This window comes from Sminthopsis crassicaudata, chromosome 1 (genome assembly GCF_048593235.1).
Source record: "Sminthopsis crassicaudata isolate SCR6 chromosome 1, ASM4859323v1, whole genome shotgun sequence".
Classification (NCBI taxonomy): Eukaryota; Metazoa; Chordata; class Mammalia; order Dasyuromorphia; family Dasyuridae; genus Sminthopsis; species Sminthopsis crassicaudata.
In genome coordinates, this window is record NC_133617.1 from 542917332 (window position 1) to 543205689 (window position 288358).

A 288358-nucleotide genomic window follows, 5' to 3' on the forward strand; every position below is an offset into this window, starting at 1 on the left:
AAAATTACCCATGCATATATCTTGTAAATAAAAAGCTATAATAGAAAGAAAGAAAGAAAGAAAGAAAGAAAGAAAGAAAGAAAGAAAGAAAGAAAGAAAGAAAGAAAGAAAGAAAGAAAGAAAGAAAGAAAGAAAGAAAGGAAGGAAGGAAGGAAGGAAGGAAGGAAGGAAGGAAGGAAGGAAGGAAGGAAGGAAGGAAGGAAGGAAGGAAGGAAGGAAGGAAGGAAGGAAGAAAGAAAGAAAGAAAGAAAGAAAGAAAGAAAGAAAGAAAGAAAGAAAGAAAGAAAGAAAGAAAGAAAGAAAGAAAGAAAGAAAGAAAGAAAGAAAGAAAGAAAGAAAGAAAGAAAGAAAGAAAATCCAGGAGAGGTTCTTTCCCTAGAATTTAATGGGGGGAAATTTGGGCCAGGAAGACCTTCATGTTCCCCAAAATGAGTGGTAATATGAGAACACAGCAGCCCAGATTTGGGGCAGGGTATATTTATGCAATACTACAAGACAAAGAAATCAAAGACTGAAGAAAATAATGAGAAGTAAGTGACAAAGCTAAAAAGAAAGAAGTTGAAAAATTAAAATTTATGAATCAATTAAAAACCAAGGTCCCAAAAAGATAAACCATTAGAGCAAAAAAAAAAAAAAAAAAAAAAAAAAAACTAGAAAAAAAGAATGAGTAAAATCTCAAAGAAGTTTGGATATTGAAAAAAATAATATATGAAGAAAAATAAACCAAATTCTCTCATGAGAGACCACCAAAGGTTAGGGACCACCTGGGAAAAGCATGAAAAGTCCAGGCATTTGAGAAATTATTTAGAGTCTTAAGGGGAAAAAATAATATGACCAGCAAGAGAAGTAACATCATCATGCACTTTTTTTTAAAAAATAGCTTTTTATTTTCAAAATATATGCAAATTTTTCAACATTCACCCTTATAAAACCTTGTGTTGCAAATTTTTTCTCTTCCCTCCATTCTCTCCCCTAGAAACAAGTGATTGAATATTTGTTAAAAACATCTGCAATTTTTCTGTGTATATATCCACAATTATCATGCTGCACAAAAAAAAAAAAATCAGATCAAAAAGGAAAAAAAAATGAGAAAAACAAAACAAAAAAAACAACAACAACAAAAAAAGGTGAAAATACTATGCTGTGATCCACACTCAATCCCCACAGTCCTCTCTCTGGGTGCAGATGGCTCTCTCCATCATAAGGCCATTGGAACTGGCCTGAATCATTTAATTGTTGGAAAGAGCCATGTCCATCAGAATTTATCATTGTATAATCTTGTTGCTGTGGGCAATGATCTCCTGGTTCTGCTCATTTTACTTAGCAATTCATGTAAATCTCTCCAGGTCTCTCTGAAATCATCCTGCTGATCATTTCTTATAGAACAATAATATTAGATTACATCCATATACCATAACTTATTGAGACATTCTCTAGTTGATTGGCATCCACTTAGTTTCTAATGATTTTTTTTTTTAATTGAGAATTGCACTTTGTGGCAGCTAAGTGGTGCAGTGAATAGAGTTCTGGGTCTGGAGACAAGGAAATTTGCTGTTCAGTTCCAGCCATAGATATTCCCTTAGCTGGCTAAGTCCCTTAACTTCAGTTTCCCTATGTGAAATATGGAGATAATAATGGACAAATATTATTTCTTTATCTGTAATAGGGAATAATAACCATACCAACTCCAGGATTGTTATGAGGATCAAATGGGAAAAAATAAGTACTATATAAAGGTGAGAATAGTACAAAAAAACATATGAAGTGGGGTTATGAATGTCTCTGAGATTGTTCCTAGCACTTCATGTTATACATGTCATTTTCTTTTTTTCCCCATTGTCCATTTTTTCTATTTTTAATTTTTTTCTGATTATACACATAAATTCATATAAAAAAACACATTTCCTTATAAATCATGTTGTGAGGGAAAAAATCAGAACACAAGGGAAAACCATGAGAGAAAAAAAATAAAACATAAGAAAAAGAAAAAAAAAGTAAACATAGCATGTGTTGATTTACATTCAGTCTCCATAGTCCTCCCTCTGGATTCAGATGGCATTTTCTATTCAAAGTTTATTGGAATTGTTTTGGATAATTGAACTGCTGAGAAGAACCATTTATTCCTGGTTCTACTTGTTTCTGCATCAGTTCATGCAAATCTTTTCAGGCCTTTCTAATATCAGTTTGTTCATTATTTTGTGTAGAATAATAATATTCCGTAATAATATAATAATACCTAGTTATGGTTATTATTCCCTATTACAGGAATATATATATATATGAATAATATAATAATATTCCCTTACCTTCACATATCACAACTTGTTCAGCCATTCCCCAATTGATGGGCATCTTACTCATTTTCCAATTCTTTGCCAGTGCAAAAAGTGCAGCAGTTCAATTATCCATTATACATGTCATTTTCAACTTGGTGAAGCACACAGTAACAGTAGCTGGCATTTGGAAGCTGCATAAGGTGAAAGTGCATTCTCATTTCATGTAGTTAAGAAAAAATGAAGGTTTCAATAAAACTTAAACATCTTCCCTGCAAATGAATTTTAGGGGTTAGGAAACAAAGCTTTCCCTCTGCAGTTAAAGCAGAAGAGAGAAATGTAACATTTCTTAATGCATTGGCCTTGGAGCTTCTGAACAAAATCTTTGCAATAAAAGCTTACTCAGGTCCTGACTATCAGTAGCAAGGCATATTTGAGGAACACCTTAAAGTATACAAAATGCTTCTCTCATAACAACCTTTTTGCAACCTTAGCCATGGCTATAACATAAACAATGGGGAATGAAATGAAACAGCATCTTCTTTAAAAAGAAACTCTGGTGACAAAATTTTTGGATGAAATATGAGAATGAACTGAAAGAACTGTGAGGGTAAGAAAAAATACAATTATATCTAAGGGTAGCTCTTCATCTAACAACTTCACAAAAGTCATTTCTGATCTCTTAGTCAAAAGGTCTTCTAAGGACCTTGATACCTTTGTTCACCTCTCTATAATGCTGGGAGATGAATAGCATGATTTCAAAACTCTCTTTTCTAAGAGAGCTGCATGAAAAAGAATAGGGCATCACGGAATAGCCTGAATTGGAACTGTTCATTTTAAAACCATTTTTAATCTAAAAAGAGACAAAGGGGGGTGGGAGAGAAAGGTGGTAAAAAGCAGTAAAGAAAACCCTAAAAAGTGCTGGGAGTGAAGAACTGCTTCTAAAAAATGCAACTAGTTCCCATCTCTGTATGTCCAGAATGAATCTGTCAAGCAGGGCAGAAATGAACTGTATTGCATTCATTATTAATTTTCACTTTTACAGAAACTTAAGACATTTACAATTACAATACTGACACAGAACAGAAAAACTGGTTCTTCTCCTAAACCCCACAACTGTTTATTTTCTCCTAGTGTCCTCAGACAATTAAAAAAGAAGACCTAACTTTAAATTAACTCATTAACTTTTGAGAAGCATTGTGTAGTGCTTACAAAGGACTACTAAATTAATGTCATTAATTTCACTTAACTAAGAGAGAAAATCAGATCAAATATATAAAAGTAGTAGCAAAAGCAAGTTTAGAATTCACTGTCCCTGAAGTTGTTCCATTCCTCACTATCACATTTTAAAAACTTTCTGCTGGGATAATTTCAGAAAGGCCAGGAGAGATTTACATGAACTGATGCTGAGTGAAATGAGCAGGACCAGGAGATCATTATATCAACAACAATACTATATGATGATCAATTCTGATGGATGTGGCCATCTTTAACAATGAGATGAATCAAATCAGTTCCAATAAAGCAGTAATGAATAGAACTACCTATACCCAGCGAAAGAACTCTGGGAGATTGCTTTATGAATTATGTTGGGAGAGAAAAATCAGAGCAAAAGGGAAAAACCATGGGAGAGTGCTAGAACTCTGTCTTCCCAGAAATCAGCCAGAGTCAGGATAATCAAAAGTCTTTATTCTTGGTCTTTTGAGGTCCCTGTCAGGGGATTAGATCTAGCAATCTCCACACCTCCTTCCTCTCTCTCCACCACCAGGAGAATGCCTCAATCTCCTCCTCCTACTCCACCCACACAAGTCACTTCCCCTTCTTTGTCTACACCCACCAATGGAGCCAGCACAGAATAGTTGGGGAGGGTCATCCTTCAAACATGTTAATAGAGAATTGTCCAATTGGCAATTAGTCTCACGTGCTCCATTATCCAAGTGCATTTGCTCAGTTCTAGTCCTTTACAGGAGAGATTTAGAAAAAAAAAGAAAGAAAGAAAGAAGAAGAAGAAGAAGAAGAAGTGAACATAGCATGTGTTGATTTACATTGAATCTTCATGGTTCTTTTTCTGGATGCAGATGGAATTTTCTGTCCATAGTCTGTTGGGATTGCTTTGAATCACTGAGAAGATCCAAGTCTTTCATAGTTGATCATGGCGCATTCTTGCTGTTTTTATATACAATATATTACTGGTTTTGCTTGTTTCACTCAGTATTAATTCATGTAAATCTTTCTAAAATCAGCTTGTTCGTCATTTTTAATAGAACAATAATATTCTATTACTTTGATATATCACAATTTGTTCAGCCATTTCCCAGTTGATGGGCATCTATTCACTTTCCAATTTTTTGCTACCAAAAAAAAGATGCTGCAAACATTATTGTACATATGTGTCCTTTTCCTTCCTTTAAGTTTTCCTTGGGATACAGATCTAGTAATGGCACTTTTGAGTCAAAGGATATGCACAGTTTTATAGTCCTTTGGCCATAGTTCCAGATTGCTCTCCAGAATGGCTGGATCCATTCACAGTTCCACCAACAATGTATTAGTGTTCCTATTTTCCCACATCCTCTCCATTATCTTTTATTTTTCATTATCTTTTCCTGTCATCTTAGCCAATCTGGGAAGTATGAGGTGGCATCTCAGAGTTGTTTTAATTTGCATTTCTCTAGTCAATAATGATTTAGAGCATTTTTTTCATATAACTATAGATGGCTTTAATGTCATCATCTGAAAATTGTCTGTTCATATCCTTTGACCATTTATCAACTGGGGAATGACTTGTATTCTTATAAATTTGTCATCTTTTTTTATCTAAATCTCTCCCATGGTAAAAGTAATCTTAAAGGAGCTCTAAAGCTCACTAAAGGGATATGTAAATTGTAATCTAATTTGCACTGATAGTGTTAATAGAAGAGTTTGGGAACTTTAGGAAAATAGAAAAGCAGTTTGCTACTACTTTAAAAACTCTGGCTACAAACAGCCCGCTTTTGTTGTTGTTGTTGTTGTTATTGCTGAGGCTATTGGGGTTAAGTGACTTGCCCAGGGTCACACAGATAGGAATGTCTAAGGCCAGATTTGAACTCAGGTCCTCCTTGACTTCAGGGTTGGCCCTAAATAGCCTGCTTTTGAGTTATCTAGTCATACTTCTGAGGGCTCTGTCAGTAAAAACTGGCACCTTAACCCTTTTCCTAGCTCACAGAAGAGAAATGATTTGTGTAAACTGGAAAATAACCAAATGGCAATTCAGTTTGTCTATAACATTTAATCAGAATCTAGAGAATCTTACTAAATAAAGTTGTCAATTTTAAAATCTGTACTATCTCAATTTTAAGAATTATCTTGTTTTCTCCCTAAAACAAAATGGGAACTTATTTAAGAAAATAGAAATTACATCTAAGACTATCTAGCTAATACTTAGAAAAAATTTTAAATTGTTAACTAAGTTATTTGGAATTATTGTCATCATGTTAAAGATAAAATTGGTAATTACTGTGTGTGGAACAAGAGGGATGAGGTTAAAGCCTTATCAATTCACTTCCAAGTATGATGTATGCAACACAACACTCTTTCCCCCTTCACAGGAAGGGGGAGGTAGTGGTAAGTATCAAACAGCACAGCCCACGATGAGCCCATCAAACAGCATATCCATGAGCAAGCTCAGCCCCTTCCATGGGGTCTCTATCAATTCTCCTTAATTTGTAAGCTTGTCAGTTTTCTTGAAACCATCAGGGTAAGCAAAGTCATCAGCCCTGAGAAATGAGTCTATTTAGGATTTGTAGTTCCTAAACAAGGAATGTGTTTTACTAAGAATTTATAAGCTTGTTTAATCATTGATCCTTTGCACCAGGATAAATTTAAACATATAAAACATATAAAACAAGATCTCCTAGAGTTGTAAATGCTGGTAAACTTTTAAAATAATGTATCTACCTCTAAACAGCAATTAGTAGAATTTACTATTAAAGATAAAATCTCTTGGGACTGTAACTGATAATCTTTTGAGTTTTGAAACTGATTCCCTGATCACTGAGTCAATAACCCACCATTCAAGAGAAATGACATAAGTTATTCAGAGAAATTCCTTCATGAATTATCAGAGATTGATGCCTTATCTGGACAAGAGCTGGGTGGACAACCTTAGCCTCTGGTTAAGGTGGGATCCTTCTGACTCATTTTCCCAGTTCTGTTTCTTTGTTTCCCACCTGATTATTCTTGAGTCTGGCTATGAGATGGAATTATTACTGTACTATTGATTGTTAAACAGAGCTAAAGATGCTTTCTCCTGTGAAGAACCTGTTTTGATGCTATTATAATCATGTGCTTGCTCTTTCCTCTTGTACACATTTCTATAATCAGAGCAAATGGTTAGTAGAAGCTCCATGAGCCCAATATAAGTATCCCAGGGGGAAAAAAAATGGATTTCTAGCTTAGCTCTTAAAAACGTTTTCTTTTGCATACAGTTGTATAAAGATTCACAATCTCTTTTTGCCCTTTAAGGAGAAAATCCAGGGTAATATAACCCCCACAAATTAACATGGGCAGTCATATCTATAACATGGAGGTAATTCAGGGCTTCCATGACAGCCCTCACATAATTGGACAAGCACTGGCTCCTGAGCCTATGTTTTGTCTTCTGTGTTTCTCTCAATCAACTGAATTATAAAGGAAAAGATCTAGTTATTTGGTATTAAAAAACAATTGTTTTATACATAATTGGATTTATGCAAATAGCTTTTACCCAGAGAGAGGAAGGATTAGTTCTGAGATAATGAAAGTTTTTAACTGGCATTCTAAAAAAAGAGAAAAACTGACATATTTCTGTAGACCTAGAACTGGCCAATTTGGGTCTGCAGAAATAGTTAAAGTTATAGAATTGCTAAAATATTTTAGCAGATTCTGAGGCTTTTGAGATTCATCATTAAGTTGCTTGACACGGGTGAAGGCCTAAACCTGAGGATTACTTAAAAACTGTAAAAGAAAAAAAAAATGTTTCTGGGATTTGTTATGTTTCACTCCCTTGGAGAGGCTTGTGGACTCTGTCCTGGCTAGGCAGACATCCCTCTCTGGCCTGGTTTTTTCTGGGGTTTACACTGGTACCCCAGCATCTGCGACATGGATTGTCAGCATTTCTGGCATGAAGGGTGGGCTAGTCATTGGGCCACAGACCTGCAGTCATACATGTGGGTCAAAATTTTTCCAACCCTTTCCCCTAGGAGAGACTTCCCTAAAGCCTACCAGTTTCTTAAAGTCCTTCTTGTATTTCACCTCCCTTGCAGAGTGATCTGAAAGGATAGTTTTCTGCCTCCTTAAATTTTGAGGCTGTATATGTTTAAATTGGATTTCTGATTCTGAAATTATGTGAAATAATTACTATTAACTAGTGCTTGCTAAAATTGTGAACTTGTTTATTCTTGTAAAAATATTTAGAAATACATGTTCATCAATATTGAACTATTACTACTACAAGTTTAAATCTCTATTTGATATGATTTTAAGTTAAAAATATTTGGGTATTAAGACAAAGTTCTCTGGTAACTTATTTAAAAAGGTCACATGTTTGTATCTCCTAATTAGACTAAAAAGGTCATATGTTTGTATCTCCTAATTAGACTAATTGCCTTCTAAATTGTATATTGGGCAATTTGTAAAAATTGTATGAGCTGTGCCAATCATTTTGTCAGCCTGTTGTGCCACAGTTCCCTTTTCATGTTCTGAGCCAGTCTCCCTAATTGTCCTACCTCAGTTACTCTGCCTCAGGTTATAACCATTCCTTCTTAATGTTTGATAGGGTAAAGGTTTTATATCTCAGACATCATTAGAATATCAGGAGCCTCTCTGGAACCTCCCTCCAGGCATCCTAGGTGCCTGCCTCCATTATGTCATCCTCATCCTGGATGCCTCTCCCCATTAGGTCATCCTCATCCCCAGTATCTCCCCCATCATGTCACCATTCTTGTTACTCTATAAAATCATGGATCCATTTTGTCCCAGTAAATATTTCCCTTTCAAATAAAATATTAAATTGTTCTCTAATCTCTATCCTGCCTCAGTTTCTCCAGCATTACAAGCCCTGCTGGGTATGTGATTTTTGTGAAAATTTTGTGAAATTTGGTTCAAAGTTATTTAGATATTACCTATATTCTGAAACTTTGCCTTGCTTTCTCCTTTTAACAAAGAAGTAAAAGCAAGAAAATTTGGCATATAGGGATATGTGTAATTGCAAAATAAATTGTATCTGAAAAATGTGTAATATGTCTAAAAATAAATAAGAAAGTATTGAGAAGATGTCCCTCTGAAAGGAGGGAACCTGGCTCCAGAATATTCAAGTTAGGTCTTACTAAAATGATACTAGAGGGATTTATTGATTATAGTGGACCTTTTGATAGGATGGATGGAAACTTTCCCCTGAGCAATATGCCTTCAGAAGGGTTAGTGGAATCACATTGGAACAAATTGTACCTAAATATAGATTAGTGGATACTAATGATTCTGATAATGGAACATATTTTATTGAGATGATGTTATTTGGGAGGAGAAAGAGAAAGACCCTCTTTTGAAACAAAGGATAAGTTTTTAAGGAATTAAATACTGGCAGTGTCCTTATCCCTTTCATGCCTTAAGAAGCAAAGATTTCTGGCGTAGACAACATCTTTGGAGTTTGCAGTTCCAGGACAGTGGGTACTTACTAATCCTGGAAGAAGCAGTATGGGAAGGTACTTATCAGATGTTGCAGATGACGAGATTGCAGTCAGATGGTTGAGAACATCAGGGTTAATGAATTTATGCAAGATCTTCAAGAATCCATTCAAGAATGAACTGTTGGTTAAAGGTTCTGATAAAGGCCTTATCTCCAAAATATACAGAGAATTGACTCTAATTTATAAGAAATCAAGCCATTCTCCAATTGATAAATGGTCAAAGGGTATGAACAGACAATTTTCAGATGATGAAATTGAAACTATTTACACTCATATGAAAGTGTTCCAAATCACTATTAATCAGAGAAATGCAAATTAAGACAACTCTAAGATACCACTACATATCTGTCAGATTGGCTAAGATGACAGGAACAAATAATGATGAATGTTGGAGGGGATGTGGGAAAACTGGGGCACTGATGCATTGTTGGTGGAGTTGTGAAAGAATCCAACCATTCTGGAGAGCAATCTGGAATTATGCCCAAAAAGTTTTCAAACTGTGCAAACTCTTTGATCCAGCAGTGCTACTACTAGGCTTATCTCCCAAGGAAATACTAGAGAAGGGAAAGGGACTTGTATGTGTCAAAATGTTTGTGGCCTCTTTGTAGTGTCTAGAAACTGGAAAATGAATGGATGCCCATCAATTGGAGAATGGTTGGGTAAATTATGGTATATGAATGTTATGGAATATTATTGTTCTGTAAGAAATGACCAGTATGAATACAGGGAGGCTTGGAGAGACTTACATCAACTGATGCTGAGTGAAATGAGCAGAACCAGGAGATCATTATACACTTCAACAACAATACTATATGAGGATGTATTCTGATGGAAGTGGATATCTTCAACATAGAGAAGAGCTAATCCAATTCCAATTGATCAATGATGGACAGAATCAGCTGCACCCAGAAAAGGAACACTGGGAAATGAGTGTAAACTGTTAGCATTTTGTTTTCCTCCCCAGGTTATTTTTACCTTCCGAATCTAATTCTTCCTTTGCAACAACAACAACAACAAAATTCGGTTCTGCACATATATATTGTACCTAGGATATACTATAACATATTTAATATGTATGGGAATGCCTGCCATCTAGGGGAGGGGGTGGAGGGAAGGAGGGAAAAATTCGGAACAGAAGGGAGTACAAGGGATAATGTTGTAAAAAATTACCTATGCATATGTACTGTCAAAAAAAGTTATAATTATAAAATTAATAAAGAAAAAAAGAATGAACTGTTGAGGACAATTTATAACCTCTAAAATTGACTTTGCAATTAGGAATGTTTTGGTGGGAGGTGGGAATGTTTGTGCTCAGAGGAACTTTAACAATATTGATATTGTACCTGTTATTTATAATTTTATAGGGACTCCTTGTTTGAAGGAAATTTTTTAGGATGAAAAAATGATTAATGTTAATTCTTTAATGTAAAATTAGGACAGCATATTCTATATGAGTTTTAATTGGTTGCATTGAATCATCTTAAAGCTGTTCCCATTGTTTAGGGAAATTCTGAGAACAGTGGTCTATTTCTTTTGATATAGATAAGTTATTAAGCATCTTAAAGTAAAATGATTTGTGTAATGTTGAATTTAAAACCCATCTACTTAGATATGAAGTTAAATTGTGAAGTTTCTAGGATGAATCTCTTACTGTTATCAATGTAAGATTATATCAACACTTATTTAGGATATGTGATCCTTGAGAGCTAAATTCATCTAAATCTTTGATTAATGAAAATTGCTATTAGATATAAAATCTCTTGGGATTGTAGCTGATGTTATTTGGAGTTTTGAATTCAGATATGATTGTCTGATGTATCATAAAGCCAGTAATCCACAATCTGAAACAAATATGCCATAAACTATTAAGAGGAATGCGAATCTGAATTGTTACAGGTGAAAGTTAGTATCTGGCCAAGAATTGGGAGAACAACCTTGGCCTGAACTTAAGGTAGGGTCTTTCTGACTCAGTTTCCCAGTGGTGTTCCTTTGAATAAGAATACACCTGATTATTCCCGAGTCTGGCTATAAGGTGGAATTGTTATGGCTTATAGTTACCTAAGTCAGACTGAGCTAAGGATACTTTATTCTGTCATGTATGTGCTCTCAGTCTGAGTCCTGAAGGACCAGTTTTTGATTATAATTATGTCCCTCCTTTTTCCTTTTAAAGGAAATTTCTATAATGAGGTAAGTGGTCAGTTTGACCACTACAAACATAAAGTATCTAAGAACTTGCAGTTTCCTATCTGAAAATATGTGCTCATTATATTCTAAATAAGTAGGTAAGTCAGCATTTGGCCTTGTCATCTGTCTGTTGCTAGATGCATATGTCTGTCTATTTCTTTTAGCATTCCTGTTGTTGCTGGCTTTCCTTATAGGCTTTTTTATTTGTGAAGAGTTATTTATTCTCATTACTGGGGACACAAATGGTTGGGGTAATGGATGTCCCCAGATGGGAGTAGGGGTACAGAACCCCAATTTGTATGAACCCCATTAGACTGCAGCCCATGATCAAAATAATTTCTAACCAGATGACAAAGGCACTGGATTTGTTAGCAGACCAGGCCTTTCAGACTGGAGAAGCAGTATTCCAGCATAGATTGGTACTTGTTGGTACTTGTTAACTGAAGGTGGAGTTTGTAGAAAATTAAATCTATCCACTTGCTGTGTGAAAATTGATGATAATGGACAAGTAGTGAAAGAAATTGCCAGACATCAGAAAATTGGCCTCCTGGTCCTCACCATTTAATACCTCTTAGTCGTCTTGGTCTGGAGGCAGCTGGGGGAAACAGGTTCTTTGGTTCCTGCTGATAGTTTTAAGCGGAGTTATTCCACTCCCTGTCTGCCTCCCTGTGTGATGCAGCTTATCACAAGGGTAGTACAGACATCACTGGTCAGGATAGTTGAGATTGAACAACCTGGAGAGGGAGGTCCAGTTAGACTTGGAGTATTAAAAGAACAAGGATGGATCCCAATAGAGAAAAAAAAATATCAATCTCCCTGAGTGAGGCTGAGGTGAAATGGTTGGGGAAATTTATCAGGAATGATGTGAGACTCTTTTTGTTGTTATTCGCTTGCATTTTATTTTCTTACTCATTTACTTTCTTTGATCTGATTTTTCTTGTACAGCAAGAGAATGGTATATATCTATACATATTGGATCTAAAAAAAAAGATAAAATAAGCACCTTGTCATCCAAAATCTTTGCTCCACATAATATCTAATAAAATGCTTTGTACTTATCAAAAAAATGGTGTGAGAAGTCTTCAAAGGTTAATAAATAAGAGGAGGGATTGAATGAAACCAAACTGAATGAAGACCTCTCATAAGGATGTGGCCACAACCTATGCCTTAATTGTGACTTGAGACTTCAAAATAACAAGTTGAGCTATAGCTAAAAGCTGTAGGTGTTTGATTATCTTAGATAAACATTTCCTTCCATTTCATTACACCTTTTTATTAGCATTTAAGTATCTACAGTACTTGAAGAGTATGTTATTGGCTAATATTTTTTGTTTCTGGGTTCTGGATAAGTTAGAACTCTTCAGCCATTGAGAGAAAATGTCGGGGGGGGGGGGAGTGGGGATTTCTGATAGGGTCTATATAAGCTTGTGTTTTACAGCTTGCACTTTGCATGCCTCTACTGACACTTTGTTGGGAGTTGTCCTTTCTTATGAGAGCTTAATAAATTCTTTTTTTTTTTTTTTTTGCTTTTTATCTTGAGAGTCTCTGATTTTAATTTGGGTAAGAGTGGCTGTCCCACACAGTCTCTTCCCTTTTTGAAAATTAGAACATTTGCCCTTTCCCAAACACATGTCAATTCTTCCATGTTTATGATCTTTCAAGTATTACTGACAGTGGCTCAGCAAATACTGCCAGTTCTTTCATTATTAAAATATGTAGTTTATATGGGACAGGTGATTTGAATTCATCAAGGGCAGACAGGTATTTTCTTACTTATCTTGAATATCATCACCTTGTTAGCCATTTTTGTCTTGTCATTTACATTTTAAAGGTCATTCTCCTTTTTGTGGAAAACAGGAAAAAAAATAAGAATTTTAGCTACATAGCTTTGGCTTCTTTCTATTGTCAGTGATACTGATGATACTTCTCTAAGCAAAAGTTCTTTCCTTTAATCTCCATTATTTCTCAATATAGATTTTAAAACAATAAAACCTTTTTGTTCTTAGCTTATCTCACCAGCCTCAGCTAATTCTAAACTGTAACATTTTTTAATTGCTTTTATGTCTAGTTCTTAAATTCATTTTTTGTGGGTTGGCTTCCTTTTACTGCAGATTTCTTTAAAAAATTTAAGTTGGTCAGTGAGTTCCTTATGTATTCATATTGGTCTATTCAGACAAATCCCATATTTTTCATCATTGGAATTCTCTTCCTTTGTGTCTTTAGATTCTGGTTCTAAAACATGTCCCACCTTCCTAGTTTGGTTTTTTCAGAAATACTTTACTTCATGGTATCCTACCTAACTTTCCTCTGAATGCTTTGAAATCTGTTTAAGTTTAAGATATATGTGAAACTATGTCCAGAATTATTATTTTTTTTTATCACAAATTTGAGGTTAGAGTAGTCACTTCCTCCAAATGTTTTCATCATTTTGTGTGGGTTAATGATCACTAACATAATCAGGAATTCTAGTGTGAGGGAAGGCAAAAGTTTATTTCTTTCTCATGAAAAAAGCTGCATAGTCTGTGACAAAGGGTGGTTTGAAAAGAGATACACACACAAGCAAAGAAGTAGTCCTTTTTGATCCCCTAATGTGAGCTCCTCTCCCCAATACCCTGACTCCTTATCCCACTGATAAGGGTTTCAAAATGCAGCTTCTAAAAAAAACGTGAGGTAAGAAAGTCTGAGGCTATCAAATGCTTAACAGAGTAGGATATTTCCCACTCAATCCAGTCCCTGCCCTTAAAATGCTTCCATCCTAAAATGGGAAGATAACAATTAATCTAGAAACTATGAATAAAAGACTCTTTACAAATATCAGGCCATCACTCCCTGATTACAAAACCCAGTCCCTTCTCCTAAAATACTTACATCCTCTTCTTTTGGGAGAGATCACCTCCCTCCCCACCCCCTTCCAATGTCCCAATAGGTTTCAACCTCCTAATGCAAGTCCCATTTCTTCAGTTCAAGCTTCATGACTGTGGAATCCAAACAAATGTCCATCCAATTTCTCACAATTTCCACCCCCAAAATCAGTTATTCCCAGTTAATGAGGGGCAGATTCAGAATAGAATTTCTCCTGTTGATTCTGCTACCTTTTCAGAAAGCCATAAGAGATTTGTGGAATGATAATAAAAAGGTTGTAAGGACAACTGTGGCAAATGTAATATTTGAACAATTAGGAAAGTGAAAAAGGAATGCTTTACTTCAGTGAAACCCAGTTGATATAATGTAACACAAAGTTGTAGGAGACCTAGTCAACAGAGTTTATGATTTTTCTCCAAGTTCATTCAGCAGGATAAATGTCAGAGTGAAGGCAGTAAATGGTGAGACTGACCCAAGATTACAATTTGGCAGGGCAAAATCAATGATAATGTAAAAGAGCAAAATAATGAAGAGGACAAGATAGTATTGAACAAGTTCATTGTGGAGTCAAGATGAGGAAGGGATGAAAAGGTAGTTAGCATAGGGGTGATGACCTGAGGGAAAAAAATGAGGGGGTCAAAGGATTAGATGTCGTGAAGAAAAGGTGGGAAGAAAGGTAATAGTAAGATAGTAGGAAATACTGGTACCAGAGAACTAAGACATCAATAGCTACAATTGTAAGGAGGTGAGGGGAGTTGTTTGTAATAGAAAAAAATTATTACATAATATGAATCCTGCTTCAATCCTTATATCTTAAAGTTTATGAAATGTTTCTCCTCTATTGTCCCTGTCTAGAAGACTGTACTTTTTATCTCAATCTTTTACCCTCTCCCTGATTGTCTTTTTTTCTGTAGAAGATTAGCCTCCCTGGGGATCAAATCTATATCCATGCCTTTCAAAATTTACCTTATTTTTCTTCCCCAATGAGAGTTGTAATTGGGGTACAATTTATAGTGCTTTATCTTCTAGTATGTCTGCAAATTTAAAGAACCTCAACTTTAAAAGACTCATGTAAAACAAAACAAAACAAAAAACTCCAACCCTATTCTCTCAACTATGAGAACAATTTAGGATTACCAATACTTTTTGAACCTCTGTGAACAGTTTGCTTTCTAGAGGATAGGCTCTGTAGACAAGCCATCATTGCTCTTCTAGAGTAATCTAGGGATTTCAGAGCCAGATTTCTTTTCTTGCTTTGATCTTTTCATGGACTAATTCACCTCCTACCTAAGCTAAATCTAGGAAGGGGGGGTCATAGAAACAAGTTCAGGTAACCCTGAATCATGAGCCTATGTGTATTCAAGTAGAAGAAATATGGATGTAGGAAGAAAAATGTTTCAATTTTTGTGCCATTTGCTTTTGACAAAAGATATATTTCTTTCTGTTCCTATTCATTTTTTTTGTTTGTTTTTGCAAAAGTCTGTCATATCTAACTTTTTTAGTATTCTATTTTCCTCCTTAGTTTGATTCTTGTTTACTTTTGGTAAGATTTATCTAGTTCTTTGAGGGGACAGTTGAGGTCCTCTATTAGCATAATTTTGATTTCTATATCTTCCTATAATTTAACTTCTTTAAGAATTTGAATGCTATACTATTTGGTACATATATATTTAGTATTGATAGTATTTCTTTGGCGATGGCTTCTTTTGGCAAGATGCAGTTTCCTTCCTTATCTCTTTTAATTAGGTTTATTTTTGCTTTTGCTAAATGTTCATGGCAACTCTTTTTGTAATGGCAAGGAATTGGAAATTGAGTGGATGCCCATCAATTGGGGAATGGCTAAATAAGTTATGCTATATGAATGTAATGAAATAACATTGTTCTATAAGAAATGATGAGCAGACTCCTTTCAGACAAACCTGGAAAGACTTCCATGAACTGTGAAATGAACATAACTAGAAGAACATGGTACACAGTTAATAGCAAGATTATGTGGTCATCTAGGATACTTAGTTTCTCAAAAATCTGGTAATCTAAAACAATTCCAATAGAGTTGTAATAGAAAATGACATCCACATCCAGAGTGAGAATTATGGAGACTGAATGTATCATATGCATAGTATTTTCACCCTTTTTTGTTTCTTTGTTTGCTTTTTCTTTCTCATGTTTTTCCCCCCCTTTTTGGTCTGATTTTTCTTGCACAACATGGCAAATATGGAAATATGTTTAAAAGAATTGCACATATATAATCCATATCATATTGCTTGCTGTTTTGGGAAGGGAGAGAGGAAGGGAAGGAGTAAGAAAAAATTTGGAACTTAAAATCTTATAAAAATGAATGTTGAAAACTATCTTTACATGTATTTGGAAAAATAAAATACTATTGAAAGAAAAAAATGAAAAAAATATTTTTGCTTTTGCTTTAGCTGAGATCAAGATTGCTATCCTTACTTTTTTTTTTAACTTTTAGTTCAATTAAAGCATGATAAATTCACTATTAACTTTTATTTTCTTCGTCTCTGTTTCAAGTATATTTCTTGTAAATAATATATTGTAGGATTCTAGTTTTTGATCGACTCTGCTATCTACTTATGTTTTATAGAAGAATTAATCCCATTTACATTCACAACTATGATTACTACCTGTGTATTTCCCTCCATCCAATTTTTCCTCCTATTTGTCCCCTCTCTCCTTTCATCCTTTCTCTTTTCACCAGTCTTTTGCTTCTGTTTATGCCCTTCCCTGATCTTCCTTCCCTTCTGTCTATTCCCCTCACCCTTTACTTAATCTCTCTTCCTACTTCCTTGTCAGCTAAGATTGATATCTATATTCAAATGATTGTGTATATATATTATTTCTTCTTTGAGCCAATACTGGTAAGAGTAAAGTTCAAGTGAGGCTCATTGCCTACTCTTCCATCTTCCCCTCCACTGAAATAGGCCTTTTATGCCTCTTCATGTGAAATAATTTACTCCATTCCACCTTTGATGTCCTTTTGCACCCAGTGGACTTCACCTTCTCTTCTCTTAATGTTTTTTTACACCTCAAATTTCCCTTATACCCATATCCTCTGTCTATGTTTATTACTTTTAACTATACTATTAGTGGCATTTTTTTTTTTCTGAGGCAATTGGGGTTAAGTGACTTGCCCAGGGTAACACAGCTAAGCAGTGCTAAGTGTCTGAGGCCATGTTTGAACTAAGCTTCTCCTGACTTCAGAGCTGGTACTCTATCTACTACGCCGCCTAGATGCCCCTAATGGTACAACCTTTAAGACTTTTCTATATATAGGAAGATTATCATCTTCTTATACAGAGATGTAAGCAATTTAGCTCTGTTAAATCCTTTGTGTTTTCTTTTCTCCTGTCCCCTTTTTAGGCTTCTCCAGAAATTGGTGATCATTTTTTTTTTTTGCTCAATTCTGGCATTCTCCTTATAAAAGTTGGAAACCCTTGTATTTCACTAAATGACAACTTTTTCCCTTCAGTTATTATGTTTAGTTTTGCTAGGTAGGTGATTCTTGATTGTAATCCTAGCTCCTTTGCCTTCTGGAATATCATATTCCATGACCTTCAATCCTTCAATGTTTTCTACTAGTAAATCTCTCTAAATACTAACCTAGTTGATTGAATTAATAGTTTTACTCTCTTAAATTAGGGAGTAACTTTGGCTCTCAGATAATGTAGCAGTTAGATAATTATATTTACCTCAAGCTAGGATAGATTGGAATAGTTGAAGAAAACTCAAATTTTGTCCACTTATGAATTTTTTAAAGGTTTGTCAAAAGTCTCCTAATATAATTATATAATGGCATTATGACTATTTTGAAAATTCACTCTCTTTAAAATGTTTTTGGGGCAAATGTGATACAATACCACTGCTTGACTAAAAAACTTATCTTAGGACAGTACATAGTAACATATATTCCTCTTATATATAAGGAAGTCTTTTGACAGAAAATCCTGTGAGGCTCAAGTTTCCAGTGATACCATGCAACTCAAGATAAATTGCACAGCGCTTGCAAGGCAAATGAAATACAATCTAGTTAGATGGAATCACAGAACCTTACACCTCACAGCCAAAATGAATGTGATTGAAAAAAGTTCCTTTGCACATTCTAATTTCAGTTTCTGATACTCCTTTACAATCTCTTTAGAAGTTTCTTGAAGCAACTGAAAAGTAATTTTACTTTTTGGCAGTATAGGATTCCTAGGTAAGCACTTAAAATACAATAGCTGCTGGTATCAAAAAGAAGTAGTTTTACTTGATTATAGACACTCTACTACAGATTGACAAGCATTTTTAGACACTGAAAAATGACAACTTGAATTCATTTTAGTCAACCATACACCATTCTCTTGCATTCATTCTAGGACAGTGTATGCTACAGGATAGTAATTAATTTAATAGTCTGCCAAAACTTTAACCAGACCTTTATCAGTCTTTACCTTTGCCCTTCAAACCCAGACCCCAAACTAGGCAATAAATAATTTTGAAAATATATAGTACACTTTACATTTTAAGTAAGTGATTATTTGTTGGGTTGTAGCAAGCCATAGAAATCTTTTATATATGTTTGTGTTGTACAAATTAAATTTTTAGGCATTTGCAAAAGTCAGGTTGTTAATTTTTTTTTCAGATTAAAAACAGTTTACTTTTTGTCTTTAAGAGAAATATTTTATATAAGAAAAATCTGGATACTTTTCTATATGCTACTGTGTAAAGAAACAACCCCAGTAGGAAAGAGAACACCATTTGCAGTGCAACCATAAAACTTATATTTTGCTTTAGATTTTCTCTAATGCATTCACACCAATGGTGATTGGAATGGCAGCCCCATGCCTGCTGCTATCACAAAGAAAAATAGAACCCCAGGCATCTGAATCCTAGACTTTTGTACTTTCTAAAGTTATTTCTTTAGAAGAATGTCTCACTGGACTTCCAGGTAAAATGCAATATAAAAGGTTACAGAAGAGTACAGCTTTCTTTCAAATGCCCCAGTAAAGATCTAAAAAGGGCACCAGATTGAATAATGATCAAGAAGTAAAAAAAGAAACAACAATAAGAGAATCTATCTATCCTAAGACTGCATAAAAAGACAACCAGAAAGCGCTGTGAAAAGGTTCCATCAAAGAAGCAAGTAGAAATTGAACAAACTGGCCTGAAATTTGCCATCACTCTGACCAGGGATTTCTGAGAAACCAGCTGCCCATAGTGTACTCTGCTTTGGAATATTCTGGGGATGGGGTCAAGGATAGAGACAAATGAAGTATGCTACCACTCTGACCTTATTTAAATAAAGGATTCTATAACAAATAAAATTAAACAATCAAAATTTAACGGTTCCAAAAGATAGCAAGAAATATTAGAAACATTGAGGAAAGTGTAAGGAATCTACTATCAAAAACAACTGACCTGGCAAACAGGTTAAGAAGAAATAGTTTAAGAATCACAAAACTGTGACTAAGGAAAAAACCTGAACATTATTGCAAGAAATCATAAAACTGTCTATTTAATTAGAACCAGAGGACAAAGTGAAAATGAAAAGAATCTATTTGATTATGAATATAATTATGTTTCTAATCTAATTGTGAATGCCTATGGAGAATGAAATAATATAAATATTTAAGGAATATGCTAAATGGCTTTCCAGCTAAGCAATTAAAGGGAAAGTTATTCAAATAACAAGAAAAGTGAACAGTAAAATTCTAATTATTGGGATTTCAATGGGCTCCTTTTAAAAATACACAAAGCTCAAAGGATATGAACAGACAATTTTTAGATGAAGAAATTATAACCATTTCTAGTAATATGAAAAGGTGCTCTAAATCACTATTGATCAGAGAAATGCAAATTAAGACAACTTTGAGGTACCGACATATACCTCTCAATTTGGTTAAGAAGATAGGAAAAGATAATGAGAAATGCTAGAGGGGATGTGGGAAAATTAATACATTGTTGGTGGAGTTGTGAATGGATCTCACCATTCTGGAGAGCAATTTGTAACTATGCTCAAAAAGTTATCAAACTATACTTCCTTTTTGGCCCAGCAGTGTTACTACTGGGCTTATGTTCCAAAGAGATCTTAAAGGAGGAAAAGGGACCCACATGTGCAAAAATATTTGTGGCAGCCCTCTTTGTAATGGCAAGAAACTGGAAACTGAGTAGATGCCCAAGAGTTGGGGAATGGCTGAATAAATTATGGTATATGAATGTTATGGAATATTATTGTTCTATAAGAAACAATCAGCAGGATGATTTCAGAGAGGTCTGGAGAGACTTACATGAACTGATGCTAAGTGAAATGAGCAGAACCAGATCATTGTACATAGCAACAGTAAGATTATATGATGATCAATTCTGATGGATGTGGCTTTTTCCAACAATGAGATAATTGAGGCCAGTTCCAATGATCTTATGATGAAGAGAGAGGACTAGAGGAACTGAGCGTGGATCACAACGTAGCATTTTTATTCTTTTTGTTGTTGTTTGCTTGCATTGTTTTTTCCTTTCCTATTTTTTTTCCCCATTTGATCTGATTTTTCTTGTGCAGCAAGATAATTGTATAAATATGTTTACAAATATTGGACTTAATATATATATAACATATATTGTATTACTTGCCATCTAGGAGAGGTAAGGAGGGGAAAATTTGGAAAACAAGGTTTTGCAAGGGTCAATATTGAAAAATTATTCATGAATATGTTTTGAAAATAAAAAGCTTTAATAAAAAATACACAAATCTCATTATGAGATAAACAAGAAAGAAATTAGAGGCTGAACAGAATTTTGATAAGTTCTAATAGATCTCTGGAAATTACTAAATAAAAATATACTTCTCTACTATGCATTGTAGCTTTCCAAAAAATTTTACCATGGGCACTAAAACATCATAAAAAAATAATGGAAATGAAGAACTCTTAAGCATATCTTTTAATGAACACAGTGCAATAAAATTATAACTAATAAAAGGCCTTTGAAGAAAAGAGACTAGCTTAAGTGGAGACTAAATATTTTAATTTTAAAGAATTGTTAAGTATAAGAATAAATCACAAAAACAAAAGATAATTTCATCAAGTAAAATGACAATAATGAAGCAATGACCAAAGCTATTTGGATAAAAAAGGAAAAATTCATTAGAAGAAATAGGTATTTTGAAACATTTTTGTTAACAAAAAAGAAAAAAGGAAGATAATGAACTGGATATGCAGCTAAAATAATAGAAAAGCAACAAGTCAAACTATAACATAAAAATAGAAATTCTATTCAATTGAAAGCACCTCACACATATGCCATTAAATGTATAAATAAAACTAGGACCAAGTATTAAAAATAATAAAATCCACAAACTACTCATTGTAAAATGTTAATATAAAGGAGGAAAAGCAAACTGCCATTATTCAGGAGAATTCACAACAAATAAAGAGAAAGCAAAAATCCAAATATCTGTCAATAAAACTGATATTTGCCAAAACATAAAATATCCAGATTAACAGGACAAGAAATAGAAATTTAAAAAATGCAATATCAGAAAGATAAGTTAGAGTCAATAATCTAATTCACAATAGGAAAACAACAAGAACAACTTAGGATCAGATGAATTTACAAGGGAATCATACAAAATATATTTCATATATCAGAATTATTTTACAAACAATAGGAAAAAGAGGCATCCTTCCAAATCTTTTTTTTTTTTTAGAAACACAGTCTTCTTAGCTAAAATAGGGAGAACTAAGCAATGTGCTTAATGAATGCTAATGAAAAAAGTGACTAAATTACTAATAAAGAGGGCACACTGATATAGTTAAAACATACTATAACTAGAGACTATGATTTAGAAAATTAGAGCGTTAGTTCAATATTAGAAAAGCTATACACATAACAGACTATGTTAATAACAAAATTTTAAATCACATTATAATATCAATGGATACAAAGACTTTTTTGGCAAAATACAATACCTGCTGTTTTTTTTTTTTTTCCCAAAAATACTAAAAAAATATAGCAATGAATGTACCTTCCCACAATATGGTAAATCCTATCTATCTAATAACAAGAGCTAATATTTTCTATAATGGAGATATGCTAGTAGCCTTTTCAATAAATTCAAGATACAAGAATGTACATCACCATTATTATTTAATTGGGTCTAGAAATGCTAACTATAGCAATAGGACAAAAAGAAAGAAAGAAAGAAAGAAAGAAAGAAAGAAAGAAAGAAAGAAAGAAAGAAAGAAAGAAAGAAAGAAAGAAAGAAAGAAAGAAAGAAAGAAAGAAAGAAAGAAAGAAAGAAAGAAAGAAAGAAAGAAAGAAAGAAAGAAAGAAACAGAGGAAATAAATATAGGCAAAGAGTAAACAAAATTATCACTTTTCCAGTAATGATTTCCAATGATGTACCTGTCTGATGGTTTACTTGAGCCTTGCAGATTCAACTAAAATTAATTAAAATGATTATTTCAGCAGTGTTGTACAATGGAAAATACACACAAAAAAATCTCTAGACTTTCTGCATTATCAACAAAATTCAGTAAGAAAAGATTTTTTAAAAAATTCATTTCAAATAGTTTGACAACATATAAAACATTAGGAAGTCCATCTATCAAAATATTCACTAGAATTATGTGAACATAAATGTGAAGCCCTATTTCTAGAACTTGACAGAAAAATAGATATTAAATGTTCATGGTTGGATCACTCTAAAATGGCAACACTACCTGAATTAGTTATAAATTCAATTTAATACTAATTAGACTAATTAGAAAAGATTACTTTAAAAAACAAGAAGAATAAATTTCTCTGAAGTAATTAAAAGTCAAAATAAAAGGAAAAAAATAAAGTCAAAAAAAAAAAGGAAAATTATAGGGGGAAAGTATAAAGGAATGGAACAATGAGTATGAGCAATCATTAAATCTATTTGCTTCTGATCAAAATATTTTAAAATTGTTCAGTGGATCAGGAGCAGATTAGGTATACAAGATCCCAAAAAAAAGTAAACATAGTAGCATGGTACTTAATAAACAATATTTAATAAATCATTTCCTAGGGTCACATCACATTATTTAACAAAAATAACTGCGAAAACTGGAAAGCAGCACCAGAAATTAGATTTGATCTAATATCTCACAACATATATGATAATCATCTCCAAATTCACTTAGATATGAATATTCCTATCATAATACAAATTCAAGGACTATATGTGGATAGGAGAAAAATTATTGATCAAATATAAGATAGGATATAAAAAATTTACAACATTAGATTGAAAAGTTTTTGCACAAAATTTTTGCAGCTAAAATTATGAGAAAATTACCTGAGGAAAAAAAATCTTTGCAGCAAAATTCTTTGTTAGAGATCTGGTATCTATTACATCCATAATTAATTCAAATATATAAAAGAATATGTCTCCCCAATAAATAAATAGTGAAAAAAATGAAAAAAAAGCTCTCAAAAAATAAAGGCTAGCTATTAGTCATAATGGAAAAGAATGCTCCAAGTCATTAATAATAAGAAAAAAATTAAAACAATTATAAGATTCCATTTCACACTTATAAGATTGTCAAAAAAAAAATGACAAGAAAGGGAAATGACAATTGGTAAAGATATTGTAGTCGGATAGACACACACTAAAATACTTTTATAAGAAGTGTATATTAGTCCTGATATTCTGGTAAATGATAGAAATGATATCTCCTGTTGCTTTTCTAGTATTTTCAGCAGCACATCCAATTCATTGATCTTCCTTTTATCTTTTTTTATTGACAGAAGTGTGTGAGTGTCTCTCTCTCTCTTCTCTCTCTCTCTCTCTCTCTCTCTCTCTCTCTCTCTCTCTCTCTCTGTATATATATATATATATATATATATATATATACATATATATATATATAATATAAATACATATATGTAGACATAATATTGTGTGTGTGTGTGTGTGTGTGTATTTCTCCTAATGAATATTTCCTTTTAATCTAAGAAACTGTTTAGGGATTTTATTATTTTTTAAATACTTAATCCTAGTTTTATTTATACATTCAAGGGTGGCTTTTATTTTTGCTTTCACTTGAACAGAATTTCTATTTTTGTTTTCAGTATTATGTTTTGATCCAAAAATACTACTACTATGCATGTTCCCCCAAATAATCAAAAAAAGACCAAAAAAATTTTATAACTGCATTTGTTTGCTGAGGCAAAGAACTGGAAATTGAGAGAATGACTGAGTAAATAATGATATGTGAATATAATGAAATTCTTTAACATAAAAAAATGAAAAATATATAGATTTAAGGAAATGAATAAATGAAAAAGCATTACTAAGTATTTGCTGTATACTAAAGCACTGTACCAAATGCTCGGTATACAAATGGAAAAGTAAGACAGGTCTTGGTCTTAGGAAAACATTCTAATTGAGGGACACAACACATAAAAGATGTGGTTGCATAAACTGTACAATGATACAACAAAGAAAAGGAAAATAACTTTAAGAAAGACTTAATTACTATGATAAATACAGAGCCTAATAATTACTCCAGAAGACACCAATAAATTATGTTTTCCAACTCCTGGATAATATGTCAATTTCTTTTGCTCACTTCTTATAAAGGAGAGGTTTGAGAATGAAGAGTTAGGATGGTAGAAAATGATAATAATGCCAGAAGAAGAAGAAAAAAAAAGATTGTGGCTTTAATTAAAATAATATTTTTTTCATAAAGAAGAAAACAGAAATAAATTCAGAGAGAGACAAAGATAATCAGGATAATTTAGAACTAATGTGATTAAAAATTTTTTTGCTTCAGATAAAGAGGTAGCTTTTCTCCTTGATCTCATCCACTATAATCTCTAGAAAACTGATTCATTTCTCATTCTATTCTCTTGATCTTTAATCTCTTCCTAATTAATTTACTCCTTTGTTGACACCTACAAACACACTTATGTATCTATCATTCTTACAAAACCTTTACTTGATCTTGCTTTTTATTTTCCTTTTATTTTATTCTCCCTTTTTCAACTTAAATCCTTGAGAAAACCACCTATACTAGCTAGGTACTCCACTCACTTCTCTCTCTTCTAAATCCTTTATAAGGTGGCTTCTGACTTCATTATTCAACTGAAACTGCTTAAACCTCCCATGACACCCCTTCCTTTTGCCTCTTAATTAAAATAAAAACGTGAATTTATTTGCCAACAGCTCTCTCTCCTTCTCTTGTCCCATCCCTCAGACATTATATCCCACTTTTTCCTTTTTTACTCTAGTCTCTGATGGTGAGTCTCCTTACTAAGGCTAAGTTTCCTACATGTACCTTTGATCCCATTTATTTCATTTTCTCTAGTAGACCACTCCTATCATTATTTCTATTCTCTCATTTTTTAATCTCTTCATATCTACTGGCTCCTTCTTTGATGTTTACAAACATACTTGTCTCCCCAAAGAGGAGAAAAACCTTCATGTTATCCTACTAGGCCAGTTAACCATATTTCTCCTTCCCTTCTTTGATAAAGTCCTTGAAAAATGTGTCTTTACTCAATGCCCTTAACTTTCTTTTCTCTCATTTTTCCTAAAACCCTCTATAAATTGGCTCTTGACTTTATCATTCAACTGAAACTCCTCCAAAATGATCAACCATCTCTTAATTGTCTTATTAAATGGCTTTTTTTCAACTTATGTCCTTCTTCACTTCTCTTACACATTTGACACTGTTGACCATTTCTTACTGAATACTCTTTCCTCTCTGAGTCTTCATGACACAAAAGCATTTATGCCAGACATTTACATTGCCTGAAATATTAGAACACAAGAGCCTTAAAAGACATTGGTAAAAATCTTGTTGTATCACCATCTTTGGGACTATTTACCCAGGTTTTACTACATGTTGCATCCCAAGGAGAACAACTAAACTACATTCAGGATATTCTGAAGTGAGACCAAACTCCTACAGCTATTGCTCAAAAAAATCCCATGACTATGCTTTAATTAACCAGAAGATACAACTCATTCAAAGGAAAGATATAATCTAATGGGAAAGTCATCATGTAAATAACTAGAAATATCTAGTTCCATTGGTTTAATCTATCTTTTTATTATTTTTTATTTAATAGTTTTTATTTACCACATATATGCATGGGCAGCTCTACAACACTAACAATTGCCAAATCCCCTGTTCCAATTTTTCCCCTCCTTCTCCCCGCCCCCCAGATGTCAGGTTGACCAATACATGTTAAATACGTTAAAGTATAAATTAAATACAATATATGAATACATGTCCAGACAGTCGTTTTGCTGTACAAAAAGAATCAGACTTTGAAATAGTGTACAATTAGCCTGTGAAGGAAATCAAAAATGCAGGTGGACAAAACTAGAGGGATTGGAAATTCTATGTAGTGATTCATAGTCATCTTCCAGAGTTCTTTCGCTGAGTGTAGCTGGTTCAGTTCATTATTGCTCAATTGGAACTGATTTGGTTCATCTCATTGTTGAAGACGGCCACATCCATTAGAATTGATCATCATATAGTATTGTTGTTGAAGTATATAATGATCTTCTGGTCCTGCTCATTTCACTCAGCATCAGTTCAAGCCTTTCTGAAATCATTCTGTTGGTCATTTCTTACAGAACAATAATATTCCATAATATTTATATGCCACAATTTATTCAGCCATTGCTGGGTCAAAGTGTATGCATGGCTTTATATTCCTTTGGGCATGGTTTCAATGAAGAATGTTTGAAACAATTCACCACTCCTACAACAGAATATACACTATTTAGTTAGTGTTTTGTCAACATTTTAATGAGATATAATTCAACACATATTTATGATTACCTTTAAAAATACCTGTTGACTTCAGAATGATGAATTTTTTAGCTATTCTAACTCCAGAAGACAGACTACCATGTATCAGTGTCCTAGTTTTCCCACATCCCCTCCAACATTCGTCATTATCTTTTCCTGTCAGAATGATTTGTATTCTCACAAATTTAACTCAGTTTTCTATGTATTTTAAAAATGAAACCTTTATCAAAAAACACTGCCTATAAAAATTGTATCCCAGCTTTCTGTTTCTTTTCTAATTTTGGCTGCATTGGTTTTGTTTGTGCAAAACTTTTAAAATTTAATATAATTAAAATTATCTATTTTGTATTTCATAATGTTCTTCTTTGGCCACAAATTCTTTCATTCTCAAAAGATCTGACAGATACATTATCCCTTGCTCTACTGATTTCCTTATAATATCACTCTAAATCATAAACCCATTTCAAGTCCATCCCAAGTCTATTGAAATTATCTCAAATTAATGTATCAGTGAGAAGAGCCAAACCTATCATGGTTGATTGTAAAGGGTTGAAACTCCAAAAAAGTGTGCTTGAATCAGATAACCAAGCACTTAAGGCTAATTACCTATTGGACAATGACTCTATTAGCATGTTTGGGAAAATGGCCCTTCCCACTGTTCCATACTGGCTCAATGTTTGGTGTATACAGATAATTGTAGGCAAGGATTAGATGGTGGGGTGAGACAAGGAAGATTCACTTTGCAGCAGGATGAGGAGGAGAGAAGTTGGTGGTGAGCCTTGTGGCAGCTTGCCTGCCTCCTTCGCTTCCTCCCCTAAAGACCAAGGACTTTTACTTATCCTGATTCTGGCTGATCCTGAGACCTCCAGGGAGCTAGCCCAGACTTTATATTTTGGCGCGCAACATGGACTAAGGACCCTAATTTCACTGAAGAAGTCCCCAGTGACCAGGAAATAGGGTGAGTAATTTAATAGACAAACAGGGAACTTACTTTATTAAGAGCTAAACTAGTAACTTTCATTTTCTAGTTGAAATGGGGCAGATATTAGGAAAAGATTCTCTCCCACCTCTACCCCCAACCCCACCCCAAGGGAGATTTACAGGAAGCATAGACTGATAAAGAGACAAGGTTTGATTGTAACTTGGGAGCAGATTGATGGACTTGTAGATACATTAGAATGCACATCTCCTTAGTTCTTCAAGAAAGAAGAAATAGAGGCAGATAACTGGAAACTAATAGGAGATCACTATGTGAATATTACAATGATAATGGTTTTGATTCAATTTCCAAAGAAACATTCTATATGTACAACTTAATACAATTGGCCTTAAAGAATCTTGCAAGTTATAGAAAAAAAGAAAAGTTTTAAGAACAGCCAGATGAGGAAGTGTGAGGAAAAAGAGGAAGAAACTAGAGAGGATAAGGGAAATATTGCCAGAAGGCATAGGGAACTTAAAGAATGAGATTCTCACTCTCACAGCCCCGCTTCAACTCCACCTCCACCTTGACCCTCCCCCATCAACTTCACCTTCTTGGGTGGAGGGAGGAAGAGGAGTAGGAGGGGCAGTGATATCACCAGATCTCTCCCCCCAGCAATCACCCCCTCCTATAACTAGATTGCAAAAGGCACTACTTAAAGCCAAAGAGAAAGGGCAGAATACAGCTGATTTGAGAATAGAAATGTATCCTGTGATTGAACAGCTTGACTCTTCAGGCCAAGAAAGGAGAAGATACACTCCTTTTGATCTAGAAATCATCAAAGATTTGAAAAAGGCTTGCACTCTTTGTGGGGCTACATCATCTTGTGTTAAGATATTATTAGAGAATTTGGCTTAAGAAATTTTAATCCCTAGTGACTGGAAATCTGTAGCAAGAACATGCTTAGAACCTGAACAAAATTTGGCTTGCTGAATATAGGAAGGATACAAGCCCAATGAAATAGGCAAACTGGAGTTAATACTCCAATTACCTGTAACCAACTAACAGGTGTAGGTTCTTATGCAGACACTTCAGCACAGATTAATTACCCCATAGCAGCATATGAGCAAATTGCTTCTGCTGCTATCAAAGCATGGAGTTTTATCCCAGGTCAACAGGACAAAGGAGAGGTTTTCACAAAAATAGCACAAGGGCCAAATGAACCCTTTGCTGATTTTGTGGAATGTCTGCAGACAGCTGTCATATGAACTATTGGTGAAAATATAGCAACAGAAATTGATAAGGCAACTTGCTAAAGAAAATACTAATGAGGCTTGTAAAAGAATTATACTAGGACTACATAAAGATCTCCTTCAGAAGAGATCATAAGACACTGTGCCACAGTGGGCACAAATGCCTTTTATAGCTAGGCTATGATGCGGACTTGCAAAGATCCCAATATGGGAAGACAGGGTCCCTTTTGGCAAGGGACTTCCAGAGAGACTCATCAATGCTTTTAATGTGGTAAAGTAGGGCATTTGAAAACTCAATGTTGGCAAAGAGACAGAGTGGGGTGGAAGAACAAGACCCAATATCCTATGTCCAAAATGCAACAGAGGCTTCCATTGGGCATCAGAATGTAGATTGATTCAGGGAAACAGGATGAGGGGCCCAGCTCCAGGGCCCAAAACAAAAAGTACTTGGGGCATGATAGCAGCTGATGCTACACCCAGAGAACAATTAGAAGTATAGAACTCAGACATGGCCAATCAGCCAAGAAGCAATCTGATGGGAGAAAGGGATACAATCGGAGATAGAGTTGTATGCAGCTGGGACTACTGATACCCCCTGGAGAGGTGAAATGCGTTCCTCTCCAGCCTATGGATCCCTTGCCTCCCGACACAGTAGGCTTGACCATTTCACCTCCTGAGAGTACTTACAAAACAGTGTCCATTCATACATGATGTGGGAAACTGGGAAATGTGTAGATAATATCCCAGTCACTAATACAAGTAGACAATGTGTGACTTCTCAACCAGGAGAAGTAGTAACATCAGGTTTACTGATACAGATTCCTAATAGGCAATCTGGTGATAGTTGCCCAGATTCTGACTCCAAGCAACAAAATCCAGGAATATACTGGACAGCAGTCGTGACAGCTGACTGTCCTATGTTCACTATCTGTATAAATGGCATACCATTGGAAGGATTGGTAGACACTGGTGCAGATCACACAGTCATTAGAGGTACCAACTGGTCCAGTCACTGGTGTACTTACATGTCTGGTGTAAGAGGATCAATAGCAGCTAAAGTTAGTGCTACCCACTTTGAGATGGACTTTTGAGGGTGAAACAGGAGTTTTTACTCTTTTTGTAGTTGAAAAAATCCCCATCAATCTGTGGGGAAGAGACATTTTACAATATTTTACAACAATTAGGATTACAAATGAGTACTTTGGTTTTTTAGTCAGGGCTGCTGTTGAAGGCCTGCCAACACTTTCACTTGTTCCTATCCAATGAAGAACTGATACACCAGTGTGGATAGAACAGTGGCCCTTAGCTAGCAATAAAATTCAGGTCTTATTAGATATAGTACAGGAGCAACTTGACCAAAGACACTTACAATCTTCTCTAAGTCCTTGGAATTCCTCTGTATTTGTTGTAAGAAAGAAATCTGGAAAATGGAGGATATTGACTGATTTAAGAAAGATAAATGAACAGATGGAAACTATGGGAACTCTTCAACCTGGACTTCCACCTCCTACTCAATTGCCTAGAGAATGGCCTTTTTGAGTTATAGACATTAAGGATTGTTTCTATTCTATCCCTCTAGATAAGGAAGATATGAAAAGATTTGCCTTTTCAGTGCCCAGTGTTAACTTAGCCGAGCCTTCAAAAAGCTATCAAATTGTGCATACCCTTTGACCCAGCAGTCTTACTACTGGGCTTATATCCCAAAGAGATTTTAAAGAAGGGAAAGGGAACTGTATGTGCAATAATGTTTGTGGCAGCCCTCTTTGTAGTGGTCAGAAACTGGAAACTGAGTGGATGCCCATCAATTGGAGAATGTCTGAATAAATTGTGGTACCTGAATATTATGGTATATTATTGTTCTGTAAGAAATTACCAGCAGGATGATTTCAGAAAGGCCTGGAGAGACTTACATGAACTGATGCTGAGTGAAATGAGCAGGACTAGAAGATCATTATATACTTCAACAACAATACTATATGATAATCAATTCTGATGGACATGGCCCTATTCAATAATGAGATGAACCAAATCAGTTCCAATAGAGCATTAATGAACTGAACTAGCTACCCAAGGAAAGAACTCTGGGAGAGGACTATGAACCACTGCATAGAACTCCCAATCCCTCTATTTTTGTCCGCCTGCATTTTTTATTTCCTTCACAGGCTAATTGTACACTATTTCAAAGTCCGACTCTTTTTGCACAGCAAAATAACTGTATGGACATGTATACATATATTGTATTTAACATATACTTTAACATATTTAACATGTATTGGTCAACCTGCCAGCTGGGGAAAAGGAGAGAAAAAGTTGGAACAAAAGGATTTGCAACTGTCAATGCTGAAAAAGTACCTATGCGTATGCAAACTTAGCTGAGCTTTATAAAAGACATGAACGGACAGTTTTGCCACAGGGAATGAAAAACAGCCCTCTTATGTGTCAAATATATGTTGCTCTTACTCCAGTAAGAAAAGCATTTCCAAAAGTAATGTTATTACATTACATGGATGATATATTGGGATGTGCACCTGAGGAACAAATGTTAGAAGCATGTCTACAAAAGACCATAGACACACTAAGGAATTATAAATTGCATATAGCTCCAGAAAAAATTCAAAGACATGCTCTTTTTCAATATTTAGGATATGAAGTATACCCTAAGATTCTTACAGCACAAAAACTTTCCTTACAAACAGAGAAGCTAAACACCTTAAATGACTTTCAGAAATTGATAGGAGATATCCAATGAATGTGTCCAGTGTTAGGCTGATTACCTATCAATTGTAACCATTATATGACATTTTAAGGGGAGACAGTACTTTAAACTCACCATGCCAGCTTACGAAAGAAGCTTAAAAGGTTTTGAGAGAAGTTGAACTGGCTTTATCCAATGTGGTTGAAAGAGTCACTCAAAAATCCTTGAAAATATCATTTTTGCTACAAAAGAGGCACCTACAGCAGTTCTTCATCAAGGAGACAGTGTGATAGAGTGGGTGAACCTCCCAGCACAACCAGAGCAAAGCCTTACTCCTTACCCAGTGCTTATGGTTAGAATTTTATTAAAGGACATGAAGCAAGCAGTACAATTATATGGGATAAGACTTGACAAGATATACACCTTTTATACTAATGCCCAAGTTAATGTGTGCTATGAAACCATCCCAGAGTGGTAAATTTTATTGAGCACAGCTCCAAATTTTATACATGGGTCACCATTAAAGATAATCAGACTATTACATAATTGGTGGTGTATTCTTGAAGAAAAGGTTTCTAAAGTTCCTTTTAAAGGACCAACTATCTTTACAGATGCATCCAAACATAATATTTGTGCTGTATACTCTCATGACTTAACTAATAAGAGAATAGTCAGAACTCCTTTTCAGTCCACTCAGCAGAATGAATTGTATGCAATCATTCTAGCTCTTGCTTATTATCTGGGAGACATAAATATATTATCTGATTCAGCCTATTCAGTAGGTGTGATACAAAGAATTGCCACAGCCAAAATAAAATTTGTAGCTTCCAATATATATCAGCTCTTTGAGGAACTTCAACAGCAAATGAGAAAGCATCCAGGTAAGATATATAGCTTGCATGTCCACTGTCACAGTGGACTTCCAGGTCCTATTTTTGATGGAAATTCAAAGGCAGATAGCTTTCTAACCATGTTGGCCAATAGTCCTTTATTTCAAGCAGCCCAAGAATCTCATTCTAAATATCATTAGACTGCTTGAGCTTTACATTTACAATTTGGAATAAGAAAAGAGGAAGCTAGGAGAATAGTAAAATCCTGTACAGCTTGCCTTCCTTTCCATGCTCCTAGGCTCTCTCCAGGGAAGAATTCTTATAGTTTGAGACCCAATGAAATTTGGCAAAAGGATGTGACCCATTATAAATCTTTTGGTCGTCTGTCTTTTATCTATGTTGTAGTAGACACCTTTTCAGGATTTACTTTTGCAATACCAGCAGCAAAGGAGACAGCCCGAGTGGTCACTGAATTCCTTATACAAGCATTTGCAATTATGGGTGTTCCACATGCAATAAAAACAGATAATGGATCTGCATATACTTCTAAACATTTCACACACTTTTGTGCACAGTATTAGATTTTACACATCATTGGCATAGCCTTTAATCCTCAAGGACAGGCAATAGTAGAGAGGAGAAACAGAGACATTAAGATGCTCTTCCAAAAACAAAAAAAAAGGGGAGCCACAGGTAACCCTAGAGAATTTCTAAATTTAGCTCTTTATACTATTAGCTTCTTGATTTTTGACAAAGATGCATTGGCTCCAGCAAACAGGCTTCATAACCCACCAGAAAGGCAGTGTCCAGTGAGAGCAGCTCCACTATATATATATATATATATATATATATATAGTTACTTCTGGAACTCTCAGCCCACAGACAAGTGAATCAAACTAGTCAAAAGGAGATTATAGGAGGATCTCTTTTCTAGTATTGAGGCAGTATTCTGTTGCTTTTCTCATACTTGGAACCTAGTCACATTCTTGAGTGGTAGTAGGGGTAAGAGAAGAAAGGAAAATGAAGAGTGAGTATGGGATAAATTATCTCATATAAAAGAAGCAAGAAAAAACTTTTATAGTGGAGAAGAAAAAGGAGAGAAGAAAGGGGGAGTGAGTGAACCTTACACTCATCTGAATTGGCTCAAGAGGTGGTAACATAAAAACCGAACTGTATAGAAATCTATCTTATCCTACAAGAAAGTAGAAGGAAACGGGAATAAGAAAAGGGGAGAATAGAAGAGAGGACAGACTGTAGGAAGAGGTAATCAGAAATAAAACACTTCTGAGGGTGAAAGGAGAGACAGAATAGAATAAAGATTGGGGGGGGGAATAAAATGGAGGGAAATACAGTTATCAATATTAACTGTGAAAAAAATTTTGAAGCAATTTTCTTTGATTAAGGCCTCATTTCTCAAACATAAAGGACTAAGACAGTTGCTCCTACTCAGTATAGTATGGCATTGTGAGCCCAGTTATAGAAAGCAAGGTCAATAGGGGAATGCAATGCCTTCTCAGGAGGATTGTCAAAACACATAATGTTTCTGTTAGACATCAAGGAACAATAATATGAAGTCAAAAGCTTTTTAAAAATTAGGAAATATGAATTATATCACAATTGAATTAAAAGTAGATCAAAGAGAAATACTTTAAGGATTATTTGGAATAATTATATGGCAAGTCATGATATTTTTTAAAAAAAGGATATAAGTAAAATGAGTAGAACCAGGAGATTATTGTACAAGGCAACAGCAAGTTTATGTGATGATCAATTCTGATGGATGTGGCTCTTTTCAACAATGAGATGATTTGGACCAGTTGCATGGTCTTCTGATGAAGAAAGCCATCTGTAACCAGAGAGTGCTGTGGAAACTGAGTGTGGATCACAACATACTATTTTCATTTTTTGTTGTTGTTTGCTTGCATTTTGTTTTCTTTCTCATTTTTTTCCTTTTTGATCTGATTTTTCTTGTGCAGCATCATAATTGTGGAAATGTGTATAGAAGAATTGCACATATTTAACAAATATTGGATTACTTGCTTTCTAGGAAAAGGAGTGGAGTAAAGAGAGAGAAATATTTGGAACAAAAAGTTTTGCAAGTGTGAATGTTGAAAATTATCTATGCATATGTTTTGAAAGTAAAAAGTTTTAATAATAAAAAGCATAGACATAATATTTCAAGAAATAATAAAATAAAACTGTTGATATAATTTTGAACTAAAGGATAAAAAAGAAATTGAAAGAGATCTCAAAATAAAAATTCCCAGGAGTATTGTAATCAAATTCTAGTACTCTCCAATGAAGGAGAAAATATTATAAGGAGTCAGAAAGAAACCACTCAAATATTGTGGAACAACAGTAATGTAGTAAGCAGCTATCACCACAAAATAATGAAGAGTTTAGAATATGATATTGTAGAAGACAGAGGAACTAGGATTACAACCAAGAATAACTTACCCAGCAAAAGAAGAGTATAATCATTCAGAGGAAATAGAGGAATTTCAAACATTCCTAATGAAAAGACCAGAGCTGATTAGGGAATTTGATATTCAAATACAAGTCTCAGAGAAAAGGATAAGAGTAAATATAAGTGAGAAACCGTAAGGGATATAATAAGATAAAATGTTTACATTGCTAAATAGGAAGATGATGCATATAACCCCTAATAACTTCATTTTTTATCAGGGCAGTTAGAAGACATCTACTTTGAGGGTATGACTGTGAGTCTCTTAGGTTGGGATGATCCCAGAAAAATGACAATGTGAGAAAGAGGGATGCACATGGGGGAGGGGAAAGGGAGAGGGAGATAGGGAAAATTATTTCACAAAGGAGAAATATATAAAGAATTTTTACAGTGGAGAGTTCGGGTTTTTCACTGGTCTTCTTTTCTTCTGATGCCTCTTTGCAGACTACTCAGGTACTGGCTTCAAACCTGTTGCATGGATTCTCATGAACATGCATTGCCTAGCCCTGTTAGGGGCTGCTTCAGTAGTCCAGATCTAGATCATTCTAGTTTGCAGCCCCAGATTACAGATGTATTGGCTTCTGTCCCTCCTGGCCTATCTTCACTTAGAAGTTCTGGAACTTATGAAAATCTTCTTTTGAAGTCCAGAACTTATTTCTTGTGATACTTTTTAACACTTAGATGGAGTATTTACAGATCAGTGTTCCTTTAGGGACTTTCAAAAAGTCATCTTAACCAGAAATCCTGATTAATTCTTTTGAGGTTCAAAATTTAGAATTTAATATTGGAGCTCTCTCAGTATTGCCAATAGATTTACTAAATGATGAAGAGTCATTTTATAACATTTGAGCTATATACAAATAACAGAAGGAAAAATTAAATAAGCAAAAAAAAAGCTGAAGCCAAATTGGCAAGAAGTATAAAAAATGCAGATGTATATAATCCAACATGTTCAGACATTTCATTTTCTTCAAGTTGAAGTATGTATTTGTGTTGTGCAATGGCAATGGTAATAGTTTGTACTGAACCTCTATTGCAGACATAATTTTTGCATGTGTATGTGTATGTATATATACATACACACGTGTGTCTACTTATATAATTAAAGTTTTGTTGTTTTTGAATAAACATTAGATGTTACTGGAATAATGGACAATGATAAATTTACATATTGAAATGTTAATATTATTAAATTTGAAGTAACTTCCTTGTAAAAGGACATCTGTTTATTCTAATATGTGGGGACTGCTTGTAATTGTAAAGCCTAAATCTAAATAGACCCTCAAAATAATTAATTCTTGGGAACTTATTCTCAACAAAAAGAAGGCAGAAAGACATAATAAAAAGGAGAAAAATATTTATAGCAGATGTTTTAATGGTGGCAAAGAATTGGAAATTCCCATCAATTGAGGAATGGTTGAACAAGTGTGGTATATGAATCTAATGAAATATTAGTGTGCCATAAGAAATGATGAACAGGCAGATTTCAGAAAAGCCTAGAAATATTTACATGAAATGATGTTGAGTGAAGTGAGCAGAACTAGAACATTGTGCATAGTAATAGTAAAATTATGTGATGATCAACTATAATAGACTTAGCTCTTCTCAGCAATGCAGTGATCCAAGATAATTCCAAAAGACTCATGATGGAAAATGCTATCCACATCTAGAGAGAGAATTGATAGAGTCTGAATGCAGATCAAAGCATATTATTTTCACATTCTTTTTTTTTTCATTTTTTCTTTTTATTCTGTTTCTTCTTTCACATTGTGATTAATATTGAAATGTTTTACATGATTGCAATATATAACCCATATCAGATTGCTAGTTATCTTGGGAAAGGGAAAGAGGAAGAAGGGATAAAGAAAAATTTGGAACTCAAAAATCTTATAAAAAATGAATGTTAAAAATTGTCTTTATATGTAATTGGAAAAAATAAAATATGATTTACATTTTTAAAAGGGAAAACAAAAATAAAGAAGAGGCAATGAAACATGGTTTAGAGAACAGATCTTGCAAAGGGAATACTAGGGTCAAATTCTAATTCTTAACACACACTGTCTATACAAACTAAAATGAAGTGACTAAACCTTTTAGGACTCCACCAAGAATATCAAATGAGCAAGTAAAGACTCTCAGATGTGGTCAGAACTAGATTAAAGTGTATTTGAAAAATGTTTAACAAAATAAAAATGTAAAAAACAATTTAACACACATAATGCTAATTTGTGATTTTCTAAGAAAGAGTTACTATTTAAATTTGACACTACGACATTCTAGATACTAAGACTATAAGTTTCAGGGATGACACCTACTTGCAGTAGTAAGATGATTTTCCTATAAATAGAGAGGGTATAACACTGTTGTCCCTGACCTAGATCCCAATGGACTTAATCTTTAGAAGATTCTGTTCTTTCTTTTTTTGAGTCCAGTAAGGATGGCCTTATAGACAAGCAGAATGTAAGAGGCCATACAGATATATAATATATACTCATAATATATATTAAAAATGTACCAGATTCTCTCCAAGGGACTCCCATTCCATATTAACTCTCCAGAAAACAGGATCCTTAGCATTATTACATGGAGAGATGCCATCAGACACCAGACTGCATATTCCACTCTCCGTTAAGCTAATAGTATAGCACCTTGTTGTCCTTGATGAATTCAAGTCATGTAGTCCATCTAAATTACTTCCATTGAGTACTGAAAGTAGATATGAATAGTGAACTACTAATCATATTAGTCTGTTATGAATAAATTATTATGGAGAATGGAAAAGATTGTTCAGGACTGAAAGATACAAAATATGGAATTTGGTCCTTTGCTGGTTGACACCTGTACTATTTTCTTGGGTGGTTATAATCAGCAGGCTTATCAAATATGAAGATGGCACAAAGCTGAAAGGATAGTTAAATGCTGAGATAAGTCTAGATTTTAAAAAGATTTTGAAGGAGTAGATTGAATCTAATGAGATTAAATTAAATGAGATTAAAAACAGTTTTTTGCTAAAAAAAATTAACTTCATAAGTGGAGAATGGGGGACAGGTGACTACAAGCTCATACAAATTAGTAGTATGACAGTTTTGGCAGTCCCAATGCAATTTGGAGTTGCATTAAATATAGGTCTCAGGAATGAGGTGATAAATCACTTTGTACTTGGTTATAATGAAGACAGGTCTGATCTACTGGGTTCTTGGATCCACAGTTTAAGATTAGGGAGCATACAGAGGACAACAGTCAAGATTGTAAGGGGCCTTGATTCCATGTTATATGGGATATTTAGTTTGGAGAAGAACTGATAATTGCTAACAAATATCTGAAAGGTTTTCCTGTAAAAGAGGACTTTGAACTTATTCTATTTGGCATCAAGGTATCCACAGAAATGGGTGTTATAAATATGCAGATTTAGACTTGTCAGGGAAAACTTCCTTATAATCTTGAGCCTAACGTACAATAGGCTGCCTTGGGAATTTTCTTTCATTAGAGATCTTCAAGCAGTGCCTGTACTATTTTTTTTTTTTGGTATAGTAAAAATTCATTTGGGATATAGGTTGGACCAGATGGGTAAGAATCATATTATAATTCTAAAATTATCAATCTGGAATTTGGTGATTTTACACTTTTCCTAAATATTATCTATTCTGACCTATTAATTCTGGGTCCACTTTTACTTACTTAAAGACTGTACATATTATTAGACTCAATGGTTTGCTCAACTAAGTGATATTAAAATCTAGACAATTTACAATTATCATCTCTTTTGTTTTTCCTTATGATTGATTTATTTTGAGTGGCCAAAGTTCTAATTGATGAGACCCTCTAGTACTGTAGAGCTTGTTACAGTCTTCTACTTCCTCAGCTTTGGGTCTCGACCCCACATAGGGTCTAGTAACTGAAGTGTGAGTTATGAAATTTTGATTTATTATCAGTAAATGCTTGATCTGTATACCTATTTTGTAAAATTATATACCCAGGGTCACATAAAAATTTCTCAAGTGAAAACAGGTCATGAGTGGAAAAATTTCAAGAGGTCCTGATTTGTGTTACAACAAAAATTAAAGTATTTTTAGCAAGTGATTGTATAACAAGGTACTTTATTAAGTGTTGGTTGATTTGACAGAAACTCTGTGTATGTAAAAAGTTTCTCTTCTTTTGGACTTTGCTGAGCATAGCCTACATATTTACTTTTGTTGAGCATGTGTCCTACCTTTTTGGTGTCTTTCCTAAATCTATACCTATGGTCTGGTCACAGCGACTAAGGAATACTACTGTATGAGTGAAAGACAAACCTTGAGGAGCATCTTAGACTTCATCATTTTTTTTTTCCCAATCAAAGCAATCTATATAGTTTCAGCAAGGATAATCATACTGTATAAGTAGTGAGACCTGTGGAATGAAAATGAAAAGTTGTAAGTTGCAGATTTCAATAGTGTGCTAGAAGATCTGCCTTATTTTGTACTCTTTTTAGTTTTATTTATAAAAGTTTTGGGAGTAATGTTAGCTGGGTCTCAAATTAAGTTCTCTCTTATTTTTCCCTCAACTGCTTTTTCACTTTTTTGTGTGATTAGTCTTCATGTTCTGTCATTCCCAATAATGAATAAATCAATGACTAGATAAGACTTTATTATGTGCGAAGTTCTTAAAGCACTGGGAACACAAATATTTTGCAACATTTTCTCTCCTCTAGTAAACAATGTAATTCTGGACAAGTAACTAAACAATTCCCCCAGCAACTCTTTAAGACTGTAAATTGCAGAACAGGTGCTGACTTGTATTGGTATGAAGGGACTTTTTGCGTCTATGAACTCTTTGGCAGTCAGCAGAAGCCTAAAGACTTCTCCTCAGAATGATGATAGGCAGAATGATAAAGGCAAAAAAATAAAATTCATAGAATTATAAAACTTCCCTAAATATATTAAGATGCAGTTGGAAAAGGTGGGGTACAGAAGGATATTTAGATTAATGGGAGTGTGATAGAGAGGGAGGAAAAGGGTGAGTGGGAAGGAAAATAAGGGAGGGATCCGTGGGTGGAGAAGTTAAGTAATGGCTGGGCAAATTAAGGGATATAACTTAAATAGAAGAGTTAGTAGGAATGGGAAATAAAGAGATATACACAAATACACTAGCAATGAGCAGTAGTAGAATTTATTAGAAAAAAAAGAGTGCTATTAATTATTGATCTTAAAGTCAAACTTTAAAGATTCAATCAAGAGAGAAATCAATATTACAGTCAGCCATATTAATATTATTGTAGATGTATGTTTACATATGTAAATGTGTATATATATGTATGTGTGAATATAAAAATATAAATATCTATGCTCAACTGTGGCCTGCTTGGAGGAGATGGGGGGATGAAAAGGGAAAAAAATGAAAAAGAACACAACAGAGAACAAAAAAATAACCTATAAGAAAGCAAAGATAGTCATAAATATAATCTCTTCTATTATGCTTTCTTGACATTGAAATTTGTTACATGTATTATCCTCCCTAATGTTCTGCTGGGCACATGACAATTAAAAATGTTTCCTTTTTCTATCTTTGTTTTTTTTTTTTTTTCTTATTTTATATTTAGTTTTAAATAAATATTTAAAAAAAAAAGACAGTTGTTAAAAAGTTCACTGATCTCAAATTAAGAATATTTGGAAGAGTTTCTTTATTTAGGAGTTCCTTTATATATGAAACTATTCCTTTCCTTAATGATTTTCAAATGTGTTTATACCCTAAAGTTACTGTCATTGGCTACCACATCTTAATTTAGCAAGGAGATTATGTGACTGCTGGTATATCACTAAGGAAAGAAACACATTATTTGAGGTATTTTAAAATTTTTCCTACTCAGAAAATATCAACTAAGTGCTTATTATATAAAAGATGACTGTATTATTAGATACTGTAGGAAAAAATAAGGGGAAAATAATGTGTTTTGTTTACGATTTGGGAGTTTTCTATGATAATAGAAAAACTATCTAAAATTAAGTTATCCCATTCCAGACTCATAATATATGTAAGAAACAAAATATCTTACCCAGAACTCCACTGACTCACTGCTGAATGCAGGTATGATTTATTTTACATTCTTGAAAGAATGGGTGCCTAGATAAGTAGTCACACAGCTTTGAAATTCCAAAGACAGCATATTATTTCTTTTTTATTATTATTATTATAGCTTTTATTTACAAGATATATGCATGGGCAATTTTTCAGCATTGACCCTTACAAAACCTTCTTTTCCAATTTTTCCCCTCCTTCTTGCCACCCACTCCACCAGATGGCAGGTAGATCAATACATGTTAAATATGTTAAAGTATATGCTAAATACAATATATGTATACATATCCATACAGTTATTTCAGCATATTATTTCTTATTCTGAAGCATAAGTCCCTCCCCTGATTCCTTATTAACTCGATGTTATAGAAATTATGAGACATCAATCTCCACCCCTCATTACATAGCCAGTCCTGGCTCCCAAAGAACTTACATCTAAAAGGGGAAAAATTACAGTGGGAGGGCTAAGGGCAAAGAACAAAAAATTCTTTTCAAATCTCAGGCCACCATTCCTGATTACAAAAGGAGAGGTAGTACTTGGTATTTTGGTTATTTTAAAGTCTTTGGAGAAACTAATCTATTTTGAAGTTTAATATAAATAAAACAAAATAAAAACAAAACCAAAAAAACCCTAAATTATTTACATCATTATTTATTCTCTACTTGAAGGTTTTTATAAAATTGTTAGGATGAGATTGGGCATCAAATGATGAGGTAATAGGAACTGTGTCCTCCTGATATTTTAGGAGGTGAACCTAAGTTGGAAAAACCCTAACCCCTCCCAACTTTGGGGAGTAACCCTACCTTCCTATTCCTAGGGGAAACTTCCACAATAATTTCCACCTACAATTCAATTGGAGATCTTGGCCTGGGGCATAATTACTACCCATTATTGATTAGTCCCTCAATTTATCTGGAGATGGCTCCCTAGCCCAGGGCTATAGAAACCTAAATATAATCAAGGTTATGAAACCCAAACCTTTGCTAATTCCTATCTGGAAGTGGCTGGATGAGGAAATTGTTTCTCAGTGAAAATAAACCCATTTTTTCCCCAAAAACCTTCCCAGGAAATCAGGACAGTGAATTCTTTTGCAAAATCCTGTGACCCTGGCCTAGGGACCCCATCGCTGTTAGGGCATCTCTCACCCTTTAACAGTAGCAATTCCTAGTTTGAAATACTAGTTTTAAAGTGCAAAACACAAGGGCATTCTCTTTGCCAAATATGCCTATATTTATGAGAAGAGATTCTGGACAAAATGAAGAGGTAAAATGGCCACCAGGAGTGGTAAATATGAAATAGTACTAGGAGAGCAAATAGTTAGCAAGGAAAGAGGTTTTAACAATTAGCAAGGGAAAAGATAAATTCCCTATGTGTGTTAGTTGCTAAACCCCCTTCCCCAAATTGACTAATCATAGACATCTTTAGGGACAAAGAGAGAGCATTTATTTAGTCCTTGCAGGAAGAGGCCCAAGCACACCCAGGAGGCATCTCAGGTCCCAACATGTGCTAGATCTGAAATAATAGCCAGAAATAATAAAACTGGTTAAATAACAAAGGACTCAAGTGTTTTCATTAGATAAACTAAAAGGAAGTAATCATCATTGGCCAATGGTCACCAACGTCTGCTTCCTGTGGGTAAATTGTAAAAAACTGTCCTCTTTTGATCTGTAAAATTAAATTTCTGAAATTCTGCCCCCTTTGACTCCTGGCCTCCAAAGAATCTATGAGAGAGAGCATATTCTCCTGTCTGGCCTTTTCTAAGGCAAATCACCCCCTCCTCCCATTGATAGCCAAATCCCCATTCAAATTCTGGATGAAAAAGCCTTCAAAGTAATTTCATTCTATTGGGAGATGCTGGTCTGATCAGCTCAAACTGCCACCAACTCCCCACCCAAGATCTGCTCACAAAATAGGTTTCTGCTCACTCATTCTTTGCAGAATGTCCAAAGCAGTATGCTTTGCAAAGCTGCCAGGACTCCTGCCCACTGTGAAGACATTCTCTTCTCAGTGCCAGCCTCCCATTTCTTAATAGGACTTTGCCACTTGGAAGTCAGTCTTCCTAGCAAAGCTGACTTCTCATCCAATAATAAACTTCCCTTTTGCCATTCAATAGTTCGGGTTTGTGAATTCTTTCACAAAGGACCTGCGTTGACCAAAAGGGGATTCCCACAACTCTCTAAACTGCCACTAATCTCACCAGAGTCACTTCACTTGATCTTACTTCCTGACCTAGGGTCTGACCTTTAAAGACAGCTAGGCCTAGAGATCATGTGACTTCCAGCAACCTGGGCCCAAGGCCTGATCTCCCAGCTCTGCAGATCTCAGGGGAACAGGGATCATGTGATTTAGGCCTAGTCTGACTTACTCCATTTCATAGACTTTTTGAGAAAACTTGACCTGGTTTCACTCACCTAGGAGAATTCACAAGCCAGGAGAAAGGGAATAAGCTATGAGGTTGGAATTTGCCTTTGACTCTAAGGAGTTTAGCACCCTAAAAGAGCTAGTTAGCTATAAGAGGAAAGATACCACAAGACATGGACTGAAGGATTAGAACAAAAGATTCCTAAAAAGGAATCTTAGCAAGCATGGTATAGGGAATGGGTAATTTTTTGGGAAAATTTAATCTTGGGGGTTTGACATCATATATTAGCTTCCTAATTGGATATATAGTAAGGTGAGATTTCTCAAGACCTCCACAAGGATAGGACTGTAAGGCCAAACTGGTCCCTATTAGAACCCTTCCCTGCTTGTCTCAGGGAAGTATTATAATCTTATCAGTACTTCAAGCTTTCTCTGTCAACCTCACTTCATTTGTTAGAGATAATTTTTTTTTCTTGTTTATCATGGCATTGGTCAAATTACTTTTTAATTAGTCAATTTATCACTCAAATTATAATTTTATTTTATTTTTTTTGGTGGGTTTATCTGTGCTCTACTTGATCTAACTAAATACAAGTTAGAAATGAACACAAAAATATTTGCTTTTTTCATCATTTGCTTTAGTTAAATCATTACAGATATATCTAACTAGCTACTAAATAAGTGGTCTAAATTTTTTATTGCCAAACAAAGTCATCTAATATCAGAATTCAGGCCAATAGAAAAAAGTGAGAATTAAGGAAAGGAAATGGGTGGCTTTTATCTGAGGTATATTGGCTCAAGCAAGAGTGAAAATGATTGAGAGATCCCAAACTTCCTTTTTTTTTTTTTAGCCTGGGGTTAAGTGACTTGCCCAGGGTCACACAGCTAGGAAGTGTTAAGTGTCTGAGACCAGATTTAAACTGGGGTCCTCCTGAATTCAAGGCTGGTGCCCTATCCACTGCACCACCTAGCTGCCCCAATTCCTAAACTTCTGTGGAAATTTCTTAGGAGAGCCTACTTGCTCACTGTTTCTGTAAAGCAGGAAAAAAATGTGCTTATAAATTTCAACTGATAGAAAACACATCAGGGCAGCAGAATCAGAAAATACTGTGAATACCAGAAAAAAATTGTAAAAGCCAAATACTTTTTTTTTTTTTTTTTTTAAAGCCAAAAACTTTCAAGGATGATCAGAATGTACTAGGGAAAAAAAATAACCAAAGAAAATATATAAAAAAGAAATTATTTCACTTTCTAAGAAAGAATTATCGTTTGTAGGTAAAAGAAAATGTCATCATAATTATTTCTGATATAGCAAATCATAGCCATCGTCAAGAACAAGATACTTTATGAAAGAGAAAAAAAGAATCTTAATATTTCTCATGACCTGTAGATTATTCTTTTGATCCAAATTCTTTGCAACTACATAAATATTAAATATATAACTATAAATGTTACTTTGTGTTTATATTACTTTAATTTTTAAATCAAGCTTTTGTTCTTTTATTCTTTTTACTTTCCACAGCTCTCTTTAAATTTTTCAGATTTATATAGCTAGTATAGGCTGATTCTGTAACATTACTTTGGAAATTAGTCATTCATTGAGAAGAAAGAGTTCCTGAACTATATCTAAAATTTCATGTTATAGCATGTTTTAATAGCAATTTTACATTATAATCAAAAGGGAAATTCCTGCTTTCCCACTTGACACTGAACCATGAATATTTACTAAATATCTTATGTTCCTTATGCTTTGTTAACTTCAAGAATTCTAGTGAGGTAGTGTTTAAGTGTCAAACAAAAGGCATCCCAGAAAACTGGGCTCAAAGGCTGTTTTCCCCAAACTGTGTGGTATCTGAAACATTAATATAGAGCCTTAGTGAGAGTTGCATTTTAGTCAGGTATAAATTTTGTGTCAGTTACTTGTTTAATATCTCCCTTCTAAAATAAAGGAAGGCAGTAGGTACTTTTAAAGCATTTGATTTGTGCTAAGAGAAACAAATATTACAATTAAGAAGAAAGTTCCTGTCTTTAAGGAGCATGGGAATGGTGTTTTTGGCATGATTTTGAAGACCAGAAAATGTGCATTTAGGAGGGAAGACAGATCAGGCTGGGATATCCTGAGAGTCATCTAAATCCACTATCCTTAGTCCTTTTTTTTTTTTTTTTTTTTTCATTTTTAATGATTAATGAGCTTGGACTGACTAAATCCTGAAAAACTGCATTGCATTTTTGGTAACCCTCAAGACATGTCTTTTACCACAGCAAGGCACTTAACCTCTAGACTGTACTTCGTTGGCTTACAGCAACGGAGGAGAGGAGGGGACAGAAGGGGCTTTGAGCAAAATGAAACAAGTTTTGCTCGGTAATTGCAGTTCTGCACCAGAAGTTCCTTTTACAATAAAATAAAATCGGTTGGTTAAAACATATGATAGACAATGGGCATTGATTCTGGTATATTATTATTTTACAAAATTATTTAAACTATGTTTTTATGCTACTTTTGTAACTTAAGAGGAAAGAAATCTGCCCAGTAGCTTAGATAGTTGCAAGGGTATGTGCCTGTTAATCTGAGTATTTTTGTTTTTAACATGAAGGACATCCCCTTGAGTTTTGGTCCTTACTATCCAGTGTTGTAATAGTCCTGCCAGAGGACCAACAATGAGAAATGCTCTTTCATAGATCAAAAAACAATCCCCTTTCCCGTAACCAACCAACGCAAACAACAGAACAATTCCCCCCTCCCCCCCAACAACTGGGGCATAGTGTCACTTTTCTAATTCATAGAAGGATGTTCTCTAGCAGCCATCCCTTCGTGCATCTTTAAGAAGCTGCACGTGCAGTTAGGCTCCGTTCGAGCTATGGAACATGTTTTCTAAAAATGTGTAGCAGGTGTGAGTGTGTAGGTGGAGGCGGTGCTGGGGAACTTGTTTCAGTTTGCTCAAAGCCCCTTCCCCCCTTTGCCGCAAGCCAACGAAGTGCAGATGGGTGGCAAGGCATACCCTGGAGAAGAAAAGATCAATGAATCTCAACTGAAGGAACCTCCAAACGTCTCCCTTCGCTAACTACCCACCCTGATCAGCAAGTTCCCTTCCACTGAGCTAGCAGGCCCGGAAAACCAAGGTCAGAAACCCGGGGAGGGAAGTCAAGCGGCGATAACCGCGACAAGGGCATCTCCTGAGCCTTCCGCTACGTTTTCTTCTTCCATCACAAAGGCCATCAGAAGTCTCCCCGAAAGTCAGGGCACCGCTAGGAGAACAGAGGTGGGGGGGGAGGGAAGGGGAAGAGAAGACAGAGGTGGGGGTGGGGAGGAGAGGAAGGGGAGGCGGAGGCAGAGTCTCGGCCCGCGGCAGGCTCTGATTGGTCTCCGCGGGGCGGGGTCCTTTTCCATTTCTTCCCTGTGCGTAGGGGAAGGGGGCGGGGCGCGCTGCTCGGCTCTCCAGCCGCTGGCGCTGCCTGAACCGACAGCCTCGGCTGGCTTTGCTGGAGCCGCCGCCGCCGCCGTCTCGACCGTCGTCGCCACTCATTCCAGTGACTGCCGCGGGGCTTTCGCGCCTTAAGACGGACTCTTTCCGGTGCTAGTGGAGGCTGCTTGTTTCGGCCGAGGCAGTGGGTTTCCCGGCGTGAGAGTCACGCCAGGACTGCCGGGACCACCACCATCAGCACCACCACCTCCTCCCGCTCCTCCTTCTCTCCTTCCTCCTCCTTCCTCCCCTCCCGCTTTCTGTCCCGGTGGGTCTGCCCGCCCCCCTCCACCTCTCTACTCACCCCGGAGGAGGAGGAGGCTGGGAAGGGGGGCGGGGGCGGGAGAGAGCCGGCTACCGGGGGTCTAACCCTGGTCGGCTCTGGACGCCGTCTCCTTATTGGCTAAAGACTCCACCTCCCGCTGAAGCCCTGGTCGGGGCAGGAAGAGACCGGGCGGGGGCGGCGCGGGCAGGGCGAGGTCCTTTGGGTTGCGAGTCCTCGGGTTAAGTTGCGGGTCGAATTCCACACCTTCCCGGCCTCTTCCCGGCGTGGCTCCGCCCCTGGGGCTGTGGGGAACCACTCACCCTCTGCCCAGCTGGGTCCGGGCCACGCAAACTTTTCCTTCCGATTTGGACCGGCCCCTGAGCAGGACGTCCGGCTCCAGACGTATCCTTTCCTTGCCCTCACCTCGCGTGCTTCCCGGGCGCTTGCACACCCCAGTCCAGCGGTTGTCTCTCTTCTCTGCGCGGCCTCTGAAGGGAGGAGGGAAGTTGACGGAAAAGGGGAGAGGGGCGTGAGCGGGATTTGCGCCAAAGGCGGGGGGACCTTGATCCTTGATCTCTGGCGTAGTGGAGGCAGCGGCTGGAGCAGCTGGATGTGCGGACAGCTGGGTGGGCTGCCCCGGTTCCCTGCCTCCTAGCTTAAACCCTCTCATTTCCCTGTGCTGTGCCGGGGGAGAGAAGAGCGGGATTTGTCGGTCTGCAGGCTTTGCATCTCTTACTGGAAGATGAAGTTAAGCCGCCAGTTCACCGTGTTCGGTAGCGCAATCTTTTGCGTGGTGATCTTTTCCCTGTACCTGATGCTGGACCGAGGGCACTTCGACCACCCTAAGAATCTTCGGCGGGAGGGCGCCTTCCAGCAGGTAAGGAAGAAGAAGTAGGGAGGAGGAGGGAGAAGTATGTATGTATTTATGTTTGTTTGGGGATAGCGGCCGGCACAGTTGGATTAGACCCAGCTGTTAGCTTCTTTTACTTTAAGGCTGGCGGAGACAGGTTAAAATTTGCCTTCGAGGGAATAAAAAAAAAAAAAAAGGGGGGGGGTGGACAGGATAGGGTCCAAATTGCACCTGTGTGTCAGGGAAGGGTGCAACTTCACTGTACTAGGTGATAACTGTCTTTTATTCCGTCTGAGAACCCGTGCTTGTGTGTTTTGCCCCATATAAAGATCAGCGATTTAATCATTTCTGGATTTATTGATGAAGATGAAACAGTGTCCCAAATTCCATGTGATTGCACTTTGTCGACTCTGGAGTTAGGTTCGCTTAGGGTTCCAACACAAAGTCCTGCAAACATTTGCACCTGTGCCAAGTAACTAAACACATGGTCTGTATTAGTGTCTGAAGCCTGTTTCTAAAGGATACTGAGGAGTGAGATCATTAGTGATCTTTAATTGATGGTGGTTTATTTTTTGCCTTAGAAATCAAAACCGGAAAATAACGGGTTCCTTTTTAATTTGTTTCGGTTGATTTTTTTTTCTTGTCAGCTTTGAATTGTGTTTTCCGTATCATTTAGTACTTGTGGAGTGGGAAGTTCTTGCTGTACTTCACATTGTAGCTATGAGGCGCTCAATTCTATGATGTTATGAAATTGACAGGTTTTGAAATCGACCCTTTATTCAAATACAGTAAAATTTCTATACACAAACTGAAAGAATCGATTTTCTTTTGAAGGCGTCTTTTAGTGTGCAAGTTTTAAGATACAAAGTAATTCAGAAACTAAAATGTATTGGGAAAATTCCCCACTCCCTCCCTCTTGAAATAACAATAATTTCTTGTGGTAGTGGAAAAAGTGGCAAGTTAATGAGATTAGGGAAAGTGATTAAAACATTGCCCTCATAATTCTTTCCTTTGCTTCTATGACACTTGAAGTGTACTGACCACAAAGCATTGTTAAATAGTACTTTTGACAAGAAGACAAAACTTGAAGCTGCTCTTAAAGAAGTTGCAAACTTTTAACATTACTGTGAAAATAAAAGGATATGTGTACAACAGTGAACCTAATCAAAAATTGAAATTATTTTGAAAGTTTTTTGAATTTATTTTACATAATTTGAAAATATTTTATGTAGTATTTGACATTATGTAGATAATATATAGTTAGGTATATTTTTAAAGCATTTAAAGTTTGTTGTGGCAGCCAGGTGGTTAAGTGCTTGGTTTGAAGTCAAGGAAAACTCATCTTCCTGAGTAGATATCCCTCCTCAAAAACTTACTAGTGACGTGCCCCTGGGCAAATCACTTAACCATGTTCTCCTCAGTTTCCTTATCTGTAAAATGAGCTGGTGATGGAAATGGCAAACCACCGTCTTTGCCAGAAAACCCCAAATGATGTCATGACTGAAAAAAAGAACTGAACAGTTATTATTTCAGAAAGATATTTTCAAATATCAAGAAACTTGATAAACTAATACTAGATAAAATACTTAATTAAAAGATAGTAGAATCTGCTGAAGCAAAAAGAAAATTTAGGAGTTATAATTCTAGTTTCCCTTTAGTTTTTTTTTTTTTTTTTTTAATGAAAGGGGAAGGACTTGTTGAAAAGTTAATCTTTTCAGTAGTAAAATTGAGGCAATTCTTTACCTTACAGACAAAAAAGAGGTTAATTCAACCCAGTATTGTCAAATACCTCTTTTTAATATATTTAAAAATGAAATTATATAAACTTTTTGTTTGTTGATTCTAATTTTATTCCATTTCCTGAAAAATGACAAACACAGTTACAGAGCGTGTCTGCTTTTATATTTAAGTGATGTAGACAATTTAAACTTGAAGAAGTATCATTAAATTGAGACATTACACTTTGAAGCTTTTGTGAATGTATCAGTGTGTTGACAATGTAGATTGAAAGGTGGCATTTGTATTTTGTGTTTGTATTAAGACCCAGCAGTTTTTCCTTTCAAGATCTGGTTACATTTTGTAAAGCAACTTTTTTTTTTTTTTCCTGAGGCAATTGGGGTTAAGTGACTTGCCCAGGGTCACATAGCCAGGACATGTTAAGTGAGGCCAGATTTAAATTTAGGTCCTTCTGACTTCAGGGCTGGTGCTAAATTTATCCACTACACTAACTAGCTGTCCAGTAAAGCAACTTTTGATATTTGTTAGGTCTAGTAATTTTAGTTCACTGTGAAATAAAACCTACAAAAATGTCACTCTTCTTACTCCTCCTAAATCACAACATGCTCGGTATAATTACCACAGTACATCCTTAGTAAATCCACACTCTGAAGGAAACAGTAGAATAGGGAAAAGGTAAACAAGGGAGACCAAGTTTATATTAACTTGGCTATGCCCTTACAATCACTTCCAATCCAAGTGAGAAATAACTAGCTAAATTAGGGTACTGTTAGTTTCATCTTGAACTTAATTCATTAACTTTTGTGTGGGACACATCACTATCTCAACCCCCCCCTAAGAGCTTCTTTTAGTGATAAACATGCTTACTGTTTCTCTTTTTTTTCTTTAAAAAAATTTTGGTTTTTTTTTAAATCTTCATTATTTCAATATATGCCTTCCCCTCCTAAAGAGTTATTCTTTAAAGACAAAGAATAAACAAGTGCAACAGTACAGATAGTATTCCACATATATAACCCTCTTATGCTTCTAAGGAGAAAGTAAAGTAAATTTATATATTTCTTTTTGGCGATGGGATTAATGTTTATAGTTATATAACAAGTTTTTTTTTTTTTTAAATTGCTGTTATTCTTTGCTTTTATATTGTCATTGTGTATATTGTTTATCTTGTTATTTATTTCCCACTCCTAGACTTATGACTTACTTTTAGTCTTTAATCTTCCTATGCTAATTAACTTATTTAGGAACTTTAGATACAAAGAGGAACATCTTCTGATATATATTGGCTGCGATTTCTTTGCAACTTGTCTTGGAGAGTCCTTGGACTTTGGGAGCCTAAGTTACTTTCGGAGAGTTTATGTGTCAGGTTTTCTGTCTCAGAAGCATATCTACATCTAAATTTATATCCATATATCTGTGTGTATAAACACATACATGCATAGCTAACTAACAGTTCTCTGTAGATGGAAGACATCTACTTTTTCTCTATTTACTATTTTAAAAACAGGTATAATAAATATTTTCTTGTGTATGGGTCTTTAGCATTGTACTTTGGATCTTTTTTTTTTGTTGTTGTTGTTAATAAAGCTTTTTATTTTAAAATACATACATAGTTTTCAACATTCACCCATGCAAAATAACTATTCCAATTTTTTTTCCTTTCTCCTTTCTCCTCTTATATAGCAAGTAATACAGTATGTTAAACATGTGCAATTCTTCTATACATATTTCTAGTTATCATGTTGCACAAGAAAAATCCAATCAGAAAGGGGGAAAAATGAGAAAGTAAACAACAACAAAAAGGGTGAAAATACTATGTTGTGATCCATACTCAGTTCCCACAGTCCTTTCTCTGGGTGCAGATGACTCTCCATCATAAGACTATTGGAACTGGTATGAATTACCTCACTGTTGAAAAGAGCCATGTCTGTTAAAATTGATCATTGTACAAATTTATTGTGGTGTATGATTTCTCTTAGTTTTACTCATGTCACTTTGCATCAGTTCATGTAACTCTCCTTTTTGAAGTCATCTTGCTGATGGTTTCCTATAGAACAATAATATTCCATAATATTCATATACCATAACTTATTTAGCCATTCACCAACTGATGGGCATTCACTCACTTTCCAGTTCCTTGCCACTACAAAAGGAGTGCTACAAACATTTTTGCACATGTAAGTCCTTTTCCCTTTTTATGATTTCTTTGGGTTACAGGCCCAGTAGAGACACTGCTTAATCAAAGGCTATGGACAGTTTGATAGTCCTTGGGCATAGTTCCATATTGTTTTCCAGAATGGTTGGCTCAATCACAACTTCTTGAAATACTTTCTTGGTATGTTAGTTACTTTTATTGAATTAATTCCAAATTGCTTTTCAAGATGGTTAGAGTAATCCTTATTTCTACCAGTAGTCATGTTTGTTATTTCCATTGAAAAGAAGCATTTTTCTTGCATTTAGGAAATGGTGGAGAGCAAGCTTTGTTCAGTACTTTCTGTGTGGAGGTAAGGTAGGGAAATTGATTGATGGATTGGATTATCAGAGAGAAAAATAGATAATAAAAAATAAAGAGTTTTAGAACTGGAAGGTTAGTGCAGTGTTCATTTTCTAACTTTTATCTGGAATAGGATATACTTTACAACACATTTGCTTAAAGACCTCATTTATAGCAGAACCCTTTTGCACATAGCGATAAAACTCTTGCGCTTTTGGATAGCTCAAATTTTATTTACAGCAAGGCTGAATATATCTTTTGTGGCCAGGTATAACAAATACAGTGCCTGTCCCCTCTGCCTTTTTTCTTCTTCAGATGTGCTGTGTACACTCTTTATATTAGCTTATCAATATTCTCCTAAAGTGTGGTACCTAAAACAGAAAATGTTATAATTTATATGATCTGACAAAGGAAGAATATAGTGGGATATCTAAGTGCTGTGGCTCTGTAGGTTGCTTTCTTGATTGCCATATTATACTGTTGACTCAAAATATGCAGTCCACCAGAAACATCAATTTACCTTGGATATTTGGCCATCTGCCTCATTACTTGATTCCCCTCTCCACTTGGAACAATGCTGTTTATCTCTAGACTTATCTAAGATTAAGTCTCTGGTAGTTTAGGTTCAATATTGGAACAAATTAGACACCTATAGGTCATTCAAAACCTTTACCTAAAGTAAAGGTTTTGCCTAAATTTACCTAAATGTGGCAGGAAATTTATATTAAATAATGATAGATTATGTGGACTTTTGAGTTGATTCAAATCCCTCTCCTGAGTTGTGCATCAAAGAGGTCATTACATAATTATTGTGTTGTCTGGTGCTCAGGAAATGATGGCAGCATCCTAAATCTTGTCTCCGATAGCCAACTAAATCTTTTAAAAGAATTTTTATTCATTTTTGAACATAAGTACAAAAAGGCAAAAAGAAAAAGGATATTTCTATGTATACAGCATAATGTAAAAAGAGGATTCAATATAAAACCATGAGTTTCCATTTCATTCTGTTTGCTTTTTTGAAAAACTATACGGAATAAAATACACATTGTTTTCAAAGCTGCCCTTTTCTGTGCTTCTAAATTTTCTTTTGTTCTCTGCTGTGGTTATCAATAGACACATAAATGCATGTACATGTGAATGCATATATTTATGTATATTTATGTAAAATCATATTCTGCATACTTCTGCTTATCAGTTCTTTTTCTTAATGTGGATTGCATCTTCCTTCATAGGTCCTATGCAGTTGATTGTAAGTATTTGTAGTACTCAATGACTCATTCAAAGTTCTAAGAATAATATTACTATTACTGTGCACAGCATTTTCTTGGTTCAGCTCATTTCACTCATTATTTCATGCAAGTCTTTACAAATTTTCTAAAATCGTCCAGCTAATAGTTTCTCATATACTACAACTTGTTTAGTAGCCATTCCCCAATTGAGAGGTATCTCCTCAATTTCTAGTCTTTTTTTGTAACACAAAGAGAGCTGCTATAAATATTTTAGAACATAAAAGTTCTTTTCCTTTTTCCCTAATCATTTTGGAAAACAAGTCTAATAGTGGTGTTGCTGAATAAAAAGAGTATGTATAATTTTTTTTTTAAATAACTCTTTGAGCATAATTCAAGATTGTTCTCCAGGATGGTTAGATCAATCCCCTATTCTTCTAACAGTGAATTAGTGTTCCAATTTTTCCACATCCTGTCTAACTTTGTTACTTTCTCTTTCTATCATTTTTAACCAGTCTGATAAGTAATGAGATATCTTAAAACTTTAATTTGTATTTCACTAATCAGTGACTTAGAGCATTTTTATATGATTATATAATTTTGATGTATTCATTGAAAAGCTAACTTCCTATACTTTGATCATTTATCATTTGGGGAATGACTTATATTCTTAAAATTTTGACAAAGTTCTTTCTATATATTTGAGATGTGAGACTTAACTAAAAAACTGTATTAAAAAATTCTCCCAATTGGTTTTATTTATACAAAAGCATTTTAATTTAACATAGTCAACATGATCCATTTTATATTTCACAGTGCTCTATCTTTTGTTTATTCATATATTATCCTCTTCATAAGGCAGGTAATATGTTCCATGCTCTAGTTTTCTTATGATATCTCTATTTATATTGAGGTTGTGTATCCAAATGGCACATGTTATATGCTGCTTTCCAGCTTTCCCAACAATTTTTACTTAGTAGCATATCCCCAAAAGCTTATCTTATCTTATCCCCAAAGCTTAAATCTTTTTTTTTTTAAATTATAGCTTTTTATTGACAAGATATATGGATGGGTAATTTTTCAGCATTGACAATTGCAAAACCTTTTGTTCCAACTTTTCCTCTCCTTCCTCCAAACCCCTTCCCCCAGATGGCAGGTTGACCAATACGTGTTTAATATGTTAAAGTATAAATTAAATACAATATATGTATACATGTCCAAACAGTTGTTTTGCTGTACAAAAAGAATCAGACTTTGAAACAGTCTACAATTAGCTTGGGAAGGAAATCAAAAATGCAGGCGGACAAAAATAGAGAGATTGGGAATTCTATGTAGTGGTTCATAGTCCTCTCCAGAGTTCTTTTGCTGGGTGTAGCTGGTTCAATTCATTACTGCTCTATTGGAATTGATTTGGTCCATCTTATGGTTGAAGATGGCCACGTCCATCAGAATTGATCATCATATAGTATTGTTGTTGGAGTATATAATAATCTTATGGTCCTGCTCATTTCACTCAGCATCAGTTCATGTAAGTCTCTCCAGGCCTTTCTGAAATCATTCTGCTGGTCATTTCTTACAGAACAATAATATTCCATAATATTCATATACCACAATTTATTTAGCCATTCTCCAATTGATGGGCATCCACTCAGTTTCCAGTTTCTGGCCACTACAAAGAGAGCTGCCACAAACATTTTTGCACATACAGGTCCCTTTCCCTTCTTTAAAATCTCTTAGGGATACAAACCCAGTAGTAATGCTGCTGGATCAAAGAGTATGCACAGTTTGATAACTTTTTGAGCATAGTTCCAAATTGTTCTCCAGAATGGCTGGATATGTTCACAATTCCACCAACAATGTATCAGTGTTCCTGTTTTCCCACATCCCCTCCAACATTGCGCATTATCTTGCTCGGTCATTTTAGCCAATCTGACAGGTGTGTAGTGGTATCTCAGAGTTGTATTAATTTGTATTTCTCTGATTAATAATGACTTGGAGTATCTTTTCATATGACTAGAAATAGTTTCTATTTCTTCATCTGAGAATTGTCTTTATATCCTTTGACCATTTATCAGTTGGAGAATGGCTTGATTTTTTATAAATGAGAGTCAATTCTCTATATTTTCGAAATGAGGCCAAAGCTTAAATCTTTAAATTTGTCAAACAGGTTACTAAAATCATTTGCTGCTATGTGTTGTTTTTCTACTCTATTCTACTGATTTGGAGGAACATTGCTGAAGAGGGCTTTTAAGTAGCAAGATGAGATTTTGTGTTACTCTTGGGTTAACAGGAAACAACTGAAAGTTTGTGGAAAATTGTTTCAGTAGTTATGTGGGAACTGGATTAGAAGAGGGAAGAGATTGGAGAGTATTAAAGTAGTTCAAGTGGTAATGATTGTTTCCCTGAAAATTGATGATTTGAGGAATCTTATAGAGAAGACAATACACATTTGTGGAAGGATCTGAGTTTTCAGATTATGGGATCTTAAGTTTAAAAAATTATTGTACAACTATTTCTGTATAATTAGTCTCAGTTAATCTTTTAAATGCATTTTTAATTTATATATTTTATGTATTTAAAGAAATTATAATGAAAATTATTCTGAGATGGAGTCAATAGGCTTTACTAGATTTCTACAAGGGTCCATATATCCCTTTCTCTCCTCTTCCCCCACTCCCAAAAAGTTAAGAACTGCTGCCAACTTCAAGTCATGTGACCAACAAGACCAATACTTAGGCCTCCCCCTCAAGCACCCCTTCCCCCATGATAATGGAGAGAGGAAGAGAGATAGGATGATAGGGGCGCTTGTGTGTTTTGCCTGTTCCTCAGTGAGGTAATTTCTATTTATGGAGGAGGACCATGACATTAGAGAGATGATGCCATGATGGGCAAAGAAATTGGCTTTTCCTGAGGGAGGACTGTGTGAAGTTAGCTCTGATATCTGGAGCCAAATATGCATGAGGAGACATGGAGTGAAAGCAGAACTCAAAAAAGAAGAATAATGAAGAAACAAGCTTGAAATATCATGAAGTAAACCTTACAATACCCTGCTTGCACATAAATCATCAGTATTTTCTGAAACTAAATTATAAAATAGGCTGCATAAAAAGAGGAAAGAAGATGAAATGATAAAGTGATTGAATATGTGATGTACCCTTATCAAATCAAAGAAAAAAATAGCTATCATAATCTCAGAAGAGTGTCTTCTAGAGAATTGGCTAGTTGCAAAGAGTGCAGTTGAAAAAAGGAGAAGGGAAAGGAGAGAATCTTGTTTTAGTGCTAGGATGGGATACTACTAAATAATGCTTTATGAAGAGGAGAGATATTCTGTAAAGGTAGATGGTAACTTTACAGTGGATGTGATCAGATATTATTTGCCATTTCATCAGTGCTGCCCATTGAAAGGACAGAATTCAGAAAAGATGTGCTTATTGACCACTCATTTTGCCTTTAAAAGGGACTCAGTGTCCTTGGTGACTTTTAACATCCAGAAGAATGGGAGGACATAAACTCTGAGAAGAGATTTCTAGGCCAATGGGGAAAAACGATGGCCAAGGGGAATGTTATGGTCAGTAATGAATTGCACAGTCAGGGACACAGGGCAGTAGCCTCTTATGTGCAGAAATTGGTATTTTTAAGATTGTGACACAACAGAAAAATAAAGGAGTTAGGGACAGAAAGACAATAACACAAAAATCTTTAGAGAGAACACAATGGCAACTCAGAAGATTTTATGCCATTAGTAATAAATAGTAGTAAATATGTAATAGTAATATATAATATTGCTACTATACTATATACTATATAATATTACTATATGTGTTATATAGTAATATATAATAATAAATAATATTGTAGTAAAAATTAAAGAACCAAATAAGTATAAGGACCATGCATCAAAGAAAAAATGTCTGGAAAAAGAAACAGACAAAAATGGGGAGAAATTATTTTTAGAAAAAGGCACAGAAAGTAAAATTGAAAAAGCTAATGAACAGAAAGAGGAAGGATTTTCCTTGACTGCTTAAATGAGAGGAGAGGAAGAATTAAATAGCCAGATAAAAGCTAGAAAGCAAAAGGAACTAATAAAACTCTTAAAACTAGAGAAATATGGGGAGGGGAAGAGAACTAATGAAATTTGGGGATACCTTAAAAACAGATTAAACTAAAATAAGTAGAGATATAGTATTGGGGTTACATAAGAGAGGTAGAAGAATCCTAATTTAGGAAAGAGTAAAAAAAGATGAAAATGTAAACTTAAGCTTCATAACTTTAAATGGGAATGGTAATCCAGGAAGCCAATAAAATGAAAAAGAATGACAGATATGATGAGAAAAGAAAGCCCCACAATCTGTTGCTTTCAAGAAATACACCTAAAAGACATAAACAGAATAAAAATGAGACACTTACTACATCAAAATTAAAAAAAAAAAAGTGATCAGGCTATAAAGCAAAGCAAAAGAAATGTAAAAAAAAATTTTTTTTTTTTTTAAAGAATGAACCTAGAAAATTGAATTGTTCTATGAAGAAATTAGAACAAACCAATATTAGCCTTATACTTCAAAATGCTTTAATATAATTCATAAAGGAAACATTAGTTGAGCTACAATAATAGTAACATATTATAGTGACAGGAGATTTCAAAGTCTCAGTTTTGGATGTGTAACAGACAGTTAAAGGAAAGGGAAAATAAAGAACTGAACAAATTGCTGGGGAAACTAAAGCTAAAAGACTTGGCATCTTCTAAATGGGATTGCTAAAGAATATACATATTTGTCAGTACCATATGCAACTTTTATATTCATTGTCATGAAGCATCTGGTTAGTCTTCTGCTTTGTTTGGTATGCATATTACAGATGATTATAATCTATTTATTTGATAAAGCAAAATTTCTACTATATTGTGCTTGTTGGATAAACTGATTAGTTCCAGTTATTTCCTTTTCAACACTTTTGCAATCAATCAGTAATTTATTAAACACTTAGTATTTGTCAGGTTCTATCCTAAATACCAGGAATACAAAGAAAAAATTGAAACATTTTCTGCCCTCAAAGATCTTATCATTAAAATTGGGGACAAAACAAATATGTCAGTAAGTAGACTTGAAAGACAAAGCACTGATAGAAATAGAGGTGTTTGTGTGTGTGTGTGTGTGTGTGTGTGTGTGTGTGTGTGTGTGTGTGTGTGTGATGCACACACATACACATAGCTAGACATCTGGAATAATGTGCAGTAGGTGCTGCTTAAGCTGGGTCTTGGGGAAACCTAAGGATTCTAAGAGAAGGAGATGAGAGCATTGTAGGCGTGGATGCAGCAGAGGCAGCCTGTGCAAAGACATCGCGGGGTGTTATGTTCAAGGAATAACAAATAAGTCAGTGTGTTTGGATGTCTGAACAGTAGAATTTGTGAATGGGAATAATGTGTAAGAAGACTAGAAAGACATTGTCTCACTATTTTTTAACTAGCACCAAATTGTTTTTAATAATAACTGCTTTGTAGCATTGCTTGAGGTTTAGTACTCTAAAGGCTCCTTTTGTTCCCATTGCTTTTCATTCTTTCTTCTCTTGAGAATCTTGATCTTTTTTCCCCTCACCATATAAACTTTATTTTTCTAGTTCTGTAAAGCAAAGTGATTTGGAATGGCATTGAATAAATAATTTTAGGGAGTATTGTAATTTTTATTATACTGGAGAAGACTGTATTTGAAAGGTCACACCATAAAAAAATTAGAGAGTTATCAAGAAAATTACCTATTGGATTCATGAATGAGAGAAGAGTTCTTGACCAACAAGAAACATATAGGATAATAGGAAGTAAAATGGAGAATTTGATTTGAAAAAATTAAAAAAAAACTTTGCACAACCAAATCTAATATTGATAAAGTTGAAAAGGAAATGGCTAGGAAAAAATCTTTGCAGCAAATATCTCTGATAAAGGTTTTATTTTCATGCTTCATTTTATTTCAAGGTCTTAATTTCATATAAAAAATGAAATCAAATTTTTAAGAAAAAATTTAAGAAAAAAAAAAAGGACCTATTTGATAAATGGTTTAAAGATATGAAAACTCAGTTTTAGGGAAAGAAACACAGGCTTTTTATATAGGAAAAAATGTACCAAATTGTTGCTAATTAAAAAGTTAAAATTAAAGCATTTCTGATATTCTACCTTGTTCTCATAGTGGCAAAGAGTACAGAAAAGGAACATGATAAATTTTCAAAGGGTTGTGGGGAAAATGGACACTATGATGAACTATTGGTGGACTAGTGAATTGGGAACAATAATTCTAGATGGCAATTCGGAATTATATACCAAAAATTAATGTAATGCATGCTCTTTGAATCTAGCTAGGACTATGTGGAAAAAATTTTATAGCAGCTCTTTTTGTAGTGACAAAACTGAAAACTAAGATGTCTCAAAAAAGAGCTAAGTTACATTAAGTCAATGCTACTAAATACTGTTATATTTTAGTAAGAAGAGAGGAAATAGATGATTTTTTAAAAGATATGGAACAACTTAGAAGAAGCAGAGCCAGAAGAATTAGAAGAGAGGGAGAAAGACAGATGACAGGCAGACAGAAAGAGAGACGGACAACAGACAGACAGATGGATGAGAGACAGAGAGATGAACGATAGGCAGAGAGACATACACACACACACACACACACACACACACACATACACACACACACACACACACACACACACACACACACACGGTTGTCATGCAGACAGACAGACTGAGACCCGACAAAGATAGGCAAGAGATAAGGGGACACAGATGGACCAACAAAAAAGAAAGACCCCACACACTTAGGCCCACACAAAGAGACAGACACACAAGTACTGGGAGAATTGATATCTGCTAACTTTAAAAAAAAAAAAAAAAGGCTGCAAAAGATGAACAATGTTGCATGCACTTTTAGATGAAGTCACTGTCCTTATTAATTTTGCTGAACTGTTTTACTTTGTTTTCATTGCAAGAGATATAAATATATGTTTTATAAAAACAAAACATCAATAAAAATGGAGGTATTGAACAGGAGTTTCAGGATGGTATCTCAAAAGAATTTGTAGGCTTAAACCATCTCCAAATCAAGAGGCAGAAATTTTATTATAATACTATTGACTGGCTGAGTTCCCAAAAAGGAGTTAGCTATTGTGATGATTAGTATGTCAGCCAATCTTTTTAATAAGTTAGTAGGGATAGGGGTACCACTAAGTTTTATAAGAGAAAAATAAACTTGGGTTGCCATCATAACTTTCTAATTGGAGAGTGTAACTGTGGATCATGATCATTTTGTCAATGCAAGGAAAATTCACAAGGAATAACCAAAGGTCCTCTTTAAGGAAACAAAACTGTCAATGCTCTTCCTTGATTGTTTCCCCGAGATGGCAAGTAATCCAATATATGCTATACATGTTAAAATATATGTTAAATACAATGTATGTAAACTTGATTGTACAATTATCTGGCTGCACAAGAAAAATCAGATGAAAAAGGAAACAAATGAGAAAAAAATGCAAATGAACAACAACAAAAAGTGTCAGAATGTTATGTTATGATCCACACTTAGTTCCCACAGTCTTCTCTCTGGGTGTAAATGGCTCTCTTCATCACAAGATGATTGGAACTGGCATCAATCATCTCATTGTTGGAAAGAGCCACATCCATCAGAACTGATCATCACATAATCTTGTTGCTCTGTACAATGATCTCCTGGTTCTGCTCATTTCACTTAGCATCATTTCCTGTAAGTTTCTCTAGGACTTTCTAAAATCATCCTTCTGAGCATTTCTTATAGAACAATATTCCATAACATTCATATACCATAACTTATTCATCCATTCTCCAACTGATGGGCATCCACTCAGTTTCCAGTTTCTTGCCACTTAAAAAGAGTTGTCATAAGCATTTTTGCACATTTGGATCCTTTTCCCGCCTTTGAGATCTCTTTGCGATACAAGTTCAGTAGAGACACTGCTGGATCAAAGGGTTTGCACAGCTGATAATTTTTGAGCAGTGAAGAGCTTTAAATAGTGCCCAGTAGTGGAATTTATATTTGATTCTAGAGATAACAGAGGGCTGCTCAGTGTGGGCGATATTAGATCTGAGTTTTAGGAAAATCACTTGGGCAGCTATGTAGAGAGAGGTTTGATTGTAATAGACTTAAGGTGGGGAATCCAACTAGAAGGCAAGTGAGAGATGATGAAAGCCTGAACTAGGGTGGTGACTGTAAACGTAGATGTAGGGCTCTTCTAGAATGGTAGTGAAGATTGGGTATCTGATGGCCTAAGTATGTGAAGTGAATGAGAGTGAGGAATAAGATTGTGAAGAAGAGAGGGAATCACTAGAATGATGGCATTGTCTTGAAGAGTGATAGAGAAACTTTTGAGACTTCATTTTATTGTACAGATAATTATTTGAGGTTGAAACAATAGCTTTGTCTTTCTGCTTCTTAGCATAGTGTGTATTTTAGATTTACTAAATATTTTTCTTCAAACAAGGATATATATATATATTTTTTTTCTATGAACAATTACCAAAAAAAAAAAAAAAAAAAAAAGGATGCTTTGAAAAATGTCAAAGTATAAATTCTCACTATTGGTAAAAAGCAGTTTTAAAGTAATTTTGTAACTACAGATTTTGACCTATTGCTGAAACAGAATGAATAACATGATCAATCATGTACAGCTCTACTTAGTGTAGTGTCTTTGTGTCACTAAACATTTTGTTAAAGAGTGAGAAGATGGCCAACTAGAAGGCTAGGTGGATAGAGCATTGACCCTGGAGTCAGGAGGACCTGAGTTCAAATATAGCCTCAGACACTTAACATTTCTGTGACCTTGGGCAAATTACTTACCCTCAATTGCCCCCCTTCCCACACACAAAGATAAAGAAAGAGTAGGGAGAATACTTGAGAATTTGCTTAGTTATATGTTGTATATATAAATTTGTCAATGATAGTTTGCTGTGATAGTACTTCTGGGAATTATTAACCCAATTAAGGATTTTTTTTTTTGTTTGTTTTTTTAAACCACATTTAAGCAGTGTCTACTTTTTTTTTTTTTTTTAAATTCATTATCTTCCTACTGAATGTATTTTTCTTTTTTAAATTAAAGCTTTTTATTTTAATTTATTAAAGCAACTTAATTCTTCCTTTGCAACAACAATAACAATAAAATTCGGTTCTGCACATATATATTGTATCTAGGATATACTATAACATATTTAATATGTATGGGAATGCCTGCCATCTAGGGGAGGGGGTGGAGGGAAGGAAGGGAAAATTCGGAACAGAAGGGAGTACAAGGGATAATGTTGTAAAAAATTACCTATGCATATGCACTATCAAAAATGTTATAATTATAAAATTAATTAAAAAAAAGAAAAGAAAAAAACAACTTTTTAATATTTCAAACAAATATTTATTTATTAAAACTATTTTTATTTCAAAACACACATATATAATTTTCAACATTCACCTTTGCAAAATCTTGTGTTCTAAAATTATTTTTTCCTCCCTTTTTCTCATTCCCTCTCCTAGATGGCAAGCAATCCAATATATGTTAAACTTGTAATTCCTGAATATATTTTTTCTGTAAGGATTCTGGGGGTCATATTCCTGACAAAGGATGAGGCATCAAATAAATTCGAAGAAGAATTGACATGTTCATGTATGCAAAGATAAGCCATTTGTAAAAGAATGAAGTTTATACTTCATTCTGTAAAGTGATCATAAATATACTTTATGCATTACTTACAAAATGGGATCCATACTAAATAGTTGACATGTAGCACATATTAATATATGCTTATAGTATCATAAATTTGAACCCATGGTAATTTACAAGGGTATGATAAACAAGTATAAAATATTTTTAGTTACTCCCTTTGATTTAAAGAAGAGCTTTATTATTTTGGGTATTTTAAACTCAGATCACTCTGGCTGTCATTTATTGGCCAACAAAATTCCCTGGCCAAGCCCCATTTGACCTTTGGGTTTTGATTGTTCCCAGGTGAATGTAAATAGCAGTTGTTTCTGTTTTAACCAGAAACCCTGAAGGCCTTCCCTTTCTAGATTGTTATATATATTTTTAGCTAGGTAAAAAGGCCATTCTTGGTCTCCTTTCTTACCTAGCTTTAATTATTGAAAGGGTACTTAAATACCTTGACTGAAAAAGGCCATTGTTTCCCATGCATCAGGGTTCATCTCCAGAATTCTTTTTTTTTTTTTGGGGGGGGGGGAAGAGGGTTAAAGGACTTGCCCAGTAACATAGAGCTAGGAAATATGTTAAGTGTCTGAGACCAGATTTGAACTCAGGTCCTATCCCACTGCACCACCTTACTGACATCATCTGTAGAACTTTTGATCTATGTTTGGGCATTGGATTCAGATGGCTCCAAAGGAGAAAGTGAGACTAGTGACTTTGTACACAAATTCAATTCATTTGCATGTCATAGCTTCATCTTTCTGATGTTCTGACCTTTTAGAAGGAAGGATAAACAACAGCAATATCTTAGAGAGTCTACCTGCATGTTGGGAGCTGCCTTCTAGATCTCTTTTGATCCTCTGGGAAACAAGTTAAAAAAAAAAGAAAGAAATCTTTGTCTTAGGAACTAAACATCTAAATCATTCTGGTGAATGTAGTGGAAAATGAAGCTGAATAATATTTTTTATTTTTAGAAATGTGGTATGATTAGTGTTGTAACCTTTTGTTTCTTTTTGTCAGTTTCCTTCTGTGAGAGACAAGCTTTTTACCAAGAATTCTATGAGACTTATTGATGGAAGTCAGGAAGGGATTTTATTTTACATTTTTGCAAGAGTCCCACTCTAAGCTATTAGGCAAGCTTAAAATCAATGACAAGCCTTTTTTATATCCTGACCCCAAATCACAAATTCCTTCCCTGATTTTCATTGGCTGGATACTGTAGAGGTTACAGCCTATCCAGAATGCTAAATTCCCCCACGTGAGTATGACTCCCTACCCGATTACATTTTATAGTGGGTTTTTTTCCCCCTAATATTTCCTTTATTGAAATTTAATGTTTTTTTTTTATTTTTCCAAGTACATGTAAAGATATTTTTCATTCATTTTTGTAAGACTTTGTGTTCTAAATTTTTCTCCCTTCTTCACTTATCTCCTCCCCAAGATAGCAAAGCAGTCTGAATTAAATATGTGCAATCCTTTTAAACATTTCCCTATTTGTCATGTTGCACAAGAAAAATCAGACTAAAAGGGGGGGGGGGGAATAACATGAGAAAGAAAGAACAAATAATACTATACTTTGATCCATATTCGTTTTTCATAGTTTTCTTTCTCTGGATGCAGATGACATTTTTCATCACAAATATATTGAAATTGTCTTGAATCACCACATTGTTGAGAAGAACCAAGTTTATCCCAATTGATCACCACATAATCTTGTGTTACTATGTACAATGTTCTTCTGGTATTTCTCATTTTACTCAGCATCATCAGTTCATATAAGTCTTTCCAGGCTTTTCTGAAATCAACTTGCTCATCTTTCCTTTTTTTCTTTTTCTTTTTTCTTAATTAAAGCTTTTTAATTATAAAACATATGCATGGGTAAATTTTCAAGATTGGCCCTTGCAAAACTTTTGTTCCAAATTTCTCCCTCCTTCCCCTCACCTCCTCTAGATGGCAGGTAATCCAATACATGTTAAATCCAAGATATGTATACATATTTATACAATTATCTTTCTGCACACACAAAAAAATTAGATCCAGGAAAAAAAAAAACCAAAAAACAAAAAACCTGAGAAGGAAACCAAAATGCAAGCAAACATCAACAGAAAGCATGAAAATGCTATGTTGTGGTCCACACTCAGTTCACACAGGCTTCTCTCTGGGTATATATGGCTTTCTTCATCACTGAATAATTGGAACTAGTTTGAATCATCTCATTGTTGAAAAGCTGCTCATCATTTCTTATAGAACAATAGTATTCCATTAATTTTATATACCATAACTATTCCAGTGGTCCTCAAACTTTTTAAATAGGGGGCCAGTTCACTGTCCCTCAGACTGTTGGAAGGCCAGACTATAGTAAAAACAAAAACACACTCTTTTCTGCCCCTCAGCCTATTTGCCATAACTCGGAGGACCACATAAACGTCCTCAGCGGGCTGCATCTGGCCCTCGGGCAGTAGTTTGAGAACCCCTGACTTATTCAGTCATTTCCCAGTTTATTGACGTCTATTCAGTTTCCGTCCCTTGCCATTACAAAAAGACCTATTAGAAACATTTTTGCACATATGTGTCCTTTTTCCCTTTTTTATCATCTCTCTTAAGTTACAGACTTAGTAGTGAGTGCTTGAAAAAAAGGTATGCAGTTTGATAACCCTTTGAGCATAGTTTCAAATTGCTTTGCAGAATGATTGGATCATTTCACACTTTAACATTGTATTAAGTGTCTTAGTTTTCCCACATCCACTCCAACATTCATCATTTTTTCTGGTCATCTTAGCCAATATAATAGGTGTGAGGTGGTACTCCAGAATTGTTTCAATTTGAATTTCTCTAATCAATTTTGATTTGGAACATTTTCTCATATGACTAGAAGTGCTCTAATTTCTGTATCTGAAAATTGTCTGTTTATATCCTTTGACCATTTGTCAATTGAGGAAGGACTTGTATTATAATTTGAATCAGTTCTCTCTATATTTTAAAAATTAGCCCTTTATTAGAAACATGGGCTTTAAAAAAATTCCCCTCTTCCCCACCCCCCTCTCGGTTTTCTGCTTCTCTTCCAATCTTCGCTGCATTGGCTTTGTGTAAAATCTTTTTATTTAATGTAATCAAAATTATCCATTTTGCATTTCATAATATTCGCTAGTTCTTCTTTTGTCACACATTCCTCCCTTCTCCACTGGTAGACTATCTTTCATTCTACTAATTTCCATACCATATCATGCTTTTTTGTGTAAATCATGAATCCCTTTCTATATTATTTTGTATAGGGTGTTAGATATTGGTCAAAGACTAGTTTCTACTGTACTAATTTCCATTTTTCCAGTAGTTTTTGTCAAATAGGGAGTTTTTATCTCAGAAGCTGAAGTCTTTAGGTTTATTAAACTCTAGATTACTATATATATATGTATATATTATATTACAATAGATTACTATTGTAATTACTATAGTTCTTGGGTACCTAATATATTCTAGTGATCCACTTAGCCAGTAGCAAATAGTTTTGATGACTGTCACATAGTGTTTTTCTTATTCCAATTTATGGTTTCCCTCTATAGGTTTTGTAAACTTTAGATTTCAGTTTCGTTTCTCTGGATTTCTCTAATTTAAGTTGCTAACTCTGTGGAAACTAAACCCACATCCAATTCTTACATTTCCATTTCAGTATTTTTGTATTTCTAAATATGTTAATCTTTTTTTTTCCTTTCCTTTAGAGAAACTCCATCATGAATTCAATTTTCCTAATATGCTAACAAAGTTTTAAAATTTTGCATGAAGCGTTTTACCTCCTGACCTATATTGATTTTCTAATTTCTTGTTTTGAGCATTTAATTTCTCTTTGGAAACATTCTGGAATATATCTTGTTCTACTATGTCTTGATTGACATTCTTTTGGTTTTGTTGTGAAATAAATTTTTATTGATATTTCCATTATATCACAAGAATCTCTTGCATCATTTTTCTCCTACTCCCAGAGACCTATTTACATTACAAATAACTTTTGAAGAAAAATAAAAATTAGCAAAATATTGACAAAGTCTGCAAGTTTCGCATGCATATAACAATGAGGTCAGCACAATGTCTCTGTAGATCTTGTTTGGTAGGCAGTCTAAAACTCTTCAAAGTTTCTTTCTGGAGCGTCCCAAACACTGGGCTAGCTCTGGTAATGTGTACATCAACCTTATCATCCATGTGTAAGTCCATGAAAAGAAAACTTCCAAGATAAGTGAACTTATCCACAGCATTCTAAATTTCTCAATTTTCTGTCCCATGTATGAGTGGTAGAGTGCTTGCTGGTGGTGAAGAACCTGTGTTTTCTTGTGTCAGTGGTTAAGTCAGAATTAGTATAAGGATAGAGAAGCAGTCCATACTTTGTTGCATATGAGTGTCAGAGGCTGCATTGAGTACACAATCAACTTTAAAAAATTAAGCACCAATTCTCCCCCCCATTTTAGTCTTGATTTGTGAAATATTTAAAGTTAAATAATTTATCATCAGCGTGGTAGCTGACCTTGACACAGTTTTTATTCTCTTTGAAGCCATCTGACAATGTAAATTCCAGTACTTCAACTGCAGAACTGACTAATGTTGAAGTGAGTTCAATTCAATTTCATATGGTTGAGGTGAAACATTTTGTGTTAGCTCCGTGTCACTAATAGTATACATATATTGCTTGTGTCAAATAACTTCTACGTTCCAATATATTTATGCTTAGTTCATCACTGTAGAGATGTCAACAATCCAACTGGCAAAAGGCATTGAAATTCAGATTTCTCTATCCCTCCCCTCTCCCCACCACATGCATAGATTACAGATGGCCTTTGTGTTATTAAGGGCAAATGAGGTACACTGTCCTGTTGCTCTGTCCTTTTACCCTATTTCTTTTACCCTTTGGAGTGTCTGCTGTTCTATCACTTGTAATCTTAATGCTGCCTTTACTTTTTCTTCACTCTGTTTTTCTCATAATTGAAATAAGTATCACTTTTTCCCTTAGTAAGTATTCTAAATGGTCTTTTTAATGTATTATTCAATTGCTGTTATTATTATGCAACTATGAAGTTTTAAATTAATGATGTGGAGTAGGAAGAAATACAAATAAAAATGACTTCTGGGTTTGGGGCCATCCTGGAACTTTAGTGTTGTCTTTGCTTTTAAATATTATATATTCAAAGAATTATGCTTCCTAAGAGTTATGTTCTTAAAATATGATAGTAGTTAATCACAATATGTTATAATATAAAGCTAGATATAAACTGTTTCAATGACCAAATGATTTGCTTTTATCTGCACCACTATTCCTTTTATTTATGTGTGTAGTTAATAGTGTACAGAATTTTGTGGTTGATAGTTGATCATTTTCAGGGATATGAAGAGGTATTTTTTGTATTTTTTTGTAACTATTAGAAGCAGTTGTTTTAATTTTAATTTATTATTTTTTTATTCCAATTTTATTCCAATTTTTTATTCCAAGAAAGCATTCTATAGTTCTCTAGACTATAAAATAGGTTAATACTTGATGTGTTAGATCCAGTTTGGGGATTTCCTAATAATTAAATCTTGAATGCTTGAGGCCTTTTGCTGTGTGCTATTATTATCTTAAAAGTGTTTCCAGCTGTGGTAATTATTTTATACTGTGAACTAGTGTGCATAAACTTTTTTATTTTTTTATTTTTTATTTTTTGCCTCCTGCCAGCTGTTTCTACTTTCCAAATTCCTTCTGGTATTAAAGGGTTCTGGAATTAGAAGTTTGTGGCTACCCACTTGATCAGATATTTAAGAAAAAAAATAAACGTTTAAACAGAAGAATAATAGTTTTTTGCACTTTTATTGCAGGCTCAGCTCTCAATATTGCAAGAAAAAATAGACCATTTAGAACGTTTACTGGCAGAAAATAATGAAATAATTTCAAACATTAGAGATTCTGTCATCAATTTGAGTGAATCTGTTAAAGATGATCAGAAGAGTCCACAAAATAATAATAATGTCAGTCAAGGATCCATCTCTGATCTTATGCCATCTGTTTTAACATCTTTCCTGAAAGAACCTGAAGACTGTTCATTTGCTTCAGAAAGTGGAAATCAGAATTCAGATGTACAGGTAATATACATTTATAAATAAGCTTTGTTATTGTCTTCTTTATTTTTTCAGGATTTCTCAGCTCTGATATTGTTTGACATCAGTCTTATTTTTCTCCTTTTTATTCCCAAAATAATACTCTACTGTGAGAGTGTTTTCAAACTTTATATTTTTTACTTAAGGCTTTTTTTACATAAGCAATATTTTGGAACATTTGAAAACAGTAATATCAGTAAATTGGCTGCATATTTGTATTTTTTTTTTTAAAGGTTACTCTTATCTCATTTAAAATTTGCTATTTTTGATTTTGATACAAATTATCCTTTCACATCTTTGAATTTTCTGCATGTGCTTATTACCCCATTAATGACTTTTTAGTTTTTGTTTTAACATGATTTTAATTGTGCCAAAATACTACTACTGTGTTGATTAGGGTTTTCCTTTTTTGGTCACATGCTTAAATTAGATGATGAAAAATGAATATGAGTATATGGTGAAAACATAAGTAATGAAAAAGGAAATAGGAAGTTTATATTGGAAGTTTAGAATATATTTCAGCAGTGAAATCCAAATTCAGATGTGTTCAAATACAGTTCCACTAATATAGATATCACAATTCTTTTGTGCCTAATTAGCCAATTTGATTCATTTTTGTTCTCAAATTACCAATAGAAATTCAATACATGTATTGAATATATTGCTTATCTTTATCATCTAAGTTACTATTGTGCTCTCCGATCTATTCATTTTTTCGTTTTAACTATAATTGCCTAACCTCCTTATTCCTTTTACATGTCCTTAATCTCTTTCATGCTACCAGTAATATGGTAAGGTGCTGTAGCATTCTTTCAATTGATTTTTGGATGATTTGTTGTTGTAATTCTTTTAAAAAAATTAGATTGCTTTTTGTTGTTGTTGTTGTTTTGTTTTTTCTTTTACAATATTCTGGAATGGCTTGCCATTTTCTTCTAATTCATTTTAAAGATAAGGAAACTGAGGCAAACAGGGTTAAGTGACTTGCCTAGGGTCACATGGGTAATAAGTATCAAATACCTTATTGAGAACATTGAGTCCTTCCGACCCAGGCCTGTACTACCTAGTTGCTCTCCTGTTATTGTAATTCTGATGAAATTGATATATTTATTCATAATCTTAAAGTACTGCTGAGAAAATATTGATGTTAAGACATGCAAATAATTTAGGATTTTTGAGGGCACTGTGAAATTTCCTAAAGCATCTCTTCTTTCTTTTAAATGAAATTTCTTAAAACATCTTTTTTTAATGTAGTTCTGGACCCACCTAATTTATCTTTCATAGGTCCTATATAAAATAGAGGCTTTGCTCAGTAAGCCATTGGACCTCCCATCCACTTTCATGTCTATTCTGAAGAACTGTGTTTATCTACTTTTTTCTTATCTTTTTTTCTTTTCTCATTCTCTCTCTCACTTTCTCTAAGTAAATGGTTAAATCAGTCTTTCAGATCGTTATATGTAATCCATAGTACCATGGAGGCCATTTTGTAATGTTTGTGGGATGTAATTAGAATCATATGATCTGATAATAGATTTATTTGTACTTTGCACAGGCCTTTCTTCCATGATGATAATGAATTTGAAAGATTATAATGTGTAAAAACATTAAATCAGATATGTTTTATTTTTTCTACCTTGATGTTTGTTTAAAGTGAGTTTTAATTAACAAGAATGATTCCATCACTACTGTGTGATTCTGAGAAAGTTCTTTTAACCTCTGGACCTTAATTTTCTCATATGAATGGGAGGTTGGACTTGACCTTGAAGGTTCCTTCCAACTCTAAATATTTGATCTCATAATCAAGATGAAAACTTGCATTTTGTACTTAATAAGCATCAAATAAAATTGATATCTCTACAAAAATACAACAGAAAAAATGAGTTTTATGTGAAACTAATATTCTATTATGTGTGGCTTGCTTTTCCTTTTAAATGTATAATAAAATTGAGCATGCCTGTTTCAATATCCTGCTTGTCTTCATTAAAAGGCAAACTTTTAAAAATAGATTGCCACTTGTCTATGACAATGAGTAGTTGCATAAAGATAATTTGATTTATTACCTCAAAGTATCTATTAATTTCGTAGTTGGTTTCATGGATTGTGTGCCTGGGGATGTTCAGTACTTATTGGCTAAAATTCTGGTAATAAGCCTTTCCAAAGTAGGCTTTTTCTTGAACAATAGATATTTTGGTGGGATACTTAGCCCTGAACTTTAACATTCTAAAATCACATCGAGGAAAAGACTAGCATTTAGTCAGAGAATAAAACCATAATGAATTAATAATTTAACACTTGCTATCTTTTAGAATATTTTACTGTTATTTAATTTTTTTAAATTAGGTGAATAATCTTGAATATCAATGATCACATTTGATTTTGGTGAATAATGTTTTTAAACTAAGTAAAACTCATACTGAGCCTTTGGTTTTTTTGTTTGTTTTTTAAATTTTAGATGTTGAATGTTTACAGCCTTCTTCCATTTGACAATCCAGATGGAGGAGTTTGGAAACAAGGATTTGACATTACATATGAAAACAATGAATGGGACAGTGAGTCCCTTCAAGTATTTGTTGTACCTCATTCACATAATGATCCAGGTAAAATTTTCACATTAGAATATGATGAGATTTTGTAATTTCTAGTTGTTGAAAGACTCATAAATCTAAACATTTTGAATGAAAAATCTGTGCTATACATATTTTCTGAAATTCTCACCGAATCTTAGGTATCTCAATTTGGATTATATAGTAAGTGAAACAATTAGACAAAAATTGCCAAATTAAATAACTGACATTTTGATGCTAGTTTAATTTTTAAAAATTACATTAAATTAATTTATTTTGTCATATTTTAAGTTATGAACTGTCTCTCTTTGTCCCTCCCAATCTTGCACTAAAGAAGGCCAGCATTTGAAACAGATTTAGCAATAAATATAAAGACATTATGCTTGCTTCTGGAAGTAAATAATGTCTTCTTTCATAGATCTTTTATAGTTGAATTGAATATTTATAGTAAGTTGTTCACAATTGCCCTTTAACAGTATTGCTTTTAGTGTAGACAGCATTCACTTGGTTCTTCTCACTTCACTTTTCATTATGTCGTGCAATTCTTTCCATGTTTTTTTCTAAAATCAATCAGCTCATCTGATGTCCATCTTACAGTACAGTAGATGTCCATCACAATCATATGCCACACTTTATTTAGTTGTTCCTCAATTGATGGGCAGTCCCCTCAATTTCCAATTCTATGCCATCACAAAGACAGCTGCTATGAATATTTTAGAATATATTAAATTTTTATCCTTTTTTCCTGATCATCTTGGGGAAAAGACCTGTTAACTGTGTCAAGGGACATACACTGCTTTGTAATTCTTTGGCATAATTCTATAGTTTTTCAGAGTAATTGGATCAGTTCATAGTTTTACCAACAATGAAAATGAATCTATGTCCCAATTTTTGCACATCACCTCCAACATTTATCACTTTCCTCTTGTGTCATTTTAGCCAATCTGATAGTTGTGAAATGAGATAATATATCAAAATTGCTTTAATTTTCATTTCTGTAATCAATAATGATTTAAAAGTATATGTAGTTTTGATTTCTTCATTGAAATCCTTCCCATCCTTTCACCTTTTATCAGTTGGGGAATGATTCTGAGAAACTAGAAAATTTCCCCCCAGTTTTTTGTTTTTCTTTTATTCTTAGTTACATTAATTTTATTTGTACAAAAGTATCTTAACTTAATTTAATCAGTTATCCATTTTATCTCTCTCAATGTTCTCTATCTCTTGTCTGTTCATAAATTATTCTCCTATTCATGTCAAATAGGTAATGTATTCCATATTCTAGTTTTCTTATGATAACTTCTTGTAAATTGAGGTCATATATCCATTTTGACTTTATCTTGGTAATGACATCTTGCCATGCCACTTTCTAGCTTTCCTCACAATTTTTACCAATTCTTATTGGTATTCTTATCCCCAAAGTTTAAAACTTTATAGGTGTATTAATATAAGATTGTAATCATTTTACTATTATTTTTTCTTGCTTAATAAAATAATGTTTTCGTAATTTAATTGGGATGACATCGAATAAGTTGATTAGTTTAGGATTGTCATTTGGATCATCTTGACTCTTCCCATCCCTGAACGATTAGTATTTCTCCTATTATTTCAATTTGATTTTATTTAAGTAAAAAGTGTTTTATAATTATACTCATGTAATTCCTGGGTTTGTTTTGCTAGGTATACTCCCAGATATTTTATACTATCAATTTTTATTTTACATGGATTATCTCTTTGCTATCTTTTCTTGCCATGTTTCCTTTTGGTGCAATACAGAACATATATCTATATCTATATCTATATCTATATCTATATCTATATCTATATCTATATCTATATCTATATCTATCTATCTATCTATCTATCTATCTATCTATCTATCTATCTATGATTAGAACGGGTTTACTTTATATCCTGATACTTTGCTAAATTTATCAATTGTTACCATTAATTTTTATATGAATCTCTAGAATTTTTCAAGTAGATTAACAAATGAGCTGCAAAAAGAGATAATTTTATTATTTCATTGCCCATTCTGATTCCTTCAATTTCTTCTCTTAGTGGTATTGCTAGCATTTGTTACAATATTGAATAATAGTGATATTAGGAATTCTTATTTCACTCTTAATCTTATTGGGAAGGCTTCTGGCTTATCTGTATTATAAATGCTTGCTGATGGTTTTAAATGATGCTTCTTATATTAAGGAAACTTTTTTTGTACCTATGCTTTCAAATATTTTTAATAGGAATGAGTGATGTTATTTTGTCAAAAGCTTTTTCTTCATCAGTTGAAATACTCAAGGTTTTTATTACTTTTGTCATTGATAGAATCAGTGCTAATCTTATGTTAAGCTATACTTGCATTCTTGGTATAAATACTACTTGGTCATTTATGTATAATCTTTGTGACATATTGTAGTGTCCTCTCTAGTATTATTTCAAATTTTTGAATCTATGTTCATTTATTTAAAATGCTCTATAATCTTCTGTCTTTGCTTTAGATATCAGAATCATATTTGTTTCATAATAGGAATTTGGTAGGCCTTCTTTGCCTGTTATTCCAAATGATTTAATATTGGAATTAATTGATCTTTAAATATTTGGTAAAATCATTTGTAAATCCATGTGGTTCTTTTCTTCTTTTCTTCTTAGAAAGCTCATTTATGGTCTATTCACTTTCTTTTTTCTAAAATAGGCTTATTTGTTCTAATTTCTTCTGTTGATTTAGGCAGTTGTCATTAATACTGTTCTCTTCAATAAAATTATTGTTTTTATGATATATTTTTTAACCCACTCCTTTAAAATTAGATTACTTAGTAAAATTTAATTTTAAATCTGTGTTCCCATGATCCCATACTGAATTTTTTTTTTCATTTTGATTTGAAAAGGATATATTTAATGTTTCTACTTTTCTGCATTTAGCTATCAACTTTTTATGCCCTAATACATGGTTAGTTTTTATAAAAGTGTATTTCTTTCTATTCCCATTTAGTTCTCTCCCCCTCTCTGATAATGTTTCGTAATAGATTAACTAAGAATCTATTCATGTCCTTGATTTCTTATTATTTATTTATTTATTTATTTTTGATTTATCTACTTCTAAAAGGGGCAGATTTAAGTCTCCGACTATTATAGTTCTGTTATTTTTTTCATCTATAATTAATTTAGCTTTTCTTTTAAAAAATAGGATGCTGTAGTATTTTGTACATATATGTTTAATATTGCTGTTACTTCATTATCTACAATAATTTTTATCATATTGTATTTCCTTGCTTTATCTCTTTTAGTTAAATCTCTTAACTTTTAATTTTGAGACTATGATTGCTACCATTTTTTTTTTTTGATCAGCTGAAGCATAATAAATTGTACTCTAGCTATTTAATTTTGCTTTATATATTTTAGTTTTAAATGTGTTTCTTGTAAACAACATATTTTGGGAATCATTTTGCTTTCCACTTCTGTTTTATGGGTGGGTTCATTTCATTCACATTCAGTGTTTTGATAACTAGGTGTCCCTTCATCCTGTTTTTTTGGTCATTCTTTTTTCCTCTCTTTTTTTACCTTTTACATCCTCAGAATTCTTTTATTTGATTTTTTGTTTTTTAAAAAATATTTTAAAATTTGGAATAAAACAAGCTATTCTTAACATAGTATAATAAAAAGATGATTACAGATGAAGTTGAAAATCTGTCATATATAATTTGCTATTTTGAATATAATATAAATGAAATAAGTAAATATAATAAATTCTTTTTTTTCCCCATTTCCCCCCCACCTTTACCCAGAGATGACTATCAAACACACACACACACACACATACACACACACACACACACACACACACACACGTACACACTCATTCAAAAATCTATTTATACCTTCTCTGAATGCATATAGCATCTTCCTTCATATATACTCTCTGTAATTAAAAATGACTTATTTGCACAAAGTTGTTCTTAAAATCCCTTCCCTATCCTCTCCCCTTATCTTCCTTGCTGTTCTGTTTCTAGGTATTTTAAGACTTTTACACCACTTCAGATGGATATGTTATTTTTTTTTAACCCAGTTCTGATGACAATAAGATTTTTTACCTCTCTAATTTTTGTTTCTACTGTGATAGTTCTTCCATTCACAATTCATTTGTATTAAATAATTCCTTCATTTTTACCTCCCCTACCCAGTTTTATGTTTTAGGAGCGTACTGTCATCCTGCACCTCAAACTTTCTGTCTATAGATAACATTCTTAAGAATTACAGGTGTTTTCTCATCTAAGAAGTAAATATTTTGACATAAGTAAATAATTTGACCTTAAATTTTGAACAAATTTATCTGTATCCTTTATCATTAATTGGTCTTTAATATTTACCTTGTATTTCTCCTATCGGTCTAATTTTCCATTTAGTTCTGCTCTTTTCTTTACAAATATCTGAAAATCCTTTAGTTTACTGAATGTTTATTTCTTCTCTCTTCTTCCACTCAGGATGACACAGATTTGCTTAGTGAGGTATTCTTGGAGACCAGTTCCTTTGTTTTTTATAGAATATTGTTTCCTTGTCCTTTGAGTCTTTTAATGTAGAAGCTCTTAAGTCCTGACTGTAATTCCATAGTATTTTAATTTTTCTTTCTAGTTGCTTGAATATTTTCTCCTTAATCTGGCAGCTTTGAAACTTAACTATGATGTTCCTTCCCATAAGGTGGTGATTGATGGATTTTTTCCTTCCCATTTCTGTTTTACTCTCTTGATATAAAATTTCAGGGCAATTTTCCTTAATAATTTCTTGAAGTATAGTGTCTAGATTTTTTTTGGGGGAAAGGGGAAATCAGAACTTTCTAGTTCTCCACACCATCAGTTTTTACATTTTTTTTTTTAGTCTGTTCTCCAATTCAGTTGTTTTTCTTATTAGATGTTTCAGATGTTCTCTCTCTCTCTCTCTTTTTTCAATCTTGCGCTTTTATTTCTTGATGATTTATGAAGTTATTAGCTTTTAAAAATTTAAGAATTTATTTTCTTTGGTAAGTTTTTAGATCTCTTTGTAATTTTTCAACTTAGAAATTGTTCTGGATCTCTTCTAGGACAGTGGTAAATGTTTTGGTGAATGTACTTGTCCATTTTTTTGTGAGTTGCTTGATAGGGGCATTGAACAAATTTATCTATATTACTTTTAAAGAATCTTTTAAACAAATTTAATATATTTTTGGAAATAAGTCAGTTTGATTCCATTTTGCTCCTAACAAATTACTCTACATGATTTTTTAAGCAAAATGGTCAGCCCACAAAATCCAGAATATAATATAGTGGTATTTATATCTTCCAAGTTGTGTTGTAAAGATTATGGAATCTAATGCTTCCATACAACTTGATAATTCTTAAAGCACAGATTTAACTGTGTCAGGATCAAGAAGCTGCAGTGATTCCTCCCTGTCCCCTTTACTTCCTGATAAAATACAAGCTTTTCTACTTTTAAATCTGCTGTAGTTGACTCTTCTCACTTATCGTACATTCCTCTTTGTCTCTTTTCTTGCCTTGAGTTCCTTCCCATTCCAGCCTAACTTCCTTATAGATTCCCAAGTGACATTCCTAAAATAGAGGTCTAACTGTGTTATTTTCGCTTTCTATTACCTTTAGGATAAATATAGACTGCTGTTTGACATTTAAAGCTTTTCACAGCTTGTTTTTTAAATCTAGTTTTTTAAGCTTTTTATAATTTACTTCTACCCCGTCTACTCCACTTGTCCTGTAACTATGCCACACTGACCTTCTTTGAGTTCTTTACACAGGACTTCCCCTTTTTTATCTCTGTGCCCTAACATAGACTTTCTCCTATGCCTACAATATATTTTCTTCTCATCATCACTTAAAAGAGTCCCTAGTTTTTCTAAAAGTTCAAGTATCACCTTCTGTGTGATACCTTTCCATCTTCTGTGTGGACTTTCTAGCTTCTCATTGCTAATGTTATTTTCTACTTATTTTTAAATTTCTTTTTATGTAGTCTCTCCCCCTTTCCTACCCCTCCTCCATAGAATAAGCTCTTTGAAAGTCAGGGCCTTTTCTTTTTTGTTTTGTGTATGGTGTATGTGTAGTGTTTCTATCTAGCAAAAAGTGCCTACTGGGTACCAAATAAATATTTTGCTGATTAATAATATATTTCCATAGTTCCCCATTAAGTTAAAAGACATTCACCACTATCACCTTTTCACCTATGTTTTGCCATCCTTTGCTAATCTGCAAAGTGGCTTAAATGGACAAATCTGCTTATTTTCCTTAACTTATATTCTGATTTACAAGATTTTTAACTTTACCAAATGATCCAAATCTTTGTGACCCTACTTGGAGTTTTCTTGGCAGATTCTGGAGTGGTTTGCCATTTCCTTCTCCAGCTCATTTAAGAAATGAAGGAACTGAGGCAAACATTAAATAACTTATCCAGAGACACACAGCTTGTAAGTGTCTGAGGCCAGATTTGAAATTGAGAAAAATGAGTGTTCCTCATTCCAGGCTCAGCACTCTATCTACTGTAGCACTTAGCTGCCTTATAAAATGTGTATGGTGATAATATCTTTTCTAGAAGTGTTGTAAAGATAAACTAAGACTATGTGAAGTGTTTTGTATATTTTAAAGCTTTGTACATATTAGTTATTATTAATGACAAAAGCATCATCATTTTCCCAGGTTATCTAGTCTTTATCCTCATTTTTCCCATCTAGCCAATCTATTCTAGGAGCTTTGAGACGGTGCAGTAGAATGCCAGTCCTGGAGTCAGAAAAGAATTAATCTCTCTGAATTCAAATCTAGTCTGAAACACTTGTTGGCTGTGATGCTGGGCAAGTTTGCTTCAGTATTTTAATCTGTAAAATGAGCTGGATAAGGAAATGGCAAACCACTCTAGTATCTTTGAAAAGAAAACCCCCCAAAATCTTCATAGAGTTGTACACAACTGAAAAACAGAAAGTCAATAAAGACTAATATATTGATGTTTATACAAATTATATGTGTAATTTGTTCTTTTTCACAAAGTAAAACCTTTTAGGTTGGCTTCTTAAAAATAGAGAATTGAAGTTTTATGCCTATTTCTTTTAAAAAAGACTGTCAGAATCAGAAGTTTTAGATTGTGCTATTGTGTAGTATCAATAAAAGATAATTTATATAATTTCTACATAAAAAAGTAGATGAGGCTATCAGTGTCAGTTACAGACATTTCATAGTTGAACAAAATCTGTATTTCACATATATTGGAAATGTGTGCGAGAAAATGAAATTTGTTTGAAGTGTTTGACTTTTGAAGAGCAAATTTGGTATAAGAAAAGTAAATTAATCATTGGGTTTTATTCCTTACTGGAAATTTCACAAACCAAATTACATTTTGTAGGGATTGCCTCCTAGAGAAAAGAACAAAATTTTACTATTGTATAGCTTTTACTTTTCAGTTGTCTTAAGGCTGCCTTCTGTGTTCACTTTATATTACTTGATAAAATACCCTATCTAATTTTTAATTAAATTAATGTTTAATTGAATACTTAGTTTAGTTTGGATCACTGGTTTCTTTTAATAATCATTAATATGTAATTGTATAATTATGTTACATAATATAGTACATATAACATAATACTTTTTATACATGATATAGTTATGTTATTAAAGAATACAATGGAAAAAGAATTTAGAGGTAAAGTTTGATGTATGCTAAAAGTTTTGTGAGTCCCAAAATAATGGAAATTTAATGGGATAAGAAAACTGAGCCAAATAGTATAAAACCTATTTGGAATAAATCAGCTTAACTCTTTATATTTAGAAAAATTTTGTTTCAAGAAGAATCCCATTTCATTGATTTATAATGTTTATTTTGGCTTAACAAGATTTTTTTTTTTTTTAATTTTATTTATTTTATTTATTTATAAATTGCTTAACAAGATTATTATAGTGTCTAGGTGGCCTGGACAATAAATTACTGGTTAAAGTGAACATAATAAATTGCGCTGAAGCTTTTAATAGTGTGGTAGATTGACTGTTGTCCTTATAACAGTTATGTGGCTAACTAGTTGAATATCTGTATAGCATTCAGTTAGTCTTAAAGCGTGGCCATTTTATCAAAATTAGATTTTGGTGATTTGGGGTTTTCTCACATTTAATTTTTGAAGTGCCATGAATTATCTTGTTTGTGGAAGAGATGTAGTTAGAAGTGCTGGCAATTGGATAAGATGATCTAATATTCTTATGAAGTTAGAGTTGTCCTGGGTTTTTCTGCTAAGAGGGATTACTAAAAATTTTCAATAAGAGGATCTCCATGACCTCAGAGGGCTCTATTCTGTACTGAAAAAATGTTGTCTGGCCTGTATCTTTTCCATTTTCTCCATTTTAGAACAAATCTTGAGCTCCAAAATAGTTTCTTCAGATTCCTATTAAAAAACATTGGTGAGGTCACAAATTACCTGCAAATGATATGGTGCTGTAGAATGGGTGCCAGAAATGAAGCCAGGGAATCAAAATCTGATTTTTACTTAATACCCGTCTGATCTAGGACAGTTTCCTTAACTTTATTATTCTTCAACTATGGAATGGTAAAATGAAAGCTTTGGAATACATGATCTTTTGAGGTTCCATTTGCTTCTAAATCTAAGATCCCATAGTTAGTTTTAAGTTTAGTTACAGTAAATCATTTCATAGATAAAAAATTTTCTCTCCTTGTTCCCCTTTCCCAGCCCACAATTCCAATATACACATAATGTATGTTTTTTACTTATAAGAAATAAACTGATTGCTATTCCAAATTATCAGCAACTCTTGGAAAAATGTAAGACTTAAGAATTTGTTATGTTGAATTCATACTCATTTTCAGCAAAAGAAATATAGATTTGCCAGCAATTGCATGCTTCAGAAGCCACTGTTTGAACTGGCAAAAAAAAAAAAAAAAAGACCTTTAGTAACACTTTCTCACTCATTTTCTTTGCAAACAGTATAATTTGATCTGTAAAGTAATAATCTTCCTTCCTAAATGAGTTTTAGATATAGCAGAGCAAAGATTATACTTTATTTGATGTTTTGTCTAATTTATTTGATTAATGTAATGGCATTTGAGTATAGCAGTTTCAGCGCTATATGCGGGAAGGTCTACTCAGGTCTTTTAAATGAGTACTACTGGTTCTTTATGCTATTTATTCTATTCAGATTTTTAAATTAGGAAAAATTGCTGTCAAAAATTTAGAAGGACTAGATAGAGTAATTGCATTGTATTGGTTTTGACTGATTTTCAATTTATGCCTCTCATTTTAATATTTATTTTAAGAGATAATTTCTATTTAAGAGATAATTTGCCATTTGGTCAATTATCAAATTTCATCATAGCAATTAGCAACTATTTTTAAAAATTTTAAATTACATAACCTTTTTGCATTGAAGACTTAAAAGATTGCCTTTTGAAACTAAGATAATATGATTTAACTGAAATCAGATTTGTGTGGTATATTTGTGTCTCAATTTAGGTTGGCTGAAGACTTTCAATGACTACTTTAGAGACCAGACCCAGCATATTCTTAATAACATGGTGGTAAAGCTGAATGAAGACAGAAGGAGAAAATTTATGTGGTCTGAAATCTCTTATTTTTCAAAATGGTGGGATGGAATAGATAGTCAGAAGAAGGATGCTGTTAAGAGGTTTGTTTCTAAAAATTAATTTCTTTTTTGGAAGTTCATAGGATTATAGGATAATTAGGGAAATCATGCTGAATTTATATAATGTGCAATTGAAGGAGTATATTATAAAATATAAAAAATCTTTTTATTTAAAAGAATCCTTTTCTTTTCCTGCAGAATTTTGGATTAGTACATATTTTTAAATTCTGTATCCAAGAAATAGTTTTACAGCAATCATAGATCTCAAATTGTATTTAAATTTGGGACAAAAAAGTGTTAGCCAATATTATTTCATGTATTTCAACTTTTTCCCCTACCTCTTCATTGTTTGGGGAATTATTTATTCCTTTGCTATTTGAAAATGTTGTTTACTGTAAGCACTGTCCTATTGTTCTACTCCAGTGAAATATTCTTGATTGAAAAGTTAAGGTGGTTTTTTTTTTTTTTTTTTTTTTTTTTTAATATATTATATTCTTCTTCTTCTTCTTTTTTTTTTTTTTTCTGAGGCTGGGGCTAAGTGACTTGCCCAGGGTCACACAGCTAGGAAGTGTTAAATGTCTGAGAGCAGATTTGAACTCGGGTTCTCCTGAATTCAAGGCTGGTGCTCTATCCACTGCGCCACCTAGCTGCCCCAGTTAAGGTGGTTTTATATCCATATTCTGTATCTCAAACTCTGCTCTTAATCTAGACCTCCTGAAAATCTCTTGCCTATTCTAATTAGAAGTTTACTCATATGTTCTTTTTCAAAATGAAGAATATTTTGTTTTTTGCAAATTTAAGATAGATTTCTCTGAAAGCAGAACAAAAATGTAAGACATGACAGTTTATTATAATCTTAGGATTGTGCTACTCAATATTTTCAGATCTTGAACATTTAAGTAACTGATTATTTTTAACATTATTTATTAAATGATCAGTTGTAATTTTTTTTGAGAGAATGAATAGGATTAGAAAACTAACTGAAAATCAATAAAAATTAACAGAAAATTCTGTTAATCCCCAAAAAGTTTTGCACATAAGTTAAATGTCAGAATAGAATACCAATTGATTTAAAAATCCCCAACTGATACATAACTCCAAATGATCCCCATAATCTTTCTTCTCCTAAAAAGGCTTATTTACTTTTTCCCCATATCAGAAGTACTAAGAGTTTGATTATAAAGATAAAATTTGTGAACTACAGATGCCTTTGTGTGCATGTCATTTAGTGCTTTTATTTTCTTTATTATTATTTAAAAATTAATTGTTTATAATTATGGAATATTTCAAAAAATACTTACATAAAAGCAATTTTTATAAAAATCCACACATTTAAAGTATTGTTTCACTGAAAAAATAACAGACATCATTATTATTATTTTAGAGAATTCAAATTTTGGCATTTATTGTTAAGAGTTAAATATTGAATAACCTCAGAGAAAGGAGTGTCTTAAAGATTAATTTTGACTGCAAATGCTTTTAAATATTGTATTGTGAACATACATAAAAAACTTCAAGCTCCTAGATTGGGAATAACTGAAAAAATTGAATTTTTATGTCTTTTATTATTGATACATATATGTATATATACATGCATCATTCATACACGTGTGTATATAGATATAGATGTAAAACTTATTTATTAATTGTATAATAAACTAGTATATAATATTTATGATTTTTTGAAGCAGCCAATGCTATATCACACAATAAATAAATAAGATTTTCTGGATTTGTTTTTGAATGTCAGAATTATGTTAAAGAGCCTCTTTCAGGAATCCTGCATGTTCTTAGAGTAAATAAAATGGAAAGTAATGTGGGAGCTCTTTGGCTGAATTAGAAGAATACTAGTTTGCAACAGGAAACATGTTCTGGTAATGGATTACCTAGATTTCTAAAACTTTTTATTATTTATAAAAATATAGTATAAAGTGGCCTATTGGCCACCATTTTAATCAAAAATCCAGTGGTATAGATTAGTATTGTTTTATCTGACCCGTGAGTTCAAGCAATTTATAGAAACATTCAGTTATTGTTTTGTAACACAATTTAATCTTCAGGGAAATTTTTTTAAAGTTAAATATATATATATATATATATATATGTATATATATATATATATATATGTATGTGTGTGTGTATGTATATATATTATTATATACATGAATAGCTTAATTGAGGATCTAAGGGTTAGAATTGAGGGAGTCTTAAAGGTTAAATATCTTTTTTATTTTCACTTTATTTAAATAGAGTGAACTAGATTTAATAAAATCACTTTGAACAAAATTTCTAACTGTAGAAACATCAGATTGTAAATCATATTAAAAATTGAATTTTTCTAATTTATTTTGTATGATACATTTTTATAAAAAAATCCTAAATGTTAAAATGTGTGTGTGTAATAATATAGCAGATCATTCAGAAAAAAAAGCTTTTAAGAGAAAGCATTACACATAAAAGTTAAAACATGGTGGAAAAGTACAGGTATTAAATTCTTTCCTTTGCTCCATTTTCTGATAAGAGGTAAAGGAAGCCATTTTTCTATCTGTTGGTAAAAGACAGCACCTCTATTTGTGTCCTTGATACTGCCCCCTTTTGTTCCTCCTGGAAACCAGGAATTTTCTTCCCCTTTTAAAGTTCTATTTCTAATACTTCTTTTTTCTGCTACCTACAAATTTAAGATAGGTCTTACTATCTTAAAAAAATAAAACAAAAACAAAAACCAGTTTCACTGGTCCTTGTGATCCTTTATCTCTTTCCTTTCACAGCCAGATTAAAGAAAAAATTCTTGATATTTATTGTCTCTGTTTCTTCTCATTTCTTTTCTCAGTCACCTGACTTTTTGACTCATGTTTTCAGATCATTCAACTAAAACTATTGTCTCTAAGATCATCACTGATTTAACTGCCAAATCAGATAGCCCTTTTCTGTTCTTATTTATATCATAATGACATTCTTGTTATCATTTTACATTTTTAACTACCTCTTTCTTTTGAATACTATTTTATGGAATTACTTTTCTAATGAAATTTTTATGAAATTACGGTCCATTTTTCTTAGTTTATTTTATTGAGTCATTATCTGTCTCCTGTTCCCTAATAGTTTTTCATCAGGGATTTGTCCTTGCCTTTTCCCCTTCTCTCTGTGTCCTGTCTGTATTAACTTGTCAGCTCTCATAGGTTCATTTACTATCTCTCTTCAGGTGACTCTCAGATCTAATCTAATCTAATCTCTCCTGAGCTACAGACTTCTATCACTAGCTGCCTGAAGGACCTCTCTACCTGGATGTTCTATATTTATCAAAAACTAAATGTGGCCAAAATGCAACTCACTCATTTCTTATAAATGCATTCGTCTCCCCTTATTTTTTCAAGATTAGCAACATTCTTTCACATTATCAATATTCTGATTTGCAACTTCAGAATTATCTTTAGCTTTGCATTTTTCATATTTCTCACTATGCTACTAAATCGCTAAATCCTATCCACTTTCATAATGTTTCTTGTTTCCCCCCCACCTTTTCATTCATACAATCATCTCTCTAATTCAGAAAAGTCTGAATTTCCATTTTATCTTCCTGCCTCCATTATCCCTTATTATAATCTTTTTTTTTTAAGAAAAAAGGTTTAAAAATGAGCAAATTAATTAATACATTAAAAAAAATTCAGACCCTCATTACTATTTACTTTGACATTGCAGTAGCCTAGGTTTCTCTTCTGTCTAGTAATCTTCCATGCGCCTGCCAAATTTGTTTTCCTAAAGTCTGAGTCTGACCATATTACTCTGCTGCTCATGAAGCTCCAGTGCTCTCCAGGATAAAGGATATATAAAACCTTCAGAATTTGTTTTCAGCCCTACCTTTCTAGACTTATTTCTTAGAAATTTGTCTCCATATCTATCCAGCCAGCACTAGTCTTTCTGCTTAAATTTGCCACGTATGCATCATTATTTGCCTGTAAGACATTTCTAACTTGATGTTTCATAGATATCTCAAACTCAGCATGGCCAAAAGAGAGCTTACTATCTTATCACTCCATACTTACTCTCCTCTGAATTTCTTTATTACTATCAATGGCACTATCATCTATTATTATAGTCATGGAGGTAACTGGTCTTAGTGTTATTCTCAGCCTCTCTCCTCAAAACATATTCAATCTATCATCAAGTCTTGTTTATTCCTCCACAACATTATTTGTGTCTTTTCCTTTTCATTCACTCAGCTATTATTCTACAACTGGCCATTATTATTTCTTGCCGGAGCTACTGGAATAGACTTCTTTCTCTCTCTCTCCTTCTTTCATTCCTTCCCTTCCTCCCTCCCCTTGCCTTTTCCCTCCTTCCCCCCCCACCTTTTCTCTTCTTCCCTTCTTTCTTTCCCTCCTCTCCCCCTCCCTCCCTCCTTCCCTCCCTTCCTCCTTCATCCCTTTCTTATCCTCCTTCTTTCCCCCCTCCCTCCTTTCCTCTCTCCTTCTCACTCCCTTCCTTCTTCTCTTCTTCTTTTTTTCCCTTCCTCTTTCCCTCCCTCCCCAGTTAGGAAGTGTTTAGTGTCTGAGACTGAATTTGAATTCAAGTCCTTCATGGCTGGTGCTCTATCCACTGCGCCATGTAGTGGCTGTTTTTCTAATTGGACTGTGCCTCAAATCTCTCTCTACTCTAATCCATCTTTCACATAGGTGACAAAATGATTTTTCTAAAATTTGTAATACTGCCTTTCCCCTCTGTTCCTACATTCTTTTAATTCTGGTGGTTTCTGATTATCTTTAGGTTCAAATATAAACTTTTCTAGCTTTTAAAATTCTTTACAACCTGACAATGTCCTCCCTTTCCAGTCTTCTAAGAAATTATTCCACTCTATTCTACACATATATTAATCCAGCAGCACTGATCTGCTCAAGGTTACTCATATGATTCCTCATCTTCTGATTCTATCCCTTTGCATTAGCTGTCCCTTAGACCTAGAGTGCTCTCTGTGTTTACTTCTTTCATTTAGAATGCCTCATTTATTCTTGACTTAGGCACCATAATGAAGCCTTTTCTGATGCTTGTCATTTCCAGTGTTTTATGTACTGGTTTTTCCCACATTAGTTTCTTGCACATACATATTTTCAGATTTTTTTTTGATGTATTAATATACTTACTGATATATATTTTTTTCCTGCTCAAAATATGATTTGTTATTAGGATGGCTCTCTGGAAGGGAAAGTGGGAGGAATATGGGGAGAAATTTTGATGATGAAAAAACAAAAGATTAACACATTTTTGTTTTGCAAAAAGAATGTAAACTTCTTGAGGGCAGGGAATATTTTTGGCTTTTCATTTGTATTCCCAGTGCCTACATTTCTTTAAAGATTACCTCTGATAGTTATGCTTTCTAGATTTAAGATGGCACACCAGTGACTTAAATTTTATGTTCAGACTTTCAGTTCTTGTATGCTTTATTCTTTCCACTGATACTTTTTTTTTAAGTTATTTTTAATGGAACAGTTTGAACTATTACATATTGTATGAAACCTCTATTCTCAATAAGGTTATTTCCATGTGGAATTTCCTGCCTTGCAACATAATCTCAGTCTTTCTCTCTTAACACACACACGCACACACGTACACACACACACATACACATTCTTCAGCAAGATATTTCCTATCCATATATCTAAATCATGAATGTTCCTTAAAAGTTTCAACAACAGAGAAATCTTTGTCCTTCTGGTATTTAAAATCAAGGACAGAAGGAAAGAAATAAACATTTATAAAGTGTCTACTATTTTCCAGGCACTTTACAAATATTATCTCCTTTGGTCCTCTTTACAGCCCTAGGAGTTTAGTGCTATTGTTATCCTCATTTTATTTTTGACAGAACTGAGGTGGATAGTGACTTGCCTACGGTTCCTTGTAAGTGTTTCAGGCTGAATTTGAACTCAGGACTTTGTAATTCAGGGCCTACTTGCCTCCTTTATGGAGGATTCTAAATAAATTCTAAATAAAGGGATAATTTATAAATGGTAAGTTCCATTGTAGTACCAGTTGGCTCAAACCCTGCAGTTGTTCAGAGCTTTTAAAATGTGATTGATAATTGTTCAAGCATCAAGCCTAATTATCCATAAGGATACCTCTTTAGGGTATCTTTCCCTAGGAAGCTGATCATTGGGAAATCTCATGCTAGACTGAATCTGCCTGTTACTCACAACTCGGGAGAACTCTCTGCCTGTTTGCTTGGACTGACTGAAGGACAGAGCCATGGGCCCTGGCTTCTATTTAAGGAGCTGGGGCAGACTACAATACATTCTGTACTGGCCACACTGCTTTTGGATCTCTTTTAAACTTCTTCATTATGCCTTCCTTCCTTCCTTGGGAGATTTACCACTGGAAAATCTCATTATCATGCAAGATTGAATTTGTCTGATACTAATAGCTCATTAGTATCTTTTTTGTTTAGACAGGACCAAAGACCCTAGGTCAACTATTTACATTGAGGACTCACCAACAAGTCTTCCCAGTTCCCTATCAGCTACTCTGCTTCTAGAATTCCTTGGACCTCCTCCTCATCTCCCAATATTCCCAAATCTTTCTCCATTAAAATGTAAACTTTTTGAGTGGTAGAGACTTATTATTTATTTATATCTCTAAGCACCTAGTACAATAGTGTCTCTTAGTAGGCACTTAATAATTATTTATTAATAAAGGTAAAACTGAATAAACCCTATAGTCTAGATTACAGTGTTCACTTGGGCAACTAATTGAATTGACCCATTATAGGGTCAATATTATCATTAGATGAAGGACTGGGACTAAAGTTGAACAGGATGGCAGGCTGGATTTCCTTGGAGAGACTAGGAAATTTTAAAGAAATAAGTTTTCATCATTATCTTTGTTTTTACATATTCTGAATTTCCATTTTATCTTCCTGCCTCCATTATCCCTTATTGTAATCTTTTTTTTTTTTAAAGAAAAAAAGGTTTAAAAATGAGCAAATTAATTAATACATTAAAAACAAATAAAAAAAAAAACCCAACCCTTCAACATCTAACAGTATATGTAATGTTCCATATCCAATTGCAGAGGAATTGGAGAAAATATTTTCTTACATCTATTTTTTGTGTCTTTAAAGCAAAGCTTCTTCTTTTAAACAGTATTCTTTTGGTTACACCCTACAACTACAAGTCAAAGTTGGAGGAGTCACAAGAAGCAATGTTAGCCATAAGATTTCATAGTTGGAAAGAACTTCAGCAGTTATTTAGTCTAACTTATACCTAAAAAGAGAGGTCCCCCCCCCCCTTTATAACAATGACAGGTGGTTATTCATCTTAAGCTTGAAAACATTTGATAAAGAAGATCATTATCTCTCCTGTCAGACCATCCTACTGTTAAGTAATTCTAATTGTTAAAATTTTTAGAAAATGCCTCATATGTAGAAAAATTATAATTATAGCATCTGTTTTTGTGGTGGCAAAGAATTGGAAATTGAAGGGATGTCTATTAATTGAGGGGTGGCTGAAGAAGTTGCATATGAATGTTAATAGAATGTTCTATAAGAAATGTTTTTTCTTGCTTGTGGTTTTTCTCTTTTGTTCCAAGTCTTCTATCACTACATGACTACTGAGGAAATGTTTATCATGATTGTGACAAGGGAGCCCCAAAACTCTCTAAAACTCCTTCAAGGAGAAAGTCTCAGTGAATCCTGCCTCTGTAAAGACCTCACCCAAGGGAAACAAGACAAACAACTTCATTCTGTTATCTAGGTGCGGCTTGGTTGAGTCCTGAGCTAGAGAATTCTAATCTTATTGAAGAGACATACATTCAATTTTAAGATTTCCTGTTTGATTCAGCTCAAGCTGTACCCAGCCCCATCAAGAACTGCCACCAACTTGTAGATAAAAAGAGCCAACTTGGTATACAGTTGTTGCAGAGGATCTAATATGCCATCCGTGGCACAGCAGCAAACCTCTGCCCCCTGGAACGATATTCTGTTTCAGCGTTGCCCTCTCTTTATCTCGTTCTCACCTATTTCCCTAATAAGACTTTACACCTCTCTACTAGAGACTTTACTTCTCTGTCAGACCTTGCCGCTAAGGAATTCAGTCTTTATATTCATGCAGTCTTTCTGTTCTATTCAAGGCTGACTTCCAGTGCCAATAGTAAACTTGTTTTTATCAGTCTAGCTTTTTGGGTTTGTAAATTCCTTTACAAAGGACCTCTGCACCGCCAGAAGGAGGTTCCCACAACTCCCTACCTTGGGCCAAATCCAAAGGAGATTTAGGGGAGCCAAACGCCTTCATTTGGTTCCCTGAATCCCAAACCTGCCACAAAGCTTATCATCTAACTCCCTGCCTGCCAGGAGTCCTAATCTCATTTTGGTTCCCTGAATCTAATCTCATCAATTGTACATGTATTGCTTACTATTTTGGGGATGGGGGGGAGAGAGGAGAAAGGAAGAAGGGAGAAAAATTGGAATCTTAAAATCTTACAAAGGTGAATGTTGAAAACTATCTTTACATGAAATAGGAAAAAAAAAATTAAGCTAAAAAAAAAGTTTTCTCTAGGATCAAGCCTAGTTTCCCTTTTTGTAGTTCCTATTCTTTGCTTTAAAAAAAAAAAAAATTACATGCACTTTAAATTTTTTCTTCTTGAGATTCTACATTTCCAATTTTTTAAGCTAGTCAATGAATTTTATTGATTGTTCATTTGTTTTCAGTCATGACAAGCTCTTTGTGACTCCATTTGGGAGTTTTTTGGCAAAGATATTGGAGTGGTTTGCCATATCCTTCTCCAGCTCATTTTATTTTGTTAAATTTTTATTTCCCCCAGTTACATGTAAAAACATAATTTGGGGAGAAGGGGTTTATACATGAATATTCTTTTTTTTTTTTTTTTTTTTTTTTCTAACATTTCCTTATGAATTGTGTTGGGAGAAAAAAATCCAAAAAAGGGGAAAACCATGAGAGAAAAAAAAAAATAGGAGGAAAAAAAAGTAAGCATAGCATGCATTGATTTACATTCAGCTTCCATGATTCTCTTTCTGGATTTAGATGGTGTTTTCCATCCAAAGTTTATTGAAATTGCCTTGGATCACTAAACTGTCGTGGTTGATAATTGCATAATCTTGCTGTGGCTGGGTACAATGTTTTCCTGGTTCTGCTTGTTTTACTCAGCATCAGTTCATATAAATCTTTCCAAGTCTTTCTAAAATCAGACTGTTTATCATTTTTTTATAGACATATAATATTCCATTATTTTCTTATGCTACAATTTATATTTATTTATTTTAAAATTAATTTTATAATTATAACATTTTTTGACAATTCATATGCATAGGTAATTTTTTTTTACAACATTATCCCTTGTACTCCCTTCTGTTCCTAATTTTTCCTCTCCTTCCCTCCATCCTCTCCCCTAGATGGCAGGCATTTCCATACATATTAAATATGTTATAGTATATCCTAGGTACAATATATATGTGCAGAACTGAATTTTGTTGTTATTGTTTTAAAGGAAGAATTGGATTCAGAAGATAAAAATAACTTGGGGAGAAAAACGAAAAATGCTAACAGTTTACACTCATTTCCCAGTGTTCCTTCTCTGGGTGTAGCTGATTCTGTCCATCATTGGTCAATTGAAATTGGATTAGCTCTTCTCTATGTTGAAGATATCCACTTCAGAATACCAGAATTCATCCTCATATAGTATCAGATTCAGAATATCAGAATACATCCTCATATAGTATCATTGTTGAAGTATATAATGATCTCCTAGTTCTGCTCATTTCACTCAGCATCAGTTGATGTAAGTCTCTCTGAGATCATCCTGTTGGTCATTTCTTACAGAACAATAATATTCCATAACATTCATATACTATAATTTACCCAACCATTCTCCAATTGATGGCCATCCATTCATTTTCCAGTTTCTAGACACTACAAAAAGAGCTGCCACAAACATTTTGGCACAGACAGGTCCCTTTCCCTTCTTTAGTTATTTCCTTGGGATATAAGCCCAGTAGTAGCACTGCTGGATCAAAGGGTATGCACAGTTTGATAACTTTGGGGGCATAATTCCAGATTGCTCTCCAGAATGGTTGGATTCTTTCACAAATCCACCAACAATGTCTTATGCCATAATTTATCTGTCATTCCCCAATTGATGGGCATCTACTCCTTTTCTAATTCTTTGTCACCACAAAAAGAGCTGTTACAAACATTTTTGCACATATGGATCTTCTTTTATGATCTCTTTGTGATACAAACCCAGTAAAGACTGCTGAATCAAAAGGTATGCAGAGTTTTTTTATGGCTCTTTGGACAAACTTCCAAATTGCTCTCCACAATTGTTGGATCACTTCACAACTCCACCAATAGTAAGTTAGTATCCCAAATCTTTTGTCTCACATATTGCTGTCTATTTTCATTTCCCTTATCTTCTATTCATGAAATAGATTTTTTTTTTAAACAGCATAAAACTTCATCCCTTTTAAATTTCATTTCTGTTGGTTCAGTCCAATATTCTAGGCTTGAAGTTCTTTTAAAAAATTCTTTCATCATCTTTGTTAATTCTCTTTTCCAGATTTTTGTCTTTTACAGATTATTACTTTGCCTTCTTATGCTTTGATTCCAAGTATCAAATTTAGAACTTGTAGGAACCTCAAAAACTATCTAGTTTAATCTTCTTACTTTACAGAAAATAACAAGGTCACAAAGCTTGTAAGCATAAAGAACAGATTTGGAAACCAGCTCCTAAACCATTATTATATTCAGAAGCAAATGACCAAGTGTTCGAGCCACTAGAAGACTCTTTATGGGTTGACACAATTCTCTTAACAGCAGTTCTTTAGTTCCAGATTCTAAATTCATCTTAACTGTCCCATTATTTAGCTTATGTCTCTCCATCTTTTCCCTGCAAATAGTATGAGAGGGTTTAAAAAGTACTTTGCTAAATTCTTGGTAAACTTAACGTGAAAATTTATAAAACCCATCAGGAAATAAAAAAAGTTAGATTAACATGACCTGTTTTCGGTAATTCAGTAATATTTTCTAGAAGCCTGTCAGTAATTAAAGTTAATGATAAGCTGGCTTATCATTTCTATTTTCTTTCCTTTTTGAAAATCGAGACAGAATTTACCCTTTCCTAGCACTGTTACCTTTCTTTCGCTCTTTTTCACTGATTACTGATAATGACTCAGCAATCATAACTGCCACTTCACTACTTTAAAATGTAGTTTGTTTGAACTAGGTAACTTGAACTCTTCAATGTTCATTTACCTTCTTTTTAAGTGTAGGTATCAATCTCATTAACTGTCCTTTTATTTTTAGTCTGTTCTCTTCTTTTGAGAAACCATTTTCTTGGGCAAAAAATTCAGAAGAATGAGTTCAGCTGCCTTTTCTCCCTGATCAGTTATCATTCCAGCTGTCAGTCATATTAGGCCATCTTTCTTTTGATAGATTCATAAAAGTTCCTTTGTTATCCTCTGCTTTCAAGTTAAATAATGATTTCATTTTTTAATGTAATGATTTGCTTTAAAAATTTGTTTTTATTGTGAACTTGACAAATATCCCCAAAATTAAATTCCAGATAATAATTTCCAGATAAGAAAAATGATTTTAAAATTAATCCCTTAATCTCTATTATGAGTCACCTTTTTGTTACCCATTTAGTGTTCCTAAACTGTGATTCTTGCCCATATTGCTTATTTTGTTCTCTTCTGTATGTTTTTTCCCTAAGTTTATTTTTACTTTAAGGGACAAAATAAGCATTTCTATAACATTAACATAAAAAAGATGATTTGCACATGATACTGCAAAACTACTGTGAACAACTTAACTGAAATAATAAAGTTAGCATGTACATTTCTTTTTTTTTTTTTCCCTGTTCTTGTCTGCTCCCCTTCTGTTCCTGCTCCTTTCCCTTGAGATGGCTACCATTAGACATGTTATTCTATATATGCTTGTTTTTTATCAGTTTTTTCCTCCATATTTTTAATTATTGTGTTCATAATAGTCAATAGTATAGTTAGTCATTCTTAAAACAATATTCCTGGTATTGTATACAGTATATACACATGGTTCTGATCATTTCATTCTTTGTCATTTAAATCTTTTTATTTCTTTTTAAGACTCCTCATTTCTTATAGCACAATAATATTCTATCACAAACACACATCACATTTATTCAGTCATTCCCCAATTGATGGGGATCTATACAAATTCCAGTTCTTTGCTACCACAAAGAGAGGCTGTAAACATCCTATTCACATACAGTTATAATTGCTACTTGTGAATTTTCCTCCATTTTATTTTTATCAATATTTTCTTTCTCAGCTTTTTTCCTCTATCTCTGTTACCTTACCTTCTTCCTGAACCTTGTACTCTCCACTTCATTCACTTGTCCAAGAGTCTCCTCCCCATCTTTTCCCCCTATCTTCTCAAAACTTAATACATAACCCTTCTAAAAGTCCCTCTCCTGCCTTCTGTTTTCTCATCTCTACATGTTCAAAAAACTTCTTTATCCTTCCTGATTAACAAGTTTTTTGTTTTTTTTTTTTTCAACGCAGATGAGAGCAAGGTTCCGACATTACCAGCTCTTTACCTCTACTTGCTTCCTCTGTGTTCTTTTCATATCCCATTTTTATAATGTAATTACTCCCTTTTAAATTTTCTTGCCCAATTTTGTTTTTTAGAATCACTCCATCATACACAACTCAGCCCCAACCTTTCTTTGAAACTACCTTACTAATGATGGTAGTTTTAAGAATACTTATTCTTTTGGATTTGTTACATTGAATTCTTCAAGCCTTGTGTTTCAAATAATTGAAAGGTTTTCAGTTTGTTAAATATCCATTCTCTCTCTCTTCTCTCCCTACCCCCCCCCTTCAAATGGGATTATATTTAATTTTGCAAGGTAAGTTATTCTTAAATTCAACCCCAGATCTTTTGTTCTTTGAAATATGTTCCAAGATTAATAGTCCATTATCCTTTAGTGTAGAAACTGCTAGGTCTTGTGAAATCCTGAATGTATTTCCTCAATATTTAGTTTTTTTCTTGTTTGATGGCAGTAATTTTTTTCCCTGAAGCCCTGAGAGTTTTGGAATTTAGCTATGACATTCCTATAAGCTTTTTTCGTAGGATCTCTTTCTGGTGGTGAACATTAGTTTTTTTCCTTTCTATTTTTCTCTCCTGTTCTAGAACTTCAAGGGGTAATGTTCCTTAATTTCTTTTATTGTATTCAGATTTTTCTTTTTAATCACAACTTTAAAGTAATCTGATAATTATTATGTTGTGTTTCCAGATCAATTTAAAATGAGGGTTTTTTTTCCACATTCTTCGTTATATTTTTCTAATCAGAATTTCCCGAGATCTAGCAGGTTCTTCACTAAAAGATAATTGATTATTGATCTTGGAAAGTTATATATTTCAAAGAACAAAATAGCTGGGGTTGAATTTAAGAATAATTTACCCTGTAAAATTAAGTATAATCCCATTTACCATTGGATATGCATATCTGTTGTTCCAATCCTTTGATGCAACAGAAAGTGCTTCTATATATACACAGTAGTCATTTCCATTTTTCTTTGATCTCTTTTGTGATATTTGCCTCTGAATAGATCAGATGGCACAGTATGGATCAGAAAATCTGACTTAAGTAAAGTGACTTTTTACATATCGTTTGAAGATACTTTGCACAATGACTAGACTTGTTCATAGCTCCATCAATAATGCATTCAAGTACCTGGTCTTCTATAGTCCTGCCATTCTTCATTTTCCATTTTAAACATCTTTGGCAATCTGATAGGTATTGGGTAGTAAATCAGAATTGTTTTAATTTGAATTTCTCTGATATTAATTTGAAGCCCTTTTTCTGCATATTTTTAGATAGTTTGCTTTTGTTTTGAGAACTATCTCTTCATGTCTTTTGACCATTTATCTACCAGGAATGGCTCTTGTTTTTTCATTTGAATTACTTGCTTATATATCAAGGACATCAGTTCCAACTTTTATCAGAAAAGTTTATTGCAATTTTATCCTTACTTAACTGTCTCTTACTTTTAACTGCATTGATTTATAACTCTTTTAATTTTAATTGAATTGATTTAGTTTGTGAAAAGTCTTATCAGTTTTATGTAATCAAAATTGTTCATTGATTGTATTTTTTTTTCTCTTCTATATAATTTGCTCAAGAATGAATTTGCCAGCCATAAAGGGATTCATTCATAACTGTCCCTGCTCCTTTAATTTACATGTGAGATATATTTAAATCCTCTATCTATTTGGAGCATATGTAGTAATAAATACTTGTTTACTTATTGTGGTATAAGATATTTTGTCTCATCTATTTTCTGGCAAGACAGCTAGGTAATACAGTGGATAGAATATTGTGTGTGTAGAGTCAGAAAGATCACGATTTAGATGTGACCATAGACACTTATTATCTCTGTGACTCTGGACAAATTATTTGATTCCTGTGTGCATAAAACAGAGAAGGAAATGGCAAACACTTCCAGGATCTTTGCCAAGAAAACCTTATGAACCCAAGGGGTCAAACAAAACTGGAAAAACAGATTTCTGATAGCCTATTTTCAATTTTTTTTCTGTGATTCTTGTTGAATAAGTGAGTCCTTCCTATACTTGGACTCCTTTGTTTTATTAAACATTTATTCTACTGTTTATTGCTTCTGGATCTTGTGTACCTAACCTGCTGTTTGACATGTATTTTTAACTAGTACCTCATAACTTTGATGATCATTGTTTTGAGATCTACCAATGACTTCTAGTACCCTTTCCTTTTCAGTTTTCATGATTTACTTTGAAATTGCGAACCTTTTGATCTGACAGAGTAAATGTTATTTTTTTGTCCAGTTCTGTAAAGTTATCCTTTGTTAGTTCCAGTGACATGGCACTGAATATATATATTAATTTATGTAGTAATGTCATTTTCATTATATATATTGTTCTAGACTGAATAATTAACTATCTAATTATTTCAGTATGTATTTCTCTAAAGAATATTTTCATTGTAATAGTCATTTAATTCCTGTATGTGGCTTTGTTGCTGGATCTTCAGATGCTTTATATATAATTACATAGTTATTTTGAATTGATTTTTCTTTTCTTTCTTCTGGGTGTTGTTGATTATATACTGAAAGACCAATTTAGGAGGGTTTATTTTATATCATGCTATTTTTCCTGAGGTTACTAATTGATTCAATTGATTTTTATTTTATTTAAATAACTAGATTTTCTATGTAAAACATTATATATGCAGAAACATAATTTTGCTTTCTCCTATGCTTATTACATCAATTTCTTTTTCTTGTTGTATAGATAAAATGTTTAGGACTATATTAAAATAATAGTAATATAAATTGTTGTTTTACCACTGATCTTATTGGAAAAATCTCTAGGCTTATTCTTTACACATAACGGTAATTTTTGTTCCAGATATATACTATTTACCATCCTTAAGAAAAGGTACATTTGTTCCTATGACTTTTCATGCTGTCAGTAGAAAGAGGCGCTGTGGTTTGCAATTCCCCCCACCCCAAACAAAACAAAGAAAATCCTTGCTTCCATTGACAATTATGTGATTTCCTATTTCTTTGCATTATCTATATTGTCAAAGATTTTTCTCAGAATTAGATCAACTATGCCTACCAATGTCTATTTTTTTTTTTTTCTGGTTGTTATCCCAGACTTGATATTATTTTGTTCAGTATTTTTGCTTTGATATTTAGTATAAATGGTGGTAGTTTTCTTACCTTGTTTTTGCTGATAAAGGTGGTATCAAGACCGTTTTTATCTAAGGGGAAATGTAATATCTACATTCTCTACTTTTGTAAATCATTTATGCAATTTTGGAATTAATTGTTTTTTCAGTCTTTGATAGAATAAGATTATTCTAAGATTATTATTCCATGAATTCATTTTATATATAAATAACCTTTGGGAATTTTTCAATGCATCATTCTGATTTCTTTGGTTATGATCTATTTATATATTTAATTTTTATTTTGTTAATCTGGGTTTTTTACGTTTTTGAAGATTAATTTCATTTAAAACTCTCACTGTGTTGTAATATAATTGGGCTAAAATAGCGTTCTATACATATATATGCATATTTATGTATTTTGCCCTTGTTCATATTTGACATTGATGATTTGTTTTTCCTCTCAATTTTCTTTCTGCTGATGTTCCAACAGTTTTTAAAAATAAATTTAATTTTTTTTTTGTTTTTATACTTTAACATATTTAACATGTCTACCTGCCATCTAGGGGAGGGGGTGGGGAGGAAGGTGGGGAAAAGTTGGAACAGAAGGTTTTGCAAGGGTCAGTGCTGAAAACTTACCCATGCATATGTCTTGTAAATAAAAAGCTAAAATTAAAAAAAAATTGTTTTATTCTGAACTTAGGAAATAAAAAAAGTATTTGCATAACAAAGTAGAATAGAAAAACAGAGAATTGTAGATCCCTTATGTACAACTTGCTGTTCTTTTCATATATACTTTAAATATATCACAAAGTTACCATGTAACTTTCTTCCCTCTCTCTCCAAACTTTGGGATGATTACCATTAGACACAGATGTTGTGTGTGTGTGTGTGCACAGTCTCAGTTTTTCTGGATGGAAACATCTTCCTTCATTAAATTTTTGTGGTTAAATTGGGTATTATAAGTCAGAATCACTTGATTGCTCAAGGTTCTTAAAGCAATACTGCTGTTATTATAAACATGTTTTCTTGGTTGGTTCTGTTAATTCCTTCCTTCCTTTCCTTCCTTTCTTTTCCTTCCTTTCCTTCCTTTCCTTCCTTTCCTTCCTTCCTTCCTTTCCTTCCTTCTTATAGCTTTTTGTTTGCAAGACATGTGCATGGGTAATTTTTCAGTATTGACCCTTGCAAAACTTTCTGTTCCAACTTTTCCCCTCCTTCCCTCAACCTCCTCCCTCAGATGGCAGTAGACCAATATATGTTAAATATGTTAAAGTATATGTTAAATGCAATATATGTATACATATTTATACAGGTATCTTGCTGAACAAGAATAATAGGATTTAAAAATAAGGTAAAAATAACCTGAGAAGAAAAACAAAAATGCAAGCAAACCATGACAGAAAAGAGTGGAAATTCTATGTTGTGGTCCACACTCATTTTCCAGAGTTCTTTCTCTGGGTGTAGCTGGTTCTCTTAATTACTGAACAATTGAAACTTATTTGGTTCATCTCATTGTTGAAGAGAGCCATGTCCATCAGAATTGATCATTATATAGTATTGTTGTTGAAGTATATAATGATGTCCTGGCCCTGCTCATTTCACTCAGTATCAGCACATATAAGTGTCTCCAGGCCTTTTGAAATCATCCTGTTGATCATTTCTTATAGAACAATAATGTTCCATAATATTCATATACCACAATTTATTCAGCCATTCTCCAATTGATGGGCATCCACGTAGTTTCCAGTTTCTGGCTACCACAAACATTCTTGCACATACAGGTCTCTTTCCCTTATTTTAAGATCTCTTTGGGATATAAGTCCAGTAGTAGGTTCTGTTAATTTCTTCATTTTTTCATTTAGTCTCCCTATACTTTCTAAAATCAGTGAGCTTATCAGTCTTAGAGCAGAATAGTATTCCATTATGAACATATACCATATTTTGTTAAGTCATCCCCCAATTGCAGCACATCCCATAATTTCTAGTTCTTTGCCATCACAAAGAGAACTGCTATAAATATTTTTGAACATATAGATTCTTTTCTTTTTTCTGTAAGCATATTTGGAAACATAGCAACCAATGATTACTTGGTCAAAAGATATAGATAGTGTATAAGAATTTAAAATGGTCTCTCTTGGTTCTATTTTTTAGGTTAGTTTTTCCAGTGAAATATTGAATATTTTCTTCTATTTTTTCATTTTTAAATGGTTTTTTAAAAATTGATTCTACATGTCTCATGGAGCCACTAGCTTCTACTTGTTCAGTTCTAATTTTTAAAGAGTTATTTTCTTTAATTGGCTCTTTTATACTTTTTTTTCATTTGGTCAAATCTACTTTTTAAGGAATTGCCTTCCTTCCAAGTTATTTTGGGCTAGAAAATTATTTCTCCCCATTCTTTCCAGAATTTGTTTTGAGGTGCTATTTCACAGTTATTAAAGGTGAATGGAAAAAAAAAAAGTGAATGAAAGAGGTCAGGAATTTCTTGCTTAATCCCTCATCTTAGCTCTCAGAATTAATTATATTTAAAGAAAAATTACATTAAAAAATCTTTTGATAACTATGATTCAGTATAGTTTGTTTTCTTTGTAATTCTGTTCATAGTGTGCCTTTAAAATATTATTCTGCTCAGGACGTCCCATCTTTATCAACTGACAAAGGTGTCTTATTTATTTTGTGATTCGATTTATCTAGTTTCTGAGAGAGCAAAGTTGAGATCACTCACTTAGAGTTTTGCTGTCTTCTTGCAGCTCTCAATTTCTCCTGTAGGAATTTGGATGCTATACCACTTGGCAAATTTATTTTTAGTATTGATATTACTTCATTATTTATGTAACCCTTTAGCAAAATGTGGTTTCCTTCTTTATCTCTTTTAATTAGATCTATTTTTGCTTTTGTTTTATCTAAAATTAGGATTGCTACCCTTGCTTTTTTTAACTTCAGCTGAAGCATAATAGATTCTGTTCCAGCCTTTTACCTTTACTCTGTATGTAACATTGTTTTAAATGTGTTTCTTGTAAACAACATGTTGTAAGATGCTGGCTTTTAATCCAATCTACTGTCTGCTTCCATTTTACAGGAGAGTTCATCTCATTCACATTCACAGTTAAAATTACTAAGTCTCTATTTCCCACTGCCTTATTTTCCCCAAACTTTTCTCTTTTCTTTCACTTTTTCAGTGTTTTGCTTCTGACAACTACCTATCTCAATCTGTCTTCCCCTTTTATAACGACTTGTGTTTTTTTATCCCTTTTCCTCTTCTACTTTTGTTCTTCCTTCTATTAACCTTCCCTTTTCCTTGCCTTTTTCTTCTCTACTTTTCTACAAGTAAAACAGGTTTTTCTATCAAATTAAATATGTCTGATAATTCTCTTTTTGAGCCCAATCTGTGATGAGATTAAGGTTCACACAATGCTCACCCCCCTTGCTTCTTTGCCTCTTCATGTGATACAATTTATATCCCCTTTCCTCTTTCAGTATAATCTTTTTTCTTACTCAGCTTCTTTTTTATATCATCACAATAAAATCAAATTATACCTTAACCCTTTAAGTATACCTCTGTCAAAGATACAGTTCTCAAGTTAAATAATATATCGTTTCATCATATAACATTTTAATCTTTAAGAAAGTTTTTTTCTTTCCTTTTTATCTTTTTGTGCTTTTCTTGTGTTCTGTATTTGAAGATCATATTTTCTGTTCAGCTCTGAGTTTTTTCATTAAAAATAATTGAAAATCTACCATTTCATTGAATGTCCTATCTTTTCCTCTGCAAGATAATGCTTAGTTTTGCAGAGTTGTTGATTCTTGGCTGTAGTCTAAGCTTCTTTAACCTCTGAAATATTGTATTACAGGCCCTTTCATCTTTTAAAGTGGAAGATACTAGGTCTTGGATGATCCTGAGTGTGGCTCCTTGATATCTGAATTGTTTCTTTCTGACTCTTTGTAGTATTTTCTCCTTGATCTGACAATTATGAAATTTAGCTACAATATTCTTTGGAGTTTAATTTTGGGTTCTTTTTCAGGAGGTGACTGGTAAATTCTTTCAATGGCTATTTCACCCTCTGATTCTAAGACATTAGGGCAGTCTTCCTTGATGATTTCTTGAAAGATGTTGTCTAGGCTCTTTTTTTTTCCATTATGGTTTTCAGGAATAATATTTAAAGATTGTATCTCCTGGATCTATTTTCCAAGTCAGTTGTTTTCCCAATGAGATAATTTACATTTTCTTCTGTTTGTTTTTTTCATTTTTGGGGGTTTTCTTTGATTATTGATATCTCATTGAGTCATTCACTTCCATTTCTTCAATTCTACTTTTTTGTAAATTAATTTTCTTCAGTTAGCTTTTTTTTTAACCTCCTTTTGCATTTGGCCAATTGAACTTTTAAATGAGTTGTTTTGTTCATTTGATTTTTTTCTCATTTCACTCATTCTGTTTTTTTCTATCTCACCAATGCTGTGTTCAGTAAGTTGTTCCCCCCCTCCTCCCTGCCGCTCCCATTTCATTATATCTATTTTTTAAGGAGTTATTTTTTTCAGATAATTTCCTTTTCCAAACTCTACTGCCATGGGTCTTATTTTCTTTCCCCATTTTTCTTCTAATTTTCTTTTAAGATCCTTTTCGAATTCTTCCAAAAGAGACTTGTGAGTTTGAGATCCATTCATATCTCCCTTTGAGGCTTCCATCTAGAGGTGTTTTGCCTGTACTGTCCTCAGGATTTGAAGTTTCTTTTTTCTTGTCTCCATAATAACTATCTATGGTCACAGCCTTTTTTGATTTTTTTTTTTTTTTTCCTTGCTCATTTTTAAAGATTGAGGTCTGCTCTTAGGACTTTCTCTATAGGTAGCAAGGGTTTTATGATGCCCTGGGGCTAGTGCTGCCAGCTTCCTTTCAAGTCCTACTTGTTATGCTGGGGTTTGGGGGCTTACTGTTCCCTTCTATAATTGTGTTGGAGGTCTCACAGTCTGCTGATCCACTGGCTTCTGAACCAAGACAGAGTAACCATTACTGCTGTATTTTGGCTAAGAGCCTCCTACTCGATTACTGTGGCACAGGAAGGATCTCTGCCCTGTTCCTTCCTGAGCTGTTCCTGTGCTGGGCCTTCCTTCCCCTTCCTGCTTGAAACAGACTTTACCTGAAGTGTTCTAAAATCTTCTGCTGGAAATTTGTTACATTCCAAGTATTTGTGGGTTCTGTTAGTCCAAAACCAGTTCTGAGGCTTGATCTGAGGGAAGCCAGAGAAAGCTCAGATAAAGACCTGTCTACTCTCTACCATCTTGGCCTCACCCTCTGAAATACATTTTAAAAACAAAAACAAATGACAAATTGACAAATAAAACAGAAGAGATAGAAAAGTTGTTTGTTTTTTTTAAATACTGTGTATCAAATGAATCCAAAAAGAGCAGCCATAACTATCAAACAAAACAAACATTAACAAAATAAAAAGGTATAAATAAGGAAATTATATTATACTGACTGATTCATAGACAATAAATGAATACTTTAGATTCCTGATACTTTAGAATTCACATTCATAGAGGAAATATTAACAGGAGTTTAAGAAATTATAGCGTGTTAACACAATATTGACAGGAAACTTCAGTGTCCCTCTGTTAAGTTGTGGGTAAGTTTATAAGAAAGATAAAAGGGGAACTATGGAACTGAACAAATTTCCAATGAAATCAGAGATATGTTTCTCTATTACATAGAGGTTTACAGAAATTGTAAAAGGGCCCAGTTAGAAAGAGCAGAAATAAACTTTATAAACCATAATATAGTGAAAATAGAAATTGGTTCAGGGACTAAAAGAAAAAAAAAATCTATAGACTCAAATGACCCTACCCTCATTCATTCTAAAAGCTTATTATGGCTTAGGCATTTAGCAGGCTTTGATTTCATTTTATTCATACGGGAGGCCTCAGCCCAGGTGTTATATTTGTGCTTTGCACAGTGATCAGAATGTCATAAAGGGTGAACTGTAATTTGTGAGTCTTGGCCATGCCATTTAAAACAGATACTTCGTGAATGGAAATGTTTTATGAAAATGAATGTGTTTTGAATGGTTTTTACCTCTTTTGAAATATGCTTTGAAAAAAAATTTTAAACTGCTAAAACAAAATCTTGGAGAAATTATGTTCCTTATAGCTGTTTACTATATCTTGATGGTTTTGGTGGAAAGCCCTTTTTGATTTATGATTTTGTCCTCAAATCTACTTCTTCCTTGTGACTTACTCAATTCTGTTAATGGTATATCCTTTCAATCCATAATTCAGGTGGGAAACTTGAGCTTTTGTGATTTCTTCTTTGCCCTCCATCCCACATCCAGTTAGTTGTTCCAATTTTCTGGGTTTTTCATTGGAAATGACTCTCATCTTTTGCTGCTTCTAAATTTCTTTTAAATTTCTGCTGTTGTCACTAGAGGTGATAAGCTGACTTTTCTAAGTTAAATTATACCCAACACTCCCTATTTTCTTTTACCTCTTATTTTTATTGGCCACTTTGGGTGGGTAAAATCCTTCTAAGAAACCTCCTATGGGCTTACTCTCATGGGCACCTTTGTTGCTAAGAAATGAATTTTTTATATTTAAAGAATATATTTTTAACATTTATTTTTGAAACTTTGATGTCCAAATTCTTCCTCCCCCTAGCCTTTGTCCCTCCATTGAGAAGGAAAGTAATATGTCATTTACAAATGTTGAAGTCATGCAAAATATTTCCATGTTTGTTGTGTTGTTTTAAAAAACATGAAAAATCACACTTCAATCTGCAGAATTTCATCAGTTCTCTCAGAAGTGGATATTATTTTTTATCATAAGTCCTTTGTAATTGGGATAGTTGTATTGATCAGAGCAGCTAAATTTTTCTCAGTTGATCACAATTATAATATTGCTATTACTAGCATTGTGATCTCTTGGTTTTGCTCATTTCATTTTTTATTTTGAAACTATCTTCATCATTTTTATAGCAAAATAGTGTTCCATCTCACTGATACAGCATAGTTTCTTCAATCATTCTCCAGTTGATTGGCCTCCCTTCAAGTTCCAAGTACTTGTCCTCATAAAAAGAGCTGCTATAAATAGTTTTGTACATATAGGTTCTTTTCCTTTTTCTTTGGCATGCAAAATTTGTGATACTATGAGATCAAAGAATATGAACAGTTTAGCGCCCTTTGGATATAGTTTCAAATTGCTCTCTAAAATGATGAGACTATTAAACAATTCCTCTAACAGCACATTGGTGTCCTTATTTTTCCATATTTTCTCTAGCATTTTTCCTCTTCCTTATTTTTTTATTAGCCAATTTGATAGGTTATAGTTAGTATCTCAAAGTGATTTTGATTTTCATTTCTCTAATCAGCAGTGGTAATCATTTCTTTTATGAGCCTATTTATGGATTTGTTATCTTCTTCTGAAAACTGATCATATTCCTTGATTCCTTGATTGGGGAATGGAAAATTTTTAAAATTTGATTCATTTCTCTTTGTATTTGAGAAATTAGGACTTTATTAGAGCTATGTAAATCCCCCCCAGTTTCCTGGTTTCCTTTTAATTTTGACTGCATTGTTTTTGATTTGCAAAATTTTAAAAATTTATATCAAAATTATTTATTTTACTTCCCATGGTCTTTTCTATGTATTATTTGGTCTTAAACACTTAATCCATAGATCTAACAGGTAAATTTCTCTATGTGGCACTAATTTAATGATGATGATATCCTTTATGTCTAAATTATATAGCTATTTTGAAAGTATCTTGGTATATAGTGTGATATACTGGTCTATGCATAATTTCTGCCAAATTATTTTCCAGTTTTCTTAGCCTTTTTTGTGAAATGGTGAGTTCTTGCCCCCAAACCTTGGACTTTTGCATTTATTAAACACTAGATTACTTGGTCATTTACTTTTGTTCATTGTATGCCTAGTCTTTTTCACTGATCTACCTGTTTCTTAGTTAGTACCAATTTATTTGTGGATTACTACTTTTGTAATATAGTGTGAATTGTGGTGTTACTAGAGTATCTTCTTTCAGGCCCTCCCCGTCTCCCCCTGGCTCCTCCCCCCATCATTGATTCCTTTGATATTCTTGGCTTTTTGTTTTTCTAGATGAATTTTATCAATTTTTTTTGTCTCTATAAATAATTCTTTGGTAGTTTGGTATAACACTGAGTAAGTTAATTTAGGTGGAATTGTCAATTTTATTAGATTGACTTGGCGTTCCCATGAGCAATGAATGATTTTTAAAAATTGTTTAGATCTGTGTTTATTTGAATTTTTGTTTATATAATTCTTGAGTTTCTTCTTCTTAATCTTCTGTACCTAATGTCTCCCTTTTATGTCTCATCCTTCACTCCAGAGTGATCCCACAACCTATCAGAAATAAGACCTCTATCCCCAGACCTAGGAAAGTTTTCTTTCCTTATCTTTCTCACCACCTCATGGTCTATCCCTGAACCTATCTAGGAGTGCTGAACTGCACTACTTCCTGGTAACCTTACTTCTTTGTGTTCCTTCTTCAATCTCTTCCCCCGGAAATGATTCTCAGAACCCATCTGGATTGCTTTACTTCTTACAAGCCTTGATGAGGTGGATTAAGTAATGGTTCTATCCACAGAGATGGAATTTTCTACCTATGTAATCTTTTCATCTTCCATGCCATTTGCTCTGACGGTCTTCCAGGACTTAATATCAGCCTTGTCTCTGTTTCTTAAAGATCTCTAGGCATTATCCTGCTTCTGTACTCTTGGCATTGTCATCTGACTGCTAAATAGCTTAAGGATTTCTGGGTCTTTTCACTTGCTCTACAGCTAAACTTATATGTATTGTTTCCCCCAATTAATTATATTGCTCTATAAGCAAGAATTTTTTTTTAATATATCTACTTTCCTAGTGTTTGTTACATTAAAATATTTAATAAATGTTTTTTCATTATTTCAACTGAAAAGGAAACTGTACAAACAAGATATCATCAGAAATACTGAATTCTGAATTCTTTAATGTAAACTTTGCTGTTCTCTTTCCCTCCCCCAGTTTAATAGCAAATGGACAACTTGAAATTGTGACAGGTGGATGGGTCATGGCTGATGAAGCATCTGCACATTATTTTGCATTAATTGATCAACTTATTGAAGGACATCAATGGCTGGAAAGAAACGTAGGTATGTAGATGATTTTTTTCCATCATATAATTTTTCTGGTATTGCTTTATGGACAGTTATAAATTTCTAAAAGCATAAGAAGAATATTTTAGTTGTGTAGAAAGAAGCAGTTGAAATAGCACTGAATATTCTCCAAACATAGACATGATAAAACTTGCTTTGTTTAATTAAGAAACACCTTACAATTTAAGTAATTTTAAAAACTAATATTAAAAAAAATAACCTCTCCCCTTTTAAGATTTTAAGATGTAAAGAAATCTAAAGATATAATTTTAAAAAATACCTTTTAATTTTTGTTCATTTCCAAGCTTTTTACTCATTTATATAATTCACATTTAATATTTGCTTCTTTTGTGTTTTTTAAAATAACGTATATTAAAAGTGAAAAATGGTTGGAGGAAAAAACTTCTAGCTATGAACTTTGATGTAGAAGTTTAATGGATATAAATAATTGTTATAGGGAGACTTATCCAACAAATCCTTGTTCTCCTAACAAGAGCAACACGGATTTACAATTTTTTGTAAGTTCTTATTAGAGAAGGATGATATAAGATTATAAACAATGTTGCCCTATATATTGAGAAGAGAAAGGGAAAAATAATTTAAAGAAAGCTTTGAGAAATTCAAGTAAGCACATTAATCTTGAGAACATTTAAAGATATAATGTGAAAAAGGAGAGCCAGATTTTTTTAAAAATGGAAAAGGTTTTGCAAGATTTTGTGACAAACTTTTCAGTATGAAAGGGAACTAGAACTATCATAGTAGACATTTAATGCCAGGATATTAATATCTTGAACAATTAGGTGAAACAGTGAATAGAGCTTCAGGCGTGGAGTCAGGAAAGTTCATTTTCTTGAATTCATATCTGACAACAGAAACTTACTAGCTGTGTGACCCTGAGCAAGTCACTTAACCCAGTTTGCTCACTTTCTTCTTCTGTAAGATGAGCTGGAGAAAAAAATGGCAAACCATTTCAGTTTCTTTACCAAGAAAACCCCACTGGAGTCAGAAAGAGTCAGACAAGTCTGAAAATAACTGAACACAACAACGAAATTACTATTCTGATTGTACTTCTGGATTGGTGATTCTGAAACTCTGTCTCAGATTGCTGTTATAATCCATAAAAATAAAAGCTTAAAAGTATAGCTATTGAAACTGGAATAGAAGTTAAAACAGAAATGTATAAATATAAATTCATTTAAAATGACAATAACAAACTTTTCATATTAATACAAATTAAAATAGTAGCTATGATTTTCAAAATAAAAATAGTGGACAGAGTGGTATTATTTTACATCTTTTTGTAAATTCCTTTAATATCTGGCTTAATAAATATAGCTGTAATTTCCTATTTGACTTTACATTGTCTGTTGTGATATATCGTTTAGTTTGAGGTATATGAAAAAATCTGGTTGTACACAGATAAGTAATTGGGAAAGGAAATAGTAACATCTTATTCTTATGAAAATATTTTTTTAACTATGGACCTCTTGAAAGGGTCTTCTACAGTCCATACTTTACACATTGGGAATTATTACTTTTTAAGATTAAGTAGAAATACCACTAAAAAAAATAAAGATAAGAAAAGCTATTGGATTAGGCCAAGTTTAGTCACAGGTAGTCAGTGCTTTAAGTAACAGTTTTAAATTGATGAATTCCCAAAGTATTTGAAAAAGAAGTGAAAAAACTCATTGCACAGGAGAAAAACCTTTTTAATATCAGATCACATTAACATGATAATAAAAAAATCTCTTGTTACTTTGTTATTGAACTATATGTCTAGTCTCTTATTTATATGAACATTTTGTAATAATACTATACATAAATATTAAGGCCATCCTCAATTATTAGAAGGAAACAGGCAAGTATTCTTAGGTAGTTCTTAGTAGATAATAGTTTTCTATCATAAAATTTTTTCTATTGACTGAAAAATGTAGAGATCTCAAGATCCTTATGTACTTTTTCTTTGTTGATTATAACTCATTTGATTTGGAATTAAAAATGGCCCTTTTCTGATTCTTCTTGAGTAAAATCACAAATGCATATGTCAAAATTATGATTCCTTAAAATTTGGAATATCAGATATATTCTCTAACAATATCTACCAAAGCATAAAACAGAGACACATATACTTGCTAAAAACGTTCCCCACTTATGGAGGGATCCATAGTGTAACATGAAAGGAGAGAAGGGTATATTGATGAGATGTTGTGAAAAGAAAAATGACACCTGACAACTGATTTAATGTAGATGGAAGATGAGAAAATGATCGAAAATGATACATAAGGGTTAAAGGGTTGGGTTATTAGGAGGATAGCCTTTGAATAATAAATCAAATGGAAAAGAGATTTGGTGTAGATAATGAAGTCCTTGGGATGGTCTATTTTGTGAATAACTGTGTTTGGGTTGTATCAAGCCCTAAAAAGTTACAGAACATTTTAGATCAAATCAAACAAGAATGTTATTCATATAGGAAAATCCCAAGTAGATGAGGAATGCCTTTTGTTGAGGATATGAAAATTAGTTGGATGGGAAATTATAATGTCTTTGCATTGTGATTTTGTGTGTGTGTGTGTGTGTATTGTATATTTATAAACACTGATTTTTATCATCATTGCCTTTAAGAAATGGTAGTTCTTTTTAAAGATCTCAGTTTCATTAAATATTATTATTCTTCTGATGGTGTTGCATAGAGTAGTAGTCATTCAGACTTAAGGTTGAAGTGTCAGAAAAAAGTGAAGTGGTATATAGTGGAACTGAGCAGGCTGCAATATATTATGAACAAATATATATGAAGGGGAGGGGGTTATGATCAAAAAATTTGTGACTGAAAAACAAAATAGGCCAGGATGAAAATAAAGGGTAATTGCAAAATAAAGAGAAAGATGGCTCCATCATGTTGCATAAGCTTTTTGTGGTTAACTTAGAAGTTGGATAGGAGTTGTGCCAAATAGACAGGGTTGGATATACTGCTGTCTTTAACCTATATTTGCAGTGTGTAATATTCACCTTGATGAGGTCTCACACTTTTCAATTTTTGATTGTAATTGAGCCGCAATTTCAGAATAATAGATAGAAGGGACCTGAAGGGTTTAAGGGATTACATTAATCCATTCCTGTCAAATCACTCTTTCAACAAGCATTTATTAAACACCTACTATGTATTACAAAATGTGTTAGACATCAGGGATATAAAGAAAAAGACAAAATAGTCTCTTTCTTTAAAGAGAGTGTATTCTAATGGGGGAGACAGCATGTAAATGTTTGATGGGTATGAGAGAATGGCTGGAAGGACACATCAGGGAGTCTTACAAAAAACTTTATTCAAGTGAAGGCAGCTAAGCTGTGTTAGCAGCAAGAAGGGCGTTCATTCTAGGTATAAAGCCCAGCAATTACAGAGGAATAGTTTTGCAGATGGAGTATCTGCAGTGATGCCTGAGATTCATGTTAAGTGATTTGCCCTAAAAGAGTTTAATGATACACTGGCGACAGCACATGAGTTCAAATCCAACTTCTTGGGTATTTATTAGCTGTGTGACATAATCAGGGTTGTTGTAAGGATCAAATGAGGTATTTGTAAAACATTTAGCAGAATATCTGGCACATAGTAAGTGCTTGTTTCCTATCCCTTTCCTTCCATAATCATCCAGGTAATATCAGAAGTGTCACTTGAACCCAGTTCTTCTGACTATGAAATAATCGTCATATTCTATTTTTCTGTTAGATCACATAGTTATTTGGAACTTATAAAATATAAGCTTGTGGTTGTAATAAATTTATTTTTTCCCCACTGCTTTCTAATTTTGTTAGCAATTCTAGTTCAAAAAGAAGTCCTATTCTAAATAGTTTTTGTTTTGGGGTTAAGTAAAAAAGTTCATTAGTTTTTGATTCTTCTTTTAAAATCTGTTTTGTTTTACCAACATGCTTTTCTATTTTAAACTAGTACTAAAGGTAGTTTTTTTTTTCTTTTTCATTTTTTGAGTAATAGATTATAAAATAGTAATTTGGCTTCTCAGTTTTATACATTTTGTCAACTTAAGGTTTTTTAAGAACTTACTTGGTATTTTGCTTTTTGGTTGTTGTTCAGTCATTTCAGTCATGTCTGATTCTGAGATTCTATTTGGGGTTATCTCGATAAAGACTCTGGAATGGTTTGCTCTTTCTTCTATAGCTCATTTTCAGATGAGAAAATTGAGGTAAGTAAGGTTAAGTGATTTGTTTATAGTCACACAGCTATTTAAGTGTTTGAGATTGGATTTGAACTCTCTTTTTCCTAACTCTAGCCCTGGACCTCTATCCTCTGTGCCCCACCTAGCTCCCTCTCTTTTGTTTGTATATCACCTACATTTCTCCTTGTATTATTCTCTCTTGCTCCTCCCAGAGAACTATCTCATATAACAAAGATTAACAGGAGCTACCATTTGTATAACACTTTAAGGTTTGAAAAATGCTTTACACATCTCATTTTATTCTTATTTCAACTGAGAATAGTCCTGTTGTATAACATTATAGTAGATTAGTATTATTTTCATCAATATATTACAATATGCTAACATAATGTGTTGTAATACATTAATATCCTAATAGTCTCATTTTCATTTTACATGTGATGAAACTAAAGTATACAGAAGTTTGACTTGGCACTGTTATACAGATAGTAAATGTATGAGGCTGGATTTGAACCTTGGTCTTCCTGAATCTGTCTCTAGTGCTCTTTCCATTGCACTATTTAGCTGCCAATTAAGAAGAAAATACAAAGAGTTAAAAAAGAAAACCAAACCAAATATTCCCTACTCTGAAGAAGTTAATATTGCAGTGAAGGAGAAAAATATATGAAAAATGACATACCACAATATACATGCAAACATACACATCTCTATGTTTATATACACATAAGTGTATTTGCTGATCTATGCATACACACCCACAATATGATATATGCAGATGTAAATAATGTGTGTGTGTGTGTGTGTGTGTGTGTGTGTGTGTGTGTGTGTGTGTGTATAGATACATTATATTGCAGATAATCTCAGTCAAAAAACACTAACATTAAGAGAGATTGGGAAAAAAACTTCTTATAGAAGGGGGGACCTTAGTTGAGATTTGATTTATGAGCCAGGAAGTGGAAATTAAGAAAGAAAAACATTCTAGGCTTGAGGGATAGACAGTGAAAATGCATAAGTCAGAAGATGGAATGTTTGTAAAGATCAACAGTAGTTTTAGTGAATCATAAAACATTTGGGGAAGAGTAAAATAAGAAGATTAGAAAAATAGGAAGAGGCCAAATTCTGAAGGATTTTACAGACCAGAAGATTGTATTTTTTATTTAGAGTCATTTGAGAGCCATTGGAGTTTTATTGAATAGGGCAAATATAACATGAATATAGATCTGTGCTGTAGGAGGGTCATTTTGATAATTGAATGGAGAATGGATTGGAGTGGTTAAAAATTTGTGGCAAGTAAACCAACCAGCAGATTATTGCAATAGTCAAGATGTGAGGTGATGAGGGCCTACATCATAGTGTAACATGAAAGGAGAGAAGAATATATACATGAGATGTTGGGAAAAGAAAAAGACACCTGAAAGCTGATTGTACATAGATGGAAGATGGGAAAATGATTGAAAATGATACATAAGGGTTAAAAGGCTGGGTTATTAGGAGGATAGCCTTTTAACAGTAATAGTCTACATAGAAGGGAGAATAGAGAATGAGTTGTTTTAGACATTGCATAAATTATGTCTAAAAGATAAAAAGTTTGAATCGTCCAGTAGGCAGTTGGAGAATGTTATAAGAATCATTTGCATAAAACTATAATAGTGGGAGATTTCAACCTTGCACTCTCAGAATTAGATAAATCAAACCACAAAACAAGAAAGAAATTAAAAAGGTAAATAGAACATTAGAAAAACTAGGGATGATAGACCTTTGGAGAAAACTGAATGGTGATAAAAAGGAGTATACTTTCTTCTCAGCAGTTCATGGAACCTATACAAAAATTGACCATATATTAGGACATAAAGATCTCAAAATTAAATGCAGGAAGGCAGAAATAGTAAATGCCTTTTTCTCAGATCACAATGCAATAAAAACTACATTCAATAAGAAGTTAGGGGTAAATAGATCAAAAAGTAAATGGAAACTGAATAATCTCATCTTAAAGAATGACTGGGTGAAACAGCAAATTATAGAAACAATAATTTCACCTAAGATAATGACAACAATGAGACATCATACCAAAATTTGTGGAATACAGCTAAAGTGGTAATAAGGGGAAATTTTATATCTTTAGAGGCTTATTTGAACAAAATAGAGAAAGAGAAGATTAATGAATTGGGCCTGCGACTTAAAAAGCTAGAAAAAGACCAAATTTAAACCCCCCAACCAAAAACTAAACTTGAAATACTAAAATTAAAAAGGATAAATCAATAATATTGAAAGTAAAAAAAAACTATTGAATTAATAAATAAAACCAAGTCTTGGTTTTATGAAAAAGCCAATAAAATAGATAAACCTTTGGTAAATCTGATCAGAAAAAAGAAAGAGGAAAATCAAATTTTTAGTCTTACAAATGAAAAGGGGTAATCTTTCCACCAAATGAAGAGGAAATTAGAGAAATAAAAGAGGAAATTAGAGAAATAATGAGTTACTTTGCCCAACTTTATGCCAATAAATTTGATAACATAAGTGAAATGGATGACTTCCTCCAAAAATATAGGCTTCCTAGATTAACAGAGGAGGAGATAAATTGCTTAAATAGTTCCATTTCAGAAAAAGAAATAGAACAAGCTATTAATCAACTCCTCAGGAAAAAAATCCCCAGGACCAGATGGATTTACATGTGAATTCTACCAAACATTTAAAGAACAATTAGCCCCAATGTTATATAAGCTATTTTAAAAAATAGGGGATGAAGGAGTCCTACCAAACTCCTTTTATGACACAGACATGGTACTGATACCTAAACCAGGTAGATCAAAAACTGAGAAAGAAAACTATAGACCAATTTCCTTAATGAATATTGATGCTAAAATCTTAAATAAGATATTAGGAAAATACCTAATATTTTCAGAAAATCATCCCCAGGATAATACACTTTGATCAATTAGGATTTATACCAGGAATGCAGGGCTGGTTTAATATTAGGAAAACTATTAATATAATTGACCATATTAATAATCAAATTAATAAAAACCATATGATCATCTCAATAGATGCAGCAAAAGCATTTGATAAAATTCAATATCCATTCCTACTAAAAACGCTTGAGAGTATAGGAATAAATGGACTATTTCTTAAAATAGTCAGGAGCATATATTTAAGACCGTCAGTAAGCATAATATGTAATGGAGATAAACTGGAACCTTTAAGATCAGGAGTGAAACAAGGTTGCCCACTATCATCATTACTATTCAATATTTTATTAGAAATGCTAGCCTCAGCAATAAGAGTCGAGAAAGAGATTAAAGGAATAAGAGTAGGTAATGAGGAAATCAAACTGTCACTCTTTGCAGATGATATGAGAGATATACTTAGAGAACCCCAGAGATTCTAATAAAAAGTTATTAGAAATAATTCACAACTTTAGTAAAGTTGCTATATACAAAATAAATCCACATAAATCCTCAGCATTTTTATACATCACCAACAAAATGCAACAGCAAGAGATACAAAGAGAAATTCCATTCAAAACAAATGTTGAGAGTATAAAGTATTTGGGAATCCATCTACCAAAGAATAGTCAGGAATTATATGAGCAAAATTACAAAACACTTGCCACAAAAATAAAATCAGATTTAAATAGTTGGAAAGACATTCAGTGCTCGTGGGTAGGCTGAGCAAATATAATAAAGATGACAATACTCCCCAAACTAATCTATTTATTTAGTGCTATACCAATAGACTCCCAAGAAACTATTTTAATGACCTAGAAAAAATAACAACAAAATTCATATGGAAGAATAAAAGGTCGAGAATTGCAAGGGAACTAATGAAAAAAAAAAAGTCAGAGGAAGGTGGTCTAAGTGTACCTGATCTAAAGCTATATTATATAGCAGCAGTCACCAAAACCATTTGGTATTGGCTAAGAAATAGACCAGTCGATCAGTGGAACAGATTAGGTACAAAGGACAAAACAGGGTACAACTAGAGCAATCTAGTGTTTGACAAACCCAAAGATACCAACATTTGGGATAAAAATTCATTATTTGAAAAAAAGTGTTGGGAAAACTGGAAATTAGTATGGCAGAAATTAGATATGGATCCACACTTAATACCATATACCAAGATAAGATCAAAATGGGTCCATGATTCAGGCATAAAGAGGGAGATCATAAATAGATTAGAGGAACAGAGGATAGTCTACCTCTCAGACCTGTGGAGGAGAAAAGAATTTATGACCAGAGGAGAACTAGAGATAATTATTGATCACAAAAGAGAAGATTTTGATTATATCAAACTAAAAAGTTTCTGTACAAACAATACTAATGCAAACAAGATTAGAAGGGAAGTAACAAATTGGGAAAATATTTTTACAGTTAAAGGTTCTGATAAAGGTCTCATTTCCAAAATATATAGAGAACTGACCCTAATTTATAAGAAATCAAACCATTCTCCAATTGATAAATGGTCAAAGGATATGAACAGACAATTCTCAGATGATGAAATTGAAACTATATCCACTCATATGGAAGAGTGTTCCAAATCACTACTGATCAGAGAAATGCAAATTAAGACAACTCTGAGATAGCACTACACACCTGTCAGATTGGCTAAGATGACAGGAACAAATAATGATGAATGTTGGAGGGGATGTGGGAAAACTGGGACACTGATACATTGTTGGTGGAGTTGTTAAAGAATCCAGCCATTCTGGAGAGCAATCTGGAACTATGCCCAAAAAGTTATCAAACTGTGCATACCCTTTGATCCAGCATTGCTGCTATTGGGATTATATCCCAAAGAAATACTAAAGAGCAGAAAGAGACCTGTATGTGCCAAAATGTTTGTGGCAGCTCTTTTTGTTGTAGCTAGAAACTGGAAGATGAATGGATGTCCATCACTTGGAGAATGGTTGAGTAAATTATAGTATATGAATGCTATGGAATATTATTCCTCTGTAAGAAATGACCAGCAGGATGAATTCAGAAAGGCTTGGAGAGATTTACATGAACTGATGCTGAGTGAAATGAACAGAATCAGAAGATCGCTGTACAAATTCAATGCTGTATGAAGATGTATTCTGATGGAAGTGGATATCTTCAACATAAGGAACATCCAACCCACTTCCAGTTGATCAATGATGGACAGAAACAGCTACACCCAGAGAAGGAACACTGGGAAGTGAATGTAAAATATTAGCACTACTGTCTATCTACCCAGGTTACTTATACCTTCGGAATCCAATACTTAACGTGCAACAAGAAAATTGGATTTACACACATATATTGTATCTAGGTTATACTGTAGCATATGTAAAATGTATGGGATTGCCTGTCATCAAGGGGAGGGAGTAAAGGGAGGGAGGAAAAATGAATTCAAGGGATAATGTTATAAAAAAATTACTCATGCATATGTACTGTCAAAAAATTTTTTATAATTATAAAATTATATTTTTTTATTTTTTTAAATTTTTTAAAATTTTATTTATTTATTTAAAAAAAATTTTTTTTATTCATTTTTCCAAATTATCCCCTCCCTCCCTCCACTCCCTCCCCCCGATGACAGGCAATCCCATACATTTTACATGTGTTACAATATAACCTAGATACAATATATGTGTGTAAATACCATTTTCTTGTTGCACATTAATTATTAGCTTCCGAAGGTATAAGTAACCTGGGTACATAGACATTAGTGCTAACAATTTACATTCGCTTCCCAGTGTTCCTTCTCTGGGTATAGTTATTTCTGTCCATCATTGATCAACTGGAAATCAGTTGGATCTTCTTTATGTTGAAGATTTCCACTTCCATCAGAATACATCCTCATACAGTATTGTTGTTGAAGTGTATAGTGATCTTCTGGTTCTGCTCATTTCACTCAGCAACAGTTGATTTATAATTATAAAATTATAAAATTCATAATAAAAAAAGAATCATTTGCATAGATGGTAACAATCCCTGTAAGCTAATGAAATCATCAAGATTATCAAGATACCATATTATAGATGGAGAAATGAAAGGAGTTTTGAATAAAGCCTTGTTCGACATCCATGATCAGTTGGCTTGACCTGGATGAAGGTCCAGATAAGGAAGGGAGACTGATACAGGACATTACTATAAGGAGGAAAATAAGAAAGAGAAATTAGTGTCAGGAAAATCTAGAATAAAAAAAAATATCAAGAAAGAAGATAATCAACAACATTAGAAGCTACAAAGAGATAAGAATTGACATTTAAGGAATCATTGGTAACTTTGGAGAGTATGGTTTCATTTGAATGATGAGGTTAGAAGCTAGATTTTAGAGGGTTTTTTTAGCCAGATTATACCTTCTAAAGAAGGTAGTGAGAGGAGAGAATATGGAAGCACTAGTTAATCCACAAAACATAAAGATATATAAATATTAATTATTCATTTTAACAGTGATTTACCATGCTTTATGTATCAAATGAGGCCAAGGAGTGATCTTTGATCTTTTTGTTGCCAGTGGCATGTAGCCTTTGAGCTACAACTCCACAGAGAGGTTCTCCATTTCATAAAATCATATAGGACCACGATGATATAGTGGAGACCTGGACTCAGGAAGACTTGAGTCATTCTTCCTGAGTTCAAATTCAGCCTCTGATATGAGATGAACAAATTACTCTACCCTGTTTGCCTCAGTTTCCTTAGCTGTAAAACAAATTGAAGAAAGGGTAAACCACTCATTTATTTTTGCTTAAAAAAAACCCAATAAAACAATACCTGGGATCACAGAATAGCATAAGACTGAAACAACTAAAAAACAACAAAATGTGTAAATCCATGGGGATGTATCATAGGCAAAAACAAAATAGGCTCTGCCTTCAAGGAGAGACAGGCTTGTATTGCTGTGGAGGGAGAAAGACAAACACATGTCTAATCTTGTATATATTATATTGTATATTATACATTATTTGTAGGTATTATTAATTCAAGTATTTAAAATATTCATCTTTAAAACAGCCTAAATGTATCCAGATGTTGATGTTCTTATGATTATAGTTGTGCCATTTAGTCTTTGTAGTACCCTGATCAAATCACTTAACTCTTATGAAGCTCAATTTCTTTATCTGGAAAATGTAAGTAATGTACTTAATGACTTTGAGATTCCTTTCAACTCTAAATCTATGATCCTACAATTCTGTTCATTCTTTATAAGCAGCTAGTACCAATAAAACGTCACTATCTCTCAGTTGAGGTTAATTTGAAATTTTGTGCTTTAGAAAACTATTTCTTCGTGGATTAGTGACTATTTTCATGGGATTGAGAAATGCTTTAGTCAGAAAATTTACTAAAATAGGATCAGCTTTGTAAAGTGGGATGCTTTACAGATTTTTATCATCTATTCTGCATTTTTCCTCTTATATATGAGAACATGTGGGATATTAGAAAAGTAGAAAAGACAGCTTTAAAAATCTTCTTTTAAGTGGAGGGAGCAGGGTTGGCTCCATAGACTTTATTCCATATTGTTATTTAAAAGCGAGTTTCTAAACTATGTTCTGTTAATAAATAAAATAGTCCAAGCATGACACTGGGAAGGCAGAGATATAACAAAATTATATCAGTTTATTGTTTAATTTAAAAACTGCAGTTTCCCACAGTAATTTCAGTTAGCGTTTGTCTGACTTTATACTGTGCTTTGATTATTCTAACATGTCTTATTAGAATATGCTAATATTCTAGGGCAGTTGGACAAGGTAAGACACTATATGGGTTGGCTTTTCTCACACCTAGGAGAAGAAAGCTGGTCCTGTCCTAGCACTGTGATGTTTTAGTTTTGAATCTCATATAGTGGCTAATATTGTATATTTTGTCTAATTTACCAATGTTTTAAAAACATTTTAATTGTAACTTTTTTTCAATAGGAGTGAAACCTAGATCAGGCTGGGCTATTGATCCATTTGGACATTCACCAACAATGACATATCTGCTGAAACGCACTGGATTTTCCAACATGCTTATTCAGAGAATTCATTATGCAATTAAAAAACACTTTGCAGCCACAAAGTCACTAGAATTTTATTGGAGACAAAATTGGGGTATGTACAGTTATCAAAAATAAAAAAGACAGCACCTGACAAAGTAATGTACTTCTTATGAGGGTTTGAATAACACTCCTCAAATTTCAAGTCTTTTTTTTTTTTTTTTTTTTTAATTTAATTTTTATTTAGAAGGTTAAAACTATCCAAAAATCAGGGTGCATAGAGTATGCACATTGTGACCATATCTGTTGACAGCACCTGATTATGTAATCTTAGAAACATTTTAGAAATCAGTTTTAGACTTGGGATAGTAAGGTGGCAATGCTTTCTATGCAAATGGATCACATGTAAATAAAAGGTGATGATACTTTGCAAACAAATTTTCAGCGTGATACACTAAGTTGGTACTTGTTTTGAACTGTTTTCATTAAATACTTATTGCCTTTATATTTCTTGGAATATATAGCCTTTTGAAATTATATTTGTGATTTACTCACTAGGTACATCTACATCAAGCTTATTGTCCTAGATCCCAAAGCAATTTGTAATTCTACAAGTTTTTCCCTTCCTGCTCTACTAACGGGTCTTACCAATAATAAGCTATACATATTTTTCTGAGAGAATTATTTATTTGGACTCTCTCTGCTAATCTCTAGTCTCTTTCAGACATCTCTAACTGGATGGCCCCAAAACATCTTAATTAAACTCACTATGTGCAAAGTAGAATTTAATATCTTTTCCCTCTATGCCCTCCTCCCCAACCCCTTCTACCTTCCTGGTAATACAGAGAGCAATACCCTCCCGGACCTTCAGGCTCACAACTGAAAAACAATCCTGTGCTCTTCAACTATCACTATATCCCTCCTCCTCCCCCAACCAGGCTGCTGGGAAGGCCTCTCTATTTCACTTTGATACAACTTTTTCATATATTCCTTGTGTTCTTTGACAAAGCCATCACTCTAAGCCCTTAGCACCTCACACTTTGATTATTTTACTATTCTGCTGATTGGTCTGCCTGCCTCATTTCTTTGTCTTCTAAGCCTCCCTCCTCAGCAAGCAAAATGATTTTCCTACAGCACAGGTCTGACAACATCGCATACCTTTCTTCCTCCCCCCACCTAAATTCCAGTGATTTCCTCTCACGTCCAATATCAAATTAAAAAACCCTTTGTTCAAAACCCTTCCTAATCAGCCCATTCCCACTCTGCTAATATTTTTACATTTTTTCCCTGCCGTGTACTCTTTGATTCAGTGACATTGGCTTGCTTTTATATAAACAAATTCCTCCATCATTTAGTTCTGGGATTTTTTTTCTGGCTGTCCCCCATGTCTAGAATACCCTCCCTTCTCCTCTTTGCCTCCTGCCTTCCCCAACTTCTTTTTATGTCCCAACTAGAATCCTGTCTCTTACAGGAATCTTTTCTTGACCCTTCTTAATTCTTATGCTTTTCTTCTGCTGATACTTTCTTCATTTCTATATATTTATTTGCTTGTTGTTTCCTCTATTAGGTTGTGCATTCTTTGAGGACTGGGACAGTCTCCACCCATTTGTGTTTATTGGTTAGCACAATAACTAGCACTTAGTAGTCACTTAGTCAGTATTTACTGATTATATTTATGAAATTAGTTCCATCACTCTTCCAAACACTCCCCCCATATGATTAAATAAAAATTTTAGAGAAATTTGGAGTAAAATTGTTAATAATATTCATTGTTATATTCTTAATTTTAGATTTGGGATCTAGTACAGATATATTTTGCCATATGATGCCATTTTATAGTTATGATATCCCTCATACTTGTGGGCCTGATCCTAAAATATGTTGCCAGTTTGATTTTAAACGACTTCCTGGAGGTAGAGTCAGCTGTCCCTGGAGAGTCCCTCCAGAAGCAATACATCAAGGAAATGTCAATCACAGGTACTCTTAAACTTTGCTAATGTCTGCATTCTTTTTCTTTCATAAAATGTTTTCTGCACAATAAGTATTCAGTTAATATCTTGTTAAAAGATTATTGGAAACAGATAAAACAGCTCTTTATACTGTGGTTTCAGATATATAACCATTAGGTCCACTATGGAGGGCGGACAGCACTATGCTGTCGATCTCTTTATTCTTGTCCACTTCATTGGCTTCTCTTATATATGAATCGCTGTATATACTTTTGTACTTTTTCTTAGTTCTTGACAAAATTGGTAAAATTATATGTCACTAAAATGCATTTATTTTTATTATATTTGAATGTGTTAATTACTTAATTATGAATGTATTTAAAAGTGATCCCAGTGATCATGAGGAGTGTTTCAATAGACGGTTTGAAGCTATTAAAGTTTAATATTAACTTAAACTGCTTAATCTTAGTTCTAGTAACCTTAAACTTACTAAGACTTGGGGTATCCTGTATATTGTACAATTCTTTAAATTGTGTTTTCTGAGTTGGAGGAAAATGTTAATATTTATGTTTAATAAGCATTTAATCCAACATTGTATGAGTGAGTGATGTTATTATTTTAAAAAAAATGACTGCCAGTAATGAATCTCATTATAATTAAGTGTATAATATTCAGTTCCTTTTCATTTTATTGCTTTTTAGATTGTTGAATCATTGAGAATGAGATTTATGCTGTTTCTCTATTTCAGCTTCCATTATCTGGTTCAGTCCTTTGCACATGTTAGGCTCTTATAATTGGTTGTTGTTATAAGCAAAACTTGCAAATAATTATGTATAAATAAATTATATATGGGAAAAATAGGAAATAATCAACAGAGAGGAGAGACTATAAGAAAGATTTGGGAAAGATTTACTTTAGAAGGTAGAATTTTAGTTTGACCTTGAAGGAAGCCAGGAAAGGGAAATGAGAAGGGAGAACATTCCATGCATGAATGATAACCACTGAGAATGTCCAATCAGCAGGAGCTAGAATATTTTATGTAAAGAACAGCAAGGAGGCCATTATCAGTGATTTGGGGCCAGAGGAGACAGAGAAATGGAGAAAGAGAGAGAGAAAAGAAAATGAAGAGAGACATGGAGAAAGGGAGAGAGCGAGAGAGGGAAATATGGTTGTGAAGGGTTTTGAATTATGAACTATAGAACTTTATATTTGATCTTGGAAATGATAACTATTGGAGTTTATTAAGTAAAGGAGTGATATGGTGGATCTGTACTTTATAAAAGACCAACCAGCAGAGACTGTTGGAACATTTCAGATGTGAGATGATGAGGGCCTGCATCAGATCAGAATGATGCCAGTACTAAAGGAGAGAAGAAGGCATGTTATATATATTGTAAAGGTAAAATCAGGAGGCCTAGGCAACAGATTGTATATAGGGGGAGTGAGGGATAGTGGAGAGTTCAGCATCCCTAGGTTTCAAGCCTGAGGCTCTAGGGGAAGGGATGTTGTCCTCTGCAGTAATAGGGAAGGTCATAGGAGGGGTAGAATTCAGGAGGAAGGATAATGAATGTTCTAGAATATGGACATTTGAGAGCTGAGATGGTAACTAAATCCATGGGAGCTGATGAGATCACCAAGTAAAGATTTCTAGAAGGAGAAAAGAAGATGGCACAGGACCATGGAGAACCAGAACAGGACAGCCCTGGACACACATGGTTATTGGGTGTGATAGGGATGCAGATATAGCAAAAGAGACTGGGGGTGAGATGGGGTTAGATTGATAGGAGGATAGCCAGAAGCAAGAAAAATGTCTTAAAGGCAGAAAATTAAGGTCAAGAAAATGATCAACAATTCAAAGGTTGAAAGAATTGAGGAAAGGCCATAGAACTTGGAAATTAAGGGATCTTTGGTAACTTTGAATAGCGAGTAGTCTGGGCTGAATGGTAAGGTTAGAAGCCAGACTCTAGAGCAGTGGTATCAAACTTACATAGAAATGGGGTCTGCTAATCCATATATAAAGATCTCTGTGGGTAGCAGCTAGGTGGTGCAGTGGATAGAGCACCAGCCCTGAAGTCAGGAGGACCGGAGTTCAAATATGGCCTCAGATACTTAACATGTCCTGGCTGTGTGACCCTGGGCCAGTCACTTAACCCCAATTGTCTCAGCAAAAAAAACAAACCAAAAACTCTGAGGCTCACTTGGTGATTGTTTTATAATATAACATTATTTGTGTTTTCTTGTATTTTTATTTTGCTGTTAAATGTTATTCCAATTAAATTTTAACCTCATTTGAGACCTATGTAACACCTCTGCAGTAGAAGCACATCTGCTACTTCATTAGGTAGCTTAGCTAGGCATTGAGCTAAATTTAAGGATAAAACTCTTTGCTCTGAAAGACTTTACAATTTAATGACAAAGACAACATTTAAAAAAAAAAAAACAAAACTTAAGCAGAAAATTGGGAGGGGAGAGCTAGGACAAATAAAAGTAACGGGGTTTGATGAGGCAGTCCAAAGGAGTGCCCCTATTTGAAATATGAAAAGCTGGATGATCTGGACTCCATCCTTAAATGGAGGTTCTCAAAGATGTGGAGGGATAAGAATAGTTAGATAATTTGGCCAGGAATTTGTACATTTGTTTTTGAGTTTGCCAGCAAGGGTGGTTCTTCTAAGGAGGTCCAGTAGAATCACATTGTTCAGTGAGAGAGCAGTGCTTTTGTAGGATTGGAGAGTAATGGAAATAGAATAAAAGTTGGTGAAGTTCCTTGTTGCTGATCTGATGCTTGCTGCTGATCTGGTGAAAAATCCTGTTGTGTTTTTTTTTTAAACCAGTTTTAGGATTAGGGGTTTCTGTATAACAGGATGTGGAGGACTAGGCTGTTTCTCAAATGGCTTTTGCTACAGGATACTGTAGCATATCCTGTTTTGGGGTTTTGCATTGCAAGTACTAATAAAAGAGTGTGTTCAACTCTTTGTGACCTCTTTGGAGTTTTCTTTTTCAGAGATACTGGAGTGGTTTATCATTTCCTTCTGCTCACAGATGAGTAAACTGAAGCAAGCAGGATTAAGTGATTTGCTCAGGGTCACACAGCTAATGGTGTCTGAGATCATATCTGAACTCAGTCCAGTACTCTATCCACTGTGCCAAGCTGCCCCATATAGACATATACATGTAAATAAAATGGAAGTGATTCAAAATGGAGTGGTTCTGGATCTACAAAGGAGAGGGCTTTGTCCTCCATTCTGAAAAAGCTTCAGGGAAAGAGGGTCCTCAAGAAATGTGAATTTCAGGGCTGAAGTGATCTTGTAGAATAAGAAATTCCTGTTTTGCAGGTTAGACTTTGGTCTCCTGTTTTTACCCTTTTCTTGCCAAATGAAACTGAAACTCCCATTTGATTTTGGGCCTACCATTTTATTCTGCACTTGACCTCAGCTGATCTCCAGTATTTTTTGTGAAGAGGCCTCTATCCACACAGTGTTGAACATTCTCTGATCATATCCTTCATATCCCAGTCATTCTAAAACCTGTAGATCCTTATGCCTTCCTTGCCATAGCACCTAATTCCTTATTATTTTCCTCAATTTTGCTATTTCCACATTTCAACTGAACATCATCCAGCCCTTTCACAATGCCCTGTGGAGTTCTGTAGGTGACAAACTTCTCTTCTTCCTAAGTCTTTCCTTCTAGCTACAGTTAATATTGAAATCTGTCTTTCCCCCAAAGCCTCTTTGGCCATTCTTTCTTCTACTGGCTGATACTTCATTCATTCTCCTTGGTTAATTAATTGAGTCAAGGAAATTGTTATATTCCTTCTAGGTTTGTCTACCTTTATCCCTCAGTAATCTCCTTTGAGGTTCATGCAATTCATATTTATTATACAATCCAAATTGTAGTAGCTGTTGTCTATAGACTCATACTTACTCCTCTTTTTTTCTCAATGAGTTTACTATATGATTAACACTTTTTCTCTCTTCTTCAACTTTTGTCCTAATGCTAGGGGACTTCAACATGCATAATGACTCCCTCAAACAACCTAAGGATTCACTTCCTCAAACTATTTACTTCCCATGGCCTATTCTTTCATCCTCCCTTAGCCGTGCATAAAAGTGGTCCATATTTTTGATGCTTATTAATGCATTATTCAAGAATTCTCAGCTCCCCCTATCTAGCCACAATCTGTTGGCTTTTCACTTCTCCCTCTAGGCCTTCCCTTACACAATCCTTTTCTTTGCTGTGCCATGATCCCTCTCTCAAGCCATCTTCCCAACACTTTCTGCTCTCTCTTGTTTTCCTCATCTTTACCACTTCAGGTATCAATACAGTTTAGCATTGCACTTAAATTGCTGTCCCCATATCATATTATCTATTTTGCTCAGATAATGAAGTGGTGACTGATCAGATCTTTGATCCATAGGGAAGTCCTTGTAATTGAAAGTCCAAAGTTTAAACTTGACAATTTCAGTACCAAAACAGCAAATTTTCATGGGAGAAATCATACAGTGGGAAATGTTAGTGTTGTGGCAGAGGAGAGTAAATGAAATGGAAGAAATGGTCTTAGGAAGGAGAGACTAGGAACTCAATGGTACCCAAGAAAAGAGATTAAATAGGGTATTATTAAACGTTTTCTTAATGTTCTTCCTTATTTCCTTATTAAGGAAATGTGATTTCCTTACTGAAAATATGGGGATATCATGATGGAAAATATCCATGGATGCCATTGGATACTCTCTCTCAAGGTTTCTCTTAAGAACTTTAGAATTGATTATATGGCATGGGAGAGCCTAGCATAGGACTGCCCTACATGGGATGCCTTCATCAGAGAAGGTGCTGTGCTGTAGGGGCAAAGCAGAATTGGATAGCTCAGAAGAAACACAAAACACATAAAGTGAAAGAGTCCAACCCAAATATTTATAGAGACCATTTGTGTCTAACTTGTGAGCAGAGCATTCCAAACTCTAGTGATCTGATCAGCCATAGCCAGACACACTTTAACTTGACTCTTAAATAAAGTGGTGCCATTTTCATCCTCTTTGAGAATGAAGGACAACATTCCAGTGATACTCCCTTTACTAAAACTTTAAGAGAGAGGGACAGAGAGGTTTGGGAAAGGGAAGGTCCGTCCATCCATCCATCCATCCATCCAATCTATCCACACACCTACCCACACCATGCATAGTTTGTAGCGACAATGAGACTGTTGTAAGGATAGGAAATAAGATTAGTCTTTTTGCACCAGCATATAAGCTAGCTCCTGTCACATGGAAGAATGATTAAAACTTATATTAAGTGATTACTATGTATAATGCATTGTGCCAAACATGTAGAAAAGTAAGACTGCTTTCAAGGAGCTCACAACCTAATGAGGGAGCCCACGTATGGAAATTTTCAACTGTAAGTCATGAATTTATGTATTAATATTTCTAAGTATGAAGGACAGTCAAAAATAAAAGGTCATGCTAAAAGAAATTACACAAATTTTTAAAAAAATACACTTATGGTAAAGATATAGAAATGGAATAACCTCAAAAGAGGATGCAGGAGGATAGTAGAGGGCATTCAGATTTGGTATCTGACAAAGAATGTTTAGGCCAAAAGTGAGAAAATAAAAAATCAGAATCAAAGTTAATAGAAAAAGAAGCAGAACAAATTAAGTGACTTTTTTTTTTTTTTTTTTTTCCTTTAAGAGCACCAAATGAGAATGTTAAGAGATTAGAGGGAAGAATCACTGAAAGAAACAGTTTTGAATCATATGCTTCTCTATATGGGCAAGGATAGGTGACACATAAAATTAACCATTTCAATAAATAAATAGGATTTAAAATAGGACAAATAAAGGTGAATAGTTGAAGGGAGAAGACTCTATGAGAAAAGACTAACATTAAAGTAGTAGAAGCAAAATTATTTTCAGGGATAGAGTGCTCACTTAAAAGAAAAGAATAAAAGTCAATACCAAAGTCACAGATGTAAGAAAATAAAAGCCTAATAATCATAATCTTAAATGTGAATAGATTAAATATCTGAATAAAATGAAGTTCAATGTCAGAATGGATAAGGACAGTTTGTATTGTATAAGAAAGACAACAGAAAATATATATCTGTGAAAAATGAAAATAAAAGTCTGGAAAAAATTACTGTTAGATGGTTTCATAAATTTATAGCTATGTCATTAGACAAGCAAAAACAATATTTATTATATTAAAAGATAATTAGTGAAATTACATTGTACTTACAGATAACACAGGTGAAAATAATTATTAAGCAATTATACTAAGTAGTATAATATCTAATTTAATAAAATAAAAATAATTGAACAGCAAAAATGACATCATTTAGTGTTTTTAATATATGTCTTTTCTTAGAGCTAATTTAACTTAAAAAAAAGAAAAGAAAAACAATTGAAGAAAATGATGGAGAGCTTAGATAATTAAAACCTGTGGTATATCCTTGAATGTAATAGCAGCAAGGTAGTGCAATGGATAGAATGTTAGGTCTGGAGTCAGGGTAGCTTTATCCACCTGAGTTCAGATCTAGTCTCAGGCACTAGGCAAATTACTTAATTCTGTTTAGTTTCTTTATTTGTGAAATGAGCTGGAAAAGGAAATAACAAATCTCTCTAGTATCTTTGCCAAGAAAACCCCCACTGGGGTCACAAAGAGTCAGGCATAATTGAAATGACTAAACAACATAACAAAATGTAAGTCTTTGCCTGACATATATCTTCATGTTGGATGCAGAGAACTTAGAAATTTTCAAAAGCAGAGATTCAAATCTTATCCTTTGTAAGCTGTAAGGTAATAAAAATAGTGATGTAGGGAATCCAAGCAAAAGATACAGATGAAGACAGTATTGATATTTTGACTAATGAGCCAGGAATGGAGACTGGAGATGGAGTGTCATGGGTGAGGAACAGCAAGGTCAGTTTGGCTTCCTTGAAGAGAGACAGACAGAGAAACTGAATCTGTGTGTGTGTGTGTGTGTGTGTGTGTGTGTGTGTGTGTGTGTGTGTGTGTGTGTGTGTGTTTTGAAAGACTTTACATGCCACACAGCCAAATTTTTATTTGGTCTTAGAAGTAATTTGGCCACTGTAGTCACTTGAGTAATAGAAAGAAAAATGGTTATACTTGAGCTTAAGGAACATCATATATATTTGCGATTAAAAAAAAAAAAATCTTAAAAGAAATAATGAAAAAGTGGGAATGAAAGGTGAATAGCAGTTATAGAACTTAAATTACATTATAAATCAGTAATTATCTGAACTATTTGGTACTAATTTTAAAAAAAGTAAAAAAGTAGGTCAGTAAAACAGTCTAGATAAAAAAAACTGAAACATACAGTAAATCCAGTATTCATTAAACCCAAGAACATTGCATACTTTTGGAAGATTTTACTTGTTGCTAAGAATTGCTTGGAAAACTGTAAAACAAACTAGTAAAAAAAAAAAAAAGTTTTAAAGTTTTACAATAGTCTCTTTGTCCTTGTATCAAAATGATTATTCATTCTAAATATAAAAAGTCACATAACGTTTAAAAAAACCCCAACAAAAAGAGATATCTTTCACTAATGGAATTACTGAATCTGGACAAAACAAATTAAAAAGTGTATGTCTAAACAAAACCAATGCTGATAGGATAAAAAGGGAAGCTTTTAGTTACGAAAAAAAAAATTTGCCTTTCATGTCTCTGATAAGAGTGTGATTTTCGTTATGAATAAGGAATTATGATAAATATTTAAGACAAAGTTCTATTCTTTAATAGGCTATGTACAAACAGTTCTCCAAGAAGTGTGAAAGCTATTATAACCATTACTTCAAATCACTAATAATAAGAAAAAGGCTAGTTAAAATAACTTGCTGGAATTACTGTATTCACAGAAAATTTATTACCTATGACAAAAATGTGAATAGTTAACATTATAGGTATTTAAAAACAAGCACATTAATGCCTTTTTTTGGTAGAACTGTAAGTTGATCATCTGTTCTTGAAAGCAATTTGGAATTGTATTTTAAAAGGTACTCATTCCCACACCCAGAAATTCCCCTACTAATGTGTGTGAGAGAGAAAATGTGTGAGTGAGTGTGTGTGTGTATTCACCTCTAAAGAGGAGAAAAACAGAAACTTAAGGTCTTATCCACACCAAAATAAGGATATTGCAGAATTTTTTATGCTAATATAAAAATAGGGCTGAAAAAACAAACGAGTTCACAAATGTAATGGAATGCTACTATATCATAAGAAACAACAGATGTGAGAGATTCAGAGAAACATGAGAAAGCTTATTAGAAATCAGTTAATAATGAAGTAAGAACCAGAGAAGCAATATATACAATTTCTACAAATTCTAAGTTCGAAGAACAATAAAAAGAAAATGAATATTTTTAAAATACTTTTTTTACTCTGGAGTAGAGCAGAGAAAAACTTAACCTCCACTTTTTCTTAGAGACATAGGAGACTATGGATATTGATTGCTTAATATGTTTATAATTACTGATGAATAGGATGGTTTTGTAAAACTGCATTTTCTTTTAAAGTTCCTTTTTTCCCTCAAGGACTGGAGAATTAGAGCTATATGGAGAGGAAAGGAGAGATATATTTGGAAATAAAAGTGTATCAGTTAGATAAACAATTTAAAACAATCTATTTTTTTTACAGCAAATTTATTTATATTGGAATTTAATTTCATTTATTATTACTATTTTTATCTCATACATATATAGACATACAGCATTTTTCATTATTTATAACTTTTTTTCTTTTTGGTCAAAGGACTTTTCCCCTCATTCTAAATTTTATTAAACTAATTTTTTTTTTAAAGGGCATGGATGTTGTTAGACCAATACAGAAAGAAGTCAAAACTTTACCGTACTAAAGTACTCTTGGCTCCTCTAGGAGATGATTTCCGTTATACTGAAAGCTCAGAATGGGATCAGCAGTACCAGAATTATCAGAGAATTTTTGATTATTTGAATTCTCAACCCGAATTACATGTTAAGGTAATTTGAAAATATTTAGATATAAGTAATGTAGTTAAAGTTGAGGTTTCTTAATAAAATTGTTCTAATTTCTTTGCATTGTGTTTCTCTGTCTTTTAGAATTATAGTAGATTTTATGTAAAACTACATTATTGAGATGAAAATCATTTCCTCCAGAATCAAACTATAAAGTCCTCTGTTCGTCGTTTAAATTCTTATGTTCTGATCTCTTCCTACTTTTTCAATCTTCTTTAACTTTGCTCTCCTCCATACCCTCTATGATTCAACTATACAAGTGTTGTCAAATTCAGATAGAAAGTTATCTCCCTGGGTTGCTTATTGACTTAGAAAAACAAATTAATGTTTTCTGTATTTTATTATATTTTATTAAACATTTCCAAATTGCAATTTCAGTCTGGTTCCAGCTGAAAGAAACTAATGGTAAAGAAGTCAGCACCTCGGAACTATATGGAGTCAGTCTTCTCTGAACTATGAAAGCTTAATTTGCAGGTCTCTAGCATAACCCTTTTTTCTCGATTCTATGGCTTCCTTTTTGGAATACTTTGCCTCCCCACCTCTGCTCCTTAGTTTTTCTCTGGCTTCCTTCAAGACTAGACTTAAAACGTGGGGCTTCCAGGAGGGCTATGGCTTTCCCCTTTGAAATTTCTTTCATCTCCTTCACATATCTCATATTACCTAATTCTTTATGTATTGTCTCTCCCAGAGTAAAGTACACTCCTTGAGGGTAAGGATTTTTAAAAAAATGTTTGGAAAATTTCTAGTGCTTAGCATTATGCCTGGCACATAGTTAACTACTTTAAGTATTTGTTGGTCAACTAACTTACTTTATAAGATTTTGAGTCTGATTTTTTTTTTCCTTAAAGAAGGGAGAATTTATTGTCTTTTATTTGGTTAAAAATATAAGGACATAATGATTCTAATGCCATAATTTTCTCTTGATGGATTTTTTTTCCTGTGATTGAGTCACAATATGATCTATGCTTAGAGACTAAATCTATTAGTGCCACTCTCAGGTGATCAGAAATGAGAGGAGGAAATACAATTCAGTATTATATTGAGGATGTTGTCATTGATATGATTGCTTTACACACATTCATTCACAATTGTAAATATTGAGAACTTGACTTATTTTTTTTTTAACCCAGAGAACCAAAATAAAATAATTTGAAATTATACGCATTTTAAGGAATCAATATATCAAGTGCTTTAGATAGTTGTTTAGAATCTCAGAGCACTAAGCATTAATAGAAAAATTTATCTTGTCTTTATTTGTATTTTTAATCTATTATAATGCCAATGTATGGGCTTTTTATTTTAAATTTCAATTTAGTTGACATTATTAAGCACCTACTATATGCCACTTACTATGTTTTCTGTGTTTTATTATATTTTGCTAAACATTTCCAAATTAACATTCCAGTCTGATTCTGGCTGAAAGAAACTAATGGTAAAGAGATTAGGACCTCTGAACTATACTGAATCAGTCCTCTCAACTATGAAACCTTAATTTCATAATATTTTTCAATATTATTGATATTTAAAAAAAAAAAAGCAAAATGAGTGTTTTCTCAAAGATATCTCAAAGGTAAGTTGAGAGATTAAATGACTTTGTATTTGCTAATATCATTCCATGAGGGTAGTAACTAGGCTTATACATTCTGTCTAGTCTAATGATTCCTATCGAACCTTACTGGTGACATTACTTAATGCTCAGTATTTACTAAGCTTTAGCACCTTTCTGATGGTTGCCTTGTGCTCCTTTTTGTTAAAATCTGCATACGCCATATGTTTTTCCACTCAGAAATGACTTGTTTTATTAAAGCAATACTGAGTGACTAGACAGTATTTGATTTGCAAGAGGTTCTTGATTTGCTTGCATTTATATGCTTATCATATACTTTTACATTTCAATTGAAAGTTGAGAATTTCAAAGATGGAACTTAATTTTATTTTTGGAAAGAATCAATAAAGAAATTGTACTTTAGTTTTGCTTTCTGGGGCTTTGTGGTTCAAGCTGTTAACATGCCTAAATATAGAAAATGGATTCAAGAAAAGTGAAACATGATTTTTGTGTCTGTTCCCATGCATATATACAAAAATTATGAAATCATGAAATGAACAACTTATGCTTATAGGAGGGATTTTTTGGGCAGCTAGGTGGTGCAGTGGATAGAGCACCAGTCCTGAAGTCAGGAGGACCTGACTTCAAATCTGGTCTTAGACACTTAATGTTTCCTAGCTGTGTGACCCTGGGCAAGTTACTTAACCCCAATTGCCTCAGCAAAACAAATAAATAAATGAATAAATAAAGTAAGTAGGGATTTTTAAATCTTGTGTTCATGAACTTATTTTTCCTTAATTTTTTTGGAAAAATATTTTGATAACTATTTCAGAACAATCACTCTCTTACAATCTTATATATTTTATTTTATGAATTTAAAGCTTTAGACTTCAGAAAGGTTGGGAATCCCTGATTTAGAGAATTCCCACAGAAGTATTATTTACTTTGCATATTTTTAATATATTATACAAGACTACCTAGTATAAGCCTGCATTTTTCTCTTTTGTATTAAAGACAAATATAACCTCCAAATGATTTTCAAAAATTTAATGTTTTAATCATTAGTCAGGAACACTTGACTTAATCATATAGCTTCAAATGGATAACTATCACTTTTTTTTTTTTTTTTTTTTGTATTTTGTACTTATGCTGCTCTCTCATGGACAAATAGTTTTAAAACAATATGTTTTTATAATTTGTTGCACTAGTAGATATTCCTTTCCACTATACTATAATTTTTCATATTATTGAATCCTGTTAATCTTAAATTTGTAGGATAGTCTTCCTTCTGTTTCAAGTATTACTTATTTCTGTCATTGTTTTGTTTTGATTTATAAAATCCTGAGTTTTGGGTTTTCCACTTGTCTCTTTGAGAGATAATTTATAAGACATTTTATAAGTTAAGTGGTTTTCACTTTAGCTTCTGTTTTTGTTTTTTTTTTCCCCCACAACAGTTTGTACATGCATATAAGATCCACTTTGGTAATTTCAAATTTGTTGTAACAAAACAGTTATTAATTAGTACTTGCCAAACTTTATTATCATGCCTCTGATCAATCAAAGTATGTGTTGAAGCAGTATTTTCACTCCATACACTTGTTTTTATTACCATTCTAAAATTCCTGAACTGTTAATTGAAGAGAACAATCATGATTTTTTCAAACAGATTCAATTTGGCACTATATCGGATTATTTTGATGCCTTGCATAAAGTAGCTGCACAACATACAAAAAATGCTAAATCATTATTTCCCGTTTTGAGTGGAGATTTTTTCACATATGCCGACAGAGATGATCATTATTGGAGTGGCTATTTTACATCAAGACCCTTCTATAAACGAATGGATAGAATAATGGAGTCCTATTTAAGGTAAGTATAATAGTTTCAAAGTACATGTTCTGTAGACTTGGAGCAATAGTTTTATTTATTGAAATTATGTAATAAATGAAGTAATTAGAGATCCTGAGTTTTATTCTTGGATTCTTTTCTTTCTTCCTTGCCCCACATCATACTAATTGTGTATCAGCTAAAATAATATTTATTAATACTTTATATGGAGACCATTTGTCCAGTCACCACAGCTGACCTGTGATGATCATAGAACCTTGTAGTAACTACATTGATGTGAAAAGCCTTATATTAAAGAGATGACACTTTTACTCCTAGGAGAGCCTCTCAAATTCCAGTGAAGTCCTCTTAAATTGAGAGAGAACAGAAAAGAGAGGAGCTCTCTCAAAAAACAAAAGGAAAAGTGAAGAAATCTGTGGCACCATTTTTTGATGAGGCATTGGTTTTACTGGAATTCATGATAATCCTTGTTAAAAAATTATAATCAAGGAAAAATTAAATATGTGTTATATCCTTTTAAATACTAGTTAAATCTTAATATATTGGTATTATTTCCATCAAAAATAATAAGTTGAAGTTTTCATGTAGTATAAAATTCAGTTACCTGTCAGCCTTATTGACAGTTTTGGAATAATCAGTATCATTGGTTTATTATACAACTCTATGTATATTTCCAAATTATGATATTAATGTTATAATAACATTTTAAAATTATTAAAAAAATAAAATTGTTAAAAAAAGAATTTTGGGGGGCATATGGGGTTTAAGTGATATAAAAGCTGTGAATAATGTACATGGTTAAGATGAAGAAACCTTTGGTACTATCATTTTCTGTGAAAAACCTTTTGAACAAATTTAAAATTCATTGTTAATTTCTGAATATCATTGTTTTTTTTGCCTTTGATTTTGTGAAGTTTGGAGAGTACTTGGCACTTTAATTCTTTCTACCAATTTAGATCCTCTGCTAATCTATAACTTAATATTTATAGTAATAAGATTTAGAAGGGAACTTAAAAGTTGTCCCTTTAAACAAAAGGGAACTTAAACACTCTTACTTTACAAATTGAGACATAGGCAGACAGAGGGTAAGTAATTTTATCAGTCAGAAATAGGGATATTTGGAAGAGAAAATCAGTTCTGCTTTAGACCCATTGAGTTGAGATGTTTATGGGATACATAATTTGTTTTTAGTTTTTAAATATTCGAATGCCAAGTGGTGATGAAGGATGAAGGATGACTTATAGATACGAGAGTTAGCTGAACATTAGGATTAAATCTATGGTAATAGCTTGAGAGGCAGGCACGCGCGCGCGCACACACACACACACACACACACACACACATACACACACGCGCGCGCGCGCGAGATGTGAAAAGAGTTCCCAAAAGAAAACATTATGATCTATCTACCAGTATGGGACATGATATAAATTATGCTCCATGTTTCTATTGGTTCCAAATCTGGTGTAATGGGTCATTTAGAACTTGAGTGTTCAAATAATTAATACATTTAATAAAAATATACTTAAATACCTCCAAGTAGAACAGTTCTCAGTGTGTCTAAAAAGCAATTCAATAAGATAAAAGCAGATTAAAAACTTCTGACCAGGAAGTTACAAGCAATTGGTAAAATAGTTTTCTGGATTCTTAGAAGCTTTCTGCCAAAATTCTAAAAACACCTTAATATTTTTTTTTTTTTTGCCCAAAAGAACTATAGCTGTCTCAGCTCAATCTACCTTAAAAAATCTACCTAACTATTCTGCTTCAGGCCAGCACTGCATTTTTCTTGCTCACAACACCTTGGTTAGTATTGTGGAAGTGTGCAGTTAATTCACTGTTTCCCTAGTGTCCTGGCACATAGTAAGCAAACAAGACTGAAAGGGAATATTTAGACAAAGTAAGACAAAAACCAGCTGAGAATATAGCTTCAAAAATCCAGAGAGGAGAGAATTTTCAGGAGAAGAGGATGATCAACAGTGCCAAATGGAACAGAAAATCAGGAAGGATAAAGCTGAAGAAGGATCATAGTATTTGGCATTTTAAGAAAGGATGGTAATTTTGGGAAAAAAAAAAACAGTTTCATTGGAGTGATAAAAGTCAAAAGCTAGATTACAGAGAGTTGGAGTGTGTTGAAGTATATGGCAGAGAAATTCGAGAAAAACATAAACAATTTTGGGGGTTCTGTAAGTGAAAAAGGGAGTACATGTGTGTAATATATATACGTGCTCTTCTTGAGAGGATGTTTTAGACTAGTAATATTTTTTATACATCAGGAGACTGAGACTTACTAATGGATTGGAAGAACTGGAAGGTTAGAAGGGGGTGATTGAAGGAAGAATCTGGCAAAGATGAGAAGGATTAGGATCAAAGTCACATTTATTATAGTTAGCCTTGGCAAGAAGGATTGCTTCTTCAGAAATTGTAATAAAAAGGGGGAGCACAAGGCAAACAGCTTCAGTTTTCTCAGCAAGAGATGTAGTTCTAAACCTTCAATTCTCTTCTCATAACCTTCCACAAACTCAACTGGAGTGAGATGGGGAGCCAATCAAAGAGGAATGAAAGGATTAACTTGTTGCAAAGAGTGCCCCATTGAGATTAAATGCTATCAATTTTAGTGGATCTACAATACCAATTCTATTCAGCAGCATGAGATAGATGTTGAAGAGATGACTGGTGAGAATTATGCAAGGTTCTGATTTGACCAGGGCTAAGGATCTGGAGATTTGATCATCCAACACAATGTAGAGTTAGTTGAACTCAGTTTGACTAAGACTCTGCCCAGTCAAGTAAGAAGTAAGGCAGAGAATGGCCTCTTTTACCTAGTCACTAATCTGAGAGGGGAAGACCCTGGGAGTTTCTAGACACAACAGAAATAATAGCTATTTACATTTACTTTGAGGCATTTTGGACCCAAACTGTGGCCCCAAGTGGGGCTAGATCTGGGACCTATTGTAGGCAAGTCAGGTCTCCCACTACACTACATCCAGAATTAGCTCCAGCCTTGATTAGATCTATGTCTTGCCACTGGACCCAGATGCAGGAAAAAGTGGGTGTGTGACTGTAGAGCCCTCCTTTACTTGAATGTAATTCATTTGCTTCTCATGGCATCACTCCCCAATATTTTGGTCCTCTTCAAGAACAAAGGACAAGGAGGAAGTGAACTAATTAGTTAACTCTAGTTTTAAAAAGGGAGGAACTGGAGAAGTCAAAATAAGGGTAAGTAGCTTGATAAAATACTATAGGATGGAGAGAGTAGATGTCATTATGAGGGTAAACCTAGGGACAGATGGAATTAGATATGAGTGAATGTTTAGATGGGAGGAATAACAGCTTGCATTTCTATAGAGCTGTTGAGGTTACAAATGTTTACAAATTTACAAATGTTATTTTATCCTCACCTGGTACATAGGTATTTTTAAGAGGGTTGGTAAATATCTAGGGCCGGGTCTGAAATCTCTTCCCTCCTTATTCCAGATCTGGGTCTCTAGCCATTTTGTTTTAAATTATTTTAATTACTATCTCTCTCCTTTAATCCCCATCTCTAGTCAGTTGGCCAGTATTATCAGTTCTGCATGTAGGATAATTTTTCATATTATCTCATTGTCTCTCTACTCTCACTGCCACTACTTTAGTTTAGAAATTAGTCACCTATCATTTGAAATATTGTGATAGTTCCTTCCAAATGGTTTGGTTTCCAGTCCTTTAATTCATTTCTAATATATCTGGAAGTTTAATTTTCTTAATTTGCTTTGACTTAATTCATAAATCTAACCATGTCAGTATCTTGTTCAAAAATTTTTATTGATCTTAGGGTAAAATCTTCCTTATGTTGGCAATTAAGGAGTTTCATAGTCTCTTGATTCCACCCTATCTTTCTAGCCTTATTTCACATATACATTATATATTCCAGCCAGTCTGCCTACTCGATATTTTATTTTTGGTGAAGAATGGTGATGAACTAGAGCCTGAGGGAGCTGGCTATGGAGGAGAACAAATTGCCTAAGACTATTGAAGTAATAATAGGCACCATGTGAAGTGATAATACGGAGTAGAAATATGAACTAGATTTGGGGGAGAGCATAGTGATTCATAACCTGGAACAACGATGACGTAGGCATTTATCACAAGTTATAGAGGTTTGCCATTTATTACATGAAACTTAAGCAACCATGACTAAGCAAGGTAGAATCAGATGATTTAAGCAACTTGTTTTGGGGAGGGAATGGTTTTTAAAAGACTCAGGGGAAGGGAGTAATCATGGAGGCCTAATTTAGGGAGGAAGGGGAGGAACCAGGAAGGATTTTGGATGTCCAAAGATATGCCAGTCCAGGCTGTCTCTGAGGTTGGAGACTAGATGGATAGATTAACAATGGCCTCTTGCTTCATATTATTCTATACAAACAATACAATCTGGGAAAACTGACTTGATTATAATTGATAATAGGAAAAAGGATAAACTTGTATTAGCAATTCCTGAGAAGCTGGTTTAGGTAGAATTCACAATCTGGTTTTTAGAGTTCTCATCACTGAGAAGAGTGGTTAAAAAAAAAAAGTGGTAATGGCTACAAGGGATGTAATGATGGAGAAACTGAGGCAAGATAGAGATTAGGGAGTTTTTAATATTTTATTTGAAAGGGAAAGATTTACTGGGACCAAATGGTTCCATGATTTGGTCCCAGTGCTGAATGAGACTATTGTTTCCAAGAATCCAGCATCCAGCAGCTAATGGATGGCTCCCATATACACACGTGGCTCCAAGCAACTGACCAAGTAGACTGAGGCAGTGCGGAGAGGGCGGGAATGGACTATCAATCCAGTTCTGATAAGGTAGTGCAAAGGATAGAGCATCAACCCTGAAGTCAGGAGGACCCGAGTTCAAATCGTCTTAGACATTTAACACTTCTTAGCTGGTGATCCTGGGCAAGTCACTTTACTCCAATTGCAAAAATTTAAAAAAAAAAAAAAAAAAAAAAAGCACTCTTCATTATTTTTGTAGATGTCTATTTTAGCAATATTTTATAACAATCAACTTTTCAGATGAGTCAAGAATGGGGAAAAGGTTAGTTAAAAGGGATAATTTTAATGTTTCTAAAAGAAAAGTTGACCCATCCTTCCCACAAAATTAAAAATCTAAGTCACTTAAATTCCATTAACAGAAAAGAAGAAAGTAGGCAAAATTTTGGCAACTTCACTATCTAGAAGGTAAGAGTCAAAAGAATTCAAAATATTATTTTAAAAAAAATCTTCAATGTAATCAATTATGCCCAACTTTTTGGTAATAATGCTTGCCTCCCATTTTGCCATAATTTTGCCATAATGCCCACCACCTTGGGTCTTCTTGTGTCACAGTTTCCTTTGAATATTCTACCTCAGTTTCCCTAATTGTTCTACCTCAGTTTCCCTGAATTGTTCTGCCTGGTTGCAACATCCCGCCTCCTAATCATCATGATCCAGATAAAGAGAAAAACCTTCTATCTTAGACATCATGACCCCAGACCTTCCCTACTTATCAGAATGTCCAGTACTTTCCCTCACATTGTCATTGTTCTTCTTGATCCTACTTATCAAAATGTCTTCCTTGTCACTTTGCTAGCTCAGTACTCATGTTTGCAGCCTGTTTTTTGATTTTTGATCTTTATGCTAAAGTTAGATTCTGCTTATCTGGGAGTAGGGCCTGGGATTCCAAATCACAGGTTTTTTCATGCAGCTGTCTTTCCAACCAGTTCTGGGTGTCTCTGAATTTTCAGTACCTCCCAGGTTGTGTGAACCTGGGAAAGTTATATTCACTGTTCTTCTGCTCTGCTCTTTATATATGAAAGGCTCAATTATTTTGTAGTTACACATGCTAAGCATTTCTCTTTCCTAGAACCAAGGCTCATCCTCCCCTTGTGACCAAAATGTCTACTCTTTTCTTTGAAGCTGACCCAGAACTGAGTATGGGCAGTGGAGTTACAGCATATCTCCCTATCCCGTGTTCAGTGCTGGCAGAGGGAGCTCTTGTGATCTTTTTGACAAGTTTTCCAAATACTTGGCCATCTCTGGGCTAAGTTCCTGGCATTGCTGCTGTTAGTGCAACTGCCTTCAAGGGGAACAGCTGGTGTTGCTGCGCATCTGTGCCAGGCCAACCCCCCATTCCAGTGTCACAAGATCTCTCCCTCTTAACTTTCTAAATATCTCCCTGTAATCTTCCCTTCTTTCCTTCCCTCCTTTGTTTATTTATTCATTATCTGTGTATCTGTGTATCTGTGCCACTTTAGTATTTTCTTATAGGAATTACTTTAGTTTTTTTAGAAGATACATTGGGAGAGCTTGGCTGGTATGTTCTCTCTACTTTACCATCTTGATCCTACCTCACCTGAATGTCTTTTAACCATATTTAAGGAGTTAAAAAAACTCCTGAGGATAGGCCGAGTGAATATAATAAAGATGACAATACTCCCCAAACTAATCTATTTATTTAGTGCTATACCAATCAGACTCCCAAGAAACTATTTTAATGACGTAGTAAAAATAACAACAAAATTCATATGGAAGAAAAAAAGGTCGAGAATTGCAAGGGAACTAATGAAAAAAAACTCAGAGGAAGGTGGTCTAAGTGTACCTGATCTAAAGCTATATTATATAGCAGCAGTCACCAAAACCATTTGGTATTGGCTAAGCAATAGATTAATGGAACAGATTAGATACAAAGGACAAAAAAGGGTACATCTATAGCAATCTAATCTTTGACAAACCCAAAGATACCAACATTAGGGATAAAAATTCATTATTTGGAAAAAACTGTTGGGAAAACTGGAAATTAGTATGGCAGAAATTAGATATGGATCCACACTTAACACCATATACCAAGATAAGATCAAAATGGGTCCATGATTCAGGCATAAAGAATGAGATCATAAATAGATTAGAGGAACAGAGGATAGTCTACCTCTCAGACCTGTGGAGGAGGAAGGAATTTATGACCAGAGGAGAACTAGAGATAATTATTGATCACAAAATAGAAGATTTTGATTATATCAAACTAAAAAGTTTCTATACAAACAATACTAATGCAAACAAGATTAGAAGGGAAGTAACAAATTGGGAAAATGTTTTTACAGTTAAAGATTCTGATAAAGGTCTCATTTCCAAAATATATAGAGAACTGGCCCTAATTTATAAGAAATCAAACCATTCTCCAATTGATAAATGGTCAAAGGATATGAACAGACAATTCTCAGATGATGAAATTGAAACTATATCCACTCATATGAAAGAGTGTTCCAAATCACTACTGATCATAGAAATGCAAATTAAGACAACTCTGAGATAGCACTACACACCTGTCAGATTGGCTAAGATGACAGGAACAAATAATGAAGAATGTTGGAGGGGATGTGGGGAAACTGGGACACTAATACATTGTTGGTGGAGTTGTGAAAGAATCCAGCCATTCTGGAGAGCAATTTGGAACTATGCCCAAAAAGTTGTCAAACTGTGCATACCCTTTGATCCAGCAGTGCTGCTATTGGGCTTATATCCCAAAGAAATACTAAAGAGGGGAAGAGGGGAAAGGGACCTGTATGTGCCAAAATGTTTGTGGCAGCTCTTTTTGTTGTAGCTAGAAACTGGAAGATGAATGGATGTCCATCAATTGGAGAATGGTTGGGTAAATTATGGTATATGAAGGTTATGGAATATTATTGTTCTGTAAGAAATGCCAGCAGGAGGAATACAGAGAGGCTTGGAGAGACTTACATGAACTGATGCTGAGTGAAATGAATAGGACCAGAAGATCGCTGTACAGTTCAATGCTGTATGAAGAGGTATTCTGATGGAAGTGGATATCTTCAACATAAAGAAGATCCAACTCACTTCCAGTTGATCAATGATGGACAGAAACAACTACACCCAGAGAAGGAACACTGGGAAGTGAATGTAAATTGTTAGCACTACTGTCTATCTACCCAGGTTACTTATACCTTCGGAATCTAATACTTAATGTGCAACAAGAAAATGGTATTTACACACATATATTGTATCTAGGTTATACTGTAACACATGTAAAATGTATGGGATTGCCTGTCATCGAGGGGAGGGAGTAAAGGGAGGGAGGGGGGGATAATTTGGAAAAATCAATACAAGGGATAATATAAAAAAAAAAATTACTCATGCATATATACTGTGAAAAAAAATTCTAAATAAATAAAAAAAAAAACAAAAGAAAAAAAAAAAACTCCTGAGATCCTGAGGGTTGATAGCTATGTTCTGAGATTTTAAAGATTGTAAACTATTAATACAGGGTGTTAGGAAATAATGTGAAATTATGAATACGAAAGTATATGAAAGCTAGATAGTAAATGGTTAAAAAATTCTCACATCAAGATTTTATTTTTGAGACCTTAGGGAACTGCTGAAGAATTATGAGCAAGGGAATAAAATGGTCAGGCCCCTTTCTTTTCTTGAGATTCATTCTTCTTTCTCCCTCTCCTTTTCCCTCTATTTTTAAAGCTGGGGAATTTAGAATGAGACTTCCCATTATAAATTTGTAGCAACCAGATGGTAAATCAAAGGTAGAGCCCAGGAGAGGAATTTTATCTGAACATATAGATTTGAATATCATCTACATAGAGATGATAATTGAATTTATTATAGTACATGAAATCATCAAGGGAGAAAGATACATAGAGAAAAGACTTAAATCAGCAGGAATCCCATGTGTCATCAAGTTAGTATATTGAAGAATTAATTTGCTAGCATTTATTTTTTTTTTTCTTCTTCTAGTGAAGTCTTAGAATTATAGAATTTAGAGTTGAAGGGAACTTGTAGAGCTTAATTTAGCCCTTTCATTTATATAGATAGGGAAATTATGGTCTAAAGAGAGAAAAGTAATTTGTTCAAGGAAATTTAAGTCATTGATACCAAGACAGAATTTGAAACTAGAACTTCTGATTTTAAATCCAGTGACTTCCACTATACCTCAATGTTTATTTCACAAATCTTTGTAAAATGCAAATATTATATACTATTTTATAATATGCTTTGTGTTGATATTTTTGTGCTATTAGGACTGCTGAGATTCTTTATTCTTTTGCACGATTACAAGCTCAGAAATATAAGAAGACAAGTTTGTTCCCTTCAGCATCATATTACCAGTTATTGACAGAAGCTAGAAGGAATCTTGGCCTTTTTCAACATCATGATGCCATTACAGGAACTGCTAAAGATTGGGTGGTTGTGGATTACGGTACTAGGTAATGTAGTTTTTAAAGCTTATATTTTTTTAATGTAGATTTTAACATTAATTTTGGTTTCTTTATGTGTTTTGGTTTTAATAACAGTTTTATTAATGTAAATATGTGTATATTTTTTCACATATATATTATGTATGTAATGTATGTATTTTATGTTGCAGTGACAAATATTGCCACAAATAGTAGTAGTGTGTGCAAAGCCTTTTTAATGAAACATAGTGACACACTACTGATAAATAGCCATTTTTAAATTTTATGCTTTGCCAGAAAGATTTTTTTTTTTTTTTTTAAATAAAAAGCAGGTCATATATAGGAATGATACTGTTGCAAAAAAGGGAGAAGTAGTTAATACCTGATCATCAAATAAGTAATCTGTAAATAATATGTTATAGAAGCAAATATTGAGGGAAGTGACTAGGTTAGTCACCTAGTGGAATTGTTCCATTCTTGAAAAACTGTCATATTGAAGAAAGAATAGACTTTTTTCCTCTATAACTTTTAAAAATAGACTTTTCCTATATAACTTTTATAACTTTTAAATTAGGATCAATGGATGTAAATTGAGTAAGAAAATTGCAGCTAAATATTTGATAAACTTTTCAAAAGACCTCAAAAAGTTGAGTGATCAGTTTGAGCTTCCCATCTCATTTTAAGTTTACAAAATAAATATGTAGGATAAACAGTTGTTAGGCATTGGAAAGAAATTTGAACTAGTTATTCTGCAAATTGTTTTGTAAGGTAACTTTTAACTCTGAGTCTTTAAAGGTATTTTATTAGCACACTTTAAAATTGTAAAATCAATGTGTATAAACGTGAACACATAAGTTATAAACTATGCCCCTTTGTTCAACGTACATTACACACATAAAGCTGTACCTCTATTTTATCAGAATTTATCATAGTCATTATTAAAAATATAACAAATACTAATGAATGCATTTAATTCACATATTTGTTTGATTTCACATTTACAAGTCTTTGATAATTTGGATTCCTATGATTCCTCGCTTTAAAAAGAAACTGTTTTGTGTTGTTAATTCTACAATTGTCAGCAATCACAAGTGCCTTGTCACAAGGAATAGGGAAGAGAACCATATAAGAAACTATTCATCTTTGCCACATTCCATATGTAGATTTTCTTTAAACATGCATAAATTAATAGGTTGTAAATATTGTGGGTTTTTTCTTTGCCCTTTTCCCATTTTCCCCTGCCATCTGCAATTTTAAGAATTCTTTATTCATGCTCTTTTTTTTTTTTTTCTTTTAATATCTAACATTGTCTACTAATCTACCTCCCCCAATTTCTAAGCACTCTCCTATAATAAATATTTATAGTCAGGCAAAATAAATCAAGATATTTGCCCTGAGAATGCATGTATGGTTCCTTCAGCCCTAACTCATCTCTTTTCTGCCAACTTGTGGGAGATAGCTTTCATCATGAGTTCTTTCGGAATTGTTTCCCGTAACATTTTGGTCATTGGATTAAATCTCTCCATATTTCTCTGAATTTTTCATATTTTTCATTTTATATGATAATAAAATGTTATTTTCATATAGCACAGTTAGTTCAGCATTCCCCAATAGTGTTGCCAGAGTGGTTTGTTTTTTTTTTTTTTAAATAAATAAAAATCAGGTCATGATTATTTTTTAAATAAAAAGCAGTTTGTGGTCTATAAAAGTATACAAAAGGTTTATGTATAGGTTTACAAATATATATATATATATATATATATATATATATATATATATATATATATACATACACACATACACAAACATATATGTAGCTATATAAAAGATACACCTAATTTGAAGAGTAATTCAACAGCATTGAAACATTTATTTTAGTATGTTAGTATAGTATTTTGATGGTGAAAATTATATAACATTCTTGTAAAATAATGTTAACGTGCTCATTTAGTATGTTTAGTTGACTGGAAAGAAATAATAGTAATAACAGAATAAATAAATAAATAAATGAATAAATAAATAAATAAAATAAAATAAAATAAAATAAAATAATAAACAAAAATAAATAAATAAATAAAAGAAATGATAGAAAGAAATAAATCTGCTAACTTCTTCTCATCTCCAATTATGACATGAAATGTTAAGCTCAAGGGAGTAAAATATATGGCAGGCCATTATCAATCTAAAGAAATTTTAAGTGCAAACTACTCCAAGTGGTGTACATTATGTCTGTATCATTTAAAGATTAGCAATACTAAATTTAAAGAGGCTAATAGTAGAAGTTACTATATAGCAAAGATTTCTCCATAGGAAAAAAATATTAAGACACAATAGTGTTGTCTTCTTAAGCTGTGGAGTTAAGTACCTAGTGAAAATCATTGATCTTTGTAGTTTATATAGAAAGTCTTAAGTTTAGGTCTCAGATCTACTTTTAGAACTTATTTTATATCTCTTATTTTGTAGATGAAGAAACTAAGTCCTAGAAAGCTTAAATGACTTTCCCATAGGTAAAAATAACAATCAGAATTCAAATCCATATCCTTTGACCCTGTACCTACTCTTTTGTTCTTTGTCATTTGAGCTTTACAAGAACTTTTTGTGGTAGGTAGTATGAGCATTGCCATTTTACACATGAGGAAACTGAGACATAGATGGTTCAAGGTTTTTCAGATCCGTGGTGGAACCTTGACTTGAAACTTTTCCCCACATATTGTTATTTTTCTATTATATTATGTTGTTGCTTCCTCCAAATCTAAATTTATGTGAATATACCTTTTCTATCTTAATATGTTGATGAGATATTAGAAGTATTATTTCTCCCTTTTTTACTTGTCTTATGAATTATTAACAAAGTATTTTCCTTTCTTTTTTATATTTAAAATGTAAATGTAATAGCAAGTCATTTTTTAAAGCCTAACTGAAAGTAGAATGGAAGACTGTACAAAGTTAGGAGGAAGAAAATTCAACTATAAATACCTATAAAAAAGTAGATGAAAGAAGGAGGGTTAATATAGAAGTTTGCTGTTGTAAGATCTCTAATTGGTAGAAGAATTAATAAATGGAACCCTACTTTTAGTTATGTTTTCTTCCATTAACTAGCTGTCTGACTTTGTTCTATAAATTTATTTTTTTCTACAGAAAATAGATAAGGAAATTGACATGTATTGACAGTTATTAGGAAATGTCTCTTTTTTTAATCTTAGTAATCTAATCTTCTAAAAGCAATATTAGATGGATTGCTTTTTTCAACCCCCCAAAATAGTGCTCCCAACTTTTTTGCAAGGTCTTAAAGCTTTTGTATAAATTTGATTTAGTTGTGGCATTAATAGTTTATATTGTATATAAAAACTAATGCAGTTGAATAGCAATGATTTCCATGATGCTTTTAAAATAAACCATATTTAAAATTTTTGCAGATGTATTAGACAAGAAAATTGCACATTACATTTATGAATTTTTAAAATTTTTGAGTAAAAAATTTCCATAATGTAGCAGAATAGAAAAAAAGGGGATTACACATAAAATCTTCAAATCTGTTATGTATAACTGGATTTTCTTTTTAAATATATAACATTACCATGTAATTTTCTTCTCCTCTCCTCCCCCCTTCCCCCCCACATGCCTCCTCATCCTAGAGCAGGGGTTCTCAAACTACAGCCAGCAGACTAAATGTCAACCCAATTAAATTACCAAAAAATTATTTTACTGAATTAGAAAAAAAATAATAAAATCTATTTTGTTTTTTCAATTACCTGTAAAGATAGTTTATTTTATTTTTAAAATAATTTTGTGTTCCAAAATTTTTTTTCTTTTTTCCCCATCAGTGAGAAGGCAAATGATTTGATATATTTTATACTGCAACACATTTCCCTAATAATCATGTTGTGAAAGCAAACTCAAAAGAAAAGAAAAACAAAGTTAAAAAAAAATTTGCTTCAATCTACAATCATACTCCACCACCTCTTTTTCTGGAGGTTCATTGTGAGATCTTTGGAATTTTCTTGAATAATTGTATTGCTGAGAATAGTTAAGTTAATTCACAGTTAATCATCAGATTGCTGTTACTCTGTTCCTAATTTTGTTCTTTTAATATTGTTCGCCTCAGTTTGAATTAATTTAGGTTTCTGTAAAAGTATCCTGCTCATCGTTTTTTATAGCCTGGTTGAATGCCTTCACAATGGTTTTTCAGCTATTCCCAAGTTGATGGATATGTCTTTTTTTTTTTTTTTTAACCACTGGAATTTGTTTTATACTTGTAATTCTCTTCTCTTCTCCCCCCACCTGTTTTTCTTTTTTGATTCCTTTGGGATATAGATCTAATGGCAGTTCTGCTAGATCAAAGAGTAAAAAGTTTTATAGCTCTTTGGACATAGTTCCAAATTATTCTTTAGGATGGTTGGATCAGACCAAAACCCCACCAACAATGCATTAGTATCTCAGTTTTTCCCCTACTCCTCCAACATTTTTCTTTTGTCATATTTGTGAATTGATTAAGTGTGAGATAACTTTGAATTGTTTTAATTTTCATTTCTCTTGCTAATAGTGACTTAGGGCATTTTTTCCATTTGACTATATAGTTTTGATTTCTTCTTCTGAAAACTGCCTGTTCATATGCTTTGACTATTGCAAAAATTAATTATCTGAAATAGAAAAGTCTGAAGTACAAAATTTGTCCATATAATCATTTAATTAATAGCAAGGTCAGATATTTGCCAACTCCTTAGAGGTCAGAGTTCAAGAAATGAGTTACAGAGCTTACTTTTATTACCGAAAAGAGGAATTAGAAATTACAGTAATCTTAGGAAACTTGCTTTGAACATAATTTAGTTGGAGAAGGCATATCATCAGACCATTTCACTTCTCCTGGGCTTTTTTTACCCAAATTCTTATTATTGGCAACATTTGAGGTGTGGACATTTTTGGGGCATAATAAGGAGTTTGCAGGGTTAGGAAAACTATTAAATCTGATATTCTGTTGGACCAGGATCAATGTGTATCAATCTGTGAAAGTGAGATTGCTTTAGATATCTTTACCCTGAAACTAGAATATTTTGCAATTAATGACTTCGTCTTTGTAAATTTGGGTCATATGTGTGGAAAAATGAGGTCTTCATCAAAGAAGCTATAAATTTTTCCCCCAGTTTCTTTCTTTCTTTTTTAATCTTAGCTGCTTTTGTTTGGTGAAAAAATTTTAAATTTAATATAGTCAGAATTATCCATTTTACTTCCCATAATATCCCTATCTCTTCTTTGGTCACAAATTCTTCCCTTATCCTTAGATCTGACAAATAAACTATTTCATTCACCCCTAATTTATTTATGGTATTATCCTTTATTTCTGAATATGTCATATCTTTTTCTTTGTTTTATGACTTCATCCTATTCATTTAAATAATTATTAGTATTGTGTATGTCCCTTTATATTTTCCATCCATCCCCACCCCTGCCCCTTTTTAGCCTTCTTTATTTCCTTTTACCCTATCCTATTCTTTTGCTTCTGAGGAATACTTCTCCATATCTATCCTGCAATCATATCTCTTCTTTCCCTTCTTTTCCTCCCTCCCCCTTTCCCTTTATATTATCCTTTTCCTTTCTAAATTCCCTAATATGTTTGATTTCTATGCCCAATTGAGTGTGTTATGTTATTTCCTCTTTGAATCATTTCTGAATAGTAAGATTCAAGCATTGCTGGCTACTCTTCCCCACCATTTTTGCTTCTCAATGTAAAATTTTTTTCTTGCCTCTTTTATGTGTGCGATAGTTTATCTCATTCAGTCTTTCCCTTTCTCCTCCTCCTTGTGCATACCCTTTAATTTTATTGTTTTGAATATCATTCTTTTATACTCAAATTTGGGCCCTGGTACAGTCTTAGAAATTAAAAGTATCATTTTCTTATGGAGGAATGCAAACAGTTTAACTTTATGAATCCTACATGATTTCTCTTTCCTACTTACCTTTTATGCTTTTCTTGAGTTTTGAATTTTCTTTTCAGCTTGGTCTCCTTATTAGTGCTTCAAAGCTCTGTAATTCAATGAATGCCCTTTTTTTTCCCCTCTCCCACCTGAAGGATTATATTCAGTTTTGCTGGGCAGGTGATTACTTCGTCCTTCCTCCTTTGTCATCCAGAATATCACATTCCATGCATTCTGATGTTTTAATATACAAGCTGCCAAATCTTAGTTTATCCTGACTTTATGATATTTGGATTTTTTTTTCTGGGTGCTTGAAACATTTTTTGCTTGACCTGAGGGCTCTGAAATTTGGCTATAACATTCCTGGGAGTTTTCATTTTGGGTTCTCTAAGGAGGTGAACAGTGGATTCTTTCAGTGTCTATTTAACTTTCTGGTTCTAGGATATAATGCAGTTTTCCTTGACAGTTTCTAGAAAGATAAGGTTTATTTTCCTTTTTTTTAAATATTGGTTTTCAGGTAGTCCATTAATTCTCTCTCCTGACTCTATTTTCCACATCAGTTGTTTTTCCAGTGAAATATTTCACATTTTTTCCTATTTTGTTTTCATTCTTTTGATTTTGTCTTACTATTTTTTGTTCTATCAAGATGTCTTTATTTTCTACTTGTCCCGTTCTAATTTTTAAGAAATTATTTTCTTCAGCGAGTATTTTGTACCTTTTTTTTTTTCCCATTTGGCCAATTTTACTTATTAAATGATTCTTCGATGAATTTTTTTACATCTTTTTCCATATGGCTAACTCTGTTTTTTTTTTTTAAGGAGCTCTTCTCTTCAATGAATTTTTGTGTTCCTTGCCATTTTCCATTCTTTAAAGTATTATTTTCTTTTATTTTATTGTTGTATCTCCGTTAACAAAATGTTGACTCATTTTTCCATGATTTTCTTGCATCACTTATTTATTTTTTCTTGTCTTATGTGATTACAAAACAAATTTTTGAGGTCTTCTAGGGATTTTTTTCCCAGCCGTAGACTAACTTACCTTTATAATTGAGGCTTTGCATGTAGCTATTAATGTGACTGTTCTTGAGTTTTTGTTTTTGTTTTGATCTTCTCTGTCATCACAGTAATTTTCTGAGGTGTGAGGTCTTGTTTGTTGTTTGTGCTAATATTTTCTTAGCCCATTCCTTGACTTTTAAATTCTTTATGTTAAGGTGGTGTTCTACTGAAGTGAAGGGGCCACCATCCCAAGTTTCAGGAAAACTTTTTTGTACTGCTGTTTTCAGAGCTAGTTCTGGTGATCTATAAATCTTCAGTTCTTCCAAGGTGGTATGACTAAGGGGATTTGTGGTCACATTCGTTTGGTCTGTATGGGACCACAAGTGTTCCTTTCTGCCTTTCATGTTCCTCACTCCTAGTTCTCTAATTCTCCCTGGAACTCAGCTCATATGGGCAGTGTAACAGAGAACTTACTCCAGTGACAATAAAGAGTCTGACCCCTTACTGTTTGTGGGCTGAGTCCTCTGAAAGCTGCCACTGGTGATATAATTGTCTTTAAGGCCTGGTAATGGTTTTTCATGGCCGGAACTGAGCTGTGCTCCACTTTCACCCCAGTGAGACAGATCATTTCTGCCAACATTATTAATTGTCTTGGGCTGAAAAATTGTTTCAATCCCTCATTTTGTTGATTCTGCTCTTTCAGAATTAATTTTGAAGCATTATTTTAACATTGCTTAGGAAATAATTTGTGAAAATTCAGATGTGAACCCTCCCTTTATTTCACTACTCCCTGTATTAGATTGTTTTTTAATGCATTCTGATAACAATGATAAAATTGTAGCTGTTGAAGAACATCTTCTTTACTTAAATTTTGTGGCTCACTAATGAGAAAACATCATCATACTTCTTTCATCTCTGCATGGCTACCTTTTGAATATGAGATCTAATGTTTCTAGTTTCCAAGTTTTTGGTCCAATTTTTTTCTTCTTAACAACTGAGCTATGTGCATATCTGTATGTCAAATGAGATCATTTATCCCTGTCCAAGCAAATACTTAGGTATGTAGAATGAAAACTTTGGCTGGGTTATGATTTACATTTCCCCAAAAAGAAAATTTGTATTATCCTGTGAATATTTTTTTTCATTGACCAATTTTCCAGATACTCCCTTACAAGTAACTTTTGCAAAGATGTATTGTAAATAAACAAATTGATGATAATATATGAGTAGGGAATTAATTTTAGTTGTTGGGAGTTTACTAGTGTAATCAAAATGTCTTCAGAATTCTAGTAATTTGATTCTTTAAAGATTTAAATAGTAATGATAGTATATTAATTTATCAAATTTTTTCAGATTAGTCCTTAAATGCAGATGGTGTTTTTAGAAATGGTTACTCTCTAAGCAAAGTATTATGACCGTATAACTAAAAGTGACTTGTCAACTCAGCTAACTTGTAGATTTGTGAAGGATAGTCAGAAATTCCCTCCCTTGGTTCTTTACCTCTTTTGCTGAAAATATTGCTAAAATTCAATATTCTTCTATAAATTTTAGAATGATATTTTATAGGGGATCTTAGTAGTGAATCAGAATGGTTATTTTGAACATAATTTTTCATTGTAGAGAAATATAGAAAAAAGTATAAAAAGAGTTATAGAGAAATTTTGTTGATTGTTATTTTTAAAATTAGAATAATTTTTAAAGCTTTTTTTCTTTTGATATTATTTGTTCTAAAAATGGAGTTCAGGGAAGGAATTTTTAGAGAACTAAAGTTTCTTTTTCTTTGATTACACACATACACACACACACACACACATATATGTTATAAACTTTGATCACTTTAGTAATAAACTTTAAAAAATTATTTTCTTGGCATTTGAATTAGTTCTCAAAATAGTAAATTTTCTTTTCACAGACTTTTCCATTCTTTAATGAGCTTGAAGACGATAATCAGAGATTCTGCTCACATTCTCATCCTGAAGGACAAAGATACCTACAGCTTTAACCCATCCATCCCCTTCTTACAAATGGTTAGTTTGATTCAGTATTTTCATTCTTCTTTAAAACATATAGTTATGTTCTTATTTGGTGTAAGAGAGTAATTTAGAGAGACATTGAAATGTAATCATCCCATTACCCATTTTCCATTAGAATGTCATATACCATGACTCATGACTTCTGCATTTGTAGATAGGTAAATGTATCTCTAGGAGCAGCTTGATGCTTCAGTAGATAATCCATTGGGCCCGAACTCAGGAAGAATTAATTTAAAATCTGTGTAACCCTGGGTAAGTAAGTCAGTTAGCTTCTATTTGCTTTAATTTACTGGAGAAGGAAATGGCAAATCCTATATGTGGTCACAAATAGTCACAACTGAACTATAAATCTAAATTTACATGTCTTGCACCATTTGTAATAGCAAACAAATGTTGTGATACTTCTAAGTTAAATGATATATAGTAAATGTAATGATGAACCTTTTAGAAAGTATTACATGGGACATAGCTAACTATAGTGTCTTAACACACCATAGGTACTATATAAATTCTAGTTAGTAATAGTATTGTTAGTATTCAGAATCTGTTTTTCTAATTGATGGTAGAAATTACATTTGAAGTAGTTCTCATTTTTTCTTAACTCCAGTCAGAGATAGGTTGACATGTATACTGTCATGTTCTGTTTTTCTTCAAAATGTGTTGTCTTTGAAAATTTGTTCTGAATTATTTTAGTTTTCTCAATTCAGACAGAATCTTTTTGTCGAATCATTAAATATAGAGCTAATATCTATTACAGGAAAGAAAATTTAGCTTATTTATTAATGGCATTCTATTTACACTTTTGCTATTGACACTAATAATTATTTTAATTAAACTTTTGCATTTTTATTAGTGTTTATAAGCAGATGATAGGTATTTGAGCTTCATAAGCACATTTGAATTTTTTATTGTTTATATTTGTTTCAGGAACTCAGGCTTAGTTAAAATTTTTACTTTCTGGTTCTTACATATTTGGGGCAGTTAGATGGAGAGAGCTTTGGGCATGGAGTCAGGAAGACCTTTGCTTAAATTTGACCTCAGACACTTAATAGCATTGTGACTTTGAACAAGTCACTTAACTTTTGCTTATCTCAGTTTCCTCATTTGTAAAATGAGGATAATAATAACTTATATTTCCTAAGGTTTTTGTAAGGATTAAATCATGCTTGGAAAGCACTTTACACACTTCTGGCATATACTAGGCCTTATACAAATGTAGCTTTTGAAATCATACTTGACTTATTTGTTTCCCTTAAGTTAAATTGAGGATGCTTGGGTATTACCAAAAAACCTTAACCACTGTACATATATGTTAGGATAGGACTGGGCTTGTGATTTTACATAAGAAACTCCCTGTAAATAAATTTTCCCTAGCAAATTAAATTAGCATATTGTATTGCATCTTATAATATTAGTTGCCCTGCTGCATGCAGCTAGTTTGTTGGAGGTAGGACTCAAAAAAGCCATTGTGGGTTCAAAGATGACTAACTCTGTACCTACTATTATCCCTATAATTGTCCTTCTTTGAAAGATTAAAAATGGATTTTTAATTTGTCACTTGATGTTGTTATTTAAAACTGTTAGCTCTATTTGTTTTCTATTTAATTGCATGTATTTTGTTCTTACATAATAACTAAATTTGAACTGACTTGAATGAAGAAATTTTATATTGTGTCTGCTTACGATTAGAAATTCTTCACCACAATTTTGAAAGTGAAAGTGATATCAAGTATCTTGTTTATCCTTGTAGGAAAGTGAGCAACAATCACAAGATAGTCTGCCACAAAAAACTGTTATAAAGCTGAGTATGCAGACACGGTAATTATATAATTTCTATAATTTTTTTGTTTTTGATGTGTCTTCTTTGTTCTGCATAATGTTATTTTACTATAATTTTTCATTTCCTCACAACAGAATTTTTCATTAGTAAAATAGGAGTGAGCATTTTGCTACTTTGTTGCATAAAAACTCATGACTATTGTAGTGAATTTGAAAGTTGTGAAAGCAATATCATATTCAGTGGGCAGTTAGCAGATAATAGTGACTAAATTTAATTATAATGTTAGACATTATCATGTTATGACTTTTTGAATGTGTTTAATACATTTTATACTATCATTTGTCTTTAATCAATTTGCAAAATAGTTTTTCTTTTTCTTTTTTCCTAAACAAAGAGCATTAATTGAATAAAATGCTTTAAATAGCTGAGCTTACTTGAAAGGTGAGTTTTACTTTATGGTGCTCATTAGGTACTCTTCAAATTTTGTATTAATGACCCAAAAGAAGGTAACAATAAAATCATGAGCCATAAGTTATTTTATAGAGAAAATTTAGCCTCAGAGTCTTGACATAATTTGGATTTCTAACTGAATTATCTTTAGAGGTGGGACCAAGGAACTAAACTGATCTGTTTGTAGTGCCTTCTTCTTACTTGCCTAAAGAATTAACTTTTATCAGTTCCTCTGCTGACATCCAGTTTTGAAGACTTCATCATAAGATGCCAATATATTTGTTTTAAAATAAAGTTTTTATAAGGATGTATGTAATTATCTAAATTGATCATCCAATTTAAATACTGGATTATATTGTTGGATCATGTTTCCAAGAAGCAAAGGATGGAGAAATGATTTGTAATTCGTTGCAGAATCAAATATTTTTAAAAAAATAAGTTATTACCTGAAAACAATGAATTTTACATTACAAATGATGGGAAACTTAACTTTGCTAGTGGCATTTGTTTCTGTAACCTGCGATTTCTAGACTTTGATTATGTTTGTTTAGAAGCCCACAAATATCTTTTCTTTCTCTTTTCTCTCTGTACCCTATCAGTAATTTCTTCATCTCTTAGTTTATTTTATCATTGCTGTGCAGTTTCTATTAAGAGGTAAGTAGTATATTTCAGTCTTTTGGATTTGTTGTTGGTCATTATGCTGATCGGAATTTCTAAATCTTTGAAGATTATTTGACTTTATTGTTTTTGTGCATCTTGTTTACTAGTTCTCTTTTCTTCATATTGCATTAATTCATGCAAAATCTTCCCAGGTTTCTTTTTAATTATTGCTTCTTCATTTCTTTTTAAAAAAAATTATATTTTTGTTTTTTCTCAGTTACATGTAAAAGTAATTTTTAATATTAGCTTTAAAAATTTTGAGTTCCAAATTCTCTCCCTTCCTCACTTCCTGCTCCAACTGAAACCATTTGATAATAGTCATTTCCATAATAATCCTTGTAAAAGAAAATATAGGAACACCCCTCACTTCCCTCCCCCCCCCAATACCTCTGCCATAAAAAGGAAGTAAGGAAAGTAAAATAAGAATTAAGGGTATTTAGGGGAGGCTATCTGCAATTTTATTTGGGGCTTAAAGAAAGCCAGGGATGTTAAGAGAAATGATTCCAGACATGGGAGCCAGTCAGTGATTGTCCAGAGTAAAGAGATGAAGTGTCTTTCAGAGATGCAGTGTCTTTCAGTAAGAAGAGTGTGAATATTAAAGCAAGAGAAGAATTGATATGGAGAAAGAAAATGTGTGGCTCAGAATGATGGAGGGGGTCACTATTTAATAAAAAGCTGGAGAGATCTCTAGGAGCAAAGCAAAAGTTTATTGTACATTCTCTCTTTGTCAAGCAGGCAATCGAAAGAAGAAGGTACCTTTTGGGAAAGGTTTTACACTTTAAATAGTCCCTAATGCAAATATCCCTCACACCACTGACCATCATCCTCATTGGCTGAACATCTTACATTCTAAACTCAGGAACTACCCAAGAAATTGAACTTGACCAATAAGTACATAGTTGCCCATATTTGATCGAAATAGGGAGAAAATGATGTCATGGGAGTATAGCAGGAAGGGGGCTTAAGTATGCCCTTAAATCAATGCTCAAAGACCTTCAGGTCTACTCCAACTCTGAAGTAGATGAAGCCTTATTCGATTTTCACAACTGTCTTGAAAGATCTCGAGTCATCTTATTCAAAAAGGAAATCTCTGCTGGCCACTTAAGAATGTTCCCACAGAGGGAAAGAATCTTTATGATAGGTATTGGAGATCTTATAGTGGATAAGAGATTATAGGGATTTGGTGCTTAGAGCACTATTGCTGAGAAAATTGTGTCCAAGGATAGCATCCTGCTTCAGAAAAGAAATCTGATATAGTGGGGGTAACTGAGATCCATAAAGGTTGGAGAACATGGATACAAAGAGATTTAATGGCAAATGCAGAGTGGAGTGGGAGGATAATCATAGGGAGGACATGGAGAAACAGGAAAATTTCTGCTGTGGGACAATACTTTTATCCTTTTTATCTGACATAATTTTTTGGTCTTTTAAAAAATTTGTGTTTATTTTTAGCATTCATTTAAGCTTTTTTTTTTTTTTTTTTTTTTTTTTTTTTTTTTTTTTTTAATTGTGAAATTCTTTCCTTTCCTCTCACCCCTCTGCCAGCTATTGAGAAAGTGTTTTATGTTGCTAAAAAAGGAGAAATTAAAATTTTAATTTTTTTTTTAAAGCAGAAACATTAGTTTTGTCTGTACTCAGATTTCATCAATAATTTTTGTGGAGATGGATAGCATATTTCATAATAATTCCTTTAGAATTGCTTTTGGATCATTTTATTGCTGAGAATAAAAGCCATTCACAATTGATCATTATACAGTATTGCTGTTACTGTGTACAATGTTCTTCTGGTTTTACTCATTTCACTTTGCATCAGTTTATGCAAGTCTTCAGATTTTTCCGAAATTGTTCTGTTTGTTATTACTTAGAATCCAATAGGATTCTCCTGCAATCATTTACCACAACTTGTTGAGCCAGTGTTGGGCATCCCCATAGCTCCCAATTCTTTGCCACCATTAAAAGAATTGTGTAAATATTTTTGTCCCTATGCAGACAGTTCTCACTTTAAGTAGACTATTCTATACGTCTCTTCTTCCCCTCATGGGGTTGTGCCTTACCCTTCCTCATCCAGGAGATGCTGTCACCAGCGTAGCTTCAGGATCTGGTACCTCTTACAATTTGAGTGGCCTCAGTGCTTAAATCAGAGGACCTTTCCAGAGGAGGAGGAATTGATTTGGGACTGCTGGGGAGTCATTGTGGACCCTTTTCCTTGATCTCTTTGGGGTTGTGACCTACTAGTGTCGATAAAAGGGTATGCAGTTTTATGCCCTTTGGACATAGTTGCAATTGCTTTCCAGAAAGGTTGGATCAGTTCACAACTTCTCTGTTACTGTCCCTATTTTTTCACACCCCCTCCAAACTTTAAAATTTTCTTTTTCTATCATATTATTTTTCTATAGTGTTAGTCCATCTAATAGGCATGAGGTTTTGCCTCAGTTATTTTAATTTTCATAGTGATTGAGGATTTTTCTGTATGACTATTAAGGTCTATGATTTCTTTTTTTGAAAACTGTTCATACTTGGGAAGTTACTTATAGATTTGACTGCATATTTGAGTCTCCATATATTCTCTTTCTCGAGTTCTCATATTTGAGAAATGAGGGCTTTATCAGAAAAATCTTTTTGTAAAACATTTGCCCCCACTTTCCTGTTTTCCTCCTTATTTGACTTCATTGGTTTTGTTTGTGCAAAAACTTCTAAATTTCATGTTACCAAATTTATTTTATATCCTAAAATAGTTTGTCTCTTGTTTTTTCATAAATTCTTCCCTTATTCATAACTCACAGGTACATTATTCCATGTTCCCCTAATTTGCTTGTATCATCTTTTTAAGTAAATCACATAACTGTTGGACCTTAATTTGGTTGACAATGTGAAATATTGGTCTCTAAGTCCTGAGCATTTTATATTGATAAGAATTAGATAAGGAGTATCTAAATGAAATTAGGTTTAATTGAAGTCTAGTGGTAGGTTTGGGGCACAGGGAGTCAAAATGGAGCTTCCCTGCAACCCTTTTGGATTCGGCACAAGGAAAGGGAGTTAAATGAGGTCTAGTAGCGGCACAAGAGTCCCTTGTAAAGGAATTTACAGACCTGAAAACCTAGATTGATAAAAGAGGTTTATTATGCAGTTTGGAAGTAAGGTTAAAAGGTAGAAAGACACCAAGGCCAGGATTGGCACTGGCGGGCAGAAACCCTCGAAATGGCCGGTGTAAGGATGCCATGTTTGGGACTTCTGCAAAGAGTGAACTACAGGGTTCCCCCTTTTAATCTGAAGGGGCTCATGAGTGGAGTCCCAGGTTGGCCTCTGGCCTGAGCTTCAGCCTGGGTTAGAATTTGAATAGAATTCAATGGGTTTTTAGGTAAGGAGGAAGTTGTTTATGCTTGGGGTGGAGGTTGAGAAACCTGAGCAGATTATTAGAATGGGGGCTGGAAGAGCCCAGATATCTCCCCTTGGAATTCGTAGAGGTTGGGAATTAGAAAGGAATCTTAACCCACATCAATATGGCTATGTCAATTGCCTGGAATGCTCACCCTCCTCATCTCTTTTTCTCTGAGTCCCTAGCTTCCTTCAAGTCAAAGCTGAAATTGTATGTTAGACAAAAAAACCTTTTTCTAGTTTCTCTTCATTCTAACGTATCCCTTACATTGATTATTTATTGTATATAGCTTGTATGTACATATTTGTTTCCATATTTTCTCCTCTCTCCCACCATCTCTCAGTTCTTTGAGGATTGGGACTGTTTTCTTTCCTTTCTTTGTATCCCTATCATTTAACTCAGTGCCTGGAATATAGTAAATATAAAAGGCAGTTACTTAATGCTTACTACTGACTAATTACCTTATAAATCTTTTGGCATCTTAATTCACAATACTTTGTGTCTTTCATTTTGGGCTAAATTCAATAGACAATAAATAAACAAAAGGAAAAAAAGTATAGAATTGAACATATTCTTGAAAAAACTAGAGTTAAAGATGAATGCTAAAGAATATAAATATTTCTTAGTATGACATGAAACTTTACACCAGTAAAAATGTCCCTAATAGACTGTAGCACAACAAAAATAACAGTCAGTTCAGGGACCACAAATGAAAGCAATAGATATAAATGGAGATTTAAATAAATGGGTAAGGTAAAAAGTAATAATAGTAGTAAGTATTTATTTGAATATATATTTGAATCATAATGGCAATTAACATTTATTTGAAAGAAAATTATAATGATGAAATTAAAATTTCTGGAAGTCAAGCTAAGTCTGTCTTCAGAGGGAATATATCCATAAAAACATATTAACAGAGTAGAAAAGGACATTATGTAGTTTTGAAAATTCAGAAGCCAACAAATCTGAAATAAACATGATATATTAAATTTAAAGATTAAATTTATAAATTGGAAACAAAAAAAAAAATCTAAAGGAATTAAAAAAAAAACCACTAAAAGCTAGTTCTTTGTGTGAGAAACAATGAATGTGGTTATGTTCCCATAGTTAAAGAAAACTGGAAGTCTGGAACCAGAAGTAGTATAGAGGAGGGGAGAGCAAGGAAGCTGCTGAAACCAGTTGCAACTAGGTAAAACTGGGCAGAACTAGTTATGTAGTTAATAAAAAAAAAAAAAAAAAGACAAAGGTCACAGCTTAGCTTTAGTACTCATAATTCATTGCTTCACAAATATGAAATTCTTTCCAGGAGGAGCTAAGGCTCATTTTAATGGTCATCCAATCTATGTAGCAGGACATATTATGAGGTACATATTATAGGAGGGTTGAGAGAATGTTAATCTCATCAGATGAGGAAGGGACTTCCCTGTTGCAATAAGAGTTAAAAGACTGTGCTCTACCTTCTTCCTTCTGTAAGGTGTGTGGGAAATCATTTTGAGTTTTCCTGCAGGAAATGGCTTAAAAATTTAAACTGTGAAACAGTCTTGAGGTTGAGCAGTAAATGTACTGTTCTCTTATTTGGGGTTCAGAATTTTGAACATTTGAAAATATTAGCAAAATTGATAAACTTTAGCCAATCTAATTAAAAAAAGAAGGTAGAAAGTCAAGCATATTGTGGACAGTATAATTAGAGGACTAAGCCCCCAAATGTAAACTACTTAAACTAACAGAAGCCCAGATAAAGATTCTAAATAATCTCTTTTCAGAAATGGAAACAACTAAATGGAATGGAATTTTTGTAAGACAGATTGACCAAAGAAAAAGACTTCTGATCTTAAGATATTCATAGGATAATTCTTTCTAAATTTTAAAGAAGTTGTGCTAATACTGTAGAAATTATCCAGAATTGAGAAAGAAACACTTTCATTAGACTTCTTTTGTGATTTAAATATTTAACTAATTCATAAACCAGGGGAGGATAAAAGCACAGAAAAAGTACTGTAGACCAATGTCATTAATTGTTTCAAGTATTGTAAATAAAATATTGTCATATCGACTACTGAAAGTAATCCAGTAAATTTTAACCAAATGGAATTCATATCAGGGATTCATGAATTTTTTTGACATTCAAAAAGCAATTAATATGACTTATCATATTAAAAAGCTGTTTAAAACCACATGATTATCTTAACATACAATACTCATGCTAAAAAAACCTTCCAAAATGTTGACTTTGAGGGACTTTTTAAAAATAGAAAACTGTGTCTAAAACTTTAACTGAGCAAGATTGTGTACAATGGGGATATACTAAATAATTTCGTAAATGTAGCATCTAAAGAATGATAGCCATTCTTTATCTTATTATTTGAAATAATTTTAGAAATAATAGTACAATTAGGAAAGTGAAGAGAACAAGCATTTATTAAACAATGTATCATATACTATATGATATACATTATAAATTTTAAATCATTTGATTTTTCACCACAACTTTGGAAGATGGGTATTATTATCTACAATTTTAAGAGGAAATTAGCAGGCAGAGATGAGTGACTTGCCTAGAGTCACAAGCTAGTTTGAGGTCAGATTTGAACTGAGGTTTTCCTGAATCCAGGCTTTCTGAGATGAGAAAGAAAATAAAGGCATAAAAATATGTAGATTAAAGAAAATTATCCTTAATTGATAAAGATATGATGATTTACTTAAAAAATGCTATGAAATCAGTGAAAATACTGAGGAAAATTAATAGTTTAGGATTTTATACTATAAAATTAACTCCATAAAATTTTACATATTTCTGTATAACAAGTCAATAATAAATACTCTTTGAAACAATTATAAAATACTTACAGAATAATCTACTAGAATTTATGAAATTTCTGTCACAGCTTCAATCACAGAGATCCTAAAAGAAACAAGAAGCTAAGTTGTTTGAAAATTTTTTATGCTCATAACTGCATCATATAAATATAGTAAATATGAAAATATTACCAAAGTTAATTTACAGTTTTAATGCTATCTCAAATGAACCAAATCAAAGGTTTATTTAAGGGAACTGGATAAATGACAAAATTTATTTGCAGAACAAAAGATCTGGGGTAAAAAGGCATGAAATGAAAAAGAATGTTATTAGTGCTCAAATTATGTTTTTGAAAGATTATACTGATATTTTAAAAAATAAACATTTACAACTCATTCCTATTTTGTGAAGTCTTTTGTAATAAAAAAAAAACAGTTAAGTAAAACTAATTATTCAATTACCTCTTCTGGAAGTATTTGCAATATTCTACATTTCCAGTAACTACTGTGCTTTAAAAAAAAAAAAAATCAACATTGCTTAAATTATAGAGAAGCATATGAATAGCATAAACTAGATCATGGATCAGAAAGAATACAACTAAGTTATCTAAAGTTCAAAAAACCAGAATACATAACTTATTAGGAAAACATTCCTTATTGATTTAAAAACAAAACAAAATAAAACACACTTCTAGGAAAACTGGAAAGCAGCTTAGCAGAAATTAATCTTATATTACTGCTATATTCCATAGTAAATTCAAAATGTATATATGATCTTAATATTAAACAGATCATGTCTCTTCTCAATTGTGTGAGCTTTCTTAATTGTTAAACAAGGAATAGATATAAATTAGAAAAAACCAAAATGGATAACTTTGATTAAATTGAACTGAAAAATTTTTGCACAAATAGAATTAATGCATCTAGGCTAAGAAAGTGATTAAATATGAAATAACTTTTTTCTACCAAAGTTGAAAGAAAATAATTTTGCATCCAAGGTACATAAACAGCTAATAAAATTTTACATATACGCAAATATATACATGTATATGCATTCTATATAGACACAATCCAAAGAATATATAATTTTCAAAATAGTCACACAATAAAATAAAAAGACACTAATAACAAAAGAAATGCAAAATAATCCTGAAGTTTCACCTTTTATCTTGTAAATGAGCAAAGATTAAAGATGATGACAATAGAGCAGGAAACCAGGAGATGTGGTTTTTTGTTAGCTTCTAAGGTGACTTATACTTCTAAAAGTATTTGATGGGATAACTTTCAAAGGTACATATACTTGAGAAAAGTAGGGGAAGTTTAAAAAAAATAAGGTTTTTTTCTTATTCTTTGGAGTACTTTCATATTGCCAGTTAGTACTTTACATCTAGGAAAACTGCACAGTAGTCTATCCAGAATTAGATATTGACTAATATCTTACATACCATCTAAGATAAACTCCAAGCAGATATATAATCCTAATATGATGTATTATATCATAATCAAAGTAATTGATTATAAAGATTTCATGAGTTAAGTAACCTATAGTGGTGCTCATTCAGTTAGCCAGCACTTTGTAGTAGTTATATTGTTTTGCTTCTGAAGTTTATTTTGTTTGTTTGTGTAGAAACTGAAATGTTTACATAATCAATTTCTGTTCTATCTTGGATGATCCATTAGATATTGAGGGTGAAATAGTGGTTTTTATTTTTAACCTTACTTTAATTCCCAGACATTTAACATATTGCTCATCATAGAAGAATCCCATAACAAATGCTAACTGAATAGAGTGGCTAGACTATGCACATTTGTGCTGGAGATTCTTTTTTTTAATTGGGGGAGGAAGATTGTGTTGAAGAGGTGCAATGAATGGAGTGCTGGTCTGGGAATCAAAGAAAGATAAAAATATTTTTTTGCCCTCAAGGTCTGATGGGTCATATAAAATAGAATGTAAAACCTTATGGAAAAATTTTTAAACACAAAACAAATTTATCGTAAAAGTTAGAAGAAAAAAAAACGTTGTCAGAAAGGAGGCCCATAGTAAATTGGTTGGGGGCAGCTAGGTGGCACAATGGTTAGAGCACCACCCCTAAGTCAGGAGGATCTGAGTTCAAATGTGGCCTCAGACACTTAACACTTCCTAGCTGTATAATCCTGGGCAAGTCACTTAACCCCATTTGCCCCAGCAAAAATAAATAAAATATTTAAAAATTGTAAATTCTATGGAAGAGTTAAAGTAAATACCTGGAATATATTATTATTTTTTTATTATTACTATTATTGTAATTATTTTTGAAATTTCATATTGCTGAATGTTGTGGCTCATGGATACACAGACACTACTATCCGATGGCTAAAACTGATGGATCAATTGAGCTTGAGTTCTGAACTGCAATAGGGCTAAAGTCAATTAGACATCCATCCTAAATTTAAAACTAATATGATGAGCCTCTAGAATCACACTGTGAAGAGGACATTCCAGCTCCCTAAGGAAGGGTAAATCTTCTCAGGTTAGAAATGCTTATTAGTAGTGAGAAAGGTGCCCATGTTTTGCTACTATTCTTACCAGCCTGGGTGAGAGAGTGATCTCTCAAAAAAGAAAACAAATGGAAGAAAGAATAAAAGGAAGAAAGAAATGTGAAATTGTTGGTTGTACGTATAGTTCTTTTTTAAATGAGTTTTTATAGTTCTTTGAGAACTTAAATTTCAGTTTTAACCTCACTTTCTTCTTTTTTAACCTCTGTCCAGCCTGTCTTTTGAAATTGCCCCAAATAATGTTAACCTAAAACAGTTCAGAGCATAGACTAAAGTGATATAGCATATTCAGTTTATCATTCTTCTGAATCAGATTTTTTTCCCTTCTAAATACAGATTAATAAAGCATGCCCTACAGGGAGGGCTTCAAGCCCATCTTGGACTTCACAACACTTCACAACTTTGTGGTAAAAGAAAAATTTTAAATAGAACCTTTGCACATAATATATTTCAATCTTAAATGGAGTATAGCTTTGTCTTTTAGGGAAGAAAGTTTTTCTATTTGTAGAATTAGAAAACTTTACCTGTAGTTATTCATTCAGGTAGGTGCACAAAATGACTAAACATATTACAGATGGACATTTTGTCTCTTTGTGTGTTTCTTTAGAACTTATATCTTGTAATATTGTGCCAGCATTGACTTTAAGTAGTTCTTTTTTTATTTGTAGTGTGCTTTTAATTGTTTGATTCAGACGACTTATTTGGCTCAGCTAGGAGTATTTTTCATAGAATTAAACAGTTCAGAGGTGGAAAGGGTTATATGAATGTTAATGATTTTCATATTCAAAACTCTTATTAGGAAAAAAACCATGCGATTGTATTAAGCTTTTTAATTTGGAAGGCAGGGGAGATCTCTTCAGAACATTTTAGTTAGCAAAAGAATTCCACCACAAAAAACAAAACAGCCTTGTTTTTTATCAAGTTAATTCTTAATTTTTTTTTCATTTGAGGAAAATTAGTTTACATATGCTTTCAATATTATTCCTTTTTCTGTAAATATAATACTATCTCCAAATTTAAATAAAAAGTTCTTTTGTGAAAAGAAAATTAAAATTTGACTAGGAAAATGTTTTATTTAATCAGATAGATTATTTTTAGGTTCTTTCAGAAGAGGATAAGAAAATGATTTCTGAATTTAATTCAAATGGAATTTTTAAAGTTGGAGAAAATTGTGTAAAGTATTTTCGTTAGATGAAATATTTATAGAATAATAGAATATTAAAAGCAATGACTCTAAATTTGATATCAGCCAAATAATGTCTATTTTTATTTATTTTTTGAGTTTTACATTAATCAGACTTGAAAGATTGTTTTATGGGTATACCATTTGGCATTAAAATTTGGCATGTAACTAAATTTTTCCTTTTTTTTCCCCTTTTTAAAATTAAAGCTTTTTATTTTCAAAACAATATGCATAATTTTCAACATTCACCCTTGTTTAAAACCTTATGTTCCAAATTTTTTGCCTCCCTTCTCCCTACTCCTCTTCTAGATGGCAAATAATCCAATATATATTGAACATGCACAATTCATGGCCTTAATTCATCTCATTATTGAAAAGAACTATGTCTATCAAAATTGGTCATTGTATAATCTTGCTGTTTCCATGTAAAATGAATGATCTCCTGGTTCTGGTCACTTCACTTAGCCTCATTTCATATAAGCCTCTCCAGGCTTCTGTGAAATCAATCCATAACATTCATATACTATAACTTATTCAGCCATTCTCCAGCTCATGGGCCTCCACTCAGTTTCCAGTTTCTTACTACTACAAAAATAGCTGCCACAAACATTTTTGCACATTTAGGTCCCTTTCCCTCCTTTATGATTTCTCCTGGATCAAAGGATATAACACAGTTTGATAGTCCTTTGGGAATAGTAACTAAACATTCTAATCTTAGTTTTAGGGTGGTTTTTTTTTTTTTTTTTAATGTTACAAAATGAGATACTACATTGACCTGAGTGATGATGTATTGTGCTTATAAATATTTAAAATATTTAGTCCTAATTTCTTTTTAGTGTTAAAAATAATTAATGTTTTTTTTACCTGCCTTTGAGACTAAAAAGTAATAGCTTTTATATTTCTAAACATTGCCAATGTAAAATTCTCTTTCGATCTTATTCTTCCTTGTCTATTTTGGTGCATATCTGATGAGGAAAAAAAAAAAAAGACTTTTTAATTTTGTTATAATAGGCATCTATTTTGGAAAACATTGAATATATCTCCCTGCCTGTCTCAGTTCTTTTGTAGGGTATCGCTGAATTCATAGAATAGCTTCTGCCTATCACCTTCAGTTCAACTATTAAATGGAGAGAGAATGATAGATTGATTGAGGGAGAAAAAGAGGGATAGAGGGGTAGAGAGAAACAAAAGGGGGTGTGTGTGTGTCTGTGTGTCTGCTAATTAAATGGTTAAGAGAGTGTATCTGTGCTTTTCTTTATATGCATTATGACATTCACCTTTTGGTGTTATCACCGCTCTACCCAATTTACATTGAGGACATCACCATTCTTCTACCTGCCATGTTTTTTGTAGTCTTGCCATTATCCTTGACTCCACAATTCCTCATCCTTGGACTTCTTACAGTTATCTGATGTTTACTATCAATTGACATATTTTGCTTATATGCCCCTTCTCTCTATTCATAATGCCTTAGATCAAACCCTCATCATCTCATGCCTGGGTTTGCCATGACTTTAATTGGGTTCATTGCCTCACTTCTCAATTTGTGTGGTCTTTCACAGAGATACAGATTTTCTTTTCTTTTTGAGAGAAATGATTATTAATAACTAATGTTTTGGGGATATCCAGAGTTCTCCCTTTTGCTACAGATCTTATTTCAAAGTTCAGTCTCTTCAAGGATCGACAGTGATTTTTTTTAAGTGCAATTTTGACTTCAGGGAAATCTGGTGGTTTCTATTATAATATTAAACATAAATTCCTTTGTTTGAATTTTTAAGTCCTTCACAACTTCTCCCTCAATAAATCTTTCTATTCTTATTGTATATCACTGCTTTGCTCAGACCAAATTGACCTTTTCTTCATTTTTTATCCATGACACTCTACTTCTCACCTGTGTTTCTCAGTTTTGCGTGCTTGAAGTTTATTTCCTACTCACCTGTACTTCATAGAATCTTCTTTCAAAAGTCAACTCCATATCACCTTCTACACAAAATCTCTCCAACTGCTAATGACCGTAGAGGGTTTTAGTTAATTTTTTAAAACTATATTTACTCTGTTTATATTTATTCCATATTACACTTATCAGATACATGTTTTCTCTTTTAATAGGATGTAAACTACGTGAGAATGGAGACTGTTTAATTTTTATCTTTGAATCCATAGTATCTACCACAAAGTAGATACTTTATAATAATGTTTACTGAGAGGAGAATTGATCAGTATTGTTTCCACTGGCCTAGAGGGTGCTAATGATGGTCTATTTGGTAGTGTAATGACCTGACCTGTAATGAATCAATTAAGAGTTTTGGAGGCTAAGGACTTAAAAATTCCCTGGGGAAAGCAATATTAATGCATAAAAATGTGTACATAATATGTACAAAATAGAGGGTGGGCAATTATAGCAACTGGGCATGGTCAGGTGAAACCTCAGGTGGGAGAAAATGTTTGACTTGAGATTTTAAGGATGTATAGCAAGGAGTCTTGGGAGGCAAAAGTGAGGAGGAGGGAGTATATGCCAAGCACAGATCACAGTCTGTACGAGGAGGAAGAGAGAGAGAGAACATTGTGTGTGAACAAAAACCCAAAAGATCAATTTGACTAGGATATGGAGTGTAGGAAGAGCAGTAATGCATAATTAAGCTTGGAAAGGTAGTTTGGAGCCATGTTGTATTGGGCTTTAAATGCTAAACTTGCCTTTTTTATTTTGTTCTTGGAGGTAATCAAGAATCAATAGAATTTGAATAGGAAAATGACATTGTCAGAACTGTGCTTCAGGAAAATCACATTAGTCCCTTTGTGAAGGATGGATCAAAGGGGATTTGAAGCAAGGAGACTGATTAGCCTGTTACAGTAATCCAAGTGAGAAACAAATAAAGGCCTCAAGTAGGTTGGAGGAAAGGAGTACATGTAACAACATGTTTGGGAGGTAGAACTGATAGGACAAGACAGCTAGTTGGTTATGTGGCGGGAAGAAAAGTCAGGAGTAAAGGCATTCCTATGTTGTGAAAGTGAATGATTACTTGATAGGGGACATTTTAGGTAAAAGGTAAAGAGTTCTTTTTTACACCTTTTGAGTCTATTAATGCAATGGGACATTCATATGAAATCTTTAAAAAGCAGTTGGTCATAGGGAAGTGAAGCTTAGGAGAAAGACTAGATTTTTAGATACACATTTCCCTTTGATGCTTATTTTCATAATTGACATTCCTTAGCTAAAATAAGTTATCATGAAGTTGCCAGAGGATAGTTGCCAGTTTGTTCCTGCTGTTTGTAGAGAGAATATTAGATCTCTTCCTTATAGGCTTATGGTGAGTAGTAGTTACTGTTATTTCATTCTCTTCTGGGTATAATAATCATGATATTTAGTTCAAAAATATGGCTTAATAAAATGCTGTTCTTTTTCCATAGGGGTGTGTGTATGTGTGTCAGGCAGGGGAATCAGACTATATGTATGTACTAAGTCTGAACTTAACCAGAAAACTCGGGGTAAATTGATTTTATTTCTTAATAGGGCTTGATTTAACGAACTAGGGATAAAACCACAGGAAAGAAATTCTATAGGGCAATATGAATTTACTCTGAATTAAGCACATTTTTTCCCCCTTATTCGCTTCCTCATATATTATGACAAATAGCAAAATTTTTACAGTATCTCTTTAGCCCCATATGTACTTTTACAGCATTTTTTCTATGTGGTTCTTTATTTCCTGACATTGCTTCCACTCTAGGCCTTCTACTTAAGACCTTCATTACCTCATATATGGACCAAGAGTGGCCTGTTGTCCATCTCCCTGCCTCAAGTCCTTTCCTGCTCCAGTCCATTTTTCACTCTGTTGTCAAATTTATCTTTCTAAAGAGCAGAATTGACTATTTCCCATTGCCAATTTCTTCTGTTCTTTTAACTAACTCTATTGCTTCCAGGATCAAATATAAAATCCTGTTTGGCTTTTAAAGCCATTCATGATTCCTTACAGCCATTTCAGTCTTTTTACATATTAACCCCCTTACTTTTCCACAATTCCCCTCATTTTCACATAAGCATGAGTACTCTGTGATTCAGTAATACTTGCTTTCTTTCTATTCTTGATCTAGGAACTCCATTTTCCAACTCTGTCTTCTGTTATGTGTGAGGGCCTGGAATTCTGTCCTTCTCATAACTGCCTCCAAAGTTCCCTGGCTTCCCTTCAAGTCTCAACTTAAGTCTCATTGTGCAAAAAATCTTTCCGGATTCCCCTTATTAGCTAGTGCCTTCCCTCTGTCGATTGTCTCCAGTTTATCTTACTGATATACCAGAAGTTTGCTGCCCTATTGTCTCCTCAGAGCAAGGAAATATCTTTTTTTTCCTTTTTTTATATTTATAACACTTAGCACAGTGTCTTGTACATAGTAGCCTCTTGACAAATACTTAGTGACTGATAGGCAAGTGTTGTTTTATTTTTTGGAATTAAGCAAAAACTGTTGTTCAAATTAGCTCATTTCTGTGGATGTGATATTTGTAGTTCTATAAAGATTTGTAGTGTGATTATTTTCCAGCTGGTTATGTTTATCATGTGAATCTTATTAGACTAGGTAACTCATGTTCAGATTGTTTCAATGTATGTATTACTTAAGTACTTTTTCCCACAAAGGATGATTATTATAGATCCTGTCATTGATAAAATGATCACTGCAGTCTTATATTGCCAAAATAATGTAATTCCCCATTCTAGGAATGATGAATGGAAACAGATATTTTATGATGGCATTCTTCTGTTATTTAGACATTTAAAAATTGTTGGTAAAATAACTTTTATTGTCCCATTTCTATCTGGAAGGCAGTGTAGAATAGGACTCTTAAAATGTACCATAGGCATAGACTGTAAGAAACAATTTTTTAAAATTAACTTATGAGCATTCTAAATCTAATCTTAAAAAGGGAAAGAGCATGACAAAGTTAAGGAACAGAAGAGGGGTGAGGAGAAAAAAAAAAAAAAGATAGAACTAGCCCATGACTGAAAAATCTGTCTTACTCGATTTATTTCATAGTTATACCATTCCTGGACAGTAGACAGAATTTCACATTATGATATAAAGTGTAATTATAAAGCCCAGAGGAAAAATTCATTTTTAACAGTTTGTTTCCTCAAAATAACAGTAGCTTAATTTGTTGCACATCCTTAAAGAATTATTTTCCTAAAATCATCCAGTTTCTCTTTAACCATTCTTTTCAATCATTTTCTTTTCCATATGCTTAATGCTACCCAAATTTCCATTAACTGAAGTAAACAGTGACTTCTTCCTTCATTTAGATGCATCATGGACAAAGAGAACCCTTATCTTTGTTGGCTTACTAGGCAGGCAACAAACCTTACTTGCACAAATATAAGCAAAAATAAAGACCTTAAGTTGCTTACATTTTATTAAGGGAAGACAACATATAAATGGGTTCTGAAGGAAGTTGTGTAGATTGAAGAAGGAAAGAAGGTTCCTACTTACAGTATGACAACAGAATCCAGAGTTATTATTCCCTTTCAGTTAGGAAGGGAAGGAACCATGGATGACCTGGATCTGATCCCGAAAGCACTCACCAGTAGGAGAAGAGTGGCAAAGCTTTGAGAGTCCGAAAAACATCTTTCATTGGTCCACTTCTCCCATGTAATTAACACCTCAGTTGAAGTCTTTCTCACTTCTCACTCACTTCTGGAATATTACAGAGGTTTTCTAATTGATCTTTTCTCAGATCTTCTCTAATTATTTCAAAGGAAAAATCCTTCCAGGACTAATCAGAAAGAAAGGGAGTATGATATTGTTTTGGTAATTTAATTTTTTATATTCGTTCAAAAGCTCAGGCTGATATGTTTTTAAAATTTTTTTGGAATTTCTAAAAGAGGGAATAAGAATATTCTATGTTTTTATACTAAATTGTTTGCAATTATTTACACTATACAAAATTTGCAACAAATCATACTTGAAGAATAGGCTTCTAGGAAAATTACTAATCTCCTGCTATTTCTTCAGGGAAACAAATCTGAAACCTTTTGTTAGTTTTATCTATTTTAAAAAAAACCTATTAGTTTTTTCATATTTTCATAGACTTAATTTAAGCCTTAGATTTTGGTCACTAAAGAGATTGTTTTTTGGTCATTTAGAAGATAAATATCTTTGTTTTTCTTCCATGTATCATTTTGGTTACTTACAATGGTTATAATAGATTTTGGCTACATTTGGCCTTGTAACAACCAAGACATTTGTTTTTGGAATTTGATTAACACTATGTTTGGTGCATGAATATTCTATTTTACTTTTATAACATAATATAATTGTTATTTATTTGCTGATTAGATTTCAACAATAAAGTCAAATAGAAAGAAAATATATTTGGTAACATTTTAAGTATAACTTATATAGAGCTGTTTTAATTGTGTTTTATTGTGACAGAAAGTGACCTTAAGTTCTTCAGGCCTATGTCCATAGGTTAGATTACAAAGTTTATGAAGACTTTGAAAACAAACTTAGTTCCAGAATGTATGTATGTTAAGAAGGACCTACTTACTTCTCTACTTAAGGACCAGCCTAACTGAGTTTAGAAGTTCTTAATGAGGTAGATTTGAGAGTGAAGAATTTTTTTTAGCTACAATTACTCTTAAAGACTATCTACAGTTGTCCAAAAGTTAAGTCTGTATACATGGAGAGAATATCCACAATAAAACCACATCCAGGACAAATTCCCACAGCTGGGAGAGTATAATTAGGATGTAGGTTGGATTAGGGTCAGCCACTATAGCTTACTTATAGCATCTGAGTAGCCTAGACCATGGAAAGAGTTGAAATTATTTTATCTTTAGCAGGTGAGAAGTCAAAGTAAAACCTCTGTTTTGTTGCTCAGATATTTAATGGCTTCCTAATTATTCTTCCCACCTCAAGTCTTTTACCACTGTAATTCATCCTCTTAAAAATACCACCAAATAAATTTCAAGAATTCAATCTGGCTGAATTATCCTTTACTCACTAAACTAAACTTGAGTGGCTCCTTATTGCTTTTAAGATCAAATAAGACTTTTCTGTTGGGCATTTTGAATGTATTTGAAATCTTACAATTTGTGCTATATTATTTCAGCCAGACGGGCCTTCTGGATTATGTTTCATGAAGAGAGAAATCCTCTATCTCTGTGATTTTATCTTGACTTTCTCAGTCAATCAGATCAGTTAATCACTCTATCTTCACCTTTGCACTTAAAGAATCCCTCATTTTCTTTATGATTCAGTTCAAGTGCTATCTTTTACATGAGGCCTTTTTTAGGCTAGTATCTTCTGTGCAAACATTGTTTTGTATTTGTTACTTATCTTTTTTTTTTTTTTTAACATCCATATAAATGTGTACACAAATATTTACATACTACCTACTCATGACAAGGCCTTTGAAGACAAGGCCTGTTTTGTCTTTTTATTATCAGAGTCAAGCACATAGGAAGTTCTTAATTACATGTTTGTTGACTGGTTGATTTGAAATAAGGAATAAGTGTGTCTAGATTTTAGTCTTGATCATGTCAGTTATTTAACTATGAACTGTATCCACTATGCCCTGCTGCCTCTCAGTGCAAACATAAAATAGTGTTAATACATTTGTTGATACATTTGAGCAAATTATTTTAGAGTAAAGTGCATGGCATCTTCAATAATGTTTTAAAGGTATCCTTATGCTTTGTGGTTTTCTAATTGCTTTTTCTATGTATTCATTTGTACTGTCTGTCCCAAACAGTGAACATTGTCTACCTGTCTGTACACTATAATCTGGACAGTAGGCATTCTTCATCTACTTGTTTTTGTATGGGTGATTAGGCCATACTTTTTTGAGTGATTGTAGTTCTTTCCTAAGAGGCTGTGCAGTTTGGGGGGTATTTTATAAAACTAACAAAGTATCATCCTCCAACAAGAGCATTAAGTTCAACTTAGGATCCATACGGAATTTTTCAACTTGAACTTTGCATTGAATACATTTAGTGAACATTTATGTCATTGACTCAACTGATATCTATAAATCAAGGAATTTTTGAAATAAGATTATTTCTGTTCTGCTTTTAAAGAATGTTGAATAATTTTAATGTATCAGTGCAAGACAACTTGTTTGAAAATTTATGGTTATATATTGCTTAACTCTTATCAAAAAAAAATCAGGCAATCATACAACTAGTAAGTATCTGAGGTGCGATTTGATCAGATACCTTTTGTAATAACTAACCTTACTCATAATACCCTCATGAAGGATGGAATGCATATATAGATGGTTCTCGGAGTGATAGTACATGTATATGAAATATGTTTTCATTAAGTTGTATGTTATAAATATGTATAAAATATAATAAAGTTTCACAACTGATTTGATATTTTGGTTGGGAACAAGTAAGGTATTGCAAGGTTGTGAATGTAAATATGTTCAGCAAACCCCAAACCACAAATTACTGAGGTATTCAACAAAATTTTGGGAAAAGCAGATGTAGATTAGTTTTGCAGAAAATGATGGTCAGCAATCTAAATATTAAAAAGTCATACTCCCCCTAAAAAGAGAGTGATTAGAAGGTAATATCTTTAATTATGAAGGCGTTTTAAACTAATTGAATTTAAAACTAGATACTCTATGATAAAAACTAGATACTCTAAGAAAATGACAAAGTCATAAGAGTAAGAATCATTCTTCAATAGATAAGTTGTCCAAAGGTACAGTTAGGAAGTTTTCAAAAGGAGAAAAAGGCAGAGAAATTAAAATTAAAATAACCTTGAAATATTACTGTAGTAAAAGATGATTCGGTGCTCATGAAAACAATGTAAATTTATTTCTGGTAACACTGAATTCAGTCATTTTATAAATTTATTTGAAATTATTTAGTAACAGCTAGAGCAAACGGTTTATATTCTTTGTATCAGGAGTTAAAAAGCCTATCAGCATAGCATTAATTATAGCAATGCTGTTTTTAACAGTCAAAAACTGGAAGCAATCTATATGGTCAGTGACTGGAAAAGGCTAAACAAATATAGGTATGCATTCTACAACGTGCAATTTAGGGGGCACAGCACTCCCATGATTTGAAAAATCCATTTTTTGGCCCTTTTATACTAGGGAAAAATTCTGATTTTTTTTTTCTCCTTTTATGGGTGTTTACCATACTTGTTATAAATTTGGGTTAAGCATTTGGTCATAGACTATATTATATAATACCATACACATATTTTGTGCATTTCTGAATTTCTAAAGCTTTTTCTGTGTCCATCTTTTGGTTTTCACATGTCTTTTGCAGCTTTGACAAAATGCCCCCTAATTTTCCATTAATTTCTTAGACTGCCCCACAATTCATCAAAACCATAATGGGGAAACTTGCAATGTGGAAGTGATAATTGTATACTAAAAACAATGGGATATTATTATACTGTAAGGAATAATTATGTTGAAGAACACAATAAAGCATCAGAAAACTGATGCATGAAGGAGAGTGAAAACATAGAAATAAAAGAATATACAGTGAGGACTTTTGCTTTGCTTAAAAAAAAAACAAAAACAAAAGAGCTCCAGAACTAATAATAAACCCATTGCTTAATCCTTCTTACAGCTGGTTTTCGTACAGTCTTCTTTTTAGCATAAAATAATTGAAGAATATAGGTGTATAGCCAGTTATTAATAACCACTTTTAAAGTAACTGTTTTGCTTAATTTTTTAAAAATGTAGTTTGTGGTGATTTTCTGTTTTGTTTTGCCTATTCTACAGTTGATTTCATCTGGGAAAAATAAATTTATTTAAAGGTATATATTGTTTGGATAAGAAACTTGTAACAGATTACTTCAAAGTTAATGCCTTTACAACCCTTGTATTTCATTATTGCATTAACCTTAATAGATTTACATAATTTTTTTGAAAATGTAATAATTTATGCTGATAAATTACTTTTATTATGCTTTCCATTCAAAGAAATCATTGTTTAAAAGAGGGTATTCTTGATAAATTTAATAACTTAACTTCGTGATGATAATGAGTAGATAATTTGTTGAGTTATATTTGTTCTAGAATTAAATCAGTTTAATGAAGAGTAATTTTCATGATGCGATTATATATGCTCATAGATACACATACATGGCTTCAGAGTATACAACTTTGAAGAAAAAAGTACACAGTATGATAGGATACTGGCCTAACAGCATCCTTGGTGGTCTGGGGCCAGCTAGATTGGTTGGGCAGTACAGCCCCAGGAGGAGAGTTCCAAAGCTAAATGACCTAGCTTCTTTGGGGCCTTTCAAAGTTTGGGTTCAAGTTTCATAATAACAAGGCGTGGTTGGAGTTAGGTAGAGAGAGAAAATTCTCAGTAACAAAGATATTAGTCCCAGGGCATGAGTTTCAAAGCTGAGTGGCATTAACTCTTTCAGGCTTCTGAAAGTTTGGTTCAAAGGGGCTTTCAACAATGTGTAATAATGATAATAGAAATAACTGCATTTACGTAGCACTTTAAGATGTGTTAAATGTTGTACATATGACGTCTCATTTGATTTTCCTTTCATAATAGCCTGTGAAGGATCTGTCACTGTCCCATTTTACAGATCAGAAACTGAAGCTGAAAAAGCTTGTGATTTGCCTAAAGATGCAGGATTCAAATTCTGGATTTTCTGGACTTCAAATCCAGCACTCTATATCTACTCTGCCACCTAGCTGCTTAACTAAGCATGGCAGAAAGAGGGCTTTGGGTATAAGATTAACTTTTAATTTTTCAGAAATTCTGCCAGAATATTTTATGTGTAAAGCTTTATTATTAATTTTTAAATTAATACTCAGTTCACCACAACAGAAGTTACATGAATAATTTTTTAAGAAGCTTGAATATTGCTAAAAATAATTACAATTATTTTTGCAGGTACCTTGTGATCTATAATCCTTTTGAACAAGAGCGTCACTCTGTAGTTTCAGTCTATGTGAGTTCATCAAAAGTTAAAGTACTCACAGATTCAGGAAAACCTGTCTTAACTCAAATTAGTGCTGTTTGGGAGGGACCCAATACAGTTTCAAATGAAGCATATCAGGTATGTACTTGTTTGTACCCCTTATATATACTTACATTCTGTTTTATTACTTTAATGTATATCATTACTAGACTGTAAGCTCAAGGATCAGCATTATGGAATTTTGAATATTTGTATGATTTGTTGCCTGAAAAAAGCAGTGTCTTATATAAAAGATGATTAATAAATATTTCAGTTTACTTTGTTATATTAAACAAAGTATGTTTAGAATTATATTCTGTTGGTTACATTTAATTTGTATTTATAAATATTCATATGTTATTAATTTTGTTATCACACATGATGACAGTTTTATTATTTTGGTTTCCCAGAAAATTGTTGCACACATTTTCATTTCTTAGTATAGTGGGTCCTTAATAATTCATATAGTCTATTTTCAGTATTTCTGGATAGTTTTATGTAGCTTTTATTATAAGGGTTAATAAGAACAGAAAGTGTTCTTAAACTGCTAAAATCAAGAAAAATATAGCCTTCATAATATAAACATCTGAGAATTTCATTAATCTGTGTTAAATGGTGTTCCAAATTTAAATCTTGAGGCTGAATTTTTAATCTGAAATTTACTTTATTGGAATTACATTAATTAGAAAAGGAATTAGTGAAGAGATCCGATACAAGCTTATAAGAAATGCACCAAAGAGTATACTTTATAACTCACATAATTAAGTATATCACTTTTATTTTACAATCTAGATCATGTTATATATTTGTAGAATCAATATTTTATTTTTAAAAAGGAACTTTTATTTTTGATTAATTCATTTAACATTCAGCACATTTATTAAACATCTACTTTGTTTAGAGGACTATTATCTTTATATCCTTAGTGCCAAGATTTACAAATACTCTTCGGGGGCGGGGGGATTAGAAAAATATTTAAAAATTGCCACATAAAGCTTACATATTTCATCATAAACTCATAGTTTTAGAAAGAACCTTAGAGATCATTGGGTTGGGCTTTCTCTTTTTACAGATGAAGTTAAAGTCTGGAGAGATTGTATGTCTTATCCAAGTCACACAGCTAGTAATTGTTTGAGGTAGAATTTGAATCCAGATTTTTCTATCTTTAAGTCCGCTGTGCTTTCTCCAGTAAAGCATGCTGACTCTTAATATCTAATATTAAAATCTTATATATGTCTCCTTAAGTTTGGAGTTTTCCAAGCAAATTCCCCTAGGGGTAGATTTGTTCTGTATAATGTTAAAAAATTGTATTTTAGGGATTTTTTTTTTTTTTTTGCTCCCTGATAACACTTGATAATTATTTGAATTCTTTAACTGTTTTTCCTCCCTGCATTCAACAGATTTCCTTTGTAGCCCATCTATTGCCATTAAGTTTGAAAATATATCAGCTTTTGGAATCAGAGAGCTCAGAGTCACACATGGCTGATTATGCAGTCTATAATATGGAAGCAAGTTCTGGAACAATTTTCAAAATAAAAGAAATGAAATTCAATACAGATGGCATAGCTATAGAGAACTCATGTATAAAACTTGACTTTAGTGGATCTGGATTAATGGAGGTATGTCAATAAATACTATCACTTCTTATTAGTATTTATATGCCCCCCCCAAAAAAAATCACAATATGCAGAGAATTCTCCCCTTCATTGCCTCATAAACCAGTATGTATTGGGGATGTATAGAATTTGCAGTTTTGGGGAGAGTCTAGATGGACTTTATGGCCTTTGGTAATGTAAATTTACTAAATTAGTCCTCAGACCCTTGTATTTTTTCCATACTGTGGAATAGTGATGGCTCTTGTGAAGGCCATAAATAGCCTTCTATACTGATCCAACAGCAATCTTGAAAGTTTGCCACTACTAATTTGTTTCCTTTCTTGGGGTTTTATATATTCTTTTAGTAGCAAATTGAAATAGTAAGATTATTTGTATTCAGGATTTGTGGCAGTTGGGCTGTTTAACACTTAAAAATAGGGAATTTTCTATCTTTAGAGAATGACTAATAAAGAAGATGGTAAAGTCCATGAAGTCAAATTGGAGTTTGCTTGGTATGGAACCAGAAATGGTAGAGACAAGAGTGGTGCTTATCTTTTCTTACCTGATGGAGAAGCCAAGGTAGGTTCTGAGTACTTAAGCACTCAAATACTTTTTAAAGGTTAAGGAATGGTAAAGAAAATTCTTCTAAGTGAGATAAAGAGGTTTGGTTCAATGTATGGATCTAAACTTGCAATCATAAGATTTTGAATTAGCATCTCGATGGCATTACTTACTACCTCTTATATACTATGTGATCTTGGGTGAATCCCAATCTACGTTTCTTTATGTGTAAAAAATTACCTCCAAAAATCCCTTCCAGCTTTTTCTGTTATCCTGTAGTCCCATTCATTAATTTTTTCACTGTATATTGACTTAAGTTCTGACCCATATGTTATGGCAGTTTACTTAAACATTTATGGTGGAAATATAAATATAATTTGGGAAATTAATAGAATTAATGACATACATAATTTTTAAAATTTTTCCTCCCCCCCTTTTTTTTCAGAATAAAATTTAGTTGAGATTTTACAATAACACATTGTCTTCAGAATTAAAAAATTGTACCGTATATGTGTGTGTGTGTGTGTGTGTGTTCACATTCATGTTTTTTTGGTATAAGCTATGTCTTGGTTATTCATTAACTCATTATAAATTTTCTAGGCCCTGTGAATCTCTTCTTTCAACTTCTGCTTCCCATCTTTTAGCAATTTTTCTTTTCATTGGCAGTGATAAAATAAAATTCTAGGATAAGGAAAAAAGTGATTTTTTTTTTATTATTCTTTTGTGTTTATCTTTTATACCTCACTCCTTAAAATGAACATTATTTTAAAATTGAAAATTCTAATTTATTCACTGTCTATAATTTTAATCTTATTTGATGCAGAGTATTTTTTCCTTGAAGAATAAATGAAAAAAAATCCTATGTACTGTAATGAAGTAGAATATAAATTTGAATGATAAAGAGTAGTTGAAAATTTAAAAGGCCATGAGAGATTTTTTAAAAGGGTGATATTTATACAATAAAATCCCTTAAAATATAATTTGAAAAAACCTTAGTGAAAGTTCAAATACAGAGACATCACTAAAATGTGCAGTTCATTTTAAGTGGTAGTATGAATATTCTTAATGGTTTCTTTATCAAATTGGTTTATAGTTAGAATATTGGTATATAATTTTTTTCATCAAATGTTAGCTTGTCGCTCTATATTTGAAATTTACCATTTTTTTGGCTTAAATGTCAAATTGAAAATCTTGTATCTATTGCTAATGTTCAGCTTGAGAACAAAGAGAATATATCTGTAACTTTTATCAATTTGCCCTTATTTCTGCTCTCAAGGGTCAAAACGTCCAGTACCTCACCAAAAAAGCCTTCAAAGATTTAAAGACTTTTTTTTTTTAAAGCAATCAGAAGTTAATGATAAGTTATAATATAGATTCCACATAAAGAGCACTGTACTAATAGTTGAAATGGTTCTGTTCTCAGCTTTATTTTTAAGCATGTACTTAGTTCAGTCACACTTTTTTCTTTTTCTTTTTTTTTTTTTGAACCTTAAGTTCCTCACCACCAAAATGGAGGCAATATCTGAACTTCTAATACCTTATAGGATTTTAATGAGGAAATTTAAAAAGTTAACATAGAACTTAAAAAAGTATAAATTTCTTGCTAATATAGAAGCAGACTTCCTAGCTCTTTTAAGTTTGCACCAAGCCAAATATTGATCAAGAAATTCCAGGAGAAACTACAGAACTATCTCTCTAAAACTGCAGAAAAATCCAGCATCTTCCATCTCCCTCCCACTCCTTCAGCAAGCCTCCTACTATGACCAGAGATAGTTAGGTACAGGGAGCTTGCCTTGTTCTATATCAGAATGCAATAAAAATAAATGGCTTTACCGAGAAAGCTCTAGGATGAAGACCTTGAAAGCCTTAAAGAATAAGTATTGATTACTGTGTTGCCATTCAAGCACAGTCCTGGGACATCAGAGGTGACGCTAAATATTCCATACTCTGAACCTCAAAGATCAGGAGAGTCCAATCCCAAGGACTAAGAAATGCTTGTATTAGTACAAGAGCTAATGGTTGCACAGAAGGACCATCCACTGCACCTCACACAAGGAAATAATGTAGATTAGAGTAGGAGAGACAGAATTAATAGGAAGGATAATATTGGGAAGGAAAGAGTAACAAACAAACCCAACTTTCTGATTCTCCTGAAAGTAGTATTAAAAAGAAGAGCTGGTAGAGAGTGAGGAATAGCTACAATTGAAAGCTGCCTTAGATTGCTTCTTAGACTATTGGGGAATGATTGCACAAATTGTGATATATGAATGTTTTGTACTATTCTTGAAATTTTGAAAGAGACAATTATAGACAAGCCTTGGCAGTATGAACTGATGCAGTGAAGCAAACAAGTGAGAATAGTTTATACAGGGACAACATTATAAAGTAAAATTCCTTTGAAAAGGATTATTAAAACATTGATCAACCATCTCTCTATAATTCCTCTATTGATTCTTGCTATCCATTCCCTTAGAAGTGTAAGTGTGTGTGTGTGTGTGTATGTGTGTGTGTGTAATGAAATTATTTTATATATGTGAATATTTTAAAAGAAGCACCAACATAAAAGGGAGATTTATGATTTTATATAGAATCTTCATTTGTATGAAAATGTTCTTATTATATCAGTTAAATATTTTAAGGAAATAAAAGCCCTGCAAAACTTTTAGTTTAGTATTTTTGCCCCCAAGAAATAACTATTCTTTAAAGTAATAAAGCCTGTGTTGGTCAGTTTGTTGTAGTTCCAAATGTTTTTGATGTCATGTGCTTCTAATTCTAGCTTCTTTCTCCCTATTAGAATTTATCCTTCATACCACTACCAGAGTACCGTTCTTAATGTTAAGGAAATCGAGTAATATTTTGAGAAAATGACTGAAATATAATTTATGACTAGAATAGAGCATTGGCAAAGAACATATTAATAAGTAACAGAAGAGGTAGGGAAAAAGATGAAAACAGGAGAATGCTATAATTACAGAAGTACACCAAGGGAAATAAATTCATGTCAGGAAATTTAGATAGTGTGGGGTGAGTGGAATCATAGTTGAGAGCATGTAAGTCAAGTCAGTGGAGGCAGAAACAAGTGGATTATATTAAACATCACCAAAATGAAAAGAAAACAGATGAGAACTTTAGGAATCAGATCCCATGCATAGCGTAGAGGCCTGGTGTAGTAGTGAGGACTTTTTTTTTTTTTTTTTTTTTTTTTTAGTTTGTTTGCCTTATGTCCTAAGCCTTATCCTCAAGATAATAAGGGAACTGAAGCCAGTAAATATCTGAGGCTAGATTTGAATTGAGGTTTTCTTGATTCCAAGTCCAGCATTCTAATCAATATGCCACCTAATTTTCATTGTTTCAAAAATAATAATGTCAAGGTTTCCAAAGCTTAGAATGAACCAAGACAGTAAAATTAAAGCTAGCAAAGAGGACTTTTAAAAAACTTATTTTGAAGGCAGTTAGGTAGAATCAAGAGGACCTGAGTTCAAAATGGTCTCAGATATTAGTTTTGTGACCATGGGCAAATCATTTAACACCAATCATCTCCTCCCCCACTTCCCCAAAAAAATCATTTTGAAGATCAAGGAAAGAGAATAAAAGGGAAATTATAGGACTCGTACTTACTAACAGATTGTTGAGACAATGATATAGGTCATTACAGAATGGAATATTCGAACTCTTGTTTTTATTTTCTGCTAATGCAAATTATATTTAGATTGGATAGAATAAAACAAAAATTACTAGTAGGAAGTTGATGTGCTTGTATTCATTTTGAATATATCCATTTTTTACTTACTGTGATTTTTTTGATTGTTTGTTTTGTTAGACTGTAAGCATCTTGAGATAAGGGAATGTTTCACTCTTGTCTTTATATTCCTAGTGCTTAGTATAGTGTCTGCACATAGTAAACCCTTAATAAATATTTGTTGTTAAATATAGAGAAAGTTTGCTCCTAGCTGCTCTGGATTAATTTAAATTACAAAGTAGAGCAGCATCTACAGATATTGAAGAATTTAACTTAAATGAAACACTGTCAGTAATTTTCAAAAGATTATGGAAATCCATCCTGAAAGACTATAGAAAAGCCAATATTATTGTTGTTGTTGTTTTTAAAGAGGAGTCTACAGAATCTTTTGTTAGTGGACTTTTATTTTCTGGAAACAATTCTGGAACATATAAAAAGGATTATTAATGAGCATTTATAAAATGATTCAGTGATCACAAAGATCCATTATCATTTCATTAAAAACTGGTAGTACAAAACTAGCCTTTTTTCCTTATTTGTTAGGGTTCTGGTACTTTAGGGGAACATTACAAATGTAAAGAATATTACAAGAGTAAACTTTGCTAAAGTTTAGCAAAGTATCCCCAGGGACAGAGCTCCACTCTGTTATTTAGTTAAAGAAATAAGTATGACCATTCATTTTAAGTTGAATCAAACTCTCCTTAGGTTTTTAGAGCAGATAACTGAGATGTGAATAGCAGTTAAGCTCTATCACATTTATTTAGTATGTATGTACATTCTGAGACATATGGTTATAAGCTTACTCCCCCAGAGAAGTGGGGCACTGGGTGTATTCCAGAAAGATTTTGACATATATTATTGGGTTAAATCTAGTAATATAGAGTTAATTATATATATATATATGTATATATATATATATATATGGATATATGAAATCACACTTTGAATTTTAAAAAAATCATTTTCTAAGGTAGCTTGAAAAATATCTAGTGGTTTTTCTAGATTGTAAAGTCTTTGTAATTCTGTAGTGTGATATGGTAAACAAAAAAGTGAATGCCATTTTTAAGTTGCTTTAAGAGAATAATAATGTCTAAACCTAAGAAAGGTTATGGTTCTACAAATTTTTCTTTGGTCAAATGACATCTAAAATTTTATTTTTAATTAGGGAAATCATATTTATTTAGGTGAGGTTCTTATTTTTTCAAATCTTCTCCTTGAAGATTTCTCTGTAAGTTGTAGTCTTGGACACAAATAGTAATACTGATTACCTGTATCACCATAGAAGTATTTTATAGACCTTGTTCATTGGACCCTTTCAGCAGTATGTGAGCAGACTGTATTTTGCCTCCAATTTTCAGATGGAGAAACTGAGGGTCAAGGAGGTTGAATGGTCAAGGATCATTTAACTAATGGGACAACAATCTCCTAGCATCTAGCTTGACATTCACACCTCAGTGGATCATAGATCTGTAGCTGGAAGGGACCTCAGAGATCATCTAGTCCAACTCCATCATTTTACAGATGAAGAAACTGAAGCCCAGAGAAACTGACTTCTGTTAGGTTACACAACAAGCAAGCATCAGAGATGTTACTTGAATTTATGTCCTCTGATTTCCAAAGCCAATGTTTTTTTCACCTCCTTAACATTATCTCATCTTTTGAAGTAAGCTCTATAATTCTGATTTCTAAGGATCAGCTGATGAGATCCATATATTTTCATAAAATTCTATTTTTAAACCTACCCTTTCCATGTCAGTTTGTCTTGGCAGTCTCACAATAACTATTCGTAACATTTCATCCCAGTGACGTTGCCTACTTTGCCTACATTCCCATCTAACATAATAACTAGCTAGGTAGACTTTCATCTTGGAAAAATTCAAATTACATACTGATCAGATGGTTTCTTCCAGGGGTCCTTATCAATTAGTGTAGGCTCTCTCCCTGCTTCTTCTAACTTTTAAGACTTGCTCCCATCTGACTTTTTTCCTCTCTGGTTCACACAGAAATGAAAATTTTAAATGATCTATTTTCTATGTTTGGGTAGCCTTAATTGTAAGTATGTAGTAGCAGCCCAGCAGGTAGAGCTCAGCTCTCTCACCAGTACAAATGGGGTGGAGGTAAAAGCTTTTAAAAACCTTCAAATAGGTTCGTATAGTTAACCTGATGTACCTGATGTACCACCTAACATAGCCTTGGGAAACAATGCTTAGAGAGTCACATTGACTTGGTAAGGAACTATGGTTTGTGATTTTAGAAGAAAGAATACTTTTCTTAGAATAAAAGAATATATTTTGTAATTTTCTTGAAAAATTACAAAAGGTCAAAGATTTTTCATAAGAATTTAATTTTCTTCCTTCAGCCCTACATTTCTGCTGATCCACCTTTTATCAGAGTGACACATGGAAGGATTTATTCAGAAGTTACATGTCTCTTTCCTAATTTGAAACACAACGTGCGACTTTATAATGTTCAGGGTAAGAATACACTAAAGCTGTGTTTCCCAAAATTTTTGAGCTATGAAACATTTTTGTGCTTGGTGGTATAATAATAAAGTATAGATTTGGGGTCGAAGATCTGTGTTCAGATCTAGGCACTGCTACTTAGTAATAACTCTGTGGACTTGGCCAAGTCACTTCTTCCTGAGCATCAGTTTTTTCGTTGATAAAATCAGATGTATCCTGTATTTCTAAGGTTTCTTCTTCTAATTCTAAATATATGATCTAATAAAATTCTTTGAATAAATGGAGCCATTTTATTTCTGATATGCATTTTCCAAGCCAGAGAAATAGGGAAAAGATAGTTTGTCATTTTAAAATAATGCAATAAAATTTTATTATGTTCCTAATTTAGTTAATAGTACATGGACCGAAGACCTTCCTCCCTCCCCATTAACAATGAAAAAAAGTTTTTAAAAAGCTCTTAATATAAAATAATTTCTCTTTAATAAATAAGTCTTTCTAATCTAATTTACTCTAAAACATTTTAATAGAATTAGAATGATTAAAGCTTAACAAAATATTCTTTAAATAATTTTATATAGTTTACTTCCCATACCATATTTTGAACTCCCATAAATAATTCTTTTGAAAACCCTTTTAAAATAAAGAAAACAAAACCCAACAAACTAAACAAAAGTAACTCTTTCCCACCTTTTTCCCCTCCTCATATTCTGAAAAAGACAAGGACTCTAGGCCAGTTTACTATGTGATCATTGCACATAGGAGGCCATTAATTTATGTGTGAATTAAATTGAATCCTGAACTAATCACTTATCTCAGTTATTTTTGAGACTTTGTTTCCTTCCAGTATCTCTTTTAGTACAAAGATCAAATAAAATGAAAAAAAGTGCTTTTTAGAACTTAAGTTGCCAAATAAATGTCAGTTTTCATTTTTATTGTTAAAATTAAGAGAATTGTTACTTACCTTGCTTGATTCAGAGTATTATGTTATGGATCAAATGGATTATGTATGAGTTTATGCTTCATAAAAGTGAAATCACATGTAATTATAGTTATATAATATAATTTCAAAGCTTTTAAAACTTAAAACACTAAAAATTCTTCATCTTTATTAGATTTGTAAGATGGTTTTTATGTACTAGAGTTGAAGTCAGATCAGAGTTGCTGGTGAGATTTTAAAGTATTTTTCTTTCTATTAGAATGAATTGCTTATATGATTTATATTTTCAATTAATATTTATGTGATACTTTAAGGTTTAAAGAAAACTTTACATGTTCTATCTTATTTGATCCTCACAGCAACTTTGAAATATATGGTAATAATTATCTCAATTGAACAGTTAAGGAAGCATTAAGGGGCATTAAGTTTCTTGCTCAGGGTCTGAATCTGGTTTTAAACTTAATTTATCCTATAGGAATCTAGATTCTATGCATCACATCACACCAACCAGATTATTTTAACTTCTTTTTCCAAAGTTCAGAGTTATGAGATTATGTAATTTGATTTTTTTTTGTGAAATAAAATAAAAAATTAATATGTTCTTCAAATTGCAGCTTTCTGTTATTAAGATTTATTTCCTTTCCAACATCCTCAGTGTTATAAAATTGTTACCCAATGTATATTGCAACCTCAAAGTCAGAATGTAATCCATTTAGAAAGTCCCTGTAGTCCTGTTGGTGAGAATTGATGTTGTACCTGCCTAGAGGAACACTTAATTTATGTTGACACTATGATCTTTAAGTGACATTGACTAGCTATGCTTTCATTTGTCTTTGGAGCTATAATTATTTCATTGGGTGCTCTAGTTTCTGACATCATGAGTTGCTTTGAAGTTTTAGGTTGCTATGGGTTACTAGCCTTTTATATATCTTTTCAAATGCTGACAAAAGAGTTCAAGCCTCAGATTTATTATGATGTATGTCTTCAAGTTTTCTCCAAGGCAGATATTTTTGTGAGTATAAATTCTATTTATCGATATTCTGCTACCTGTAAGAGAACCTTTCTAAATATTCTGCCTTATTTCTTATATATTATAAAAACAATAGTGATGATTAATTTTCCTGAAAGAAAATTGAAGGCAAAATATAATGAACTGTTTCAGAAACTTTTGAAATGATTAGTAATTTCAGTATATAGAAGTATTTAACAATGAAAAAGAGTGCATACAAATTTTTTTTGCAATATAGATTTCAATATATTTTTTAGAACTAATCTGTCACTCTTGACTTTTGAAAACATCACAGATTTAGAATAGTTTTCATTTCTTCAGAGACTAATAGAATTCTACTCCCCCTCCACACCCCCCCCCCCAAAAAAAAGTCAGAATGTTTGGCAGCCCTTGCTTTACTATTGATTTAATTATGTGAACTTGGGCAAATCTAATTTTATTTGTTGTAAAAGACACTTAATCTTGCCAGAGATATGAAGCAGTCAAAGCCAGCACATTTTAGAATATTGAGCAATATCACTTTATAATATAGCAAGGAATATTAGAAGAAAAAATAGGTTTGAAGATATGAGATCCAGTAAATCCAGATTATCCCCAAAGCATATAAGGATGCAACTGAAGAACAGCAAATACAATTCTAAAAGATTTGAATAAAAAGATTGAGATTTGTTAAAGGATGTTTTTTATGTCTGGGTTGAAATGAGGAGTAGAGAAGGAGGATGTATTTGAAATAGGTGCTGTGGACCTCACATCCATATCTACATTAGAGTAGCAATATGGTAGTTCATTCAAAGATGGTATCGTAGCTTTCCCTTTTTATAAAAGTTGGCTCTCGACACATTAGGGATGATTTTTCCCCTGTTCAGGAATACCAGATGTAGAGCAGGGGGTTTTCTGTTACTTTTTTCATAATTTTTTTTAAAGTTAAAAAGATGGTAATTTCTTGAGGGATAATCCTGGTGAGGTCTATTTTGGGCATTTTTAGGGGTTTAGGCTCCAGAATGGGGGGAGTGGGAGGAGCAATGTAATTCTCAAAAATACAGTTTAGCAAGATGTTTATTAATAACATAGGCTGTTCAGCAAAGATAATTTTGATTGTTTGGCAAGGCTCACCTCATCTTTTTATTCATTTTATATATATATATATATATATATATATATATATATATATATATATATATATATATATATATATATATATATATATATATATATATATATATATGTACACACTTACAAATACACACACACACACACACACACACACACACACACACATATTCATGTCCCACCCAGTCCAGTTGCTTCAGGGAAATAGGAAGTTTTTTAATGAGTAGATCCTTAATCCTCTGGACTTATATAATTTTGGGGAATGATTTCTTGCCTTTTAAAGGGGAGACAAGAAAAACATAACCTGTAAGGTAATAATCTTTTGGTGTTACTTCTGAATTCTAACTATATTAGTAGATCATACTTTTATCATAAAGAAAGTGAGGATATCTTGTTCAGAATGAGTAACAGGATATGTGAAGAGTCTGACCTTAATATGCCTGTTAATATACTACCCTTTAGACCCAGGTAGTAGGTTACTTGTGACATTTGGGGCTTTTTTTTTTTTTTTTCTTTTGACCTGTGAATTTCTTGACAGAATTTCTTTTGTACGAAATTTCTTGTAAGGATTTTTTCCCTCCCAGTATAGATTATTTCTCTGTGCTTTGTAATTTTGGATAGTTCCTGGGGCACCTAAAGGATAAATGACTTGTTCACAGACACAGAGCCACACCAATTCTGTCCCATCCACCATGCTGCTGCTTGTCTAGGAAGTTGTAATTGGAGAAAAATAATGGGAAAGCTTTCACTAGTTTTAGGAGTAAGCAAAAAGAAAGTAAGAATCAATTAAAAGTACATAAATATGCAGGATAGTATATTAATATGGGCATGAATCTAGATAAGGAGTTCTGTCTTTACATTGGCTAATGCCTAGAAGTTGTCTTGGATTATTTGTTAAAATAAATGGAGCTTTTGTTATACCTTGCAAGAGGTAAGGATTCCAAGTACCAGAAATCAGATGAAAGCATTCCTGAAGGGATTTTTCAAAACCATGATTAAACTGTAATCATATACAAATAAGTCCCTGGCTGGATGAGTCTACCTAGTCGATAGAATATTCCAGTCAGCGTGACTTGAGTTTATAAATATGTTTTGGTTTGTGCCAATCTTAAAACTAATTTAAACTAAGTTCCAAAAATAAAATATTCTTGCAAAAAAATAAGGGGAAGGTAAAATTAAAAAAAAAATTAAGATGGTCTTCCCCCAAAGTTCTCTGAAATCCCTTATTCCTCCTTATCCTCTCAGTGAGAGCACATTCTGGCTTATTCACTGAATAAGTATTTTTTAAGCATTGGTTGCTGTGCTAATACAAAAACAAAAATTATTTTGAAGTAAAAGTAATTTTAATTCCATTTAGGAATCCCCACATGATTTCTACTTCAGGAACATATTGGTGGCTTAAAGTTAGAATCCTAGCATCCTATTGACATTCACTTGTGGAATTGTAATAATATAGTCATGTCATATGTCATAATATAGTCATAATATAGTCATGAAAGATAGACCAGGATCCACACTGCTATAAAATCTCTTAGGCATCTGAGAAACATCCTAAAATACTGTGCTTTGTGAACCTCTATTATACAAGTTGAGTTTATGTATGTAATACATGTCTTGTGAATGCTTATCACCTCATTGGCTCTTCTCCCAGGTGTAAAATTGGAGCTCAAATTTAGTGTAAGCTGTTTTTTCCTAAACACTTTCAGCTTTGTTTTTTACTTATGATAATCATTTTCTATTCAAAGAAAATGAAGAAGAAATGATAGGAAAATGGGTTCCTATTTTGGAATATTGGAAATATGATGCCAAATATTAGGGGTGGAGAACCGGAAGGAGTATGTAAGTTAGGTTTGGTCCTTTTAAATTCCACTCCTAGCTGAATTTAGTGGAGTCATTAGTGTATATCTACAGCTTCTCAAGCTCTGCCCTTCTTTCATTCTGTAAAATATAAACTTTCTTTACTTTCTATTCAAACTTTTTCCTACCTAGGAGGAATACCTAGGATTTCTGGATCCTTAATACTGACCTGTTCTTAATCTTTGCTCATTTTTCTGACCTAGTATTCAAGAAGTGAAATTGTAAAATTCAAGTGTAAAATTAAAATAATAACATATTTTGAAAAATATTACCAAGTACATTAGGAATACCTTTATATGGCATGAGCACTTTATAGGTATAGTAAACTGTATATCAGTATTGTTCCAGAAACCTGTATAGTTGAGGATGTTAAAGAGGATTTCATATTCAAACAGCATTGTTAATCAGTAAACTTATATATTATTACAGATTTATGCAAGTCATATATGTGTATGCATGTACACACATATGTTGTATGCTATGATTTTTTGAAAGGTTATTCACATATTTCTATTAAGTCATGCTATGGAATTAAAATTTCTGATAGAATACAATTGAAATTTAATGTTATTATATCATGATGTTTTCCAGATAAAGAAGATCATGGTTAAAAATGATTTTTAACTCTTTGGAAGTGTATTCATTATTTTATGTAAAGAAAAATTATGAAGAACTTTTTGACATTTATAATATATTGTTTTAAATTCAGGAATAGAAGGTCAGTCTGTGGAAGTTTCTAATATTTTGGACATCAGAGGAGAATATAATCGTGAGATTGCAATGAGAATTTCTTCTGACTTAAACAGTCAAAAAAGATTTTATACTGACTTAAATGGATATCAGGTAACTATTCTTTAAATTATAAGTATAATGTGTAAACTAGTTATCTTTCCTTAGTAATGGTTCAATTGTTTATTTGGTATCGATGAAAGCATAGATTAAACACAAGCTTTTATTTTAAAGAAAACTGATTTAAATTTTTTTTCTTTTCTAAAATTTGATTGTTTAAAATTTTATTTTCAGTTCCAATTTTTTCCCCATCTTCTATTCCCTTTCTCCCCGTTGAGAAGGCAAGAAATACAGTACTCATTGTATATGAAGTTGTGTACCACGTATTTCCACATTAGCCCTGTTTCTTTAAGAGAGAAAGAAAAATATATTTTTCAGTCTGTACTAAGGACCCATCAATTGCCAGTTTTGAAATTGGGTACCATTTTTATTATGAGAACTTTGGAATTGTGGGGGAAGTCATTGTTTTTATTAGAATTACTAAGTCTTTCACAATAATTTGTTTTTCTGGTTCTGCTCATTTTACTTTGAATTACATCATATAAAACTTCTCAGCTATTTCTTAGTGGCATAATAGTATTCTATTATATTGATATACCATAACTTTTTTTAGCCATTTCCTAGTTGATGCACATCCTCATAGTTTCTGATTAGTCACTTTAAAGAGTTGTTATAAATATTTTCGTGTATATAGGTTCTTTTCCTTTTATTTCTTTGAAGTGTAGTTCATTTAGTAGTATTGATGTGTCAAAAGGTGTGTGTGTGTGTGTGTGTGTGTGTGTGTGTGTGTGTGTGTGTGTGTGTGTGTATGTGTTTGTTTTATTACCTTGTGGTATATAGTTCCACATTGCCTTCCACAATGATGGGCTTAGTTCACAGACATACCATCAGTGTATATTAGCATACCTATTTTACCCATATGTTTTCAGCATTTGTCATTTATCTTTTATTGTTATCTTAACCAGTCTGATTGGGTATAAACTGAATTTTTAATGAAAAGTTTTTACATAAAATATAAAACCAACTTTATGATATTCCTCAAAATAGACTAAATCATTGAAGGGATAGTATGTATGCATTGACATTGAAATGTCTTACATCTGCATAATTGTGTATATTTTTTAATTATCAGTTCATAAAGTTAATAAAAGTTGACTGATTGATTGGATACAATTGTTAAGCTGCTTCTGTGTACTAAATACTATTACAAATACAAAGGTGGAACTTAAAATTCACTAAGAGTTGAATCACCCTTTCCAGTAATAATATCATTGTTTTAGTTACTATTCCAGAGAAGAAGTAGAGAGCCTGGAAGAGAAGACCTAGGAATAGGATTATTGTGCTCAGATTTTAAAACCCTATACAACCTTGTTTTTACTCCCTTTATTCCCAGCCTTATTGGACATAACTCATCTTTTAAATTTTAGTAAGGCCAAACTGACCTAACTTATTTTTGACACTTTGATCTTTGATCTCTATGCCTTTGTTTTGATTATCTCTTAATGCCTAGAATATTTTTCCACCCTAACTCTGCTTTATAGATTTCCTTTCTTCCTTTAAGTCATAGCTCATACACTTATCTTTAGAATGAGACCTTTCTTTGTTCCTTGACTACTACTGACCTTTTTCCTAGCTAGTTTGTATATATTTGCATTTATTAATTTAATATTTATGTTGGATACATTTTTATATGCCCTTTTCATTAAAATGTAACCTCCTTGCAATTTTCATTTTTTGAAATTTTTTTGAAATTTCATTATTTCATTCTTTGTATTTGTATCTCCTGTATTTAGCACACTTCCTGACACATAGTAAATGTTTTATAAATACTTTTTGATTGATTGTTTAGTGTCTGAAAGGCAAGAAGTAGTGGAGCTGAGATTTAAGATTAGGCCCTTTGACTCTAAAAACAATAACTTTTTTTCTGTACAATTCTTGAAGAAGAGCAGTACATATTAGTTCTTCAATCTATTCTTCAGTTTAACTGAACTTTGCACAGGGATGGTCAAACTTTTGCTCTTTCTATCATCCAAAATTGTCACACAATAAAGAAATCAGAAATTTCTGTGTCTTATCAAAACATCCTTTTACTTCATCTATCGCTAGTCCTAACTCCTTATAAACTTAATTATTTTGCCCTCACCATGAACTCTGTTTCTTTCATGCTTCAGCATCCTTTCAGATCATCCTTCTTCCTCTAGGTAGCCCCTTCCTCTCTCTTACCTTTCCTCCCTTCCTCTCTTATCCTTCCTTCTTTTCTTCCTTCTCTCTTCCCTCCCTCCCTTATCTTACTCCTTTAGTTAAGCTTTGTTTACTAATTTGACTCTTCAGAATTCTTTTCTTCAGTGTACTCTGTAATTCCTTGTCCCTTTATTATATACTGCTCATGCCCTGCCAAATCTCATCTATAACTACTCTTTACCATCTGTCTTTTTCTCTAAGAAACAAACAAAAGTTTCTTTCTTAGGTCTTTGTTTCTTTTTTTTTTTTTCTTTCCTTTTTTCCCTTCCTCCCTCCCTCCCTCTCTCCCTTTCCTCCCCCTTTCTCTGTCTTCTTTTCTTCCTTTCTCCCTCCTACCCTCACAGGGAATAGATCTGCAGGAAACTACAGCTGTGGTAACTTGGTCTACTCCAATCTAGTTTCAACTAGCAATATAACAGTCCTTGTAGCCCTCTCTAATTTGTTTTCTATCCCATGCTAGGAAGTTCTCAGACTTCCTATCTTTTCATTATAAACCTATTTCTCTATTTTCCAAAGAATGTTATATTCACAGAAATAAACTATTTTTAATTCACAGATGAGGAAGGAATGTGAACTTTTCTGCCACACACCAAATATTTATAGTTAACCTATAGACTTTGAATATAGGAAACAGAGCAAAGTGGATAGAGGGCAAAGTGCCTTAAAAGTAAGAAAAATCCAAAGTTAAATTCTGCCTTTGTAGCAGTAGCTGTTTGAGCAAGATTAAGTTTTCCCACCTCTTAATGCTGCTGGCATCTGTTTAAGGCATTTCTGGGAGAAAAAATATAATTCAGATATAAACACCCAATGACTTAAACAGCATCCAGAAATTGAGAAAGAGTTGAGAATAAAACTAAACACAGCCTATTTAAGAGTGATGGAGGGGACTTTCAGAGCGCAAAATCTGATACAGAATATGTGAATAAACAGAAAAAGATAGCAAAGGATAATCAGGGAGTTGCAGAAGTCTGAAATGTAAGCTTAAAAAAAAAGTGGTAATGCTATTATTGTAACTATCAGCAGAATCTTATAGGGGAAAAAACAAACTAATTAAGAAAAATGAAGCATATTGCAGAAGTGAATGAATTCAAAAGAAAAAAAATGAAAGAGTAAAATAGCTTATAGTAGTAGATAGAAAAACTTCAACTAAGTAGTGGATTCCTTGGAAAACAGAATGAATCGAATAATTTAATGCTAGAGATTGAAAAAAATTAGAAAACATTCAAATGATTGGAAAAATAGGGTATAAGGTATCTATTATCAAAAATATTTCTTAGAAAATAGGTCAAAGAGAAAAATCTAAGAATAATTCTACTTCCTGAAAATCATGATCAATCTAAAATCCAGAAGCTATAATCACTTAAAAAAAAAAAAATTAACCAGATCCATTACTACCTCAAGACAGTGAAAATTAAAAGAATGTACTGACCACATCAAACTTTAAAGTGACCCTGGAATGTCAAAGCCAACATCTAGACTTTCAATTGTAGTAGTATTATGGGTTTAGAGGATGAAATATTTCCTCCCATCCTAAAATGCAGTTTGGACTATTGTACTCTTTGAATTGGAAGACAGATTTGAGTCATACTGGAAAGTTTTGAGAAGGATTCAGGCTGTGAAGAACAGACTGAGAGGAAGAAGAACATGAGTAGGGCAGCAGTAGGAATGGGATAGATGGCTTCCTTCCATGGCCACTTGAGATTTAACAAACATACATGGGGAGAAATAGAGTCATAGGGGGAAGAAGAGAGAGAAGAGCTCAACTTCAGTAGAGATGGGAAAAATAGATGATTGCTTAATATATAATGAAATTATCAAGTTAATAAGACATATTATTAAATACTTAGTTTATTCTTAGGGAATAACCATTCCAAAGCTATCTGCAAAATCAAATTGACATAGCATTAAATTTCCATCTCATTCTTAGAATTATTCTTAACATGAGGCCTTGTGCTATTGTTATATTAAGAGCTTTTCTTGTTAAATAAATTATATTATTAAAAAAATAATAAAAAAATGAAAAGGATCTGAGTGCATCAGGTTATTCTTTATAATGAGTGAATGTTCTGTCTCAGAACAATATAACTTAGGAGAAACAGGTACTATTTTGGTTTTGTATTGATTTTTATATTCTTAACACCTAGCATAGTGACTTTATATAGTAGGTGTTTAATAAATATTTATTGAATTTAATTAGAAATATTGGAGAAAGTAGGTGGAGTTTGGTATTCAAAGGGCTGATCTTCTGACCATAGAATTCATTCAACAATCAGCTAGAAGGGATATTGCACATCTCTTCAATATTCTCATTTTATGGATGAGAAAACTGATAGATGGTAAAGTTAAGTGACTTGCCCAGAATTAAGTAGGTAATTAAAAATAGAGCTTATATTTAAAACTAGGATCTCTTATTTTAAGATCATACATGCTATAATTAAATTAGCTCATATTCTATAACTAAAATGACACTGGAACCAATTATTGACTAAGATGTTATAGGAATTAATTCCCTCCTTTGAGCCATAATAATGTTGCCTATACAATGATAGTTTGGGGACAATGGACCTGAAAGTCCCTTGCAATTTTTACATTTTCTGTTTTAAAAGGATTTATTCAGACTTAGGCTGGAGTTATGTTTTCTGTTTCCTCATTTAAGAATAGTATCATGGGTTCAGTTTCTCCACATTAAATAAATCAAGAAACTGTCCAGTCAGAAGCAAAATAGCATATTGAACTATCCTCCCTTGAAGTAAGAAAGAATAAATATTGAATTGTTATTTAGGTGAAAATATTATTTGGAATCTAATTCAGTAAGTATTTGATAGTTATATAATATCTGTTTTTAAAAATCACAAAATATTAATAAAAATAGCAAGCATTTTAACATGCCTGTGATAATTAATATGTATTTCTGGAAACAAACTCAAGGTTAATAGTAATTTTCAAAAAGATATATGATTTTAAACTTGGATATGCAGCTGTTCTGTTTAGTGTTCAATATAAGTATAATATTCCAGGCTTAGATTGTAAACACTTTAATCCTGTTACAATTTGTTTTATGCACATGTAAGGTTCTAAAGTTTTGTTGAATATCCCTCTTCCTTTTTAGCCTTATTATTTTTAAAAAGTAGGAATGTTCTGATGCTATTTTAACTTATCCATCCTTCTCAGAAATGCCAGTGGCTCTTTGTCTTTTTCATCAAATTCCTTTTAAATAAATTACATTTCGTTTAAAAAAAAGTTCTTTGAAACAAAAATGGCTTTGTAAAAAAGAAATGTTGATTGCTGCTGTCATAAACATTTAAATAGGTATAGCATTGTACTTTTCATTATTGTTAATATAAAGTCATTCAGATTTTCATCATATAAGTATGTGAATATCAATTGAATTTGTTAAAGGATAACTTTTTATATTATAGATTCAGCCTAGAGTGACAATGAGCAAATTACCTCTTCAAGCAAATTTCTACCCAATGACAACAATGTCTTATATCCAAGATGATGGGTTTCGTTTGACACTTCTTACTGCCCAGTCTTTAGGTGTTGCAAGTTTAAAAAATGGTATGTATTATTTTTCCTTTATTTTTCTAAAGATTCAAATATTCAAATGCTGTGTTACTTTTGATAAAAATATCAGGAATCTTTTTTCTTTTCTTTTTTCCTTGAGAAAAGCAAGAGTTCTTTCAAGACCATGGTATATAAACTTTTTATTTGAATGTTTTTAAACTATTTTGAAGTATATTGTAATTCCTTACTTTAGCTAGTTAAAAATAGATGGGTCAGGGACAAAAAGGATGGAAAGGAAGAAAGATAAAAAAGAGCAAATGTGAGAGGAAGAAAAGAAAGGAGTTAAAAATTACCAAATCTAACCTTTTAATTTTATAGATGCAGAGAGTAAGTCCAAGAAAACTACCAAAACTATACGATCTTTCCTCTAATCAGGTTCTAGCCAAAGCCTCACTTGCTCATTGCTTGTGTTTTGCTACCTCTAAATAAAAATTGTTTCTGTTCTGGCCAGAAACCCTGAAGATAATTCCCTCCCAGATTGATTCTTTTGACTAGGCAAACCATTTTTTCCCTCAACTCATACCTAACCTTAAATCATGGAATGGGTATTGCCTCAAACTGAGTCATGGAGAGCTCTTAACTTAAAAAGGCCAAGGTCTGTAATTGTATCTGGAGCATTATATACAGAGCCATCTCTTGCTGCTGGACCCTGAAAAGAGAGTGAGGGTGATGGCTGCACAATTCTGCCTGATTTAAATCTAGTTTACTTTCAAGACAAGATGTCACTTTGCTGATGTCATTGGTCTACTTCAAGAATGAAGGATTACCAGCAACAGTGTGTGTCAGAGATGGTACTTGTTCAAGTGCCGAGACTGAAAACAACAGACTCCTTTTTCCTTTGAAGCTTGACTCTTAACTTAAATACTTAACATCGTTTTATATATTTTTAGTTTATTATATAGTATAACATATAGAATATATTCAATATAATGTCTTTATGAATCTTTACAATTTATTGAAGAAAGTCCAGTTATATGTTATATATGTTGAAGAAAGTTAAGTCTACAACATATAGACTGAATTTTCTTCAATAAATTATAAAGATTTTTCCTTTTTAGATGATATTAGTTGCTAAACTTTTTTGAACATTTGATGTTTGGCATACTTATATTTTCAACCCTTTTAAATTGTCTTCAAATAAAACATAAGAGTCTTGTTGTTAGTGGTGGTGGTGTTGGTTTTTTTTTTTTTTTTAATCAAATATGATTTTTTTTGACATAAGAAATTCTTGAAGAGAAATACTGTCTTCTAATGCAAATCAATACCTTCTCTCCAAACTTATAATCTTTACTAATAAGTTTCTCAAATCACTAAAAAAGTTAATCACTTTTTCCAGGGTCATGTAAGTCAATATATCTTAGAGGCAATATTTGAGCCACGATCTTTCTAATTCCAAAACCAATTCTATATCCATTGTGCAACACTGCCTCAAAAATATTCAGCAAAAACCATAATGATAAAATAATTCATACAGAGTTTTGGACTTGCATTGTGCTTTACACAGGCTATTTTATCTGACCTGAATAATTGTGTACACAAGTGCTATATTGTACCCATTTTAAGTGCAAGAAATGAAGACAGATATGTTAAGTATTGTCTAGAATCATATATCTTAAGTTTCTAAAATAGGATTTTACTTCAGTCTTCTTTACTTCAATTTGAGCTTTCTCTTCACTTTGCCACCTAGATTGCTTTTAAGTAGCATAATATATATTCAGTTTAATTCTTGATCTGGATATTAGTGATAGAAATAAGCACAACTATGGATTAATCATTGCAACCAGTATAAAATGCTATTATCAAAATAAACATTGTTTCTTTTTCAGGGCAGATTGAAGTTGTCATGGATCGTCGACTCATGCAAGATGATTATCGTGGCCTTGGACAAGGTGTACAAGATAACAAGATTACAGCTAATTTATTTCGAATTCTATTAGAAAAAAGAAATGGAATTAACATGGTAGGAAGAATTATGGGACACTTTTCTTGGTTGTTTTTCTCTGGTGAAAATCTTGGAAACTTTTAAGTTTTGAGATTTTCTGGTATATTGGGGATAACAAGATGTTCTAAAAAATTTATTAGGTTGCACTCTTACTAAAAATCTAAAAAATTGCTATCACATGATCATCTGAATAGGTGCAGAAAAAGTCTTTAGTAAAGTACAACACTTTTGTGCTAAAAAACATTCAAAGTATTCAATATTACAGAAAGCATCTATTCAAAATGAAAAGCAATAATTATATGCAATGGGATTACCCTAAAAAGTTTTCCAATAAATATGAGTGAAGCAAGGATGCCACTCTCCCTACTATTATTTCATATCCTTCTGGAAATGCTTGCAACAAGTGGTAAAATAAAGAAATTAAGACATAAAAAATAGGTGAAGAGGAGATATAAAAATGTCCTTATTTACTGATGATATGTTGGTAGACTTGGAAAATCCTGGGAAATCAGAAATATTAGTTTAGACATTTTATAGCTTCAACAAAACTACAAGCTACAAAGTAAATTCTCAAAAGTCAATATATTTCTATAAAATAATAGTAAATCCCAAGAAGGAATAATAGGGAAATTGCATTTTAAAAACTACAAAATACATAAAATAACTGGGAATCAACATATCAAAGCAAAAAAATTTGGAATACTAAAGAAAATGATTGATATAGCACAGTGGTCCTCAAACTTTTTAAATAGGGGACCAGTTCACTGTTCCTCAGACTATTGGAGAGCCAGACTATAGTAAAAACAAAAGCTCACACTCTGTCTCTGCCCCTCAGCCCATTTGCCATAACCCGGCAGGCCGCATAAACATCCTCAGTGGGCCGCATCTGGCCTGCGGGCCGTAGTTTGAGAATCCCTGATATAGCATGAAAAATATAAATTATTTTTGTTAGTATTGTCTTTTTTGCTACATTGGCATAGTCTATTTATTCTTTTATTTTATACTTCTTAAAGGAACTTTTTTATAAATCTACACAAATCTATACAATATATGCAAATCTATACAAAGTAAATCTGTATAAGTCATATGTACTAAATGTTTAAGGTAGAATCTTATGATTCCTAGACTTGCAATGTACAAATAAATTTTCCTGGTCTCAGTTAATTTGAATAATTTTAATGAGGAACTTTAAGAAATATTTATCTTAACATAGACCTTAAAATATTTTCTCTAAAAGATTCAAAATGCTGATAGGAGATTTTGATTCTCAACACTTATATTCATTTCCTTCATTTAATTAAATGAATTTGGATGAAGTGCAGGGCAATTTGTGTGTGTGTGTGTGTGTGTGTGTGTGTGTGTGTGTGTGTGTGTGTGTGTGTGTCTATGTATCTATCTCTATTTCCCTACCTACATTCCTAACTTCCTAACTACCTGTTTTGCCTATCTTGTCTCTTTATATATCAAGGAAGCACACCTGCAAGGGAGATAGTGCCAAAAGATAAATGGAAATAAGAGTGTGAAAGATCTTTTTTTTTTTTTTTGTAGGTCTTAGCAACTTGTAATAATTATAACCTATAAAGAATTTTTAGTAGGATACAGAAAAAAATTAATATTTCAGGACCCATGCCAGAGAGGCTAAAAAAAAAAAAAGAAAAAAAAGAATCGAGAGAGAGCAGCATTACAAGAGAGAATAGAATGAAGAATGGTAACTAGCAGAAACAAAGTTTGCAGAAAGCTCAAGAAGGATCAGGATTGAGAAATGGACCTTATATTTGGCCTTAAAGTTATTGGTAACTTTAGAGAGTGCAATTTCAATATAGTTATGAGATCAGTAGCTAGATTTTAGAGGGAGTGGGAAAGGGGGCACAAACAAATCAGAAAATAATGTAAAAGATATGAAATTACTTTCCCCAGGGTCATAAAGCAGAAGTGAATTTCTAGACAATAATCCTTTCCTTTTACTATGTCAACAAAAATTGTTATGACTTATTGCAGATCGGAAATAGAAAACGATCAAAGGGACAAGTGGCTGCAGGAAATGGGAAGGGGGTGTTATCAAAGATACAGTGTGGAGGAGTTGGCTTTTGAGAGAACTAAAAGGGTCAACTCTTAATCAGAGACCAGATGAGAAATTAGAACCAAAAGCAAATGACCTCTATGTTCTCAGTAACTTGAGGCAAAAGGCATTAGAGTGGAAAAAATCTGGAACAACTGTGGCATATTCCTTAGGTAATTAAAGAAGAGTAAAATTATTTCATTGTGATAGTTTGTGCTCAGATGAGATTGAATATTGAAAATTTGTTGCTGACTCAGTCACACAATTGTGTTATTGAAATCAAGAAGAGAAATGGTAGGGGTAATAGCAACTGGTGTTTTGACAAGTTGTGATCAGCAACAGTAATGGAAAAGAGTATATTGTTGAACTAATTAATTTATAGGATTATCATAATTCAGAAGGGAAGAAAGTAAAGTCAAAATAAGAATTGGGTCCTCAGAGAACACTAAGGAATATAAGCATTAGGAAAGTGGAAGTTAAATAAAGGCTAAAAAATTAGATTTAGAGAAAATAAGGGACAAATGAAAGGATAGGAGCTGGTGGTCTATAATTTCAGAATCGTTGATCATGAAAATGGAATATATGGGATGCTAGTGAGATCAGGGTTAGTGCCATATGAGTATGACACACACTAAAATAGATACCTTCACTTTCTTCACTCTCTTATTCACCCCTTAAAATCAAACTTGTGATCTCATCTTTGCACTAAAACTTCCATTATCTTGACTGTAAAATCCAGTGGCTTCTTCTCAATCTTCATTCTCCTTGACTTCTCTGTGGCATTTGACACTGTTCTCCTCTTTGATTTTTTTTTTTTTTTTTTGAGTTTTTGCTTCCTCTTTGTATCCTACCCATTTAATTACTTCTGTCTTTTTTGCTAGATCCTCATCCAGATCATTCCCTTTAACAATACTGTCCCAAAGGAAGCTGTCATAGGTCATCTTCTTTTCTCCTTCTATGATACTAGCCTTGGTTATCTTGTCAGATCCAGTGAATTCACATATACCTACCTTGCTTTAATTTTTCTACTGATCTCCAATTTCAAATTTTCTTTCACATTTGCCATTCAAAAACTGAATTCTCATTATCTGCCTCCTAAATCTTCTCTTCCCTATTGTTATACTGAGGGTAATTCCATCCTTCCAGTCCCTCAGGCTTGCCACCTTGCTGTCATCCTTGATGCTTCACCATCTGTCACTTTATTTCTAATCTGTTCCTAGCGTCTACTTATTCCTCCTTTTAAACATCTTTTCAGTATACTCTCTTTTCAACTGCCATTGTTCATCTGCTAGGGGTCAGCCTGGCTCTTGGCTCTTCCCACTCCAGTCCATCTTCTCTTCAGCACCAGAGTGACTTTGCAGTGATTCAGATCTGACCTGTCACCTAACTACTCAATAAATTTCAAAGTTCTCTTTCACCTCTAAGATCAGATTACAAGTGCTCTGTTTGATATTCATAATTCTTCATAATCTAACCTCTAACCTCCTCTTAATTTTTTCAGTCTTTTTAATCTTATTCTCTTCTACACACTCTTTGTGACACTGGTCTCCTTGCTGTTCCATGAATAAGACACTCCCTCTCTCAGCTGTGCGTATGCTTTCTGGCTGTCCCCCATGCCACTATATTCCGTCCTTATCTCTGCTTGCTGGCTTCTCTAAGTTCCAATTAAAATTCTGTCTTCTTCTGGAAGTCTTCTCCAACCTCTCTTAAGGTTAGTGTCTTATTTTCCCCCCTATTTGTCCTATATGTAGCTTGTTTGTATATAGTTAAACAAATATGTCTCCTTTAGATTACAAACTCCTTGAGAACAGTTTCTGTCTTTTGCTACTTTTTGTGGTCCCAGGACTTAACAGAGTTTCTGGTGTGTGGTGACTGGCTAGGGAAAAGCAAATATGAGTTAAGAAAGTTAGAGAAGCTAGAATGTTTGAGAGTACAGTATAATCAGAACTGAAGTATCTTTGTATAAGAAAAGGGGTTTGGTATATATAGAAAGACAGAATGAAAGAAACCAGAAAGTGTTAGGGTAGGTAACTGCCACCACAGGAAAGGTAGAGAGTTGGATAGAGTAGGCCCTGGGAAATAGTAAAGAGATAAAGGTAGAAGTAATAATTTGTTGGCTAGATGATAAAGATATGTAATGTTTTTTGATGGATTGTACATTTAAAAGTTTTAGTATTAAAGCTTCTTGTCCTGGCCTGAATCCAGGCTAGCCAAAGTTCAACAGAAACTTTGTACCATTCTTATTAATTTTTTAAAAAGAAAATTTTAAAAAGAAATATGATGAATTTAAAAGGATGGTCAAAGTTGGGGGTACATCATAAAACTTTGTTTTAAGGAATATTCTTAGACATAAGGGGATAGCTTTTTTTTTTCTTATTCTTTTTTTTTTTTTTTTTTGCATTTTGCATTTTTAATTCATCTAGTGCATTACTAGACTTTGCGCTCTACTAAGTCAGATTTTCAAGTATTAATATGATAGATGCTTTGTAACATATATCTTTTTTTAAATCCTAACCACTCCCTGTTGCATAGCATTTTGCAATTCTAAACTAGATTTTGGTATCATGTCATTTTGCTATTAGTTTATATTTGTTGAAAAGGATTACCTTTTCTTTTGCTCACTGATGAATAATGTGAGGGGCAACATGATGCTGTAGAGAGAATTGGCTTCAAATTTAGGAGTATATGGATTCAAGTTTTGACACTTAAAAACTGCAATACTAAGTAAAGTCACTTAATCACTTAGGCCTCAGGCAGATCTTTGACTATAATTTGCAGAGCAGGTACTGATTTTTGTAGGTAGAAGGTATTTTCTCATTGGAAGCTCCCGATAACATGAATTTTAAAAAAATATCTTTGTGAATGTTATTTTTTTTATTTAATTAAAATTATTTAATTAAAGGCTGTATAAAAGGAAGGAACTTATTTGCAAGCAACTTTAAAAGGTATGGAATTTCAAGGCATATTTAAATTATTTTTTCTACTTTCTACTTTTGCTTTGTAATTTTGTTGTTGTGACTACAATTAGCTATCAGCCTAGAGCATGCTTCTTTCTGATAACAGAACTAACCCAAGTTAATTAACTTTCGTGAGGTTACACAGGTTGTGTGCCATTTGATCTCAGGTCTTAACTAACTAGTCTTTTAAATTTCATAGACTTGAAATTACGTGCTCATTTTTACCTATGGGGGAATAAAGAAATGATCAGTTCTTTATTCTTTTTGTATCTTATCCTAGAGGCTACTAGGATTTTGTTTTATGCTTCTGTTACTAATGCACATAGTTTCAAGTCAATATTGGAATATTAATCATTTTTTCTAGTAATGAGAGATGCATTCAAATTTCTTTTTGGAACTTAGCTGGTAACTAAAAAAACTATAAACATAATCATTTTCTGGGCATAATGAAATATCTTTTTTACTTGTTTAGGTCCAATTAGCTTAAATTTAATTTAAAGTCAGTTGATGGAGTATATTCTATATTTATTTTAACTTGTTATTTGTGAATTATGTAGTATTGTACCACATAGTATACTATATAATATTGGCAAACCTAATAGGAAACTATGCTTTTAATATTTGTGGTTTTTTAAGTATGCACATATGTATACATTACAGTATAGAAATAATGATAACACTTGATATAGCAACATTATGTAAACATTTATGTATGTATGCAAAATCATTTTTTCTCTTCTGACAATAAAATGAGAACAAAGCATGGACCAGAATTTGACAAGTCAAATTAGATGTTTTAAATATGTCATTTTAATTTTATATCATATAAAAAGTTTTTAAAGTACGGCATTTTCTATGCAAGTATATAGTTTTGGATGGGTACACATGAAGTTATAATCTACTTGTATTAAACAAAAAATCATGAGAAAATCATAGGAGTCTAATATAATAAGATAAAATGTCTTTGAAGAAATAACACCCTCTTCAGCCTATCCTTGATTCTCCTTTCTAACTGATTGTTTCATATACATTTAATTCCTCTCCAAAACTCTTCCAAGTAGACTCAGAAAATACCAAGAAAATCACTGTGAGTCCTTTTTTTCTGAGCCCAGATCAGCATAGGGAGACAGATTTTTGGATACTGGAAAAAGGGTAAGGGCAGATATATATTCTGGGTGTAACATTCCAGTGTACAAAAAGGCAATGTACCATGACAAAAGGAGGTCCCAGACTCTTAATAGGCACCATGTATAGAACATACATGCCAACCAGAAATTTTGTCAGCCAGTACCCAGTTTAAGGTTATAGATCTTAGGCTAACAAGACTGGATTAAGGCTACTGGTTGCAGGTCCTAGGTAAAGAGAGGAACGCTCAAACATAAGTAGTGGCAATGTGACTAAATACTTAGGTGCAGAACAGGGTCTCACTTCCAGCTTCTAACCCAAACTTTCAGAGGGAAAACTAGTGCAGGAATCTCAGATCAAAAGGGAGCCAGGAAGTCCTGTCACTCTGAACCAGCAGAACTTGTTTATAACAATCAACAGTTGTTGGGTTATAAAATGGTAAAGGATACAGTTTCAGAGAAACCTTGGAAGACTTTTGTGAACTGGAGTAATAGTAAGTGAATAGAACCAAATAAACAGTTTATACCAGGAAAATATTGTAAAGATAGACAACTTCAAAAGAGGTTTGGTTGTGTTTCTGAGGCTGCTGGGAACACAGCGGAGTCAGAAAAACTCAAGTTCAGATATAGCATTAGTTTTTTTGACCATGGCCAAATCACTTGCTCTTTTTCTGTTTCAATTTTTTAATCTGTAAAATGAGAATAATAGTAATAACACAACAATAAGAGGAATAGAACCATGCCTCAGGGTTTTGTGAGGGTTAAATGAAGAAATATTTGATGAATACTCAACACAGTATCTGACATGTAGGTACTATATAAATGTTAGTTATTATTTTTTTTTACTATTATTATTATTCAGAACTAATGAAGAAATACTTGACAAAGTATCTTCTTGATAAAGAAATATAAGAATCATAATTCAGAATTATGTATGGGTGGTGTGTGTTATATTTATATAAACAATATGTATTGTTTATAGAAGTATATATACACACATATATAAAGTTTTGTTGTATATATAATTTATATAATTGTATATGTTACATATGATTATATTACATATCTAGAGTGCAAAATGAGGCACATATCTTTAAATATAATTGTTTATATATATGTATGTATATATTGTTTATATATACATGTATATATAGATACACAAGCATACCTGTTGTGTATGTACATACACATAAATATATACACATAATATACACTTACACATATATGCGTATCTGCATATATACACACATATACATACATACATACATACATACATACATACATACATACATACATATATTTCTGCAATCTAGATGAGGGGTAGGGACCATCTAGCCCACGGGCCATATAAGGCCCATGAAATCATTTGCTGAAGCAGCTGCAGATGATAATGAAGTAAAAGCTAAGTACAACAACCTCCCATTACTTGAGTCCTATAACTTGATACTTTTGTATGGTCATGAATAATGTTAAAAATATCCAAATGGCTTTTGGTAGATAAAAGATTCCTCACTCCTGGTCTAATAAAATACTTACACTCATGAATGTATTTAGGTTATAGATGTAGAATAAAGGATATAAATCTATGGATATAATTTATATTTTTCTGGATTTAACTAATGCAAAAGTTTGTTTTGCTTAACTATATGTATCTGTTGCAGTTTTTTTTTTTTTTTTTAAGTCTTATTTGGGGAGAGGAAGTGTGTGAGGTAGAAAGAAGACAGATTTTTGTTAATTAAAAAGAATAATTTAAAAGAAGACAAAATACAGGCTTCTCTGTTTGACATTTAAAACCCATCACAATCTGGCTGTAACATAATTTTCCAGGCTTATTCCATATCATTTTTCTCCACATACACTGTGTTCCAGCCATTCTTCCTCACTTGTTCCCTGTATGTGATATTCCATCTCCATCTCTCTGCTGTGTATAGGCTGCCCTGCTCACTTCGCCCTCTTAGTATCCCTAATTCTCTTCCAAAAACAAAACAAAACCCATTGTGACCACCTCTTCTATGTCAGGCCAATCTTAGTTTCTAGTGTTCTTCCCTTTTGAGATTACTTTGTATTTCAATAACTGTCCATGTTATATATATACAACCCCAAATAAACTTCTTGAGAACAGAAACTGCTTTTGGTTTTGTTTCCCATGTCTAGTACAATTGATCACTACATAGAAGACATTAATAAATAAATGTTTGGTGGATAAATAGTGAGATAGGTTAGTATTTCTACTTCCAAAATCATTTTAAAGGAGTTTAAAGTGTTCTTTGCAGCATGTTAATGACAACTCAGTAGATACTATTTTTATTACATTGATTGTAAAGATTTAATGACCTAACCTGGTTCAGTAGAAAAAGTGCCTAACATTCCCACTGACCTTTGAGTTATGAGACCTTTGTTCAAACTTCAGCTGTGCCATTCACTAAGTGTATGGTCTTTGGTTAATTATGTATCCTCCCTGAACCCCCCAGTTTCCTCATTTGTAAAATGACATTTTTGAATTGCTGTTTTGTTGTTGTTGTTGTTGTTGTTGTTGTTTTTGTGTGTGTGTGTAAAAATACTATATATGTAGAATTAAAAAGTATAATTTTAAGATTGTGTGTGTGGGTACATGTGTGTGCATGCACATACTACTGTGTCCTAATATGTATAGAAATGCAAACATATAATTATTTACCAAGTTTCTTTTTGTTTGTCTATTTTTCTAATAGAAAGAAGAAAAGAAGTCAGTCAGTTTTCCTTCTCTTCTTAGCCATTTAACATCATCTTTCTTAAACCATCCAGTCATCACAATGACTACAAATCCAGACATCAATATTCCTTACCTCCTGAATGGATTTTCTCCACTTGTATCATCCATGCCTTGTGACATTCATTTAGTTAATCTAAGGACAATACAATCTAAGGTATGTTAATAAGATATGTCCTTAAAGGACAATTGCATTTGTTGTGTTGGGTACAATGTCTTAAATGCTTTAAAACTGAAAATGTTTTGTAAAATTCTCTTATTCTTTAAATAACAAAAATATTAATGATATTCATACTAACATTTACATAGAATTTTATATACTATTATTATGGTGTTTTAAAGCTTGTACAATGATTTAGATATATTATCTCTTTTAATCTTAGTAAAGTAAGTGTTGCTATGAATTCACCTTTATAAATAAGGAAGTTACGAATGAGAGAAGTTAATTATGTGTCCAGGGTCACACAACTATTACGTGTCTGAATCAGGTTTTATACTCAAGGTGTTCCTAGCTCCAAATATTGTACTTTTTGTAGAAATCTACATTTTGGTGTATTAAGTCCTTTTCACCAGATAATATGTCCAGAAAGAGAAATACTTAATGAGTTTCTTTTGGGTTTTAATTTCCCTTCTGAAATTAATCAAATTTGGTCACTAAAATCCAGTATTCATTTGGAGTATGTTTTAAAGGAAAAAAAAAGGAGCTCAGAATTAATATATGCCTTTTAAGCATGACATTCTTAATAAAAATCTTTTTGAATCTTAAATTCTACCAATAATTATTCATATTTTTAAAGGTTGAGAAATTTTTCTTGAAAAGAATTAATGGATTAGGGATTTGACCACACTCTTAAATGAGTAATAAATCTTTTGGAATTGACTTGATATTTGCTCAGAAAATAAGGACCTTTTGATGTCAGTAATTTCAGTGGTGATGTGAATGGTAGAAACTAGAATATAATCAATAAGTTTAAGAACAATATTCAGGGGGAAAGGGGATCTTTTAACATAGCAGTTTTTAATTTTCTGGCATTTGGGAAAGTGTCCCTAAACCAGAAATATAGTATGGGAACAAGTACCAGCACTCAAGCTATTACAAATAAATGTAAAACAAAGAATGAATATTACAAATATAATCATATTCAGGATTCAACCTTATGCAAATCCTAGGAACTTTTTCATATTGCCCTTTTCCTTGCTTCTTAAATTTGAAAATCAAGCTCCTTATATTTCATTTTAAAAAATACTTTGGAAGCTTTAAGGAACATAACATATAAACATATCCCTCCTTGTTCTTACTCATGTACTGTTCCATATATGACTACTTTGCTCATACCCTAGTTGTGACTTTGAATAGCAGAAAAATACTTGTGGTATACAGCCATAAAAGTAGTTGATGGAGTAGTAGGGGAATGGTAAGCTGTGCTTGAATCTTTCATTAGGAAGGGGTGGCAGGTGGAGCTGTTAGGAGGGAGTAAAGGGCAAAAATATAGAAGAAAATGGCTGAATGTATTAAAAAATAGAATTCTATATTTGTTTATAAGAAACAAATTTGAAACAAAGAAACACCCACAAAGTAAAGGTTAGGAGCTAGACCACAATCTATTATACTTCAACTGAAATAAAAAAACAAAACAAGGCTAGCAATCATGATTTCAAAACAAAAGTAAAAATAGATCTAATTGAGAGATATAAGGAAGAAAATTCCATCTTACTGAATATGTACCATGGATAATATAGTAATATGAATACTAAATATATATGCACCAAATGGTAGATTTTTAAGGGAGAACTTATGGGAGGAAATAGAAAAGGTGTGTACCACAATTATCCCCTCTTAGAACTAGATATAACTAGCCACAAAATAAACAAGAAAGAAATTAAGGAGCTGAATAGAATTTTAGAAAAGTTAGATATGATAGACCACTGGAAAAAAATTGAATGGAAATGGAAAGGGATACCTTTTCTCAGTGGTATGTGATCTCTACACAAAAATTAACCATGTATTGGCATTGGCACATAAACATGTCATACATCAGTGCAGAAAAGCAGAAATAGTAAATGTATTCTTTTCAGATCATAATGCAGTGAAAACTCCATTCAATAAAGGGTTGTGGAAAAAAATGATTAAAAATTAATTGGAAATCTATCTAGTCATAAAGAATGGGTGGATCAAAAAACCTGTCACAGAAACAATTAGTAATTTCATTAAAGAGAATGACAACATAAAGATTAACCATGTATCAAAATTTGTGGGATGTAGCCAAAGCAATACCAAAAGGAAAATTTATATCACTAAAGGCTTATAATAACATAGAGAAAGAAGAGATAAATGAATTGGGCACTAAAGTTTAAAAAAAAAAAAATAGAAAAAAAATTTAAAATTAAGCCCCAATTAAATACCAAATTGAAAAGCTTAAAAAACCACTGAGAGGTTGATAAAATTGAAAGAAACTATTGAACTAATAATAAACAAAAGTAGGAGCTAGTTTTATGAAAAAACAAAAACAACCCAATAAAATAGATAAATCCATAAAAAAAAAAATCAGTCTCAAAAATGAAATTAAAGAGGAAATTAAAACTGTCATTAGGAACTCTTACCAGTTATTTTTATACACACACACTCAGGTTGAGTCTTTCTAATTCTTGGAATGTTACTTTATCCACTGTTATACCTCACTGTTTGTCTAAATTACTTTGAAATAGTTCTCTTTTCACAGGTTTTCTTCTGGCTTCCTTTTCTTTGCCTATTTCTTTCACAGTTTTCAAATTTAATTTAGACTATCAATTAATATTTCTTATGTGTTTTTTCTTTTCTCTCTTGTCTTTACTGTCTCATAATAACACATACAAAGTTTCTCCTCATGATCTTTAAATTTTCATATATAAAATTTTTTATTTTTACTTCCTTTTTTCTCAGGAAGCTTTTTTATTTGTTCCCTTCATTAATTCTTTTTTCTTCTGATCTTCTCTTAAAATTTTATTTTCTAATCTTTATTTATCAAAGAAAGTTCTTTAATTGCCTCATATGAGCTTCTTCCAAGCAACTTGTACATCTCTTACCCTATCAGATCTTTTTTTTACTATTTTGTTTCACTTTTAGCAGAATAAATTCTTGAGGAAAGAATTATTGTGTGCTATATGGTAGAAATTACTCTGTGACCAAAATTATGGAATTCAGTTTTACCTTTATCCACTTCATGACTATTTCCTTCCTGGTGACAGTATTGTCTCATCTGTGTCCTTCTGTACAATCTTGTTTATACATCCCTTTATACATCCCTTTTTCTGGATCCATGAGTTGCCTCAGACTCTTTTTGAAAAGATGGCCTGGGTGTGGGGAGTATAGCCAAGATGGCAGAGTGGAAAAGTACTTGACCTAGTTCTCTCAGCAATTTTGAAATAATAACTCAGATCAAATTGTGGATGTGTAAAACTAATGAAAGTTTACAGTGAAACATCCTTCCAGCCCAAGACAATATTGGAAAGGGTTTACATGGAGCTCAAGTAGATGAAATATCAGTGATGGGACTAAATGGTGGTGACAGAAGCAGCAGCAGGAGAACTCAAGCTAGAATTATTAGGAAGACCTCATAATTCGCCAATGGATGTATTACCAGAGACTGTTTGACAACTTCATTGCTTGTACCCAATTTTGTATCATAGTTCAAGGGTACAAAGAGCAGCATTTTTAGTCAAGAGGGAGTGGGAGCACTGAGGTACATGCAGTAATACTCCTGGTCCCAAAAAAGGAGGATTTGTGAGAAGCAATATTCATTACAATCCCAACGGATCCCAAGTATTTGCTGGGTAAAGGCCAAAGTGAAGATAAGATAAGCAGTGCCCACAATTCTCCTTATCTTACACCACTTTGAAAGAACTAAAAACTTCCAAACCCCTGGAACTAGCTCAGAAAATAGCATTGTGAAAAGCACAAAACTTGCAACAATGCCCCCCACTCCCTTACGTTGGGAAAAAAGCCCAACATTAACATAGAGTTCCAACTCAAAAAAGAGTGTGGAAAATGAACAAACAAAAAAAAATTAACATGACCATCAAAAGCTGTTGTGGTGACAGGAAAGAGCAAGACACGAATTCAGAAGAAGAAAATAAAGTCAAAGCAGCTACATTCAAAAGCCTTCAAGAAAGAAAAATGATTGGACACAAGACCAACAAGAAATTTTGAGAAGAAATAACAACTGCTTCCTCTCTGCCTCCTGATAGCATGAGGCCAGCTTGGCTGTGGGTGGTGGAGAGCCCCTGTCGCCAGCCCCTGTCCTCCCACATCTAGCATGGACCCAATAGTGGCGGCAGCTGAAGTGAGAGGAGGAGATGGCAGAAGATGGTGGGATGGCTGCTGGCTATCAAGATGTCTGCAAAAGTAAGAGATCAAGCACAAAGGAGGGTTATGAAGGATATTGATGATCTAGACTTCTTGATTGGGGAAGAAGTAGTGGAAAAGCCAAATCATGCAACAAAGTGGTTAGTCCATCATGGTATAGTTGAAGATTGGTACTTGGTGAAGAGATTTATGGAACAAGTGATCTTTAAATCACCTAAGGGCTGAACCTGAAGATCATTATTTTTCTTTTGACTGAACCTCCACTAAATACACCAGAAAATGGCCAATATACAGCTGAAACTATGTTTGAATCCTTTAATGTTCCAGGCCTATCCATAGTTGTACAGGCTGAGCTTGATTTAACTGCATTTGAACATCAAGTGGAAACTGATTGTACCATTACAGATAGTGGAAGTGGGGTCATTCATCCTGTGACTAAAGAGTATATTATTGGCAACTGTATCGAGCTCATTTCAATTGCTGGGAGAGAGAGAACATTTTGTTCAGCAGTTATTGAAAGAACAAGAAATAGGAATTCCCCCTGGAAATAGCTGAAGCAGTGAAGAAACGTTATGATTATGTCTGCCCAGACTTAGTCAAAGAATTTAACAAGTATTATACAGATGGGTCAAAGTGGATTAAACTGTGTACTGGAATTAATGTAATCTCAAAAAAACAGAATTTTTGATTTTGGTTATAAATGATTCCTAGGTACAGAAATCTTCTTTCACCCAGGGCTTTTGATAATCCAGACTTCTTTTGATAACCCAGACTTTACACAGACTATCTCAGAAATAGTAGATAAGGTAATTGAGAATTGTCCCATCGATGTCACACAGCTTCTTTACAAGAATATTATTCTCTCTGGGGATTCAGTCATGTTCTGGGATTTTGGAATTGGCTACAATGAGATTTGAAAAGAATTATATTATGTAAGGCTGAAATTAAGTGAAGAATTTAAGTGGTGATAGACTGAGGCCCAGATCTATTGGTATACAATACCACATGCAGCAATATGCAGTAAAGTTTTGGTGATTAATTCTGGCTTCACACTTGAATTCTATTAAGTGTGCCACCGCAAAAAGGATTATAAAGAAATTGGATCTAATATGCACTGTCACAACTCATTGTTTCTTAGTCAATAGTAGGGAAGAGCTCATCTTTCTGATTTATGCTTTGGATGGTTTATATTAAGATAAACTGACTAAAAAGGAAAAAGACTGAACATAATTCAACAGGAATAGTTTATTAAAAACAATTTTTAATAATAGCCTTTTATTTTCAAAATACATGCAAAGATAGTTCTTAACATCCACCCTTGCAAAACTCTTATGTTCCAAATTCCTCTCCCTCTCTTCCTCCTTACCCCTCTTTCAAACAGCAAGTAATCCAGAGGCCAAATGTGCAGTTCCTCCAAACACATTTCCATATTTGGGGGGGGGGGAAGCAAGCAACAACAAAAAAAGTGAAAATACTATGTTGTGATTCACACTCAGTCCCGACAGTCCTTTCTCTGGGTGCAGATGACTCCCTCCATCACAAGTCTATTGGAAATGGCCTAAATCAACTCATTGTTGAAAAGAGCCACATCCATTGGAGTTGATCATCACATAATCTTGTTATTGCCATGTACAATGATCTCCTGGTTCTGCTCATTTCTTAGTATCAGTTCATGCAAGTCTCTCCAGGTCTCTTTGAAATGATCCTGCCGATCATTTCTTATAGAACAATATTTTATGACATTCACATATCATAACTTATTCAGCCATTCCCCCAACTGATGGGCACCCACTCAATTTTCACTTTTTTGCCTCTACAGAAAGGGCTGCCACAAACATTTTTCTACATGTGGATCTGCACCCCCCTCTTTCATGATCTCTTTGGATTACAGACTCAGTAGAGACACTGCTGGATCAAAGGGTATATACAGTTTGATAGCCTTCTGGGCTTAGTTACAAAATTCTCTCCAGAATGGTCGGATCAATTTACACCACCAACAACAATATATTTATTTGTGTCTCAGTTTTCTCACATCTCCTCCAACATTTATCTTTTTTTTTTTTTTCCTGTCATCTTAGCCAATATGACAGGTGTATAGGGAATATCTGAGTTGTCTTAATTTGCATTTCTCTAATCAATTGTGACTTAGAGCTTTTTTTTTTCATATGGCTAGAAATGGCTTTAATTTCTTCATCAAATCTGGTCTCAGATACTGAACACTTCCTAGCTGTGTGACCCTGGACAAGTCACTTAAGTTGCCTCAGCCCAAAAAAAAAAAAAAAAAAAAAAGACATAATTGGCTAAATGGAAAAAGAGTTGCAAAAATGTTCACTTAAGAAAAGCATTCTCTAAAAATTAGAATTGAGAATAAGGAAGCTAATAACTCCATAAAACATCAAAAAATAATAAAACAAAGGTGGCTTTATCAGTGGATAAAGCATTGTACATGTAATAAGGAAGATTCATCTTCTTGAGTTCAACTCTGGCCTCATACTTACTATCTGTGTAACCCCAGGCAAGTCACAAGTCACTCCATTGTGTTTGCCAAGAAAACTCCAAATGGGATCACAAAGAATCATGCCATGATCGAAAAATGACTAACCAAATACATTATTTTGACTTTATAATAAGTAGTTTTTGCATTATTAATTCAATTGTTATATTCACAATTTCTCTAGTTGTGTATTTTATGTTATACTTTCCCCTCCCCCCCAAAAAAATGCTTACTTAGCATGCATTAAGTGAAATTTCATCTAAATATTACTGGTATGAAAACAGATTTTTGAGGGAAAATACTAATATAATTCATGGAAATGGATATTTAATAAGTAATGCAGTATTATTTTAAATTAAGAATAGGTCAATTGTTCTAATGGCTAGCTTTTCTTGTTCTTTATTCAATTAATATACACATCAGACATATTCCATTGAACAAATAGTGAACTTTCTTTTTTATTTGAAAAAAATACTTGGTTTTATTCAGAATGTAAAATGATTTTTGAAAAAAATTAGGGGCTTTGTTTACTTATAAGAAAACTCAAAAAAAAGATGTAGACAAAACTCATATCTAAATTAAATGTTCAATAGAATTAGTATTTATGATAGGAATATTGAGATCTGAGATAATTGCTATGTCAAGATTAATAAAAAGTTTATTTTAATGTCTGGTGAATTAATTTGGTACATTCTTTATTTCCAGGAAGACAATGGACCATCAGATGAGGCTGCCTTAATACTTCATAGAAAGGGATTTGATTGTAGATTGTCTAATAGAAGTGGACTGCTTTGCTCACTTACTCAGGGAAAGGTATGTTTTAAAGTTTTTTTTTTCTCAATCAATAAAATATTTGAAATTTTCCCATATGGCACAGATAATTGTGTGAAATGCCCTGTAATGATGTGAAAATAATAGCAACATTAGGGTTACATTGACCATAAAGGGGTCATAGTGTTCCTTTCTATGAAAATGACTCCCTGATCTGTATATCTAGCTCCAGCTCTTCCAGATTCTATTCCCTCCTCACCTGATGCCTGTTAGATGATGCAAAAAAGTTCTCACACACACACACACACACACACACCCCTCTTCAAAATCATTATGTACATGGGTACCCTCTCTTTATTTAGTATCTTAAACTCAATATGTCTAGAACCGAATTCACTGTATTCTCTCTGCTTCCCCACCAACTCATCCATGATCCAAACTTGCCTATTTCTGAATAAAAGATAAAATGTTAAGTGCTTCTTTAATAATACTATTTTTTAAGCAATCAGCATACAAATATAAAGAAAGCAGACAGTCCCTGCCCTCAAAGATCTTGCATTCTAATGTTAAAATATAATTTTTAAGCATTGTAGAGGACAAGGCATCAGTATACACTTATAGCAATGAGCAAAAAGTCAAAATAAGACAAAATCCAAGGTCCTACACTCAATGTCATGGTTATTTTGGGAATTAGAGAAGGAAAATACAGAATCTTCCATTATCTCAATCTGAGTTCATCTAAAAGTTAAAGGGAAAAGGCATATGTAGATTAGTTCACATTTTACATAGTCTGTAGTGGATCACTGCAATTACAATAGCTAGTTTAAATATTTTTCTCTTCAAAATTCCTAGGGTCTTATTCTTTTGGTGAGGAAATTGAACTGTACAATTAGCACATGTGTAAGTCTTAAAAAATGTTGTTAAGAACACAATATATTTAAGTGTTTCTGTTCTAACACCATAACTGTTTTCACATAGGCTCTACTTAATAACTTGATTAATATATCACTGGAATTTGTTTATTTGGAAAGCTAATTAAATTACAGAAACTCATTAATACAAAGCAGTGTCTAAGAAATGGGGTAAAGATGGTAGAAAGTTTTGTAGGCTTATGGATTTTTTATTTATATAAATTTGTTCTGAATGTTTGAATCTTTTTATCATTTTTTTAGGTATTGGTACACAAACTGTTTAACGAATTTACTGTTCGAAGTCTTATACCATCATCATTAACTTTGATGCATTCACCTCTGGATACCAGAAATATAAGTGATATCAACATGAATCCCATGGAAATCAGTACATTCCGAATCCATTTGAGATGAACTTGGCTTTCAGTTTTGGATTGTGAAGAAATAGCTTTTGTATCTTTTTGATTTGACGTGCAATAAAGAAGCACATTGTTATTCCAGCTTCTGGATACTGTGAGAACATGAATTCTGTGATTTTCTTTTCACTACATTTTTTTTTTCTTTTCAAAAAAGCCATTTTTTAAGACAATTTTTTAGTTCTTTATCATGAAAACACCACTGTCAGTATAAATTAATGCAACAAAAGAAGAAATATCTAAGGACAGTAACCTATCAACAACAGATTTAGTCTCAGGTTAAATGCTAATTATGTCTTTGTTGGGGTTGTGAGATGGTTGTTAAAAGTATTTGCTGATCCTTGATCAATTTATATGAAAATTGCAATGGTTGATATTTCATTTCAGTATTTAAATGAAATGAGATAAAAAGCTGTTGGGTAATAGCTAATGGCCAAATAGTTGCAATAATGCATACAGATTACAAATTTTTTTAATCTTATTTTGTACTGTGGAGAAGTGAATTCTGTGGTGAAGTGCAATCCAGGAGCCTTTGTGATATGAATGATTAACTTTCATACCTTCCTCTAATTTACTTCTTGTTTTGTATCCTTCCTTATCCATTCTTCCCTTACCATCACCCCAGGCTGCCAGTATGTAGTAAAAAAAAGGACATTTTTATTACTTGACAAAGTGGGATAGGTGCAATTTATTCCATTGTCACTTAAAAAAAGCAAGAAGTAATTCCCTGGGTACCATAAACCTGTTTGGGGTACCATAAGGTATCTTTTTAGATAGCCCATTGGAACATTAATGTTCTGAGATGGGTTTTTCTATGTCAAGATTACCATATCAAGATATAAATGTGCCTTATTTTTTTATATGTCTCATTAAATCTTTTGGTGTCCATATTACTGTTCTGGGGGTGGGGGTGAGAGGGATGGTTAGTTTATATGATACTTAAATTGTGTGATTTTTGCTTGACAATGCTGGCCACACTCTGATCTGTGTTGTCTCACTAACCTTGTGCTGATGTTATTTTAAACATTTAGACTTTTTGAATGTACTAAGATGTAAGAAAGAAACACCAGGAAGATAAACACTATTAATCAAAATACACTGCTACCAAGGAAACTGCAAATTGATGTAAAGATTTTGTAAAACAAAACAAAATCAAGGCATTGCTATACATTTTAGAAATTAACCATATTGGGAACATATATATTATTTTTAAATGTCAATGTCCAAAGTTTGATGATAAAATGTATATTTTTCATAGCTATCATAATGGAATTATGGGTGTTTGATTTATCTTACTTAAATCGTTTTTTAAAAATTGTTATTATTATTCAGTTCAACATGAGTTAGTCTCATGTCCATGTGCCACAATATATTTATTGTTTTGTGTCATATCATTTAAAGGAACCATGGATCTTTTCAAATATGTTTTACTAGTGGTCCATAAGTAAGTTCTTCAGGGAATTTCTTAAATTCCCATTAATTAGAAGGAATTTATTTGCTTATTTTTAATTTGCATACTATTTTAATCTTGTCAATTATACATTATCATAAATAGAATGAATACTAATTTCTCTTTCATATAGTTATTTCTATTTTGTTCTCTAGTTCTGAATTTTACTTAAGACTCACTTGCTAAGGATATTATAAAGTTAAGTTTATCCATGAATTCCATTCACTTTTAATAAACAAGCAATGCCTCTATGGATAAAACATCACCAGTGATTAACTTCATGCAATAAATATGTACTGTAAGTTTCCTTGATGCAGTGATTGAAAACTTCCTGTTTGTTGAAATCTATAGATGTTGGATTGCCAGTGGAAATTTCCAATAAAAAAAGATCCAGTATTTTAATTGAATCTTAAATAAAAAAACTTCCTATGGGAGATCACTGTATTCTGTGGTAAACTGGATATTCATAATCTTTCCCTAAATTCTGATTAGCTATAAAACAAACATTTTGATGCAATAAAAGGTATATTTGCCTGTCAGAATTAATTTTGGTGAATATGTTTTATGTCATTCATCAGCATCTTGTATCAGCTTTACTTTTGATAACTACCAGCTGTTCAAATATATTCTTTAACCAGCAAATTTCTTTTCTTAGCCTTTTTTTGAGTTCTAAAGTAGAACATCAGGGAAATTATAAAAATGACCTTTCTTTAAGTTATAATCATTTGAATTTCTTTGGCTACATATTAGTTGTTCATTCATTTATTGCAAATGTTCAAGAACCATGTTTTCCATTGCCTTTAATGCTCTCTGTTTTATTTGAAAGCTACAGAGATTGAGAACCCAGGATCCTTGTATTTTGCAAGTACTGATGAAAATAAAATTCTGTAGAAAAATGTGGTAAAATATTGTAATTACTCTCCACATCAATGTTGTACCTACACTGAAATGTTTTACATTCCTTTGTTGAGAGAGAGAGAGTTTACTTTTATCTTGCCCATACTGTCCTTAAAGCAGATTAAATTCAACAGGTTTTGATATTTTCTCTAGGAAGATTTTATATCTTTTTGGGGAAATATAAGGTCTCCAATAAAAATATTATGATCTCTCTTGTTCTCCAGTCTAATTCTTTACTATAGCGTAGTAAGAAATATAAAAATGTTTTGCAAAATGTACTCTCCTGATTACTTTAAATGAATTTTGGGTGTGAATCTTGATTGGGTTTTCTACTTTGGAAATTCTATCTAGCCTCTTTGCAGCCTCCTTAGGATTCTAGTCTGATTTTTAAGTTACTCTTTTTCTATATGCTCTCTATTAAGCAAAAGCTAATTTTTGTTCTACATCCATCAGTTGATACAGTGTTGAGCTTAGTTCTGCCCAAACTTAGAACTGAAATATGGCTAGCAAGTTTTCAATTACCATAGAAAGTCAACAATGTATGTATGTGTGTTGTGAGATGGTGGGGAGGAGGGAGATCAGTAAAGGGGGAGAGAGAGATAATATCTATGTCAGCAAGCAAGCATTTATTAAATGTTGGTTATATGAGAAGCTCTGCTGGGAGGTTGTCCCACTTAGAAGGCATTGGTGAGGCAGAAGATACGGAAGAGGGAGGGGGTACCAGGAAATTTGAGCAGAGAGTATTTCAGCCATGTGGGTTAGCCGCTGAAAAGGTGGTGAGGAAATACAAGGAGTCTATTATTACTGGATTGTAGAGCACATGAAGGTAAATACAAGGTAAAACTGGAAAGATAAGTTAAAGATTGTGAAGGGCTTTAAATACAAGTTGTTTTTGTTTTTGTTTTTTTTTTTTTTTTTTGGGGATTTTGGAGGAACCAGTAGAATATTGGTACTTTTGGCAACTGAGTGGACAATCAATGGATGATGAAGAGAGACTTGAAGCAAAAAGCAAATGAAAGTCCCATTTCACAAAGTTCAAGTCATGAGAAAGCCTTAATTGCACTAGATATATAGTTGTGTGAATTGACAGAAAGGGACTTAATTAATATGAAGTGGAGGAGGAAGATGGTGGTGCCTTTAGCAGTAATAAGTTTGGAAAAAGAAAAGAGGGGTATTAAAGTTAATGAATTCTATATTTGAGATGTTGAGTTTAATATGTCTATTGAAGACATCCATTTTGAAGTGTCCAAATGGGAATTGGTGATTTGGGACAAACTTAGGAGGGATTTTAAGACTGGATAAGCAGATCTGGGAATCACCTGCATAGAGATAGAAATATTAATTGATTCCAGGGGAGCTGTTGAGATCATAAAGATAAACTGGAAGGAAAGAGAAAAGGGTCCAGGATAGAATGTCAAGGGAGGTCCACAATTAATGCATGTGACTTTGATGAAGATCCAGCAAAGGGGAGAATAAGGAGTAATAGGGAAACCAGCAATATCTTGGGGGGAAAAAAGGTGATGAGTTGTGTCAATGGCTAAAATAAAGAATTAGGCTTGAGAGAAGATATCATTAAATCTGAGAAGATATCATTGATAACTTTGAGAGAACATTTTCTATTGAATGATGACCGAAACCTCATAGGGTTTAAAATGAGAGGAAGGGAATGCAGCAATTGTAGGTGACTGTCAGATAGTGAGATCAAGAGTTTTTTAAAGATGGGGGAGGGATATAGAGGTATGGACTACAGGGTTTGAATTAGTGAGAAAGTCCTGAGAAGATGCATGTAGAAATCTTGGCTTGGTGAAAAGTTATCTCTTCATGTGGAGACTGAAAGAAGATAGTGTAGAATTGTAACCTTGAGTTACTGCTTTCCATTACTTGTAAGGTGAATTCTTTAAAGCCCCTTTAATTCCCAGCAGAATGCTACATCAACACCCTCAAGACACTCCATTAAAAACATTTCAAATGGACATTAAACCATTAATATCTAACTGCAATTAAGTACTTAATTCAAATTTAACTTATTACACTTTTTTTTAAACTAAGTGGTGTCTGCAAAGCATTATGGTAAATATTATTGATATAAAGACAGACACTGAAAAGTAGTCCATCCCCTTAAAAGAGTTTTATATTGTATTAGGAGAGATTTGAGGTACACAGGTAAGTGACCACAGATAATTTGAGGAAGGAGAGAATACCTACAACTAAAGTCACCAGGAAAGGTTATGAGAGTAGGAAATAGCTCTTTTGAGCTGAAAAAATGAGGGTTTTTAGAGAAGAGGAGGAAGTGTATTCCAGGTATAGTTATCACAGATAGTAAAACAATGTTGGGAGTCTGACCACTATTTAGTTTTTGCATTCCTGAATTAACATGTTTCAGGATGCTCAGCTAAAATCTATGTAAGCTACATCTGTAGCATTCCCACAGTACTACTTTTGTGGCTAAAGAAAGCTGGAAGAAAACCAAAGCTTGAAAACTATGCAGATTGGGTTTATTTTGAATTATTTTTTAATTTCAATGGGGGCTACTACAAGGCATTCTTTGGGCTCCTCCCTATTCAGTTCTCCAATCTCAACATAGTGCCTCTTCCAAACTTCTTTTCTCTCCAAACACCCATACCCATATTTCCTCCAAATTGTTTGGGAATCTCATAATTAATTTTAAAATATATATAAACCATTCAATGAGAGCTCCCTCTTTTTCCTATTTGACATACCTCAACTCCATTTCCCACTATCACCTCCATTCTAATCCGATTGGGAGGTGACTTTATCCTAACTCCATCATCTCCAGCACATTGCCCTTACTATTAGCCCTTTCCTTCTACCTACACACATACCCGTTTCTCATACTTTTAGAAAACTTCATAGATCCCACCATCTCCACTATCATCCTTTATCTCTGCTCTCTTGAGGTTAACTCCCTGAAAAAGCTGTCTGCATTGGTCTCCTCCACTCCCTCTCATCTTCCTGCAATCTGACCTCATCATTTTATTGACACTGCTTTCCAATAATACCAATCGATCTTATAACTACCAAGTCTAAAGGCTTTTGCTCAGTCATCATGCTTTTTGTCTAACATTTTTAACTGCCCTTTCCTGGACATTTCTTTCCCCTCCCATTTTTAATGACTGCTCTCTTTTGGTTCTCCTATCTGACTCCTGCTCAGATACCTTTGCTAAATTGTCATCTCTACACTAACTAGTTTTCCCTTAAAGCTCTGTCTTTTCTCTCAAAACTGAACTCATTTACCAAGAGTAGAATTACCATGTCTGAAGATGATACCCTGAGATCTCCTGAACTTCATTTTTTCGTTATCAACTGCTTATTGATTTTGAACTGGATGTACTATAAGCATCTCAAATTCAATATGCACAAATCATTTTTCCTCAAATTCACTGTTATTCCCAATTTCTGTTACTGTTAATCATCGTCACCATCTTTTCAGTGTCATCTTTGTTCACTTGGAACTCATTCTCCCTGTTCAGGTAGTTGCCAATTCTTGTTTTTAGCTCCATAATACCTCAGATGTCTTCTCTCCACTCACAAAATCATCCCTGTAATTTAGGCCCCCCCAACCCACCTTTCCCTCTTTCCCCTTCTCTTGACTATTTCAGTAGCCATCTAATTAGTTTGCCTTACTCATCTCCCTTCTCCCATCCATTGTCCATCCCATTGCCAAATTTCCTAAAGTGCAAGTTTGACCTCACTTCCTACCACCATCAAAAGGCTTCAATAATTAAGGTCGGATTTAAACCCCTTTACCACTTAATAACTTTTATAATTTTAGCTCTCCTATCTTTCCAGTCTTTCATTTTCCTATTGCACAAAAATTGCAATCCTACTTGTTGCTTATAGTATGCTTTATCTCCTACTATTTCTAAGCCTTTTCAATAATTGGAAGAAATCTGAGGATGTAGAGAACTCCCAGGGAACTAGAAACTTAAGTAATTGGGATGTTTCCCTCCTCCTAAGATTAATCAAGGATGCATTTAAGCTTGAAATCACAAGAAAACATAATGTCCCAGTAATTGTTCCAGGACCTTATGAACTTTACATAAAATTAAGCCCCTAGAAACTAACAACATACTTCAGAGTTAGGTCATAGAAAACAGAAACCAGGGTTGATCACAGGGCAATGCCTTTCATAATAATATATGGTTTTAAGATATATAAGCAGCATGATTTCTCTTAATAAATGGCTCTGTTGAATTATTAGCAACCCCTATTCTTATTTTCAACTGCCACTAGTCCATTTGTATTGTGCTGGTTACAACAAATGGCAAATAGTTAAAGGATTGAAGAATGAAGGGAAAGATCTTAAATTTTTACAGTTAATCATGTTAAAAAGGGGAGTAAAGGCTAAGAAAAATAAGTTGAGTGTTTCTAGAGGGTGTTTATAACAATATGCCCTGGTTCCCTATGGGCTCCCAGATCATTATCAGTGAATGGGAAGCTGTGGGAGAAACTTAAGTATGCAAAGAGAAAGGCCCTCAAGTAATCTGTTCTGATAACCTCTTTTTATATAACATTATAAAAATTTGCTTATCAAAATCAGGAGAAGTAGAGGGTAAGAATAGAACTTTCAAAGCCATTCTTAATAAACAAAAAGGAAGGAGACGTCTCCTGTAATGTTCTGATCGTCTCCCAATTGTAATCCTTCTCTGGGAGGAGGTTTCTTTTCTGTATAATCTTTTCCTCTATGAGCAGGTTTCTTGGGAGGCTTCTGGAGCCTCCAGCCAGCCTCTTCTTCTTCCTGAATCCTGGCTCTGAATCTCCTCCAGCTCTTGCCCTTCCCCAGTCCAGACTGCTCTCCAGGCTCAATGTTGCCTCTTTTTATCCTCCCAGAGAATGGGCGTGGGATAATGCAAGGGCTTCTGGGAAGAACCACTTTAACCAATGAGCTTGCTCCTCTTAGAATTCCTAAGGTGTAAACTCCCTTTAAAGGCCCAAACCAAAGGTCTGAGCCAGAGAACTGTCAAGTCAACCTGAGTTCTCACCTTGTAATTGTCCAGACAACCTGAGTTCTCACCTAGTAATCCTAACGTCTCCCAAGAACAGACTTCCTAAAGCACTCTATACCATTAATTATCTCACATTGAATAGCGTGTCCCATATCCCAGTTGGTTTATTTTTTCACTACATCATTTTTCCTCAAACAAAGAGGACCAGAAAAGATTAAGGGTCCAGTTTTGCCACCCGGCCCTTTGGTCACAGTATGTGTTGTGAAAGGATGTCAACAGGATGTCAAGGGGCCTTGCTAAGGTAATAATTGGGGTTGAGGTTTTCTTTATATTTCCACAGATGAAGGAGACACGGGGATCCTAGAAAGATGCAGCCGCCCTGTCCAAATTGATCCAGAACATGAAGATAAAAGAAAAGAAGACTTCGCCACCAAGGGAATCAACATAGCTCCTGCAACTGGCCCTACTGCTGATATAAGTTAAATTGGGAGAAGGAAAAAAAATACCTTCTGGGATATTATACAAAGCCCACCTTGGGTGAGAGGATTTGGATGGGGAAAATACATTCCTGAAATCCTATGGTGTGGTGATGGATTTCAATATTTATTCAAGGAATTTGGTATTAATTTGGAGAGGAGTCAAATAGTTCAATAATTAAGTTTAATTTTACTGGACTTGCCAAAGGATCCTCCCCATGTATTACCACAAATGCTAGCTTTGACAGCTGTAGTCTGATACAATCTTTTCATTTTCATTAGAAATATGACCCTTTTCACAGGCTTTTGGCTAGTAGGAATGTTGCAACCCTCCAATTATGTAAAAAAGAATTTGTCTAGTGTCACAAAGCATACAGCACTTCCTCAATCTAACAACTATTGTTATGAATATATTGGATCAGAACTGTGAAACAACTCCCGATTGGGGCATTCATATAGTGCCCCATCCAGACTGGGGCCTATGGAACTCTGAAGAAACTCATCCTCCTCTTCTGGACTGCAGAACACAGTAGAGATTTTGTCTTACTATTTGGAATCAGCCTAATGTGTCCTAGCATAATGACAAGTAATCACCATATGCATGAGGGATACCCCAAACCAAATTGTTGAGGAAATAATCAACAGGGGAATGATCAGGTTTGGAAAATCACATTATTGTTTGCTCCTATAGAGGGATGTTTTCAGAATAGAAATAAGAATGTATCATATAATGCTATTTTGCAGGCATGTTTAGGGAATGATTATGCTTTCTTGTGGCGAGAATTTGGCCAAGTGACAATAGCAAAGGGGTAGAAGGAGTTAATAATATTACTTGGAGGGAATGCAAGGTTTCTGAATGCACAGTAAGGTTAATATCACTATTGTGTTTGTTATTATGAAGCCTTCATTTAATGTTACCTATACAGAGTGATACTTGGTATCACACTCAAGCAGACCATTCCTTGGAGAACATTGAACATTTATTCAGCGAAAGTGGAAAGAAAAGATGCATTTCATGTGTTATTTTTTGGTATAATTGCATTAATTTCTTTTTTTAGCTTCCAAAGCCTTGATTGATATGTCTGTAACCACTGTTCAAAATCAAGTGGTTCAAGCTAATTCTTTACATAAACTTACTTTGAACATCTCTAAAAGGTTTGCTATACAGAACAAAATTAATAAAGAATTTTATGAAGCTATAAATCAATTAAGGAAGAATGTCCTTGAAATAGGACAAGAAGTAGAAATATTGAGAATTAAACAAAGATTGGTGTGTGATTACAGATTCACTAGTTTCTTTACAATTAATAAGGAATACAATGAGTGGGAATGAAATAAAATTAGAAATCACCTTATTGAATTATGGGAAAATTCAAATGTTACATTAGATATTGAAGATCTTCAAATGATTGCCGATATGTTAGATGAAGAATCATAAAAATGTTGAACCTGACCAGACTGCCCAAACAATTGCTGATTGTATTAAGAGAATCAGAGAACACAAGGAACATTCAGTGCCATTGGGCATGAAATTATACAGCATTTGCTGTAATTTTGCTTATATGTATCTGTGTATCTACTTTGTGGACCTACTCTGGTAGGCTGTTTTCTGGCCATAGTTAATAGAATTGAAGAGAATGTCTACAGGCAGGACCTCAGACTTAGATTTGAGCACCCCAATAAACAAAAAAAGAGGAGATGTAGAGAACTCCTAGGAAGCTAGAAACTTCAATAACCAGGATGTTCCCCTTCTCCTAAGATTAATCAAGGGTACATTTAAGCTTGAAATCATGAGAAAACATAAAGTCCTGGCACAATTACTGGGGCATTATGAACTTTACATAAGATAAAGTCCCTAGAAACTAACAACATGTTTCAGAGAGTTAAATCATAGAAAATAGAAACAAGGGCTGGTCACAGAACAATGCCTTTCATAATAACATGGTTTTAAGATATATAAACAGCATGATTTCTCTTAATAAATGTTGAATTGTTGAATTAGCAGCTACCCTTGTCTCCTTATTTTCTTTCTTTTTCTTTTTTGTTTTCTTTTTTTCTTTTTTTTTTTTTGGCTGAGGCAATTGGGGTTGTGACTTGCCCAGGGTCACACAACTAGGAAGTGTTAAGTGTCTGAGGCCAGATTTGAATTCATGTCTTCCTGACTTCAGGACTGATGCTCTATCCACTGTGCCAAATAAAGTAATAGTCCTAATTATAGGTCTGAACATGTCATCTCCTACTTAAGAACCTAAAGTGGTTCCCTAGATAAGATAACAAACACTATTTAGGATTTTAAAATCTTCCTCAATATTGCTCCAGAGTCATCACACATTATCTCTCTCTTTCATTTCACAACTTGACTTACTTGCTTTTTCCCTATATAAGACATTTCCATCTCTTCCACCATTACTCCCTGTGTCTGAAATGATCTTTCTTTTCACCTGTCTGGAATCTTCATAGATTCCTTCAAGATTCAGCTTTTGTCACCCCTAATAAAGAGCATTTCCTGATTCTCCTGTTGATCTGTCTCTCTCTCTCTAACCCCCCAAATTATACTACTTTCCAGGCATGAGGTTGCAAGAATGTAAGGGCTATTTCCCATCCACTTGTGATACAACAAAATCATTTTAAATTGATTGCTCATCTGGAATTGGGTGTGCACAGAAAGGGCTCCAAGAACTTAACATTCTCCAATTGATAAATGGTCAAAGGATATGAATAATTTTCAGATGACAAAATTAAAGTCATCTATAGTTATATGAAAAAATGCTCTAAAAATCACTATTGATTAAAGAAATACAAATTAAAACAACTGAGGTACCACCTCACACCTCTCAGATGACAAGAAAAGATAATAAATGTTGTGTTAATATTGTATAAATACCAGTGTATCACTCAAATGTTCTGATACTAGCCCTCACTTTTGCGTCTTTTTTACTTATATATGTCATTGATGTCTCTCATGGCACTTATCCGATACTTTATGATTGGTATTATTCTGTAAGCTATTTATATCTAGCCACTTTGTATATTTTTCAATTGCCCTTTGCATCACCATTACTTGCAAGTGTGATTCTTCTGTCAATGGTACTCAATAATTCACATTTATATGACATCCCTGGAAAAATATTTATGTTAAAAAGAGGCACGTGCTGCATAGTTACCCAACTGACAAATGGTCAAAGGGTATGAACAGGAAGTTTTCAGAAGAAATCAAAGATGTCAGAAATCATATGAAAAAGGTGCTCTAAATCAGTAAAAATTAAAGAAAGGCAAGTTAAATCGACTCTGAGATTCTATCTCACACATATCAGATTGACTAACATGACAGAAAAGGAATATGACAAATGCTAGCATGGATATGGAAAAACAGATACATTAATGTTTTTTGTTCTACAGAACAATTTGTGTTCTACAGAATAATTTGGAACAATGCCCAAAAGAGATATTCTTTGAACCACCAATACTGCTATAAATTCTGTACCCCAAAAGACATCAAAGAAAAAAAATAAATTCGTATGAAATATTTATACCAATTCTTTTTAATAAAGAATTGGAACCTGGGGAGGGGGAGGTAAGAGGAAGGAATGCTCATCAATGGGGAAATGGCCAAATTGTGGCATAAAATTGCCCTATAAGAAATGACAAAGTGTATAATTTCAGAAAATCCTGGAAAGAATTAGACGAGTTGATATAAAATGAAGTGAATAGGATTAGGAGAACACTGTACACAGTAACTGTAATATTTTGTTAAACATTTTTATTTAAAGTTTTGATTTCCAAATTCTATCCCTCCCTCCTTCCCTCTTCCTGAAGGAATGCAAACAATATTAGCTCTTTTCTCTGGCAGTGGATAGTAAGCTTCATCATTAGTCTTTTTAGATTGTCTTGGATCCTTGCATTGCTGAGAATAGCCGTCATAGTTTTTCATTGAACAATATTGCTATTAGTGTGTATAACATTCTATTCACTTCACTATGCAGCAGTTTATGGAAGTCTTCAGATTTTTTCTGAAATCATCTTGTCATTTCTTAAAACATAGTAATATTCCATTAAAATCATATGCCACAGTTTGTTTAGCCATTCCCCAATTAATGGGCATTCTTTTGATTTCCAATTCATAGCTATCACAAAAAGATATACTATAAATACTTTTTGTACAAATAATTTCTTTTCCCTTTTTTTCTGAATGTCTTTGGGATATACACCTAAAAGCATATTTCCAAATAGCTCTCCAGAATGGTTGGGTCAGTTCATAAATCCACCAAAAGTGGCATTGGATCCCAGTTTTCTCATATCCTTTCCAAAATTAAACATTTTCCTTTTAAAAACATTTTTAGGGGCAGCTAAGAGAGTAGTGAATAGAGCACCAGCCCTGAAGTCAGGAGGAACTGAATTCAAATTTGGCCTCAGACACTTAAAACTTCTTAGCTGTGTGACCCTGGACAAGTCACTTAACCACAATTACCTCAGCAAAACAAACAACAAAAAAACCCAAAAACATTTTATAATAATATTAGCCAATTTGATAGGTGGTACCTCAGAGTTGTTTTAATTTGCATTTCTCTAAATCAGCAGAAATTTAGAATGTTTTTTCATATGTATATTTAACTTTCTTTGTCTGAAAACTGCCTGTTTCTTTGATCACTTATCAATTGGCGAATGACTTGAATTTTTTAAAAATAAATTTAACTCAGATCTCTATATATTTGAGAAATGAGGTCTTTATTAGAGATACATCTTACAAAATTTCCCCCTAATTTTCTGCTTTTTAAATAATTTTAGTTGCATTGGTTTTATTTTTGCAAAAAATTTAAATTTTATATAATCAAAATTATCTATTTTACATATTATAATGTTTATATCTTCTTGGGTCCTAAATTGTGAAGACCGAGTTAGCACCCTGGATACCTTAGAATCAGCCAGAGTCAGTAAGCAAAAGTTCTTGGTCTTTATTCTTGGTCTTTAAGGGTAGCAATGAATTGGATGGACTCAGCATCTCCACGACCTCTCCTCTTTATCTCCCACCCAGAAGTGACCCTGGCTAGTGTTATTCCATCCACTAGTCCCTCCTACAATTCTCTGTATATACCAATTATTGAGCCAGTACAGAATAGTGGGAAGGGCCATTTTTCCAAACATATGCTTATAGAGTACTGTCCAATCAGTAATTAGCCTTAAGTGCTCGGTTGTCCTACCTCAGTGCATTAACTCAAGAGTTTCAGCCCTTTACACCAAATTATTCCCTTATCCATAAATCTAACAGATCAACTTCCATGCTCTCTTATTTGCTTATGGTATCACCCTGTAGGTAAATCATGTACTCATTTTAATCATATCCTAGTGAACAATGTGAGATGTTATTCTGTACCATGTTTCTGCCTATTTCCCAGTTTTCCTAGCAGTTTTTGTGAAATAATGAATTTTTGTTCCAAAAGCTTGATCTTTGGGGTTATCAAATGTTAGGTTATTGTGGCCATTTACTGTAATATAATTTATACCTAATCTGTTCCATTGATCCACCATTCCATTTCCTAGCTAGTATAAGCTGTTTTGATAATTAGCACTTTATAATACAGTTTGAGATAAGGTATGACTAGATTACTTTCTTTCATTTTTTTTCATTGATTACCCTGATATCTTTGAACTTTTGTTTTTCCATATGAATTTTTGTATAATTTTTCTTAATACTACAAAATAGCTTTTGATAGTTTGATTTGTATGGCACTGAATAAATAATATTGACTCAGCCTACCCATGAGCAATTATTATTTTTTCAGTTATTTACATCTGACTTTATTTCTGTAAAAAATGTTTTATAATGGTGTTCATATAGTCGCTGGGTTTGTCTTGGAAGGCAGATTCCCAAATATTTTATATTATCCACAGTTATCTTAAATGAAATTTCTATTTCTTATCTTTTGCTGCTTAACTTTGTTGGTTATATATAGAAATGCTGATGATTTATGTGAGTTTATGTTGTATCTTAAAACTTTGCTAAAGTTATTAATAATTTCAAGTAGTTTTTTAGTTGATTATCTAGGATTTTCTGAGTATAACATGTCTGCAAAGAATGATAGTTTTATTTCTTCAATTCCTATTTTAATTCATTTAATTTTATTTTTTTCCCTTGTTATAATTAACATTTCACTTCTAGTACAATATTAAATTATACAGAGGATAATGAGCATCCTTGCTTCACCCCTGATTATACTGAAAAAAGTTGTACATTATCCCAATTACAGATAATATTTGCTGAAGGTTTTAGATAAATAGTACTTATCATTTTAAGGAAGCTCCATTTATTCCTGTGTACTCTAGTGTTTTTAATAGGAATGAGTGTTGTATTTTTTTTCAAAGGCTTTTTCTGTATCTACTGAGATATTCATATGATTTTTGTTGATTTTGCTGTTGATGTGGTAGATTATGCCAATAGTTTTATTAACATTGATCCTTCATTCCTGGTATAAATCCACCTGGTCACAGTATATGATTTTTGTGATATATTTGTGTAATCTCCATGCTACTACTTAATTTAATTTTTTAATTTTTAAGTTGATTTTCATTAAGGAAATTGGTCTATAGTTTTCTTTCTCTGTTTTGGCTTTTCCTGACTTAGGTCCATATTTGCATGGTAAAAGGAATCTGGTAAGATTCCATCTTTGCCTGTTTTTCCAAAGAGTTTACATATTATTGGGCTTCATTGTTTTTTAGATGTTTGGTAGAATTCACTTTTGAATCCATCTGGTCCAAAAGGGTTTTTTCTTAAGAATTACACTAATGGCTCAAATTTTTTCCCTAAGATTGGCTTATATATTTTACTTTTTCTTCTGTTAATCTGGTTTGTTTATACTTTTGAATATATTCAGCCATTTAATTCAGATTGTCAAATCTATTGTCACTTAATTAGGGCAAATTAGCCCTTAACAATTGTCTTAATTTCCTTTTCATTGGTGGTGAGTTCACATCTTTCATTTTTGATATCAGTAATTTGATTTTCTTCTTTCCTTTTAAAAATCAAATTAATCAATGGATTATCTGTTTTATTATTTTTTCCCTAAAGCCAGTTTCTAGTTTTATTAGTTCAATGTTTTTAAGCTTTCAATTTTATTAATCTATAAGTGTATATTTTCCTCCATGCTACTTTTCCTATTTATCCCTCTATCCTTCTATTATCCCTGTCCCTTTTTACTTCTTTTTAGTGCAAAATAGATTTCTATATTAAACTAAGTATATTATTCCTTCTTTGAGCTAATTTTAATGAAAGGAACTTTACCCTTCCATCTTTATCTCCATTATAATAGCTCTTTCATGCCTTTTTATAATTCCATTCAATATCCTCCTTCCTCCTTTTTCCAGTCCAATCTTCTTCCCCATTCTTTTATTTATTTATTTTGGGGGTATCATCCCATAAAAGTCATTTTATTTTCATACCTTCTATCTACATATATTTCTTCCAGTTGTTCCTATAGAAATAAAAATTTTAAGACTTACAAATATTATCTTGTAATATAGAAATGTAAATAGTTTACTTTATTGAATTTGATTTTTTTCCTGTTTCTTGTTTACTTCAAAAAATTTTTGGTCTTTTAATTAGGAATGCTCAAAAGTCCTCTGTTTTATTAAATATCCATTCTTCCCCCCACGCCTCCAAAAAAAGATTATATTCAGTTTTGCTAGATAGTTGATTCTTACTTATAATCGTAACTACTTTGCCATCTGGTATATTGCATTCCAAACTATGTGGTTTTTAAATATGGAAGCTGCCAACTCCTGTGTAATTCTGACTATAGTGCCACAATATTAGAATTATGTTTTTGAGTAGTTACAATTCTTTCTTCTTGATCTGTGAGCTCTGGAATTTGGCTATGTTGCTCCTGGGACTTTTCATTTTGTGATCTCTTTCAGGTGGTGATCAGTGAATTCTTTCAATTTTTATTTTTTAATTTTTCCCTCTGGTTCTATTATATCAGGACAGTTTTATTATTTTTTGAAAGATTGTTGTCCAGGCTTTTAAAAAATTATTATTACTTATGACTCTCAAGTAGTCCAATAATTCTCATATTATTTCTCTCTCCTGGAACTATTTTCTAGGTCAGTTGTTTTTCAAATAAAAAATTTCGCATTTTCTTCTATTTTTAAAACCTTTTTAATTTGCTCTATTGTATCTTGATGTCTTATAGAATGATTAGCTTCCCTTTCTTTAACCCTGATTTTTTTAAGAAATTCTCTTCAGGTGAGCTTTTGTACTTTTTTTTCCTTTTCCGTTTATCTAATTCTGCTTTTTAGAAAGTTATTTTCCTCAGTAAATTTTTGTATGTTTTTTACCATTTTATTGACTAAGTTTCATTATTCTCTTGCATTACTCTTATTTATTTTTATAGTGTTTATTCTACTTCTTTAATTTGTTTTTTTTATTTGTTTTAATAAAGCTTTTTATTTTCAAAACATATGCACGTACAATACTACATGATGATCAATTCTGATGGACGTGGCCGTCTTCAACAATGAGATGAACCAAATCATTTCTAATAGAGCAGTAAGTAATGAACTGAACCAGTTACACCCAGTGAAAAAACTCTGGGAGATGACTATGAACCAGTACATAGAATTCCCAATACCCCTATTTTTGTCCACCTGCATTTTTTATTTCTTTCACAGGCGAATTATACACTATTTCAGAGTCCGATTCTTTTTGTACAGCAAAATAGCTGTTTGGACATGTATACATATATTGTATTTAATTTATACTTTAACATATGTAACGTATTGATCAACCTGCCACCTGGGGGAGGAGAGTGGGGGAAGGAGGGGAAAAATTGGAATAAAAGGCTTGGCAATTGTCAATGCTGTAAAATTACCCATGCACATATCTTGTAAATAAAAAGCTATAATTAAAAAAAAAATGATAAAGTTGGCTAAAAAAATAAAATAAAATAGAAAAACAAACAAACAAAAAACCAAAACATATGCATGGATAATTTGACAACATTGACCCTTGCATAGCCTTGCATTTCAGATTTTCTCCTCTTTCCCTCCACCCCCTCTGGGGGTGCAAGCAATCCAGTATATGTTAAACATATCAAAATATATGTTAAATCCAACATGTATAAACATATTTATACAAATCTTTTGCTGCATAAGAGAAATCAGGTCAAAAAAAAAAAAAGAAAGTAAATGAGTAAGAAAACAAAATGCAAAGTGAACAACAACAAAAAGAGTGAGAATGTTATTTTGTGATCCACATTCAGTTCCCACAGTCATCTCTCTGGATATAGATGGCCCTCTTCATCACAAGATTGTTGGAAATGATGCCACATTCATCAGAATTGATTGTTATATGATATTAATGTTGCCATGTACAATGATCTTCTGGTTCTGCTCATTTCACTTAGCATCAATTCATGCAAATCTCTCCAGACGTCTCTGAAACCATCCTGCTAGTCATTTCTTATAGAACAATAATATTCCATAACATTCATATACCATAACTTATTCAGCCATGCTCCAACTGATGGGCATCCCCTCTGCTTCCAGTTTCTTGCCTCTACAAAAAGGGCTGCCACAAACATTTTTGCATATGTGGGGCCCTTTCCCTCCTTCAAGATCTCTTTGAGATATAAACCCAGTAGTAACAGTGCTGAATCAAAAAGTATGCACAATTTGATAACTTTTTGATTATAGTTCCAAATTTCTCTCCAGAATGGTTGGATCGGTTCACAGTTCCATCAACAATATATTAGACTTCCAGTTTTCCCACATCCTCTCCAGCAACCATCCTTGCCTTTTCCTGTCATATTAGCCAGTCTGAGAGGTGTGTAGTGATATCTTAGTTATCTTAATTTGCATTTCTCTGATCAATAGTGACTTGGAGCACCTTTTCATATGACTAGAAATAGTTGTAACTTCTTCATCTCAAATTTGTCTGTTTATATCCTTTGACCATTTATCAACTAGAGAATGGCTTGGATTCTTCTAAATTGGAGTCAATTCTCTATATATTTTAGAAATGAGATTATCAGAATCCTTAAAAGTAAAAATGATTTCCCAATTTATTGTTTACCTTCTGATTTTGTCTGCATTAGTTTTGTTTGTATAAAAACTTTTAATCTTAATATAATCAAAATTATCTAGCTGGTGTTCAATTATGAGTTCCAGCTCTTCTTTGAACACAAATTCCTTACTTCTCCATAGATCTGAGAGGTAAACTATCCTATGTTCCTTTAATTTTCTTGTTATATCACTCTTCATGTCAAAATCATGAACGCATTTAGATCTTGGTATGTGGTGTTAGATGTGAGTCAAACCCTAATTTCTTTCATAATAGTTTCCAATATTCCAGCTGTTTTTGTCAAATAGTGAGTTCTTATTCTAAAACCTGGTGTCTTTGGGTTTGTCAAACACTAGATTACTATAGTTATTGACTATTTTGTCCTGTGATCCTAACCTATTCCACTAATTGACTACTCTATTTCTTAGCTAATATCAAATGGTTTTGATGTCTGCTGCTTTGTAATATATTTTTAAGTCTGGCATAGCTAGGCCATCTTAATTAGCATTTTTTTTTCATTAATTCCCTTGAAATTCTTGACCTTTTGTTCTTTCAGATTAACTTTGTTATTATTTTTTTCTAGATCTATAAAATAATTTCTTGGGAGTTTGCTTAGCATGGCACTAAATAAGTAGATTAATTTAGGTAGTATTGTCATTTTTATTCACTTGGCCTATCCATGAGCACTTGATATTTTTCCAGCTGATTAGGTCTGACTTTATTTGTATGAAAAGTGTTAGTTGTGTTCATATAGTTCCTGACTTTCCCTTGACAGTTAGATTCCCAAATATTTTATACTATTGACAGTTATTTTGAATGGAATTTCTTTCTTTTTGTATCTCTTGCTGCTGGACTTTGTTGGTAATATATAAAAATGCTAATTTATCTGGATTTATTTTGTATCCTGTAACTTTGCTAAAGTTGTGAATTGTTTCTAGTAGTTTTTTAGTTGATTCTCTCTAAGTATACCATTATGTCATTTGCAAAGAATGATCATTTGGTTTCCTCATGACTAGTTACTCTAATTCCTTTAATCTCTTTTTCTTTTCTTATTGCCAAAGATAATATTTCTGATACAATATTGATTAGTAATGGTAATAAGTGGGCAACCTTGTTTCACTCCTGATCTTATTGGGAATGGTTCCAGTTTATTCCATTACATATATGCTTACTGATGGTTTTAAATAGATGTTACTGACTATTTTAAGGAAAAGTCCATTTATTTCTATACTCTCTAGTATTTTTAATAGGAATGGATATTGGATTTTATCTAATGCTTTTTCTGAATCTATTGAAATAATCATGTGATTTCTGTTATGGCTATTCATATAGTCAATTATGCCAAAAGTTTTCCTAATATTGAACCAGCTCTGCATTCCTGATATAAATCCTACTTGGTCATGGTGTATTATCCTGGGGATGATTTTTGCATCAATATTCATTAGGGAAATTGATCTAAAATTTTCTTTCTCTTTTCACCCTACCTATTTTAGTTATCAGCACCATGTCTGTGTCATAAATGGAATTTGGTAGGACTCCTTTCCCTATTTTTAAAAAAATAGTTTATATAGTATTGGAATTAATTTAAATGTTTGGTAGAATTCACATGTAAATCCATCTGATCCTGGGGATTTTTTCTTAGGGAGTTGATTAATAGCTTGTTCTATTTCTTTTTCTAAAATGGGACTATTTAAATAATTTATTTCCTCTTCTGTTAACCTGGGCAATCTATATTATTGTAGATATTCCTCCATTTCATTTAGATTATCAGATTTATTAGCATATAATTGGGCAAAATAGTGCCTAATTATTGTTCTAATTTCTGCTTCATTGGTGGGAAGTTCTCCCTTTTCATTTTTGAGACTAATAATTTGATTTTCTTCTTTCCTTTTTCTAATCAAATTATCTATTTTAAAAGATTTTATCTATTTTGTTGTTTTTTTCATAAAACCAACTCTTAGTTTTATTTATTAATTCAATAGTTTTCTTATTTTCAATTTTATTAATTTCCCCTTTTATCTAATTTGCTTTTTAAAATCTTTTTAAAGCTATTTTGAGAATTCCTTTTGAGTCTCAGACCAAATTACATTTTTCTTTTAGATTTCACATGTAGCCAGTTTGTCACTTTTCAAAGTTTATGCCTTGATCCTCCCTGACAACATGGCAACTTTCTATAGTGTTTTTTTGTTTTGTTTTGTGTTTTGCTTATTTCTTCTTCTTTTTTTTTTTTTTTTTTTTTTTTTTTTGGTGTTTGTTATGTGAGCGTTGGGCTCTCGTCCTGTACTGTTGTATTAGTTTTTATTTTTTTATATGCTGGATCAGGTAGCTTGGATGGGGCCTACGTGAGTTTTGCAGACTGCTCACTTCCTTAGAGAGCTGCTGGTTTGGAGGAGGTAGGATCTTGATGCAAGTCTGCTGTGAGGCTGGATGCTGGTCCTATATGACCTTGCTCCCTTCCAATCCCAGTAAGACAGGACTTTCCTGCTGTGTTGGCAAGCTGCTTTTCTGGTACTTAGATAAATTCTAATTCATAATTGATTGTCACTACAACATTATTGTAACTATGTAGAGTATTCTCCTGTTTTATTCACTTTATTTTGCATTAGTTCATATACTTTTCCCCAGGTTTTCCTGAAATCATTCTGCTCTTCATTTTTTATAGTACAATAGCATTTCATCACAGTCATATATCACAACTTGGTCATCTCCCAATTGAAGAGCATTTCCTCAATTTCCAATACTTTGCCACCACAAAAAGAATTTATTTATTTTATCCTTAGACTTGTTTAATTTTGAAAGGGGAAAGTTGGGTGTAGTTTTATTATCTCTTTCAATCTGTAATTCATTTAATTTTTCCTTTAACAATTTGGATGTTGGAGGCAGAGTCAAGATAGTAGAGTAAAAGCAGGGACATACCAAATTTCTCCCCCCAAACCCTCTAAATATTGCTAAATAATGACTAAAAATGTTAGATCATCAGAACCCACAAAAAGATGGAGTAGAACAATTTTCCAGTTGAAGACAACTTAAAAGATCACTAGGAAAGGTTTGTTGTACCAGGGTGAGATTAAAGTGCAGTTATGGTGCAGGCTGTCCCAGCCCAGCCCAGGCTCCAGAAAACCAGGAGCAAGCTTTGGGAGCCACTGAAAAAACATTAGCTGCAGAAGCAGCAGCAACAGTGGCAGTTTCTGGAGGTCTCAGTCCATAGGTAAGGAGGCTGAATAGCAGCTCAGAAGGAGATTTCAGGGGTCTCTTTGCTATCAATGAGGCAGGACTCTGTGCTTTACCCATACTCACATCCTGGTTGTAGGGCTGGCTCACAGTATAGGTCCTTACAAGGATCTCTGAAAACAGCTGCACAAAGCCCTTGAAGCTTGGGATAATGTACCAATCACTCTGGAAACAGAGCTCTGCTTTAACAAAGAGTTAAAAACTGAATGACAGACTGGGAAAATAAGTAAATAGAAAAAAATTCTGATGATAGAAAGTTATGATAACAAAGAAGATCAAAATTCACTTGCAGAAAAAGATATCAAAGTCAAAGCTCCTATATCCAAAGCCTTTAAAAAAAAAAAAAAACAACAAGAATTGACCTCAGGCCATGGAAGAGCTCAAAAGAGATTTTGAAAATCAAGTAAGAGAGAAGAAGAAAAGTTGGGAAGAGAAATGAGGATGATGCAAAAGGAAATACAAAAAGCCAATGAGAAGAATGCCTTAAAAAGCAAAATTGGCCAAATGGGGAAAAAAGTAGAAAATCTCCCTGAGGAAAATAATTCTTTAAAAATTGGATTTGAGCAAATGGAAGCTAATGACTTGAAGAAATCAAGAAACAAATGAAACAAAGAATGAAAAAATAGAAAACAATGTAAACTGTCTCATTGACAAAACAACTGACCTGGAAAATAGATCCAGAAGAGATAATTTAAAAATTATTTGTCTCTCTGAAGACCATTATTAAAAAAAGAGGAAACGCATCATATTTCAAAAAATTATAAAGGAAAATGTCCCAATATTCTAGAACCAGAGAGTAAAATAGAAATGGAAAGAATCTACCAATCACTTTTCGAAAGAGATCCAAAGATGAAAACGCTCAAAAATATAGCCAAATTTTTGAACTCCCAGGTAAATAAGGAAATATTTCAAGCATCTAGAAAAGAAACAATTCAAGTATAGGGGAAGCCACAGTCAGGAAAACAAAGGATTTAGCAGATTCCACATTAAAGGATGGGGGAGGGGTTGGAATATGATATTCCAGAGAGCAATGGGGCTAGAATTACAATTAAGAATCACTTACCCAGCAAAACTTAATATAATCCTTCAGGGGAAAGGTGACAATTCAATGAAATGAAGGCCTTTCAAGTATTTATGATGAAAAGACCAGAATTGAACAGAAAATTTGACTTTCAATTATAGGACTTGTAACTCATAAGAACTTTTTCATTATTATGACAATAGGGAGGACTATATATATAGAAGGTTGAGTTGAACATGAAGGGATAGTAACTAAAAAACAAAATGAAGGAGTGAGAGAGGATTATATTGGCAAAAAAGGGAAATTGAGAAGTGGAAAGGTATAAATCATATGCCACAAAAGAGGCAAGAAAAAGCTTTTTCAGTGGAGTGAGAGGGAAGAGAGGGAGAGTAAGCAAACCTTTCACCAGCATTTGGCTCAAAGCGGAAATAACATTCAAAATGAGTATAGAAATCTATCTTACATTGCAAGAAAGTATAAGGGGAAGGAGATACAAGAAAGGGGAGAGAGTGATAGAAAAGAGGGAGGAGTGGTCAAAAGCAAAATACTTTTGAGGATGGACAGGGTGAAAGGAGGGAGAGAATAGAATAAATAGAAGTAATGCACAGTTAATAATTGTATTGTGAAAAGAATTTTGAAGGAAGTTTCTTTGCTGAGGGCCTCATTTCTCAAATGTATAAGGAAGTGAGCCAAAGTTATTAAAAAAAAACATTTAGTGCAATTCTTCTGCTTTTATCATCTTTATTCTTTTTAAGTTATGTTTCCTACCTCCTCAATTAGCACATCTAGGACTATGATATTAGAATTTAAGTATTATGAATCTATTGTATTTAATGTTAGAAATGGTTTTTAAAAATAAGATATAAAATTTTTTGTAAATCTTTCATATCTTTCTTCAATTTTTTGCCCTTTTAATTTCTGTCCTTAAATGCTTAAAGAAGATATTATTTTATTTGATTCCAAGTAGCTGCTATTATTATCCGGATTTTACAATTGAGGAAACTGAAGTACAGAGTACAATAGTATTCCATCATAATCACATACCACAACTTATTCAACTATTCCACAATTGATGATTTTACCATCATAGATGATAGAGTACAATGGATAGAGCACTGGATCTGGAGTCAGGAAGACACTTGTTTTAAATTCAGCCTCAAACACTTAACAGCTGTGCATACTGGGATGAAATGAAAAGTCTTAGTGCCCTAGGTTTTTTTCTTCCCCCAAAAGAGATACCTTTCTTATCTTTCTCTTCTCTCTTCTCCTTTCCCTTTGATGCTTGTCTCATGTGAGGTTTCTCTTTCTTGCCCTAGGTATAAAAGTTCCTTATTGGGACTTCTCACTTAGGACTAATTGCATGAGATTTTAGATAAACATTTGCAATCTTTAACTCTATTTCACATTTTCATTTTGATTTTAAATGTTTTGTATGTATTGATGAGAATCACGTTTTGTCTTGCAAATGAAGGGCAACTTTGTATGCATATTTGTTTATAGAAAACTATTAGAAAAGACAGGACAAAAGAATATAAGAACATTACCCTAAACTGATAGTTCCCTCTTTTAAAATATTACTGTTTTGAGTATTATTAAATTACTATTTAATAATATTAAATAATACTATAACTACTACTACTATTAAATAATAAATGATAGAACTTATTATAGAAATATATACCTATAAGAATCATTGGCTTCCTGTTTTCCACCATTCCATCAAATTTTTATGTTGAAATCAAAGGTGATGTTTTATAACCAGGAGTGCAACAGCAATTGGCTAGGTTTTCCTTAGAAAGTAGGAACTCTGAAAGCCTTTCAGTGATACACAATGATAATGCCATTCTGCCAAAAGGAATCAAAGAGGTGGGTGAGTGAACTGCATAAGTTGATGATAAAGGAAATCTTCTGTGACAACATGAGGTCTGATAGAATTATTTTAGTAATAAGTGTCAAACTTCATGTGTCAGAATAGACCATAATCCTTTGAAAGCTTTTCTACAGCTTAACAAATGAATTGGAGCATACTTGTAAGAACGGCTACATAAATATTTTTTTGGCCTATTTCAGAAGATGCCAATAAAAAAGACTTTTTGAAAACAATATTTTTGTGTGTATAGCTCAAGTTTATCCATTACCATTAGTTGCTTAATTAGGTGAAACAAACTTTTTATTGCTTGTCAGAAACTTAATTAAATTTGACCAAGACAAGCAGTTAACTATGTCTGGAAAGCCCTACATTTGTTCAAAGAAATTATCTCAGGGCAACGAGGCAAGAATTCTTAAATGCAACAGATGTAGTGAAATAGAACAAAATTCATATTGTTTTACATTCTTTGGGATTCATTGGAGAACATACATACATATTAAGCATACATGCTACTTTCCTCCACTTTTACATCATAGCTACTTGTCCTCTTTCTTCCAGTGGCCTATCCATGGAATATCTCTAATGACAAAGAACTCAGTATCTCTCAAAAGAGATTAAATGACTTATCCAAAGTCATATAATTAATAAATGATGGGATGTTAACTCCTCAACCAAGATAAAATGACTGAAGGGGGGAAAAAAGCTTCTGAGCATATGTATTTATTGAGCAATGCATGTCAATGGCTCAACAAACTGGGATCAATCTTGATCAATTTTGGCACTAGACCTCACATCAGGGAAACATTTAAAAATTTTTTATTAAAGTTTTTAATTTACAAAGCATATGCATGGGTAATTTTTCAATATTCACCCTTACAAAATTTTCTGTTCCAAATTTTCCCCTCCTTCCCCCTCTCTAGATGGCAGGTCGTCCAATACATGTTAAATATGTTAAAATATATGTTAAATCACACACACACACACACATATACATATTTATACAGTTACCTTGCTGCTCAAGAAAAATTGGATCAAGAAGAAAAAAAATTGAAAAAGAAAATAAAATGCTAATGTGAAAATGCTATGTCTTGGTCCACATAGTTCAGAAAGTCCTCTCTCTGGGTGTAGTTGATGCTCTTCATCACTAAACAATTGGAACTGGTTTGAATCATCTCATTGTTGAAGAGAGCCATGTCCATCAGAATTGTTGCAGTTTACAATAATTCTCCTCATTTCAGTCAATGCTCATTTCACTCAGCATCAGTTCATGTAAGTCTCTCCAGGCCTCTCTGAAATCATCCTGCTGGTCATTTCTTACAGAACAATAATATTCCATAACATTTATACACCATAACTTATTCAGCCATTCTCCAACTGGTGGTCTTACACTCAGTTTCCAATTTCTTGCCACTACAAAAAGGGCTGCCACAAACATTTTTGCACATATAAGTCCCTTTCCCTCCCTTAAGATGTCTTTGGGATATAAGCCCAGTAGTAACAGTGCTGAATCAAAAAGTATGCACAGTATGATAACTTTTTGAGTATAGTTCCAAATTTCTCTCCAGAATGGTTGGATCCGTTCACAGTTCCACCCACAATGTATTAGACTTCCAGTTTTCCCACATCCTCTCCAACATTCATCATTATTTTTTCCTGTCATCTTAGCCAATCTGACAGGTGTGTAGTGGTATCTTAGAGTTGTCTTAATTTGCATTTCTCTGTTCATTAGTGATTTGGAGCACCTTTTCATATGACTAGAAATAGTTTCAATTTCATCATCTGAAAATTGTCTGCTCATATCCTTTGACCATTTATCAATTGGAGAATGGCTTGAATTCTTATAAATTTGAGTTAATTCTCTATATATTTTAGAAATGAGGTCTTTATCAGAACCTTTGAATGTAAAAATGTTTTCCCAGTTTATTGCTTCCTTTCTAATCTTGTCTGTATCAATTTTGTTTGTACAAAAACTTTTAAATTTAGTATAATAAAAATTATCTATTTTGTTATCAATAATGATCTTTAGGTCTTCTTTGGTCACAAATCCCTTCCTCCTCCATAGATCTGATAGGTAAACTATCCTATGTTCTTCTAATTTATTTATAATCTCATTCTCTGTGCCTAGATCATGAACCTATTTGACCTTATCTTGGTATGTGTTGTTAAATGTAGGTCAATGTCTAGTTTATGCCATACTACTTTCCAATTTTCCCAGCAGTTTTTGTCAAATAGTGAATTCTTATCCCCAAAGCTGGGGTCTTTGGGTTTGTAAAGCACTAGATTGCTATAGTTGTGTACTATTTTGTCCTGTGATCCTAACGTGCTCTAATGATAGACTACTCTGTTTCTTAGCCAATACCAAATGGGTTGGATGACCATTGCTTTACAATATACTTTTAGATCTGGCACAACTAGGCTATCTTCATTTGCCTTTTTTTCCGTTAATTCCCTTGAAATTCTTGACCTTTTGTTCTTCCAGATAAATTTTGTTGTTATTTTTTCTAGGTCAGTAAAATAGTTTCTTGGGAGTTTGATTGCTATGACACTAAATAAATAGATTAGTTTAAATAGTATTGTCATCTTTATTATATTCACTTGACCTATCCAAGAGTACTTGATATTTTTCCAGTTGTTTAGATCTGAATTTATTTGTGTGTAAAGCGTTTTGCAGTTTTGCTTATATAGTTCCTGACTTTGCCTTGGCAGATAGATTCCCAAATATTTTATACTATCAACAGTTATTTTAAATGCAATTTCTCTTTGTATCTCTTGCTGTTGTATTTTATTAGTGATATATAAAAATGCTGATGATTTATGTGAGTTTATTTTGTATCTTGTAACTTTGCTAAAGTTATGGATTATTTCTTTTTTTATTTTTTCCCTTAATTTTATAATTATAACATTTTTTGACAGTACATATGCATGGGTAATTTTTTACAACATTATCCCTTGCACTCCCTTCTGTTCTGAATTTTCCCCTCCACTCCCTCCCCTAGATGGCAGGCATTCCCATACATATTAAATATGTTACAGTGTATCCTAGATACAATATATATGTGGAGAACCAAATTTTGTTGTTGTTGTTGTTGTAAATGAAGAATTGGATTCAGAAGGTAAAAATAGCCTGGGGAGAAAAACAAAAAATGCTAACAGTTTACACTAATTTCCCAGTGTTTCTTCTCCGGGTGTAGCTGATTCTGTCCATCATTGATCAATTGGAATTGGATTAGCTCTTCTCTATGTTGAAGATATCCACTTCCATCAGAATACATTCTCATATAGTATTGATGTTGAAGTGTTTAATGATCTCCTAGTTCTGCTCATTTCACTCAGCATCAGTTGATGTAAGTCTCTCCAAGCCTCTCTGTATTCATCTTGCTGGTCATTTCTTATAGAACAATAATATTCCATAACATTCATATATCATAATTTACCCAAGTATTCTCCAATTGATGGGCATCCATTCATTTTCCAGTTTCAAGCTACTATAAAAAGGGCTGCCACAAACATTTTGGCATATAGAGGTCCCTTTCCCTTCTTTAGTATTTCTTTGGGATATAACCCTAGAAGTAACACTGCTGGATCAAAGGGTATGCACAGTTTGATAACTTTTTGAGCATAATTCCAGATTGCTCTCCAGAATGGTTGGATTCTTTCACAACTAGTTGTGGATTATTTCTAATAGTTTTTTTAGCTGATTCTCTAGGGTTCTCTTAGTATACCATCATATCATCTGCAAAGAGTGATCATTTGGTTTCCTCATTACTTACTCTAATTCCCTTAATCTCTTTTTCTTCTTTTATTGCCAAAGCTAGCATTTCTAATACAACATTGAATAGTAATGGTGATAGTGGGCAACCTTGTTTCACCCCTGATCTTATTGAGAATGGTTCCAGTTTATCCCCATTACATATGATGCTTGTTGATGGTTTTAAATGCTACTGATTATTTTAAGGAAAAAATCCATTTATTCCTATACTTTCTAGTGTTTTCAATAGGAATGAGTGTTGGATTTTATCAAATGCTTTTTCTGCATTTATTGAAATAATCATGTGTTGTTTGTTATGGCTATTAATATAATCAATTATGCTAATAGTTTTCCTAATATTAAACCAGCCCTACATTCCTGGTATAAATCCTACTTGGTCATGGTATATTATCCTGGGGATGATTTTCTATAATCTCTTTGCTAATATTTTATTTAAGATTTTTGCATCAATATTCATTAGGGAGATTGGTTTATAATTTTCTTTCTCTGCTTTCATCCTATCTGATTTAGGTATCAGTACAATATCTGTGTCATAAAAAGAATTTGGTAGAAGTCCTTTATTCTCTATTTTTTCAAATAGTTTTTATAATATTGGAATTAATTGTTCTTTAAATGTTTGGTAGAATTCACATGTGTGTGTGTGTGTGTGTGTGTGTGTGTATACATATATATATATATATATATACATATATATATGTATATATATATATACATATATATATGTATATATATATATATATATTTACATATACATATATATATTTTTTTTTTTCCTGAGGCAATTGGGACCAAATGACTTGACTTGCCCCCGGGTCACATAGCTAGGAAGTGTTAAGTTTCTGAGGCAAGATCTGAATTCAGGTCCTCCTGTCTTTAGGTTTGGTGCTCTATCCACTGCATCACCTAGCTGCTCTGATATATAAAATCTTGCAGGAGAAAATAACTCCTTAAAAATTGGAATTGGCTGAATGGAAACTAATGACTTCACAAGACATCAAGAAATAATTTTTAAAAACTCAAAAGATTGAAAAAATTGAAGAAATAGGAAAAATATGAAACATTTGATAAGAAAAACCTCACTTGAAAAATAGAAGAGAAATAATTTAAGAATCACTGGTCATTGAAAGCTGTACATTTTTTAAATGGCATATACATCATATTTCAAAAAATTATAAAATAAAACTGCCCACATATCTTAGAATCAGAGAACAAAGTAGAAAGAATCAACAGATCAAGTGAAATATTCCAAATCCAGAACTCCCAGGTTGAGGAGAAAATACTTCCAGCTGTCAGAAAGAAATGATTCAAGTGGTAAAGAGACAAAATTAAATTTGCATTGAAGCCACTATGACAAAGAAATGCAGATCTTGGAATATGATAAAATATCATATTTTAGGAATTAAAGAATTTAGGATTATAACAAAAAATAATCTATTGAGCAAGATTGGGTATAATTCCATGGGGGGACAGGAAGAAGAATAAATATTTAATCAAATAAAGAAATTTCAAACATTTCTAATTAAAAGACCTGAATTAAATTTTAAAAATTCAATATTAAAAATACTGGAGGACCATAAGAGGTAAATATAAATGAGGAATCATAAATTCATCTTTAAAAAGGATAAACTTTACATTATTATATAGGGAGATTATACATGGAACTCCCCAGAATTTTATCATCTATCATCAGAGTCTTCTTGTTGTTCAATGATGTCTGAATGAAATGAAATGAAAAAAAAGTGAATTCACAAATGATGGAAATGAAATAAATTCAATTATTAGGAACTATTTTGTATAATTATGTTCCCATGAAATTAATCATCTAAGTGAAATGAATGAATATTTACAAAAATGTAAGTTGGCAGTTTAATAGAAGTGGAAGCAGAATACTTTAACAATCCTATCTTTAAAAAAAGAAAAGGAAAGTTAAAAATGAACTCTCTAAGGAAAAAAGCAAACAAACAAACAAACAACAGATTCATAAAGACTTAGAAGTGAATTTTACCAAATACTTAAAGTACAATTAATTCCAATACTACATAAACTGTTTGAAAAAGTATATAAAGATGGACTTCTATCAAAATTTTCTATGACACAAATATGTTCTTTATATCTTAACCATGTAGAAAAAAGAAAAGATCACTTAGCTCAATGAATCTTGATGCAAACATTTTAAATAAAATGCTAGGAAGAGTATTACAGAAACATATCATAAAGATCATACATTGTGACCATGTGAGATTTATACTAGGAATGTAGGATCAGTTCAATATTAAGAAAACTATAAGCATAATTGAATATATAAAAAAAAGATTATTTCAATTGAAGCAGAAAAAGCTTTTGACAAAATATAACAACAATTCCAGTTAAAAATACTAGGAAACAAGAATAAATGAAGCCTTCCTTAAAATAGTAATATTATCTAAACCCAAAAGTAAGCATCCTCTAATGAAGATAAACTAAACACTTCTTCAATAAGATCAACAGTGAAGCAAAGATATTCATTATTAATATACTATTAAATATTATATTAGAAATATTAGCTATAGTAATAAGATAAACGATATTGAAGAAATGAGAATGAGCAATAAGTGGGAAAACTATTACTCCTTTTAGATGATAAGATAATTTATTTACAGAATACTAGATTTAACTAAAAAACCTCATCAAAACAATGAACAGTTTCAGCAAAGTTTCAGACAATAAAATAAATCCACACAAATCATCGGCATTTCTGTACATTACCAACAAAGTCCATTAGGAAGAAACAAGAAAAAAAAATTACACTCAAAATAACTATAGACCATATAAAATACTTGGGAATCTACCTGCTAAGGCACACAGGAACTATATGAACATGATTAGAAAACATTCTTCTCAAATAAAGACAGATCTAAATACCTGGAGAAATACTAATTGCTCATGGTTAGATTGAGCCAATACTATAAGACTAACAAATTACCTAAATTAGCTTACTTATCCACTGCCATATCTACCAAACTACCAAAGAATTACTTTATGAACTAGAAAAAACATCATAATAAAATTCATTTGAAGGAACAAAAGGTCACTAATATTAGGGGAATCAGTGGGAAAAATGGGAAGGGTAACTAGCAGTATTAGATCTCAAACAATATTGTAAAATTGTGATCATTAGAAGGATTTGGTACTGGTTAAAAATAGGCTCATTAGTGGAATACGTTTAGGTGTACAAATTACCAAAGTAAATTAGTACAATAAATGGGAACAATTCCAAAGAATTCAGTTGCTGGGGCAAGAACTCACTATTTGATAAGGATTGCTGGAAAATTTGGAAAGTAGTCTAGTAGAAACTGGGCATAGATCAATATCTCACACCATATATCAGGCTAAATGCAAAATGGTACATGTTTTAGATTTAAGAGTAATATTATAAGCAAATTATTGGAATAATGAAGAAATTACCTATCACTTCTATGGATAGGGGATATGGATAGATTTGTGGATAATGCTCATGACTAAACAGAAGAATAAAATGGATAATTTTGATTATATAAACATAAAAAGTTTTTATACAAAAACCCCAATGCAGCTAAAATTAGAAGGAAAACAGAAATTGGAGTGTGGAGGGGAGATATTTGCAACTTATTTCTCTGATTAAAAGTTTATTTGTAAACTACATAGGGAACTGAGTCAAATTTATGAAAGTAAGAATAATTTTCCAGTTGATAAATTGGTCAAAGGATATAACTAGGCAGTTTTCAGATTTAAAAAATCAGACACCAAAAGCCATATAAAAGTTGCTTTAAATCATTGCTAATTTTAGACATGCACATTTAAACAATTCTGAAATACTGCCATAAGATTGACTAAACTGACAAAAAAAAAAAAATGAAAATGACAAATACCAGAGGGTATGTGGCAAAATAGGTAAACTAAAAGCAGTGTTGATGGAGCTCTAAATAGGTTCAACCACTCTGAGGAATAGAATGGAAGTATGCAAAAAAACTATTAAATTATATACCTTTTTTTGAGCTGGCAATACCACTACTATATCTATACCCCAAAGAGATCAAAGAAAGAGGGGAAAATATTCATAGGAGGGCTTTTTGTGGTAGCAAAGAATTGGAACCTGAGTGAATATCCATTAATTAGGGAATAGTTGAACAAGGTATGGTATATGAATATGATGGAATATTTTTGTGCTAAGAAATGATGGAGGTGATTTGAGAAAAAGCTGAGAAGTCTTGTAGAAACTGATTCTAAGTGAAATAGGCAGAACCAAAACAAAACAATTTATATAGTAATGGTAACGTTGTCAAGATAACTCTTAAAGACTTAGTAACTGATCAGCACAATGACCTAGCTCAGTTCCAAAGGATTTGTGATGAAGCATCCTATCCACTTCCAGATAGAGAGCTGATAGACTCAGAATACACATTGCAGAATATTCTCTTTTGTTTTTTTTTCCTATCTTTTTTCCCTCTTGGAACATGGTTAATAGGAGAAAAATATTTCTTTGTATGTCTAAACATATTTGCAATGGGTTTTATTTTTCTTGCTTTCTCAATGGTAGGAGAAGGACAATAAAGAAAAAAAGAATTTGGACCTGAACATAAACTGTAACTGAGTTTCTATAAGAACATATCCAGGGTATTGAAAATGCATGGCAGGAAGGAAGGAAAAAGTAAGCTTTTATTAAGGTGCTTATACTAGGTGCTTAATAAATGCACCTATCACATAGCAGACACTATGCTAAGTGCTTTACAAATATTTATTTGATCTTTACAACAGCACTTCAAAATTAATACTATGATTATCCCTAATTTTACAGTTGAAAAAATTGAGAACAGAGACTTAAGGGATTTGACCAGAATCATACAACGATTGAGTCTGAGGTCACATTTGAATTCAGATCTTCCTGTTCTAGTCTTAGCACTTTATCCACTATGCTTCTAGCTGCCTGGTGAAAGGGGCATGAATGTGGAGAATTTCAGTAGATTATCTTTTATTTTGTGAAATGTTACATGTTTATTTGCTAATGAGGAAGAAAAGTTGTGGCTTGTGAAAGTAATGAGTTATGTTAAAATAATAACAAAAGACAAATTGAAGTTGACTTTCTGGAAGTTGCATACTGGTGATAAGATCTATTGGGCAATGAAATAGTCTCTCCAGGAAAGAAGAAAGCTCCATTACCTAAAACACACTAAACTAGATTAACCAAAGCATGTATTTTTTTCCAGAATCACAGAATTTCAAGAGTTGGAAGAAATGTCAGTAGCAATCTAGTCTATTTTATTCACACCTACAAGGAATTCCTTATTACAAAATATGTAATGAATAGTCATCCAGCTTGTTTGAAAATCTCTAATGAGGGGAAAACCATAACTTCTTAAGGTTATTCTGCTTTTCAACATTTTCTAAAAGTCAAAATCTTCTTTCTGACATCAAGATTAAATCGATCTCTTTGTAATTTCTGCTTGCTGATTCTGATTCTGCTCTCTGGTGCCAAACTGAACAAATATGAACCCTCTGAGACATGACAGTCTTTCAGATTCTCAAAGAAAATGATTATACCCCCTTTGACTTTACTTTTTACTAGGCTAAATATCCCTTTTTGTTGTTCAGTCTTTTTCTAGTTGGGTCAAACTCTTCATGACTCCATTTGGGATTTTCTTGGCAAAGATACTGACGTGGTTTGCCATTTCTTTCTCTAGCTCATTTTGCAGCTGATGAAACTGAAGCAAAGAGAATTAAGTGATTTATCCAGTCTCATGTAGCTAATAAGTGTCTCAGGCCAGATTTGAATTCAGGAAAATGATTCTTCCTGATTCCAGCCCTGATGTTCCATCCACTGTGCTACCCAACTATCTACAAATATCCCTAGTTTCTTTCAACAGATCCTCATATGATATGGACTCATCACCAATCTGGTTTTTCTGTTCTAAATGTATTAATTTATCAACAACCTTCTTAAACTATAGCACCCAAAACATAATACTTCAAATACAAATTGAGCAGAGAAGATTCTAACATTGTATCAATGAGAATAATTCACTGTGCCAAGGAATGAGCTAAAATTTTCTTACTCTTAACATCACTGGTCAGGTATGTCTCATTATTTTGTCAAAAAGAATTTTACTAAGCATCTTCAAATCTAGATAGCTTTAGTTTATTGTATAGATAATCTCCAGGATTAAGTACCAGACGTGGAATTTTGAATAGGAATACTAATGCCATAAATTCTACCTTTGAGGCTATTTTCTTCTGTTTCTTCTTTCATTTTTATGTTTTAGGAAAATCCTGGATTATTTTTAAAGGACAGATAAGAAAGAAATGGAGAAAATAACAAGCTAAATCTAATTTCAATAGAAATTTCAACTAAATCCTTACTTCTCCCTTTTCCAAATCTTTTCAGATAGCCATTAATTAGCTTCTTGTTGGCAACATCTTGCATAACAATGACTTCTTCAGCATTCCCAAAGCTACCATCCTAGTTTAGATTTTCACTTTTTCATTGCTTCTGGCATAAACCTCTCTCTATCTCAAATCATTTTATACAACTCTTGCATATTAATCTTCCTAATGTACAGATCTACTCATACTGTCTCCTTATTAAAAAAACTCAAATATGCCCTTATTACTCACCAAATAAAGTTCAACTTCTTCATCTTGCCATTTAAGACCCTTCACAATGTGACCCCAAAATAATTCTCCAGGCTTGTCTTATGCTGCTTTCACTTATTTCCAGTAATAAAGCAAAACCTATGGTATTTCTATTTTATGAACATTCTATACTTTTTCACCTTATGCTTTTATTTGTTCTATTTTCTATGTCTGGAATTTCTACTTCCTACTGTTTACTAGATGGAATCTTACTTATTTTTCTACCCCAACCGAAGAGACAAAATTAAGAGTAATAGGTGAAAGTTTCACAAAAGTAGGTATAAGTTAGATATAGAAAATTTCTAGCAGAAATATCTAGCCCTAGCTGCAGACATATAGAGCAACAGCTGTCTATTATGACCTGTTTTTTCCAGTTTTGCTAAATGTCTTCCTGAGCTTTATCAAAGTTTTCAGGTAATTCATATAGCTTGGAGACTAGTTTCCAAGGTGGATTGGAAGTAAGGGATGGTGTCAAAAAAAAAAAAAAAAAAAAAAAAAAACTTGTCCTAAATCAACTAGGATGGATAGGAAGGTCATGGAGAATTTCAGGAATTTCCTTTAAGGAGGAAGATTTTATTGATGGCTGCCAGAGGGAACCTTTTATGTGTTAGCTGAAAGAAGCTGCAGTCCTAACTAATGAAATTAAAATGTGTTGATTAGCTTCAATGGATGCTGACCAAAACAGTGTCACATACAATCAATACTCCCTTTGAAGAAGGAGCTTCAGCAGCATATGACAGCTCCAGAACAAGGCAGTAGAATTTTAGCAAAGAAACTGCAGAAATAATAGCATCAAGCAGATATTGACTTTGGAAACAGAAGTGATTGGCAGCAAAGGAGTAAAGCAGAAATGAGGTAAAAAATGGTAGCATGAGAGATATTCCAGCTGGTCTGCAACTCAGAAATGTGAGAACAACTCAAAGAATAGTCTAGAGAATCCTAGGAGTCTCTAAAACTGTTTCAGAGAATCTATAAATTCAAAGTTAATTTTTATTTCTAATATGGTAAATATCTATAAGTATAACCTACATAAACAAAAACTCTTAATAATAGGATAAAGATATTGAGAACAAAAGTTTGAGAATTACTAGTCTAGAGAATCTTCCTTGTCCTATCAATAGCATACTGTGGGAGCCTCTGTGTATAGGAATGGAGAACCATTCTATTTGGTTTTCCTTTTCTTTTTTTTTTTTCCTTATTAAACATTTTTCTATTTCATTTATGATGGAAAAGGCATTTTGATATAACTCAAGTTTTCTTCATAGGATTGTAATTATGCTGAAATTGTTTTTTACCACTAAATGCCCAGGTAGGTAAATGACTCATTTACCAAAGATCTTGCCCCAGAGTCTTCTCTTGAACCTAGAAAAGAAACATTTTTGTCCTGATCCCATTCAAAGTCTTGACTTCTAAGTTTTCTTTCTGGGAATTTACTATTTTAGTGAATCATAAGAGAAAAGCAATATCTTTGGCTAAGAAATAGACTAGTTGATCAGTGGAATAGGTTAAGTTCATAGGACAAAATAGTGCACAACTATATCAATCTAGTGTTTGACAAACCCAAAGATCCCAACTTTTGGGTTAAGAATTCATTATTTAACAAAAACTGTTGGGAAAACTGGAAATTAGTATGGCAGAAATTAGGCATGGACCCACACTTAACACCACATACCAAGATAAAATCAAAATGGGTGCATGATTTAGGCATAAAGAATGAGATCATAAATAAATTAGAGGAACACAGGATAATTTACCTCTCAGACTTGTGGAGGAAGAAGGATTTGTAACCAAAGGAGAACTACAGATCATTATTGATCACAAAATAGAAAATTTTGACTACATCAAATTAAAAAGCTTTTGTACAAACAAAACTAATGCAAACAAGATTGGAAGGGAAGTAACAAACTGGGAAAGCGTTTTTACAGTTAAAGATTCCAATTAAGTTCTCATTTCCAAAATATATAGAGAATTGACTCTAATTTATAAGAAATCAAGCCATTTTCCAATTGATAAATGGTCAAAGGATATGAACAGACAATTCTCAGATGATGAAATTGAAACTATTTCCACTCATATGAAAGAGTGTTCCAAATCACTATTGATCAGAGAAATACAAATTAAGACAACTCTGAGATACCACTACACACCTGTGAGATTGGCTAAGATGACAATAAAAAATAATGATGAATGTTGGAGGGGCTGTGGGAAAACTGGGACACTGATGCACTGTTGGTGGAGATGTGAAAGAATCCAACCATTCTAGAAAACAATTTGGAACTATGCCCAAAAAGTTATCAAACCGTGTGTACCCTTTAACCCAGCAGTGTTACTACTGGGCTTACATCCCAAGGAAATACTAAAGAAGGGAAAAGGACCTGTATATGCCAAAATGTTTGTGGCAGCTCTTTTTGTAGTGGCTTGAAACTGGAAAATGAATGAATGCCCATCAATTGGAGAATGCTTGGGTAAATTATGATATATGAATGTCATGAAATATTATTGTTTTGTAAGAAATGACCAGCAGGATAAATACAGAGAAGCTTGGAGAGACTTACATCAACTGATGCTGAGTGAAATGAGCAGAACCAGCAGATCATTATATAATTCAACAATGATACTGTATGAGGATGTATTCTGATGATAGTGGATATCTTCCACATAGAGAAGAGCTAATCCAATTCCAATTGATTAATGGTGGGCAAAAGCAGCTACACCCGGAGAAGATACACTGGGAAATGAGTGTAAACTGTTTGCACTATTGTCTTTCTACCTAGGTTATTTTTAACCTTTGGAATCCAATTCTTTCTGTGCAACAAGAAATTCAGTTTTGCACACATATATTGTATCTAGGATATACTATAACACATTTAACATGTATGGGACTGCCTGCCATCTAGGGGAAGGGGTGGAGGGAAGGAGGGGAAAATTCAGAACAGAAGTGAGTGCAAGGGATAATGTTGTAAAAAACTACCCATGCATATGTACTGTAAAAAAAAAAAAAAAGTTATAATTATAAAATTAATTTAAAAAAAATAAAGTATCCAAAAAAAAAAAAAAAAAGAAAGAAAAGCAATACCTCATTCTTCTTCCACAACCACTAAAGACTCAGACAACAGTCTTCTCACCATTAGACACTCTGCCTAAGATGAAAGGCTCCTACATTTGCTATCAGGACCTTTTCCAAAAGTTGAATCTCTGACAGCATGTCTTATTAGGAACAAATTATAAGCTCTATCCACAGGGAATCTTCTGACCATCTTGAGATGTCAAAGGAAGAAGTATTAATACTTATGAATATGAATTCGTGAATTTAATATGAAAAGTTAAGCCTCTGGGGATCCAGTGACTGTGTATTTAGAGATCCAGATGCCAAATATCCCTTCATTTTTTCTTGTATGAAAGAACTATACATTCCTTTGCCAAGGGAATCCTGCCTCAAATATCTTCCCATTTCAAGCCATCTTCTACATAGCTTTCAAAATTATTTTTGTGATCTGACTATACACTCTTGTACACAATAAACTCTAGTAGGTACCTATGTTTAGAATCAAATAGAAACTCTTATGTTTTAATTTTTTTAAACTTTTTACAAACTATTTTCAACTTATATCTCCAGTCTTATTACACATTATTCCTTTTCATACACTCTATAGTTAAACCATGTTGGTATTCCACCTGTTCTTGTTACATGATATTTCCTCTATTTTTCCATGTCTGTCCTGTCTTCCTAGAATACACTCCCAAGCTCATCTCAAGATTCAGCTCAAATGCTTTTTTCTAGATGAGGTCTTTCCTGATTTTCCTCAAATTGCTAATGCCTGAACATACTTGAACAATTTAACACTTTACTAAAACTTTTGGAGCATTTGTTTAATTTTGCTTTGGCATACGCAGTGTTAACTTCTTGAGGGCAGAGACTATTTTACTTTTGTCTATTTATAAGACCTATCACAGTGCCTTGAGAACAATAGGCATTTAGTAAATGCTAGTTGATTACTTCCCTATCCTAAGACTAGCAAAACTCCTATCTTATCTTCTCCTGATGTCTGCAATTCAGAATTTCAGGCTGCCAGAAGAATTCTCCTCCTCTGCTATCACTCTTAAATCTTTAATTCTCATTTACCTCAAAATTAGGCTTCTCAAAGTCCTAAATTTTTCTGGCCTTCGATTACATTGTGCCATAGGAATATCCCCATCCCAATTCTACTGGGGGAAGTTGACAAACTTTCCTTCATCTTAGATATCTTTTTCTCAAATTCCTTCCTTCTTCTTTAACTCACAGTAACTCATAGTAACCTAGTTTTCTAAAAGAGCCACTAGTTATTCTTTTCAGTAGAGGGTCCAACATTTCTCATATCTCTGACATATTAGGAGGAAGAATAGGACTAGATCCTGCTTTTCATTTTCACTTCCATATGCGTCCTTTACTATCATAACTTAGATACTTCTCCACCTTTGAGACTCAGTCTTTCTATCCTATTTAGATTTTTGTTTCACTAATGACTGGACCCTAGGTTATTCTTTAATTTATCTCATAGAGTTTAGTGCCTGGCTTATAATGTCTTCCCATATACAACCTTTTAATATCTGAGAATTTCAGTAATAATGTTGATATCCCATCACATATTCTGGATTCCCAGTTCATCATCAGTCCCTTTGATTTCTTGACTTCCACTTCAGTCATATACAAAATTGTTATGTATTTGATCTTACAATCATCCAAAAATATTTAATCTTCATGATTTAGAAAAATGACATTCTTCTCTCTAACTACTATATGTTATCCTTATATAGCTTTTTCTCTCTGACTCATTGTTCCTTAATCTATTCTTCATTCTCACCTTGCCCTAATGTTCTTCCACTGTTCTCCATACATGGTTCTCCAGGCTATCACCTTGATCTGGTCTAGCTTTTTGCTCATTTTTGCTGTCTTGGTTACTTAATTCAAATATACAACGTCATCTGCCCTTGAATTGTTTATACCTTGTGCTATCATTAGTCATATGTTGACATACTCTATCCTGAATTAGTCTCACAAGCAACCTTCTCTGTTCTTATTTTTGTTTTGTTGAGTACCCTAGAGGAAGTAACACACAGCACTACCTAGGTTCACTACAAATTTTTGTTATCTAATTATAAATGGATTTTATTCTTCCTTAGTTGATCTTTCATTTTATTCCCCAACATAGTTATTCCAAATTTCTTTTATCTTCAAACTTCTTCCCCACTCTATGTCAACAAAAGCCTAGCCTCTTAATTTACTAAGAAAATAGAGACCACTCATTATAGGTTCTTTCTTCTCATAATCCATACTATAAAACCCCTTGACATAATTTCTCATTATCTCCATTCTAATCACTGATGGAGTAGTAGCTTTTCATCTTCTACCCGTTTGCTTGACTTCATTAACTTCTGTCTCACTTAGAGAGCTTGATTCTTTGTCTCCTTTCTCTTTTTTCATCTTCAGTATTTTCTTATTGGTTACTTTCCTACTGCCTAAATATAATGTTAATGTTAGACTCTCTCTCTTTCTCTCTCTCTCTCTCTCTCTCTCTCTCTCTCTCTCTCTCTCTCTCTCTCTCTCTCTCTCTCTCTCTCTCTCTCTCTCTCTCTTAAAAGTATTTTCAGTTGGCCACACCATCTCATTTTTTATTTCACCTCCATTTCACTCCTAAACTTCTTTCAAAAAAGTTGGTTATCTATCATCTTTCCTACTTCCTACAACTTTTTCAACCCTTTTCAGTTTGGCTCCTAACAACACTGCCACTTACCTATAGTTTTCCATTCCAAAGTAATAAATAATCTAATGTATTTCTCTCGGTTTTCCTCCTTGATCCCATTACTTTACATTTTCTGCTGTTCATTATTCTTTTCCCCCTTGACTTTTGTGACATTGATCTCTGCTGAATCTCTCTGATTTTTCTTTATTTTCTCTTGGATTCATCATCCACATCCCATCCATAACTCTGTGCTCAAGCCTTTGTTTTAGGTTCTCTTTTCTTTTTTTGTTTATACTTTCTCACTTGGGTATCTTATCAGATTCCCATGTTGCAGATGACTCCCATATCTGCATATCCTCCCTTAATCTCTCTTCTGAATGGCCTCACATCATCAATTACAAGTAGGATTTCTGAAACATGAAGTCCCAAAATTACCTCAAATTCAACTTTGAATAGAACTTATTATTCTCCTCCAAATTTACTTATTTGAAAAACAGTACCACCCTTGGAGTCATACTGAAATCTTCCCAGTCCTAAAGTCCCTATGTTAATTCATTTGCCAAATAACATTAACTTTAACTTCCCATTTCCTTTGTGCATCTCTTTCCCTATAGTCACACATTGGTCACCATCCTAATTTAGGTTCTTTTCACTTCTTTTAGACTATTGCAATTGCAGTATCCTCCTGATTGGTCTCCCATGCTTTGATTCTCTCTCCAATCTCTGTTTCTCAGAAAGTTCAAGAGCTTGAGAGATACTATGGCATAGTGGACAGAAAACTGTATTGAAATAAATAATTTCTGCCATAGACATTTGCTATCTATATTATACTGGACAAGTCATTTGGTCTCAGTTCCTCAACTGTAAAATGAAGGGATTATATTTATGGCTTCTAAGGGGTCCTTTCTAGTCCTAAAAATGGGTTTAGTTGCTATCCTAAGCACTTTAATGATTTTTTTGCTTTTAAATAAAATATGAATTCTTCACTTTGACATTTAAAGCCTTTCACTATTTGGTGAAATTCTTTTAATATTCTACAACTTTAAGCACTTTATATTTTATCCAAAGTGGCTTACTTGTTTTTCCTGGTATAGAACATGGAATTCTATCTCCCACAAAATCAGGGAGGTGGGAGATGGAATTTCATGTTCTCCCTGACTTTCCACATACCCCAAACAATCCCTCCTTACTTTTTTCTTTTTTAATTCTTTTAACATCTCCTTTGGAAAACCTTTTTTTTATCCTCTGGTGCTCTCTTTTTCCTCAAAGTATATCCTATTTATTTATTTGTATAAATGCAATTCTTTAGAATTTCTATTTGTGTCCCTGGACCCCAGAACAGTGACTTAGAAATAGTATGCACTTAAAAGTATTTGTCGAATTGAATTGAGATGAATTTAATCACCCAAAGCACCCTGAGGAGGGAGTGAAACTATATTCTCTTTAATCTGTAAAATTATCACTCTAAAATTGTGGCCCCTTTTGATCTGTAAAGAAGGGAGATTCCTGGTCTCCCAGGCTCCATAGAGTCTATGAGAAAGCATATTTCTCAGGCTGGGCCTTTTTAAGGCAGATTACCCCCTCCCCCCCCCCATAGCTGGATCCCCATTCAAATTCAGGCTGGAAAAGCCTTCAAAGTAATTTCATTCAATTAGGAAATCCTGGTCTGATCAGCTCAAACTGCCCCCAGCTCCCTGCTAAGATCTGCTCACAAAATAGGTTTCTGCTCACTCATTCTTTGCAGAATGTACAAAGCAGTATGTGGTGCCTCTTTGGCAAAGCTGTCAGGACTCCTGCCTGCTGTGAAGGCATTCTCTTCTCAATGCCAGCCTCCATTTCCCTAATAGGACTTTGCCACTTGGAAGTCAGTCTTCCTAGCAAAGTTTCTTCTCAATCCAACAATAAATTTCCCTTTTGCCACTAATATTTCGGGTTTGTGAATTCTTTCACGAAGGACCTGTGCTGACCAGAAGGGGATTCCCACAACAATCTGCACTGCCAGTAACCTCATCAACCCCACACTGACCTAAGGGTAGTAATGGATCAGTTAGTGGAACCTTATTCTCATTGTAACTCTTCTAGCGAGGGCTCAGTAGCTCTTGCATTTGTTGTAGAGAGGATTCTAGGTATTGTAAAGTTGGGACACGGAGCCTCTGAAGATCCTGATGGCTGTGAAACACATGATTTTGGATTGTGGAACTTTTTGCCCACACTCCTAAATAGGGATTTAGTATATTTGTTAGGAAAAACCATTATACCATTTTTTACTGTGTATATCTTCTTTGTTATTTACTTAGAAGACATTTTTTCTTCCTCTAAACTGTTCTACATTGTCATTTTAAGTCATTTTAAGTATTTTTAAATTTTGTATTATAGTCATTTGCATATGTTTTTTTCTCTTAAAGAAAGAAAATGCATCTTCTCACTTATGTGCCTACCGCCTACCACCTGCCTTCTGTAGTTACTTAGCAAATGTTTAACTTCAATGAAATCATTTTATTAAAAAGAGAAGCCAAAACATTTGGATTTAAGCAGCATAGGCCATGAATTTATATATATATACTATAGATAAATTAGTTATAATTTTAAAATATTTACTCTGCTTAACAATTACTATGAGGCAAATAGATTAGTTTTGATGAAACAGTAAAAGGAAAAGACAAGAGTCATCATGTTCCAGGTGAATCAAATCACTACTATGACCTTTGCCAGCATCTCCACTCAAACACCGATGGAGATAGTCTTGAGCGTAAGACCCATGGTAATAGCTCCAACACAACCATCTTGCTTACAAATCAGTTCCAATAGTCCTTATCAAAGAAAACAACCTTCCTTCATCATGTTGTGATTTGACAATTGCTTCTACAGGTATTCTAGTCCTTGTTTCAACTGTCATGACTATTAAAGAACCAGAAAAAAAAAAAGTTCTTATAATCTAAATTCTAGGCAAAAATCAGGGAGTTTCAATATCAGAAAGAGAAGTAATTTTGTCAGTGGAATGCATTAGCACCTTCTTTAATACTCCACATTTCGTCTGATTTGTAGCTAAAATCTCTTATATAAGTCTTCTCCTAAAAGGAAAAGACTCCATACTAGCATATGAAGTGCTTAACAAGAACAGCTGTCTCTGCTTTTCTTTTTTGATGTCCAAAGCTTGTCAAATTACTTTGTACATAGTAAATATTTAATAATTGTGTTTTCATTTACTCAACATAGTCATATAATAATTATCTTTATGTAAACTATTCAGAGCTTCATAATACCAGAATGACTTACCTCTATTATCAAAAATATATAGTCTGTTCATTGGAGAATCATAGAGATATAGAGTAAAGAGGTAAATCAGTCTGGTATCACTTTCCCCTACTAAATGGTAAATATGAGATAACTATACATTTGAGTAAGATCAATAATGAATACAAATGCAATTAAAAAGGAAAAAATACTTGTTGAATACAACTAAAAGTGTTGTGCTTTACTTTGTGTCTATTGGAGACTGAATCTGTACTTTCCAGATCATCACCAGTAAGAGTGTGAAGGATTATGTAACACATTGACTATTCTATATCTCTGGCACCAGATTTAGTTTTGGAGTCTAGACTCACTTATATTTTCTATCCTTTTAGGATGCTCTAGAAATAGAAAATAATAATATACTTCCTTCTAGAAAGGTCCTAACAATTAGAAAGAGAAATTCTCTCCCTGCCTTTCTCCCTCAAATATATTGCAATTTAAAGTCTTCTGTTTCTTTCTGTTGAATGCTTTATGACATATGGTCCTCTCGACTTCATCTGGGCAATGCAACCCATATCCACATTTTAAAATATCTTAAATAAACTGATTTTAAAACAACAGTGAAACAGAAAAGCAGGGATTTTGAAAAGCTATCTCTAGTCAGAGAAAAGGATGGGGACATAGGGATTCACACATTTGTTCTCAGCAGCATGGCTAGCTCCAGACATTCAGAATTTCTTTCCCATAGGATGACGCTTGGGTTTGCAGAGAAATTATTCTTAACTGTAACCCTATGTCCTTTAACTTCTGGAATATTCGTATTTCAAGTTCTCTGATCCATTATACTGATGGTTGCTAAATCATGTATGAAATTGACTGTCTTAGTACTTGAATTCCTTCTGCCAGCTTAACATATATATATATATATATATATATATATATGTTAAGCTGACCCATATATATATGTGTGTGTGTGTGTGTGTGTGTGTGTGTGTGTGTGTGTGTGTATAATATTCATACAATACATACATTAATATACACATATAACACTTACATATATTATAATATAAATATATATCACACACACACACATATATATATTATATATATATAAACTTATAAGCTCTGGATTTTAATTATAATGTCACTGTTTTGCTGTCTATTTTTCCCATTATTCAATAAATTTTTCCCATCAAGTGCTCAGATATTATTTGTTCAAATGTATTATTATGATGTAATTTCATTAATTATGAAGAATTTAAGTGTAAGGTAGTTTGCCTGTTTGCTTTTTCAACCATATATCTTTTTACTTTTTCTTTGCCTGAGATAATAATTGTGCCCCCTGCTTTTATAAGTTCACTGGAGGTGAAATAAGTCTAACTCTAATTCTTTATTTATGGTTGTTACTTTTTATTTATTTTTATAATATTTTTAAAAATTTCCCTCAGCTATATATGAAACAATTTTTACATTTGTTTTTAAAACTTTGAGTTCCAGATTTTCTCCTTTTCTCCCCACTCTCACATCCCACATTTCCATAAAAGTTATATTGCAAAAAAAAATATAGATTTCCTTCCCCCCAAAAAATACGTTAAATACGTTTAAAAAAAGATTATGCTTCAATCTGTATTCAGATACAATCAGTTCTTTCTCTGGGTATGGATAGAATTTTTCATCATAGGTCCTTTGGAATAGTCATGGATCCTTGTATTGCTGAGAATTCTGATCATCACACAACATTGCTATTTCTTTGTACACAGTACATTTCACTTTACTTAATTCATAATGGACTTTCCAGATTTTTCTGAGAACTCATCATTTCTGATAGAACAATATTATTCCATCAAAATTACATACCACAGTTAATTCATCTGTTCCCAATTAAGGGATATTCCTTCAATTTCTAATTCTTTTTCCTGAGCAAAGAGCTGCTATAAATATTTGTAGTCCATTGGACTTACTGTATTTTTGCACAAATGCTTAAATGTATCTTTTTCATCACGTTTTCCTTTTTTTCCTCTTTTATGAACAGAAAACCAAAACCCTTAATTCCTGTTTGTTTTGTTTAGTTCCCTCTCTAACTCTTTTCCAATCAGTTGTTTTTGATGACAGATATTTCATATTTCTTCTATTTTTTCAGGCAACCAAATAGTCACAATTAACTAAATCATGCACCAAACATATATTAAATCTTTTCTATTTATGAGACAGTGTGCTAGGAATTCTAATACAAATTCATGGACTGAAACAATATCTATAATCAAGGAGCAAGATAGCAAGTAAATATAGAGTTTGTAGTTATATACAAGTTAGTTATGCAAGGTAATTAGAGAGGAGAGATTCTATTAATTTAAAAGAGTGATTAATAAAGGCTTTGAATAGAAAAAATTGTCTAAGTTGTAACTTGAAAAAAGTGAGAAATTCTACAAGAATGGGCATGAAGAGAGAGTGTATAGTTAGCAAAGAAGGCATTGTATGAAAAGGAAAATCAGTTTGGGAAGGGAAATAATGAATAACACAAGGCTGAAAAAGACAGATTGGGACTGGTAGTAAAGGGTTTCAAGAGTTAAATGAAAGTTCCTATTTTATTCTAAAAGTAATGGAAGTCAATTAAATTTAGGAATAGGAGAGTACTATGGTCAAATCTACAGAAGAAAAATCATTTTGACATAGAAAGTAGGAACAGACCTTTCAGGAAGAAGATAATAGTGTATTTTTAAAGGAGACTAGTAGAATAATGATCAACAGAAACAGAAATTTTTGATAAGAGGTGGATTTTGTTTTTGGTTTTATTCCCAAATTATCTCCCTTTCTTCATTATCCTCCACCCCATCCCCCAACCATTGAGGAGGCAAGAAATATAATATTATATATGAGACTGGGGAATTTGAATAAGTATCAACTCTCCTACCATAAAGTAGGAGGTTGGGAGGAGAGGAAGACAGCTAATTGTCCATCATTTGACCTGTTCCCTGATAAGTATAATGTCTTTTCTTGAGTAAGTAGCTTTTCTGAAAGAAAATGGGTGCTGGAGTGAGGAGATACCCCCTTCCACATCTTTTTGTCCTTTGGTAAAATTACCAAGAAAAAGGCATAGTGATCCTCTCTCAAGTCTGCCAAATAACACGTTTGTATTTAATTTAAAACATTGGGAACTTATGGAACTTTTTGAATTGTAAAATTGCTGTCAAACCATAACAAATCTTATCTTGAAAGTAGCTGAGAGAATATAGTCTAGAGAGGGGGAGGACTTAAAAGGGATTTAGAGGGGAGCTTAGTTAAGCATCAGTTCTTCCTTTTTCTGCTGGGGAACAAAAAAAGTGCTGATTTATTTAAGAGAATATTGTAAGCTTTCTCCTCATCACTGATGACTCCGTGAAGCCCAGCACTAACAATGTGTCATGGAAGTTTTCAGGGGCTGGCAAACTATTGACTACTGGCCAAATCCATTTGCTGTGCCTGTATCTTATGAGCTTTAAGCTAAGAATATTTTTCCCATTTGCAGTGTATTTGAAAATGTAAAAAATCATACTTAGCACAAGCTGTACTAAAACAGATAGCTTAGGATTTGGTCCAGAGGCTATAATTTGCCTGTCCCTGAATTAAAATATTAATTCTAATGGTCTTGGAGGGGTTTTGAAAATAATTTTAATGAAATATGTTAAAAGGGTTAAAAGAGGAATAGCATGACTCCTTCAGCATCATTCATTAGAGATACAAAGCAACAGGACCCAGAGCAACTTGGTATTTAGGTTCTATGGAATCTGGGGTAGCTTTCTCAGAAACATTAGTCCCAAATTAGTCATGAGAAGAATAACAAGTCTCAAATTTTGTTTGGAGGTACATGAACAAAATTCTCTGGGTAGTACTAAATTACTTTTCTGTCTCAGACCTCAGGATTGAATGACTATACTTATTAGAGAGTAGGGAAGGAATGAGGGAATTGTGGTTGAAAGCTGAGATTGTTTCTGCAGTGGATTCTGTATTTTGAATGAAAGAATTTTGCTCTGCTCCCTCCCTCAGCCACTTACCACCACAGGCTCAACAGAGTCACCAGATAGCAGTGAAGGTTCTTCAGCCAGGAAAGATCACTTTTAAGTGATCATTTTTGCATTCAGAAATCAAAACAGGAAGATTATATAAAATCCTTTATTTGGCTTTTAAAACTCTTTACAATCTATCCTCTTTCTAACTTTTCAGTTATCTGAAATCTTACTCCTTTCCTTATTCTACATACACTGTCCTCCTTGCTATTTCTCACATGCAACACTCATGCATTTTCATTAGAAAACGAAGTTTCTATTGATGTTTTCTATTTTTATAACATCATACTTATCCTCAAGAGACTTATTCTACATAACAAATAATATTTTTATTAAAGCTTTTTATTTTCAAAATATATGCATGGATAATTTTTCAACATTGACCCTTACAAAACCTTGTATTCCAATTTCCCCCCTTTTCCCCAACCCTCTCCCTTAGATGGCAAGTAATCCAATATATGTTAAACATGGTAAAAACATAAGTTAAATCCAATACATGCATATATATTTATACAATTATCTTGCTACATAAGAAAAATCAGATAAAAAAAATAAGAAAGAAAATAAAATGCAATCAAACAACAACAAAAAGAGTGAAAATGCTATGTTGTGATCCACACTCAGTTCACACAGTCTGTGGGTACAGATGGCTCTCTTCATCAAAAGATCATTGGAACCGTCCTGAATCATCTCATTGTTGAGAAGAGGCACATCCATCAGAATTGATCATCTTATAATCTTCTTCTTGTTGTGCACAATGATCTCTTGGTCTTGTTCATTTAACTTCACATGTAAATCTCTTCAGTCCTCTCTGAAAACATCCTGCTGATCGCTTCTTATTGACAAATAGCATTTTTAAGAAAGGAAGGAAAGAAAGGGAAGACAGAAAGAAGAGAAAGAAAGAGAGAGAGAGAGAGAGAGAGAGAGAGAGAGAGAGAGAGAGAGAGAGAGAGAGAGAGAGAGAGAGGGAGGGAGGGAGGGAGAGGAAAGGAAGGAGGGAGGGAGGGAGGAAGAAGGAAGAAAATGACAAGGTAGAAAAATCAACACAATTAAATACATTGGGAAAAATCTAAAAAAAATGTGAAAAAAATACCTGAGGATCCTCTACCTCCATAAAAGAATAGATTAAAGAATATCTTCTCATTCTTGATCATTATAAATTTATTATATTCACTTTTGTATTATGTGTGTGTTTATATTTACATTGTAATCATTGTTTTTTCTTGATTCTCTTTACTTCACTCTGCATCAATTCATGGAGATCTCTCTATGTTTCTTTGTACTTATTACATATTTAATTTCTTACAAAACAATAATATTCCATTACATTTATATGCCATAATTTGTTCAATTATTTCTCAAAGGATTGGTATCTACTTTTTTTTTTTTTCCACTTCTAACTCTTTGCTATCATGGAAAATACTTCTATAGATATTTTGAAATGTATAGGAATGTTTTTCTTCTCAGTGGTTTCCTTGAAGCATAAATTCAATAATGGAGTCTTCAGTTCAAAGGTTTTATACATTTTACTTACTTTATTTGTATAATTTTAAGTTGTTCCCCAAAATGATTGCAATCATCTGACACAACAAAGTGTGTCTATAATTCTACCACTCCTCTAACCTTGATTATTGCAATTTTTTTGTCATCTTTATCAATTTCATGGTGTAAAATGAAACTTCAGGGTTGTTTTGATTTACTTTTCTCTTGCTATAAATGATGTTGAATAGTATTTCATGTAACTGTAAATACTTGTGTAAGGGTTAAAAAGCCTCTAGGAGCAAGGAATGCAGTTCAAGGCATGTGGGAGGACCTGAGGGATGAGAGGTACTGAGGAGCAAGTGAGTTCTATGTGGAGGTGGGGCACAGCCCCAAGAGGCGGTGTCTGACTCCAGGTACCACATCTCTCTTCTTAGTGCTCTCAAAGCCTAGCCCACCTCCCTTTTTTTGGGCCAATCCCATTATGCCAGGTTCCTAGAGGAACCCTTTCCCCTAGATCCTCAGGAGGGTATAAATATGTGCTATTTAAGAATAAAGTTCTCTTTTGCTTCACCCTTATCTCCTAGTGGCCTGTCTCTATGTTATCTGGGTGGGTGTCTGAAGACTGGTAAATTTGGACTAACTGTGCTGCTGCTGATAGGTGGGCAGTTAGAGTAGCCCAAAGGAAACACTACAAGTGGCGCCCAAACAGGGACCATTTTGGCTAGGACCTCACCTTGCAGCAGGCTTACAGGTGGGAAGAGAGACAGAACTCTGCTCTAAAGTGAGTAGAAAATTAGGAAATGGGACAAATTAATTTTAGGGTCCCAGACCAGGAGAGGCCAGGAAAAGAAGCTTATAGAATAGTAAAACAAGCAGGATTGGAAATGTATTTTTAAAAATGGAAGGTAGTAGGTAGTCAGATGGCTTCCTATGATAAGGAAACTCAGGGAGCCATCCTCGAACGGCATCATCTCATTTATCAAGAGACTGGAGGCACTTTAAAAAGTGCAAGCCACAATCCATTAAAAGTAGATAATAAAGTGCAAATGGAGAGTCATAAAACAAATGAGGGACCAATCGTGCCCATAAAATGGAGCAGGTGGAAGTTAGCTGTGGGAAAGAATCAGGAAGTAAACAGGAAGATGAAGGAGGTTAATGTGACATCAAAGAAGGAAGAGGTAGTGAGGAAGAAGCAGGAAGTGGATGTGACAGAACAGGAGGGGGCAGGGATAAAATGAGGAATTAGAAAGTAAACAGAGAGACATATGACCTTGAGGAAAAAAATGGTGATAAGAGGAGGGAGGAGAAAGCGAACAAAGGAAAGTTTGCCTCTCTGTCTGTGAGGCATGGCCTTCTCCTTCATCCCCCACCCTCCCTGAGGAGATATCTCCTGTCTGCTCCCTCAGCACCTCTTTGTGGAGGCTTTGGAAATTCCCAGACAAGATTAGGACAAATGATACAGAAAGCTGGAATGTATGAAAGAAATGAGGGTCAAATACAACATGATGCAGCAGTATAGGCAGCTGGGTCCCAATGTCCCCAAGGAGAATTTAGCAAAATTCAAGCTTCTGGAAAGTAGAAGCCCTCAATGACTAAAATTAAACAGGGCCCAGATTAAACTTTTCCTGATTTTGTGGTCCACCTGCAGGCGGATGTTGAGAGGTCAGTGGGCAGAGAAGAAGCCTCCAGCTTCCTTATACAGAAATTGGCACTGGAGATTACTAATACTAACTGCCAGAAGGCCAAGATTACTGTAAATGGGGAGGCTGGCCTGGAAGAGATGAGAAAGAGATGTGAGAATGAAGGCTCCAGTGCCTTTCAAATGGATGCCCTTGCAGCTGCTATGCCTAAAGGGGTTGCAGCAGAAGACCTGCCCTGGCAGTTTGCAGACAAACAGGGGATATTCCGACCCCTGATGGTCACAGGCCTTGGTTAAAATCTATGGACAGGGACATATTGAAGGCTTGTGGGGCCTCAGTTTATATACTCTCTATACAGGATTTTTAATCGGGGTCATTGGGTGTTTGGGCACCACCTTTCATATCACGCCCATACCATTAACATGGAAATCTAACACCCAGGTTTGGGTAGACAAAGCCCACACCTTATGTGAAATTATGCATCAACAGTTGAAGGCCGGACATATAGAGCCAACATCCAGCCCATGGAATAGCCTTGTATTTATCATAAAGAAAAAAATTCAGAATGCCAGTGGACCTTAGGGCCATCCATTACTGCTTCTGTTGAACCTATGGGAGCCCTACAGCCTGACATGCCATCTCCTAATCTAGTACCCACTGGCTGACAAGTTACAGAAATAGACATATGTAATATTCTCTCTAAAATGTAATCTTTTGTTGTTGGGGTTTTCTTGGGGTCTCTGGAGGCAGCCTTCATTTCAGTTCAGTAATCAACATACATGCAGCCAGAGGTTAAAGTCCAAATCCTTTATTGTCTCTTTCCAAGTCTTGTCTCCTTTCCTGCGGCTCAGTTAGCTTTCTTATGGTCTAGATTCTTTATTATCTCCTTCCTGGGGCTGGGCAGCTTTCTGGAAAGCCTTTCAGTCTGGCCTTGGTTCCAGTTCCCAGAGTTGAGCTCCCACCTGCCTTCTCTGGCTTCTGAATCTCCCCTACTGAATCCTGGCTGAGGCTCCTAGCTTATATATGCTCTCTTAAAGGTGTGAATCTTGTAGAACTATAGTAAGTACTAAGTACATGTACTGAACTAGAGAAATGTTAAGCACCATGCTAAATTAGATTACTATTGTCTCTATCAATTCCACTGACTTAGCACCTTGTTTCTAGTTCTGGCCCATAACAGACATACAAGATAGTTTCTTCTCCATCCCTCTGACCTCAGAGGAGAAGAAAAGATTTTATTTTACCATTTCTTCTATAAACAATGCAGGACTTGATCTGCACTACCAGTGGAAAGTTCTCCCCCAAGGGATGTGTTGTAGTTTCCCACCTTGTGTCAGGTGTGCACAGCGCAAGTGCTAGAACCAATTAGGAAGGCATGGTTTCTTTTTTTTTTTTTTTTTTTTTTTTTTTTTTTTTAATTTTATTTTATAATTATAACATTTTTTGACAGTACATATGCATGGGTAATTTTTTACAACATTATCCCTTGCACTTACTTCTATTCAGATTTTTTCCCTTCCTCCCCCAAACCCCTCCCCCAGATGGCAAGCAGTCTTATATATGTTAAATATATTACAGTATAATTTAGATACAATATATGTGTGTAGAACCGAATTTTTTGTTGCACAGGAAGAATTGGATTCAGAAGGTAAAAATAACAGTTTACATTCATTTCCCATTGTTCCTTTTCTGGATGTAGCTGGTTCTTTCCATCATTAATCAATTGGAATTGGATTAGCTCTTCTCTATGTTGAAGAAATCCACTTCCATCAGCATACATCCTCGTACAGTATCATTGTTGAAGAGTATAATGATCTTCTGGTTCTGCTCGTTTCACTCAGCATCAGTTGATGTAAGTCTCTCCAAGCCTCTCTATATTTCTCCTGTTGGTCATTTCTTATAGAACAATAATATTCCATAACATTCATATACCATAGTTTACCCAACCATTCTCCAATTGATGGACATCCATTCATCTTCCAGCTTCTAGCCACTATGAAAAGGGCTGCCACAAACATTTTGGCACATACAGGACCCTTTCCCTTCTCTAGTAGTTCCTTGGGGTATAAGCCCAGTAGTAGTATGGCTGGGTCAAAGGGTATGCACATTTTGATAACTTTTTGGGCATAATTCCAGATTGCTCTCCAGAATGGTTGGATTCTTTCACAACTCCACCAACAATGCATCAGTGTCCCAGTTTTCCCACAGCCCCTCCAACATTCATCGTTATTTGTTCCTGTCATCTTAGCCAATCTGACAGGTGTGTAATGATACCTCAGAGTTGTCTTAATTTGCATTTCTCTGATCAATAGTGATTTGGAACACTCTTTCATATGAGTGGAAATAGTTTTAATTTCATCCTCTGAAAATTGTCTGTTCATATCCTTTGACCATTTATCAATTGGAGAATGGCTTGATTTCTTATAGATTAAAGTCAATTCTCTGTATATTTTGGAGATGAGGCCTTTATCAGAACCTTTAACTGTAAAAATTTTTTCCCAATTTGTTACTTCCCTTCTAATCTTGTTTGCATTAGTTTTGTTTGTGCAGAAACTTTTTAATTTGGTGTAATCAAAATGTTCTATTTTGTGATCAATAATGGTCTCTAGTTCTCCCTTGGACACAAACTCCTTCCTCCTCCACAAGTCTGAGAGGTAAACCATCCCATGTTCCTCCAATTTATTTATGATTTCGTTCTTTATGCCTAAATCTTGGACCCATTTTGATCTAATCTTAGTATGTGGTGTTAAATGTGGGTCCATGCCTAGTTTCTGCCATACTAATTTCCAGTTTTCCCAGCAGTTTTTGTCAAATAATGAATTCTTATCCCAAAATTTGGGATCTTTGGGTTTGTCAAAGATTAGATTGCTATTTTTATTCACTATCTTGCCCTGTGAACCTAACCTATGCCACTGATCAACTAGTCTATTTCTTAGCCAATACCAAATGGTTTTGGTGACTGTTGCTTTATAATATAGCTTTAAATCAGGTACACTTAGACCACCTTCCTCTGACTTTTTTTTCATTAGTTCCCTTGCAATTCTCGACCTTTTATTCTTCCATATGAATTTTGTTGTTATTTTTTCTAGGTCATTAAAATAGTTTCTTGGGAGTCTGATTGGTATAGCACTAAATAAATAGATTAGTTTGGGGAGTATTGTCATCTTTATTATATTCGCTCGGCCTATCCAAGAACATTGAATGTCTTTCCAATTATTTAAATCTGACTTTATTTTTGTGGCAAGTGTTTTGTAATTTTGCTCATATAATTCCTGACTCTCCTTTGGTAGATATATTCCCAAATATTTGATACTATCGACTGTTATTTTGAATGGAATTTCTCTTTGTATCTCTTGCTGTTGGATTGTGTTGGTAATGTATAAAAATCCTGAGGATTTATGTGGATTTATTTTGTATCCTGCGACTTTGCTAAAATTCTGAATTATTTCTAATAGCTTTTTAGCAGAGTCTTTGGGGTTCTCTAAGTATACCATCATGTCATCTGCGAAAAGTGACAATTTGATTTCTTCATTTCCTACTCTAATTCCTTGGATCTCTTTCTCGGCTCTTATTGCCAAGGCTAGAGTTTCTAGTACTATATTGAATAGTAATGGTGATAGTGGGCAACCTTGTTTCACTCCTGATCTAACAGGGAAAGGTTCGAGTTTATCACCATTACATATGATGTTTACTGAAGGTTTTAAATATATGCTCCTTATTATTTTAAGGAATAGTCCATTTATTCCTATACTCTCAAGCGTTTTTAGTAGGAATGGATGTTGGATTTTATCAAATGCCTTTTCTGCATCTATTGAGATGATCATATGGTTTTTATTAATTTGATTATTAATATGGTCAATTATACTAATAGTTTTCCTAATATTAAACCAGCCCTGCATTCCTGGTATAAATCCCACTTGGTCGTAGTGTATTATTCTGGGGATGATTTTCTGAAGTCTATTTGCTAATATCTTATTTAAGATTTTAGCATCAATATTCATTAAGGAAATTGGTCTATAGTTTTCTTTCTCAGTTTTCGATCTACCTGGTTTAAGTATCAGTACCATGTCTGTGTCATAGAAGGAATTTGGTAGGACTCCTTCAATCCCTATTTTTTCAAATAGTTTACATAGCATTGGAGTTAGTTGTTCTTTAAATGTTTGGTAGAATTCACCTGTAAATCCATCTGGTCCTGGGGACTTTTTCTTAGGAAGTTGGTTAATAGCTTGGTCTATTTCTTTTTCTGAGATGGGACTATTTAGACTACTTACTTCTTCCTCTGTTAATCTGGGCAAGCTATATTTTTGAAGGTATTCTTCCATTTCATTTAAGTTATCAAATTTATCGGCATAAAGTTGAGCAAAGTAGCTCCTAACTATTGTTCTAATTTCCTCTTCATTAGTGGTGAGTTCACCCTTTTCATTTTCAAGACTATCAATTTGCTTTTTCTCTTTCCTTTTTTTAATCAGGTTTACTAAGGGTTTGTCTATTTTGTTGGTTTTTTCATAAAACCAACTCTTAGTTTTATTAATTAATTCAATAGTTTTTTTACTTTCAATTTTATTAATCTCACCTTTTATTTTTTGAATTTCAAGTTTTGTGTTTGTCTGGGGGTTTTTAATTTGTTCCTTTTCTAGCAATTTTAGTTGTAAACCCAATTCGTTGGCCCTCTCTTTCTCTATTTTATGCAAGTAGGCCTGTAGAGATATAAAACTTCCCCTAATTACTGCTTTGGCTGTATCCCACACATTTTGGTATGATGTCTCATTATTGTCATTTTCTTGGGTGAAGTTATTAATTATGTCTATGATTTGCTGTTTTACCCAATCATTCTTTAGTATAAGATTATTTAGTTTCCAATTATTTTTTGGTCTATTTTCCCCTGGCTTTTTATTAAATGTTATTTTGATTGCATTATGGTCTGAAAAGGATGCATTTACTATTTCTGCCTTACTGCATTTGATTTTGAGGTTTTTATGCCCTAGTATATGATCAATTTTTGTATAGGTTCCATGAACTGCTGAGAAGAAAGTATATTCCTTTCTGTCTCCATTTAGCTTTCGCCAAAGATCTATCATATCAAACTTTTCTAGTATTCTATTTACCTCTTTGACTTCTTTCTTATTTATTTTGTGGTTTGATTTATCTAATTCTGATAGTGCAAGGTTGAGATCTCCCGCTATTATAGTTTTGCTATCTATTTCCTCTTGCAGCTCTCTTAATTTCTCTTTTAAGAATTTAGATGCTGCACCACTTGGTGCATACATGTTTAATATTGATACTGCTTCACTATTGATGCTTCCCTTTAGCAGGATATAAGAAGGCATGGTTTCTTGCCATGATACTGCATTACATGGATGATATACTCTTATCAGTGAGCATAGGGAAATATCTCTCTGCCCTGCTGAAGGAGACCATAAGCGTTCTCGCTCAACATGGACTGGAGGTAGTCCCAGAAAAGTTCTAACATGAAAGGATGAAAGAGAAACTCAGAGCCCATTAACATCATGTCAGACAGCTTATGTGCTATCTGAGTGCTCAGAAGCACTGAGGAAGCCGTCCTACAACCTCAGAATTCTTCAATTGCTAACCTTGCTGAATTGCAGCTGATTTTACAGACTAGGAAACATCCCATTTACATCCTGCATGGATACTCTCACCAATGCTGGGCAGGAGACGTATTTGCTGGCAGTGAGATAGCATACCATGTTTTACAATACTCCTTTCTCATGGTCCCCACATGTTGTGTCCTGTTTTCTGGAGCTCCCATCCAGGGGTGATTAAAATATACCTTCCTAGTGGAGAAGTGATTAGGATGGTGGGAAAATAGAGTTCGTTTATTTCAAGGACCTTCCCCTTTATATAATGTAATAAAAACAACACTGTGCACATGGGACCACATAAACAACTTGCTATTGTATGTAGTTTGCTACCTGGTACTACTCTTCCACCTGGTATCACTCTGCTTCAATCTGCACATAGATTGTCACTGCCCCCTGACTTCTCAGCAAGGCCTAGAGCCCTTGGGGAAATGGGGTGCCGAACCAGACATTGTTAGGAGGTTCCCTCTGGGCTGAAGGGTCTTATATCTCACCCAGAGTTCCCCCACTGACTGTGGCCCTCTACATCTGGCTCTTTCTTTTGTTTTAATGAAGCAGGTATACACCAGTGGTTAAATCCATTATCATGGGAGGAATTACACAGGCAAGTTGTAATATCATACAAGCAAGTAGTAACATAACAAACAATATGAATAAGCAAAATGTTATAAAGGTTTCCATGAGTCCCAGAAGGAAGGTGTAAAAATTAACTATCAATTCACAACCATATATACTTCCTTCAGCAGCAAAGAAATAATCCAAAAGCAATCTATTGTCCATCACTTCATGTGTCAGGGAATCCAATGATTCCTGCAAGTTTTGAAATCCTGCATTAGTCTCATTGAGAATTATTTCGGATGTTCACAAGTACACAAAGGATTAATTGCCAGGCTCTTTCAGTGATGGGCACAGTTGGCAAAGGAACCACCCAATGCCTCCTAGGTCTTCTCCTTTGCCCCCAGGGTCTGGTCCCTTTCTGTCTCTCTTTGATGAACAAGGTGGAAATGGCTCATTGTCACCCATCAGGTTCCTTCTCCATCTGCCATGTTAACCTCTCCCTCAAGCAGCTCTATCTGGTCCCTTCCATTCACCATTTTCTGGATCTCTCCACATTTCTTAAAGATAGTGGAGTTGTTCGCAGTGGACACTGCCCTTCCAGTGAGTTATAAAGCCTGTCTGTGAAGGCTAGTGCATCTTTATCAAAAATCAAAAGAAAAATTAAATACATGAAGTTAAATTTATAAGTTCTCTAGGATTACCTGTGGCTCCCCCTCTCTTATTTTTGGAGAGGGTCTTGATCCTTGATTCTGTTGTTGGGAGTCAAAAATATCACCAAATTGCATTTAAGGGGTATATCAGTAGGCCTGAATTTTTTCACTGATTAAACAATACTGTTCCACCCACACCAGTGTACCAAATTTTTCATTGAATGGGAACAGGTGAGCGGTGGCAGCCTTCCACAGCAGCCCTGCCAAAAAGCCTAAGTACTTAATTGTTTCCTAACTGTTGGTAAGATGTCTCTTCCCCATAGATTGATGGGAAACCTTTTTTTTTTTTTTTTTTTTAGTATACACTAAAAAATGAGCAATATCCCCTGCTCCATCCCCAAACCTCACCCCAAAGAGGAAGCACCAAGTTCAGCTGCTGGTGTTGATGGTGTCACTGCTCTTCCCAGTCTTCCTCCTTCCATGAAGGACTTATTAAGGGAGGAGGGGCATGCTCAAGTGTAGGCAGAATTGAAAATGAGCTTTGAAGGTGAAAAGCAAGCTCCTCAGCAAGATACTTAAGGTATTTAATTCCCTTTCTGCCCAAAAGGCAATAGTACTTAAGAACTTAACTCCATTTTCTCCCAAATGGCCATGCCCTGCAGCTCTCCTAGAGCAGTAAGGAGCAATATGAATCAGTAAGATACTAAAAAAGACTTCCTTACCTCTGCCCCAACTTGCTGTACTCTCAGGGGGCTATGGACACAAACCCTCTGCTTGTTTTTCTCCTCATATTTCCTGGTTTGACCACCCGGGTTAAAATCTTTCCTCTTTTTAAAACTTGTAGGATTCATTAAAACCAATTTTACTCCACTGTATTCAGTTAGTTGTTCTCCCACTAACTTCTAGGTCTCTGGCTTCAAACTCTTCTTACAAAACCACAGAAACTGCACTCCAGAGCATCTGAGAACTCAGTGATCTGCTTCTGAGTTACCAACAAAACTTGCTTCTCTGCTAAGTTAACGAGGCCTGTTTCTTACTTCCCTCGGTAGGGAGGCTCATTTCTTAGTATTTGCCTCATTTCGGTTGAAAAAACAAAACTGACTAAATTAACCCTTATTGATTCTTACCGCTTGCCTATTTCTCTACACTTACTCTTCCTGGTCATGGGGACTTCTCCACTGAACTTGGCTGATTCAGCAATAGAGCTAACTTGTATAGGACCTCACCTAGAGCCCCAAGTTTGGGAGCCAAATGTTGTGTCCTGCTTTCAAGAGCCCCCAAGTTTGGGTGACAAAACATACTGTTGCTTTCTGAAGCCCCCACACCAGGGTGGTTAAAATATACCTTCCTAGTGGAGAAGTGATGAAGCGGGATTCCCTAGGATGGTGGGAAAATGGAGTCTGTTTATTTCAAGGACTTTTTATAATATAACAAAAACAACACTGCGCAGGTGGGACCAATAAACAATTTGCTATTATATGTAGTTTGCTATCTGGTATCACTCTGCTTCAATCTTAACACAGGTTGTCATGGCTCACTGACTTCTCAGGAAGGCTGAGAGTCCTTAGGGGAAATGGGGTGCCGAACTAGACATTGTTAGGAGGTTCCCTCTGGGCTGAAGACTCTTATACCTTATCCAGTGACTGTGACCCTCTACAGCCACACTCCCTGAATGTGCCCATGAATTTTTCCACTTACCCGCTAATTCTCTACTTTGCCTTTATGGCCTCACCTGGGAACAAGCCTGATAGAGAGTGAAGCAGTGCGTTCAGTGTGTTCAGTTTCTCCCTCCTCCACCTAGTAAAGGAGTTAATCCCAGGAGTTTATTCCCCAATGACTTGTGGCAAATGGATGTGACATGTGGGAGTTGTGTGGCCATCCACATCTGTTTATTGACACCTTTTATAGATTCCTTTGGGCCACAGTGGCCTCCCATGAGAACACTCCTTCAGTCATTAAACACTTGTATAGCTGCTTCTCCTCTCATGGAGTTCCTAATACCATAAAGACCAACAGTGGTCCAGCTTATACCTCCAAGCAAATGATATCTTCCTCACCACATTCACCATTAAACATGTTACAGGGATTTCCTATAATCCACAAGGTCAAGCCCTAGTGGAACGGGCCCCATCGTATTCTGAAGCCACTCTTGTTAAACAGAAAGAGGGAGAAGGAGACAGAACCCTCGAAGGCCCACACAGGTGGATGTGGATAAGACCTTATTTATATACTTACAATTTTTGTGCCTTGGTAGGGATACCAGCCTCTCTCCAGGAATGATACATTTGGCACAATCTTATAGACAGGACAGAAAACTAGGCCCCACGAAAACTGCGCTTCAGGTGTTAGAGAACATTCAAAAGGTCCTTAGAAGGATGAGGAAGGACATTGGCAAGGCCCATCCCTAGTACTTTGGAGAGGGTTGGGATATTTATGTTTTGCAGATCCTGATGGGGAGGTCTGCTGGATTCCAGAAAGAACAAGGAAAGTTTTCCCTATTAAAACAGGGGCTGAAATAGAAGAGGAGGAAATGACCCAAGAAATGCTTGGAACAGCGCCATAGTGGAGAGATGACTACCCTTGCTGGAAGGGCTCAGTGATTGATCCAACATACTTCCCTTCCCATCCCCTTCTATTGTATCCCATGGGCTCTATGTAGACATTTTTGTATTGTTGTTTCTTTTGCTTTTGCCTACTTTGCTAAGATGTTTTATATGTATTCTTAAAATTTCAGAGAGGTGCTTAAGGAAGAGCTTCTCATTGGTCAGTATGAGAACATTAGGTTTTATTAATAAAAAAGGGGGAGATGTAAGGGTTAAAAAGCCTCTAGGAGCAAGGAAGGCAGGTCAAGACATGTGGGAGAGCAAGAGGGATGAGAGGTTCTGAGGCGCAGGTGAATCCTACATGGAGGTGTGACATAGCCCCAAGAGGCGGTGTCTGATTCCAGGTATCACGCTTCCCTCCTTAGTACTCTCAAAGCCTAGCACTCCTCCCGCCCTCCCTCTTTTCAGGCCAGTCCTATTATGCTGGGTTCTTAGAAGACCTCCTCTCCCCCTCCCCCCCCATCCTCAGAGAGGTGGAAATATGTGTTACCTAAGAATAAAGTTCTCTTTCACTTCACCCCTACCTCCTGGTCATCTGTCTCTTTTATTCAGGTGGGTGCCTGAAGACTGGCAAGTTTGGCCTGGCCATGCAGCCAATGGGTGGGCAGTTAGAGTAGCCCAAGGGGACGCTACAACTTGGAATTTTTAATCATTTTGTTCACATATCCTTTATTATTCATATGTATATATACTAATATATTAATATATATCTATATTTAATACATATGTATATAATTATATATATATATTATTAATTATTTCTATATCTTAGATATCAAAAGAGAGTTCCTAAATGAAAACTTAATACAAAGATTTTTTTTCCCTTCTTCCCTTTCTATCCTAGATGTATTAATTTTGACTCTGTTGAAGCTTTCAATTTCATGTAGTCAAAGTAATCTATTATATCTTTAGTAATTGCCTTTATCTCTCGATTGGTTAAGAAAGCATCTTTTACCCAGAGTTGGGTGAGATATATGATATGCTTTTCTTCCAATTTTTACATGATTTTAAATAAATTAAGATTTTTTTTTCTATCTAAAAGTTATTATAGAATATGATATAAGGTGTTGGTTTAAGATTAATTTGCCATCACCTACAAATGTAACACCAATGTCAAAGAGTTTTCTTTTTATCATAACTTTTTATTTACAAGATATATGCATGGGTAATTTTTCAGCATTGACAATTGCAAAATCTTTTGTTCCAGTCTTTCCTCTCCTTCCCCCTACCCTTTCTCACAGATGGCAGGTTGACCAATACATGTCAAATATGTTAAAGTATAACTTAAATACAATATATGTATACATGTTCATACAGTTATTTTGCTGTACAGAAAGAATCACACTTTGAAATAGTGTGCAATTAGCCTGTGAAGGTTATAAAAATGCAGGCGGACAAAACTAGAGGGATTGGGAATTCTATGTAGTGGTTCATAGTCATCTCCCAGAGTTCTTTTGCTGGGTGTAGCTGGTTCAGTTCATTACTGCTCTATTGGAACTGATTTGGTTCCTCTCATTGTCGAAGAGAGCCATCAGAATTGATCAGTATTGTTATTGAAGTGTATAATGATCTTCTGGTCCTGCTCATTTCACTCAGCATCAGTTCATGTAAGTCTCTCCAGGCCTTTCTGAAATCTTCCTGTTGGTCATTTCTTACAGAACAATAATGTTCCATAACATTCATATACCACAATTTGTTCAGCCATTCTCCAATTAATGGACATCCACTCAGTTTCCAGTTTCTGGCCACTACAAAGAGGGCTGCCACAAACATTCTTGCATATACAGGTCCCTTTCCCTTCTTTAAGATCTCTTTGGGATATAAGCCCAGTAGTAACACTGCTGGATCAAAGGGTATGCACAGTTTGATAACTCTTTGAACATAGCTCCAAATTACTCTCCAGAATGGCTGGATGTATTCACAATTCCACCAACAATGTGTCAGTGTCCCAGTTTTCCCACATCTCTTCCAACATTCCTCATTATCTTTCCCTGTCGTTCTATTCAATCTGAATGTCAAAGATTTTTAAAATTGCCTTGTCTGACATAATCTATTGACTCTGGATTCTCCCTCAGTCTTCCTTTACCAAAGTCCAGTTTTCATCCACATACCTACAATTCTTTTATCTGCTCAGTTCTCTCCCAAGTCATTTCTCCTAGGCTAGATAATCTTTCCTCTTTTTCGGAAAGAAGTTCAACGTTCCACTATATTCTTCTCTTGAATTCTCATCCTTTTATTGTATCACTCATTGTAGCTTGCCAATTCTCTCATTATCCACAACCTTTACTTCTATGCATTTGCTGCTAACCACATGTGAGGAAAATCTCACAACCATTCTGACTGGGTCCACTACTATGTATTAAAAGTTGAGATTGTTTCTACAGTGGACACTGCATTTAAATGAAAGGACGCCCTTCTGCTTGCTCCCTCAGCCCCTTCCTGCCACAGATCCAACAAAGTCACCCTTTTAAATATTGGTATTATTTAGGGATTTTATTTTAGCCCTCTTTTCTTTTTTCTTTATATAACTTTATATAACTTCCCTTGATGATTTCATCAGCTTCCATGGATTTAATTACTATCTCTATTTTGACTATTCTCAAATCCTGCTTTTCTTTTAATTTCCAGCCTTATATCTCCAATTATTTTCTAGACATATTAAACTGAAACTCAACACGTCCAAAATTGGATTTACTATCTTTTTCTTAAATCCTCTCCACTGCCCTTATTTTCCTATTATTCTCTAGGGCACTACTATCCCCTTGGTTCCTTAGGTTCACAACCTAGGAGTCATCCTTGACCCTTAATGATCTCTCGTTCTTCATGTCCAATCTATTTCCAAGTTCTATCCTAGTTTTAACTTTGCAACTTCTTTCAAACACATCCCTTCCTCTCCTTTTACACTATCATCAACTTTGTGCAAGCTTTTTTATCACCTCACATTTGTACTATTGTAATATCCTGCTGGTGGGTCTGTTTGTCTCTAGTTTCTTTTCATTGCAATCAATTTTCCATTCAGCTGGAAAAATGATGTTCCTAAAGCATATTGCATTTCATGCTCCCACTGAATAAATTCCAATGGCTCCATAAGGCCTTTAGGATAAAATCTGAAACCCTCTTTATGTCATTAAAAATAACTTTCAGTCTTTTTACATCTTATTCCTGTTCCTTCTCCCAAACTCTTAAATCCAGTGACACTGACCTTGCTCTTGCACAAATAAGACATTCTATCTCTTTGCTCCAGGCATTTTCTCTAATGTCTTTGAGGCCTGGAATGATCCCCTTTCTCATCCCACCTACTGGCCTTCCTTCAAGTCCAGCTAAAGTCTCATCTTCTTCTGGACGCCTTTCCTAAGCCATTTTAATCTTAGTGTTTTCCCTCTATTAATTATTTCTTATTTATCCTGTATTTAGCTTGCTTATACATATTTGTTTGCTTGTTTTCTCTCCCATTGTGTTGGAGCTCCTTGAGATCAGGGATTGTATTTGTATCCCCATTGCTTAGCATAGTGCCTGCTGCATAGTATGCATTTAATAAATACTTAGTGATGTAAGTCAACTGACTAGTTTTTGCTAGACTTTTCCAGTTTTCCCAGAGGTTTTTATCAAATAATTTTTTTCCTAAGTACTTTTAAGTTTTCTACTTTATCAAACATTGTTATTAAGTTCCATCATTTCTGATTCTCTCCTAGTTTACTCCATTGATCTCTACATTTTAACTAATACCACATGATTGCTTTATAATAGAGTTTTGGAAGTACCATTCATCCTTAATCCTTACCTCTTTTTATCATTTCCCTTGATGTTCTAACTCTCATTTATTCAAATGAATTTTATTATTATTTTATCAAGTTCTATAAAGTATCCCTTTTGTAATTTGATTAGTATAGCATAAAAATGTAAATTGATTCTATTCTACCAACTATTTCTACTGTGATACTTATTTCTTTTTTTAAACCAGTGAGAAAGAACATGTTGTAATTCCACATTATTTTCAAATTCCATAGGGTCATCTATCTTATTAAATGTTGTTACTTTCATTTTGCAGTATTTATTCATAGATGCCTGAAGTAATTTACTAGATCTAACTACCACTGTTAATGTTTTCCCTATTGATTTATTTGTTTATGCTGCAGGCCTTTGAATTTTCTTCCTTTTGAGATCTCTGGTAATTCTGGTAAACCTTTTATTTTCCCCTGTTGGTCATTTTCTGAGTCTCTCCCTTTTGACTGTGGATTCTCTGGATAATGGATCACAGAGTATCTCAGCCTTCCCATATTGGATAATTTATAGTTTTCTAGCCTAGGTATTTGCCACAAGTGACCTTTGGTGGTGAGAGAACAGAACTGGTTTTGTCAGGATGCTGAATTCTTTCTCTCAGATGTACTGGAGTGATATTGAAGTATAAGCCCTTGCCCCCTCACTTCCAGGATCTTGGTTTGTTCTATCTGCTACTCAGTTCCCTGGCCCAGTAGTATAGAACTCCGGTATTATTGCATCTAGGGGTTGGTTTCTAACCTTTGGAGTTTGGATCTTTAAGGATCTTGGATGGGGAGGGAGGATGGACCAAACTATGGAGTTAAGGTGTATTTCAAGCCCACAAAGGTTTCCTACACCTTTCCTTCTGTTCCTCTGCTCTCCTACAGAAATCTTTTGCAGTATATAGGTCTGGAACAGTCCTGGTCACTAAGGCCTTCCCAAACTCCTGCAGCCTGGAGCCCATGTTTCCATAGCAGTGGTTATAAGATGGGAATTCTGAGATATGGGCTTAGGTTTTATTCCAAGTTTGTGAATCTGGTCTAATACTGTAATCTTTCAGCTGATAGAAGAGTAGTAAGGGGGGAGATACTGAGTAAGCTAAACATAGAGATTGTTAATGTTCATGATTAAAAAAAAAACACTTTGGGGTTCTTGATATCTTAGATCACAGAGATAGCTGACATTGTTTTATCATTGGTGTATGATTTCTATTTTGGAGAAGTCTTAAAGGTTGTTAGAGTCAGAGAAGATGTCTACTCCTCCATCTCATTGGTCACTCTACATATTTTCTATTTCATCTCTTTTCATTGTCTGTCCCCTATGCTTGTCTTTTCTGGTTTTCTTTAAGTTCCAGCCTAAATCCTACTTTCTTCAAGGAGAATTTCCCTTTCTCCTTTAAGCCTAACTTCCCCTCTGTGATTATCTCCATTTTATCACATCTATATTTTATTTGTAGAGATATGTTTTCATGTTTTCTCTCTCATTTAAGTAAGCTGCTTCCACTTTGGTCCAAATTTTTGAGGAAAGGAAAAAAATTATCCTTCCATCCTCTCCTTTCACTGGTTCCTTCATCTGCCTAAGACTCCAAGAGAATCTACTCTGAGGCCAAATTGTTGATTGTTGATAATCTGATGAATTTATTCCTCAATGACTGATAGATTCTTCTCATATCAGTGATTTGAACTTTCTGTTATTGTTAAATCCCATTCTCCATTCTTTCACTGTCAGCTTCTCTCACTTTCCACAACAGGACTTCCCTACCCCAAAGGTCTCACTCTAAAGTGGTACCCACTAAATGACCCACCCCTTCTGCTATGTTCTCTGGAATGCCTGCTTTTTATCTTCTGGTTATCATTAACACTCCTGTCTGATAACCCACATCTCTGGTTACTTTTTCCAACAATGTTTGCACTTTCACTCACAGTCTTTGAATCACTAGTTAAGTCTGGAGAGTTGAAATACAAGGAAAACTCTTTGTATTCCAAGGAACTTCCCATGACCACTTTCAAGTTTTCTCTCTCTTACTCAGCAGCATCTACTCTGAGGTTCACTCAATTTAAACCTACTACCCAATCAAAATTCTCTAATTACCTGCTCTAATACTAGGGGATTTTAACCTACATACATACACTCCCTTAAATATCCTAATTCCCAAATTTTCAATTTACTGATTTCATATGACTTATTCCTCCACCCCACTGCAGCTGCAAACTAAGATGGTTATGCCCTTGATCTTGTCATTATCCACAAGTATGCATGAACCCTGAAATTCTTTTATCAGATAACAATCTGCTATCATTCCACTCTTTTTAACTTATAACCCCAGTATCTGTTTTTCATCTTTACCATGACCTCTAATCTCTCTTTGTAGTGTGCTTTCTAGAACCTCCAAATTGGGGTGCCAAAATGTACTATCCTTTCTAGAGCCTCCAAATAGGGGTGCCAAAATATAGTGTCCGGACTTGCTCTCTGGAGGACCACAGGAACAGACTGATCCTTGGCCTTAGTGGAGGAGTGATGAAGCAGGAGACCCATGAAGGTGGTCAAAGATGGAGTCCATTTAATTCAAGGCCTCTCAGCCCCTAAAATCCTTAGTCCAATTATATCACTACAGCACACTGAACATGTGCCAACTATAGAACCATTAGAGCACACTGTGCAAGTGCTAACTATAAGCATCCTGCTATTGATATGTAAATGCCTCTTTATTGTAAGTATCCCTGGCTTCAAGTAGAATACAAGTGGTCATGCCCTCCTTGACTTTTCAGGAAGGGTAAGAGGCAACAAAGGGAATGGGGAGCCAAACCAGACAATGTCAGCAGGTTCCCTCTGGGCTGAAGGGTCTTGCACCTTACCCAGAGTTCCCCCACTGTCTGTGACCCTCTACATCTCCACCTTTTAGTTCTTTTTTAAAGGAGAGCACCCAGCACCTTTCTGAACCTCATTATGCTCCTGAAATGGGTGCCTTCTCCCCTTCCCTCTTCAGTTTCCTTTTATGTGTTATTTCCCACACTAGATATAAGTCTTTTGAGAGGAGAGTCTGTCTTTTTATTTGTATATATTTAGATTCCTGGAACATATTAAATATTTAGTAAATGTCTGTTGACTGACAATTCAACTTGACAGTTTATCTTAAGCCCCTTGCCCTCCTTATCCTATTGCTGATCTTCCAAGGCCTCAGCTTTGGATTACTTCTTCCATTTATCTGCATTTGCTTTTTCATGTGCTGCTGAACTAAGATAAAGAAAAAAATTGTAAAGTCATCTTAACTTGGTCCACCATAAATTTATGTTACATACACTCAAGTAGCCCTCAATATGACAAGAACATCTTTTTTATACCTTTGTAATTTACTGACTTACCAATATGACTTTTCTAAACCTTTTCATCCTTCATCAAACCTTCCATTATTTCCCTCTCTCCTTATCCTCTCAGATGATAACCTTGTCCATATTGCACTAAAAAAAATTTGATGCCATTAATTGAAAGTTCCCTCTTTTCCCTTTCTTTCATTTCACATCACCTAGAAGCTTTGTTATGATTTCCTTTTCCACCTCTTTCAGATAATGATGTAGCCCTTCTTCTTCCCATTCTATTTCATCTTGTTTAGCAGATTGCCTCTCTATCATTCCCACATTTGCACTTATCTTCAGTCTCTCTCTGTTAACTGACTGTTTGTTTCCCTACTCTTTACAACCATATCCATGTCTTCTTCATACTCTAAAAATGCTCACTTTATCCATCCATCACTTCTAGCTATAGTCACAAATCCATCCTCCTTTTTGTGACTAAACTTGAAAAAATTATTTACTATTGAAGTCCCCCTCCCCCGCTTTCTCCTTTAACTCTTTTTGATTCTATATCCAATTTGCTCTTCAAAATTTACCAATGATCTCTTAATTGCCAAATCAAATGTTCTTATCCTGCCTGATTCAGTTTTTAACAGTACTTATTAACTTCTCCTTCATGTTCTCTTTTCTCTAGGTTTCCATGACACTATTCTATACTTTCCTTCCTATGTGTCTGATTATTCCTTTTCAGACTCCTTTGATAGCACTTCATCTGGGTCATGCCCACTAATGGCAGGTGCCCCCCCATAGATTTGTCTTCTGAATTCTTTTCTTCTTCCTCTATATTATTTCTCTTTGTGATTTCCTAAGCTCGTATGCATGTAATCATCATCTATATGATGATGATTCTAAAATCTATTCATCCATGCGTAACCTCTTTTTTGACTTTCAGATTTGCACATCAACTCCCCATTGGATATCTCAAACTATCTATTTCATAAACATCTTAAACTCAATGCATCTAACACTGAATTTATTACTTTTCCCTCAAAACCTTTTTTCTTTAATTTTTTTATTCCTATCCAGGGCATGACCATCTTTCTAGTAAATAATAACAGCACTTACTTCAAATGATTCTTTTGAGGGCAAAATGAAAGAAAATGCATAAGCACTTTGAGAAGCTTAAAGAACTATATGAATATTATTGTTAGTGATTATGATAATACTAATAATAATTCCCTCCAATCATCTTTTTTTTTTCATCTAAGGTTTCATTTTTTTTTCTCCTTTTTCTTCCTCTTACTTTTTGGCCAGGTTCTTTTCCGCTTACTTCTACCTTTGTAGGTCCTTTAATCTTTCTTCTATGATACAGACATAAGTGATGTAAAATAGACCAAATCAATGGGGATCATGCATATGGTTATAACCACTCCATTACTTTAAATTAGGAAACTACATTTCAAAGAATTTCGAGGAGGCTAAATAAATATAGCAACAAAAAAGGTCCTAGCTGAGCTTAGTTCCCTTGACAAGCACCATAGCAAAGGAATAGAAGGACAGTGATTAATAATAATAATAGGAGAAAATAGTGAGGTCCCCCTATCTACTCCAGAACTGTCTGCAAATTAATTATTGATCCTGCATTTTATATTTTATTTTATTCTATAATTGAGTCTATTCTGCAACCATATTTTGCCTTCCAGGTAACAAACTAAGCCTCATCTTTGTCTCTGAGTGAAGAAGCTAATGAGTTCAAAAGTTCAGTCTTCTCATAGATGCTGAAGTTTATTTTCCCTATTGATCACTTTAATTAAAGAAAAATTCTAAGTTAAGCTGAGAGATTCAATACTTTTATAAAACATTCTAATCCTAAGGAAACTGTTGTCCTAACATCACATACAAATCACTTTGTGGCAAGGAAGCTTGTTATACATCTGTGTGTTTTCCATGAAAACAGAAAGCTGACCTGGTCACATCTCAGTTCATCCTCACCTTATTAATAGTCTTATCTCATTTCCAGGTACCAGTGAGTATGCCATCCCAGGTCTACTATCAATAACCTTGGGAAACAGATGGGTCTCACAAATACACAAACATTTCTTTTAAATGGAGAGGATTACTCCTGATTCCACATGTATGTATACCCACTTTCTTTAATGTTCAGTCATATTGCTATCAACCTGATGATGTCACCAACCCTATAATCAATTATGCCATTTCCTTACGTACTCTTTCCTATTCTTTATTCTATGATTAAAAAAATGAGTTGCCTCTTCAATTCTTTGTCTCACTGAGGTAGTATCTCCAATAACAAAATATTATCTTGCTATCTTTCATGGAGAAAATGTGCCTCAGTCTACTTTTGTTGAATTTCACTCTCAACAATCATATAAAAAAGTAGCTGAAAGCAAATAAATACTCTGAGCTCTGAATGAAGAAGTACCAGAGGGCTCACTAGAATCTTGCTCTTGGCACATCACAGGTACAACAGAATAAAACCATCTTCCAGTAGATCTCTACTCTGGCCAATGATCACACAGCCCTTTAAACAGCAGGATTTCTTTGTCTGTAGGGGAAAAGGCAGTTCTCAGTAGCAGCTAATAAAATATTGCCTGTTGCTAGGTTGTTGGATCAAAAAAAGGAGAAAAACTGTCAAGATGAAAAAATAACAAAGCAAATGAATATGAAATAAAATAAGTTATTATGCAAAGAGGAAATAAAGCCTGAGATTAGACCAAATCCATGTTTGACCATATGAAGATGTAGATAGAAGGCAGATATTATGGTACAGGGTAGGTTCTGGCCTTATCCATCCCACCTTGATCTGTGGAAGGAAAATAGCAATGGTATATAGACTCTAGAAGGGGCAGGACAAGGGCAGAGTTTGATCCCCTATTCAAGAATATAGGAAGGAATAGACTATGACTTTGATATGAAATCCCAATTCCACAACTGAGATTGGAGTTAGAAGTAAACAGAAGAAAACTCTGAATACAAGGAAGAAATATTATGGGTTAAGAGAAAGTCATGATGTAAATTAGAAGAGAAAAACTCCACAATAAATACAATCAGAATCTCAGTACAAAGGATGGTTTATTTATAAGGACTCAGAGTTAATGAATGAAAGAAAAGATGAAGAAGTGAATTAGATCTCTTCAGGGAAAAAAATTGGAAAAATGAGAACTTGAAAAAGAAGATTAAATTTATCACCCATGATTCAGAATGAATTCTGAAAAACAGAATGGAGCAACATTATTCAGTGATTCAAAGAGACAATAAGAAATATTAGGACCAAGCCAAAAATTAAACTTTAAAACAGTGGTCCTCAAACTTTTTAAATAGGGGCCAGTTCACTGTCCCTCAGACTGTGGGAGGGCCAGACTATAGTAAAAACAAAAGCTCACACTCTGTCTCTGCCCCTCAGCCCATTTGCCATAACCTGGTGGGCCACATAAACGTCCTCAGCCCTCGGCATCTGGCCCGGGAGCCATAGTTTGAGAACCCCTGCTTTAAAAGAACATGTATATAAAAAATTGACCTGAAAAAACTGAGAAAACTAAAATATCATCAGATTTCAATAAATATATGACCAAACAAAACTCTGAATACATAACAGAAGAAATCATAAGAGAAAATTGCCTATATTTACTAGCATAAGAGGACAAAATGAAAATAGGAGGAACATACCAGTCAAATTTCAAAAGAAACTCTAAATTGGAAGTACCAAAATGCTATAGTCAAAATTTAGAGCTTCTAGGTCAAAAAAGAAAGCCTCTGAATAGTCAAAGACTTCAAGAATCAAGGAACTATAGCTATGACCACTCAATGTTAATTTCATCTTCCATAAAGAAGAGGAAATATTAAAGTACTGTATTCCAAAAGGCAAATGAAAAAGCTTACAATCAAGAATAATTTATTCCAAAATATTTAGTATAAGGGAGAAATAGATATTTGATGGAATGAAAAACTTTAAAGTATTCTTAATAAAAATACTAGAGCAAACAAGTTAAAAGTCAAATTTTAAAATCAATATATTTGAGAATTTTAAAGGGGCTAGATGATGAAGCTACTGTAGGAGGAGAAAAAATCTCTCTTTGAAATCCCTTGAATATAGGGGTGTGGTGTGGTGGTGAGGGGGCTTGAGAAAAACAAACCCACAACCTCAGTATGATTTTATGGAAGAAATGAAGGGGGAAGAAAAAGAAATAGGCTAAGAAGTCTTATGAGAAAAGAGGAAGACTTTTACTATTTCTCATAATTGGGGTATAACAGCAAGTTAGGCAAACATGAAAGTAGGAGGGGAGTAGGCCTCAAATGAGCCTTTACTCTTCTATAAATTGGATAAAGACAAAAAGACCTTGAGTTTGATATAGAGATATATTAAATTCAATAGATATAGACAAATTTGACAAAAAAAAAAAAAAAAAAAAAAAAAACAAACATTAAGAAGACTTGGATGTAAATAGATTTTGGAAAATATTTAAGATAGATTTCTGATGATTAATAACTAGGAATGGAAATTACTAAATAGTAATAGAAATATTTCTTAGCTTTAAAATTCTACAAAAAATAATTATGTACTAGGGCATAAGAACTAGGTTATAAAAAGAAAAGTATAAATTTAAACACTTTTTTCCCCTGATGACAATAAGATGGTTATTAAAAGAAGAGATTCAAATTCAAATGAAGACTAAATAACTTAATCCTAAAAATCCTTGGGGTAGATAAGGAAGTCATAGAAAAAAAAGTAGTTTCTTGAAAGAAAATGAAAACAAGGAGACAATATACTAACTTCAGACTTGGGATGCAGCCAAGGAAAACTTTAGGGGAAATTTTATACTAAAAAAACAAAACAGATCAACAAATGTGTCTTGTGTCACTCCCAACAAAAAAGACTAAAAAGTAAACAGTTCAAAAACCCCAACTAAATATAAAAATAAATTTTCAGAAAATTAAATTGATAAAACTGAAAGCAAAACAAAAACATCAAGTTCAGTTTTTTGCAGGAAGGGGTTTGCTAATAAATATTGCTTGTTGCTAGATTGCTTAGAAAAAGGAGGAAAACTGTAAAAATGAAAAAAAATATAAAGAAAATGAATACAAAATGAAGGAAGTTATTCAAAATTATTTCATTGAATTCTATGCCAGTTTATAGTTTGAATGAATGAATGTTCATAAAAGCAAAATTTCCAGGTAAACAGAATAAGAAATTGTAAATAACATGTCAGAAAATGAGATTGAGTAATTCTTTAAGGAATTCCAAAAAGAAAAAAGAAAAAGAACTAGAACCAGATGGAGTTTCAAATGAATTATAGCAAACATTCTAAGAATTCTAATATTACATAAATAGTTTACAAATATAGGAGGTAAGAGCATCATGCCAAATTCCTTCTATGAGATAAATATGGTCCTGATAATTAAATCAGAAAGATATACCATAGTGAAAGAAAGAGCAACATTGCTAATGAATATTGATGGGTAAATATTGAATAAAATATTAACAAAGAGGCTATAACAACATGTTCAAAAGTTTATGCTCCACAAACAAGTCAGATTTATATTTATTGAATATTCTTGGCTCAATATCAGGAAAAGTATAAATATAATAAACAAAATCAATAACAAAAGTAATAAAATCAAGTAATTATATAACCAATAGATGCCAGAAAAGCTTCTGATGATATAAAACAATAACAATAATAGCCATTAAAAGCAGAGGAATGAATTGACCATTAAGAAATAGTGAGTCCTTTCTCTAGAACCCTATATTAACTGATATCTTTTGGATTGTCAAATACTACTATCTGTTTGCTTTTTTGTGATGTATACCCAATCTATTCCGCTGATTGACCCCTTTCTCTTTTTAAAGCATTATCCAATCATTTAAATGATTACTGTTTTATAATATAGTTTGAGATTGGCTACTGATAGGCTCCTTGCCATCTTTTTTTTTTTTTTAACTACCTTTAGGAGTCTACAATTATTTAGGAATATCTTTATTTCTGCCAAAAATGTTTCATAGTTAGATTTATATCATCTTTTTCTGACTGTTTTCCTCTTTGAATTTCTGAGTGTTTTATTTATTATCATTCTTTTTTTTTGGGGGGGGAACTATTCTTTGTAGTAGCCACATATGTGTGTGTACATAGCTAATTAGATATTATAAACATAATAAATATGCATATATATACACAATTATGCAAGCTTTGTGCACCTCTGTATTTTTTAAGATGAAAAAGTTCTTTAAGCCATATTTGTGAGACATCTAACCTGTTCTTGTTGCAGTATTCCATTTCTGGACAGGAAACTGCCTTTCCTATATTGTAAACTTTGATCCAGAAATTCAAATCTTGTTCTCAGGTAACTTCTTAAATTCTTACCAACTTCTAATTACTCACCAAATTAATTTTTCTTATTTTGACTAGCTAGAGGGTTCAGTGCATAAAGAACCTAGCCTGGGATCAGGAAAACCTGAACTCAAATTCAAAGTCCAACACTTACTAGCTATGTGAGCTTTCCACTTAGTCTCTGTTTGCCTTAGTTTCCCCATCTGTAAAATGAGGAGAATAATAGCACCTACTTCACAGGGTTGTTGTGAGGATCAAGTGAGATAATAATTGTAAAACACTTAATGTAGTGACCAGCACATAACATAGTAAGGTCATAATATTAGGTAGTATTATGATTATTACTTGTCTTCAATAGGCAATATTGAAGAAAATACAGAATACGTTTTCCATTCTTCAATTTCTTGTTCATAACCATTAGCAATATGTTTTGGGTTCCTTTTGGAAGTGCGCTCATATGAATTACCAAAAATGAATAACTATTATCTTTAAATTTTTTTGTTTTCTTATTTTGAAGTTAAAAGCCAAAACCCCCAAACATTTTTAACTACAGAACACAATAACAGGCTTATATATAAAACTATTAGTCTCTACTCTTATAACTTTGCTATAATAATTAATAATAATAGCTATCATTTAGATAGCATTTTAAGTTTGCAAGGTCATTGTTATTTTTAATTTCATTTTACAGATGTGGACACTGAGAAAAACAAAGGTTAGAGTTGCTCAGGATCATACAGATTATAAGTGTGAGCCAGGATTTGGAAAATCCTTTTTTAAACAAACAAACAACACATAACAAATTTCATGCATTATTTATAAAACTGTCCTGCTTGTCTGTGCTTTCTTTTGAACTTTTACTTTCCTCTG

At 33.3% G+C, this 288358-nt stretch overlaps 1 protein-coding gene and 1 pseudogene across 1 annotated transcript; both read left to right on the plus strand.

The window, feature by feature from the left end:
- Window positions 1–46845: 46845 nt before the first annotated feature.
- On the plus strand, window positions 46846–216743 carry MAN2A1 (mannosidase alpha class 2A member 1). Its single transcript, XM_074281943.1, has 23 exons — window positions 46846–47111; window positions 47173–47985; window positions 68956–69219; window positions 71684–71828; window positions 81274–81445; window positions 106114–106241; window positions 118287–118460; window positions 120136–120322; window positions 129106–129283; window positions 132511–132713; window positions 141740–141925; window positions 150715–150829; window positions 152586–152653; window positions 174487–174652; window positions 175954–176172; window positions 176605–176727; window positions 182808–182922; window positions 188533–188666; window positions 194273–194414; window positions 196247–196380; window positions 205214–205408; window positions 212793–212900; window positions 214031–216743. Exons 2-23 carry the CDS (start codon window positions 47851–47853, stop codon window positions 214181–214183), a joined length of 3444 nt encoding a protein of 1147 aa, XP_074138044.1. The 5' UTR covers window positions 46846–47111; window positions 47173–47850; the 3' UTR covers window positions 214184–216743.
- Window positions 208198–211889, plus strand: LOC141550860 (actin-related protein 3 pseudogene; annotated as a pseudogene).
- Window positions 216744–288358: the final 71615 nt, after the last annotated feature.

Excerpts from the sequence above, each read along its gene's own strand:
- MAN2A1 (XM_074281943.1), top strand. The coding sequence starts at position 47,851 with ATGAAGTTAAGCCGCCAGTTCACCGTGTTCGGTAGCGCAATCTTTTGC. Across the intron at positions 47,986-68,955 it reads GGGAGGGCGCCTTCCAGCAG|GCTCAGCTCTCAATATTGCA; the intron begins GTAAGGAAGAAG and ends CTTTTATTGCAG. Across the intron at positions 182,923-188,532 it reads GCGACTTTATAATGTTCAGG|GAATAGAAGGTCAGTCTGTG; the intron begins GTAAGAATACAC and ends TTTTAAATTCAG.